At 44.1% G+C, this 278,390-nt stretch overlaps 5 protein-coding genes and 1 pseudogene across 19 annotated transcripts; 3 read left to right on the forward strand and 3 right to left on the reverse strand.

Moving 5' to 3' along the window:
• Positions 1-17,073: 17,073 nt before the first annotated feature.
• GLG1 (golgi glycoprotein 1) lies at positions 17,074-164,122 on the forward strand. The gene is made up of 26 exons (XM_015087194.3): positions 17,074-17,546; positions 103,868-103,900; positions 114,302-114,388; positions 117,743-117,958; positions 123,611-123,814; positions 124,530-124,601; positions 125,514-125,697; positions 128,924-129,138; positions 133,171-133,292; positions 134,733-134,834; positions 136,400-136,553; positions 137,792-137,929; positions 140,161-140,247; positions 141,546-141,608; positions 142,326-142,439; positions 143,460-143,548; positions 144,677-144,794; positions 146,000-146,092; positions 149,651-149,788; positions 151,867-151,990; positions 152,904-153,046; positions 153,237-153,338; positions 154,521-154,628; positions 156,215-156,335; positions 156,954-157,060; positions 159,024-164,122. Exons 1-26 carry the CDS (start codon positions 17,100-17,102, stop codon positions 159,189-159,191), a joined length of 3,549 nt encoding a protein of 1,182 aa, XP_014942680.2. The 5' UTR covers positions 17,074-17,099; the 3' UTR covers positions 159,192-164,122.
• LOC106988715 (60S ribosomal protein L36-like) lies at positions 51,983-52,415 on the reverse strand (annotated as a pseudogene).
• Positions 164,123-165,498: 1,376 nt separating the features above from the next.
• On the reverse strand, positions 165,499-175,463 carry LOC106988722 (immunoglobulin alpha-2 heavy chain-like). Of its 2 annotated transcripts, none has more exons than XM_015087200.3 (5): positions 175,251-175,463; positions 167,778-167,912; positions 166,931-167,224; positions 166,570-166,626; positions 165,499-165,890 (listed from the first exon to the last, which is right to left on the reverse strand). In XM_015087200.3, exons 1-5 carry the CDS (start codon positions 175,336-175,338, stop codon positions 165,586-165,588), a joined length of 879 nt encoding a protein of 292 aa, XP_014942686.1. In that variant the 5' UTR covers positions 175,339-175,463; the 3' UTR covers positions 165,499-165,585. The 2 variants fall into 2 exon arrangements, with proteins under 2 accessions (XP_014942686.1, XP_026932012.1); XM_027076211.2 differs by having other exon boundaries at positions 167,778-168,137.
• Positions 175,464-188,193: 12,730 nt separating this feature from the next.
• Positions 188,194-225,198, forward strand: LOC106989630 (pyruvate dehydrogenase phosphatase regulatory subunit, mitochondrial). Of its 5 annotated transcripts, XM_053211115.1 has the most exons (19): positions 188,981-189,314; positions 189,821-189,894; positions 194,383-194,676; positions 195,826-195,959; positions 201,344-201,425; positions 201,522-201,685; positions 202,349-202,470; positions 203,287-203,404; positions 204,137-204,286; positions 205,355-205,547; positions 207,218-207,342; positions 209,180-209,335; positions 209,531-209,664; positions 210,274-210,422; positions 210,915-211,027; positions 212,109-212,203; positions 213,759-213,848; positions 218,936-219,118; positions 220,701-225,198. In XM_053211115.1, the coding sequence occupies exons 3-19, from the start codon at positions 194,453-194,455 to the stop codon at positions 221,103-221,105; spliced, it is 2,637 nt and encodes an 878-aa protein (XP_053067090.1). In that variant the 5' UTR covers positions 188,981-189,314; positions 189,821-189,894; positions 194,383-194,452; the 3' UTR covers positions 221,106-225,198. The 5 variants fall into 5 exon arrangements, with proteins under 5 accessions (XP_053067088.1, XP_053067093.1, XP_053067090.1 ...); XM_053211113.1 differs by lacking the exons at positions 188,981-189,314; positions 189,821-189,894 and adding an exon at positions 188,194-188,333; XM_053211114.1 differs by lacking the exons at positions 188,981-189,314; positions 189,821-189,894 and adding an exon at positions 189,929-190,088.
• Positions 218,306-235,573, reverse strand: LOC106989631 (pyruvate dehydrogenase phosphatase regulatory subunit, mitochondrial-like). 8 transcript variants are annotated; one of them, XR_008293819.1, is made up of 7 exons: positions 235,361-235,572; positions 228,996-229,289; positions 227,713-227,846; positions 225,990-226,183; positions 223,750-223,830; positions 223,076-223,317; positions 218,306-218,470 (listed from the first exon to the last, which is right to left on the reverse strand). XR_008293819.1 is itself a non-coding variant. In XM_053211119.1 (5 exons), the coding sequence occupies exons 2-5, from the start codon at positions 229,217-229,219 to the stop codon at positions 223,813-223,815; spliced, it is 570 nt and encodes a 189-aa protein (XP_053067094.1). In that variant the 5' UTR covers positions 229,220-229,289; positions 235,361-235,573; the 3' UTR covers positions 220,318-223,812. The 8 variants fall into 8 exon arrangements, 2 of the variants coding, with proteins under 2 accessions (XP_053067094.1, XP_053067095.1); XR_008293823.1 differs by lacking the exons at positions 218,306-218,470; positions 235,361-235,572 and adding exons at positions 233,801-233,874; positions 234,793-235,354 and having other exon boundaries at positions 220,318-223,317; XR_008293821.1 differs by lacking the exons at positions 218,306-218,470; positions 235,361-235,572 and adding exons at positions 233,801-233,874; positions 234,381-234,731 and having other exon boundaries at positions 220,318-223,317.
• Positions 235,574-257,191: 21,618 nt separating this feature from the next.
• LOC106986780 (C-type lectin domain family 18 member A) lies at positions 257,192-270,526 on the forward strand. Of its 3 annotated transcripts, none has more exons than XM_015084990.3 (12): positions 257,192-257,550; positions 258,033-258,151; positions 260,246-260,485; positions 265,142-265,239; positions 265,630-265,751; positions 265,941-266,048; positions 266,629-266,721; positions 267,125-267,231; positions 267,846-267,975; positions 268,268-268,364; positions 269,550-269,641; positions 270,154-270,526. In XM_015084990.3, the coding sequence occupies exons 1-12, from the start codon at positions 257,412-257,414 to the stop codon at positions 270,189-270,191; spliced, it is 1,383 nt and encodes a 460-aa protein (XP_014940476.1). In that variant the 5' UTR covers positions 257,192-257,411; the 3' UTR covers positions 270,192-270,526. The 3 variants fall into 3 exon arrangements, with proteins under 3 accessions (XP_014940476.1, XP_014940477.1, XP_053066311.1); XM_015084991.3 differs by having other exon boundaries at positions 257,196-257,550; positions 258,060-258,151; XM_053210336.1 differs by having other exon boundaries at positions 257,438-257,550; positions 257,982-258,151.
• Positions 270,527-278,390: the final 7,864 nt, after the last annotated feature.

Below are 278,390 nucleotides of genomic sequence, written 5' to 3' on the forward strand. Positions count from 1 at the left end.
CAACGGATGACAGAGGTCCTGGGAGTAACCCCCGCATTCCTAAGAAACCAAACGCCATTATTTTCTCTTCCACGGTACTCTTGTCTCCCATCTCGGTGACTGGCTGTCAAATGAAATTCTGGAAACAGACATTTGTATGTCCTTGTATTTTAATGAGTCAACTTCTGCGTGTTGGTAACAATTGCTTCTGTTTATTTATCCCTTTATAGTTTACAAAGTCCCTTCCTAATGTATTGATTTTAAGCAGTGTTGCAGAATAAGTATAGTTCTTCCAATTCACAGGGCAAGCAACAATTAAAAATCCTATTAAAGGAAAATGACAGTAGGTGGCGTGTAATTAAATTTTTCATATCCTCATGTTTACATCCTGTCCTTTACATTACTGACAGCTAAGCAGGATTTGGGAAACCTGGGTGGAAGTTCACTTTCATTCTTGACGTCTCCGTCTCCGGGGCAGCCTAGGCTGATTCCCCCACAACTTATTCCTCCTACGTTTAAAATGAAAATAAAGCAGACAGTCGTGAATATTATCGTTGATACTTTACCCTCTTCTGGGTGCCGCGGCCGGGAGCACCACCGCCCAGTGGAAGAGGCTAGACACATAGCTAGAACCACCCAGGTCAGGGCTCATCACAGAGGTCAACTGAAGGGGGGAAAAACAGTGGTGGAGCTGTGTGTTTGCTCTAGAAAGCAGGGTGCAAGGCTGGCTAAATAAGGAGCCTGGTGTTGGGATGGGATGTGAGGAGGGCTGCCATGGCCATGAACCTCACTAGCCCCTAAAAGTAACACTAGCTTTATCCGTATATGGCTACAATAAGCAGAAGGGCTCACCTACAGGCTGGACGTGGGCCGAAACTAACAATATCTGGATTTGGTTTTAAAGGAAATGTTCTCCTCTGAGAGGAAAACAAAGGAAATTCAGGACTTAGCAGATGATTGGGTCAAAAGACCTGGAGGTTCTGTTCTGTAAGCTAAGCTCTGTGTGAGTTGCCAACGGTTGGGTGGACTGTGAGTTCATGAAAGTGGCGGGCTTGGCAGACCACTTGTTCTTGAAATAAAGGAGGGAATACTTCCCCAGAATAAAGACCCTGCCATCCGATTAAAATGCCACCGCTAGGTTAAAGCAGTGTTTCCAGAAGGGTCCTGGTCAATTCCTAGGCTTGAGCTATGGTGGGGCTGTGAGATGTTGGTGTGGCTCAATCGTTTCTCTTACACGTGGTGTAGAAAATTGGTTGTCACTCAAAAGGTCATATCTGGGGATATGAATCTGGGGCCTTTCGAAAAAGACAGTTGATTGTTAAATTAACCAGGACCACGTAGGAAGGAATGAGGGCCTAACTTAAAGGGTGTTGAGGACAGGAGAGGAGAAATTGCTGTGCAAGCTTAAGCCCTGTGAAGTGCTGACACCTGACTTGTACCCCAGTGGAAACTCTAGAATTGACCATGCCACCAGTTGGCCTCATGAGGATGGTATCCTGACTGTCAAGAGTGACACTGCTTCACTAGGCAAACAATATGCTCCTTCCCTCAGCTCACATGAGTCATTTGCTACCTGAGTCAAGGAAAGGAAACCTACATTATTAGTTGCTAATATTAATGTCTCTGATTAAGACCCTCTCTCCCCCTCAAAAAAGGCATGAAATTCCTTTAGAGTAAGGACCACAGTTTGTGCAACTTGGCAAATTGTTGTAAGGGAGGTAAGGACATCCATACCCTAAAATGCTGGGTTCCTCTCCGGATCTTAGATTCTCAGCCTAGATAATCACTGACATGTCTGGGACAGACAAGTTGAGGTCCCTTAGCTGCATAACTTGGGCATGCCTGGAAGCATGTTATTACATTTTTTTTTTAAGTTTATTTATTTTGAGAGAGACAGTGTGAGTAGGGGAGGGGCAGAGAGAGAGGGAGAGAAAGAATCCCAAGCAGCCTCCGCACTGTGAGCACAGATCCCAAGGTGGGGCTCAAACTCATGAAACATGAGATCATGACCTGAGCTGAAACCAAGAGTAGCACGCTTAATTGACTGAGCCACCCAAATGGCCCTGCTTTTACATGTTTCATCCCTTAAGTCCCAATGTTATGGTACACCTTTTACAGAATTTGCCCAGGTATGGTGGCCATGAAAATGAGCCACTCAGAACTCCCAACAGTGGGGAGCATAATTGACTGCTGTTCCAGCTTGTGAACTCTGAAAATCCATAACTGCATCCACAGTAGGGCCACACTTCCCTGGGGTTATTCCAGGCAATGACTGAGGATGGCAGGGATACTGAGGCCCATTTCTAGGAAAGGCTGAACAGTTCAGTCTCAATTCAGTCTGTTTCCACCCACACATCTTTCCATCCCTCTCCATTTCACACAGGGTCAGACCTGCATCATGTTTAACGGCTCTTTCACTCACCCAATTTTTCCTACAGATGTTATCCAAAATAATTTTTTTCGCATAGCTAATTCCTCCTCTTTTTTTTTTTTAACGTTTATTTATTTTTTAGAGACAGAGTACTAGGAAGGGAAGGGCAGAGAGAGAGGGAGCACAGAATCTGAAGCAGGCTCCAGGCTCTGAGCCGTCAGCACAGAGCCGGATGCAAGCCAGAACTCACGAGCCATGAGATCATAACCTGAGCCAAAATCAGATGCTCCACTGACAGAGCCACCCAGGCGCCGCCCCCCTCCTTTTTTTTTTTTTTTTTTTTTTTTTTTTTGCTAATTTTTGTATTATGGTATGGTAAAATGCACGGGACACATCTGGGTGGTTCAGTTGGTTAAGCATCCAGCTTCAGTTCAGGTCATGATCTCACGGCTCATGAGTTGGAGCCCCACATCAGGCTCTGTGCTGACAGCTCTCAGAGCCTGGAAACTGCTTTGGATTTTGTGTCTCCCTCTCTCTCTGCCCCTCCCCTGCTCGTGCTCTGTCACTCTTTCTCTCAAAAATAAATAAACATTTTAAATCTTTTATTTTTTTTTTAATTCTTTAAATCTTATTTAGAGAGAGACAGTGTGTGTGTAAGTGGGGAGGAACAGAAAGAGGGAGACACAGAATCTGAAGCAGGCTCCAGGCTTTGAGCCATCAGCACAGAGCCCAACGCAGGGCTCAAATCCACCAACCATGAGTTCATGACCTGAGCTGAAGTCAGATGCTTAACCGACTGAGCCACCCAGGCACCCCCCAGAAATTTCTTTTTTAAATGCACATAACACAATATACCATGTTACACATTTTTTTCTTTATTATTATTTTTTTAAGTAATCTCTGTGCCCAATGTGGAGCTTGAACTCACGACCCTGAGACCAAGAGTTGCATGCTCTACCAACTGAGCCGGTACAGTTCAGTGTATTAAGTTCATATTGTTGTGCATCCATGTCCATAATTTCTCATCTTGTAAAGCTGAAACTCTACACCCATTAAATAATAACGCCCCATTCTTCCCTCCTCCCACCCCCTGGCACCAACCATTCTACTTTCTCTATTTTAATAACTGCTCTAATTACCTCATATAAATGGAATCATACAGTATGTCTTTTTGTGACTGACTTATGTCACTTAGCATAACGTCCTCAAGGTTCACCCATGTGGCAAGATATGTTAAAAATTTCCTTCTTAGTGGCACCTGCGTTGCCCAGTTGGTTAAGCATCTGACTCTTGATTTCAGCTCAGGTCATAGTCATTAATTTGAGTCCCATGTCTGGCTCTGTACTGACAACGTGGAGCCTGCTTGGGATCCTCTAAACATTAAAAGAAAGAAGAGAAGAGAAGAGAAGAGAAAGAAAAGAGAAAAGAAAAGAGAAAAGAAAAGAAAAAGAAAAAGAAAGAAAGAAAGAAAGAAAGAAAGAAAGAAAGAAAGAAAGAAAAAAGAAAGAAAGAAAGAAAGAAAGAAAGAAAGAAAGAAAGAAAGAAAGAAAGAAAGAAAGAAAAAGGAAGGAGGGAGGGAGGAAGGAAGGAAGGAGGGAGGGAGGGAGGAAGGAAGGAAGGAAGGAAGGAAGGAATTTCCCTTCTAAGATGGAATGATATTCTATTGTATAAAATACCACATTTTGCTTATTTATTCTGTCAGTGGGATACTTGGGCTGCTTCCACATTTTAGCCATTACAAGTAATGTTGCTATGAACGTGGGTGTACAGATATCCCTTTGAGACCCTGCTTTCAGTTTTGTTCACCCAGAAGTGGAATTGCTGGGTTATGGTAATTGTTTTTAATTTTTTGAGAAACCACCATACTGTTTTTCCATAGCTGCTGTACTATTTTACATTTCCACCAACTGTGCACAAGGGTTTTAATTTCTCCACATCCTCTCCCACCTTTTTTTGTTATTTTCTGTTTGTTTGTTTTTTTTAATTTTTTGTTTAAGTACCCAACACGGGGCTCAAACCCAAGTCCTAAGATCAAGAGTCGCATGCTCTTCCCATTGATCCATCCAGGTGCCCTCATTTCTGGGATTTTTTTGATGGTAGCCATCCTATTGAGTGTGAGGTCATGTCTCATTGTAGTTTTGATTTGCATTTCCTTTATGATTAAGATTATTTTAGTTTTATAAAGAGCTTGAGTGGGGGAGACGGGTAGAGGAAGAGAAAGCTAAACAGGCTGCATGATCAATGCTGAACCTGACATAGGGCTTGATCCCATGACCCTGGGATCGTGACCTGAGCCGAAATCAAGAGTCGGATGCTCTCTTGATTTCAGCTCAGATCATGATCTCATAGTCTGTGAGTTCGAGCCCCACATTGGACTCTATGCTGACAGTGCAGAGCCTGCTTGAGATTCCCTCTCTCCCTTCTCTCTCTCTCTGCCCTTACCCCCCCCTTGCTCTCTCTCTCTGGGATAGAGAGGGATAGCTAATTCCCTTTTATTGTCTGCTTCCTGGCAAACATAAACTAATAGAAGCTGTTCTGGGAGTGTTCCAGAAAACAGGTAGTAAGATGGGGATGATGGGACCCCAGAATAATAAAGACCAGATGGTGGTACTTAACTGCAAGCATTGAGGAGACCACAATTACCATTAATGCCACCAAGACTGAAGAGGCAACCAAGGGGTCAGTCATCAGGGAGTTGTGGAGAGGGTTAATAAAAGATAGCATCCCTAGGGGCAAAACAGACGCAATCAACAAGGGTGATTTTTAACATCCATAACCAAAAAAGTCCATAGAAATGGAAGAGCGGGGCACTAATGGTGGCCATCTCCAGTAAGTCATGTTCCTGTGCCCAGTGTCTAGACCTGAGCCAATTTTCAGATCCAGAACAAATCAATGGATGAATAAGTAGCTGGGAGCCTACAAAGATCCTGCAACACCAGGGAAAATGTATACCACCACAGTGATTTCCTCAGTCCTTCCCCCAGAGAGATTCATGGCCATTTACTTGGGTGACTGGATACTGGTGAAAGGGAAATAACCAAATATTTTGAGGACCATTGGACACTCGATCTGAGTTGACCCTCAGAGACCAAAAGTATCACTAGCCCCCTGGCCTCTGGGGGCCAGTAATAAATGGGATCCTAGCTAACGTATGGCTCATAGTGGCGCCCCTTTGTCCAGCGATCATTTCCCAGTCCCAAATATATAACTGGAAATGATCTAGAATAATGCCACATTGCGTTTCTGGCCTGTGGGATAAGAATTATAACTGTAAAAAACAAATGTAAGCCTTGGAAACTGCTCTCCATCACTGGCCAAAACAGTAAATTAAAAGCATTGTTTTATTGGGGGATGAAGGATGGTGGAGATTAGTGCCACCATTAAAGACATGAAGGATACAAGTGTGACCCTGGAAGATGATGGAGAGTGAAAAATATTCCCAACAAATGGAATTGCAAGCTGTGCCCTTGGCTTTCCACTTTGTATGGAAGGGCAAGTGGTCTAAGGTGAGATTATGTACAGGTTCCTGGCAGGTTCCAGTGGACTGGTGGATGTAGATGAACTATATGGAAGAAGGTACAACATATGATTTTTTTGATATGCCAATGCGCACCAGAAAGCCTCCACCATGGAAGAAACACAAACAACCAAGTAGGCAAAATGACTAGGTCAATCGACATTAGCCCGTGTTCAGTCCTTGCAGACTTGACATGCTGGGCCCATGAACAGAGTGGCCATGGTGACAGAGATGGAGGCTACATATGGACCCAAAGTCCATATGGGAGAATGGGCTCCCACTTACCAAGGCTGCCTCTGAACGTCCACCCTGTCAGCGATAGAGACGGACACTGCATCTCTGATATGCACTATTCCTAGAGAAGATCAAGCAGCTTTGTGGTGTTACGTCTGCTACAAAGTGCTCCTTCCTTCCGAGAAGGCCCAAAATTCATCCTTGTAGGGCTATTCTGGATATGGATTTGCCTTTCTTGCTCTCAGAGCGTCAGTCAGCAAAATGCCTGATTGAGGCACAGATTACCACATGGCATAACATCTCACCCAGGGGACTCAATTTACAGTGAACTCACCACCCAGGGTTGCAGAAGGGGGCCCATGACCATGGTATCTGCTGTTCATATATACTACATTCTCCAGAAGCAGCCAGCTAATAGAATACTGGTAATGACCTTCTAAAAGCACAGCTGAAGCACTAGCTCAGAAACAACACTCAAAGCATGGGGTGCCATTCTTCAGGGTGCAGTATTAAATAAGAGACCTCCATATGCTGCTGAATCCCCAGTAGGAGGAATACATGGGTCCACGAACCAATGTGGGGAAATAGGAGTGACCCCACTTACCATCACTCTCGATGACCAGGGTGATTTTGTGCTTCCCATCCCAACAACTCTGGGCTCCACATGGTTGAAGTCCTGTGTCCCTACAGGGGGTGCACCTTGCCAGAGGACACAGCAAAGTTCCTCCTGAACTACAAGTTATGACTGCTACTTTGGGACCTTGTGCCCAGGGACCAGTAGATATAAAATGGTGGCAGAAACTAACCCTGATCAATAGGAGGAAGTAGGGCTGCTTGTACATAGGCGGGGGGGGGGGGGGGGGTTGCAGGAGGAAAGACCCAGGTGGTCTGCTTGGGTGCCTTCTGGTTCTCCGTTGCCCCTCTGTAAGTATAAACAGATATGTGCAACAATACCGCACCAGACTGAGAAGGGTACAATGACCAAGAATTCAGACACTACCACCACCAGCAACCCAGGAATGAAGTCTTGGGTCACACTACCAAGTAATCCACCGAGACGTCTAGCTGCTCGTTGAGGGTAATAGAAATTCAGAATGGAGAAAAGTGAATACATTGCAGCCCTGAGACAACTTGCAGCAGTAGATGGTAGTTTATCTCGCTGATCTCGCTCATCTGAGTTCTTACCTCAGAAAAAGAGATCTGTGGAAACCATGGAGTAGCTGTTCACCAAACTAATGGAGAGAAAGAACTCTGCGGGGTCCAAAGGGTGGAGTATGGTGGTCATGAAAACTTGCCTCTCAGATCTCCAACGGTGGGAGCTCAGTTGACCAACAGACTGATAGTGTTCTGAAATCCATCACCGCGTTCACGCTGAGGCCACATTCCCCAAGGGCTACTCCTAGCCAAGGACTGAGTGTGGCAGAGGTGCTAAAGTGGGCTCATTCCTGGGAAGGTTTCATCCTCCTGAATCTCTTCCATGGCTCATCCTGTCTGGAGACTTCTCCTTCGCCTTCTTCTCTACTTTCTCCTCCTCCTTCTTTTTAATTTTACTTATTTAAGCAATCTCGACACCTAGCATGGGGCTCGAACTCACAACCCCACGATCAACAGTCACAAACTCCTTTGACCGAGCCAGCCAGGCACCCTTGGAGATCGCTTCTCAGAGAACCCAGAATAACCCACCAGAAGGCAGATGGTGGAGTAGATAATGAAATGGCTGTCCTAAACCACAGTGCCATCCCCAAGGCAGGAAACAAGAGGTGCTCAGAAAATAAGTGCTATATAAATGAATATAAAAATGACATGTTGACAAGGGGTTAATCTTCCCAGGGAGGCTTCAAAAACGTTGCAACCTTTTGAGAGGAGTGTTGAGGAATAAGAAAAAAAGTTTCAGGATGAAAGTGTTAGAACTTCATGGGTCAGTGGTGACTTCTCTTTGATCCTGAAATCTTGGATATGGCAAAGGTCAGGCAGTTGCCTGAGGAGAGGGAGGCCACCAGAGCAGCCCTATACCAGAGTACTGGTTACTGAGGACCCGCGGGGATCAGTGCCAACTTAGTTGGAAAAGGCACACTCCTGGACACCATAATCAGACACGTCTGCAAATCGCTCCAGTGACTGAGCTGCACGGCCAAGTTTGGGGAAGTGACGCTGAACTGTGGAAGCCGCCCCAGCCCTCCAATCAGAAGACTGTAGGAAGGAGTGGGCGACTGATCTACCCAGTCACCTCTTTTCACCTTGTTTGCCCAAACAGCAGATGACGGAGCAACTGGAGGGTTTCAGGCACTCAGGACCCTTTCAGGCATCCAAGCAGTAGGAGAAGCAGCTTGGCCATTCTGTAAGTCCTCACCGATTGCCCTCTGGGTGCCCAACACCACACCGAGCACTATGGGGGTGGTTGTGACATGTTTAAGACTCTACCTTTACTAGCTCTTGCTTGGCGATCAATTCACACCCCTGCTGAAAACCTCCAAGGGCTTCCCGTTGCCCTTATATTCTTTTTCCCATTGCGCTTAAATGTAAGTGGATTTATTATTTTTTTTAATGTTTATTTAAAAAAAATTTGTTAATGTTTATTTATTATTGGGACACAGAGAAAGACAGATCATGAGCATGGGAGGGCAGAGAGAGGAGGAGATACAGAATCCAAAGTAAGCTCCAGGCTCTGAGCCGTTAGCACAGAGCCCGACTTGGGGCTCCAACTCACAAGTCTTGAGATAGTGACCTGAGCCGAAGTCGGACGCTTAATTGACTGAGCCACCCAGGTGCCCCAATGTTTATTTTTAAGAGAGAGAGACAGAGTGTGAGCCAGGGCGGGGCAGAGGGAGACAGAGACAGAATCCAAAGCAGGCTCCAGGCTCTGAGCTGTCAGCACAGAGTCCCACACAGGGCTCGAACCCATGACCCATGAGATCATGACCTGACCTGAAGTCAGACGCTCAACCGACTGAGCCACCCAGGCGCCCCAAAAAATCACATTTAAAAAAAAATTCCAGGGTTTATTCCATCCCTGATTATATATTATGGGAGTCATACATTCCACTGTTACATCTGTTATAAATCCCTCACTATTGTTGCTTAAAATCATATTCATTGTCCACATATTTATTCTGTCAGTGCTCTTTCTTCCCTCCTGCAGTCCTAGGCTTCCATCTGGGGTCATTTTCTTTCAGCCTAGACTAGCGCAGGTCTGCTAGAAACGAGTTATCTCACTATCTGAGCTTCAGTTTTCGGAAAGTATCTTCACTTAAACTTTTTTAAGTGGATCCAATTGTATTAAAATTTTTTTATTGAGATAAAATTCACACAATATAAAATTCACTACCTTAACCATTTTTAAGTAAGCCATTCAGTGTTTTTTAGTATATTCACAAAATCATGCAACTATCACCACTATCTGATTCTAGAATATTTCCATCACCCCCAAAGGAAAAACTCCATACTTTTTAATTCTCCCTCCCACCTCCCACCCCCCCCCCCGCCATCTCCTGGAAACTATTAATCTACTTTTTTGTCTTTATGGATTTGCCTATTCTGGGTATTTCATATAAATGCAGTCATACAATGGATGCCCTTTTGTGTCTGGCTCTTTTATTTAGCATTATATTTTCTTTTTTTTTTAATTTTTAATCTTTATTTATTTTTGAGAGAGAGACAGAGTGTGAGCAGGGGAGGAGCAGACAGAGAGGGAGACACAGAATCCGAAGGAGGCTCCAGGCGCTGAGCTGTCAGCACAGAGCCTGGCGCGGGGCTCAAACTCATGAACCATGAGATTGTGACCTGAGCCAAAGTCGGATGCTCAACCAACTGAGCCACCCAGGTGCCTCTAGCATTATATTTTCAAGGTTCATTCATGTTTTAGCATGGATCAGTACTTCATTCCTTTCTATGGCAGAATAATATTTCATTGTATGAATATACCACATTTTATTTATCCACGCATCGTTTCATGAACGTTTGGGTTGTTTCCTCTTTTTGGCTTTTATGCATAATCCTTCTATGAACATTTACGTTCTTGTGTCAACACATGTTTTCAATCCTCTTGGGTATATACTTAGGGATGGAATTGCTGGGTCATATGGCAACCCTGCCTGTAACTTTTTGAGAAACCGCCAAACAATTTCCCATAGTGGCTGCACCATTTTACATGCCTGCAAGCAATATATGATGATTCTAGTGTCTCCATATCCTGTTCAACACTTGTTATCTGGGTTTTTTTTTTTTTTTTTGGTCTTTTTCTTTTTTATTATAGTCATCCTAGTGGGTGTGAAGTGGAATCTGGTTGTGATTTTGATTTATATTTCCCTAACGACTAATCATGTTGAGCATCTTTTCATGTGCTTATTGCCTTCTGTATATCTTCTTTGGAGAAATGACTATTCAAATCTCTTGCCCACTTTACAACTGGATTATTTGTGTTTTTATTATTGAGTTATAAAGATTCTACGCATATTCTGGATACTACATATATACTTTGTAAATATTTTCTCCCGTTCTGTGGGCTGTCTTTTCACCTTGATAGTGTCCTTGATGCACAAAGGGTTTATGTTTTGAGGAAATCCAACTGTTGAGGAAATCCATCTGTTCTCTTTCGTTGCTTGTGCTTTGGATGTCATATTTAATTTACCTTCATTTATGAAGTACATGTTCTCTGGGTGTACAATTCCAGGTTAGCAATAATTTGTGGGGTTTTTTTTTCTTTCGGTATTTAAAGTATGTGATTCTACTGCTTTCTGGCTTCCATAGTTTCTAGTGAAAAGTCAGATATTAGTGTTAGTGCTGCTTTGAAGATAATATGTCTTCATCCGCTTTTAAGATTTTTTTCTTTCTTTTTGATTTTCAGCAGTTTCATGAGACGCAGAGACAAAGCGTGAGTGGGGGAGGGGCAGAGAGAAATAGGTTGACACAGAATCCGAAGCAGGCTCCAGGCTCCGAGCTGTCAGCACAGAGCCCTATGTGGGGCTCAAACCCACGAACCATGAGATCATGACCTGAGCCAAAGTCGGACGCTTAACCAACTGAGCCACCCAGGCGCCCCTAGATGTTAGAACTTTTGACTGTGTCCCATGTATCTCTTCCACTCTGTCCTTTTTAAAAATCTTTTTATTCTTTCTGTGCTTCCTTTTGGATATTTTCTATTGACCTGTTTCCCTCCAATAATTCTGTCTCTGCCATATAGACTGTTTGTGTCCCCTCCCCAACTATGAAATCCTAACTTCATAGTTTCTACTGAAAAGTCAGATATTAACGTTACTGCTCCTTTGAAAATGATGTGTCTTTGTTTTTAAGAGTTTTTTCTTTCTGGGCGCTAGGGTGGCTCAGTTGGTTGAGCACCTGGCTTTGGCTCAGGTCATGATCTTGCAGTTAGTGAGCCCAAGCCCTGTGTCCCATTGGGCCCGGTGCTAGCAGTGCGGAGCCTGTCTGGGTTTCTTGCTCTCTCTCTCTCTCTCTCTCTCCCTGCCCCTCCCCGGCTTGCGCTCTATCAGGTGTGAATGAATAAACTTAAAAAACTTAAAACTTAAAAGAAAATAAAAACATTAAACAGTGTTTTTCTTTCTCTTTGATTTTCATGAGGGTACACAGAGGTCTCATGAATGGGAACAGTGTCTTAGAAGAGACCCCAGAGAGCTCCCTAGCGCCTTTATGCCATGTGAGGTTTATAGCAAGAAGATGGGGCTGTCCGTGAACCAGGAAGTGGGCTCTCGCCAGGCACGAAATCTGCCAGCACCTGGATCCTAGACTCGCAGCCTCCAGAACTGTGAGAAATAAATTTCTATTGTTTTAAGCCACCCAGTCTATGGTACTGTGTTACAGCAGCCCAAACAGACTAAGGCACTGATGTTAAAATCATCTAAGGAATTTTAATTCAGTTCTAGAACGTCCATTTGATTATTTGTAGAGAATCCAATTTTCTGTTGAAATGCTCTCTTTGTCATCTATTTTACCTTCTCTTTCTCTTAAGATTTTTTAAAAAATAATCTCTGCACCCAAGGTGGGGCTCGAACTCACAACCCTGAGATCAAGGGTCACACATTCCACTGACTGAGCCTGCCAGGTGCCCCTATTTTATCTTTTATCTTCTCTATTAGTCACAACTATTTTAAAGTCCTTATCTGATTAAATCCAATATCTAAATCATAGGGAGTTTGCTTTTGTTGACTTTTTTGTTCTTTTTGGTTTTGGTTATTTAGTTCAGTTTTGTTTTGTTTTTAGCATGCCCATAATTTTTGATCCAGTGCTGGATCATGCAGATTAAAAATTGTAGAGGCAGGGCACCTGGGTAGCTCAGTCAGTTAAGCACCGACTTTGGCTCAGTTCATGATGTCACGGTTTTGGAGTTGGAGCCTCTCGCATTGCGCTCTCTGCTGTCAGCAAGAGCCCGCTTTGGATCCTCTGTCCCCCTTTCTCTGCCAACCCCCCCCCCCACGTGTGTGTGTTCTTTCTCTCAAATAAATAAACATTTAAAAACATCTTAAAATAAAAATAAAAATAAAAATAAAGAAAAGTTGTAGAGGCTTTCGATGATGTTATCTGTCTCCAGAAGGATTATGTTTTCTTCTTACAGAGTACTGGTGGGTCACTTAGACCCCACGGAGGCATGTTTTTATTAGGGTTGAACTATTGTAATTTTGCCTTTTCTTCTGGGCCAGTATCCTCACTCCTCCGGTGTTGTCCTTTCTCCTGGGGTGTGGCCTTTGTTCCCAGGGTGTAACCCTTCCAGTTTAAAGCCTGAGGTGTTTACCAAGGCCTCTGTGGGTCAGCCGGCTTTAAACTCTAACTTGTATTTTTCTTTAGCACACATGAGGCTCCTGAAAACGCTCTCAGTTTATTGCTTTCTCAGCTATTGTTTGCTTCTGAGTTTGCGGAGTCTCACTCTGTGATTGCACAGCTTAGGAGTCAGCCAGAGACTTGAGAGAAATGTATTCGCCGATTTTTGGCTCTTTCTCTGTGGTTTTCTTCTCTCCAGTATTTTGACCCTTAAGCCCCAGACACATTGGGTGCTTTGAACTTGTACCTGTGTATTTTCAGCCCTATGAGATTGCTGCTTTCTGTATGGGCTCACTTCTTTTGAGCCACAATTTGGATAGTACAACTCTGAAAAAAATCTGGGCTATGGAATTCCCTTTTCTCAAAGATTGTAGGCCTTCATTTCCTGATTGCATTTGTTATTTCTTTTAAAAACATTTTTTTTAATGTTTATTTTTGAGAGAGAGAGAGAGAGAGAGAGCTCGAGCATGGGAGGGGCAAAGAGAGGGAGACAGAATCTGAAGCAGGCTCCGGGGGCTCTGAGCTGTCAGCACAGAGCCCCATACAGGGCTGGAATCCACAAACCACAAGATCATGACCTGAGCCACAGTCGGACTCTCAACCGACTAGCCACCCAGGTGCCCCTGAATTACTTCTAATGTCTTCAAAGACATTTTAAACTTTTTTTTTAAGTTTATTTATTTTTTATTTTTTTTAATTTTCTTATTTTTTTAAGTTTATTTATTTATTTTGAGAGAGAGCACAAGCAGGGGAGGGGAAGAGAGAGAGGGAAAGACAGAATCCCAAGCAGGCTCCGCGCTATCAGTACAGAGCCTGATGTGGGGCTTGAACTCACGAACCATGAGATCATGACCTGAGCTGACATCAAGAGTCGGATGCTTAACTGACTGTGCCACCCAGGTGCCCCTTTAAGTTTACTTTTATTCATTCTGAGAGAGACAGACAGCAAGCAGGGGAGGGGGAGAGAGAGAGAGGGAGGCGGAATACCAAGCAGGCTCCACACTGTCAGGCAGACCCCATTGCCAGTCTCGAACTCACGGATCGTGAGATCACAGCCTGAGCTGAAATCAAGAGCCGGTCATTTAACCAAGTGAGCCACCCAGGTGCCGTTCAAAAATATTTTATGTATTTTGTCTAGCTTTTATGATTTTCTTTCAGTGGGAAAACAAACTCTTTGTTTGGAATCAGAATCCTCCCCAATTACATGGATATATAGGGTCTACAGGGCCCTCCATGATCTGCCTCTGACCAGTTCTCTGACTCCTTCCTCTATTCTCTTCTTTCCTCATTTCAAGTCAGCCATATAGGTCTTTATTTTGAAAGCTTATTCCCATGCCAGGGTCTTCAACTTGTTACTCTCTGCTTTTGAACATTTTTGCCGTGGTCTAAATGTTTGTGTCTGCCCTAAACTTATATGCGGAAATACTGATAGCCAATGTGATTATATTAGGAGATAGGCCTTTGGAGGTGCTTAGGTCGCGAGAGGAGAGCTCTCATGAATGGGATTAGTGTTCTTATCAAGAACCCCAGAGAACTCCCAAGCTCCTTCCACTGTATGAGAACATGGCGAGAAGTGAGCAGTCTGCAACCCAGAAGAGGCTTCCTCAGAACCTGGCCATGCTAGCCCTCTGATCTCGGACTTCCCACCTCCAGAACTGTGAGAAACAAATGTTTATTGTTTATAAGCCACCCGGTCTGTGATATTTTGTTATAGCAGCCTGAGTAGGCTAAGCCAACTTGAGATCCAGATGTTTTATGTGGTTGACATCTGTATGCCAATTGGCTCTTAGTTCAGTTATCACTCAGAAAGCCTTTCCCCACCTGCCTTTCTATAAAAACCCTCCCTGCCTCAGCCACCGCGCATACCTTTTATTTTCTTCAGAGCACTTAAACCATCTGAAATGATCTTGCTCTTTGTTTATTGTCTTACTGTTTATCTCAGCCAGTTTTTGAGCAATGCCTGGCATAAACAAAACAAAACAAAACAACCCAAACTCACCCTATGCATATTGAGTGCATCAAGGAAGTGAGGAACAAGAAACAAAAGATACAATAAAGGGTAAACTGAATTCAGAGTTTGTGATAGGGACAGTCTATTTTGTACTGAAAAGTCATTGAGGTCAGGAGACCCAGGTTAGGTCAACTCTCTTCCCACTGGCTCAGGAGTTTGTGCCTTATATAAAGTCTAGACTTGCCTAACACAGTCTGGGCTGGCCAGGTTCCCAGATTTCTCTGGGTTTCTCGCTTCTTGGTCATTGTGATTTCAAGATCAGCACATACACTCCTCCCTATCTTCAGAGGCAATCTGTGGCTGGGTATGGGGTGTCCTCAGTAAGGCTGAGAGACAGGCAACTGCTGGCTTCTTTTAACAGACTGTCAACTGCTAGCCTTAAACTATTTATCTTTTAAATTTTTAAAAACGTTTTATTTATTTAAGTAATCTTTACATGCAACGTGGGGCTCAAACTCCTGACTTTGCGATTAAGAGTCACATGCTCTTCTGACTGAATAAGCCAGGTGCCCCTAGCCTTAAATTAGTTTAAAATAATCTCCCACTTGTCTGAGTGCAATGTAGACCCATTACTGAAAATTAATGGCTCTTAGTGACTTTTTAAGAACTTCCGATGACTCTAGCCTGCTGACAACTTACCTATGCCATGTATCTGTTCATGAATATGTACATTTATGTGGCTTACCCTGGGCTGACTTAGTCAATGCTGAAGTTTGGCAGCAGCCTCAGGACCATTTTATGGCATCAGCAGGGGTGAGTGTTGCCAGAGAGGCCAACACACCCTCATTCCCAGAGATAGAGGCCTGCTGTCAGCCAAAGTGGGCAGTTTATACCCCCAGAACATTCTCAATCTCAGGGGATCCTTATGGGTTCCCTGAGTCCACCTGGCTTTTTAGACTAGTTATGTCTGATCTGATCTTCACTGCCCATTCCTCTGTGCTATTCCTCAGTTGAATTAGAATCCAACCCAGGCCTGATACAAGGCTCAAATGACACAATGGATGTGTAGACCTTTGAGAAGGTATCCTATCTCTTAAGGACATATCCTATCTCTTAAGGAGAGGGAGGGACACCAGTGTGAAGTGAATCAACCATTCCCTAAAGTGCCCAAGATGCTGCTTTCGGGTAAGCACAGTTCACCCTGAGCAACTTGAGGCCTCAAAGATCTTTTTTCTTCTCCTCCTTTATTATTACTTAAAAAAAATTTTTTTTAATGTTTATTTTTGAGGCAGAGAGAGAGAGAGAGAGTGCGGGCAGGGGAGGGGCAGAGAGAAAGAGATACAGAATTTGAAGCAGGCTCCAGGCTCCCTGTTGTCAGCACAGAGCCACACACGGGGCTCAAACCCATGAACCTTGAGATCATGACCTGAGCCAAAGTTGGATGCTTAACCAACTGAGCCACCCAGGCGGCCCTTCTCCTCCTTTAAACAGGAGGTTAAGTTCTAGTCTACAGTCGGGACTCAGGCGCAAAAGGCTTCCCAGCTTATTCATAGTATTGGCTATAACTTTTTGAATTCTATATTGTGGGCCAGGCACTTTCCTTATTATTATTTCTAAACTTCACAATTATACTTTACGTTAGAGCTCCTCCTCTTCTTCATGGGACGAGAATAATAAGGCTCAGAAGTTAAAGGGTTTCCTAGTCTTCAGAGCAGCAAAGATTATAACCGGGTCTTTCCTTAACTCGGAACCTGTGCTCCTAACCGGGGCTCCTACCCCTTATCCAATGCTGCCTTCTTCCCTGGGTAAGAAAGGTTCTGAGGCAGGTGGAAGGCAGCACGGAGAGATGCAAGAAGAGACTCTCAGGTTTCGGAATACACCTGATCGTGTAAAGTTCACGTCTACACACAAAGTTTTTTGTTTTTGTTTTCCCCCCCACCTACCCCCGTCACTGAACAGGCGACATACTCTACCGGCCATCTTGGTTGTGGCAATCCCAATTCCTTTTTATTCTCCTGTGACGACAACCGAGGGAATTATTCATAGCCGCCCTGCCCAGGCTTTTTAAGGAACTCCAGCAATTTCCCCGGCAAAGAGCCTCTAAGGCCCAGGGCGTGGGCCGTTTCAAGCGCAGCCTCCTCCGGGGTTCTGCTCTCAGTACCCCGGTCGGCGCCAGCAGAGGAGGGGCTCCGGTGGGCCCCACCGGGCCCCGCCCGCGCCCCGCCCCTCATTTAAATACGCGGCGCCGGCGGGTGCGTCGAGCTCGCCGCGGACCCAAGATGGCGGCGTGTGGACGTGTACGGAGGATGTTCCGCTTGTCGGCGGCGCTGCAGCTGCTGCTGCTCGCGGCGGCCGGGGCCCAGAAACTCCCGGGCCAGGGCGGCCACGGCCAGGGCCAGGGCCCGGGGGCCAACTTTCCGTCCTTTGTAGGGCAGACTGGAGGTGGCGGGCAGGCGGGTCAGCCGCTGCTCCAGATGCCTCAGTCATCTCAGCTCCAGCTCCAGCACCAGCAGCAGCCACCGCAGCAACCGCCTCAGCCGCCGCAGCCGCCTTTCCCGGCGGGTGGGCCTCCGGCCCGGCGGGGCGGAGCGGGGCCCGGCGGGGCTGGCGGGGGCTGGAAGCTAGCGGAGGAAGAGTCCTGCAGGGAGGACGTGACCCGTGTGTGTCCCAAGCACACCTGGAGCAACAACCTGGCGGTGCTCGAGTGCCTGCAGGACGTGAGGGAGGTAAGGAGGAGGCAGGACGGAGCCGGGAGGGCCAGGCCTGGTGCGGGCCTGAGGGTGTTGCCGGCCTTGGAAGCCGCTGACGCCGGTCCGCTGCTTCTCTCTCTTCCTCTGTGCTGCACTCGCTCCTTCCCTCCCCGTCCCTAGCTAGCTCCCCGGCGCATTCCGAGAAGAGGACCCCACCCCCACTCCTCATTCCCTCGCCGGGGTGGAGGTCTGGGAGTCAGACCCTGGCTCCTGGCCGCTATCTGCGAAGGCCCAGAGCGTGTTTATGTTTGCTTCGGTCTTTTGTGTGATGCTCTAAGCACAGTAGCTCCTCGCCGAAGACCGGCTTAGAATTTTGCTATTTGTTTCGACTTGGACAATTTGTAGCAGCCCTTTTAAACATGAAAAAAAAATGGTTGTCGTACTTAAGCCGTTAAGAAACGCTCTTCTGTTTATTGGCAGTAGGTAAGGTTTGTTTAGGTAGTTCGGGTTCTGTTCTGATGTGTATTGTAGTCCAGACATCGAATTTACTGTCTTTACCCTATTCTTTTCTAATTCGCAGATTCTTACTATGAATACATGCTGAAACCAATGTATGCCTTTTATTTTCTTAATTTCTTTTGGTCAATTTGTAGTGCATCTCAAGTTTAAGCTGTTACTCCAAGTAATTTAGAGTCCCAAAGCTTGAAAAGTTGGGACAGCAGTCGAAGCTGTAATACCTATACAGTATTTGTGATTGGGTTGTGGGATCTTGCCTTTCTGACGTCTGAATATGATTTTAACAGGACCTCTTAATGAGATCTAGATTTGATATTCTTTAACGTGATTCAGTTAAGTGACACAGAGAATGTCCTTTCTAGATTTAATGCTGCAGTATATTTGACAATTATCAAAGTGTCGGAGCAAATCTGGTAGGGGTTTGTTTTGTTTTAAGGTTTAGGTGTATAGAATTAGGCCCAAAGGTTGACAAATAGAATGAAACTGCTCTTGATAACAGTTTTATTTGGGGAATTGTATCAGAATTGTCTGGGGTGTTGATGATCATGGGAAGACCACTGGTTTGTAGAAAATTGCTAGCTTTGGCAGTACACCCCTACCCCCATCCCACTGTGGTACCTGCTTTATCTAGTATTCTATACAGAGTAGTTCACAAGAGGAAAAGACACACATAATCAGAAGACAAAAAGGAAGTTTCCAGAGCCAACAGAAATGTGGGGCCGCAGATGACTTCTCATCTACAGCTTGAAGACTAGAAGGATAATCCATTGTTATTCCTTATTTTTCAGCTACTTTTCTTGTAGATACAGCTAAGATTCTTAACTGTTAGGCTTTTTGGAGTTTTCTGTTTGGTCTCTGAGGGTATATAATAGATGTTGTTCCCTCAAAGTAGAACCCTAATATTGGTGACTGAACACTTTGTTAGTGGTTGTGGCAGAAACAGGATGTTATTAGGGAGAGTAGCAAAAAGTGGCCCATGCATGGAGTACATGTCTCTTTCTTTGTGTGCATTAGGGGCGTTTGGAAACCTCCACTTATGGGAGCTGGCTTTCTTTGTCATGCATGTAGAAGTGTGTAGCAGCATATGTAATCCATAAATAATTTAGATTTGGCCACTTTTTGGAGTCTGTTTAATTTTGTGGACACCGTCTTGCATTACTTAGTGTAAGGAACCTGGCTTGAAGATGTAATCCCTGCTCCACATTGACTGTGAGATTCTCAGCAAAGATATTTTTCAGTAACTATGTTTGTTTCCCACCCCCCCCCCCCCCCATGATATATAAACTCCTTGGGGGTAGTTAGGAGCTCCTATATTTCCTTTGTAACTTTCCAGAGTACCTAATTCATTGCTGAGATTTAGTAAATATTGCCGACTGATTGAGGATGAATAAACTAATGGAGTCAGTTTTAGCTCCAGAGAAGAAAGAAAAGGTGTCATGTAATTTGGAGGTGGGGTATTTTGGAGAGCAGGGCTTTCCAAATTTCCAATTTAATTAATTTTCCTATAATTTTATAAACTTAAAAGTTGAAAGAAGAGTACCATGAATGACTGTTATTTCTCAGGAGGTGAAACCCTTTTTTTTTTTCTTCTGTTTTAAGTAGGCTCCACATCCAAAGTGGGGCTTGAACTCACAATCCTGAGATCAAGAGTTGCATGCTCTACAAACTGAGCCAGCCAAGCATCTGGAGGTGGAACTATTTTGAAACTACTTTTTCTTCCTTTAAAGACGGCAGAAGGAAATTTTAACACACTTAGTTTGAGAATTAGTTAAATCTCATATGTTTGAAAGAGTATATCTGAATTAAAGAAATAAACTGCCTAGGCACATTTGAAGTAAAATTATGGAATATGTTTTGTCTTTGCTTTTTGGTAAGTGGGACTGTTTGATATGGAAGTTGACATAATGTGCTTCTTTATCCTTTTGGATACAAATTTGGAGAAGATTGTTCTCTGTGTACTTGCTATGAACATTATGAAAAGGCAAAGCGTGTGAGTATTTAAATGGTAGTATAGTAGAGTTGCCTAGGTGGCCCAGTCGGGTGAGCATCTGACTCTTGATTTTGGCACAGGTCATGATCCCAAGGTTGTGGGATTGAGTCCTGTGTCAGGCTCCGTGCCCTCTCTCTCTGCGTCTTCTCCACTCTTGCTCGCTCTCTCTCAAAATAAATAAATAAAACATAACAAAATAATAATAATAAATGTTAGTATAGTAAACTTTATTTTTGAGACAAAGAGAGACAGAGCGTGAATGGGGGAGTGTCAGAGAGAGAGGGAGACACAGAATCTGAAATAGGCTCCAGGCTCTGAGCTGTCAGCACAGAGCCCGACGTGGGGCTCGAACTCACGCACCGCGAGATCATGACCTGAGCCAAAGTCGGAAGCTCAACCGAGTGAGCCACTCAGGTGCCCCAGTAAACGTTTTTATTTTGAAACAAGATGGGAGTATATAGTGTTAAGTCTTAAGTTCAGATATTTTAAGGTTGTACTGTAGTGTAGTGTTCAAAGTTTTATAGTAATTCACTTACAAAAGTTATTTGCAGGTATTTATGGTTACCTTTAAATAATTTCAACTGATACTTTCAGTTTATTTAATGCATCATGTGCCAACAAATTAAAAATCTGTGTGTAAAGTATAGTAAATTTGCAAATGGGCTATAGTTCACAGCTTTTCCTCATTTTGTCCATTATTTTGAAGGTTATGTGTTATGTGAGGGATTTTTTTTAATCCTCTCAGATGAAGCATGCTTTTAAAAAAAAATTTTTTTTAATGTTTATTTTTGAGAAAGAGACAGTGTGAGCGAGGTAGGGGCAGAGAGAGAGAGGGAGACACAGAATTGCAGCAGGCTCCAGGCTCTGAGCTGTCAGCACAGAGCCTGATGTGGGGCTCAGGCTCACAGACTGCTAGATCATGACCTGAGCCGAAGTTGGATCAGCTGCCCCAGATGAGTCCTGCTTTTTAAAAGGTCAAAGATAGGGGCACCTGGGTGGTTCAGTCAGTTAAGTGTTCTAATCTTGACTTTGGCTCAGGTCATGGTCTCACAGTTTGTGATTTCAGACTCTGCACTGACAGTGTGGAGCCTCCTTGGGATTCTTTCTGTCTCTCTCTCTGCTCCTCCCCTGCATGCTCTCCATCTCTCTCTCTCAAAATAAAAATACATAAATAAACAAACAAACAAACTTTAAAAGGTCAAGTATACCCGATGGGTGCACTATTAAATAATAGATGTAAGAGGAGTAATGGTAGTATAGTAGTGCTAGTTATTTTTATATACATATACATATGTATATGTGTATACATTCATGTATATTTACATACTTGTATATACATATAGAACTTATGGTAGTTCTAGTCATTAAAAAAATATAACAAGGATGTATAAAGGGGAAAAAGGAAAAAATATACTCTAGGCTATTCTACCAGGTGGAGGAATAATAATACCAAAGAAAGAGAAGATACTGCTGTTTAGTTAGTATTTAATAAAGAGATAAAACATGCTTTGTATTGAGAGTAATTTTAAGATACTTTATTTTGGCTGAAATGACGAGTATTATCTTGTGTTTGGAAGTTTCTGATGGAGACATTAGTTTTTGGGGAAAAGTTTATTACTTATGTGTATAGTTTTTCTTAGCTTTTTATTTGTGTTGTTTTTTGTTGGGTTTTAAAACAAAAAACTTTGTGGGGCATCTGGGTGGCTCAGTTGGTTAGCATCTGACTCTTGATCTCAGCTCAGGTTTTGATCTTAGGATCGTGAATTCAGACCCTGCATTGGGCTCCATGCTGGGTATGGAGTGTACTTAAAATTAAGTAATTAAGTAAGTAAATGAATAAATAAATAAATAACTTTCTGCTATGGAAAATTTCAAGTATATACATAAATAGAGTAGTATGGTGATTCTCCATGGTATGCATCACCCACTTTAAACTATCTCTACTAATTTTGTTTGTATGGCACAGGAGTTGGGAGACTGGCATCCTTTAAAGCAAGTCCCAGATACATGTCATTTCACTTTCTAACTACTTCAATGTGTATCTTTGACAAGGACTTAAAAAAAAATGTAGATACTTATTTAAGATATTTTATGTATTGAACAGGAATTAACATTTAAACATTACAAACCATAAACCTGCTCTTAAACTCATAGATGAGAATTTTTGTTACTCTCTTCTTTAAAAACATTTTTTTTAAAGATTTCTATTTTTAAGTAATTTCTACACCCAGTATGGGGCTTGAACTTACAACCCTGACATTAAGAGTCACACACTCCACAAACTGAGCCAGCCAGGTGCCTCTATTCTCTTCTTAACCTTTCACTTAACTGTATCCTAAGATCATGTTCTGCACTGTCTATATCATCTAATTTAATGCTCTTGATAGTCCTGTGAGGTGAATATCTTGTTACCTTAGTTGAGAAACAGGTTCAGAGAGATGGAGTGATTTGTCTGATGTTATGTCCTAAGTGGTAAGACCTGGTATTCAGTAAGTTCTTTTTGACTTCAAAAGACCTTATGCTTTGCAATCTACCATGGATGGTTGCAGCTAAGGAAATTGAGACTGTTGAGAATGCCAGGGGTTCAGAAATGTACACAAAATAAGAAGAGTCACCTGGAATTAGAATCCTCTTTTCTTCACTACCAAGAACAGTTGGGTAGCAACAGCTCCTATGCATTGGAATATTGTAGGTTTCTCAGGCAGACAGACCAGCATTATTAGACAAAGCTAATTTAATTTATTAGTTTAAGTCCATCATGAGCAGAATTTCTGCTTAATGAAAAGATTTTCAAATCCCATCTCACCTTAAGCAGGATTTGTACTAGTATAATGGAAAAATTTAGATATATTTCTCTACTATTTGTATTGAATCCATGGAACAGCACAGTGAACTAGGACTAGAGCTGGCACTGCCGTTAGGAAACCATATGACTGTGAGCAAGTCTTCTTACCACTTTGAGTCCCAGTTTCCTCATGTATTAAATGACAGGTTTGGGTAATACAATTTGTAAGACCCCTGTTATTTATTTATTTATTTTTTTAACGTTTATTTATTTTTGAGACAGAGAGAGACACAGTATGAACGCGGGAGGGGCAGAGAGAGAGGGAGACACAGAATCGGAAGCAGGCTCCAGGCTCTGAGCCATCAGCCCAGAGCCCGACGCGGGGCTCGAACTCGCGGACCGCGAGATCGTGACCTGAGCTGAAGTCGGACGCTCAACCAACTGAGCCACCCAGGCGCCCCAAGACCCCTGTTATTTAACCTGTACAAGTTTCTTATATCCTCTGCATGCATATGTCGTATGGTTGCTAGGATTTATAGGCATACCATCTCCTGATTCCTTTTTCATTCATGGGAGGAAATAGTGATATGAATAATGCAAATGGCAGTTAATCCAAACATTGTTTGAGTTTAGGATATATTATGATTGTTCTGTTTGAGCCAATGTGGAATTTCCTCCAATGCTAACTCTCAGTGGTTGGAAGCAATCTAACCACAAAATCAAGGCATTTTTGATCTCTTGTTCTGCACCTATCATTGTGAAAGAACACTAGTACTTTAAGACACCGCCACTGCTTATAATTGGTTTGATAAATGAGATTATAATCAAGAAACAATTATATAGGAGAGTGTTAATCCCTTGATGTCATATAGACAGTAGATTCTTTAGGGCAATGAAAAGAGCAGAAAATTAGGATTTAAACTTGGGTGGAATCCAGCTCTGCTACTCTAAGCTTAAAAGTTTCCTGCCCCCTTGGTACTCCTGGGTGGCCCAGTTGGTTACACGGCTGACTTCTGCTCAGGTCATGATCTTGCAGTTCGTGAACTCCAGCCCTGTGTCAGGCCTCTGCTGTCAGCTTGGAGCCCATTTTGGATCCTCTGTCTCCCTCTCTCTGCCCCTCCCCCGCTCACACATGCTTGTGTTTGCAAGCCCACTGCTTCTCTCTCTGTCTCTCTAAAAAATTAAAATTAAAAAAAAAATTTCCCCTCGCTTAAATTGTGACTGTCTACTTTAACCATGTCATAAAGTGAAGATATACATGAATTTTTGAGTTTGATGTGACAGTTATATTTTTCTAATATACACTAAACAAAATATATGGCAGTTAAAGTATACACTACTAATACCATCCGAAATTATCTTGCTTACCTTTTATGTACCTTTTACGGTACATGCTTTGGAAAATGCCAAGACTGGAATATCTCTTAATAGCTCTGATACTTTGTGATTCTGTGATCTGTAAGAAAGCAATTATGTGCAAGTGAATTCTAAGCACAGGTGAAAAGGGAAAATGCTTTAAGAAATTTAGGGGGTTGTACTGTCTGAAATAGAGAGCTTGAGAATTTTTTCAGAGTCCAGATTGTAAAGGGTTTTACATATACCACTGGCTTGTTTTTCAAGTAAAGCCCAGAAATGGGATGTGTTTTCATCCCAACCTGAGATAAAAATATTCCTGCAGATAATTGAGAGTTACCTGTAAAATACCACTGTTATTGATGAGGAATACTTTTGTTAATCTCTACACCCCACATGGGGCTTGAATTCACAGTCCTGAGGTCCTGAGTCACATGCACCCCAAGAAATACTTTTTTAAGAAGTCTCTTGATAAAGAGTGCTTAATAGCATATATTTGCTTAATAATTCATTGTTTTTTTGGAAGAAAGTAAAATACTTGAACAGTCTGAAAGATAAAATGGTACATTTCCTTTTGTATATTTCACCTAATGTGTTCAAAAACAATTTAGCCAGCAACAATCCAAAAAATAAAACTTACCTGTTTATTTATTTAAATACTTATATTTGAGAGAGTGCAAGTGCAGGAGGGAGGGACAGAGAAAGGGGGACAGAAGATCTGAACGGGGCTCTTCGCTGGTGGCAGCGAGCCCATTGCGGGGCTCAAACTCCCAAACCGTTTGATCATGACCTGAGCTGAAGTTGGACACTCAACTGACTGAGCCACCCAGGTGCCCCAAAACTTACTTGTTTATATGAGATATTTATATATTTGAAAAAGAAGCAATTAAAATGGGTTATAGGATGTCATGCAAATTAGTTTTTCTTCCTTCAACAAACATTTATTGAATACCTACTATGTGTAAGACACTGTGCTTAGTGTTAGAGGGTATAAATACATGGTAATTGTTAGCATTTATTGAAGGCTTTTTGTGTGCCCTGTGCTAGCTAAGAGACCAGATGTTTTCTGGGCATTATGTCTCATTTAATCCTATCAGAGATGTATTATTATTATTATTAATTATTTTTTAATGAGGAGACTGCCTCAGGGCTAATAAATAGTGGAATTAAGATTTGAAAGCAAGTCTGTCCAACTGTAAAATAGCTCATTCTTCTTCCTTCTGTCCCTGTGGTGGTCCAGTGTGGTAGTCACCACTTATATGTAGCTGTTGAGAAACTGAAACATGAATTGTCTGAATGAATTGTCTGAATTGGGATGCCCTATAAGTGTGAAAGACACACTTGTTTTTAAAAACTTAGTACAAAAAAAAAACAAATTTAAGATATCTCATTAATTTTTTATATTGATTACATGTTTAAATGACAATTTACTTTGGATATATTGGGTTAAGTGCTTTATTAAAGTCAATTTTTTTTTATTTTTTAATATGAGTATATAACAAGGTTTAGATGTGGTTTATATTATATGTCTATTAGGGCTGATCTAGAAGAAGAAAAAGATAGTTTTACTAAAAATTATTAATATAAGTTATAAAATAGTATCATAGAAGAATGGTAAATTAAATGCTATGGGCATTTATGATATGAGTAGAAGAAATGGTTGGGAGAATCAGAAAAAAGCTCTTCATTCTTCTTAAATTGGTTATTCATATCATGAAATTCCTTTTTTTGTTTTTTTTAAGATTTTATTTTTAAGTAATCTCTACACCCAGAGTGGGGCTCAAACCTACCACCGTGAGATCAAAAGTCTCATGCGGTACTGACTGAGCCAGCCAGGTACCCCTATATCATGAAATTCTTAATTTAGCTACCTTAAAATGTCTCCTAATCTGGTTTATGGATGAATCTTGTCTTCCCTGTGTCTAAATTATGAATTGTAAGGGGCGCTCCTTTAGCTTGAGAAGAGCAATACTCATAAAACTGGAAGTCAGTAAGTGGTTCATCTTTGGTTGAGTTACATAAATTTGAAACCTACGAAGGAAGCTCAAGTGATGGTCCTCCGAACAGTGCCAGTACTAATCCTTGTATCTGCATCAAAATAGAGTGTGGAGGAACAAGAAGTGTGGACTGGAATCTAAAAACAATTAAGAGAACTAGGCATCTATTTTCATTCAGTTTTAATAATTTTATTGAAATTGGAAAGTTACGTTAGATTGAATTCATAGTATTTATAGTACCTTCTCCTAATGAAGGCTTGAATAACATGTATAACTCTTTGTAGGGGAAGTCATAGTGAAAATGGGTGCTGACTTGAATTCCTGGATCTGTACACTTATAAAATAGAACAGACTCTAAAACTGTTTTTGTGTTCCTTTAAAAAAAAATAACAAGTGTGATATATTTAGAATCAGAAGCAAGATAAACAGTGAGTTGAAATGGTATATAAGAAAAATTAACCAGGAGAATGTGCATACAAGCTATAAATCAGTTTAAGTGCAGAGTAACAACAACAACAACAAAGAATAAACGAAAAAGAAATGTTTAAAGAAAGATACAGAAGGTATTTTCATTTGTAACTTAAGTTTAACTGGAAAGAGCCTGCAGGTCACTTAACAGAATTCCCAAAGTTCCTGCACTGTCCAAAGCAGCTCTGTAATGTGATAACCACTCTGAAGTGGACAGAAATTTCAAGGAGGGAGAAGGGGATGTAAAGGAGGGCTTTAATTGTGAACAAAATCTGCCATCTGTTAAATTAGTGCCATCTACTGAGCACACCTATTAAGGGAAGATATAAAAATCAGAATTACAATCCTGGATTCAAATCCCAGCTCACTTATCGCTTACTGTGACCTTGAACAAATTAATTTTTCCAACTTTCAATTTTCTTATCTATAAAACTGAGATATGAAACCTACTCCCACAGGGTTATGGTGAGGATCAAACTTTTTAAAATATGTAGACCATGCATCAAATTGCATTTGCCCATAAATGGTCTTTGCCTTCCCTTTCTCTTTGTTGTTGCAGATGAAATTGTTCAAGATGAGGTTTTATGTTCACTGTTTTAAAAGAAATGTGAAATGAAATGTAATGTGTCACACCTTTTATGTAATTCTTCCTAGGCTCCTTCATGAAAACTTTAGTTGAACTTACTTGAAGAGAAAGATCAAGAACATTTAGTCTTTACTGAGTATTAAAAATGTGTGCACTTTGAGATTATGAAGTGCAAAGGAGTGAATTCTCTGGGTAGAGGAATTCAGTTCTACCAAATGTTCTTCAGTTCTCATGGCCTAAATGATGCCTAAATTTGGAATATACTGCCAATCAGACAAAGAGGAAAGTCCCGTTCTTAAATAGGAGAGGAAAAGAATTAGTTCTTGTATTCTGAAGACAGCATTACTTAACGCAGATCCTTCCTCTGTAGAATGGAATGACTAAGAACATAGCTTTTTATTAGCTGAGAAAAAGAACGCATTGATTCTCTTCTTTTTGCCCTTTGTAAAACCAGATAAATTTCAAAATCACTAAAAATTTCCTGAAAATTGGCAACTTTTCAGAGGGGGAGTAATATGTAAAGACTTTGATATTGCTAAGGTTGCAGCATTCTCTGGCTTGTGAAACAATCTATATTAAAGTATAAATACATAAATTAATCATACATTAAGGGCATTGCAAAATATTTGCAGTATGTAAGCCTTCTTCTTGAGGTTATTTGGTAGCAGAGTTCATTTTGAATAAGTGTTGAAACAGTTAAAATTCCAGTCTCCTATTACAGTTGATTTGTTTATTAGGAACTCACAGTTGTTTATCATTTTAAGAAGTTTCAAGAATTTATACTATTGTATATTGATTTCCAACTTGAAAGCATATCTAAAATGGGAGAAAGTAGAGCAGTGAAAGCAGAAGTCAGAAGATATTGGTGTGGTTCCCTTTCTCTTGTGGAGACAAATTTACATTCTTTAGTGGGATGATCTATGCCTCTTTCTCCAGCTCTGCCTCCTGCTAACTCATGCAACATCCTGCTGTTCTCCCACACAAATACATAGCCTAGTGGGGTAGGCTTCCAGAAAGCACTGCCTTATAGCTTGTGAGTTTACAGTTTTTATGTAAACAACATTTGTTGGTAAAGATTTTATATTCAGTGATTTGGGAATATTCTGCCCCAGCATATTGTTTAGTATGTTTCCCTTTGCTTGGTCCACTGCCCCTGTCCCCCTACCAGCACTTCTAATATTTGATCATATTTGACTTACAAAAAACAGCAGTTTCATATGGTTCATCATAGTAGTTCCGATTTTGAGTAAATAGTATATGTGTTTGCAGCAGCTTCATTGTTTACTCTTTTGTATCTTGAAATCTACAGCTAAGAGTGAGGAGATAGGATGAATTAGTCATTTTCGTGTAGGGCTTCACCTTTGGAGTCTTCCTGAAATTTTTCCCCCAAGCTTTTCATTTGGTTTACCTGCCCCCAGAAAAAAAGAAGAGAATCGGTGTAGATTCACTCATCACTTGTAAATATTTATTGAGCACTCACTGTATGGGTTAATTGATGAGTGGGATTATCTGGCATAAAAAAGATGACTTGAGAGTTTTGTTTCATATAAAATGATGTATTCCAAAAAATTCTTAGCTCTTTTTTTTTTTTAAAGAAGAATAAACTTTTTTTTTTTTTTTAAACGTTGGCACGAGATCATGACCTGAGCTGAAGTTGGATGCTTAACCGACTGAGCTACCCAGGTGCCCCAGCTTTTCTTAACTCTTGGCGTAGGGGAGGGGAGATGTGGGACCAAGTGTAATGTCAGAGAGGAACTCACCCTAATATGCTTGCTTTTTATAAACTAAGTATTGGCCTAACAATCTTCTCCCTAAATAATTACTATGAGTCATGTAAGTTGCTATTCAATATGTGATTTATGGAATGCTTTTTATATTATTTCCAACTCTTGACAAAATATACGGTAGATAGGACAGATTACCAGCCTTATTTTACAGATAAAAAAATGAATCAGATGGATTGTGATTTGTCCAAGTCATATAAGTTTTAAGAATAAGAGCTAGACTCCAACCCAGATCTTTTTAAATTTAAAGCCTCTGTCTTTCTGTGTTATCACATTGCTTTTCTTTTCTCTTTCCTTTTCTTTTCTTTTCTTTTTTGAGGGAGTGCATGAGTGAGGGATGAGCAGAGGGAAATGGAGAGAGAGAGAATCTTAAGCAGGCTCCACACACACCATGAGATCCTGACCTAAGCAGAAGTCAAGAGTTAGACACTTAACCCACTGAGCCACCCAGGCACCCCTCCACAGTGCTTTTCTGATAACTTTTACATTTACATACATATTTTCATTTTGTTTTTTATAACCCTTTTCCATTTTTAAATAAATCTGTCAATAAGTTTTGAACATATACTATGTGCCTGTTATTTCTTCAAATAGTTTTTCTGTCCTTCCTCTCCTGTGCTCTAATTTTTCATAGGTTAAATTGCTTGCTATTGTCTCAAGTCTTGAGGATCTGTTCTTCACCCTCCCCTCTCCTCTCTCCCTCTCCCCTGCACCAACAATTGTTTTTTCCCCTCTCTGTTTCATTTTGGATAATTACTATTGCTGTATCTTTGGGCTTTCTTCCGTGGTCTTCAGTCTGGTAAAGCCATCTAATGTATTTTTCATTTTTGATATTTTATTTTTCACCTGTAAAATAGATTGGGGTCTTTTATATAATATTATATAGTATCCCATTTCTCTCTTTTATTATGTTCATGTTTTCCTTTACAGTCATTTTTTCAATTTTACTTTTTTTTATTTTATTTTTTTTTAACGTTTATTACTGAGAGATAGAGAGACACAGAATGTGAGCAGGAGAGGGGCAGAGAGAGGAGGAGACACAGACTCCGAAGCAGGCTCCAGGCTCTGAGCTGTCAGTGCAGAGCCCGACGCGGGGCTTGAACTCACAAACTGCGAGATCATGGCCTGAGCTGAAGTTGGTCACCCAACCAACTGAGCCACCCAGGCACCCCTTTAATTTTACTTTTAAGTAATCTCTACACCCAACATGGGCTTGAACTCACAACCCCAATATCAAGAGTCACGTGCTCTACCAACTAAGCCACCCCTTCCTTTATAATCTTTTTATTTATTTATTTATTTTGAGAGGTGGGGGGGAGAGAGAGAGAGAGCACATGGGTGTGCATGCATGCGTGAGCAGGGAAGGGGCAGAGAGAATCCCAAGCAGGCTGCGCACTGTCAGCGCAGATCCTGACATGGATCACAAACTGTGGGATTTGACCTAAGCTGAAAGCAAGTGTTGGACGCTTAACTGACTAAGCCACCCAGGCACTCCTACAATCTTCAGTGTATTTATAATAGCTGTTTTAAGGTCCTCATTTGCTAATTACATCAGTTGTCATTTCTTGGTCTTTTTCTACTGATTAATTTTTCTTCCTGTGGGTCACATTCTTGCTTCTTTGCATGTGTGGTGGTTTTTTACTGAATATTGACCACTGTGCATCTTACATCTTTGAGTGCTGAATTTTGTTGAGTTACTTTAAAGAATGTTAGATTTTTGTCTGGCACAGAGGTTACATGCAGATCAGTTTGAGCCTTTTGAGGCTTGCTTTTAAGCTTTGTTAGGGTAAGTCTGGAGCAGCCTGTAGTCTGTGCCTAATTGAATTCTACTAGTAGGATGTGACTCTTACGGGACTCTACCCAGTGTCCCAAGTTATTTAAGGTCTCTCTTTTCTGGCTGCTGGGAATGAACTACTGCCTTCCTTGTGTGAATGTCAGGAATTAATTGGTCTATTCGCTTTTCAGTTTTTTTTTTGTTTGCCACCACACGTGCATAGATAGGATAGGACAAAACCCAGGGTGATCCCTCCGCAGATATCCTGTATTCTCTCTTTTCCAGTACTCTATCTTGCAAGTTCTAGTCCTCTTGAATCCATTGAACTTTTGATTTCTCTCCTCTTCTCAGTGAGAACACTAGATTCTGTCTGGGCTCCCCCTCCTGTGCTGCAGCCTAGAAACCACCTCCAGGCAGTAAGCTGGGGTAATCATCAGGTACACCTTGTTCGTTTCCCTTCTCTTAGGGATCACAGGCCTATGCTGCCTGTTGTCCAGCCACTGAAAATTATTTTATATTTTGTCTGCTTGGTAATTAGTATGGGGGCAATTCCAGTAATCCTTCATAAGCAGTAGTAGAAATCACTGTGACTTGAATTTTAATTTCTGACATATCAAATGGGAATGAATAGGGGTAATTTGTTAGAAAAGGAGATCGTGAATTATTTATAAAAATTGCAAAAAATGTATAGATCTTTTGACCCAATAGACCTTCTTCTGAAAATTTATATATAACAGTATGAACAATGTGTAGGAAGTATTTGATTGATGATTTCTTTTTTTTTTTTGTAATAGCAAATAATTGGAAACAATCCAAAACCTCTTAATAAGGGGGTGATTAAATAAGTTATTGTGTATCCATACAATGAGCTATTGTATTGCTGTAGAAAAGAAGGTGTTTATGCCAGGTATGGAAAGATCTCCAAGATCTGTTATTAAATGAAGAAAGTAAAGTTACCACTTGGTATAGTATATTACCTTTTTTGTAATCAAAGACAAAGTAAAAAGAAGAAAAATATTTATTGGTATTTGCTTGTATTTGCATTAGAATGCTCTGAAAGGATACAGAAGAAACTAGGCTATTGGAGGATAAAAATGTGTGAGAACTTTCCAATATGCCCTTTATATTTTTAATTAAAAGAAACTTGAGCCAGATATGTTACCTATTTGATGTTTTTAAAAATTAAGTTAAAGATCTTTATTGCCCTATGTTGACAAAACTACTTTAGCAGGAGAGTGCCATAGGTATAATTTTGTTAAGTGTCAAGGGGTCAGCTTCTCTCTAATTGGGTTGAGCCAAGCCTTTTACTAACTTAGAAGATAAAAGATTTCCTTTCGGTTAATGTATTATTTAGGGTAAAACTAACTGCCACAGTGAATTCCAAAATATCAGCGGCTTAACATAGGAGAAGTTGTGGGAGACTGTCAGCCATCTGGTGATCCAGAGACCCTGTCCCCCTCCAATCTTGTGTTTTTGTTTCCTAGGGCTTTTTTTTCCCAGTTAAATTTTTTTTTTAATTTTTATTTATTTATTTATTTACTTTTAGCGTGAGGAGAGAGAGAAAGAATCTTAGGCTCCACCCTCAGTGCTGAGCCTGACCCATGGGGGCTTGACCACCCAGGCACCTCCCCCTTTTTTTTTTTTTTTTTTTAATTTTTTTAATGTTTATTTATTTTTGAGACAGAGAGAGACAGAGCATGAACAGGGGAGGAGCAGAGAGAGAGGGAGACACAGAATCTGAAACAGGCTCCAGGCCCTGAGCTGTCAGCACAGAGCCCGACGTGGGGCTCGAACTCACGGACTGCGAGATCATGACCTGAGCCAAAGTTGGACGTTTAACCGACCAAGCCACCCAGGCACCCCATCCCCCTGTTTTTTTAACCAGCCTGCCTGCCTGCCTGCCTGCCTTCCTTCCTTCCTTCCTTCCTTCCTTCCTTCCTTCCTTCCTTCCTTCCTTCCATATAATCCACATAACATAAAATTCACCCTTTCAACCTCCTGTTCTAAAAATCCCTGGCCCTCAGGTGATCACCTCTCTCTTATTCACATTCCAATGGTGATACCTTTTCATGTGCAGGTACCTAGATATACCGGGGACGAGTAAGTACTCCCAGTGACAGTTTGGTGCTGTGAAAAGGAGAACAGAGCACGCAAGTCCTGCAGACAGCTAGCAAGCTTTGTCTTAGTTGTCTGGGCAAGTCAGGTCAGTTTCATGTGCCAGCCTTTGATTTGTCACATGAAGAAGTCATGTTCCTTCCCATTTTCTTTAGGAAGGTGAAAGTTGATAAACAATCAGGTTTTTCTTTTTTTCTGTTCTAAGGGTGTAGAAAGTTTTTTCTTGTGATCAGTTTTCTGTGTTATAGTCTCTTTCATATAAAGTATGGAAGCAGTTTCAATAGTACATAATTGATCTCAGTTCCAATTTTATAATATTTTTAAAATTTATTTTTAAAATTTGTATCCAAGTTAGCATACAGTACAATGATTTCGGGAGTAGATTCCTTAATGCCCTTTACCCATTTAGCCTATGCCCCCTCCCAGAACCCCTCCAGTAACCCTCTGTTCTCCATATTTAAGAGTCTCTTATGTTTTGTCCCCCTCCCTGTTTTTATATTATTTTTGCCCAGTTTCATAATATCTGCTGAAGATCAGGCAAATCTTGACCTGTTCCTGGTCATTAAGCCCCAAGCCCTAGGTTAATGAAACAGTCTTCCTTCCTTCCTTCCTTCCTTCCTTCCTTCCTTCCTTCCTTCCTTCCTTCCTTCCTTCTTTTTTTGGTGCCATGGTTTTTAATCCATCCTTCTTCCTTCCTTTTCCTGGCAGCTAGGGGATTCCCATTTTCTTCCGAGTTTACCTATGACTTTGAAAGGACTTCGTTTATACTGTTTATTGATGAAGGCTTTTCAAGTTATGTTCTTTGCTGAAGAACATACATGTTGCTAGAACCTGAAGTTGTTGACTTTTGAGGCAGCCCATTCTTTGGATAATTGACCTTGTTCAAAAGGGACAAAGAAATTATACAGGGCACCTGCTGTGTGCTTATGTACATTATCTTGTTTAATGAGCACTGTTTCTAAGAGGTACATTTCATTTTAGCCCCCATTTTATTATGTAAAATTTCAAGCATACAGAGAAGTTTAAAGAAATTGTACATTGAAAAAAAATCATACATTGAACACTCACATACTCAATCACTGAAATTCTATTAATATTTTACTACACTTGCTTTATCACATAAAGATGTTAGTTTTTTTTAAGATATTTGTTAGTTTTTTTTAACGTTTATTTATTTATTTTGAGAGAGAGTGCACATGTGCTCATGCGAGTGGGGGAGGGGCAGAGTGAGAGAGGGGAGAGAGAATCCCAAACAGGCTCTACACTGTCAGTGCAGAGCCTGATACTGGGCTTGAACTCACGAACTGTGAAGTCATGACCTGAGCCGAACACTTAACTGACTGCGCCACCCAGGCGCCCATGTTTTTTGTGTTTTTTAATACTTATTTATTTTGAGAGAGAGGGAGAGTGCTCACACGCGTGCACGAGTGAGGGAGGGGCAGAGAGAGAGGGAAAGAGAATGCTGAGCAAGTTACGAGCTGTCAGGACACAGCCAGCCTCCATCTCACGAACCATGAGATCATGACCTGAGCCAAAATCGAGTTGGACGCTTAACTGACTGAGCCATCCAGGTGCCCCAAAGATGTTAGTGTTAAACACTTACTGTAAGCTGGGTGAAAAATTGTATTCCATGTCAATTTTAATTCATAGTTTTTATTATACCTACTAAACAAAACATCATCCTACTGCCAGAACTTAAAACAAACAAACAAAAAAAACAACTCTTGCACCTTAGTAGAAAGCAACTGAATTTCCCTTCTTGAAGTTAGGAAAACCAGTGTCTTTTCTGAAGCCAGGTTGGCTTCATTCGGCCCTGGAAAGCCAGTATCCTTAGACTTTCCTTTTTCACTCAGTTTCTCAAGATGTTTTTTTCATAGTTGTCTGGTTCTGGATGTGTTCTTTCCATTATTTTAAGTATCAGTTTACGTAACTTAAAAGGAGTTCCAGATGCTTGAAGGTATACCAAACTTGGGAAATTGAGCTTTCTCCTGAGTGGCAGACCCTGCAGCAAAGCATGGCAATCTGAATTGATACATGTTGGAACTTTTGCTATTATACATGAGGGTTTAGCAATGCCACATAATGGTGATTTGTAGATTGCCTTGAGGTAATGAGATAGATTTATTCTTTAAATTAATTAGAACATATCAAGTAGGATGTAGCAAAAATGCAGAATAATTGTTATTCTGAGCCAGTATCCTCCATCACCCAGAATAATTGTTTGTTTAATAATTTAGTTATAATAATAATAGTTTCTATAGGATGTTGTTAATCTTTTGTGAAATGTCTGTGTTTAGTTTGCTTTTTAAAAAATTCCATTATTTCATTTCTCCATTGGGTGATTGAGAGATCAGTATTTTGTGATGATAAATTAATTCCGTTGACAAGCTGAAGTTTAGACATAGGTTTATTCTGTATTTCTTGGATTCAGAAGATGGCTGTCAGGTGAAAGTTTCTAAGTCAGTTTAGTATGATTGGATATATATGTTAAAATGCTTTGGTGTTAGTAATGACTCCTTTTTGCCAGAAGGCGTTTAAAATGTAGGGTTCTGGGTTATTTTTTCTTTAATATGTGGTTAGGTTACAAACTAGAATACTTGTGAAATGATGCTACTTGTTGAGGCAAACAAACTCATTTATATAAAATGTATTTATATAACATTTATATAATATTTCTCCCCAATGGTTAATTTCTTTCCTTGCAGCACTTTTGAATTCATCATATTTCTAGCAGAAAAAAAAGAAAGTAAATTCAACCATGGCAAATGTTTGCTATTAGCACAGAAACAGATTATTCAAGAAATAGTTGTGTGTATGGTATTTTATTTTTTATTTTTTAAAATTTACATCCAAATTAATTAGCCTATAGTGCAACAATGATTTCAGGAGTAGATTCCTTAGTGCCCCTTACTCATTTAGCCCATCCCCCCTCCCACAACTCCTCCCGTAACCCTCTGTTTGTTCTCCATATTTATGAGTCTCTTCTGTTTTGTCCCCCTCCTTGTTTTTATATTATTTTTGTTTCCCTTCCCTTACATTCATCTGTTTTGTCTCTTAAAGTCCTCCTATGAATGAAGTCATATGATTTTTGTCTTTCTCTGACTAATTTCGCTTAGCATAATACCCTCCAGTTCCATCCACATGGTTGCAAATGGCAGGATTTCATTCTTTTTGATTGCCGAGTAATACTCCATTGTATATACATATATATACCACATCTTCTTTATCCATTCATCCATCAGTGGACATTTGGGCTCTTTCCATACTTTGGCTATTATTGATAGTGCTGCTATAAACATGGGGGTGCATGTGTTTCTTCGAAACAGCGCACTTATATCCCGTGGATAAACACCTAGTAGTGCAATTGCTGGGTCGTAGGATAGTTCTATTTTTAGTTTTTTGAGGAGCCTCCATACTGTTTTCCAGAGTGGCTGCAGCAGCTTGCATTCCCAGTGCATATAGTTTTTGCAACAACATGTGGTCATTTTGCACATATTCAAACTAGTGATGCCCATTATTTAGTGTTTGTTTGTGGGTTTTTGGTTTGTTTTTGTTTTTTTAAAGTTTATTTTGAGAGACAGAGAGAGAGTGGGGTAGGGGCAGAGAGAGAGGGAGAGAGAGAATCCCAAGCAGTCTCTGCCTGGACAGTGGGGCTCGAACCCATGAACCATGAGATCATGACCTGAGCCAAAATCAAGAGTTGGGCGCTTAACTGACTGAGACACCCAGGTGGCCCAGTATTTGTGTTTTTAATTCTGCCCCACCCGCCCACAGCAAACTGATTAATTGGTGAGCAAACATTTAGTTATTCATTGTAATGAATTCTTAATATCCGATTTTGTCACACAACTTAGTTTAGAAAGTTAGTGGTTATTTTCAGGCTGTTAGGCCTATTCTGTTACTAATGGTTTATTTATTGATGAAGGAAAGTATTTCGATTAAGGATGAATATATATAATACTTTTTAAAATTTTGGAGTCAGAAATCCATAGATGGTAAATTACTTTGTGCAGGTCAATTTGGTGAGCTTGTTTCTTTAACTGTAAAAGTGAGCAGTTGTAAGGAGTAAAGATTGAGTGAGATGTACTAGACTTGAAAGCATTTTGTAAACTGGAAACCTTTCTGTGGTTTATAAAGATCTCTACTACTTATCAGGATGTTCTGTGGGAGTTGGCAGATTATTTCATGTCAATTTAGAGTTACTTGGAAGAATTATGGGTCTTTCAATTTTTGGAACAGCTTATGAACAAGTATTTAAAAATTATTTTTAGGGACGCCTTTGTGACTCAATTGATCATGTGTCTGACTCAGCTCAGTTCATAATCTCACAATTCCTGAGTTTGAGCTCCGCGTCGGGTTCTGTGCTGACAGCTCGGAGCCTGAAGCCTGCTTCAAATTCTGTGTTTCCTTCTCTTTCTGCCCCTCCCTGTTCACACTGTCTCTCTCTCAAAAATAAATATAAACATTAAAAATTAAAAATTTTTTAGATAATTTAAAGTAAGTATTCCCATTAATGTATGATTAATTTGATATTTGTATGTAAACTTGGATTTGATTTAATATTTTGGATTAGCGTTTATAGGCTGGTTTTTATGTTAATGATAAGTTTAGTGATAGAGGCCTCTTGGTGTTATGTGTCTACACCGTTTGGCTTAACTTGAGGGCTTAGACCTATGTCTGAATTTGCTTTACACTTTTAACAAAGGTAATTATATGCAGTACCATTTCAAAACAGTTTCTGTGTTTATGCCACTATATCATCCTTATACCCTTTCTCCTTTGTTTTCATTTTGGGCAAATTACCTAATGTCTCTGGATTTAATGTTACACTGGAGATAAAACACAGAACAGTTCGATTCCTTGTTTAGTTCCTTTTGAAAAACCAAATTGGAATTCTTTTTAAAAACTGGTGGCAAAATTCTCATTGTCTTTTTTTTAGTTTGGATATGGTGTGAGGACAGAATTATTTCATAAAGTTCAAGGAGTGTGACTGTTAAGGTTTTTTGGTTTGTTTTTAAATAGTGTTTAGGGACGCCCAGGTGGCTCAGTCGTTAAGCACTGGACTTCAGCTCAGGTCCATGATCTCACGGTTTGTGGGTTCCAGCCCTGCGTCGGGCTTTGCACTGACAGTTCACAGCCTGGAGCGTGCTTCAGATTCTGTGTCTCCCTCTCTCTCTCTGCTTCTCCACCACTCGCTCTCTTTCAAAAATGAGTAAATGTTAAAAAAAAGTTTTTTTTAAAATAGTGTTTAATCATGAACCGAGGTCCATTTCATTCTCTGTAAGCACTAATTTTTGCAAGACTATTTGATAGTCTTCCCTTCCTGCAGAATTCTTGGGTCACATTTACTAGTGGTTTTCTAGTTATGTGGTACCTGCCTGACTGTTTGCCTACCTGTTTATTCTTTTTCTAATCCAGAGGTATTCTAACTTTAATAATGCAGCTTTTTAGTTCAGGAAGTTGTTTGTATTAAAACATGAATCAAATTATGCAGGCATGGGATTAGATCTTTTAGGTGTAGTATAGAGGTTTTGAAAATGAATCTTTTCAAATTTTGTTAATATTTCTCTCTCTGTGGTTCTTAACTATATATAATGTGAAAAATCCATCTGGGAAAAACATTATACTTAACATTAGAAAACCCACTTTATTTATTTATTTATATTAAAAACTTTTTTTAATGTTTATTTTTGAGAGAGAGAGAACACGAGCAGGGGAGCAGCAGAGAGAGAGGGAGACACAGAATCCAAAGCAGGCTCCAGGCTATGAGCTGTCAGTAGAGCCTGACGTGGGGCTCAGACTCAAAGACTGCCAAATCATGATCTGAGCCGAAGTCGGATGCTCAACCGACCGAGCCACCCAGACACCCCTAGAAAATCCAGTTTAAATTATTGGTTTAAATAATGAGAAAGTAAGCCACTTGATTGTGTTACATACTATTGTATTTCATAAAGATTTTTGTATCATAGCATAGTGACATATTATGGTTGACTTTTTTCTTATTTTTAAGGATATGTTTTATTTATTTTGTATAGAAACAATTTTTTGGAAAGGAAATGTGAAGTTTCTGAATGAAGTATATTATACTGATAGATTTTTCTAATGTTGAACCAGGCTTCATCTGTTGTTTTTGATAGAATTTAATTTGCCATAATTTTACTTAGAATTTTTGAATCAGTGATCATTAGAATTTCAGGACAGATTTATAAAATGAAATTTTTTGAAACTATAATTGATAAGAATATTATAAATAATAATATTAATTGTACCTTGGAAGAAACACATCCTAAGAGATGGCTTGTAAATCTGTTGCCAACAAAACTTGGTTAATTAATATTAGGCATTTGTGATGCAATTAATAGTAACATTTCCAAGGTAATATTACTGGTGGTGGTCTGCAAGGAACTTAGAATAAAGGGGATTCAAAGAGAAGGAAGAATCAGTGTGTTTCAAAGCCATGGCTAGTGGGAAGAGCTGCCCTGAGTAGCTGACATTAGTATTCATGGCAAATTGAGGTTTTTAGTGAAATGTCTGCATTCATTTAGATTTGTTTTTGAGAGAAATAAGAAGTTCCTGAAAATTATGGGTTTGGATAATGGCATGGTAAAATGATTTTTGTGTTCAGTGTAGATTGACATAAGGAAAATATGAAGGAGCTCATTGAGTAAGCTGGTTTTGTAATTCAACTGTGAAGTAAAGACCTGGACAGTGGTGGTCTAGTAGCGATGGAGATGGGATTGATGGGAGACTCATTAGCTAGGAAACATTTAGAGTACTTCTGTACATTTATTTGAAAATTTGGGGTAAATATTGTTTATTTCACGTCCAAAACTTAATGATGGGTGCTGGGAATATGGTGATTTTCATACCCCTCACCTCCCACTCTTGAAAAGACATGCTCCCTGCTCTCATGGAATTTACCATCTAGTGGAAGAAGTAGCCATTAAAGAATCCACAAAATAAATGGAAAATTAGAGCTATGAGAAGTGCTGTGAAAGATAAGTATGTGGACATTTGATTAATCAGAGTCAGGAAATATTTTCCCGAGGAAATGATTGAGCTGAAGGAACACTAAGGCTTAAGCAGGTGACAAGAAGTCAAAGTTTAACTGTTAGGCTATCTCCAAAAATACATAATTCTTAGCTTGTATTGAATTTGAAATGACAGCCAGGTATTTCAAGCAATTTCCAGTAAGAGGATGTAAATTTGGAACTACATCTTGAACTGAATCTAAATTTTAGTCATTGAGCTTAAAAGGCTGTAGTTGGAGGTATGAAAGTGGTTGGAGCCTCTTAAAGAATGTGTAAATAGAAGAGTATGATTGCAAGGACTGAGCCTGGGGAATGCTCACAATTGAGGGTTGGAAAGAGGCTTGTGAGGGAATTACAGGCAACAAAAGGAGTGGTTGAGAGTTAAAAGAAGATTTAGAAGAGTTTAATTGTGGAAACCAAGGAGGGAAATTTTAGTTGTGGGAGCCAAGGAAGGAGAAATTTGAAAGGAGGTGGTAGTGGTAGTAATCAGTAGGGTAAATAGTGGAATAGTTAAGGTTGATAACTGAGAAAGAGCATTACTTTTGTCAAATTGAGATAGAACAGTTTCTATAGAATCCAAATTTGGACTCTTTGAGACTGTTTTAGTCTATTTCAGAAGTTTGTTAGAGGCAGGAGGGGAGACTATCTGGAAGGAGGATACCCTAGTTAAATAAAGATTTTTCACGATTAAGGAAATAAGTTTATTTTAGTTTAAGAGGAACTAATAGAAGGTGAAAGATTGGACGTGCTGGAGAGGAAGAGGATGAATATAAATGCTTATACAAGAAGAAAGGGGTGAGCAGATTCAAATCAGTTTGGTAACAGAAAACAAGATACATAATTTTTTTGAAGTACTAAAAGGCTATACCCCTGGACTTTACAAATCTTACCAGTTCCCAAGAGAGTTGATATCTCAGGTTTAACTTAAGATCCACAGAGTAAAGATTATTCTGCTTTTCTTCTTTTTTTCCTTCCTCAGAACTGTTTCATTCTGAAGTTAAATTTCAGCAAAAGTAAAAAGATGTTTAGCTCTATTGTCCAAAATAATTGTGTAGCTACTTTCTAAATTGTCATAGTGTTAATATTGCAGAGTAGTTTTGGGGTGAATCCAAACCCTGGAGGCTTTGCACCTCACAAATAATGTCTGGGTGATCTCTTAAGAAAGTAGACAAAAAATGGCTTAAATGCCATTCTGGAATAGATCCAGAACAGTTGGGAAAAGCACCACAAGCAGCTCCTGTAAAGAGAAGTTGTAGCTTTAGGAATGTAAAATGTCAGGATCACTAAGAGTAAACATTCTGGATCTAGCTAGAAGTTTTTCAGTACATTATATAATACCTAAACTTTCTCAGTGCGTCTCCTGATTTTGTGTCTGTGTAGAAGGACCTAGCTTTGGGGGGCTCTAGGGACTTAGTTGGTTAAGTGTCCAACTCTTGATTTTGGCTCAGGTCATGATCTGACAGATTGTGAGCCCTGTGTCAGGCTCTGTACTGACAGCATGGAGCTTGCTTGGGAGTCTCTCTTTCTTCTCTCCCTCTGCTCTTGCTCGCTCTCTCTCTCTCTCTCTCTCTCTCTCTCGCCCATGTGTGTGTGCATGTGTTCTTCTCTCTCTCTCAAAAAATAAATAAATGCATAAAAAAATAGTAACCATTGTAATGAATGTGAAGTGATATCTTATTGTGGTTTTGATTTATTCCCTAATGATTAGTTTTGTTGAGCATCTTCATGTGCGTATTGACTATTTGTATACCGTCTTTGATTTGTATACCTTTGTTGGAGAAATGTCTATTTAAGTCTTTGCCTATTATTAATTGGGTTGTTTTTGGTTGTTGAGTTGTAGGAGTTCTTTATATATTCTGTATATTAACCTCTTATCACATAAATAATTTGCAAACTTTTTTCATCCCGTGGGTTGTCTTTTTCACTCTGCTGATTGTGTACTTTGATGCACAGAAGTTTTTAATTCTGATGTATTCCAGTTTATTTTGTCTTTGTTGTCTGTGCTTTTGGTGTCATAGCCAAGAAATCATTGCCAGATTCAATGTTATAATAAATGTTTTCCCCTTTGCTTTTTTTTATAAGAGTTTTATAGTTTTAGCTCTTACATTTAGGTCTTGGATCCATTTTGAATTAAACTTTGTACTTGCTGCTGTAAGATAAGGGTCCAGCTTATTCTTTTGCATGACGATATTCAGTTTCTTTAATACCATTTGTTGAAAAGACTGTCCTTTCCCCATTGAATGGTCTTGGCATCTTTGTTGAAAATCATTTGATCATATATGCCCAAGTTTATCTCTGGGCTCTTTATTCTTTCCCATTGGTCTATGTGTCTTTATGCCAGCAGCACAGGTTTTGTTTGTCGTTGTTGTTGTTTGTTTTTTGGTTTTTTTGGAGGGGAGGGGCAGAGGGAGAGAGAGAATCTTAAGCAGGCTCCACACTTGGCACTGAGCCTGACATGGGGCTCGATCCCACGACGCTAGGATCATGACCTGAGCCAAAATCAAGTGTTGAGCGCTCAACTGACTGGATCACCCAGGCGCCCCAGCACCAAAGTTTTGATTACTATAGCTTTGTAATAAGTTTTGAAATCAGTAAGTGTGTTTTGGCTATTCAGGGTAGGGTCCGTTGGGATTCTATATGAATTTTAGAATGGATTTTTCAAAAAACATTATTGGGACTTTCATAGGCATTGCGTTCAGTTATAGATCTCTTTGGTAGTATTGACTGCATTAAGTCTTCCGGTCTGTGAACATGGCATGTCTTTCCATTTATTTGTGTCTTTAATTTCTATCCAGAATGTTTTGTAGTTTTCAGTGTGTAAGTCTTTCTCCTCTTTGGTTAAGGTTATTCCTCTGTATTTTTTTTTTCTTTTTGATGCTGTTGTAAATGAAATCATTTACTTAGTGTCATTTTCATATCATTCGTTCTCCTGGGTTTTTAACTCTCAAGCTTGTCCACACTGAGCCTGGAACAGTCATCAATTACAATTCCTGTGTTCCCCTGAGTACTGGTTCTAGCAGTGGTCTCCTCCTGGGCTTCAGCTTCCGGTAAGCTGTGATTCTCTGTACTTACCTGTCTCTCCAATTTTTTTCTAATGCTTATTTTGAGATAGAGAGACAGAGACAGCAAAGGAGGAATACAGAGAGAGAGAGAGAGCGAATCCAAAGCAGGCTCCTGGGCTCTCAGCGCAGAGCCCAGCACAAGGCTCAAACTCATGAACCTTGAGATCATGAACTGAGCCAAAGCCAGAGGCTTAACTGACTGAGCCACCCAGACACCCCTGTCTCTCCAAATTTTGGCCAGAGTTTATCCTGTGACTTCAGTTCTCTGATAGATGTAAGAAGAATTGTTAATTTTTAGTTAATCTTTTTTCTTGTTGTAAAGATGGGAGTGATGATTTCAAAGCTCTTTACATAGCGACCTAGAACCTGGAAGTCTCTTAGGCTCATTTTGTACTATTTACTAATCCTTAGCTCTACAATCAACCACTTCTCCAAGGATCTCTTTGCTTTTAGTGGAGAATGGTATTTAGAAGCCAAGGTCCAGGTGCTAAATGTGCTCAATGCTTCTGAAGTGTTACTGCTTCAATAGGCAGAGCCAGAAAATGTATAAAGTATATGTGTGTGTGGGGGGGGGGGTATTTACATACACACTTTCATATGTACATATGCGTACCCAAATGTGTATGTATACACACACACATCTGTTCATATCTATATGTATAGACACACATGTTAAAAAGTGATTTTTATTCATATCAATACCTCCAGCACCACAAGGTTCATTCTAGCTTTCTCCCTTTCCATGTTTATAATTCCCTTCTCTGACAGTGAAAAACTTGGTTCCTATTATCCTCAAATTATTTATTTAATTTCTGAATCCTGTAGTATGCTTAAAATAATTTTAGAATGCTAAGCTATGCCTTTGTGAGAAAACCTACTAGAGTTCAGTGTTTGTTTATAGCACTTTTTGTCATTAGACTGAGGATTTAGAGGAAAAAAATACTGTGTTAATGAGCCACTTAAGTTATTCTCCCTTCCCCTTCCTTCTCTCTCCTTTATGGTTATGCTGTTAATTTGAAATAGAGTTAGGTTCATTTTTTTTCCTTTGAATTGCATTTTTGCCTCCCCCCAGTCTTATTTTTAAAATTTTGGGTCAGTAAAAATAACATGGTTCTAGAATTACCTTCCTGCTGAACCTTTTACCCCATTCCCATCCTTCCATCCTTTCCTGCACATTCCCAGCATAGCCAGGCTCTCAGTTCTTAGTGTATACTTTCTGTTTCTTTATGTACAGGTGAGCAGATATACATATATTTTCTTAATTTCCTTTCTTACCCCAGATGCAGCATAGTTTACTCTTTTGCATTTTGCTTTTTTTCACTTAACATTATATTTTGGAAATCACTTTAAATCATTTCATAAATATCTTCCTTAATTTATTCAACCACTTTCCTATGCATGAGTATTAAAGTTATTTCTCTTATTTCACAGCTATGAACACTTCTGCAGTGAAATGCCCTGTACTTACGTACATTTCCTAGAAGTGCAGTTTTGTTGGCTTTTGCTACAGCACCAGCAGAATATAAGTTCAAAAGAAAATAAAAATTTTTGAAGTTTTGTACAAGTTATTGTTCACAAACAGTTGATTTTTCAAAAATCTATTAATAGATGACTTCCCAAGTACTGCTCCTGGGTGATGTAACCTGGCTGAAAAATTCCACCTAGCTGAATTGTTCTAAAAGTTAAACATGCAAAAAATCGAAACAAGAAGCATCTCCTTATCTCAGTAAGTTATATTCAAGTTCGTAAACTCACTTTTAAGTCAAAAAATATTATATACTATTTCATAATTATTTTTCTTAATTATTTGTTCGTAGTTGCAGTTTTGGGGAAGAGATTATGTCATCTACAGCTCTGCAAATAATATGAAGTACAGGCCTGTCACTTCTAGGGGAAAAAAGCTAGAAGTATATTAACAGTACTTAGACTTTTAAAAATTGGTGCTTGATTTAAAAACCAAAAATGTCACAGCCATCTATCGTTAGTATGGATTTGATTCTCAGGGACTTCCTATGGTGAACCGTTGTTTTTCTCTTACCCAACCCTTGGATCTCCTAGGCCTGGAAAAAGCTCACTGGGATTTGTTCTTATCCCTACTAAGAGCAACATTTTCAATTTAGTTCTTTGATTTAGCATCTTTAATAACCTTTAGGATTTAGATCTGTGTTTTTAAAAAATGTGCAGCATGAGATTCAGCTATTCTGGAAGTGTTGAGCTAATACCTTTAAATGAAGATCTCTTAAGTTTTTAAAATAGTTTATGCATTTAAATTTTCAAATCCTAGTGTGTTATCACTACTTAACATTTCTGGGGTAGCCTTGAACCGTCTGATTCATGATCCCAACCCATTTATATGGATTATTAAGAGCTGGCTCTTAAAACAGTTTTCAGGATCAGGACACATTAACCTATTTCCAACTAGTTAAAGATTACTGAAATGCCTTGTAAGACTGTGTCATCTTGGTGAAAACATTGTTTCAGAGGTCTTTTTTTTTTTTTTTTTAAGTTTATTTATTTGAGAGAGAGACAGCTCAAGAGGGGAAGGGCAGAGAGAGAGGGAGACAGAAAATCCCAAGCAGGCTCTGCACTGTCAGCATGGAGCCCGACATTGGGCTCGAACTCAAAAAACCATGTGATCATGACCTGATCCAAAACCAAGAGTTGGACGCTTAACCGACTGAGCCACCCAGGTGTCCCTGAAAGGTCTTTTCTTAAATCTTGTTTTAACTAGAGGACTCAGGATAATCTATGTAAATGGTATTTTGGGAGAAATTAAGAAAACCAAACCAAGCCAATATTTCTAGACTGGGTAACTTTTTGCATACTGAACCACAGCAGAGCAGAATAGTGGTACAAGTTCAGAAGATGCTCCCATAGTCTCACATAGACACTATATGTCCTGGCAGGCATATGGCTTTAGTCTTTTTCCCTCTCCCACTTTTTTTTAAGTGAATTCTTTTTATTTATTTTGAGAGAGAGAATGAGTATGAGTATGAGTAGGGAGGGGCAGAGAGAAAGTGGGGGGACAGAGGATCTGAAGTGGGCTCCATGCCCATAGCAGAGAGCTCCTTGGGAGGCTCAAACTCACAAACTATAATATCATGACCTAAGCCTGAGTTGGATGCTTAACTGACTGAGCCATCCAGGTGCCCCACCCATCCTTTTTTTATTCAAGTAATACATAGTTTTAATACATGATTGTACAAGTCAGAGTGCTACCAGGTTTATAATGGAAAACTGTAATCTCTATTTTAGCTCTCCCCACTTTGAACTCAATTTTAGCATTTTATTTTTGCATTTACCTAATTTTTAAGTAGAATATTTATGTTGTTCTCTTGTTACTTTTTAATATTAGATGTTATCTATTGATTTATTACAAATGATTTACATTTAGTCCTCATAAAGCACACTTGACAGTATTTACTTTGAAATTGAACTTAATAGAGCAAGAAATCCTACAAAGCAAAGGATAAAATAGACTGCTATACCACAGACAGTATTCAGACAAGTCTGTAGATGTAGAATATGGTATTAATTGGCTCAGTTCTGCAGAAAGCTTTTACCTACTTTAATGAGATCAATTTTGGTCCATTTCCTTTTTGTCTCTGTCTCATTTTTATTCATCAATCATGAGTCATCAACATACTCATATAAGTAAACAGTTTTCCAAAAGAGAGTCAAACTCATTGCCTTTAGGTCTGGTTGGTTAAAAAAAAAAAACAAAAGCAAAAATCAACCCAAAGTTGTGTTTTATTCATCCTTTTAGCTTTAACAGAGAACAGAAAACAAGTCTAAGTGATTGCTATAAGAACATTTTAGTGTGAAGTCAGAATACTTAGAGCAAAACATGTGATCCCCCTGCTTTGATGTTTCATACTTTTTGTCATTGTATGTGGGATTCTCATTACAGATTACAGTCGTTACAGATTACACTCCTTTAGCTATGTTTCTTTCTCGATCCATAGTCATGGCCCATTTTAACTTTGCAGAGTTCTTTGTCAGAAGACATTTCTAGAGTCTGCCTTTGGTGATTTCCTTTGTGATTCAAACAATTGATCGGAATAGATTTACTTAGAACGTGTGTGAATCTAGTTTTTAAATTGGGAAATGTTTCCTTCTACATAGGAACAGCTAAGCGTATATATCTGGTCACTTTGACAGAGATTTATCTGAATTGGCATTCAGTTTTTAAGTTTAATAACTACTGAAAACACCATTTATATAAAATTCCCTATGGATTTATTTTTCCCTTTATAAACAAGTATACCAGGCAGCACTAATAAAAAAGCTGTTGCCCTAGCTTTGGCATTTTACTGATCTTAGAGATTCATTTCTCTTTCTTGACGTTTATAGAACCTGTATAGGCTTTGCTATTAGCAAAGTGGATAGGATAATCCTCTGAAAGTTATTCTTTGTGTATTTTTGTTGAAGTCCAGGTTTGTGGAGGGTGGGGTCCAAAATATAAAGTATGATAGAAGTCATTAGAAAAAATGGTTTGACCTCAGTAAGATTTCAATGTCTATTTTCCTACATTAGAATTGATACATGATTTTCTCTAAGAAGTAAAAATAAAAATATTTCTTCAGCTACTCATTCAGGTTCCTATGCATAAACAGAACCTTGTCAAGGATTGGATTTTATTTAAAAAAACTTTTTAAGTTTATTTATTTATTTTGAGAGAGAGACAGAGAGAGAGAGAGAGAGAGAGAGAGAGTGAGTAGGGGAGGAGCAGAGAGAGAATGAGAGAGAATCCCAAGTAGGCTCTGCACTGTCAGCCCCAGTTGTGGGGCTTGATCCCATGAACTGTGAGATCATGACCTGAGCCCAAATCAAGAGTTGGACACTCAACCGACTGAGCCACCCAGACACCCCCAAAGATTAGATTTTAAATGTAAAGAATAAAAAATAAAGTTTTTTTCAGTAGGCCTCATTGTTTTGGTTTGGTTTGGTTTGGTTTAGCAGTTCTTGTTAAAGCATTTTTCCCAAACCTATTAAATTAAAATCCAGAATAGATCTGTTCGCTAATTTCTTTAGCAGTCTTGTTTTATGAAGCACCCATTTATGCCCATTTATATCTTAGACCAGACATTGGCAATCTACAGCCCATGGACTAAATCCAGTCCACAGCCTGTTTTTGTGAGTTTCTGGAGGTAAGAATGGTTTTTATAGTTTTAAAAGATTGTTAAAAGAAAACACCAAGATTGTAGAGATTGTATGTGGCTTGCAAAGCTGACAGTAATTATGACATGTCCCTTTGTAGGACAAATTTGTCTTAGAATATAATATATTATGTACATATATCTCTTTTTAATGGTTTACAGTCCATCTGAATTAGCATCATCTTCAGCTAGAACAATGTTTTGCTATAATCTCTTTAAGTAATCCTGCATTTTTGTAGGAATTTGCTGAGTTTGTCAGTTTTTATATTTGGTATGGACTTTTATTAATTAGGGCCAGTGTGACGCTGCAGACTTTGATTAAACTAGTTTGGGTTTTTGAGAGACAGAGAATGCATGGTGCACACGTGAACCAGCACACTTACGCATTCTCTCTTGGGTGGGTATATACGTTTTTGTGATACTGCTTTAGGGGTGGTAATGAATTTGAATATTGCTATTTCTCCATAGATGTAACATTTTCTCTTTGATACCTTTGCTGCATAGAGAGAGTGTTGTTTCCTTGAGGCTGTTGTTTTGATGTTAAATTGGGTTGTGTATGGTTGGTTTGGCTGAGAGTTTTAATACTGGTAGACAGCTTCTGGCAAAAATCCCCTGGTTGCCTGGTTATAATGTTTTGTCATATTTTATTGGTGGTAAAGCATACTTTTTATTTTTTACCTTAACATCTTTGAAATCAGGATGCATCTTAAATTGTATGACATAATTATAATTGGCAGAGGTTTTTTTTGCTAGTGGTACATGAAATAATGGGGCATCTTAAAATCATTTAGGTATGGCTTATATAATCTGCTTATTTATATTGTCTGTTAGGTGCATCATTTTCTTATTCCTGACATTAATTTCACTCCTTCTTACTTTGATATTGCAGCCAGAATTCATTACTTTGGAATCTTTCATCATTTAAGCGTTTTAAAGGTTTGCTTTGAGGGTTACTGTAATTCTTAAGTTCGTGTATTGATTTAGATCATAAGCACCATCAGCTGTATCTAGTCAACAGAGCAATTTTAGGAAAATGAGCAGTTAACGTAGAATATTTTGAGTAGCACAGTATCCAGATCTGTTATTGTTAGTTTAGTTAACAGATGGCCTGTAGCCTGGTCTTTTATATTAGTTACTATTTTGTTCAGTATATTGTAGAAGAACATTAACCAGAAAACCTGTTTAGCTTTAGGCTTAGCTGAAATTTTCTTTAATGCTTGCAACTGGGAATACCCTGTGAATTTATAGTCATAACCTCTTGATGAAAAATAATTAGAAATTACATAGTAATTGTTTTAAGACCTTTAATATCTCCCAAGGTGAGCCTCTTTGTATTACAGAAGACAGTACGTTTTTAAAAACTTATTTCAATGTAGAATCACATGTCATTAACTTCAAAAAAGGCAAGCCAAATAAAAGGAGAAAGAAGGTGGGGATTAATGCCAACTTTAAATATGCAAGGCCTAAGATAGTGATTCCAAACCCTAGTTGCACTTTGGGTGATTTTTAAACTATCAGTACCTAGATGTCTCAGGTAAATTAAATCAGAATGTCTGGGAATGATTGCTGACATTGATTTTTTTTTTTAATTTTTATTTTTTAGAAAGAAAGAGCATGAGCAGGGAAGACGGGCAGAGGGAGAGAGAGAGAGAAAGAGAAAGGGAGTTGGAGGGACAGAGGGAGGGAATCTTAAGCAGGCTCCATGCTCAAGTGTAGAGCCCAGAGCCCAATGCAGGGCCCAATCCCATGGCCCTGGCATCATAACCTGAGCTGAAGTCAAGAATCTGACCTTCACCTGACTGAGCCACTCAGGCGCCCAGAGTGTTGAATATTTAAAAAAAAATTTTTAATGTTTATTTATTTTTGAGAGAGAGAGGGAGAGACAGAGCACAAGTGGAGGAGGGGCAGAGAGAGAGGGAGACACAGAATCCAAAGCAGACCCCAGGCTCTGAGCTGTCAGCGCAGAGCCTGATGTGGGGCTCGAACCCATGAACCGTGAGATCATGACCTGAGCTGAAGTCTGACGCTTAACCCACTGAGCCACCCAGACGCCCCTGGAGCATTTAATATTTTAAATACTTTAAGGGGTTGTTATTGTATTGCAAAAGCAACTGGCATTGAATTTTTTTTCATTCTATTATTATTTTATTACAAAATCAATATTTTTATAGATTTACCCTCATATTTAGCACTTTCTTTGTTCCTCATGCCTTCTTGCATCTCTGATCTTCCATTTGGGACAACTTTCCCTCTGCCTACAGTACATTCTTTGGAATTTCCTTTAGTGAGGGTCTCCTAGTGGCCAGCTGTCAGGTTTTGTTTGTCTGGAAAGGTCTTTATTCTACCCTATTCTTAAAAGATATTTTTGTTGGGTCTAGGTGTCAATTATCTATTTCTGGATAACAGACCATCCCAAACTCAATGACTCAAAAACAACAACTGTTTCCCCATGTATCTGTTGGTCAGCAATTTGGGCAGGGCTCAATGGGATGGCTTGTCTCTGGTTTACAGGGTGTCCGCTCAGCTCATTCGTGTATCTGCAGTCATTTGTCAGGTCATCTGGGGGCTAGACAGTCATATGTCTGGCGATCGGCTAGGGTGAGAGGGGTAACTGGGCAACATACCTCTCATCATCCAGCTGGTCAGCCTAAACTCCTTCACGTGGTGACTAGCTTCAAAAATCAATATAGAAATGATAAGTTCCTATGCACAAGCACTTTACAAACCTTTGCTGTCATATTTGCTGACGTCTCATTGACCAGAACAAATTGGGTAGCCAAGCCAAGATTCCAAAGAGTGGAGGAATTAGCCTCCATCTCTCTTTTTTTTTTTTTAACTTTATTTATTTTGAGAGAGAGAGAGAGAGAGAGAGAGAGAGAGAGAGTGTGTGTGTGTGTGTGTGTGTGTGTGACAGAGAGAGAGAGAGAGAGAGAGAGAGAGAGAGAGACAGAGAGAGCTGGAGAGAGAGGAGAGTGTGTGTAAGTGAGAGAGAGAGGGAGAAAGAGAATCCCAAGCAGACTCCAGGCCGTCAGTACAGAGCCTGACACAAGGGTCAGTCTCATGACCCAAGAGACAATGACCTCAGTGGAAACAGAGTTCAGTGCTTGACCAACTGAGCCACCCACGCACCCCTAGACTCCATTCCTTGATGGGAGTAATGACAGTATCAGATTCAAAAGGGTGTTCATAAAGAAATGGGAGGGGACAAAAAGAAATGGGAGAAATTTGTGGCCTTAAAAACAAATCTTTCCGTAGAGAATTTTAGTTTGGAATATTTTTTCTTTTAGCACATTTCCTTCTGTCCACTGTCTTTTGGCTTTCACTGTTAGTATTGAACAGTCAGTTCCTGTGGCTTCTTTTCAGATATCTTCTGTTTCCCTCATTCACTATGATTTTTCTGTGTGGTAATTTCCTTTTATTTGTTGGGCTTAGGGTTTACTGAGTTTCTTTTGATTTAAATTTTTGAATTATTTTTATTTATTTTTTTGAGAGAGAGAGTGCACGTGTGAGCAGGGAGGGGCAGAGAGAGACGGGGAGAGAGAGAGAATCCCAAGCAAGTTCTGTGAGTCAGTGCAGAGCCTGATGTGGGGCTCAAACTCACAAACTATAGATCATGATCCAACCAAAATCAAGTTGGACGCTCAACCAGCTGAGCCACCCAGGCGTCCCTGAGTTTTTTTTTTTTTTTTTTTTTGGTTTAGTGTCTTTCATCCATTCTGGAAAATTCTCAGCCCTTAACTGCCCTACTCTGTCTCTCCTAGAACATCAACCAAGTTAGATTTCTTACTGTTTTTCCATGTTTACTTATTTATTTCTGTGAAGGTTTTAATATACACAGAGTGGGGAGAGGGCTCAGTCCTTGGCAGCTGCAGTCCTCTTGGCAGTCAAGACTTTGCTCAGGTCTTCATGTTTCCTATTGGCCTGGTTGTGTGTCCTCACTCTTCTCTTGATGATCCTGAGGGCCTGCTTATCCTTGGAGACTTATAACAGCTTCAAGGTGCTCTGCTTGTATGAGGCAAAGCCACATAACTTTCCAGTCATGTCCCAGAGGAATTTGGTATGTGTGGTCAGGCATCCACAGTGGTGCCTGTGCCTCAGCTTGCTCATGTTCTTGGTCATCTTGTGGCCTTTGTTGAGGTGCATGGCCATGGGGTATCACAGAGCCTTTTGTTCTGTTCTTCACTGGCTGCTGTGGTGGAAGATTTCACATTTATTAACTTCTTCATGCTATGTTCTGAATAATTTCTTTTGAGTTACCTTGCAGTTTACTAGTTTTCTTTTCCATTATGCCCAGCTGCTTAACTCTTTGTCCTTTTTTTTAAACTAAATTACTATAGTTCATCATTTTTTCCTTTTTTACATTAAGATATACTTTACATGTAGTAAAATTTGCTTTTGTGTGTATGTGTGCACACAATCTGTGAGTTTTAACACATGGATAGATTCATTCCTTTTGTCTCTATGCTTTTGCCAGTATCTCACTCTTGATTACATTTGCTTTATAATAAGTCTTGAAATCTGGTACAGTGTCTTTTTACTTTTCTTTTTCAAAATTGTTAGGCTCTTCCGGTTCTAGATCTGCTAGATCACTTTTTATATTTTATTCTGTAAAGATTATGTCAAATTTGTCTCATTTCTTTAACTTTTGCTGTACTATAAGGTTCCATTGGACCCAGTTTTAGTTTTTTAGTTTCTCTTTTGAAGAAGAGTACTTGTAAGAATTGATATCTCAAGACAGATACCATATGTTTTCACTCTTATGTGGATCCTGAGAAACTTAACAGAAACCCATGGGGGAGGGGAAGGAAAAAAAAAAAAAGGTTAGAGTGGGAGAGAGCCAAAGCATAAGAGACTCTTAAAAACTGAGAACAAACTGAGGGCTGATGGGGGGCGTGGGAGGGAGGGGAGAGTGGGTGATGGGTATTGAGGAGGGCACGTTTTGGGATGAGCACTGGGTGTTGTATGGAAACCAATTTGACAATAAATTTCATATATTGAAAAAAAAAATAAAAATAAATAAAAAAAAAGAATTGATATCTCATGGCCTTTATTCTTTCTTAGAAGTCTTTCAAGGAGAATTTAGTTTCTATCTTGCAGTTACCATATGGATGCATTACACCCTTTGGTAATTCTAAGATACTGTTTTCATAGTTTAGGCTTTTGTTGAACACAGTTGAAAATTAAGAATTTTTCATTTTCTGCCCATACTGGCAAAGAGAAGAACATTGACAGAAGAAAATACTTCACAATTATATGAATTAGGAGAGAAATGTAAAGAGACAAATAGCAGCACTATAGATTTATGCTTTTTATTTGTTTTGAGAGAGAGTGAGAATAGGGCCGAGAGAGTGGGAGAGAGAGAATCCCAAGCAAGTTCCATGCTATCAGTGCAGAGCCTCATGTGGGACTTGATCCCATGACTACAAGATCATGACCTGAGCTGATACCAAGAGTCAGACACTCAGTCGACTGAGCCACCCAGATGCCCCTACTTTTTGGTATGGTAGCCACCAGCTATGTGAGGCCATTGAGCACTAAAAAGTGGACTTGAGATGTGCTGCAAGTGTAAAATATATATGGGATTTCCAAGACCTGGAAAGAGAAAAAAATGTAAAATATCTCAATTTTTTATATTGATTACTTGTTGAAATAACATTTTGGATATATTGGGTTAAATAAAATATATTAAAATTAATTTCACCTGTTTCTTTTTACTTTTTCTTTTTTTATTTAATTAATTAATAGATTTTTGGGGGTTGTATAGATTTTATTTTTTTAATTTTATTTTTTAAATTTACTTCCAAATTAGCATATAGTGCAACAGTGATTTCAGGAATAGATTCCTTAATGCCCCTTATCCATTTTGGCCCATCCTCCCTCCCACAACCCCTCCAGTAACCCTCTGTTTGTTCTCCATATTTAAGTCTCTTATGTGTTGTCCCATTCCCATTTCTTATATTATTTTTGATTCCCTTCCCTTATGTTCATCTGTTTTGTATCTTAAAGTCCTCCTATGAGTGAAGTCCTATGATATTTGTCTTTCTCTGGCTGACTACTTGCACTTAACATAATACCCTCTAGTTCCATCCATGTGGTTGCAAACGGCAAGATTTCATTCTCTTTGATGGCCGAGTAATGCTCCATTGTACATACATATCACATCTTCTTTATCCGTTCATCCATCGATGGACATTTGGGCTCTTTCCTTACTTTGGCTATTGTTAGCCCTGCTGTGAACATTGGGGTGCGTGTGTTCCTTCGAAACGGCACACCTGTATCCCTTGGATAAATGCCTGGTAGTGCAATTGCTGGGTCCTAGGGTACTTCTATTTCTGATTTTTTGAGGAAGCTCCATACTGTTTTCCAGAGTGGCTGCACCAACTTGCATTCCCACCAGCAGCGCAAAAGAGATCCTCTCTCTCCGCATCCTCGCCAACGTCTGTGGTTGCCTGAGTTGTTCACGTTAGCCATTCTGACAGGGGTGAGGTGATATCTCGTGGTGGTTTTGATTTGTATTTCCCTGATGACGCGTGACGTTGAGCATTTTTTCACGTGTCCGTTGGCCATCTGGATGTCTTCTTTGGAGAAGTGTCTATTCATGTCTTTGGCCCATTTCTTCACTGGACTATTTGTTTTGTGGGTGTTGAGTTTGATAAGTTCTTTCTAGATTTTGGATCCTGACCCTTTATCTGATACGTCGTTTGCAAATATCTTCTCCCATTCCGAAGGTTGCCTTTTTGTTTTGCTGATCGTTTCCTTCGCTGTGCAGAAGCTTTTTATTTTGATGAGGTCCCAGTAGTTCATTTTTGCTTTCGTTTCCCTTGCCTCCAGAGACGTGTTGAGTAAGAAGTTGCTGCGGCCAAGGTCAAAGAGGTTTCCGCCTGCTTTCTCCTCGAGGAGTTTGATGGCTCCCTGTCTTACATTGAGGTCTTTCATCCATTTTAAGTTTGTTTTTTTTTGTGTGGTGTAAGAAAGTGGTCCAGGTTCATTGTTCTGCATGTCTCTGTCCAGTTTTCCCAGCCCCACTTGCTGAAGAGACTGTCTTTATTCCACTGAACATTCTTTCCTGCTTTGTCAAAGATTAGTTGGCCATATGTTTGTGGGTCCATTTCTGGGTTCTCTATTCTGTTCCATTGATCTGAGTGTCTGTTTTTGTGCCAGTACCATACTGTCTTGGTGATTGCTTTTTATTTTTATTTTTTAAATAGGCTTCACACCCAACGTGGGCCTCGAACTCAGTGTGATCAAGAGTCACACACTATGCTAACTGAGCCAGCCAGGCACACCTCTGTTTACTTTTTTAATATGGTTACTAAGAAATGTAAAATTACATATGTTGCTCATATTTCTGTTGGGCAGTACTGGTCTATAATATAGAAGCATCATTTTGGACGGAGTATTCAAATGACAATATCCTGGGTAAATTTTCTGAAACTAAAAATTCAGTGGGTGAACAAATTATTTCTAAGGATGAAAATGAGATACATCTCATGTAATTAGTTATTCATCAAGAAGGTCTTCATCATGCAGTATTTTATGACAAGTACCTAGAACATCTTTTGCTAGAAGAGTATGTGGCAGTGTTGGTACATCTATTATATTTTTGCACCAAAATTTACTAGACCAGTGGACAAATGCTTAAGTCAAGTGTGTATACAGAGATTAATAGAAGGATATAGGTGAAGTAGAAATGAAAACATTCTTTGGGTTTATTATTCTGATTGGCTTTTATTAATACCTAAATGAAATGTTTTGTGGTAATAGAGCAAAGAGGCAGTCCTGTTTCCCACAAAATTATGAGGTATCAAAATTTTAAAAACTTTTGCATTTTGATAATGAAAGTACAGGAAGCAGCAGAAGCAATGATGAGATGGAATCTATTAAGGATGTATTTGGAATCTGGGATCAATATTTACAAGATGGATATGCTTTAGATTTGTCACTGACAGCTGATAAAGAGCTGGTTATGTATACCTTCAAACCCAGGATAATACAGAATAACCGTTTGGGTGTACTGTGTTAAAAGGTATATCAAGATTTTTAATTAAGTTTTCTACTTTGACTTATTCTACTATAAATTATTCATGAAGTATTTAATATAAAAATGGTAAATGATGATTTTCCTAGTATTTTTCTTAGTATTCTGATGATTCTGGTGATTACCTACATGATTTTTCCTAGTATTCTGAAGGTTAAGTATACCATTTATGGGGGCAGGACCATCTTTGGCTCAGGTCATGATCTCATGGTAATGACTTCGAGCCCCACGTTGGGCTCTCTTCTGTCAGCACGGAGCCCACTTCAGCTCCTCTACCCCACTTTCTGCCACCCCCCCCCCCACTGGCCCTCTTTCTCTCAAAAATAAATAAACATTTTTTTAAAAGTATGGCAATTATGATTGTTCTCTTATCTAATTGTACCAATAACTGAAGTCTTTAAAGATCTGTTTCTTTGTCTTTCTGCTGATTCTCATTCATGGTGTCTTATTGCACAGTATGTTTAGTTATTTTTACTGTATGCCACTCACTGGTTTTTGGGGAAATTATTTGTAGGAATGATTTGGGGCCTAAGATAACGTGCTGTTTTTCAGAAAGGATTTTTATTTCTTCTGTTAGGCATTTCTGACTGCTACCAGTTCCATCACCCATCACCACACCAGGATCACCTTAAATCAGTTTCAGAGTTTTAAGGTTTTCTGAAATGGCCAGACAATGCAAATCTGAGGAAGAGCTAGTTTAATTGTAGTTTGCCCTTAAAAGTGTAGCCTTTTGAGATTCCAACTTAAAGCAAGAGCATCTCTTATTAGACTTTTTACCTTGGGCAGATCTTGGCTTCATTTCTGCCCACTTAGCCCTTCAAAAAGGAGGACCCATTTTGATAGGTATAGTGAGTATATTCAAGGCAAAAATGAGATTTGAGTTCTATGTTTCTAGGTATCCTTCTTTCTTTCAGCACTAGCTTGGCAATACCTATAATGTTGTTAGCTATTTGTTGCTTTTAAGAAGATTTTTAAATTTTTCAACAATTTGAGTTGATTTTGGTTGGGTTTTTTTCTAAGTAACCAATAACCGATAACCTCCATTATAAGAAATATATTATCACATCTGTTTGTTTTTTTTTTTAAGCTTCTCTAGTAGATCACATGTACAGTAGGTTTAGGATACTGTTGATTAAGCAAATAGAAGGTATACATAGAACTGTAAAAATTAAATAGGTAGGGAGTCAAATTTCAGGAGGGAGAACCCAAGAGTCATTAAAGTCATTGGGTAATGTTCAGTTTAAACACACACACACACACACACACACACACACACACACACACAAACACAAACACAAACTTGATTTTCTTCAGTTTAAGAAAAGAGCTATCTTTGGGTCTTTTGAGTTGGTCAGATATGTTTGTTGTTGTGCTTACCAATATAGAAAATTCAGGCTTGTTATGAAAAAAAAAATGATTACCAAAACACTTACTGAAGACTTCTGTAGTGCCTGGACAGAAGATCACCCACCCTATACTCAGAAGTTGTGACATGCCTAGTGGAAATGTAATGTTCAACTCTTATATCAACGTTATTTTGAAGAAAGCTTAATCTAGTAACTGATACTCATTTTAGGTTTCAGCAGTTGTTTTTTTTTACATTAAGCCGTTTTTCTAAGTTACCTTATATATGAGAACCAAATCAATTGTAATTTGACATTCTCCAGTCTAAATCTACAGGTGAGATGTAAAAGGATGTCATCTAATTATTTTGATTCCTAAAGATTTTCCCCTTCCAAGAAAACAAATCAGAAAGATTTGGGTAAGAAATACCCAATTTCTGTTACATTTACACACTGGTATAGCTAGGGAAATGACAAGTTTTTCTTAACATCTAACAAGTGGCTTTGCTGGCTACTCCTCTTTAAGAATGTGGTTTATTATGTTGCTCTGGACTACACAAGCTAGGAATTAAGGTATTTAAGTATTACAGGAAGATGAGATATTTTAGTCATTTATAGTAGACTGTTGCTATGATTCTTGGTTTTGGTGTTAGTGGTCTCAAATTAGTTATGTCTTGAGTAGCAAAACAGAGTTTTAGAGCAGTATGTCAGAGACATGGCAGAAGGTGAATCAAATTGGTGTGGTGATGAATGGAAGCTTAAGAGTTGGTACTTAGGTCTCCTCTCATACTGAATCTTGTGGTTAACAGAGGCAAAAGAAGTTAATTACTTAATGTAGTTGTGCCATAAGGGATGGCATTTTTGCCCCGTATGTGATTTGACAACTCTGCTTTGTAACGTGCTTTGGTTTATTATGCATCAAAGTCAACACTGATGTTTACATTTTACACAATGAATTATGTCTAGGATCATTGTCAGCTGAGATAGTCATTATAAAGTCAAACTGGGGTTATTCCAGGCATTGAATAATTCAAAATGCTATGAATTGAAAAATTGAGAGTGTTAGTATTTATTAGGCTGTAAACATTTAACCACATTAAAAAAAAATTTTTTTTTAATGTTTTTATTTATTTTTGAGACAGAGACAGAGCATGAGCAGGGGAGGGGCAGAGAGAGAGGGAGACACAGAATCCGAAGCAGGCTCCAGGCTCTGAGCTGTCAGCACAGAGCCCGACGTGGGGCTCGAACCCACAGACCGCGAGATCATGACCTGAGCTGAAGTCAGACGCTCAACTGACTGAGCCACCAAGGCACCCCTTAACCACATTTTTATATCAATGATCTAGCCCCACTGTTATGAAAATTTGAGCAAGTTCTGTTGCTATACTTGTCTTTTTGTTTAATACACTTTTTTTGTTGGTTTTTTCTCTCTTGACTCTTGCATCCTTATAGTAGTTGCAGCAGCAACAAAACTCTGAGTTTTGATTGGTTTCATTTCACAAACCTATCTTTGAGAAAACAAATATGATGACTTCTTTCCAGGGGTACTTACATGTCACCACCTTCTGGGTCTTCCAGAGAGGCAGGCATTTTATTTTTAATAGTTCTTCAAACCTCATTTGATTTGTTCTGCTGTGAGACTATCATTGAAATACTTTTTAGGATTTCAGCATACTATAGCTGTAGCCAGGGATCTGTTAATAGAATTTGTTTAATATTGAGATATAAATTTAGTAGTTTGCCAGGTGCCCATTAAAAAACAGATGAGGGGCTCCTGGGTGGCTCAGTCGGTTGGGCGGCCGACTTCGGCTCAGGTCACGATCTCGCGGTCCATGAGTTCGAGCCCCGCGTCGGGCTCTGGGCTGATGGCTCAGAGCCTGGAGCCTGCTTCCAATTCTGTGTCTCCCTCTCTCTCTGCCCCTCCCCCATTCATGCTCTGTCTCTCTCTGTCTCAAAAATAAATAAAACGTTAAAAAAAAATTAAAAAAAAAAAAACAGATGAGACTTCAAATAAGTAGGTGAAAATTTAATAACTCTTCTAGGCCTTATTGAGAAATATAATTTAGGAGGCTGAGAGATCCCATTGAGATTAGAAAGATAAATGATACAAAAGTACGTCACGTTACTTTTAGAAGATACTAGACAGAAATTGTTGTATTTAGGAACTAAACAGGCCCATTTGCCGGAGTATAGAGTAGTAAACTTTAATGTCTTAAAAGTATTATGTTTCTTTTTCCCATATCCTCTTAAATTTGACTAGTGACTTCATTGCACTCTGCATAGAGTATGCATCATACTATTTGATTTCTTGAAAGGAGACCTTTACTGTGTTGTCATTACAACTTTAAATAAACAGGGTTACATTAAAGATAGTAAAATTATTCTGTGCGGCACCTAAGTGGCTCAGTTGGCTGAGCATCCTACTCGTGAATTTGGCTCCGGTCATAATCCCAGGGTCTTGAGATTGAGCCCAGCCTCAGGCTCGGCGCTGAGCATGGAGCCTGCCTGAGATTCTCTCTCCTTCTGTTTCCCTCCCCTGCTTGTGCTTGCACACATGTGCTCTTTTCCTCTCTCAAATGAAAGAAGTTAAAAAAGAAATAAAAGATAGTAAAATTATTCTAATATTTTTTCTTCACCTTTGATTTATCTGAGTGACATTTAAGTAAGTACACGTTCCTCACTAAATCAGTTAAGGGTGTGACTCTTTTGTAGTGACAGGAAGCCCTCTCCAAACTAGGTTAAGCTAAAAAGAGAATTTGCTTCTTATAACTATAATAAGGAATAGCAGTGGCTTCGGAGTTAGCTAGATACTGGAGCTCAGCCTCTTAGCTGGACTCATTTTTCTCTTCCCTCCACTTCAGGGCTGGCTTCCTTCATGGCCTCTACCTGGTGGCAAGGTAGCCCGAGTAGCTCTGATCCCTACTGCATCTGTGCCAGCATTATTTGCAAATGTTTTATTGTTTGTTATTGTCTGAGTCCCCGAAACACTTAGGAATGTCATATGTATAGTCTGAGAGTGGAATCATTTGATTTACTTTCTTAGGAATGAGTCCCACCTGAAGCCACTGGAACACAGTAGGACTAAAAGTGGGAGAGACAAACAGGACCTCACTGTATGTAATAGGGTTTGAGTATTGGAAGCAGTGATTTTTGTCTTTGGGAGTTTTACTTCCGAAGTGACCCAAATCAAGATCAGTCCTATGTCCTAGGAAACTCTAATGTTTTTGATTCACTTCTTTCATTAGAATAAAGAGATACCTGCCACTTGGCTCATTTCACATTCTAAGGAGCTGGCGTTGCAAACATCACTGAACCGCTGTGAGCCAGGCTAGAGCTGAGGGAGATAGATGTTACAACACAGATGATTGTGTTCCTTCCACCAAACAACAACAAAACAAAACAAAACAAAACAAAACAAAGGAGGCAGAAAATTCTCTCTCTCTCTGAAAGGCAACTCTAAGAAGCCAGTACTCATGTTTCATACCATGAATTATATAGATCTCAGCTGTTAATCATTCCTCAGCAATAAACTTGAGAACTTTATAATAATGAAGTTTTGGTGTTTTGCTGATTTAAGCAGTTTTCAACCTTTATGCAATCATATCTCCCTATATTAAAAAAATAAGAATTTAAAATTCTTTCTAGTCAGAAATGTTATTAGCATTTTATAAAAGCAAGGAAAAGTAAATGACATTTGGGAAACTCACACTTTTATTTCCTCAACAAGAGTAAGATTTGTCCCCCCTCCCTGCCTTGTCTTTCTGTTTTTGTTTTTGTTTTGCCACTGTCCTACCATCCTTTATTTCGTGTGTTAAATAAATAGTTGGCAAAGCTATACCACGCTATCTCCTGCTTACGGGTCAAGAGACAGGATTGGATCCCTGTGGTATAGGATATGTCATTTTAGTCAGGATTTTTCTCCTGTAGAAAGGTCAGGACATCAGGTTTGGGGAGACTGTTGAGGAGTCTGGATTCTTAGACTCCCTACATTCTTTTTCCAGACAAAGACATTTTTCTTTCCTTAGCTTCTTATAGTTTTGCAACACCTTAAATATTTTCTTATCTAACATTTACATACCTCCTTGTACATTTACATTCATTCACACCTTGGCAATATATGTTAGGTGTAAAAGAATTAACATTTAAATATTTCTATTGTTGGGGCGCCTGGGTGGCTCAGTCAGTTAAGTGTCCGACTTCAGTCAGGTCACGATCTCGCAGTCCATGAGTTCGAGCCCCGCGTCAGGCTCTGGGGTGATGGCTCGGAGCCTGGAGCCGATTTCCGATTCTGTGTCTCCCTCCCTCTCTCTCTGCCCCTCCCCCATTCATGCTCTGTCTCTCTCTGTCCCAAAAATAAATAAACGTTGGGAAAAAAAAAATTAAAATAAATAAATAAATAAATATTTCTATTGTTTATTTAATTTTTTACAGGCTGTCTTTAATTCCTACCATGGAGATTACTGTGGTGAAGAAAAATATCGTTGTATTTTCTACTTCTCAGCATTTATTTATTATGCACTTTCTATATTCTAGATACAAATCTAGAGTCAAGAATACGGTTTCTACCTCTGCAAACATTTCTTTCTCATACAGTATGATTGTGTGATATGAAAGGCAGATTGGAGCCGAAAAACACATGGAGGGAAAAAAAAATGAGATGTGCTCAGAGCTTATTTAAGTCGTCTAGAAGATGAAGATGGCCTGGATTAAAGCAATGACAGAAGAAAAAGATATTGACGAAATCTGAACAGCAGTGAAAAGTGACTTGGGAGAGCTTGTTATAGGACTAAGATACAGAACACGCAGGAGTAAAAGGAATCCAAGTAAACCCAAAGTTCCATTGGGTATGTGGGGGTTGCTCACTGAGAAAATGCTGTTGCCATTCATGGTTGCAAGGAGAACTGACGTGGAGACAGAAATTAATTTTATTAAGTCAATAAATGGGAAAGAAGAGACAAGTTCCTATATAGAATAGCAACTAATTTATATGGATATTTCCCCCTTTAGAGGTAGAGCTTAGCTCACCGTTCCACCTTGAGTATGGGCTGAGCTTAGTTCGTTGCTTCCAAAGAGTAGGCTCTGGGAAGGTGGATGGGAGTCATTTTACAGTGGAGAAATCTGGCAGACACTCCCTTGACCAGATGATCAAAGTTAGCGTCATTAGGAATGTCATGTTTGTATCATGTATGCCTTTAATATGACGTGTTGAAAGTGGTACTTCCTCTCCAAAACCTGTAACCTGTGAGAAAAATACCACATAAACCTAAATTGAGGGATAGTCTACAAAATACCTGACCATGCTTCCTCCAAACTCTCAGAGCCATCAGAGACACAGAGGCTAGAGAGATATAATAACCAAATCCTGGATGAGGATAATGTTTGACTAAATGTTTGGGCACTCTTTGGCCTAGTCAAGTTGGTACATAATCTTATGTCACTGTCCAAAACTAACAGAGGATAGAGGGTTAAAGAGGATAAAGCATTAAGGAGGAGAGAGTTGTTTTTTTAAACAGCAAAAACAGCAGAAAAACCTCAAGATGGTTTAGAGAGGATTATTTTTAATGATAAAAGTCACATGAAGCAAGAAATAGGGAACTGTAGTTAGATTTTTCATTTAAAAAGTAAAAGGAAGGTGTACAATGACAGAATGGATAATAGAATTAGCTTAAAATTTCGTTTTATTTTAAGATAAGATTAACTTTTTGAAGATGGATTTAAATATTTTTATCTGCCCTTCTCTTAGGACATCCTTTTCTTCTAACTACTTTAGTTTCCCAGTACCTGTAGGGCCAAAGTTAAGTAACTAATACATAAAACTGTCCTCAATTCCTGGGGAGAGAAAGCAAGTTTAACAGCCCCTCCTCTCAAAAAAAAGCAAATTCTTCACATCCCCTAAAAATGTCGTGAGGTTCTCAAGTACTCAAATTTATGAACGTGTATTCATAGAAACATGGATGGAAGCCATATAGGTTAAAAACTTAACGTGTTATAAAGCAGTTGTTCAGTGAGTTAACAAACATTATAAAATTCTAAATTGCTCTTAATCTTTTAGGTACAGTCTTCAGTAATATAGTTCAAATATTTGTCTACATTCTTTCATTTATTATCCATCCTTCATAATTGAGTGCATGGAAAACTGGCTTAAGAACAGAAAGCAATCAGTTCAATTAGAGATGCTTCTTTTTGCTAATATTAACACTTGTGCCCTCCCCCCATCTTTCCCCACTAATTCCAACTAATGCTAATAATTTCACAAAGGTGCACCTTAAGTGGTGATACTGCCAAAGGTGAAATATTGGTGGGCAAGTGGTACCTCCACTTAGTAGCTCAAAAGTTTGTCAGCTGGAAAAGTTACCAAGTACACATAGTCATCATAGGGGATGACCATACACAAGACGATTCCTTCAAGTTTAGGAGAAGTAGCTGCTCCACCTAATCTGTAGAAACAAATACAGAAAGTCAAGTAAAATGGAGGGACAGAGAAATATGTTCCAAAAGAAAGAACAAGAACGAATCTCAGAAAAAGAACTAAATGAAATGGAGGTAAGCAATATGCCTGTTAAAGAATTTAAACTAATGATCATAAAGATACTAACTAAGCTGAAGACAAGAGCTGAAGAACTCAGTGATACCTTCACTAAAGAGATAGTAAATAAACAAGAACCAATTAGAGTTGAAGAACAGAGTAATAAAAAACACACTAGAAGGAATCAACAGAAGATTAGCGATGCAGAAGAATGTATCCATGATCTGGAACCCAGGGTAATGGAAAGCACACAAGCTGAACAGCAAAGAGGAAAGAGTTTGAAAAATGAAGATAGGTTAACAGATCTTTTGGACAACATCAAGCAAACAAACATTCATGTGATAGGGGTCCCAAAAGAGGAAGAAGAGAGAGAAAGGGGTAGAAAACTTATTTGAAGAAATGGTAGCTGAAAACATTCCTAACCTTGGGAAGGAATTAGACGTCTAAGTCCAAACAGCACAGAGTATTAACAAACAAGATGAACCCAAGAAGTGGGGCATCTGTGTGGGTCAGTCAGATAAGCATCTGACTCTTGGTTTTGGCGCAGGTTGTGATCTCACGGTTTTGTGAATTCGAGCTCCACGTTGGGCTCTGTGCTGGCAGTATGGAGCCTACTTGGGATTCTCTTTCTCTCTCTCCCTCTCTCTCTGCCCTTGCTGTCTCTGTCTCTCTCAAAATAAATAAAGTTAAAAAAAAAAAAAGAACCCAGGCCAATATCTATATCTCTAACGAACATAGAGAAATCCTCAGCAAAGTATTAGCCAGTGGCACATAAATACATTAAAAAGATCATTCCCCATGTTCAAGTGAGATTTATTCCAGGGCTGAAAGGATGGGTCAGTATTCACAAATTAATAAACATGATATACCACACCAAAAAATGCAGGATAAAAACCATATGATTATCTCAACAGATGCACATAAACATAAAGCATTTGACAAAATTCAACATTCATTCATGATGAAAACTCTCAACAGAGTGGGTTTAGAGGGAACATACTTAAACATAGTAAGGGCTATGTATGAAAAATCCACAGTTAACATCGTCCTCAATGGGGAAAAACTGAGAGCTTTGTCTGTAAGACAAGGCAGAAGAGAAGGATGTCCAGTTTCGCTACTTTTTTTCAATGCAATACTGGCAGTCCTAACCACCAGCAATCAGACAAAAAAGAAGTGACACTTTTCTATTCGTGAAGAGGAAGTTAAACTGTCAAGTATTTGCAGATGACATGATACTGTACATAGAAAATCCTAAAGACCTCACTAAAAAATCTACCAGAAGTAATGAATTCAGTAAGTTGCAAGATATAATAAATTAATACACAGAAATTGGTAGCATTTATATACACTAGCAATGAAAGTAGCAAAGAAATTAAGAAAACAACATCACTTAGAATTGCATCAAAGAGAATAAAATACAAACAAACAAACAAATAAATAAGGGGTGCCTGGGTGGCTCAGTTGGTTGAACATCCAACTTTTGATTTTGGCTCAGGTCATGATCCCATGATCATGGGATCGAGCCCTGCATCGGGCTTCGTGTTGAGTTTGGAGCCTAAGATTCATTCTCCATTTCTCTCTCTCCCTCCCTCTCCCTCCCTCTCCCTCCCTCTCCCTCCCTCTCCCTTCCTCTCCCTCCCCCTCTTCCTTTGCCCCTCTCCCCTGCTCTTGCTCTCTCTCTTTAAAAAAAAAGCTTTGGCACAGTGAAGGAAACCATCAATAAAACTAAAAGGCAACCTACTGAATAGGACAAGATATTCGCAAATCGTATATCCGATAAGGGATTGATATTCAAAAAATATAAAGAACTTACATAACACCAAAAAACAGATTAAAAAAAGAGTAGAAGACGTGAATAGATATTTTTCCAAAGAAGACATACAAATGGCCAACAGACACATGAAAAGATGCTCAATATTACTAATTGACAGGGGAATACAAATCAAAACCAGAACAAGATATCCCTTTACATCTGGTAGAGTGGCTAAATTAAAAAAGACAAGAAATAACAAGTGTTAGCAAGCATATGGAGAAAAGGAACCCTCATGCATTATTATTGTTGAGAATGCAAATTGGTGCAGCTACGATGGAAAGCAGTATGGATGTTCCTCCAAAAATTAAAAATAGAAATAACATATGACATAATAATTCCACTATTGGGTATTTACCTAAAGAAAATGAAACGCTAATTTGGAAAGATCTATACACTTTTTTTTTTTAAGTTTATTTATTTATTTTGAGAGCACGTGAGAGAGCAGGGGAAGGCCAGGGAAAGAGGGAGAGAGAATCTCAAGCAGGCTCTGTCCTTTTAGCACAGAGCCCAATGCAGGGTTTGATCTCACGAACTACAAGATCATGACCTGAGCAAAAATCAAGAGTCGGACACTTAACTAAGCCACCCAGGTGCCCCAGAAGTTATATGCACTCCTATGTTTATTGCATCATTATTTACAATAGCTAAGATATAGAAGCAACCTAAGTGTCCCCTGATAGACAAATGGATGTGGAAGATGTGATATTTATATACAATGGGATATTTCACAGCCATAAAAAATGATGAGATCATGCCATTTGAGACAACATGGATAGATCTAGAGTGTGTTATGCTATGTATTATGCTGAGAATGAATAAGGGAAATGCCATTTGATTTCACTCTTTTAGTATCTAAAAAACAAACAAATGAATAAACAAACACAAGCAGAATCACACCTATAAATACGGAGAACAAACTGATGGTTGCCAGAGGTGAGAGAGTGAAGGAATGGGCAAAATGGATGAAAGGGAGAGGGAGATAATAGGTTTCTAGTATGGAGTCATGGGGATAAAGAGAACAGCGTAAGGAGCATAGTCAGTGATACTATAGTAGTGATGTATTGCGACAGGTGGTAGCTACACTTGTGGTGAATATAGCATAATGTATAAACTTGTTGAATCATTAGGTTGTTCACCTGAAAATAATGTAACACTATGCCAACTGTACTCAAAAGTAAAAATTGCAATTTATATCCCTTGCATTAAAAAAAAAAGTTTGTGAGATGGTAAATACAAAATAGGAAGTCAACATTTAAAAGTCTCTTCGGTATCTAAGTAGATAATGTATGAAAATCAGACTGAAAGTTGAGGACCATCTGTAAATCAAAATGCAAGTATTTAAAATTTTTAACTACCAGGGTTCTGTTGTTTTACTGCTTTATTTAAATTAGTATGTATCTACTGTTTTAAAATGTTCTTTATTTAGTATATGTTCTTTCCAAATAACTAGTATATCTTCTAAAAAGAATTCATTTTACTTCCCCTTTAGTATAGGGGAAACTGATTAAAGGTCCAGGCTCAAGAGAGGACAGTTTCTATCAAGTCACCAAGCTGACTGCTTCTAGATAGCTGCACTAGACTTTCAGGATGCTTTCGGGATACAATCTTCTGACCAAGATCACCAGCCTTCTTTGCTTCCTGTTATCTGTTAAGTTTTAAAACTCGTCACTCAAGCGTTTGATCTGTTTTCCTACAGTGTTCAAACCTGGAATAGTGTCTTAATTAACTGTGCACAGAGTTTTGGCCTACCAGTATCTTCAAATTGTATTCACCATCCAGTCACACCCTCTTAGATCAGCATATACTCTGGTTGTTTTCTAGACCCAAACAGAACTTCCTGCCTATTTTAGTACCTAAAAACCTCTATGATTAAAATTTGCCTTAATTGGGAGTCTTACTGCTTTACTTCATTTAAATTATTGTATAGTAAAATGAATATCCAGTAAATATAGATCCCTAAAAATAAAATGAAACTCACAACCTGATAGTATGTAGTTACAGAATCGGAAAAGTTTTGTGGGGTGCCTGGGTGACTCAGTCCTTTAAGCTTCTGACTTTTGATCTCGGCTCACGTCATGATCTCAGGGTTTGTGAGTTCAAGCCCCGAGTTGGGCTTTGTGCTCACAGTGGAGAGCCTGCTTAGGATTCTGTCTCTCCTTCTCTCTGCCCCTTCCTTGCCCATGTTCATGCACACATGTGTGTGCTCTCTCTCTCTCTCCAAATAAATTAAAAAAAAAAAAAAAAAGTTTTGTAATCTTCCAGTAAAGATTTGTCAGAACAAAGGCCCTTCTAATTTTGCTGACTACGTGACTATGGAGCAGGAGTGGAATTGGTTAGTAAAAATTCATCCTACTGACTAAAGTATGAAGGGTAAATCTTCCTCATACCAAATTAATCAAGTTCTTCACTATTCCTGAACAGTGAAAATCTGAAGAGATTTTCTTTATGAGAATACGGTTAAGTTAATTAAAATCATACTATTAGAATTGTTCTTACAAATTGTTCTTAACTGTCTTACGTATAATGTAAACAGCCTGTATACAGTGAGACTATTAGTTTCAGCTCTACTTTACTCCTTGGCTCCAGACTTTTAAGTTATTTTGTATATAATCCGCATACTAAGATGGTCCAGACAAAAACTTGTTAAATTAAAGTTCTTGAGTTATCCTCAAACTAAAACAATTTTGCGGAGAAAAGTTTATGTCTCCTAGTAAAAGACTTTAAGCTTTCTAGTAGAAGAACTAATTAAGTCAAGTTTTATAAAATAATGAAGTAATCAATAGGTTTTTATTGTTGCTTGTTTCTAACATCTTGCTTTTCTCCTATAGGACTATTTTGCTTTCTTGTAGTAAAAACAAAATGGATTTTTAGTGGTTTAGGAATTTGGAATTAACTCTTACTGTAATATAAAGTAGATGAATTTCACTAGCTTATAATTGTCCCTGAATGAATTAGTGCTGAATTTTTTCCCCAGAAGTTGTTTTTTTCTTAAATTTTTTTTTTGATGTTTGTTTATTTTTGAGAGAGAGAGAGAGAGAGAGGGAGGGTAGAGAGAGAGGGAGACACAGAATCCAAAGCAGGCTTCAGGCTCTGAGCTGTCAACACAAAGCCCGAAGTGGGGCTTGAACTCACAAGCCATGAGATCATGACCTGAGCCAAAGTCTGATGCTTAGCTGACTGAGCAACCCAGGCGCCCCTCCCCAGAAATTGTTTAAATCCTGGACGAATTGTTTCTGAGCCATTGGTCCACCTATATTCAGGAATGGGGACACATTTTAGTAATTGTTTACTAATTGTTTATGTTTAGGAAAAACATAATTAATAAAGTTAATCTATTGTTACGTGAAACCATATGATATTCCACAGCAAAATACAAATACAGGTTTATATATTCCAAACCAAGTTTCTTAGTTAGCATTAATAGAGAAAGCCTGGGAATGATCCTAGTTCTTTCCATAGAAGGAGAAACTAGCAATGGGCTTTGTTTTCTGCCATCCTTTGCAGTATGTGAGAAGTTTGCCTCTGCTGCACGATATTACAGAAACATTAACACATATCAACAGTTGTTGATGTTATGCATGGTTATTTTCTAGAGAAACATAAAAACAGTTGTAAATCATATGGAGAATGGGATCACATTTGTTGATGATTTAAAGGAAACTTGTGCTAAGTTTATACTTTTGTGGGTTTTTAAAATTTTTATAATTTTTAATAATTATAATTAAATTTAATAAAATAGTTAAATTTTACAATTTTATTTAAATCCAAGTTAGTTAACAATATAGTGTTATAATGATTTTAGGAGTAGAATTTAGTGATTCATCACTTACATATCACACCCCGTGCTTATCCCAACAAGTGCCCTCCTTAATGCCCATCACCCATGTAGCCCATCCCACTACCCAACACCCCACCAGCAACCCTCACTTCTCTGTTTTTAAGGGTTTTTTTCTTGTTACTTTAACATGTATTGATTAAAAAAATAATAAAGGAGGGGAGAGGTTTTCAGTGTCATTTTAGGATAATTATTTCCTAGTATAAAAAGACATTCTCAATAACTTTGCTATTGACCAGTGAAGGAAGAAATGCAAAATCTTGCAAGTCAACTCAAAGGCAGGCTTTGCTGGAAAGGTCTGCTGACCAGAACCCTGAGTTTACGTTTTTAACGTGTGTTCTATACAGTGGATCCTTTCACAACTGAGTACTTGACCTGTTTTATGTTTTGTCAGTCTGGAACAAAGCCAGTAGAGAAAGACAAGATTGTGATTTGGGTGTTCTGGTGACCCCATCCAGTTTCAAAGAAGGAAAAGTTGCAATTTGTGAACGTATTTTTATTTTCTTAAAAAAATTTTTTTTCTTAATATGTATTTATTTTGAGAGACAGAGTGCCAGCTTGGGAGGGGCAGAGAGAGGGAGACACAGAATCTGAAGCAGGCTCCAGAGCCCCGATGTCAGCACAGAGCTGTCAGCACAGAGCCCTGATGTGGGCTCCAGCTCGGACCGGTAAGATCATGACCTGAGCTGAAATCGGGCGCTTAACCCACTGAGCCACCCAAGTGTCTTATGAATGTATTTTTAAAACCACAACAGTCATCATTTGGTCAGTATGTGACAATAATCCATCTAGTTGGTATTTCCTAAACACAGCTATAACTGATTAAAACTATCTCTATTGATGGGTGTTTTACACTTCACCACAAAATCTTATAAAACAGATGGAAGGAAATTACATTTTTTTATATTAGAATCTCATTTTTATTTGGGTATCTATCAGTAGTACCACTGTTGAGCAGAAAGCTAGTTAAAGTGACAGTGATGTCATTGGATTTGCAAGTTGAAGAAATGAATATTAATAAGATACATCATCAAAAGATAATTTTATTCATTCATTTTACAAAGTTTCCGTCTCTAACAGTTCTTTTTCTGTTCATTTTCATCATGGTTTCATGAAGTCCCGTCTAACTTTAAGTGACCAACTCGTATTTAGCAGCAGTCTATTGAGAAAAATGTAGGAGTCCCAACAATTTATTGAAGAAATCCTGTCTTAAATCATTTTGGAAAAAAAGTAGGATTTAAATACGTAATGCTGAGGAATTGAACAAAAAAATGTTTTTTCAAGACTGATTTTGTGCAAACAGTAATTCCCAAGCATCTCCTGTAGATGACCATTTTGTGTTGTACCACCTGGTTTCTAAAGACATGCTACTGAGGTTTATTGTGGTTACAGCCATGTTACCACAGTTAAGAATGTTGGATGCATATGCTTTGATTGAGGATTTTTAATAATCTCATAATCTAGATTGATAATTTGTATCTTTGTATATGTGAATCCTGATGATGGGATTTTAGGGTGATTGTGGGGAGTTTGAAGCTGATGGCCAAGAAAGAATTCTTGAAGATGTCTTTGGTACAAAAAGGTGATTTTATTAAAGCACAGGGACAGTACCTATGGGCAAAAAGAGCTTCACTGGGGTTGTGACAGGTAACTGATTATATATCCTCAGGTTGGGAGGGGTTCAGTAACAGTGTAAGTCCCTAAGGAATTTTGGAAGCTGGGTTTCCAGGACCTTGAGGTGCTAGCTGCTGTTAGGAAAATGCCATTTATTACTGTTAATAAAACCTCAGTCATGAGACCCTTCAGATGTATATCAGGAGGCGATGAGCTTGGAGTATGATTGCCAGCATATACCTTGGGGGAGTTGAGATAAAGGAAGTTTCCAAAGGAATTTTTATATGTTAAAGTAGATTTACAGGATCCTGTGGAATGGGGTGGGGAGAGGGTCAGGATAAGGTTAAGCCCATATTCCCTTTTGCCCCTAGCAAAGTGTCATCATCCAGGCAGCTGAGCTTCTTGAAGGATGTCACCCTGTTTCAAGGACTTGTCAATGGGCTGTAGCCAGTAAAGGAATTTAATTTTTCATTTGCCTTAGTTTCCCACATCATCATGGCAAACACTTAAACCTCTTTCCTTTGTTCTTGGATAGCCAGGAATGTCTGAGGATTATCACACATATTCTACCTTGGGAGAGGGGGCATGCTATTAGCCTGTACTTTGCCCTCAGCTTGCTCTATGCTCCCTCATCACTCCTGCTATCACATGGCTCCTTCTATAAAAGAACTGTTTGCCATTGTGGAATTTGGATATACAGTGAAAACTCAGCTTTTATCAGCCACAAGAAGACCAAAACAATGGCAAAGTGTAAGAACTGGAATTGAAACTTCTGTGGGGTCTATACCTATTTTAAAGAATATTCAATAAAGTTGTCATTTATTTAACTAATATTGTTAAGTTAGAATCTGAATAGTCAAATCTTGAAGAAAGATGAAGCAGGGTTTTGTGATTCAGCCATGAACTGAAATACAGGTTACCAGGGAGAATTTCTCTCTCCTAGAAGAGGAAGTAAAAGCTGGATTTAGGGAGTTATCTGGGAGAATGGGGAGTTCTCCCTGAATTGTAACCCACACTCTCCTGAGGATATGGCTGAGGTGTGGCTGCTGAAACACTGTAAAGATAACTCCTTTGAAACCACTTCTGTTGCTCTGGGTCCTTATTGTGCTTGAAATGACCCAAGCTAATTTTGATTTAAAAAAAATTTTTTTAATGTTTATTTTTGAGAGAGACAGAGACAGAATGCGAGTAGGTTGGGGCAGAGAAAGGGAGATGCAGAAGCAGGCTCCAGGCTCTGAGCTGTGAGCACAGAGCCTGATGCAGGGCCCAAACTCACGAACTGCAAGATCGTGACCTGAGCCAATGTCGGATGCTCAACCGACTGAGCCACCCAGGCGCCCTTAATTTTGATTTTAAAAAGGCAGTTGCAGTAGCAGACTGATCCAGTTCATACACACTACTTTGACACTGGTATATTTGTGGCATATTTACAAGGAAACAAGTTTCCCTCATTTTTAAAGAGTTGCGTGATATGATAAAAAGTATATTTGGTCTGACTGTCCCCAGTTCCAGGCTCAGAGCTCCTAAAACCCATGGAATTTCCTGAATGATAGGAATTCTTTTGTTATTCATAACAAGCCTCTTTCCATTACACCTGAGTTTAAATGAATGGGGTGAGGCCCCTAGATGGGGCTGGTCATTTGAAAGACCAAGTGATTAGAGGATTGGAATTTTTCAGTCCCACCTACCAACTCCTAAGAAGATGGTGTGGGCAATTGGCTAGAGGTTGAGCTTCATAAAAGCTCTCGAACTAGGAGACCTTCGGAGCTTCTGGGTTGATGAACATATCAAGGTGTTGGGAAGGTGCTTGGAAGCCCTGTGACTCCTCCTCCCACTTTGTCCTAAGCATCTCTTCCATTTGGTTATTTCTCAGTTGTATCCTTTATAATGAAGTGGTAAATGTAAGTAAAATGTTTTCCTGAGTTTTGTGAGTCAGTCTAGAGAATTATCAAAACTGAGGAGGGAGTGTTAGCACTCTCAAATTTGTAGCCAAGTTGGAAAGAGGTGTAAGTGTCTTTGGACTTGGGACCTCTGACTGGTGTCTGAAGTGTGGGCAGTCTTGTGGGACTGACCTTGGGGTAGTATAGAATTAAGTTTTTGACACCCAGTTAGTGTAGGAATCTGAGAGTTGTCACAAAAAGTAAGTTTTGCTTTGCTTTTATGTGTGCTTAGTAAATATTAAAATTTGCATTAAAAAACAGTACATTAAGAATAAGCCTGGTGAAAGAAAGTAAAGATCTAAATAAATAGAGATAATCTTCCTGGATTTGGAAGACTTGCAGATTCAATTGAATGCAATCCCAATCAAAATCCCAGCAGGCTTTTGCAGGGGAGGGGAGGGATGGGAAGGTAGGAAGTAGAAACTGACAAGCTGAGTCTAAAACTTATATGGAAATGCAAGTGAACTAGAAATAGCGTCGACAACTGAAAATAAAATTGGATACTTTGCATTATTTGTATTTCAAGACAGTTTATAAAGGCTTACTATAAAGTAATCAGAACAGTTTGGTATTATCAGAAAGATAAACTTATAAATCAGAGGCCTGTGAAATGGCCGTGTGTTTTGTAAAGAAAGTTATATTGGAACAAGGCAAACCTGTTTCCTTAAAGATGCTTTTGAATACAGTTTCCACGTTGAGTATAAGAGAGACTGTATATGGCCCCCAAGCCTAAAATACTGTCTATCCCTTGAAGATGAATGGTTCAGAATAGAAAGTCCATAAGTAGGTCTCTATATTTGTGGTGTTTATTCCAGTTGGATGGGGGCCCCCAAATGTGGGGGTGACCCAATCGGGTGGAAGCCGGAGGCACTGGCAGTGAAAGAATTCACTTGAGGTAGAGCAAAGGAGATAAAAGTTTATGGAATATACTTTAAGGGAGTGGGTGGGCAGGACGGCAAAGCAGAGATTTTCTGCAACACAGCAATGGTAGGAGGGTGTGTTTAAGGGGGAAAAGTGAAGGAGCTATGGGAACATGTAGAATTTTCCATTTTGATACCTGTGCCTTGTTGTAAGTAGCCCATTGGTTAGAGTTTATGGATATTGTGAGGTGGGTTGCCTGACAGGCCTGTTTGTATTGAGCCAGGGGGTTAACAGTGGGTCCTTTTCCCTTGGTCAGATTTCCATTGCTCAGGTCTTTTGCCTAAAAGCGGCCTCTTACACATATGTGTGGTCAAATAATTTTCGACAGAGGTGCCAATCAGAAGGAAAAGGTAGTTGTGCTAGCACAATTTGTTGAAGAGTCTGTTATATGAGAAAAAATTAATTTCAACCCTACCTCACACCTTCACAGAATTCAAATTGAAATGGATCATAGACCTAAACTAAAACCGAAACTATTAAGAATTCTAGAAGAAAATACAGAATATTCTTCATTTAAGACACAGAGGTACTAACCATAAAAAGAAAACGATGGGTAAATTTGATTTTATAAACATTAAAATTTCTGCTCTTTTAAAGTCACCATCAGGGTCACCTGAATGGCTCAATCGGTGGAACATGTGACTCTTGGTCTTGGGGTTGTAAGTTTGAGCCACACGTTGACTGTAGAGATTACAAAAAATAAAATCTAAATACATACATACCTACATACATAAATACATAAATATATAAATATAACCATCAAGAAAATGAAATGGTAAGCCACAGATTAGAAGATATTTGTATCTAGAATAAATCAAGAAGTCTTTAAATAATAATAACTCCATTTTAAAAATAGGAAAGGGGCTCCTGGGTGGCTCAATTGGTTAAGCATCCAACTTCAGCTCAGGTCATGATCTCACGGTTGGTGAGTTCAAGCCCCACATGGGGATCTCTGCTTTCAGCATGGAACCCACTTCGGGTCCTCTCTCTCTCTGCTCCTTCCCTGCTCGCTCTCTCTTTCAAAAATAAACAAAAACATTTTAAAAACCAAAGGGAAAAGATTTGAACAGTGCTTTCCAAAAAAATATTAAAATGGACTTTTATCACATGCATAAATTCTGTATATCATTAGTCATCAAGGACATTCATATTAAGCCATGAGATACCACTTAACATCTACTAGAAGAGCTAAAATTAAAAACACAGGCAAGTGTTGTCAAGGAGGTGGAGCAGCTAGAGCTCTCATACATTGCTGGTGGTGATGGGGTCTGAGTTGATATAACCACTTTTGAAAACTGTTGAAATTTTCCTCTTTCAACATACACTTAACATGTGACCCAGAAACTCTGCCCTTAGATATTTACCCAATAGAAATGAAAACATAGTAGGGCACCTGGGTTGCTTAGTTGGTTAAGCCTCCAACTCTAGATTTCAGCCCAGGTCCTGATCTCTTGGTTTGTGAGATGGAGCCTCAATCTTGGCTCTGCACTGACAGTGGGGAGCCTGCTTAGGATTCTCTCTCTTCCTCTCTCTGTTCCTTGAACATATGAGAGCACTCGCTCTCTGTCTCTCTGTGTCTCTCTCAGGTAATAAAAAAAAAAAAAAAGAGGGTGCTTGGGTCGCTCAGTCTGTTAAGCTTCGGACTTTGGCTCAGATCATGATCTCACGGTTTGTGAGTTCAAGCCCCACATCGGACTCTTTGCAGAGTCCGCTTCTGATCCTCGATATCTCTCTTTCTCTCTCTCTGCCACTCCCCAGCTCCAACTCTCTCTCCCTGTCAAAAATAAATATTAAGAAAAAAAAGAAATGAAAATATACTCACATATAAAGATCTTCATGTGAATGTTCAGAAAAGGTTTATTCATTAAGAGCCCAAACTGGGAACAACCCAATTGTGGGTGAATGGATAAGCAAATTATGGTGTACTTATGCAACAGAGTACCACTTAGCAGCAAAAAGGGAATAAATTACTGATATACACAATGGCAGGAATGACTCTCACAGGCATTTTGCGATTAAAAGTGGATAGACTTGGAAGTGTTTCCATTCATAGGAAATTTTGAATAGGCAGATGTTATCTACTGTGATAGAGCAGAGACCATTAGTTGCCTAAGGCCGGGGTGGGGACAGAAGAGATTGTAGAGGGGCAGGAGTGAACTTTGGGAGGTGTTTTGTATCTTCATTGTGGTGGTGATTATGCAGATACATTTGTCAAAAGTCATCAGCCTGTACACTTAAAATATGTGAATTTTATTAACGTAAAGTATGCCTCACAATTTATTTTTTAAAAGAATTTTATTGAAAAATGATGAATAAACAATTTCTTTTACAGAAGTAATTTCATCTTGTCTATCCCCTGATTGAACCTTTAACACTGGGGTGCCTGGGTGGCTCAGTCGCTTGAGCGTCTGACTTTGGTTTAAGCCATGATTTCATGGTTTGTGAGTTCGAGCCCCGTGTTGGGCTCTGTGCTGACAGCTCAGAGCCTGGAACCTGCTTGATTCTGTGTCTCTCTGTCTGACCCTCCCTACCACTAACACCGTCTCTGTCTGTCTCTGTCTCTCTCTCTCAAGAATAAATAAACATTAAAAACTTGTTTTGAAATCCTTTAACATTTTCTCATTGCATTTCTAATAAAATCTAAACTCTTACTTTTAAAGTTGATTTATTGTGAGAGAGAGCGCACATGCATCATCAGCAGGGGAGGGGCGGAGAGAGAGAATCCCAAACAGGCTCCTTGCTGTGCCCAATATGAGCTAAAAATCAAGAGTCAGACGCTTAACTGGCTGAGCCACCCAGGCAGCCCACTCACTCTCTTTTTGAATACATTTTCTGCCGCTTCACTTCTCTCTGTGCTCTGTCCACACTGCCTTCTTTAGCTGCTAAAACATGCCAGACTCTTTATTATATGATGTTCCTTCTGCCTAGGCTGCTCTTGGTGCCTCCCCACCTCTCCTACCTACTTTTTCACAGCTGCATCCTTTCCCTTCAGAGCTCAGCTGAAATGACATCTACAGAGAAGCCTTTCGTGCCCTCTTCACCTAAAATAAATTCCCACTGTTATTCTTTATTCACTGATTTGTTTCTTTCACAACAAAATTTGCTGTAATTTTCGTCTGCCCCTTTTTTCTTTACTAAAGTACTCTAAGAATTTAAGCTCCCTGAAGGAGTGTCCATGACTGTCTCAGGCGCACTCGTCTCTAGCGCATCTCTAGCCTCTCTACCAGAGGAAATGAAGGAGTGAATGAACGTTGTCCCCTCAGCCTGAAATCTCTCTTCCCTCTCATCTGTTGGAATTCCCCTCCTCTTTCAAGAATTCTTCCTCGTTCTGGTGCATAGTTCACCTGGTGCATTTGAAACCAGCCATATAACATTGTTTTAGCCTTTGGCATAACACTTAAAGGCAAGCCCCCTGTCTCCCAACACGCATACTTGCACACAAAACCAACTGCACTTTAGTTTTTTTCAATTTTATTTAAATCCAAGTTAGTTAACATCTAGCGTAATAATGATTCAGGAATAGAACCAACTGCACTTTAAAGTTGATATTTTCTTTTATTAAAAAAAGTTGGGGGGTGCCTGGCTGGCTCCGTAGGTTGAGCGTTCGGCTCTTGATCTCAGGATTGTGAGTTTGAGTCCCACTTTGGGTGTAGAGATTACTTAAAATCTTAAAAAAGAAACTGCACTCAAAGGCATTTCTTATTTCTTCCTGTCATCAGCTTCTGATTAATATATGACTTCTAGGCATTGATATTCTTAGGAAATTATAACAGCAAATGTAGCAGAAAAAACCAAAGTTGTTAAATTGCTTTTCAGCAACAATGATCTGTATTTGGCATATTTTATTTTTCTTCTGTCAAAAGCCCAAGCCTTCATTGGTTTTTAAACTAAAGCATCCATTGAGTCATCTGCAGCCTTGAAGTTACAACACAGATTTAGTAGATCTACGGGTAGGGGTCTTAAGAATTTGCAGATGCTGATATTGCTGCACTTTGAGAACCTCAGTAGCTTGTATGACTGTTTCTACATATTGGGAATGGCTGAACCACAGCTTTCTTTAGGTGAAAGTTATTTGCATTTACAGTTCGCTTTACTGTAGATAATTTGTGCAACGTATTGGGCGGGCAGGAAAATGGAGTTTTCACTTGTAATATTATTTGTTTTATTTTTTAATGTTTAGTTTTGAGAGCGAGAGAGACGTAGCAGTAGTGGGGGGAGGGACAGAGAGAGGGAGACACGGAATCTGAAGCAGGCCCCAGGCTCTTGACAAGCACGGAGCCCAATGCAGGGCTAGAATCCCAAGAGTGGTGAGATCATGACCTAAGCTGAAGTCAGACGCTTAACCCACTGAGCCACCCGGGCACCCCTCACTTGTAATTTTAGATTCAACCAAGTCCTTAATCTTCAGATTTTCTTGTCTTATGTAAAGCACTTCATAAAACCCATTTTATTTCAGGGCAAACTAAAAGCTATTTTTATTACTTATAATTAACCTAATTCAGGAAAAAGGAGCAGGCTTGGGGAAAAGGCTAGCATTGACACAAGTGTGGAAGCTCAAAAATTGCTTTTCTGAAATTAATATTACCAGCCTTAATATAGCATTTGAAGTTGTTGTTTTTAGAATCCTGGACCTACTTACTCCAATCTAGGACTGCACTTGTAAGGGTTAAGTACAAGCACTTGTAAGTAGTTTGTTGGATTCAACATGAATATTTCCAGGCTTGCTCTGACTTCAAACATTAGATCAGCTTATTTGAGTACTTGGAGTTATCTTACTCTGCTAAAACTTGAAGTGGCTAGAGAGAAATATAGAATCCATCCTATGGATGAACCATCTTTGACCTTCTCATATATACTGCCTTCGTTTGATGTTTTCACAATGTAGTATTTCAAAAGCTGTTTTATACATTGCACCTTTATATTTGTGGTATAACCATGGAGTTTTCACTTCAATCCTTAAAACATTATTTTCAGAGAAGAGCTGCCAAGTATTCCCAACTCTTGACTTTTGTGTGCATATTTGTCTTATTTCAAAGACTGAGAGCCGTTACCCTGTTGAGCCTTGATTACAAAAGTCCAATATTTGAAATCTTTAAAAAAAGATATTTTTTAGTTTAAAAATTCTTAATGTTTTAAATTTGGGATTTATCACGTTTCATGTCCGAAAATAGCACATTGAATTTTTGGCAGCTTCTGTCCTGCCCATGCCAATAAAAGTAGCACCATATGGTATGACTGCTGTTCCACTAGGAAACCCACACCCTGTGGAGACATTGCCTGGCATGAAGCAAAGCCGCTGCTCCCCATGTGCTTATCTTTTTAAGTCAGCATATTGGCCAAGATATATTAAGATACCAGGACATTATGGTGTATACTACCAGTTGAGTCTTGCAGCTCTTTTTCCCACCAGCTTTAACGTTTGGCCACATTATAAAAACACATACTCAAAATTTCATGGAATCTCTCACCCATCTTCAGAAAAAAAGCTTTTGAATGACTTGCAAGAAAGGGAAGTATATACTTTTTAGAGCACAATTAATACAATAGATTTAGTACCCTTGTGGTTCTAGTACTCCACCTCTGTCTTCTCTGAATAATAATCTCTTCTTCTCCTATCCACCTCCTTCCCTGATCAAATATCCAAAGGAAAGTTATTTGCAAGTATTGGTCCTAGGTGTGGGCAGAAGTGTTGGAAGATGGGCTGAAATTTGTAGTTCTATGTGATGGAAAGAGTTTAGAACATGACAGACAGAAGAGACCAATTGCTGTCCTCTCACTTCTGTGTATTTTGTCCTTCCTTCGAATAGGTATATTGTATTTTCCAAATAAGTGTCCTCTCCCTGTTCTTCGTTTTGTGCTAGAGCTGTCATTTAGTTCATTGTGACCTTCATCCAAATGTTTCTTTTTTTCTTTATGTTTATTTATTTTTGAGAGAGAGAGAGAGAGAGAGAGAGAGAGAGCGCGCGCGCTCATGAGCAGGGGAGGGACAGAGAGAGGGAGACACAGAATCCAAAGCAGGCTCCAGGCTCCCAGCTGTCAGCACAGAGCCTGACACGGGGTTCGAACTCATGAACCGTGAGATCATGACCTGAGCCAAAGTCAGACGCCCAACTGGCTGAGCCCCCCAGGTGCCCCCAAATGTTTCTTAATTTTATAAAATTACTGTTAAGGCTTTCCAGTATAAAATTAGTTGATTCTCCTGAAAATAAAGACATGCAGATAAGTTTTCTTTATCATATAGTTTACTAGTTTTCAATACCCTTGTTTATTTATTCTTAAAACAGTTGTAAGCGCCTACTGTGTGCTAGCTAAAAAAGTGAAATAGACAAAATTTCACCCTCCAAGAACATAGAAGCATTTCAATAATACAGTTTAATGCTTTACTAGAGAGATATACTATGCTTATATTCTCAGGCAGCTGATGAAATGACACCTTCTAATATTTTTTAATGTTTTTATTTATTTATTTTGAGACACAGAGAGAGCATGAGCAGAGAGAGAGGAGAGAAAATCCCTAGCAGGCTCTACGCTGTCATCATGGAGCCTGACGTGGGGCTCCATCTCTCGAAAGTTGAGATCATTATCTAAGCGGAAATCAAGAGTGAGACATTTAACTTACTGAGCCACCCAGGTGTCCCTACACTTTTTAAAGGCTCATAGTGGGGCGCCTGGGTGGCTCAGTCTGTTAAGCGGCCGACTTCGGCTCAGGTCATGATCTTGCGGTCCGTGAGTTCGAGCCCCGCGTCGGGCTCTGTGCTGACAGCTCAGAGCCTGGAGCCTGTTTCAGATTCTGTATCTCCCTCTCTCTGACCCTCCCCTGTTCATGCTCTGTCTCTCCCTGTCTCAAAAATAAATAAAACGTTAAAAAAAATTTTTTTTAAAAATAAAGGCTCAAAGAAAAATACTACATTTCAGCAGTACAGAGAAGTGCTTACAAATGTTATTGCTTGGTCTGTCAAAGAAGATGCTTAAAGCTGAGAGGGAATTAATAAGCCTGGTTCCAACTAAGTGACAAATAACTGAAAAATTAAATATCTCTTTAAATACTTGATGTTGTTTCTAAAATTTGAATATCTGGTAGTCATGTGTGATCTTTCAAACAAAATTTGGGGAAATTATATTTTTGATTTGCATATAGTAGAATACACACACGAACACACACACACACACGTATTTAAAATTTTATTTTAGAGAGAGCAAGAGTGCAGCAGGGGGAGAAGGGGCAGAGAGAGAGAGAGAGAGAGAGAGAGAGAGAGAGAGAGAGAGAGAGAATCTTGAGCAGGCTCCACTCTCAGCACAGAGCCTGAAACATAGCTCCATACCACGACCCCAGGATCATAATCTGAGCCAAATTCAAGAGTTGAATGCTCAACAGATTGAGCCATTTAGGCACCCCTAATCTGGAGTATTTTGTTGGTAATGTTGATGCCTTATATTTAAATATTTTAGAATAAGAACCTATAGGTACTTTACCTTTTCAGATGCTAATAGGAACATGGTTCAAATTGGTGTTTTTTTCAGGAAGAATGCTTTTGGTGTTTAGGAGGGACCATTCCTCATTGTGCAGGACTGTCCTGTGCATTGAAGGACATTTGCATACTAAGCCCCTTTTATAGTTTTTGTATTTTTATCAAAAGATAAATGCCTGCTTAGAACTGTTTGACCTAATAACATCAAGGCAGCTTTTATTAAGTGTAAGTGAATACAGTATATATTCCTGATTTACTTATTTTTTATTTTTTTTAATGTTTACTCACTTGTGAGAGAGAGAGAGACAAAGGCACGAGTGGGGGAGAAGGAGAGAGAGACACACAAACACACAGAATCTGAAGCAGGCTCCAGGCTCTGAGCTGTCAGCACTGAGCCTGATGTGGGGCTTGAACTCACGGACCATGAGATCATGACCTGAGCTTAAGTCGCATACTTAACCAACTGAGCCACCCAGGCTGCCCCTGATTTATTATTTTTAAAAAGAGTAAATTGTAGTTTAAACATTGCCCTCTAAATGCCAGTGTTACCCCAAGTCAGTGTGATAAACAAAATTTCTCTATATTTTCAAATATACCTGACTGGGAATTGGTTACTGTTAAAAAATAAAATACAACTGAGTAAATTTAAAGGTCAAATTAGCTTTACTCGGTGATGAATCGCATAGCACCACATGTAGCAAATAGAAAGGAGCTCTGAGCTGTACAAAATGGGAGACTTGTGTAGGCAGAACGGGACCAAAGTACCTCATATCTTTCTTTGGGGACCACAAGGGATCTTTCAGGCAGAAGACCTCACTAGTGCTGACTAGGAAATTCCAGTTTGAGTGGTTTAAGATTACATTCCTGAGAGAGACTGAAACTGTCAATTAGGTTAGGTATGAAGTCTTGAGTTAGCACAAGTGACTCCATTTTGAGCCTTTTAAAATTAAATACCATCTATTTATAACCTAATACCTTTGCTTTCTGTGTATGTGTACCAGATTTTACTTTCTGACCTTTGAGGACTGCCATGAACTTCAATAAATAAAACATTTCTCTCTCTTTAAAAAAAATTAGAATACATGCTTAGGTATCTGTGGGAGGGGTTTCCAGCTTGCTTGGTGTGGGAGCCTATAAATTTTCTTTATTATAAATCTCACCACACATTTTCTTACACTAGAAATAGTATCCATATCACGGTGTGGAAGATGCAGTACTCAACCTTGCCTTTTTTTCTAAACAGCTTTATTGAAGGATATTTAACATAGCCACTCATTTCAAGTTTACAATGATTTTTAGTAACTTTACTGAATAATGTAACCATCACCATGAATCAGTTTTAGAATATATTAAGAACTTCTACATCTCAACACCCGAAGGACAAATAATCCATTTTAAAAATGGGCAGAAGACATGAACAGACATTTCTCCAAGGAAGATGTACACATGGCCAACAGACACATGAGAAGATGCTCGACATCATCATCAGGGAAATGCAAATCAAAACTACAATGAGATATCCTCTCACACCTGTCAGAATGGCTAAAATAAATACACAAGAAACAACAGGTATTGGCAATGGATGTAGACAAAAAAGGAACCCTCTTGTACTGTTGGTGAGAATACAAACTGGTGCAGCCACTGTTGAAGATAGTATGGCAGTTTCTCAAAAAGTTAAAAATAGATCTGCCCTATGATCTAGTAATGGCACTACTGGATATTTACCCCAAAATTACAAAAACACTAATTCAAAGGGATACATGCACCCCTGTGTTTAATGCAGCATTATTTACAATAGCCAAATTATAGAAGCAGCCCAAGTGTCCATTGATTGATAAATGGATAAAGACGAGATGGTGTGTGTGTGTGTGTGTGTGTGTGTAAGACGGAATATTACTCAGCCATAAAAAAGAATGAGATCTTGACATTTGCAACAACATGGATGGAGCTAGAGAGTGTAATGTTAAGTGAAATAAGTCACAGTAAAACAAATAGCACATGACTTCACTCATGTGGAATTTAAGAAACCAACAAGCAAAGGGTAAAAAGAGAGAGAGGCAAACCAAGAAACAGACTCTTAACTATAGAGAACAAACTGATGGTTACCAGAGGGGAAGGGGATGGGAGGATGGGTCAAATAGGTGATTAAGGAATACACCTGTCCTCATGAGCACTGAGTGATGTATAGACTTGTTGAATCACTATATTGTACACCTGAAACTAATTTAACACTATATGTCAACTAACTGAAATTAAAATAAAAACTTTAAAAGACATTGCTCTGTGGCTTTTCTGTCAGATTCTTCTTTCTTAGTCACCTCCTTATAATCAGGTGGTTAAATGTCATGATTCTATTCTTACTTGGTTGAGGTAATTTCATTCCCACCTAAATGTTGTGATACCCATATCTCTGTCACAGGCCTAAACCTTTTTCCTAAGCTCCAGAAACATAACTGTATGCGGAGGAACTCCAGAAATATAATTCTTGATAACCTTTTTCTTCCCTGTCCTAGTGCTTTTCCATCAAGAAACCAAAATAGTGGACTTAATTTTTTAAGAGTAGTACTCTTTGATCTCTTTATTTAGTAATTTTTTTGTCCTGTCCAGCTTAAAGTCATTGCATAGTTTTGGTTTTACTTTGGGGCTGTATTTGCTTCAGATTCTGTCTCCCTCTCTTTCTGCCCCTCCCCTGCTCGTTCTCTATCCCTCTCTGTTTCTCAAAAATAAATAAACGTTAAAAAAAATTAATTTGGGGCTGTGTTAGAGAATTAGTGTTGAAATTAAAAGACCTGAGGGGTGCCCTGGTGGCTCAGTCGGTTAAGCCTCCGACTTCAGCTCAGGTCATGCTTTCATGGTGAATTCAAGCCCTGTGTCAGGCTCTGTGCTGACAGCTCAGAGCCTGGAGCCTGAAGCCTAGAGATCAGATAGGATTTCTGTCAACCAAATAACAAATGTATATGGAATGCCATTGTATGCCTGGTATTGTGGTGGCCCAAACTGTGATCACTGCCTTCCCGGAACTGCCCTCAGTTATCTTAAAAAGAAAAACACTGCCAGAGACTGGGGGGGGGGCGTTGTGATCAACCAAAAGTTTATTGCATTAGGATTTTAATACTTTCAGGAAGAATTTCAAGATAGATATAACTTGTAGCCAAATTATTGCAGCACAGTTATTTGTGCCACTGCCTGCTCTGTGATGTCATGGTTGCACCAAGTAAGAATTAGAGCATAGCTTTGAAATTCTTATTCAGTTCAGAATGAATAAGGTGCCCTGTGGCAGATATTTTTAGAATGGAGGAGCAGCTCCAGGGCTTGCTGTGAGTCAGGTTCTCATTCAGAAACTGATCCTGAATATCGACTTTAAAACTTGGAATCTTTCATCCTGAATTAGTTATTCTTCTGTTCTGAAAATTCAAGTTTAAGCTGTCCTTAGTATATCTCACAAGAATGCAACTTTTGGATCAGAGACCATTTAAATGATCCCTCTTATTGGAAGTGGATATTTTTCACAGGTACAAGCTGTTGTGAGTTGGTAATTATACTACCAAAATTGTCAGAGGGCTTCAGAAAGGTATGGCTCTATTTTTTGTAGGGAAAAGGTTTGAAAAATGTGTTTTTCTCTTTTCACTGTAGTTCAAAATCAAAGCATTCTGTGGCAGAGGATGAGATTAATAATTGGCTTTGCCCAGATCATAGCATAAATTAACTGGTAGAATAAGAATGTGAATTAACAAGTTCATAGTCTTACCCGGTCAGTTGCTTTCCTCGCTATGCAAAAAGAAAGCTTAAATATGAAAAAACCCTGCATTTTGTCATGAGTAGAAACTGTAGCCTTAAGCCATTACATAGATGGAAGATACTTTTGTCTGATCTCTTTTGGTTGCAATTAATGATGTAAGCTAGAGCTACTTAAATTCTAAGGCAAGGGTGATTGTCATCTTTGGAAGAAGAATGTTTATTTTTTTTGTTTTTTATTTCTGACGTTTTTAGAGAAGATAGATAATTATATTAATTAAGGTATTGGTGAAATAGGGAAAAGGTTGAAAAGAAAGTTTACATTTATAGGATTTTTGTGTGTGTGCTTGCTTTTAATTGAGGCACTACCCCCAAGAGGGCAGGAGAACAAAATAAAACCAGAACAACTTAGGAATTTTTAGTGGCCCCAAGGTGAACTAATAAGAGATTGTTTTAAACCAGAGAAGTCAATTTCCTATTCTTATGCACTGTTTCTTCATCTGGAAGCAGGGACAATTTTAGTAACCAGTTGAATAAATTATCTTGGTAAGTCGTGTATATTGAGGTCATTTATATAGTGGCAGACCTTTTGGAAAGGAGGTATTAATGCATTCACTTTTCTTTTGAAACTTCATTAACTTGCTCTTAGGCCAAAATTATTCCGTATTAGTTTATGTTTTAAAACATGTATTTGTTAATTTAAAAAAAATTTTTTTTAATTTTTCTTTATTGAGAGAGTGTGAGTGGGGGAGGGGCAGAGGGAGACACAGAATGTGAAGCAGGCTCCAGGCTCTGACCTGTAGCACAGAGCCTGACGTGGGGCTCAGACTCACAAACTGCGAGATCATGACCTGAGCTGAAATCAGATGCCACCCAGGCATGCCTGTTTGTTCTTTCTTTCTTTTAAGATTTTATTTTTAAGCAATCTCTACACACACGTGGGTAGATCAAGATGACCCAGCCCCAAGATCTAGAGTTGCACACTCCATTGACAGAGGTAGCCAGGCGCCTCTGTGTATTTGTTAATCTGAGATAAAGTTTTAAAATTAAAGTTATAGCCAAACGTTTTTGGTACATTACTTAATTAGTACTTAATGTGCTTCTTGAATTCCTTAGGTTAATGGCATAACTAGGTAACAACATTTATAACGTTGTAAGATTCTTTTTTTTTTTTTTTTAAATGTTTATTCATTTTTGAGAGACTGAGAGCACATGAGTGGGGAAAGGATAGAGGGAGGGAGGCACAGAATCTGAAGCAGGCTCCAGGCTCTGAGCTGTCAGCACAGAGCCCGACGCGGGGCTTGAACGCACAAACTGTGAGATCATGACCTGAGCCGAAGTCGGATGCTCAACCAACTGAGCCACCCAGGCGCCCCAAGTGTTGTAAGATTCTTAACCAGACAAATGACTCAGAGTAGACATATACTAGTGTACAACACCGTTTACATCTGAAGTGTATATTTTAAATGTCGCAATGTTTCATTTTGTGGATTTTATTTATAGTACGTATTACAGAGAAGGTAAGTCTCATTTAAATTTATTTATTTATTTATTTATTTATTTATTTATTTATTTATTTATGAACGAGAGGGAGAGCACATGCATGTGTGGGAGAGGGGCAGGGAGAGAGAGAGAGAGAGAGAGAGCGAGAGAGAGAGGGAGAGAGAGAGAGAATATGAATCCCAAGCAGGCTCCAGGTCCAGCTCAGAGCCCGACTGGTGCCTGGATCTCACAAACCGTGAGATCATGACCTGAGTGAGCTGAATCAAGAGTCACACACCTCACCAACTGAGCCATCCAGGCGCCCCAGTTCCTCTCATTTAAATCTTAAAACTTTTGGGGCACCTGGGTGGCTCTGTCGGCGAGGCATGTGACTCTTGATTAGGCTCAGGTCATGATCTCACGGTTTGTGAGATCCAGCCCCCAGTTGGGCTCTGAGTGGACCTAGAGCCTGCTTGGGATTCATATTCTCTCTCTCTCTCCCTCTCTCTCTGCCCCTATCATGCTCACTCTCTTTCTCTCTCAAAATCAATAAATAAACATTACAAAAAAATAAATGCTTGAAGGTTTTTTCCTTGCATACTAAGGTAAATAAAAATAAATAACATGGAGAATCTAGGTAGCAGGTTAAAAACATTCTTCTTGGCACCAGAATCAAGACTTTCAGTGAGAGCAGTCCAAGATTGACTTTCTGCTATCCATCCCACCCTGGTCTTTTTTTTTTTTTTTTTTTAACTAAAATGTGTTTTGGTTTGGGGGGGGGGGAATCTATCTATCTATCTATATGGATGTATATGTATATGTTCTGGGTTATTAGATATCACCTCTTGCTTCTGAGTAGGTATATTTTCCCTGATACAGAGAGCCTTTCCCCAGACAAATTCTGTATTGTGGATTATTTAGTAAGATTTCAGTTAGGAAAATGTTTGCGTGCTTTTTGTAGCTCACTTATGTTGTTTATAAGGTCTGTCCTTTTTCTCTGGTCCATGAGGCATTTCATTTGTATCACATGTTAGCATTTAAAATACTATTTTTGAAATACCAAACTTCACTCCAGTCATCGATTCTTATCTTCTCTATTTCTTGTGTAGACTAAAGATCTAAAGACCTTTAATCTAAGCCCCGTATTTTTTAAAGTTTGTTTATTTATTTTGAGGGAGACAGACAGACAGACCAAACAAGGGGGAGGGGCAGAGAGAATGGAAGAGAGAAGATCCCAAATAGGCTCTGCGCTCAGTGCGGAGTCTTATGAAGGTTTCAGTCCCATGAACTGTGAAATCATATGGGGCTCGATCCCACAAAATGAAATTATGACCTGAGCTGAAATCAAGAGTTGGACACTTAACTGACTGAGCCACCTAGGCGCCCCCAGAGCCCCATATTTTAGACATTAGATTTCCCATACTCTTCGGAAGAATAATAATTGTGATGATCAAAGTTTTAAAGATACTGTTGTAAGATCTGAGTGTATTTGAAAGAATTATGGTATAGTCCTAGATCTCGTTTGCACTGTTTTATATTTATTACCTGTTTATAGGTGGCTGTCAAGTGATTTGAAATAACACAGACAGATGCATGACATTTAAACTGAATTGTCAAAGTCATTGATCTTGCCTATTAAACTGACCACAAGTAGTATTTACTTGCACAGAAGGAGTCCACTTGAGTTTGGTGTGAGGAGAGAAGTGCATTGAATGCCAATGGTAGGCTAAAAACATTTCCCAAGTAAAATTTAGAAAAGTGATTTTACTTGAGTAATAGCCTTAGTTTGTTTGCACATTTAGACAGAACTGCATCTGAACAGTTGGATTTAAATACAAAGGCTGTTTGGAGCCTTAAAATATATGAGTGAACAAAACCAAAACTGTTTAAACCTCTCATGTTTACGTAGAAGCAACCTAAATGAAGTTCAAAATAGGTATCACATCTGGATTTGTATATGGGTATTAGATTGAGAGATAAGGGTGGAGGCAGGCAGAAATTCCACACACACATAATTGTGCTAAGCAACTTGATGAAGTCTCTTAAAGATTGTTCTTTCCATTGGCATAAGATTTTTCTACCATAATTTCCTAAGTTAATTTATTCCTTTACTCCAGTTTATCCTGATGTAATTTGGATAATTACATTAATAAATAGTTACATAAATAATGTAGCTATTATCACTTTTGTAATTGAACTGTATATGTGTGTGTGTGTGTGTGTGTGTGTGTGTGTGTGTGTGTAACTTACTGTCAAATTCGTTCCCATACAACACCCAGTGCTCATCCCAACAGGTGCCTTCCTCAATGCCCATCACCCACTTTCCCTTCTCCCCCACCCCTATCAACCCTCAGTTTGTTGTCAGTATTTAAGAGTCTCTTACGGTTTGCCTTCTTCCCTGTCTGTAACTTTTTTCCCCCCTTCCCCTCCCCCCTGGTCTTCTACTGAATTTCTCAGGATCCACATAGGAGTGAAAACATAGGATATCTGTCTTTCTCTGCCTGACTTATTTCACTTAGCATACCACTCTCCATTTCTGTCCACGTTGCTACAAATGGCCAGATTTCATTCTTATTGCCAAGTAGTATTCCATTGTGTGTGTGTGTGTGTGTGTGTGTATACATATATATATATATAGTATACACACACATATCACATCTTCTTTATCCATTTGTCAGTTGATGGACATTTAGGCTCTTTCCATAATTTGGCTATTGTTGAAAGTGCTGCTATAAACATTGGGGTACAAGTGCCCCTATGCATCAGCACTCCTGTATCCCTTGGGTGAATTCCTAGCAGTGCTATTGCTGGGTCATAGTGAGGACCCTTCACACTGTTTTCCAGAGCGGCTGCACCAGTTTGCATTCCCACCAACAGTGCAAGAGGGTTCCCGTTTCTCCACATCCTTGGCAGCATCTATAGTCTCCTGATTTGTTCATTTTGGCCACTATCTTTTATTCATTTTTTGAGAGAGTGTGGGTGGGGTAGGGGTAGAGAGGGAGGGAGACACGGAATCTGAAGCAGGCTCTAGGCTCTGAACTGACAACACAGCCTGACGCGGGACTTGAACTCACGGACCGTGAGATCATGACCTGAGCTGAAGTCAGACGCTTAACCAACTGAGCCACCCAGGCGCCCCTGTAATTGAACTGTTAAAACTGAAGTTGCCTTCCTCTAGCTAAGAATCTATAGATCTACAAACTTACTCCTGAAGTTGAGGCTTAAAAGAAAACCTCTTTTTACTTACTTTTTTCCTTATTTCTGAGATTGATTTATTGCTGTGTTTTGGAGTTAGGGCGGTACAAAATTAATAATCTTCTAGAAGTATACTATAATAATATTATAGATAATATTTATTGTATGCTTATTGTGAGTACTCATAGGTGCTTTATGTGCTTTGCCTAATTTATTCCTGCATATGTAATAAATACTCATCCCCATTTATAGATAAGGAAATTTAGGCTTACAAGAGTTAAATAATTAGTCCAGCTAGTACTTGGAAGAACCTAAATTTGATCCTAGTTCTCGCAAGTCTATGCTGCATAACCAGTGGTGTAGACTATATAGTAATGAGTGCTTAGAAATACCTGGAGCATCTTTAGTTTCCATTATTTGAGGTGAATGTTCTTTACCCAGAAAGTAATGCGTACTTGAACCATCGGCATACTTTATAAAGTATTTAAAAATAGTAAATCTAAAAGCATCTGGAACTGTTCTACCTTTGTCCTTTCACCTTCTCCCCGTGAACTACACCTTTTCTATACTTTGACTATTCCCTTTCTGTAACAATATTTTCCCTTCCTCAGAAAGGTAGTATTGGTTTATGGAATCATAGTAGATACGCAACTAGTTGGAGTCAGAATGTCTCACTTTTTATGTAGTTTTCCGCCAATTCCAATTGAAGTGTTGAGAGTTATGATCTATTTAGGTTATACAATGAGCACTGGCTCAGTTGGAGTACCATTAAAGGATCCTCCTGGTCTTTTGTTCTTTACATTTTGATTTCAAAATCCATTAATTTTATAACAGAAAAATATCACTTTAAAAGGCAAAGATATGGTTTGGAGATTGTGGATAATTCTTGTAAAATATTGCATCTTTATTGTTTACATTAATCTATCAATATTTCCCAAAGTAAGTGTTTAATTTACATCACTTCAGCATTTGATATAGTGGTGATTATTGATGTATACTTGGTAGTATCTTGTTCTGTCAACTGTAGATTGATGTTACCTAAGAAAAACGTGGGAAACTTGAGAAGATTTCATTAGATTATTCACGTTACTGATGTTTATAAACTTGAGAAGATTCAGTTTTTAAAATATATCAATTGAGGTTTTTCCAATTCAGCCCCAGAGTCCTTCTTTGAGCTAGATACTGAAGGATCAGTTGGTATGGACCCCAGTATACTTTTCTGAATTACGCCAATCTGTTAATAAAGCAAACCTGAATTTATTAGCACTTACTACAGATAGGAGGATACCACCTTGACAGGAAGAAGTCAAAATTGGGATATTTAAATGCCTTTGAGATCTGACATAAAGTGGTTTCAAAGGGTCTTTTAAAGAAGGGAACTGATTGTGATTGGACAAAATTTGCAATACAACAATTTAGAATTGGTGGACACTTCGAGTTAGAGGTCTTAAAGCAATTCTTCTTAATGTTTTTTTTAATTAATTTATTTATTTTGAGAGAGAGAGAAAGAGAATGACCTGAGGAGGGGCAGAGAGAGAGGAGACAGAGGATCCAAAGCGGGCTCCAAGCCGAAGACAGCAGAGAGCCCAATGTGGGACTCGCACTCATGAACTCTGAGATCATGAACTGAAGGCGGATGCTTAACCAACTGAGCCACCCAGGCACCCTTAAAGCAGTTCTTAATGCATAAATATGTTAGTTAGATAAGGAAGTCATTTGCTCAGATGAGAAGATTCTTGTCTCTGGTAAATTGATCTATTAGGAATTCCCTGAATCAAGTGGTGAAGTTATTGATTTGCAGTCTGTCTTTCTTGGGCAGAGATTCCCTGAAACAACAACTATGTCATGTTTAACATAGGTGGTCTACAGTCTTACGTTAACAGAAATGGTCTTGGTTATCTGTCCCCTCTTATCCTTCTTCAGCCCAGACTGAAAAATGGAACATTATCATCTGGGGATATGATCAATCTGGATGTAGACCACTGTTTTAAAGAATTGTGGTTGCATATCCAGTTTCAGGTAGTAGTCATTTCATCCACTACATATATCAACTTTTCCTGTTTGTATTGTAGGATGTTCATTTGTTTGTTGTATCATCTGATCCATCATTTAAGACTGGAGATGATGCGTTTGAACACTGCACCTCAAACAGGAGAGAGATTATGATCAGAGTTTGCAGTCCATTTCTAAGCCAGGAGCCTAGAGTGCCCAAATTAAAATAAGAGAACACATCTCATCCACAGTCCAAAGAGATTTTGTCCATAATCCAAAGAGCCTGTACATCTACATGTGGGGCTATCAGCCAGATTACTTAATTTCATAATTTCTTTGATTGTCTAGTTCCCATTTCAATCTGTGAACCATAGCATATAAGATTTCCCTAACTTTGTCAGTTATAAAGTGTGTTTGAAGAAGTTTGAGGGTAGAATGAAACAGTCCAGAATTCTTGTTGAGTAGTTCAGTCTTCAGATTTCAAATTGAGGCCCCTTCTTTATTTTACTGGTATTTTATGGTAAATACTCATAACATAAAATTTACCATTTTAAAGCATACAATTCACCACAGAGGCCCACATTTTCTCTTTCTTGAGGGAAGTTATCTGGTCTCATTTTTTTTGGAGAAAGAAGGGGACTGGTGGACCAGAATGGACCCTGACTCACCATCAGTTTACCAAGCTAAACCTGTCCAGTTTGCTGGCAGTAACCAATAGGCTTTTGTACCACAAATTAGGATCGGTCATTAGGGTCTACCCAATGATCAGTTCTTGACCAGAATATTCCTATAGGATTGCCAAAATTTTAGGTATAGTGTTGCCATTCAAAAGAAGTTAGATGCCAGGTAGGAGACTACAAAGTGGAGATATCTCAAGTAGATAAAGGGCTAGATTTGATAGGGAATCAGAAGAGTTACTTACAGAGTAAAAGGCCTATAAATATGAGACAGGTATTAAATACACACCATCTTTTTCATGTGACAGTTTGGTTATAGACTAGCTCCTGAAAATAATCATTAAGTGTTGTTTCAGTGGAGGCTGAAACCTCTTTCCTAGGTGTGACATGACAGGAGGTTTTAAATTTAGGGTTTTAGAATGGAGGTTTAAAGTAAAGGAAAAGGTGGAGTTTTCCCTTGAGTTTGGGTTTTTGTGTTGTGGTGCTGGCTTTGCTTTTTGATTTTTGAAGGAATATATTTTTTTTTTTACAGCCGTGTTTTCAAATCTCAAAACAATGCTCAAGTATGCTAGGTTTTCCCAGTTCAGTTTTCAGACAGATTGAGTTTTCTTATGTACTTAATAGCATTTATATGGAACCTTAAGGTTTTCATTCAGCCGTCAATTGATTCAGTGACATTGAGCAAACACCATCCCCATTTTGGACTTAAGTGGAGGGGTAGAGTGGTACAGGGGTGGTTGGGGAAGTGGTTTGGGACTACCTCAGTTGTGTTGAGTCTGTGGTGCCTTAGATAGTCATGAGGAGTAAGGAGGAGGTCCCAAAAGTTTGAAAATTTCTTGGATAAGTTATCTCTAAATTACGCTTTTAATTCTCTGACCTTCTGATGATTCTCTAAGCTTCAGGACATAATATCTTTTAAAGCTTTTGATCAGAATTATTTGCAGCAATGTCTGTAGGTTCTGATAGCTATATTTGTCGTTATCTTTAACTGTATTCAATTTTTTTTAAATTTCTCTGTTACATTTATCTTTCTCCATATCTACTGTTGTTCAGTGGTGATTACTTTTCCTCATATAGTTTCTTTTTTTTTTTATTTTTTATTTTTTTTTCCAACGTTTATTTATTTTTGGGACAGAGAGAGACCGAGCATGAACGGGGGAGGGGCAGAGAGAGAGGGAGACACAGAATCGGAAACAGGCTCCAGGCTCTGAGCCATCAGCCCAGAGCCCGACGCGGGGCTCGAACTCACAGACCGCGAGATCGTGACCTGGTTGAAGTCGGACGCTTAACTGACTGCGCCACCCAGGTGCCCCTCCTCATATAGTTTCTTGATGTGACTCCCTTTCCAGGAGACACTATTTGTATAAAACTATTTGCTGTTTCTCTGACACTTTTTGAGTCCATTTAAGCATCTATTGATGCCAAGGTACCAGGTACCCTTTTTCCCCCATTTCAGCTTAGCATTTCCCAGTATTCAGATGGCCTTTATCTCTCTCATCTAACCTAAGATTTGTCCCCCTGAGGCTCCTGCTTCAAAGCTTACACATGCTTCAGAATTATGCAGTTGCTCTGTTACTCAGATGGAAGGCTAGTCCCTGAGTCAAAGCTGTTCTCTTCAGAAGCACCAGTCGTAGCGGGACCTGGGTGGCTCAGTCGGTTAAGTGTCCGACTTTAGCTCAGGTCATGACCTCGCGGTTTGTGAGTTGGGGTGCCACATCGGATTCTCTGCTGTCAGCACAGAGCCTGCTTTGGATCCTCTGTCCTCCTTTCTCTGCCCCTTCCCCCTGGTTTCTCTCTTTCTCTGTCTCTCAAAATAAATAAATAAACTTAAAAAGAAGAAGAAGACGCACCAATCATTTGCGCTGGGTTATACAGAAAGGGTTCTGCACGTTCTGGCAGCTCTGTGCTCTTTGCCTCTCTTTAGGCCAGTTAAAGTAAGTAGTGCACTAACCCCTGGTCAGTATGGAAGAGATGTGGTATTTTTAGATACTTGAGTATGGTTCATGAGAAATTATATTTCATTTTGGGACTTTTTTTGCATCTTGTAATTTTATATGCCTTTTTTGTTTTTATCTTCTCACAATTACAGAAGTAACATAGTCGGATTGGAGGTACTGAGCTGCATTGACAGAATCAGTCCAGATTTACTGGCCGTAATCCCTAATAGTATTGTCACATGCCTGGAAAACTTCTCTCTCTTTTCATTTCCCACTTTGCATTTGGCTCAGTAGCTCCTGCTTTGACAAATTTGGCCCTGTACATTCAGCTGTTCCAAATCAACTGAGATGGCAAGTTAAATAAAACATATAAAGGATGCCATATAAAAATTGACCTTTTGTTCCTTATTCATACTATGTCCTTCAGAGAATTTTGTTTTCACTTCTCATTCTCAAACTCCCACATACAAGCGCTTGGGTGGCTCAGCTGGTTGAGCGTCCGATTCTTGATTTCAACTCGGGTCACCATCCCAGGGTTGTGGGATCAAGCCCCACATCGGGCTCCGCACTGAGCACAGAGCCTGCTTGAGATCCCCCTGTCAACTCAGGCCCTCTTCCCACCTCCCTGTGTGTGCATGCATGCTCTCTCTTTCTCTCTCTCTCTCCCCCCTAAATAAAATGGAAAAATAAATAAATAAATAAATAAATAAATAAATAAATAAATAAATAAATAAATTTCTCGCCTAAAAGTTGAGCATACCGACACAACTAAACCATAAAATGGTTAATGTGCTTTTCTTAGAACTACTAATCTAGGACTCTTAAGAGGACCAGATTGCTACTTGCCATGTTCTAGAAAGTGTGGATTTCCCATATTTCCCTGCCCCAACCATCCCCTTTGAAATACACACTGAAAGAGAAAGAAAATAGAAAAATATGGACTGCAAAGAGTGTATCGTCAGATTCCCTTGGGTGCCTTACCTATGATTAGTATTCCATATATTTTCACAAGTGTCTCTGTTTGTCTTTTTTGTTTATTTTTGAGAGAGAGAGAGAGAACAAGCAGGGGTGGGGCAAAGAGAGAGGGACAGAGGATCCTAAGCTGGCTCCATGCTGACAGTAGGAAGCTGGATGTGGGACTTGAATTCACAAACCATGAGATCATGACCTGAGCTGACGTCTGAAACTTAACCGACTGAGCCATGCAGGTGCCCCGCTCTGACTTCTTTCTGTTATCCTACCCATAGTGGGTAAGGGGGACTTTCTTCATTCTTTAAAGTATCAGGCCCTCTTCACACCCCAGACTCCACTTTTTGTATAATGGTTAGGTGTAGACTCATGTTTTATCTTCCCTACCACACTAATTGATTTACTTGAAAGCCAGCATCTATAATCTGTGTCTCATACCCTTTTTAAAAATAAATCTCCCACTGGACCTTTATAGTAAATTCATTCTGAAAAGTTGGTTGAATGTTAAAGAATCACACAAAAGCACAACTCTTTAGTGAATCAGAAAAGCATTGTTGGAGGGCACAAAGCCTATGCTGGTCACTGTCCTTTTGGAAAAACAATACTTAGCAGCAATCCCTGGGTACAAATAAGAAAAGTTAATTCTCATTGGCCAGAATAATGTACTGAAAAGAACTTGGTTATGAATCTGACAGAAGATTAAAATTCAGTTTATACTTGCTCACGGAAAGTTCACCAAGACTAGAAAACTGACTTTAATCATTACCAACTGTATTATATTGAGTTTGCTTTTTTTTTGGTGGGCAGGAGGCAGGTGGATTGGGTCATGTTAATAAATGAATTGTTCATATGATTGGCACTTTACTGGGTTCTTAATGAACAAACTCCCAGAAGAAGAATCTCCTTACTATTGTAGGAGAATGTTTCTAATCACAGGGAGACATCAGGTTGTTGCCCAGCCTTCAGATTTGTGCAAGGCTATAAAAGCACTGATACTGTTGACATTTTTTCTTTGTTTTCTCCCAGGTGATTAATAAACAGCGTCTATTATCACTTAATTTAGTATCAGGTGTGATCTGGTGGGTAGTTCAACTTCAATCTGTCTAACTGTAGAATGTTCCAAATTTTAGACACAGTCCAGCTCCCAAGCATTTCTATTTCAGAAACTGGGACAACTTCCAAGTAAGTTTTGTGAATCCTTCAATTTCTCCTGCCAGACTCATTAACTCAGCCTGTTCACCTTGGGGAAATCAGAGTTCAGACTTGAACTTTCTGTAAAAACCATCCTTTTAAGTGAATGTGATGGTTGATTTAATTGAGAATATTCAGACTCAGGCTTTTCAGTAGTTTGTTCTGAAACCTGTTGTGCTTTGGCCAGCAGAGAATGATTAAGATGAAGAACTGGGAAACTGTAGTCATAATATGCAAATTACCCACATTAAAAGACATGGAAATCAATAAATACTTCTATTTCTATTTTCCACATCTCACATCTTATAGCCTCCTACAGCTGCAAAGAATCTCAACCATCTTAGACCACTGTTTCTTAATTTTTTGGTGCCTTATGGTTCTTTGTGAGATTTATCATGACAGCTATGAATTCTCAGAAAAATATACTTCCGCACAAAAGTTTGTATTCAGTTTCAAGAGAGTCTCACCCCTAAAGTCAGTTCATGATCCTAGGTGAAGAAATCCCTGTTCTATCCTCAGGGGTCTGGAGAAGTTAAGTGACACACCAAAATCACACGGCTTCTATAGCTGAATATTTTCATGAATCCGTTGTCTTTTTTCTGTCATTGTATCCCTTTAGTTAAAACCCATTTTGAATTCACAGAGCTTAGAGGAAGGACAAGTAGTTTTAAGCCATAAAGTGAACTACATCATCTTTTGCTTACCCAACAAGGAGACTGGAGTACAGTAATACCGAAAACATTTAAATCATTGATTTAGAAAGGCCAAGTGAACTAAGCAAAGTTTTTTTTATAATTTGCTCTAGTTACCATAGGGCTACTCTGGATTCATAGTTGGTCTAATTACTCCAGTCTTTACTTACCTGTGCTTCCTGCATGTAAATTCATCATGTGGCTGTCAGATCATTCTAGAGTACTTGTTCTGTTTATTCATGCTGTCTGCCTTTCTTTTTCTTGCACCTCTTGAAGACCCTCCACCCCATCCCCCACCGGTCATTGTGCTCAACCTGACCTTACGGAGCCTTTTTTGGGAGGCATCACGCTGAAAGCATCACAGTGAGCATTAGTTGCCATTTATTAGCATTATTTAAATTCCTGTTGTGCTGTCTCCTAGAAGTGTACTTTGATCACATTACTCAGTTTTTCTGGATTTTGAGATCTTCATCTGTAAAATTGGACACAAAACCATTTATCTTGCAGTCCATCATGTCAGAAATGAATTTGACATCTAGCTCAGTTAAGTGACACTTTTACCTTTTCCTGCTATCCATGACATTCTTTATTGGAGTCAGGCCGATGTCTCCAAGCACTCAGTGCTTATCTCCTTTATGGTGTTATTGCCACATTGTTCATTCAGCATTATTTGAGCTCTTTCTCTGTTTCAGTCACTGCCGTGTTGGGTTGAGGGGATGTGTCACACTCTCCTTTTCTCTTTCCTCTGTTCCTAAATTTTTTTTATTGATACTAATACATGTAATTTCAGCAGTCTCTTCTACAAAGTTTGGTCATTAAATTAACAGCTATTTATGAGGCTTATCATAAATTTTTCTCCTCCCAGATGCATTGCCAAGAGGACAATTATTTATTTTCCATGAGGAAACACTTGATGGAAGACACTTATTTCTTCTTTTGTTTTTAATGTTTATTTATTTTTGTGAGAGAGAGTGCCCATGTGAGAGTGCATGTACAAGTTGGGGAGGGGCAAAGAGACAGAGACAGAGAATCCCAAGCAGGCTCCACACTGTCAAGGGCAGAGCCCGATGCAGGGCTCGAACTTGTAACAAAGAGATAGTGACCTGAACGGAAATTAAGAGTGTGATGCTTAACCCACTGAGCCACCGCAGCACCCCAGAGACACTTCTTTTGAAGTCCTGTCTCTAGAATGTCTGTCTCTAGAATGATGGAGAGCAGCTAATAATATAGCAAAGCTCAGCTTCTCATTTGATAGTTCCACAGGCTAGGAGCCTGCTCTTTGCCTCTGATTTAATGGGGAGAGAGTGAGGATAGGACTCCTAAACTGGTTACAAGGAAGGTTTCAGTTCTTAATCCTCTATTTTGATCATGTTCTTCTTTATCATTTGAAAAAATTACTACATATACCACAATATTTTATAGTTACTTAAAAAATATTAATTCTTTTTTTTTTAATTTTTAAAATTTTATTTTTGAGAGAGAGAGATAGAGCACGAACGGGGAAGGGGCAGAGAGAGAGGGAGACACAGAATCCAAAGCAGGCTCCAGGCTCTGAGCTGTCGGCACAGAGCCTGACATGGAACTCGAACCCACAAACCGCAAAATCATGACCTTAGCTGAAGTTGGATGCTTAACTGACTGAACCACCCAGGTGCCCATTAAGTATTCTAATATATGCATTATAAAACCTTAAAATGTAAATTAAAAGATGATTTTTTTTTAAGAAGAGGTTCTCTGGGCGCCTGATTGGCTAAGTTGATTGGGCACCTGACTCTTGATTTCAGCTCAGATCATGGTCTCGCGGGTTCATGGGTTTGAGCCCTGCGTGGGGCTCTGCACTGACAGCATGGAGCCTGCTTCGGTTCCTCAGTCTCTTTCTCTCTCTGCCCCTCTCCCACTTGCTCTCTCTCTCAAAAATAAATAAAACATTAAAAAAGTAAAGAGAGATTCTCTTATTTTCTTCTTGGGCTCTAGGGGATCATCTACCCTGCGTATTCCATGGAAATCATTCCTTTGTCTCATCTTTCAGGCCTAGCTCAAGTCCCAGTTCTTGCTTAATTGCATGACTTCACCATTTTATCTCTTCAACTGGATTGTAAACCACCTGAGGTTAGAGACAGTGGCTTATCTTTCTTCTGTATCCCACAACAATCCCTCACACAATTTTGGGTCCATCATAATTATCCAGTATTTACTTGTTGCTTCATTTCTTGGGATCATTTCAGAGTATTATTTCATTGATAACAAAGTAAACAAAAAAATCCTCGGCCTTATTCTACCTTAGTAATTCTGGGTTTTATTCTCTATGCGATTCATCTTCTTAGGTTAAAGGTAATCAAGCCTATCTGCATTTATAGTTTTGCAGAAGTAGATACATACTGTGTCTGATGAAGTGATTTGATTGGGACATCATGGGAGTGGTACAGTCTGAGAATCAAACCTGCATCCGCACCCACATCTGTTTTTGGTCCCTGATATTTTTGCCTTTTAGAGTCTTATCAAATGGTCATGCTAAACCATAGCATTTTCTTTTTATACTTCCTCTGGAGTTACTTTGTGCTGGCATTCATGTTCCCACTGTTTGGGTATACTACTTTATTTTTTATATTTTGCAGATAGGTCTCTGTTCACTTCCTCTGAACCATCTCTATGACCTTTGATTCTACAGACCCTTTTAAATTTCTGAAATTATTTGCAATTATACATAGAAAATCTTCATAGCTGTTTAGTTCTGTTAGTCTCAATGGCCTAACATCATAACCTGGTTCTTTTTTTTTTTTTTTTTTCATGTTTATTTTTGAAAGAGAGAGAGACAGAGCATGAGTGGAGGAGGGGCAGAGAGAGACAGACAGACAGACAGAATCTGAAGCAGGCTCCAGGCTTTAAGCTGTTAACATAGAGCCCCATGTGGGGCCTGAACTCAAGGACTGAGAGATCATGACCTAAGCCAGAGTCGGGTGCTCAACTGACTGAGCCACCCATGCGCCCAAATCATAGCCTGGTTCTTATAGCATTCCTATGTTGTCATCGTCTCTTTCTTGGAAGAGATACTAAATCTAAAAAGAAAAAAAAATAAGTTTATTGCCTATTGCAAATTAAGATGACAAAAGAGACGAAAACGAAACACTGGGCTCCCAATGTGCAGTTCATTTGTGTCTCCGTGGCTCACGTGTTTCTTTCATAAAAGGCTATAGTACTCTGTATTTACTAACATAATTCACTAAATTAGATTGTAGCTATTATCAATTGTGGCTTAATGGATTTCAGATTTTTATTATTCCATTTGCTTGATAGGGATATTATTCATTTTTTTCCTTCATAACAATCTCCCTCAATTTCAAGTTCTCATAATGACAGATACTTACTTTTCTTGCCCGTGGCTCTGCAAGTCATTTAGGATGGCTCTGCTCTGGGCTATAGGTAGGGTTTAAGTCTGCTGCACATGTCTCTTTTCCTTGTACTAGCAGCTGCCTGGACGTGTTCTTCTCTTGGGAAGTGGCAGGAGTGTGAGAGTGAAAAGCACATTTAAAACTTCTTCTATTGGGGCGCCTGGGTGGCTCAGTCGGTTAAGCGTCTGACTTTGGCTCAGGTCATGATCTCCTAGTTCCTGAGTTTGAGCCCCGCTTGCCAGCCGGCTCTGTGCTGACATCTCAGAGCCTGGAGCCTGCTTTGGAGTCTGTCTCCCTCACTCTGCCCCTCCCTTGCTCATGCTCTCTTTCTCTCTCTCACTCAAAAAATGAATAAACATTTTAAAAAGTAAATAAAATCTCTTCTATTGTGTCTATTTAAAATCCCATTGGCCAAAGCAAGTCAGTAGTAGCCTAGCCTTATATCATTGGAGCAGGGTGTATACTCATTGCGCAGCAGGAGGCTGTGCAGAGTTACAGAGCAAAGGTTGTGGATATCAGATGCTATTAAAGAGGAGTAAAAAACTAGGGGAAATAATCCAGGCTACCAATGTAGGGAAGCAAGCCATTAAAACTGTCAATTTGCTCGTATAGGTCCTGTGAACTGTAAACATAACACTTTTTCCATGAGCAACTTGCATATTATTTAAATAAATTATTTTGAAAATGCTCTAATGCTCTGGATTTCTTTCAAGAATTCTCCTTTTTTAGGGGCGCCTGGGTGGCTCAGTTGGTTGAGCGTCTGACTTCGGCTCAGGTCATGATCTCATGGTCCGTGGGTTTGAGCCCCGCGTTGGGCTCTGTGCTGACAGTTCAGAGCCTGGAGCCTGTTTCAGATTCTGTGTCTCCCTCTTTCTCTGACCCTCCCCTGTTCATGCTCTCTCTCTCTCTCTGTCTCAAAAATAAATAAACGTTAAAAAAAATTTTTTTTTTTTTTTTTTAAAAAGAATGCTCCTTTTTTAAAGTAAGCTGCGTGCTCAACATGGGGCATGAACTCACAACCCCTGAGATAAAGAGTCTTATGCTTTACTAACTGAGCCAGCTGGCTGGCCCCCCTCAAGAATGCCCCTTTAATCCAAAGTTATTGTGTAGTAGAAATGAATACTAGTTGAAATGATAGTGTTACTCATTGGCTTTGTGCTTTGTTTGAGAAAGAGCAAGAATTGCTGATTGATTGGAAAATATTTAAGGGATAGATTAAAACAGGATAAGGCAGAAAGCTGCCTAAACAAAATAAAGCTTTCTTGCTAATAATAAACTGTTAAGAGATGTAAGACAAGCACTTGGGATTGAAGTGGAGGGAGCAGAGTTAAGCTAGTTTCAGTCATAGTATAGAGGCTGATTTCTGAGACTAGAAAGCCCCCCAAAAAAGGCATCACCTGTTTTTATGTAGACAAGTGGGGGAACAGTCCAAAGATGGTATGTTGTAATTTTATGATTACCTAGGAATCTAATTAAAGTCACTTTTCCTTTTGTGTGTGTGTGTCTATTGATTTTGAGAGAGAGTGTATGTACGTGGAGATGAGGGTCAGAGAGAGAGGAGATAGAGACCCCCAAGCAGGCTCTGCGCTGACAGCACACCTCGGGGCTCAATCCCAGTGAGATCATGACCTAAGCCAAAATCAAGAGTCGTACGCTTAACCGACTGAGCTACCCAGGCACACCTAATTAAAGTCAGTTATAATATTTTAAGAATAAGTACAAAAACAAGTTTTTATATTAGTGTCAATGCCTATTAAATTCTACAGTGAATTAGTAGTTCCCTAGAAAACTTTTTCTTTCTGAAGTGATTGATGCTAGTTGTGGCTGCTTAACTTGTTAGTATTTACTGTTTATTGCCTTATCTCTATCCGTGAATAGAAAGAATCTTTTTATTTTGAAAATGGCATCTTTTAGGACCTGCTTTGGTGATATTTCATAGAAGGTGCACAGAATTCCCTTCCTTTGAACAGGTTGGAATGCTATGGAAACTCAAATGAAATGGTATTGTCTTACAATTGTATCTTTTTTAAAGGCATGAACAAGGAAACTAAGTATGTGTATTGCCGTTATGTAACATTAAGCATAACCTAGCTTACTTTTTAAATTATGGAATAGACAGTTCATTTTACTTCTGGTACATGTACCTGGCTTTGCAGAGCACATATAGTCATGGGACTATATATATAATTTCTATTTTTTTAAAAAACGTTCTATTTTAAATGATATACTTGCAAGATTATAGGCTCCTAAGAAGTTACATAGAAGTCCTATGTACCCATGACCTCACTTCACCTAGTGGTGGCATAAGACTAGTTTTTAAATCATTTGATGGACCTTCTTTGTCCTCTTCAAAAATTTTTTTCTTAATATGTATTTATTTTTGAGAGAGAGACAGAGACAGAGACAGACAGTGATCGGGGTAGGGGAGCAGAGAGAGGGAATCACAGAATCGGAAGCATGCTCCAGGCTCTGAGTTGTCAGCACAGAGCCTGATGCGGGGCTCAAACTCACAAACTGCAAAGTCATGACCTGATCCACAGTTGGATGCTTAACCGACTGAACCACCCAGGTGCCCCTGCCCTCTTTAATAAGTCTGTTTTGTTTTGTGTTGTTTTTTTAAGATATCTAACTTTAGAAAGGACACCTGTATTGTGCCTGATTTTCTTTAGCTTTCAGAATTATGAAGTGTTCTGTAAGGATCCTGATGTCCCTATAGCTTTGTTTCTATAGTACTTTATTCTCCCCTGTCCCTATTTTCAGATCAAACCATTGATTACAAAGGGGTTATGTCTCATCTCCTTTTCTGGTATATTTCTCCCCAGCTATCTAAAAGATATATAAGCCCCATTTTCCTTCTTAAATTGAAGAAGCATATTCAGTTAAATATTCACATTTCTTGTTTTGAGTTTATTTTGGTGGTGTTTGAAAACTTGAGTTTTTTTTTTTTTTTAACATTGTCTTTTTTTCCCCCCCTTTTAGCCTGAAAATGAGATTTCTTCAGACTGCAATCATGTAAGTATGGATTTTCCAGAGTTCACTGTATATACTTTATATGTGTGACAGGTTCAGGATGCTTTTCCTGTTATTCTGAGAAATATTATGTCTTCTTAGATTCCCTCCATCTTAACCACGATGATCGGCCTTATTTAAGGATCATGGTAAATCTGCAAATACCCTTCCATTCTAGAAACCAGCAGGTTTTGTCAAATAATATTTACGTACTTAAGTTTAAATTTTACTTCAGTTATAGCTACCATATGAAAATAATTGTTTCTCTGCTTATCAAGTTTACAACTTTAGAATTCTATATTTTAAAGTTGTTTTATTCCGTCATAATACAGTCACATACTATGTACCGTACACTGTGATAGAAACTACAGGCACCTACAAGTGAATACCTTGAAGACAGAGGCCTGTATTAGAGTTAGCGGAAAGAAAAGTGAATTTTGCTCCGGGGGGATTGATGTCAAGAAAGACTTAAAAGTGGAAATGAGACTTGAGTTGGGTCTTAAAAGAGGAGTGAGTAGTCCTATGTCTGACAGTGCTGGAAGAAATCACTGTCACAGTGTAGAAGGCAGTTTGGAGGGCAGATGTAAGAGCAGAGAAGCAGGCTAACTGCTTAGATTGACTGCTTATTCTAAAGAATGTGTAGATAGGTCAGAGATTCAAAGTAAAAATAAAACCACAGGAGTACTAGAAGAAAACATGAACACGAGGAACGTGTTTTAAAACATGACAGAACATTAAGAACTATATTTGTAAAAAAAGATTGGTAAATTTGATTGCATTAAACAAACTCAAAAGATTTTATTTTTCCTTCAAAAATGTTCGGTATATTATGAAAAAGTATTTGCAACACTGATAAAAAGGCCTATATTCTTTAATAGAAAGCGCTGTTAATAGACACAGGCCACAGATATTTATATACTATTCACAGGTAAAGAAAAAGATGTCCAGTAAATAATGAAAAAGTTGATTCTCTCTTATAGTTAAAAGTGTGAAAATTAAAAGACAAATGAGTGCATTGTTTTCACCCATCTGATTAGCAAATATAAAAAAATTAATAAATACACAGTATTGATGGGAATATGGGGATTTAAGCTCTCTAGCCCACTAATCAGCAAACTGCTACCCATTGGCCAAATCCAAACCACTGTTACACATAAAGTTTTATGGGAATGCTCCCACGCACATTCAGTTACATATACTGTCTTTGGTTGCCTTCCACGCCATAATGGAAAGGTTGAGTAGTTTCTGCAGAGACTTTAGGTCCCTTGAAGTATAAAAGAAAAAGTGGCTAAACACCTCTCTAGCCTATGGATAGGAATATAAATATGAAAAACTTCTTTATAAAGCAGTCAACTTAAAATGTGTATGTTCTTTGGCCCAGCATTTTTACTTCTAAGAATTTATGTATAGTTATACTTAAAAGAATGGATTCAGATGTGTCTATAAGATAATATTTGTTGTGGCATTATTTATAAAGCATAAGATTGGGAATAAAATATCTGCCATAGGGGAAATCCCAGAAAGCAGCTTATCTGTGCCCTAGAACCCCAAAAGGCTTTGGGGGTTAGGAAGGATTTGACACTACTGAATAGGGGCCAAATAGTATACAGAAAACAGGAGAATTGATGTCCTTATAAAAAGAGAAGATTAGGACATAGACACAGAGGGAAGACCATGTGAAGATACAAAAAGATGATGGCCATCTACAAGCCAAGGAGAGAAGTCTCAGAAGAAATCAGTACTGCCAACACCTTGATCTCAGACCTCCAGACTCCAGAGTTGTGAGAAAATAAATCACTGTTGTTTAAGACACCAAGTCTGTGGTATTTTGATGGCAGTACTAGCAAAGTAATACACTTTTGGGTCAGAATAGGATGCATTATAATTTTTCCCATTAAAGTTAATGGAACAAATTTTAAAAATTAAACAACTTTCCACCTAATAGGGAGTTCTGGAATGAGTTCGTGTTGTCAAGCAAGAGATAAGATTAGTTATGAACAGTTTTTAGGCCAATGCATTTGAAAATGTGTACCCAATGGACAAATTCCTAAAAAAACAAACTTAACCAAAACTAACACAGGAAGAAGTAGAAAATCTGAGTAACCTGTATTTACTTTAAAAAAATGAATCTGGAGGTAAAAATCTTCCCATAAAGAAAACTCCAGGACCAGATGGATTTATTGTTTTGTTTTTGTTTTGTGTTTTTAAATAAACATTTAAGGAAAAAATAATACCAGTCAGTAATTAGAGATTACAGTCACACCTGTCAGAATGGCTGTTATCAAAAAGACTACAAATACCAAGTGCTGGTGAGGATGTGGAGCAAAGGGAATCCCCATGCACTGTTGGGGGGAATGTAAATTGGTGCAGTCACTATGGAAAATAGCATAGAGTTCCTCAAAAAATTAAAAATAGAGCTACCATACGATCCAGCAATTTCACTTTTGGGTGTTTATTCCAAGAAAATGAAAACACTGACTTGAAAAGATATGTGTACCTTCATGTTCATTACGGCATTACAGTAGCCAAGACATGGAAACAACTTAAGTGTCCATTGATGGATGAATGAATAAAGAAAATGTGATATATATACAGTGGAATATTATTCAGCTATAAAAAAGTATGAAATCTTGCCATTTGTGACAACATGGTGGGACCTTTGAAAGGCATTATGCTAAAGTGAAATAATGCTAAACATTATGGGTTTTTTTGTCGTGGTTTTTTTTTTTTAACGTTATGTTAAAGTGAAACCCAGTGAGCTCTGCTGAGTGCCTGGCGAGGCCTCCTGTCCCTGCCTCTTCTTTCCTGCTGGAGGTAGGGATCAGGCCAGGCAGGCTAGTTGTGGGTGTTTGGGACAAGGGCTGTCTTTAAAATTTTTATATTGTTGGGGTGCCTGGGTGGCTCAGTCAGTTAAGCATCCAGCTTTGGCTAGGGTCATGATCTCATGGTTTGTGGGTTTGAGCCCCATGTTGGGCTTTGTGCTGACAGCTCAGAGCCTGGATCTTGCTTAGGGTTCTGTGTCTCCTTCTCTCTCTGCTCCTCCCCCGCTCGTGCGCTATCTCTGTCTCAAATATTAAATTTTTTTTTAAATTTTATATTGTTTTTATTATTTGTAATTTGAACCCAGGGACTTGCACAGTTGTCATCTTCACCCAGAGGAGGAAGACCCGGGCGCTGCCTTCCCTCTTGTTGGCGGGGAGTTGGGGGGACCTGGCACCTCAGCAGCCACCAAGACTGAGAGTCAATCCTGGCCTGGGCCAGAGCCGGGGAACTGGTACCCCCCAAACCCACCTGGACTCTGTGACCTCTGGGAGCCAAGCCGGCTCCTGTGTCAGCCCTCAGGGTCTCGCTTTCCAGACCCTGCCCCACAAGGCCTACTGGCCTCTGGACTGTTCCTGCAGGAGCCCCACCCTCCCCCAAGGGCTGTCTGCAAAGGCCTGTAGCCCCAGTAGTGCCCTGACCCCTTCTCCTCCACCCTTGGGCAGGAATAGAGTAAATGTTTGTATGGATTTTTTTTAAAAAAGAACAAAAACAAAAACACTGGATGCTCCCTCTTCTGTGCTGAATCTAAATAAATTTAAAAATTAAATAAACTAAGCTCATAGTTACAGAGAACAGATTGGTGGTTGTTAGGGGAGTGGGACAAAGGATGAGAGAAATGAGTGAACTGTTTTTTGGTGGTTCAGTTTGTTTTTTCTTTTTAATTTAAGTGACTTTTAAAATAGAAATTATGCCATAAGATACAACATAACTATTGGATGGATAAATTTGAGATAAGCCATTTAAAAAAAAAAAGGAAAAAGGAAGGGTACCTGCCTGGCTCAGTTGGAAGAGCATGCGACTCTTGATCTCCAAATTCATGAGTTCGAGCCCCACATTGAGTGTAGAGATTACTTAGATACATAAATCTTTAAAAAAGGAAAAAAAAGAAAAATGGGTAAGATAGTTGAACATCCATTTCCTAAAGATGATGGTTGAATGACCTATAAATACATGAAAAGGTACTCAACCTCATTAGTAATCAGGGAAATGGAAATTAAAACCTCAGTGATTCACCATTAGATAAATTGCCAGAATTGTAAAGACTGATGGTATCAGTACCAAGTGTTGATGTGACTATGGAATAAGGAAATTTTCATGCATTGATAGTGATAATGTAAATTAGTATAACTACTTTTGAAGCTGCTTAGCATTTACGTACTAAAGCTGAACATAAGCATAATACATGATACAACCATTTCACTTCCAGATATTTATTAACTCAACAGGAATGTTTGTGTGTCATTTCAAGAATGTTTATAGCAGCTTATTTTAATAGTCCTGTGAGTGAAAGGTTAATAAAACCCTTTCCCTTTCCTCATGAGACTTTGAATTCTACTCACTATGTAACTCAGATCTCTGGTGGTCTGGTAGTAGTAAAATGCTGACTAAGCTTCAAGGCAGTATAGGTCATGATGAAAATGATCCTAAATGGTACATTCTGTTTGGACCTGAAAGAACTGTAAGTGAATTGTAATTACTCGATAGGGGTGCCATAGTTGGGGCTTCCCTGATGCGGTGACTCATACCTGAGTGTGTCCCTTGCAGAGACCCTGAAAGCTTTGCCCAGAGGGTTGTTGTAAGAGATAGTGGTTCCCACGGAGCATGAGTCTTCTAAGCCAGGGCTCCTCCCTGTGCCCATTGTGAGTCTTTTCTTCTCACACCTGAGCTGTTATCTGGAGAGAACACACAGATGACTAAGCAGACTGCCACCAGGGTTTCCCTGGCGCAATTGATGACAGTGTGTGGTTCCTGTCTGGTTCCTGTCCTGTCACTTGTGTTCTCTGGTGACAGTGTGTGGTTCCTGTCTTTTATCTAGCCTACTCCTTTCCACAGAAATCCACGCTCCAACTGCTGACTTCACATTTTTACTCTGCCTCATAGTCCTTTCTAGAACCAAACTCTCTACTTTTCCAGTTAGAGATTGAGGATTAATTGGTAATGACTATGGAGAAAAATAGGCCCATGAAATAAATGACTGTTAACTCTGTGACAGACTATAAGTGGAAGGAATGAAATAATAATGTTCTATATAGCTCAGCATGTATACTTTTGTATAGCATCACTAATGTAAATGCTCACCATCTGACATTATGATTTAACTATATTGGGAGAATTGGGATCAGGAAGAAGCATATAAAAGTTCATTCCTTCTCTTTTACCATATAAAGTTTTATAGAATATTACAGAATATCTAAAACTAACAAATCAAGAAATAGCAGTTAATTAGGTAGTTTAAAATTGTAGAGGTAATTTCTGTAAAAAAAAAAATCAGCAAAAGGAATTTGAAATATTTGTCTCTGGGGAGTTGGTAGGACTTCAGAAAAGGACTTGTCTGGAAACTGCTTGTTTGTTTTGATTTTTTAACTACTTATTCAACTAAACAAGATTTAAAAGTTGCAAGATGAATGGAAGAGGAAGTGGATAAAATGAGCTATACTTTTCAAGGAGCTTGGCTGTGAAGGAAGCTTTTTGCTTCACCCTCCACACCCAAAACTTGTCATTATCCCAAATACCTCAGATACATCGCATCTTCTCCCAGCCAGCAGTACATGGCTTTTAACTGGTCTGCTAACCTCCCCTCATCTTGCCCTTCTCTGCACTGTGACCAGAGTTAAGCTTTTGAGTTCTCTGGTTAAAATTGTTGATTAGCTTCCCATTTCTTGTGAGGTAAAATACGCATTCTTTAATGTGAGCTCTAATACACAGTGTGATCTGACCCCTGCCTGCAACCTGCCAGCCCCAGCTTTCATCCCTCAACTGCAGCCATTCTGAGCTGTGGATGTCTCCAGAAGTTATTATTGCGCTCTCTAGCTTTGTACTCCTAGAACCCCAATCTCCCACCTGACAAAATTCCTTCTTATTCTTGGGGATCAAGCCCAGTATAACTTGGTCTTTGCTTCCCACACCTGCCCTTCCTCCACATTCACTGAGCTGTATTCTTCCTTTGTATTCCCATAATATCTTCTGCATGCATCTGGTATCAGATTTATCACACTGTATTTTTATTGCTTATTTTCTTCTCAGTCTGACTCTTTCAAATCTTTTGGCTCCTATGGTCGAGCTCCTTGAATGCCGAGACGGTGGCTTTTTTCCTTCACTCTTCTCAGTTTTGTCACCTAGCTGGATTCCAGATTATAGCAGTTACTCAATATGTGTCTGGGTGAGGGAGATGGGTATGTAGATGAATTAAAAGTGAACATCTTATGTTTAAGAAAGTTGAAGCTGAAATGCATTCTGCTGATAGCACTTATTGTCAGTTGCACTTATTTTTCTTAGTTGATTATAACCACTCAGGAGAGGACATTTATCAAGTATGGTATGTAATGAAGTGTGCAATGTGTGTTTTCTAGAGGAAAAGATACTGGTGGCTTCGTGTGCTGAATTCCCTTTCTTTTTTTTTATTTTTTATTTATTTTTTTAATTTTTTTTTAACGTTTTATTTATTTTTGAGACAGAGAGAGACAAAGCATGAATGGGGGAGGGGCAGAGAGAGAGGGAGACACAGAATCGGAAGCAGGCTCCAGGCTCTGAGCCATCAGCCCAGAGCCTGAACCGGGGCTCGAACTCACGGACCGCGAGATCTTGACCTGGGCTGAAGTCGGACGCTTAACCGACTGAGCCACCCAGGCGCCCCCGAATTCCCTTTCTACTTAGAGTAATAATCATTACTAGGTCATGTTAAAAATAAAAGAGCAGGGGGTGCCTGGGTGGTTCATTTGGTTAAATGACTCTTGATTTTGGCTCAGGTCCTTATCTCACGATTCGTGGGTTCATGCCCCAAGGCGGGCTCTGTGCTGACAGGTTGGAACCTGCTTGGGATTCTCTCCATCCCACCCCCCCATCTCTCTATCCCACCCCCCCATCTCTCTCTGCCCCTCCCCCCCCAATAAATCAACTTTTTTTCCTAAATGTTTGTTTCTTTTTGAAAGAGCACGAGTAAGGGAGGGGCAGAGAGAGGGGGGTGGGGACAGAGGATCCAAAAGTGGGTTTTGTGCTGACAGTAGCAAGTCCCTTGTGGGGATTGAACTCAATCTCATTGAACCATGAGATCATGATGTAAGCCAGAGTCATGCTCAACTGATAGAGCCACCCAGGTGCCCCAATAAATAAAATATAAAAGAGCAGGAAATAGATTAATGGTTGCCAAAGAATGGGAGCAGGAAGGATGAGGAGTGACAAAGTGAGTGTAGGGTCTCTGTTTGGGGTGATGGGCATGTCCTAGAATTAGAAAATGGTGATGTTGTACCACCCCTGAATACACTGAAAACCACTGAATTGTACACTGTAAAGTGGTGGCTTTTATAGTATGTGAATTCTATCTCAAAGTAAAAGAAAAAAAAATAAAGGATGAGGGGTGCCAAATTAAAAGTTAAAGACATTTCAGAAGATCTAAGTGATTATTTAAATGGCTTTGACAAAAAATCAGTTTCTAGCCCATCATAGCACATCTGAGTTTGCATAAAAGTAAGGAAGCAATCTGTGGTTTGTATTTTATAATTTTTCTGTCATTTCTTGCTGTTTACTCTAAATCCTTGAGCTATCAGACAGCTTTGCTTGCTTGCTTGCTTGTTCTTTCCTTCCTTCCTTCCTTCCTTCCTTCCTTCCTTCCTTCCTTCCTTCCTCTCTTTGTCTTTCTGTTTTCTTCTTTCTCTTTCTCTCTTTCTTTCTTTCTTTCCCTCTTTCTCATTCTTTCTTTCTTTCTTTCTGAAAGAAATGGCATTGAGTCAGCTACAAGTCACTCAATAAGGAGGGAAATTTTTAATCTATCTTTGGTTAGATATACATACAGAATATTAGAATGTTCTTAATTTTAAAAGAAGAATGTTGCTTTAATTTTAAAATATAAAATTTAATGACCAAGTAGTACGGACTGAATTAATAGATAATTGTAAAATGTGTTTGTCTAAATTCTGACCTTGTCTTTTGATTCACTGGATTCATCTTTGCTTGTGAGGAACCAGGAGGCCCAAGATTTCTTCAGTTAGAGCTAAGCTTCTGTTATACCCCTTCTCAGTTTGGCCTCATATGTCTTGTTGTTTGAACTTGTCACTCATAATGGTATAAGTTTGTTCTTTTGTATGTCTATTAAACAAATATTTGTTGATACCTATGTGTTCCATCATTCCCTCTTCAGGGCACTTGGCATACACTGTGCTGAACAAGGCAGAAGTTCGTCCTCTTAGAGATTTTGTTATAGATGGTGGCCAGATTCTACTCCTTTTTTTCCTAAAAACTCACTTATTGATGAGAGTCGAGAGATTAGAGCTTTTTGCTGGCTTTTTTTTTTTTTTTTTTTTTGCGAGAAGAGGAGCAGAAATCCCACTCGTTTTTCATGTTTTATTTATTCACAAAATTTTCTTTAGTACTCCTATACAGAATTAACTGCTTATTTCTGTATTGTTCCTAACACAGGTTATATAAGACTGTTCTCCTTCTAAAAAGCAGATCTGGTCATGTCATTCCCTTTCCCTTTAGTGACTCCCTGTTATTCTCAGGTTGGAGCTCAGACATAGCTTATTAGGGGTTTATGACCTGGCCTTGGGCTGCCTCTCCAGAGTCAGTCTTCCATTGGACTCGCGTTCCTCTGGCATGCCCTGCATCACTTTCAGTGAGCTTCTGTGCATCCTGTTTCGTTTACCTAATAAAATAGTCTTCTCCTTACCCCTTTACTATGGCTAACTGCTTGTCTTTCAGGTTTTATCTTAGATAGCACTTTCTATGGTAAACTTTACTGGACCAAATGCCCCAACGCAGTCTCGGGTACTCCTTCCCTGTACTGTTGTGGTACCTTGTGTTGCTGTTAATCAAATACTTGCAGTACTTTGCCATTGACCATAGCCACCACTGGACAGTCTTTGTCTTTCTCCTGTTTTAACTCCCAGCTCCTAAAACGGTACGTACTCAGAACATTTTTTTCTATTTCCTGTAATAGCCTATGAAGACCTTGAGTTTAGACTTGCGTGGTAGATCATAAGTGCTAACCAGATGTTTGAGTGAATCAGTGAGTGATTGATTGCATTGTTTAGTCTTGGAGTATAGGAGAAAGACTTGTGAACTGCTTCTCCCTCCCCCAATCTCTCCATTTTCAGCATCATACAAAGTCCCTGCTCTGTCTCTCCAGCTGAGCCTAGAATAAGGGCTCCTTTGGGCTACTTTTCAGAAAATGAATCATATATTGGAAAAATTTTAAGTAAAGCTGCAAAGCTAAGGTAATATTAAGCCCTCACCTGTGAATAGTAATGGCTTTAGATATTTTGCAGTTTAAAACATGTTAAAACAGTTGTGTAAAGTAGACCTTATGGTGTATATGTCAAGACAAGGGAGAATTTTAAAGGAATAAAGATAGGAAAGGAATTTTAAAGGAATAAAGGAAACTAGATTCTGGGCATCTCTCCTTCATAAAACTGATCTATGAAAGCACCGTGGATTGTGAAATCTGCAACTAAAGCTACCAAATCTGAGCTTCAGGGTTATACTTTTAATAGGCTTAATAAAATTTAGCTTGTACAACTTTATTAATGTTTTCTCTGAAAACCTTACCAGAGATTTTAATTGCAGTTTTTTCTTGACTTGAAAAAAATTGTTCTTAAGTGAAAAAATAAACAAGTATGTCTGAGTGGTAATATTTTATTTTGTCTGCAAATTTTTTTAAATGTTTATTTATTTTGAGTGAGAGGGTGAGCAGGGGAGGGGCAGAGAGAGAGGGAGACACAGAATCTGAAGCAAGCTCCAGGCTCTGACCTGTCAGCACAGAGCCCGACATGGGGCTTGAACTCTCAAGTCGAGCTATGAGCTCATGACCTGAGCTAAAGTCGGACCAACTGAGCCATCCAGGTGCCCTTGTCTGCACATTTTTTTAAAGAGAGAGAGCATGTGTGCATGTGCCTACGTGAACCGGGGAGGCCCGGAGAAGAGAGACAGAAAACCAAGCAGGCTCTAAGCCATCAGCACAGAGCCTGATGAGGGGCTCAGACTCACCAACTGTGAGATCATGACCTGAACCAAAAGTAAGAGCAGGACACTTAAGCAACTGAGCCACCCAGGTGCCCTCATTTTTTTTTTCCTTTTATCTGTAAACAAAATGACATTTTTATCTTTTCTTTTTCTTTTTTTTTTAAAGATTTAATTTTTTTAAGTCATCTCTACCCAACGTGGGCTCAAAGTCACAACCCCAAGACCAGGAGTTGCATGCTCTACTGACTGAGCCAGCCAGGCACCCCTCTTACTTTACTTTTCATTAACTGAATATGCTTTTATCTGACTCTGTGTAATGGACTTTTGTCACTTACGGTAACCATTGATGGAAAATTTCATACTATTTTAACTGCAGTGTTTTGTTTGTTTTTTTTCTCTTATACCTAGTTGTTGTGGAATTACAAGCTGAATCTAACTACAGACCCCAAATTTGAATCTGTGGCCAGAGAGGTTTGCAAATCTACCATATCAGAGGTAGGTTGTGACAGAATTTTGTGGGTATTTAATGGCTTAGAAGAGAAAATTACATCTGTTGACCAGACCAGTCATTAAGGGAGGAATAACTGCCTCAGTTACTTTACTTTTCTTGGAATTCACATCTACATGGTCTGAGAGAGGCCACTGCAGTGGGGAGTATAACTAGCCTCCTGCATTCACCTACAGTTACAGTAGGACGCTATTGATTCAGACACATTGGAAATCAGGCTCCGTTGGTCCCCAGATGGAGGACACAACTGCTTCTGTCATCAGTGCTGCGGTCACACTTTTTACAATCTGCTGATGTCTGAAGCATATCAAAATGGTCTCCCCAAGAGGCTTATCAACGTTTCTGAGTTACACGTTTGGATCAATTGGACCACAGAGGCATATGCTTCAAATAATAGGAGTTAGCATTAAAAAGGTTTGTGGAAGGATTGTGTATGTTGTTATAGTTAGATGTTGAGTATAAAAATAAAAATAATGAAAATAGTATAGCACTGTATGGGTGCTAATTGGGGAAACTTTTCAACTGTCTTGGTTCAACAAATGATATTAGTGAAAATTGTGGTATTGAAATTTTTATTTTATTTTTTGGAATCAGTGATAAGAATTTCAAAAAGCCAGAGATTTCTGCATACTGAAGTATAAGAATCACAAAGAACAGTTGCTGTTTTTCCACCTCAGAGTTAATAATTGTACATTTTGCAACATCTAGATCTGCCCTCAAACTACCCTACTGATGACTCAATTCAGGACCACTTTCTTAGCTCTAAGGGTTCTTAGCAGGACCACCCTCTTCCAACCAGATAAGCCCTCAGCTTTGTTCCTCAATTACATCATTACGGGACCCTGTTTAGAACCTGTTTGCTTCCTCACACCTTCTAATACTGGATCTGATATGTTTTATTCTTTTAAAGCAGTTACCCTTCTTCATAGTTACCTTGGGGCTTCAGAACAGAATAGCGTATCTTTGAAAACATTGGGCTTCGGCTTTAGTATTGCACACCTCATAGTCCCTTAGCTAGCTATATGGTTAGCTGTTTATAGCACTTTGATTGCCTTGTGGAAATTTTGCCCAGAGTCTCTGCATATTCATCAGGAAAATTTCACTCTTGGCTGGCTTATAAAAGATATATATACGTATAATTGGTTTTCTTATAATGGGTATGTAATGATGGTTCTCTTGTAACCTTTTGGGGTGTTGTGGTTTTGTCAAAGATTTCAAGTAAAAACCGGAATTTATCCCTCCCTAGGAGGGAGATTATACTGGAATCAGGAAAATTAAAATCAGGAAGAACCTAATTGCCCACAAAATGTTTTACTCTACATCTCTCTCCTATCTTCTTTCTTGCAATCCTATTTGCAAGGAGAAAAACAGCATCACAAGAATACCTGCAAATTGCAAACCAAACTTATTTACTCTCTGTAGTTGAAGCAAATACTGCTCGCTTCCTCCTTTCCTCCTGCTTCCCTCCTGCTTCACGTCAAAAACAGAGTGACAGCAGCATTTTTCTAATGGCACCTTATGAATCTGCTCCCCAGCCACTTCAGAGTTTACTCCCATTCATAAATATGTTGATGATTTATTGCGGTTCTTGCTGTTAATCTTAGAAATTTTCCTTCTGTCTTATTAAACTTCTAGCCAATGGAATGGCTGAAGGAAAGCATAATCTTCTGAATCAAACACCATGCCCTATTGTAACTGGTGGTGAACTAAAATACAAATAGGTACTCAGTCTCTGTGCTTCAGTAAAATCTCAAGTGATTGAAGCTAAATACACATTTATTTTCTTATTGGGGCTCCAATTCAAAATGTGCTCCTGGCTTTTCTTCAGATTTATAAACTTGATTGCCCAGTATAAGGGCTGTATTGAACTCTTGCACTTTATTAAGTTTTAAAACCCAGGTGTCTGCCACTAGTTTTGTGTTCTTACACAGGCTTTTCATTGGTTGGATTACAAATGCCTTCCTTTCACTTTTGAAACTTTTGTTTTACTCAAAACAAAACAAGCCTTTTCCTGGAAATACATTCATGACCCTCTTTTTTAGGCATCTCCAAAAAAAAAAAAAAAAAAAACACCTCAGGGTTAAGTTGAAAGAGTTGCATTCATCTTGATTGTTGAAGGTCTCTGCTGCCTCTTGAAGCCAGAGTGAGACTATTTACTTAAATTCTCAAGTTTGCTTCTTTAAAAGTAAACAGTCTTCTGTCTTGAACAGAGTGTCTGACTTGATCTGGATTTGATACAAGAATTAGACATGAAGAGACCTAGTGGGCTATAGGATGATGCGTGTGTGGTGTATTTGTTTTGCCCTCTATACATATTTACGATAAGTGTGATAGTAGAGAATGGTCTCTATTGGTTTCAAAAAACCAGTAAAACATTCTCTTCTCATTTATAGTAAAAATAAACATTTACATTTGGGCCCCTTACTCTTGTCAAAACTACCATTTTTGTTTGTTTTTAATTTCTTCAAATGCAGTAGGATTTTTGTAAACACCTTTCCCCATTTTATAATTCAAGCTTACAACCCTATAAGTAGATTTTACTCTTTTAGGACTGAATTTCAGCATTTTTTGGCTAGTTTGCTTCATTAGCACTTGTGGTTTGGGATGTACTTTGCAGGAACAGTAACCATGTGGAATTACTCTGTGCTTGATCCTCTAGAACATGTTGTCTAAACCACCCAAATTAGATTTGCAGTGGCCTTCCCCTTCTCAGACTTTTTGCCAGACTGCACTGAGCATCATTTTAAACATGTTTGTGTTCCAGACCACAGTGGCAAAGCTGGGACTCTACTAAAGTTCAAAAACACATGTCCAAATCCACAGTTAATTCAGAACACATTAATGTCATGTCAAGAAGTAATATAATGCCTTCCTGCCTCCCTCCTTTTGGCCATTAGGTTTCCCTGACAGTAATGGTTTGCTGTGTAGCTTGACTTGGGACATGGTACTAGACTTCACTTCTGCACCTGTTTTCCAGACCTGTTTCCCAGATTAATCTCACTGTCCACTGCCTTCTTTGCGTGGATAAAGGAACTTTTCAGTACAGCCATTCTGAAGCTGTAGATGTTAGAAGCTCTTTTTATTTATATCTCAATAAAGCTGAAATTGTAAAAATTTCTTGCAAAACACATTTAGCGGGTATTTCCTAGAGAGTACAACGATCTGAATATGCCTGCCACTATTATCTTTAAAATAAATGTATTTCTAAGTGTTTTCCTCTTTTTCTCCCAAATACAGAGATGGGAAATCAATAAGAAAAGATCACACATTCTCTCTTTTATAAAAGTTACATGATAGGAAAATAAAATACTTGTGTAAAACAGCCACTTTCTTTGGAGCAGATTAAAGAATGTGCTGATGAACCAGTTGGAAAAGGTTACTTGGTTTCCTGCTTGGTGGATCACCGAGGCAATATCACTGAATACCAGTGTCACCAATACATCACCAAGATGACGGCCATCATTTTCAGTGATTACCGTCTAATCTGTGGCTTCATGGATGACTGCAAAAATGACATCAACATTCTGAAATGTGGCAGTATTCGGCTTGGAGAAAAGGTATCTACTATACTGGCTTCACCAAAGGGGTCCTGCAAACTTGATGAATGTAAAGTGTTGTATAACTGGCATGGGAAAAATTTAGGGCTGGAGGTGGCCTTGAAGTAGAGGTCCAGACAGCCCTCAGATCTAAGACTCGTTAACCTGTGAATGCATTTCGTTTGTTTGTGTTTCAGTATGGGGAAGCAGAGGAATTAATATCAGCCAAGAGTAGTGTCATCTTCAAAATACTAAACCACTTGCCGGGTACCTGTATTGTTCCTTGCCAGAGCATTTTGTCGTCTGTGGGCAAAGTGGTTGGATTAGAAGAGACTTGAATTTTCTACCCTTTCTCTGCAAATACCTTATTGCTGCTATAAAAAAAAAAATTACTTAGTAAGCACACTGCTCCAAAAGAAGATATTTAAATATTAGAAAAGTTTAAAGTACATAAAGGTACCTTGGGCTTCTGACAGGAAAGGTACTCTATAAATGTGATCTGTTGTTATCTTTCTCTCAAAAGAACTAGTTTTAGTAAAGATAGGAAAGAAAATAACTACCTAGCTAATTTCTTCTTTCTTAATTATATCTATCTGGTCTTCCTTTTGTTCCTATGAATCTGTTGTCCAGGAGGTCATAATGGAGGTTTGGCCAGGTTTATTCTGAATTTGTTGGCTCAGCAAAATGAAGGAAACTCCTGAGAAGTAACAGCTGCCGAGGGAGAGGTGGTCTGAGGCATATGTCTGGCATCAGCTATTAATTGCCACTGCTCATTAATCTGCTCTTTAGGAAATATGATAGAAAATAAAACCCCTTTGTCGCTTTGCCCTCTATTTGTTCATTGTCCCGTGGTTTGCGGGCTTCTGTCACTGACCAAGGGGGCCTGGTGTTAGAATGCCAGAGCTGCACACACCAGTTCATTGGAAGCTTTTAGTGCTGGTTCTTACCTGGCTGTCACCAAATACCTTTTCCTTCCCACCAGCACAGGGCTCTGGCCCTTTCACAGGGCACCTCTGAGTCAGTCTTGAAAGTGCTGTGAATTTGGCATACAGCTTTTGGCAGCTAAAGAAAGGCCAGTTTTAATCAAGAAGGCAGATTTTTTTTCCTTCCCAGCAGACTCTAGAAATGGCACAAAAGCACTTAAGCTACCCTAATTATTCAGGAAGCGCCTCTGCCTTTATTTAGGGTGTGAGAGATTATTTCCAGTTCCATATCTCACTCTTTTTAAAATCTTCATATAAGTGTCCTAGACACATTTTTTTAGGAATCAGTGATGATACTTTACCATATTTGTGGTTAGTGGTCCACACCGTAGAGTAGACCATTACGATTCATCTCTCTTTGTAGTAGTTTTTCCTTTTGACACCAAGGTAGTTGCTGTTTAGCTTCCCTCCCCCTGACAATCTGAATTGTCAGAATAAAACCTGCTTTCAGCTGCATATATGAGTTATTAAGTTTCAGTGACTGAGACGATCGCAGAACACAGTAGTACTAGAGCCCAAAGACAGGACAGTGAGGACTATTTGCCCAGCTTTGTTAAAATAACAGAAACACTTCTATGGATCATCAGGCTGCGCATTTTTGTCATGGTTATCTTTTGCCATACCTACTGCTTAGGTGAATTTCTGTTTATATCAGATCCCTATCCTAGCATCAAAGACTTTCTTCTGTATTTCGAGGACAAGAAGATAGATTCACACCTGCACTCGAAAAAGCATGCTCCCTCCTATATAACCCACTCTGGTACTGCAGCCAAGTTTAAAAAGGAGGGAGGCAGGTCTTTAGCCTTTCTTGGCTTTTCTAAATGGTAGTTTCCTTTTCTGAAGCCAGTTATTTAGATATGCAGATTATCCTGAAAATTAATGAATCAGCTTCTGACCACAGAAGAAAATAGGCTCATTCGTTTCATATTTGCCAATGAAGCTTGCAAATTCCTCTGTGACTGGCTTTGAACTGACTTCCTCCAATGGTCAGAGGAAAGGGGTCATGGTTAATCTGTACCCTGCCTCTGTATGAATATAGAAGAGTCATGATTTTAAAACTATTATTTTTTTCAAAATGTTAGTATATATAAATTTGAGAACAAAGATTACGAATTTTTTTATAATGTTTATTTTTTGAGAGTGAGAGAGCATGAGCAGGGATGGAGAAGAGAGAGAGGGAGACAGAGTCTGAAGCAGGCTCCATGCTGTCAGCACAGAGCCCGATGTGGGGCTTGAACTCACAGACCACAAAGACCATGACCCGAGCCGAAATCAAGAGTCGGATGCCTAACTGACTGAGTCACCCAAACGCCCCAACAAAGACTATATATTAATAACATTTTTTTCTGAACAAACACAAAATGAAAGGGCAGATCATCTGAAGAAAAAGCACGGTGTATCATCCATTATAGGAACTTAATTAAGGAAATGTGCCACATTATTACTACTTTTAGACTTTTCATCCAGTAGTTAAATAATTTTATCATTCCCTGCTTTTAACCAACTACTTTGAATATGTTTGGACGGTCTTTTTCTCTCTTTGTCTAGTAAGGAAGATCAAAGAAGACACCAAAAATATTGAAATAGAGAATGGTTTATAGCAGAAATGAAAACTGAGTTCTTCCCTACCTTTTTGAGATTAATGTTATTTTTCTCTGTTCTTAAAAAAAAAAAAGGACAAGGTTTATGGGGAAGAAAAGATACTGCCTATCAAATTGCTAAAAACTGATCAGGACACTTAGCAGTAGTTTTAAGACCTTTGTCTCACCACAGAACTTTTAAAGTTTCATTTTAAGTCCATTAGCAAGATCATTTGTTACTCAGTGTTCAGCCTATATATTAGTAACGTAACCTTTTTTAACGTACGTAATTTTATTTTCCTGTCAATGATGTGCCACTGCGCAGTTTTCCTCCCTTGCTTTCATTCTTATTCTGGAATTAGCCGTACAGTCTTCTTTTCAAATATTTACATACGTTTCAGTTATAAAAGTAAAACGGGCTAGCCTGAAAAGCTCAGAGACTCTGGGGGAACCAATAAGAATACTTGAAATATCTTTACTTGAAAAAATTGTCTATCTAAAGTTAAGATGAATGAAAACCTCTAATGGAGATGATGTTATAGCCCAGTACCAATATGTGGTGCTACAGTTGCTATAATTATAATTAAATCTTAGATTCCTTAGGGGGTCTTAAACCCTGATGCTGCTGCCTTTATTTAAATCCAAGAAGAAGCAAATGGAACCATTAGGAAATATAACAGCCTTAAATAGATAATCTTACTGATGGCACATTTAAAACCATTACAAACCCTGAGTATACAGGGAAACACTTAAGACTCATTACACGGAAGTCATTTCTTTACCCTGTGACCCAAGACTAAAGACTAAATATAAATCAAGAGTTGACTCTCAGGGGGCGCCTGGGTGGCTGAGTCGGTTAAGCGTCCAACTCTTGATTTCAGCTCAGGTCATGATCTCATGGTTTCATGAGTTCAAGCCCCGTGTTGGGCTCTGTGTGCTGACCATCCAGAGCCTGCTTGAGATTCTCTTGTGTCCCTCTCTCTCTGCCCCTTCCCCGCGCACGCACACACGCACACACACACACACACTCACTCTCTCAAAAAAAAAAGAGAGAAAAGTTGACTATCAGATTATTATTTTCATGTTTATATGATTAAGACCTAGTTGCTAGCAGCCACCTAATTAAGTCAATGGGCTACTCAACTTTGGTAAAGGATCTTGTTTTGTTTTATAAAATAAAATCATGTTTATAATAATCTTTTATATACTGTGAATAGTAAGTGACTGAGGTTTCTGGCCAAGCCTTTGTTATCATAGGTTTGTTTCTCCTTTGGAAAGTGGAACATGTAGGCCTTGCTTAAATGGGCCCTAGTCAGACAAACCTGAGTATCACTCATGATTTAGGAAGAAAAAGTGAGCCTTATTCCAGATTTCTGGGGTTTGTGTCAACTTTTCTCTCTGTCCTTATCTTTTTGTCACTTGTCTCTTGGAGTTTTGTTTACCTATTCAGAAGTGCCCTTTAAAAAACCTTCTTGGTCCTCTTGGGTTTTTAAGCATGGGATAAAATCATACAGCTAGTGAGCAAGGTTCAGGTACAGATAGAGAATAGGAGGCATGAGAATCTGCTAGTAGAGTGTGCTTCCAAATCTTTTTTGGGTCAGTACACCTTTTGAAAATGTAATGAAAACTGTGAACCCTCCTCAGGAAAAATTTAAAACATCCACATACAGATTATAGGAATATCCTAGAACCCCAAGGTCTGGAAAAATAAATGATGGACTGTTAGCTAGGCACCTTCCCTTCTGCAACTCAAGACAAGTTGATAAACTCTAGGCCTGTATTTACTCCTCTGCACAAGAGGTACCACAGCTCTTATCCCCTCTCCACAGGTATAATGGGAGACAACTTGGACATTTTTCTGGAAATAATTTAGAAATGAATGTGCCATATAGAACAAATCGCATTACAACAAAGTAGAAAAAAAAACCACAATTTTTTTTTGTTGAATTGAAATTTCGCTTAAAGTAGATGCTTCCCTGCTTGTTTTAGGAATCGTTTTATTATGTGCAGATGATTTCATAGATATGGTATTTTACTCTAACAAGATTGTGTGTATAAATAAAAGATAGCATATACTTCCTACCGCTTGGTTTGCTGTATTTATGGTTATACCTGTCACGTTTTTGAGCCATATCTTCAGAGTATAGCAGATTAGGACTCCTGAATAAAAAATATTTAGGGGAAATTTCTCGTATTTTTAGTGAATGGATGCTTGTGGTTGCCATGGGGATGATGCAATGCACAATTAAAGATAATTGGATGGCTTTAGGAGAGCTCTCAAAAGCAGTTTGTATAAAGGGTGGTAATCTCATTAAATCTCATTAGGATAAATCCAAAACATCAAAGTGAGTATTACACAATAAATTGTACATATTGGGGTCTTTGTGGACAGTATAGAGTAGAAAAATGAGAAGGAGGGTCTCTGTAACATCTTTTCTCAGTGGATTTTGTGGTTTGCTTTTTTTTTTTTTTTCCAACTTGACTATTGGGGAAATACCTCACCTTTGAGGTAGACGAACAGAGATTTCTGCAGTGTTATTTCAACATTGACATGAACCACAATCAGAACGTGGAGCTAATGTAAATTCTTAAAATTTTTCTGACATTTTAAACTTAAAGAATTCAGGTTTCTGTTTCTTTCTTTTTTTTAATGTTTATTTTTGAGAGAGAGAGAGCGAGAGCTCATGTGCAAGCTGGGGAGGGACAAAGAAGGAGGAAGACACAGAACCCAAAGCAGGTTCCAAGGCTCTGAGCTGTCAACACTCACGAGCCCTGAGATCATGACCTGGGCTGAAGTCAGACACTTAACCAAGTGAGCCACCCGGGCACTCCCTCAGGTTTCTATTTCTAGTGCTAACTTAACTATACTTAAATCTCCCAGGATCTCTCTTTCCATTTGTAGCGTGCAAGTATTCCGTTGTAACAGAAGACTGTTGAGGACATTTTCTGTAACTTCCACAGGGTGGTTGGTTCCCACCTGATTTCTCAACAGAACGTGAATAAGCCAACTATATATTGAATTGAGAATTTTTTTTTTTTAAAGCAAATGATGTTTATTTGAAACTCATTGTGGTGAGAGTTTTACAATATTAGTATCCTTGCTGTTTTAGGATGCACATTCACAAGGTGAGGTGGTATCATGCTTGGAAAAGGGCCTGGTGAAGGAAGCCGAAGAGAGAGATCCCAAGATTCAAGTCTCTGAACTCTGCAAGAAAGCCATTCTGCGGGTGGCTGAGCTGTCCTCAGATGACTTTCATCTAGACCGGCATTTATATTTTGCTTGCCGAGATGATCGGGAGCGTTTTTGTGAAAATGTGAGTCAGCTCAGAAACTGTTCTTCTCTTTAAAATATTTTTTAATACTTTAGTCCAAAACATAATTAACCACACACTCTCCCGTGCACATAAGGCACTGAAAGGGAAGGTAGAGTTGGTCCCAGGATAACAGAGACTGATGGAATCCTGTTCATACCTATTTCGTGGCTAAAACTGCCATATTACATGTTATTTGTTTTGGGCTAAGATAAACAAAACAGCAGGTGGCTACCTTTTAAAATGAAATCCTTGATTGCTATCTGCAGACCTTATAGAAAAACTTGCTAACATATGAAATGGAAGAGTCTCCATTCTTACAACAAAGAACTGAGAGTAACTTGTGTACATTTCCACCCTCTGCTGTTTTGAATAAGCAGTTTTAGCCATCAGAGCCACTGATTATGAGTTTTATTGGCTCCAACATAATGTAAGAAGAGACTGACAAGACACTTCTCTTGGTTCCCTGATTAACATTATATCTGGGAACAAAGGACAGTAGCCAAGCATCATGGGAAATTTTTTTCATCTTTCCTGCAATCACCATTTTCTTCCAAAGGCCACTAAATGTTATAAATGGCTGAGCCATTTGTTCAGAAGTGCTCACCATTATAATAATTTAACAGGAGGTTCTGTATAACGTTGTGGATAGGGCCCAGCATAACTACTCAGCTGATTGTTATCATCCTCATCATCATATGTATGTTCCATCTTACAGACACAAGCTGGTGAAGGCAGAGTGTATAAATGCCTCTTTAACCATAAGTTTGAAGAATCCATGAGTGAGAAGGTCAGTATTATTTTGAAATACACCAGTATTTTATTCATTTCTTAAAAGTTTTCTCAAGTCCTCTCAAATAATATTCTTATAAACTCATTACCAGGATATAAATGATAAAGCTTACCCTTTTCAGAGGAGAGACACTTGGCTTTCAGTAGAGAACCAAAGCATATTTTGCTTAAGCCCAGAAAATGAAGCCTTGTGATATCTAGATACCGGGAAGCCAGTTGAGAATCAATTTTGGAAGTAAAGTTGGAGAATTTTGTATCACGGTCACATTGAAGCCAGCCTCACATACTCAGGAAGTTTAGGCTAACCAAACCAATGTGCTTTGCAGGTAATTAGCTATTTAATTTTTCGGCAGCTGTCTCATTAAGCATTCTCATTACCATTAGTCTGCTGTTCCTGGATAAATGCAAGAATCTTTTATGACTTTTAAAAGAATAATTATTCTTGGTTTTGCTCTCCTGCCATTTACTGTCATATGCAGCTGAAGAAATGTTTCATTTCAGTTGCTTATATAACTTACTATTGAGTAATTATATTTTAAAAGCATAGAATATAACTTACAGAGTGCTCTGTCAGTTGCCACTTTGATTCTTGTGAAATTTACTTCAGGGATATTGTTGAAGAGGAAAAGCATACTTTGTCAAGCTAATGTATTAGAATCTACCAAGTATGTTTTTAGGTACTGTTGCAGCAACAATCAGAAATTCACTGTAGATTTCCAAGGGTTTCTCCATCCATTTATCCCTGCCTCTTACCCCAGCACACTTGTGTTCACTTTTAGCCAAACTTAAAGGTAGGCATTTTGGTAACAACTGCAGTTGTTGACATACCCTTGACCACGAGCCTCTGCTTGCATGTGTGAGCAGCCGAACCACCTGAGTGGTCTTACTCTTTGCTACACTCTTTATTCAGTGTCGAGAAGCACTAACAACCCGCCAGAAGCTGATTGCCCAGGATTATAAAGTCAGTTATTCATTGGCCAAATCCTGTAAGAGTGACTTGAAGAAATACCGGTGTAATGTGGAGAACCTTCCACGGTCTCGGGAAGCAAGGCTCTCCTACCTTCTGATGTGTCTGGAGTCAGCTGTGCATAGAGGTGAGAATTAATTTCTTTTTCTCCTTTTCATTCCTTTTGGATTCACATTCTAGCGTCTCTTGTACACGTAAATGTTAATTTCCTCCTGTATTTGCCCTTCTGAGTTTACATGTGCCTTGTGACTCAGGAGCCTTTGTTTGCAAGCATAACTCCTGGAGCTGAAGGCTTAGTATCCCTAAGCCTTATTAAAGGCCTCTTTCTCTTAGCTCAATAATTGCCAATTTTGTTTTTCTTTACATGCCAGCTTTTTTTTTTTTTAAGGTATATGTCTCAAATCCAAATAGTTTAATTTTCATTTTAATTTTTTTTTTAATTTTTTTTAATGTTTATTTTTGAGACAGAGAGAGACAGAGCATGAACGGGGGAGGGTCAGAGAGAGAGAGAGACACAGAATCTGAAACAGGCTCCAGGCTCTGAGCTGTCAGCACAGAGCCCGACACGGGGCTCGAACTCATGGACCGCGAGATCATGACCTGAGCCGAAGTCGGACGCTTAACTGACTGAGCCACCCAGGCGCCCCTCAAATAGTTTAATTTTTAAAATGCATATTCAACATTTTTAGGAGAGTCATAGCATAGTAATTTAGCGTATGAGCTTTGGGTCAGAGAGGCATGGCTTTAAATTAATGGCTCTATCACCAAATTTAAATTAATGGCTAAGTGACTACTGTTAATATTTCTTAATCTCTCCCAAACTCATTTTTCTTTTTCTCTTTTAAGGTTTTTTTTTTTTTTTTTTTTTTTTTTTTTTTGAGGGAGCGCAAGTTGGGGAGGGGCAGAGCGAGAGGGACAGAGGATCAGCAGCAAGCCCGATGTGGGGCTCTAACTTACTGCAAGATCATGACCTGAGTCGAAGTCAGACGCTTAACTGACTGAGCCACCCGGGTTCCCCACAAACTCATTTTTCTTATCCAAAAAACATAAATAATATTTATGGTGGGTTCTTATGAAGATTGAATGAGGTTATTTGGAATAGCACTTAACATTCAATAAGTGATAGGTACTGTTATTGTTACAACATCGATGATACTAAGAAACTGAACAGTAGGGGTGCCTGGGTGGCTCAATCAGTTGAACTTCCAACTCTTGACTTCAGCTCAGGTCATGATCCCAAGGTCGTAGAACTGAGCCCCACATCAGGCTCTGCACTGAGCATGGAGCCTGCTTAAGATTCTGTCTCTCACTCTGCCCCTCTCCCCCACTCACACTCTCTCTAAAAAAATAAATAAATAAAATAATAATAATAATAAAGAAACTAAGCAGTAAAAGAAGAAGGGATTGACCCCTTAGAACCACACTCATGGTCTGTTGAGTCCAAAAGTCAACCCCTGAAAAGGAACCAAGAAGGTCGTATAGATGAGGGTTGTCTTTCTGAATATTGGCTGTAAGCTGTAAAAATTAAATTCCTAGCTCTTATTAAATAAATGATGCTGGGACAGTTGGTTAGTGATTGAAAAGATAAGGGGGAAAATCAATCATTAAATAAAACTCGGAACTTTTTGGTGATTTTTTTTTTTTTTTTTCCATATCTGGATAGTGAAAAACTCCTAAGCTTCAAAGCCATGGAATAGCAACCTGGGACAATGCATGGTCTTGGGTTGAATACCAAATAAAGGACATTTTGGAGACAAACGGAGATTGTTGATTATGGTGTGGATATTAGATGAGATTGTCCTAAAATGGAAAGGTAGAGATTATTGACTAGTACAAGAATATTGTGAAACAGTATGCATAATATATTCTAATTTTGGTATTTATAAAAGTTAATATTCTTAAACTGCAGATTAATAAGAAACACAGGAAGACTCAGTAAATACACTGCCAAAGGCTATGTGAAATAATTCAGAAAAATTACACCAATTGCATAATATTAAAAAGACTGACCATATTACGTGTTAGTGAGAATGTGGAGGAACTGGACTATCTAATGCTTCTGATGGAATTTAACATAGTACAACAGTTTTGGAAAATAGTTTGCCAAATTCTTAGAAGTTAAGCACACATCTACCATATGACCCAGCCATGTGCCCAAGAGGTATAAAGGCATATATCCATATAAACTCTTACAATTGAGTGCTCATAACAGCTTTATTTGTAATAGCCCAAAACTGGCAGTGACCCAAATGTCCAACAACATTTGAAGGAATAAGGAAATTGTAGTCTGTCCATGTCATGAAATAATATTACTTAAAAATAAAAAGGAATGTGCTGTTGATACATGGATGAATCTAAAAATAGTTTTGCTGAGTGAAAGAAGTCAGACAAAAAAAGAGTCTGTACTGTCTGACTCTGTTTATATCAACTTCTAAAAAGTAGAAACTAGTAAACTAGTCTGTAGTCACAGAAAGCAGATCAGTAGTTGATAGGGGAGGGGCTTAGGTGGAGAGGGAGGGAGAGATTCTCAAAGACCATAAGAAAAGCTTTTGGAGTTGGTGGATATGTTCAATATCTTCGTTGTGGTGATGGCTTCAACAACGTATACATATGTCAAACTTCTCCAATTGTACGCTCTAAAAATACAGTTTATCTTATCTTAATTACACCTCAGTAAAGCTGTTTTTTAAAAAACTTTCTTAAGATTTCCCAGTTGGCATTTTTTAGCTCAACGAAGGGGGCTGAAGAGGCTGTAGTGAATATTTGAAGTGTAGTCTTTTCCACAGGCTTTAACTGTGCATACCAGTAGGGGTTGTTCTTAGCTTTCATTGTTACTCTAAAAGTTACCTTATTAATAAGACTTCGATGGAGAGCCTGGGTGGTTCAGTCAGTTAAGTGTCCAACTTTGGCTCAGGTCATGATCTCACGGTTTGTGGGTTCGAGCCCCACGTCAGGTTCTGTGCTGACAGCTCAGAGCCCGGAGTGTGCTTTGGATTCTGTGTCTCCTTCTCTCTCTGCCCCACCCCCACTTGCACTCTGTCTCTATCTCCTTCAAAAATAAGTATTAAAAAATTTTTTTTAATAAAAAAAAATAAGACTGCCATCGGCACAGCATTTGCATTATTAGTTTAGTAGTATAAAATCTGTATAATGCAGAATACTGTCAAGATAAACCCTAGTCTCTGAAGTCTCAAACTCATTTTATGCTGATGCTTGCTATATCCTAAGCTTTTCAGTGTAGCTAATAGCATAACTGGTATTATATTCTAGAGGAAAACATGTACTTTTATGTGTGGTGATATCTGATTGTAATGCGCACCATCCATAATGTCGTGACTTAAATCCTAACTTAGGACGACAAGTGAGCAGTGAGTGCCAGGGGGAGATGTTAGATTACCGGCGCATGTTGATGGAAGACTTTTCTTTGAGCCCCGAGATCATCCTGAGCTGTCGGGGTGAGATCGAACACCACTGTTCTGGATTACATCGAAAAGGGCGAACTCTGCATTGTCTAATGAAAGTAGTTCGTGGGGAAAAAGGGAACCTTGGAATGAACTGCCAGCAAGCGGTAAGGAAAAATTTTCTTCTGCCATTTGGAATGTTCTATTTTATCAGCTGAGTCTCCTCCTGATGCTGTCCCAGCTTCCTTTATCTAGATCGTTTGTGGCATCACAGTTAACACTGGGCACTAGGAACCAGACACAGAATATTGTTCAGGCATACCTTAATAAGAACGTGGAATTTGCTGCAGAGCAAAAGTTTGAATTCATAAACAATAAATGGAGCTATATACTTAAAGAGATAGGTAAAATGCATTGTTTGCTGGAGTTTTTAAAGGAAAGTAACTTGCTAGATGAAATTTCTAAACTCAGAACCAAGGCAAACCAGGTTCTGGTAAATTAGAAAACATCCTGTACCAAAAGACGATTTGCCTTTCTTTATAGGCTTAATTAGATTGAGGCTGAAAAAGAGCTGAAAGGAATTGAAGTTTCTAAGAGTTTGTTGTTTTTTGTTTTTTGTTTTTTTTTTAATTTTTTTTTCAACGTTTATTTATTTTTGGGACAGAGAGAGACAGAGCATGAACGGGGGAGGGGCAGAGAGGGAGACACAGAATCGGAAACAGGTTCCAGGCTCTGAGCCATCAGCCCAGAGCCCGACGCGGGGCTCGAACTCACGGACCGCGAGATCGTGACCTGGCTGAAGTCGGACGCCTAACCGACTGCGCCACCCAGGCGCCCCTGTTTTTGTTTTTGTTTTTATTAATGTGCAGCATACTGTGAGTTCTTGGCCACAAGGATCAAGAGAGCGTGTTATTTTCAAAATGACACCATCTTTCTTGTTACACCAGGGGCAACTGTGCATGGAAGGGTCTTTCTTTCTCTGGCCCCAAACTGTACATGAATTCTATAAAGATATTTGGAAAAGATGAGTGTACTTCTTGGGAAGATAAAGTTATTCCTTTTTTTCCCCTTTTTTTAAAGATAAAGTTATTCTTGATCTAGGGTTCATGAGCAGTTGAATAACTACAGGTGAGGGGCATAATATAAAGTTAACAAAATACTATAGATGCAGTGCATCTGTTTCATTACCATTGTCCACATTTATTACTTTTTACTGAATAAGAGTCTTTGAACCATTCTCGGTACCAAATGGAACAGTGGTACCCTGTACAGTGTACCCCATACATCCCTTAGGACGCACAAAAGATACCATTTAGCTTTGTATCCTAAATTAGGGAGTTGAGTTTCTCAGTGAAACTTTAGAAAACCACAATTCAGTTGTTTTTTGTTGTTGACATTTTTATTAAAAAATGAGTATTATAGAAAACCAGAATTTGACAATCTGAAACACAAAATGTCCATAGAATTTTGATGTGGAGTAAAATTTCATCTTCGCTTCTCTTACTCACCCTGACCCAGAGTCGAAAGTAAATTATACATCCAGTGGTGGAAAAAATAGACAAATATATATATATTCTCCAGAATCCCGAACCCAGCCAGAAGGAAGGCTTCAGGAATCTACTGTGGTTTTAGTTGGAACATTGTGGTTCTTCAGGAACAATCCTTGCTGGTGATTGTCCTGGGAAACCTCTGTGACAATATGTGTGCTTGGACCTCAGACCAAGAGTGAATCAAGACATCCTATACTTGAAGCTCATCCTTAACGCAGCATGTAAAGGGGAGGGAGTTGGTCAGGAATAAACCTCTTTACTGAGGCTACACTTATACCAAAGTGTACAAAAAAAACACAAAATAAGTTGGTTTAACTTAATTTCACACCATCTACCTCCAGGGCTTTTTGAAATTTAGCTTGTTAAAAAGAACTAGTGGCTCATCTTGGAAGGTAAATACGGACCTCCCGTCTCACCCTTTTTGTCTAGAAGAAAATTTCTCACAAGCATTTCCCCAGTTTTTTCCTAAGCAGTCAGGGGCTGGAATAGATACATAATCACGTAGCGATTTATGTTCATAGTGTTTGTTTCCCACACTGCTGTCCCTGGCTCCAGAGTGGCAGTGATCCCTTGGGCTGTTAGCCCTCTAGAATCTGTAAGGCAGTCATTGTCTCCTTTTAGGAGCTGCAGTCTGGTGTGTGCATTTTGAATTCTCAAAGTTTGCCTGTCACTTATGGATATTTAACCTGTACAGTTCTTGCAGAGACTTCCAGATCCCCATGATACTTAAAACTTCCCTCGGAAAAAGATGTAAATATTTTGGTCTTTGTCAGCAAACGTTACTACTAAAATTGATGATAATCTTCCTATCAGCTAAGCAGAGCATTTTGTAGCTTCTCCAAATTGCCACCGACAATTGGTATAAATAACTTCCTTCCCAGAATATTGAAAATCTTTTGTTTTCTTTTCTTTTTTAATACTTTTTAAAACATTTTTTTTTAAGAGAGAGAGAGAGACAGAGTACAAACAGGGGAGGGGCAGAGAGAAAGGGGGACAGAGGATCCAAAGTGAGCTTTTCGCTGACAGCAGAGAGCCCAAGGCAGGGCTTGAACTCAAAAACCACTAGATCATGACTTGAACCAGTCAGATCCTCAACCACTGAGCCACCCAGACGCCCCAGAAATCTTTTCTATTTCTCTCATCTTGATTGTTGACTTTTTAGGATAGATAGAATTGGGATTTTCTTTCTTCATTTCCTTTTGATCCGTGTTCTCTCCCTCCATGTGTGATGGGGTCAGTGCTTTCGTATGAGCCCCTGTGGGATTGTAGGTCACATGTTTGAAGATCAGAGAAGACTCTCCTCCAAAGGCTAAATCTGTGACACAGAAAGGACTTTAACTTGGAAAATAGGGAACCCAAACCAGAAGGATTCTAGTTTTTAAATTTGTTGTCTGTTATTTAAGATTCCCACCCCAAAACACCATCTGCTATCCATCTGTACTAATAATGATCTTTTACATGTGTAAAATGCTTTGCAGTTTATACATCCTTCTCTTGTATATGACTCTTTCTTGTAATTCTTCCTCAGTTCAAGAAACTGCAGCTAGAGGTTAATCGTGACCATGTTCTCAAAGCTAATTTCTGGCAGAGCCAGAACTATTAATAGAACTCAGGTCCTCTGATCCCTAATTTGGAGTTTTTTCCTCTGCCCCAACTGCTTTCTCCTCAAAGACCGGAAAAAAGAATTAGAGGCCCATCTTCTCATGCTCTCACTTTATTCCATGACAGAGAATGGACCAGGCAAAAATAGATGTTAAAGAAAATACTCTCATTTTCAGCTGTATAATGACAAGTATTTTTTTTTTTTTTTAACATTTATTTATTTTTGACAGAGAGACAGAGCATGAGCAGGGGAGGGGCAGAGAGAGAGGGTGACACAGAATCTGAAACAGGCCCCGGGCTCTGAGCTGTCAGCACAGAGCCCATCCCAGGGCTCTAACTCACAGACTGCGAGATCATTACCTGAGCCAAAGTCGGATGCTCAACCGACTGAGCCACCCAGGCGCCCCAACAAGTATTTTTCTGGATATGTATAATGAGCAAGTTCTGCTTTACCTCTTCATTGTATAAAAGATAATTGAGGAAAAATGGAAATTATAAGTATTGCATTCTTGTTTTTTTAATTGATATTTCTTACAAGTTAAATGAAATCTCACATTTGTTTTTAATAGTGTGGAGCATGCTTGTTTTAATGCCAATGTATTGGCTGCATAATCCAAATTCTAGATTCTTACGACCAAATTAGGTGTCTGACTGGAAATGTCTTCTCTTTACCCTTGTCCACTCAATTCTGGCTTGGCCGTAAGGGTCAGATTTAGCAATCTGATTAACAAATAGGCAGATATGAGGGAAAAGGCAGGCTTTATATCGTAAAGAGCTTTTGTTTTGGAAATGTCCAGAGATGGTCCAGACAGGTAGACAAGCAATCCCCACAGTAGCTTAAACAGAAAAACTGAGGCTCAAGATAGAGAAGCCAGTTGGAATGTATTTGACAGGAGCTCTTATGCTTGGCCAGTGACAATTGTTAATTGTTAAACTTGTTAACAGTACATTGTGATATACCAGACCAAGTAAATATTTGAAAAGATGACATTGCTCTTCCCTCATATATAAGAGATGTTCCTCTTTCTTAACTTTCTTTTAATCCAGCTGCAAACACTGATTCAGGAGACGGACCCTGGCGCAGATTACCGCATTGATAGAGCTCTCAATGAAGCTTGTGAATCTGTTATACAGACGGCCTGCAAACACATAAGATCGGGAGACCCAATGTAGGTTATCTTATTTGTAGTATTTATTTACATTGTATTGTATTTGGCAGTGTAGCACCAGAAACATTCCTTCTAAACAGAAACACATACCAACTTTTGATAGAACTAGTACTGAAATGGAGCCCTTGGCTCTGCCTCATCCATGATGTAGAGACACCGAGACCCAGCATTGTGCTGATGTTCACTGACTGTGACCGAGCATGTATGGGCCTGTGCATTAAGTCGCTGAATAATCTGTTTAATGGTCAAATGAAAACGAGAGAGAAACACTCAGGATAAAGTGACACATTACTTTGTCTCTGTAGTTCATCCTATTTGTATATTGACTCATTGTATACATTGGCTACTTGATAATTATTAGAAATTAATTAATTCTAATTGAAGTAAAAACTGTTGTGGTTGGAGGATATAATCATGAACAAAATGAACTCTGAAGTTGCGTCCAAGATTTAGGAAAGCTATAAAATGCTATACTAAAGTATTTGAATGTCATGCAGTAGTTTTCTCCATGTGATGCACAAACTAGTTTTAAAACCAGGTTGCAAGTAAAGAACAGGTTTCCCATTCTGCACAAATCCTCATAGCCTGCAGCTGGCAGTAATCAACAATAAAATGAATGCAGTCTGTATTTGTCATCATTCTGTTATGCATACACTCCTGCTGTTCATGCTATAGCAGGGGATTAAAAAAGGGTATTCTTCTTTAAAGTTTTTTATGCAGTTGGAGGAGGTAGACAAACACAGTGAAGACTAATTAAGAATATTTACCAATATAAAAATAACTGCATTGAGCACGAGGGGTCAAGGGAGAGGGAGGGAAGGAGAGAACTGCTCTAGCTAAAAATCATTTGAAGAGACTATCAATTAAATGCAGCGTGTGGACCTTTTCTGGGTCCTGGTTTGAATGAACATATAAAAAGGCATAAGAAAATTGGGAAAAAAATTGAAAACTAACAGGATATTACATGGCATTAAGGATTTTAAAAATTAATTTCTTTTCATGGGTTATAGTATTATGTTCTCATAGAGAAACATGCTCAAGTATTTATGAATAAAATTATAAGGTATCTGGGATTTGCTTCAAAATACCAGCAAGGGGGTGTAGAATTAAAACAAACTTAGCCATACGTTGATAAAGTTATGGGAAGGGAAGGTGGCTAATGTGTGATTCTTTACTTTTGTGTGTGTTGGAGAATTTTCACAACTAACAGTTAAAAATAAAGCAGCTGCACACAGATCTTAAGTAAGCTGAGTCCTAAGTGCTAAGTGGTCCTGAAGTTAGAAGCCATAATCATTGTCAGACTGATTTGAGTTATTCTCAGAAAAGTAAATCCCTGATTGCCCTCAAAAATAGCTCAATGACTTTTTCTACAGACCAAGGAAATATTGATGTGAGAATTCCAAACCTGTTGCTACAGTTTCATCCCTGTTTTATTCCCAGGATCCTCTCGTGCCTGATGGAGCACTTGTACACGGAGAAAATGGTGGAAGATTGTGAACACCGTCTGTTAGAGCTGCAGTATTTCATCTCCCGAGATTGGAAGTGAGTATTTTGAAGCCAGAATCAAGTGTAAGCCTCAGCATGTTCTCCTGTGTAGTCAGTATCTTTTGTATTATTTGAAATAACCGGTAGGAATATGTTTTTAAGTTCTGGGATAGCTGACACACTCCAGTCCCTTGAGAAACCTTTCTTGCTTTCAGAATAGTATCTCAAAGCTGAGGCAGCCCCTGCAGGTCTGTCCCCGTGTGCCCCCATTCACTACTATTTTGGAAGTCCGAGTCAAATGTTTCTGATACCACAAACATCTATCCTGAAAGGACTTGGGCACCTGTGGGGCAGCAGAAGCATCTTCAGATACGTTTCTAAGAAGATACTAGTGCATTTTAATTTTTATGGATTTGTGCTGGATATGGGAATTTACTTTTATTCCTTTAACTATTCAAAGTTACTGAATTTTCTATCTTAAGAGGCTCTTATCAATAAGTGACAACTTGATTCTCTAATTCTCTTCTCATCCTGTTCGTCAAGAAAGGAGGGGTAGGGGACGAAATAGAAGAAGGATCTGTGTTGCAGTCAGAATCACTGTAACTTACCGGCTTCAATGCCCTCCTCTTTTTATGTCTCAGTTTCCCTTCCACTTCCAGAGCAGCCAAGACCCGACAGCTTGGGAAGCTGGCTTTTCCTGCCGCACCCAGGCTCAGCTCCTTCCTGACTCAGTTATCTCAACCCCTGGAGTTTGGTCATTAACTTTTTCTAGTCACCCACAAACTTTACTGGGAAGTGATTATTCAGAAGGTTCAATGTATTTTTATTTCTGTGTCCTCTGATTAGCTCTGGAAAGGACTACAGAAAAGTACATGGGAATTTCTCTGTACTTTCTCAGGCCGTCTAAGCCTGAGTTTAGACTCAGAGTCTAAACTCTGTTTACGTAGTTTACTGAGTTTACTGCCTTAATCAAAACTCTGTTTTTCCTCTTCTGTAACTCCTTTACCCATGATCAAAAAAATGCTTCACAGGCCTAAAAGCTACTCATTAAGTATTAGCTTTTCTCCTCCCATTCACTAGCTCTCCCCTAAAGTTGACATTATGATGTGGACAGAATTAAGCATCTATTGGTCTGATTTGGAGAAGCTGCAGGCTCATTGCCTTAATCCATTGTCTCCAGAGTCAGAGTTAAATGTCAAGTTTTTTAAGTTGATAAGCATATTCAGGTAAACTAAAAGTGGAACTGCCTTAGCTTGCATGGGAGGAAGAAGAGTAACAGTTTTACTGGAAAGGAAGTCGAGTGAGGGATTTTGTTTATCTTGCCATTTCCTGATCCTATTGAATCTAGTGTATCAGATAGGATTGAATTTCACACTTAGGAAAAAAGTATTGAGTGGAAAGTTGTGAATTGCCTGGTGATAAGCTACAGCCCTTATTTTCTCATTTCAGCCTGGGCGTGTTAGTGCTGAGTCTGCTGTTGTAATGTTGCGCATCTTACATAGCTGTCTTGGCCTCTTTGAGGTAGAACTTAAATCTTCTGTGCCAAGGTCAACAGACTTCTACAGATTGACCACTGTGTGTTCCTGAAGAACAAAATTCAGGAATATCTTTTAACTTTATAGGCTGGACCCTGTCTTATACCGCAAGTGCCAGGGAGATGCATCTCGTCTTTGCCACACCCATGGTTGGAATGAAACCAGTGAACTTATGCCTCCCGGAGCTGTGTTCTCCTGCTTATACAGACATGCCTACCGCACGGAGGAACAGGGCAGGAGGGTATGCATTCAATACTGACTTCATTTCTTCTTATCAACCATTTGTTTTTTTAGTTAGTTTGTTGTATTGTGCTGACTTCTGTCATTGTAGGAAACTTTGTTTATTAGTATATCTGGCAGGGAGGGGTTGCTGCACTACTAGAAACTTCCATTATTCAGTGACTAATCAGAGTTGCTTCACCAGCTTCTTTCTGTCTGATTTTACATTTTCAACAAAGTAAGTCAGGGGACATTTCCAGTTTTTTCTTTAAATTACCAAAAATTTTTTTTTTTTTTTTACATTGATTTATTTTTGAGAAACAGAGTGAGACAAAGCGTGAGCAGGGGAGGGGCAGAGAAAGAAGGAGACACAGAATCTGAAGCAGGTTCCAGGCTCTGAGCAAGTGGTCAGCACAGAGCCTGATGTGGGGCTCGAACTCACAAACTGTGAGATCATGACCTGAGCTGAAGGCGGACGTTCAACCGACTGAGCCACCCAGGCGCCCCTAAATTACCAAAATCTAAATGACAAATAGACAAATATTGCCACCCTAATTTTATTTAACTTTAAAGTTCCATTAGAAGCTCTTAACCAGGATACAGATGGTTTTTAGACTTATTGTGAGTTTAGGTAAATTTGAACTTAATGTTCCTGACCCAAGTGTGTGCCTTTTCCTGAACTGGAGCCCGCATTCTACTCTACATTCATAGAGTAATAGCAGATTAGTTCCGCTAAACAAAAAACTCTAACCTAACCTGAACAAATCCGGTTCACTTTTTATCAGAGTATTTTGAGAAAAGGATGTTGTCTCAATAGTGTATTAGAAAATATTGAATGTATAATCTCATTCCTAGAGATACAGGCTTTTAGAAGTCTCCTAGAAAATTTAATCCTTATTCTGGAAGAGATTTGAGGTATAAAGTTTATATAAATTACTATAACGTTCTCTGTTAGTTTCCTGACAACAGATATCCTTTATCTAGTGCTTTTTTGTTTTGGTTATGGTGCTTTTTTATTTTAATGTTTATTTTATTTTTGAGCGAGAGAGAGCGAGTGTGAGCAGGGGAGAAGCTGAGAGCGAGGGAGACAGAGGGTCCTAAGCAGGCTCTTCGCTGACAGCACCAAGCCCGATGTGGGGCTTAGACTCATGAACCATGAGATCATGAGGTCATGACCCAAGCTGAAGTCGGATGCTCAACCAACCAGGCACCCTTGCTTCTGGTACTTTTAAAGTATTTTGCTTGTTCTCTCTCATACAGCTTTCACGAGAGTGCCGAGCAGAAGTCCAAAGGATCCTACACCAGCGTGCCATGGATGTTAAGCTGGATCCTGGCCTTCAGGATAAATGCCTTATCGATCTGGGAAAATGGTGCAGTGAAAAAACAGAGACTGGACAGGTAGCTCACATAGCCACCTATTTATCTTATAGTAGTAATAATAATCATCATCATCACAATTAACATTTTATATAGAGTACAGACCATAAAATACAATCTTTATTTTTGTTACATTATTCAGTGTCCTCTTCATAAGAAATCCTAAGGAAATTTTTCTCTTTCGTCTCTGTGGAAGGAATAATACTACTTTTCCTAAGCCATTGGTTTGTTTTTATATTATGGTTACTGTATTTTGTAAGCGATTATTTTCCCCCTTCGTGTTGCCTCTTAAAAAGCCTGGAGCCAAAGGTATGACCTGTCTCTAGCAAGTATATGAGATTTTGTGGTAGGCTTTTGTGTACCAGGTTTGCTGCTAGCTCCATCCCCCCTTCTTTACCATATTTTCTTTTTCTTCCTATTTTTTAACTCATTCTAACTTTATTTTATATTGCCTTTTTTTTCTCTTCTCACTTTTATAAGGTACATTAAGTCCTTTCGAGAGAAGGCAGTGTATAAATATAAACAATTCTAAATACTGGCATACATGAATAGCATGCATGCCATCCAGTAGTCCTGTAAGATATGTAGGAATGGGAATTATCTTTTCCATTTGGTAATTGACAGAATTGAGACTCAAGAAGTGAAGGAAGTGTACTGACTTCCTTTCCTAATACTCAGGTGTAATCCTAACCAGACATGTGGTCCATTGTGTCATAACCTCTCCATACCGGAAAGCATAGAGAAGCAGCCCCCAGAATTACATGCATGCTGTGAATGGTTCCTAACGATTTTGTGCCTGCTTTAAAAAAATAGAAAAGCTACATTACTGCTTTCTAGCAAATTAAGTTAGAAGGTAGTGTGTCCTCTGTGGTGAGGAGTAAGTCCTTGTTTAAAGCTCCAGTAATACTAGAACAAAGTGTGAACTCAGGTTTCCAGGTTCCATTTTTACTACTCCAGAACATCCTCTGGGATTAAACTATTAAAAACTTACCCGTGCAGGAATTGGGTATGTTTAAGAAGCAACATGGCTCACTATTCAGATCTGCTCACCCTGGGAATGCCATTTTCAGCAGGCTACCTCCTGGGCCTGCTGCAGTTCTGTCAAATTTATTGTTAGAAAACGCTTGCAGTTCAGCTTTCTGCTGCCTCTGTCTAATGAAACAAAAGATATGGTCACATGGAATCCCAGAAAACAGTTTCTTTCCATACCCCCTTTGAAGTAACAGTGAGAAAGCTCTGCTGTGTGGCAGTCCATTGCTGTGAAGCTTGGCTCAGGAAAGGATTCTATGACTGGGAGTTTTCCCTTAGCCATTTATCTTACTCCCGAGGTTTTATGCATTTTCCTTTAGGGATTCCCCACCCCACCCCCACCCCACCCCCACTTTCTGGGCATTGTATAATTCCTACACCCCCCTGCTCATCACTTCCTATTCTAATTCCAAAACAGAGACTCTTGCAAAATAGTAAGTTAAACTTGATCCTTTAATAGAGCCCTTTGCTGAGAAATAGCTGTTGATATGCTTTGGGAAAATGAGCTTCTGTTCTACTTAAAACCTCTATGTTTCTAAAGGGAATAGTCATGGAATGATACTACGAGGTCTCTCCAGGTCAGTTTCCAAAGCCTAGACGAGATAGTGTTTAGATGTCCAAACCCTAATGTGCTCACTTGCTTTGCAGCTTTCCTCAGGATCTTTCTATGTGGGCCAAGGTTAGAATCCCACATTTGACTTGCAGGAGCTATAAGTTCTATGCTGTTTTGGATCCTGGGTCCCAGCCTACTTTGCTCATGAAAAGTCTTAAAATATTCCATGTCTTTCCCTGTAAATCTGTTGTTCGTTGATTATTATTGGTGCTCAGATTTAAAATGGGAGCAAAGGTGATCAAAACATAGGTTAAAATTGAATGGCAGGTTGTTGATAGAGTGGAATAAAGGCCTGATAAAATTTTTAGACTCTGAGGACGTCTCGACATTGATTCTTGTTGGACTTACTGATTGGGCCTTCTGTAGGATTTGCATGGCTATTGTAGCCCCTTGTGACCCTCTTAACTACCCTTTTACATCAAGTACTTATTTTTCAACAATCCCAGTTTGGGGACTCAAATAAAGCTTTAGTGTTCTGTTCAGTGAAATAGTTTTTAAAAGGAAAGATAAGGAGGACCACTGAAAAGGAAGTAGTAGACCCTGTTCTCTCTGCTTCCCTTGTTCATTTATATAATTGACACATGCCAAGGGATTGCTTTCTTACTTGCAGGAGCTAGAGTGCCTCCAGGACCACCTTGACGACCTGGCTGTAGAGTGCAGAGATATAGTCGGCAACCTCACTGAGTTAGAATCTGAGGTAAGCAGTGTGCAGCTTGTAGATGGCGGCAGCCCTGTCAGCAACCTGTCCTCTGTTCTCAGGCTTGCTGTTTTTCAGCCCCGAGAGTGTCACTTCTCTCCGCTGGCTTTACCAAGAAGTGTTTTGTTTTGTTTCCTAAACCCCTCTCCTCATTTCTCCAGAGAAATAGCCCATACGTTTAGCCCTTTGGTTTTCTTCATAAATTAGAATTATCACAGTGATTAGACCAATCTTTTCCCTGGCCTTTAAGAAAAGCTAGCAGCTGTGCTTCAGATCTCTCAATCACGTGCAAGACCAGTCCGAACATTCCCGTTCCTGTTCTCTTACCTTAGCTCTTTCGGTTAGGTCATCTGGTAATGTTTGTGTCATCATTAAGAAAATAAAAGGCTGGGATTTCCACTTAAATGTGGAAGATTGAATACACGTGTTTATCCGTGTTTCATCCTGTAACTCACTAAAATATTAAAAAAGAAATTAGAAAGTCTCATAAGCAAGAAATACTATTTAGAAATACAGCATTACTGGGGAAGGAGCAGATAAAAATGTTAAAATGGTCTTGTGGGAGCAGAAATCAGGGAAATGGGAAATTGCTATTTTTTTTATCATAAGCCTTTTAGAACTGTTTGAATTGTCAAAAGTATCAATACGTACAATTACATTGCTCAGCTAGTCTTTTTTTTTTTTTTTTTTTGCTTTCTATTTTTCAAAAGTTTATTGCTTTCTTTCATCTTCTGTCATCTCCCTTTTCCAATTTTCATTGTCCTTATGGGCTTTTGAGGACATTCTGGGGTGTGTCACTCTTTAAAGGAAGATATTATTTCAGCAGCTAGTGCTGCACAGAGGTTGCTGTCTGCTTAAAGGCATTTGTGTATGTTCCCCAGAGGCAGTGGTTTGTCGTCTGTTTTAGGAGCTTATAAACTAAAGACAGATGTCAGTTACCCGCATTTTCATTTTGAACTGCTTAGCCATTTGGAAAAACTCCAAAGGCTAAACACTAGGATTACTGTTAAATGTTTTATTTTCTGTACTGTTCTTAATTCTGCCTTATCTTTTGCTCAGGCCCAAGGGGTATCTGCCTCTAGAAAACCTTGCCTTTCAGAATATAATGAAGGAGCAATTCTCTCTGTGCTGTGGCTGTCTAACCTAAAGACCAGACTAGCTTCCAGGTGGACACCTTAGATTATGGCGATGGCAAATGCCCATCAGTTGCTACTGAGTCAGAAACACAAACTTGCCCCGCTTCCTAAACTACTGGCTCTTTCTAAAGCAGAATTATTAATATGTTTAATCTCCCACAGGATATTCAGATCGAAGCCTTACTGATGAGAGCCTGTGAGCCCATAATTCAGAACTTCTGCCACGTAAGTAATGTCTGGAGAAATGGATTCAAAACAAAACCAAATTCACTGGGACTTTGTGTGTTGCACTAACTTCCTTGTCTTCGGCATACATTACTCCTGAGTGATCATCAGATTGACGCATTAAAGTGAAAAATGTAAACAAAATCAAGAGACGGGTGCCACCATCCTCAGAAACCTTATTTGATTATCATTGGTAGATGACCTGGTATGTGGTTAGTGGCAGTTGTGGAGATGCCCTTTACAGGGGGCAGGGGGAGGCCCTCCTGAGCATAGCTGTGTTGCCGCCAATACATCAGCCTGGGGTTTGTTAGCATTAATAGTAGCTGCACCTCCCGACTCTCTTCTTGTAAATTAAATTAATTCTGTTATTTTGAACTAGCTAAATTACAGGGGTGAAACCATGCAGGAACCAGGAGGCAATGTTGGGTGTGATGCTGAAAGCCAGCTGCTGGCGTCATGTAGGGGAAGGAGTAAAAACCCTGCACAGTACATGTTCTTGTCGGGAGCTTCATGCAGGGCAGCTTGCTGTGCCAATACTGATAAACACTGATAAACATCCCTTGTAATTTCGCAGGCTTAATTTGGTATAATTTATGAGGCATCTTGTTGGTGAAGGCTCTAGAATCAGTCTCGTTTTCCATTTTTCTATGAACTAGGGTGCACGATTTGTTCACTAATTGTTAGAAATGAAATGTAAATGTGCACTGCCTTCCCCAGGATGTGGCAGATAACCAGATAGACTCTGGGGACCTGATGGAGTGTCTGATTCAGAACAAACACCAGAAGGATATGAATGAGAAGTGCGCCATTGGAGTTACCCACTTCCAGCTGGTGAGTAACACCAGGCAAATCCTGACTGTCTTGGCTGCTTGGATGGCTCTGAATTCTTTCTCTTCCAGAGCATCAGGGCACCTCTTCTGTGAGAAATGTTTTTTTTCCAAATATATGTCCTCTCTGGTTCTCAAAAAATACGGTCTTTTCCACTATGGCCAGGCACGATGGTAGGCTCTAGGAACGCAGTGCTAAATAAAGATGGAGTGTGTACCCTTAGGGAATAGAGATGAGTCACATTGTTTGCTTTTCATAAGATACGTTAACCTTTGCTTGCACAGAAAGTATGAGTGGGATCTGCTGTTTTGTCATTGTGCAGTGCAGCAGCCCAAATGTCTATCAGTGTACTGAACTCTTAAGCCTTTTTTTTTCTTCTAAATCGTACTACCCAGGTCTGGCATCCACATAAGGTTAAACTGTACTTTTCGCAGTTACACATGTCTAAAGAAAGTGTTTCTGGTAAAGCAAGCACTTCCTTCCCGGGAGGATGGAATCTGTCATCTGTATAAAATTGATCTCTTCCCAGGGCCTATGGGCTACGTGGCTGCCTTTACCAAATGATACTGAGGGCCTCTGGAGTGTGGGTGCTGGAGACAGTGGGCAACAAACCCTGCCCTTGTCTGTTCTGTGTTCTAGTAAGAGAAAGACAAAACACGTTTACAAATAAGTACAGAGTCTCAGGTGGGCTAGAGCTGCATAAGGGCTAGAGGATGAAGGAGAAAGGGGACTTGAGAAGGAGATGTTTGAGTAGAAATGCTGAGGAGGTGATGCGCGGACCAGGGAGGATCTGGGAGAAGGGCTTCGTGGCAGAGGGAGCAGCATGATTGGAATGGCAGGAACGCCAGGGTACCCTTAGCAGAGGGAATAATGGGGAGGTTGGCAGGTCACGAAGTCTGAGATGGAGAGCAAGTTTCACGGGGCATGGAAGGCAGGCTTCTGCAGTCTCTGTGCAATCAGCCAGCACTGCCGATCAGAACTTGCCACAGAGCTGCTGATTTTCTTTCTCATCATCTTTTTCAGGTGCAGATGAAGGATTTTCGGTTTTCTTACAAGTTTAAAATGGCCTGCAAGGAGGATGTGTTGAAACTTTGCCCCAACATAAAAAAGAAGTATGTGACGTTTAATTGATTAATTCTGCTTCCCTAAACTCTGGACAAATGTCCTGTGTACTGGTAGGGTTAGCCTTGGAGGCCTGCACACTCCCTTGGTAGTACGGCCATGCACTTGGGCTGTGTGGCCACATGATCTTTGTGGCTGCCTGCAGCCACAGGGGACGGTGGTGGTTCTGACACAGAGAGCCTGGAGGCTAAAGGGGCGATTTTAATGTTCCCAGGTTCAGGCTGTCTGACTGAAGAGGCAGATTTAGATTGTTACTTAGAGAAGCCAGTTATAGTATGAGTAAGAGGTTAACTGCCTCCCGACATCATTCCATTATGTTAACTCTTTGGGAGAGCAGCAGGGGCTTTTACTAAATTAGAGGTCTAGTTTGGAAACAAAAACTTTATTCATTTATGAATTCAGTCTCAGGGCGCCTGGGTGGCTCAGTCGGTTAGGTGTCCCACTTTGATTTTGGCTCAGGTTATGATCTCACAGTTAATGACATCAAGCCCCGCATCGGGCTCTGCATGGACAGCGCGGTGCCTACTTGGGATTCTCACTCTCTTTCTCTGCTCCTCCCCTGCTCACACTGGCTCTCTCTCAAAAATAAACATTAAAAAAAAAAAAAAAAAAAAGAATTAGGTCTCAGTGAAGACAGTGATGGGCTTTTACAGCATGGCTGCCTGAGTTCTTCCATCTTACTCTTTGCAAAGGCATGTTTCTAGAACACATCTCTCACCCTCATATAAATCAAGTTCCCATTTTGCTCAAGGTTCTGTACCTCTCAAGAATGAATTTCACAGCTCATCAAAGAAAGACACAGTCTAGAGTTAAGAGCAGCATTCCTCTCTGGTCTCATGTTTTTAGCAAAACAAGCATTGAACTGTCCTTATGTCCCCTCTGTGGCCTCCCTACCTGTCAGGATTGTAGTGCGCCTTCAGTCATTTGTGACATAGAGAGTCAGGTTACTGCTTTTAGCGCTTTTAACACAATGAGACTTCTAGAAAAAGCATTCAAAAACGTGGTAAAAGAGGGTCATGCATTCTGGAGTGTTGATGTGGCCCCTGCCCCAGCTCAGCCCCTGGCTCTCTGCCCTCATGTGGCTCCAGCCAGTCTCAGCCTTCTCCTTTCCTTGGCAGGGTGGATGTGGTGATCTGTCTGAGCACCACTGTGCGCAATGACACTCTACAGGAAGCCAAGGAACACAGGGTGTCCCTGAAGTGCCGCAAGCAGCTGCGGGTGGAGGAGCTAGAGATGGTAATGCCTCATAGCACAGCCTCTGGTCCCAGAAACACAGAGGCGGGTCTGGAAAGTTGGGTGAAGGGTGAGGGCAAATTGAAAGGTTTTAGCCATTATTATGATTGTTAAGATTTGGAGCCTTGTGCTCAGATCTTACCATGTGACAGCTTCTTGCTTCACTTTTCCTAACCGATAAAGTATTTTTACCACATGTAACTGGAAACTCACTATAGGACAAGCTGTAAGCGCATGATACAGTCCGTGCATCAGTAATGCCCTCAAGGATCAAGGGTCTCTCCCTGTTTGCTTTGCTGTTCGTGGCACCAGCTTCATGGTAAGGCTGCTTCCCCTCACCATGGCTACCTGCAGCGGCTCTGGCCTCCTGCTCCACGTCGTCTCCAGCAGGAAAGTAGAACAGGAGAGACCTCCTCCCTCCCCCACAGCCCGTAGCCAGATCCTTCCCTCAATTTGCTCGTGTCAGCTGGAGATCTGTGCCCACTCCCTGACCAACAACAGTCTCCAGGGGAATGCCATGCCCTGAAGAGCTTACAGATCACGAGGTACAACAGTTACTGGCAAGTCGAATGCAGTGTGCGCTCTAAGGGGAAACTTATGTTGCTTTTGAGGTTAAGCTAAACAGCTAAAAATGTTTAGTATATTCTGTATTGTGAATTCTACTTATTTCACTTCAGTCTAAATAAAAACTAAAAACTAGTAATGAACACCAAACACCAGTAATATTGCAAAAGTTACATTACCAGATTTTCACATAGGGTGGGAGTGATTCGGTGGTAATTATGTGTTAAGTGGAGCTCTCCTCGATATCCTAGTGTAATTGAGACTTTGGGTCCCTAGCGTTGGACCTCGCTCTTTCAATAAAACAATAATAAAAGTAGAACCCTACATTTATATAATGCTTTAATTTCCTGAAGTGGTTTCCACATCATATTATCTTACTTCATTTCACAGCAGTCCTGCGAAGGGGCCGGGTAGGTGGCAGCATTTTGTTTTGCAAAAAAAGTCCAAGGCCATCTAGCTAGTTAGTGCAGAATTGAAACTAAATGCCAGCTCTCCTTTTACTGCGGTGGCCCCACTGCTCCTATTTTGCTGTGTAAAGGCTGTGGTCACTAGACAAGATCTGGTCAGTACGTGAATATGTAGAACATTTGACATCTCCAGTTTCGAGTAACCTCACTTTTCCATGCTGGCCCCCTCCCATACAGACAGAGGACATCCGTCTGGAACCAGATCTGTATGAAGCTTGCAAGAGTGACATCAAGAACTACTGTTCCACTGTGCAGTATGGCAATGCTCAGGTAACTGTCTGTTTATATTTTTTAATTGTGAAACTGTGAAGGTAACATTTTGGGACACCTAAGTGGCTCAGTCGGTTAAGTGTCTGACTTTTTATTGCAGCTTAGGTCATGATCTCATGGTTCGTGAGTGTGAGCCCCACATTGTGCTCTCTGCTGGCTGTGAGGAGCCTGCTTGGGATTCTATCTCTCTCTCTCTCTCTCTCTCTCTCTCTCTTTCTCTCTTTCTCTCTGTCCCTCCCCAACTTGTGCACTTGTGCTCTTTCTCTCTCACTCTCTCAAAATACACTTGAAAAAATTTTTTATTGTTATGTTTATTTATTTAGAGAGAGATTGAGAGACAGAGTGCGAGGGGGGAGGGGCAGTGAGAGAGGGAGACACAGAATCTGAAGCAGGCTCCAGGCTCTGCACTGTCAACACAGAGCCTGATGTGGGGCTCGAACACATGAGTGTGAGATCATGACCTGAGTCAAAGTTGGACGTTCAACTGACTGAGCCACCCAGGCGCCCCTCAAAATACACTTTAAGTAAAAAAAAAAAAAAGAGGGGGGGCGCCTGAGTGGCTCACTCGGTTAAGTGTCTGACTCTTGGTTTTGGCTAAGGTCATGATCTCACGGTTCATGCGTTCAAGTCCCACATCAGGCTCCACACTGACAGCACAGAGCCTGCTTGGGATTCTCTCTCTCCCTGTCTGTACCCCCCCCCCACACACAATCTCTCCCTGCCCTTTCTTTCGTAATAAATAAATAAACTTAAAAAAAAAAAAAAAAGAAAGAAAGAAAATGTGAAGTTAACATTTTAGCCGTGAATTCTTTGCTGGTGGAATGAGCCTCGTCACATTCTGTCCAGCCTAGTCATCCCCTCCTAAGCTTTACCAGACTTTCCCAAAGGAAGTTCCTTACCTGCATTCCTTATGTTCTCCTATTCATTCTCTTCCCTCTTTCAGGTTAGCTTGTCCTTCTCCACCTTGTCTGCCTAAGAAGCTCTTCACAATCCTTCAAATGTCTCCTCCTCTCTGTAGCTTTTCTAACACCGTGTACCTCCAGAATTGATTATTCCCTTACTCTGTGCCTGTTGCACAAAAGTTCTTAACTGGAAGTCACATAGGAATCACCTGGGAAATCTTGTTTCTTTAACGCACAGAACTGGGCCCTGTCCTGAATTAGTATTAGTCAGGAATGAAGTACAAAGAAGTGATTTTTTTTTTTTCTTGTAATGTTCTTCTAGTGACTCAGCTACGTTTTCTAGTTCAGGGAATTTCCCTGAAAGCACCACACTGGTGCTTTAGCCTTTGAGATAGTGGCTTCATTATCGTCTTGTATCTGCTATTGCTGATGTCTATCTCACTCTCGTGTCTGTGCAGATCATCTACTCTGAATTTTCTCTTTATCTTTAATGATCCATAATTCCGCTGGCATGTAATCAGGGATGGGTTTTTTTTTTTTTTTTTTTTTTTTTTTTTTTTTTCTTTATCTTAGTTGGCTCTTTCAGTCTCAGAATTCATGTTTTTCTCAATTTGGAGAAATTCTCAATTATTGTTTTCTTCCAAATACTGCCTTGCTTTTACTTCCTTCTAGAACTCATATTAGACAGTTGGAACATCTGAATCTGTCCTCCATGTCTCTTCACTTTTTCTTTCATACTTGCCATTTCTTTGTTATTTGTACTGCATTGAGGTAATTCCTCAGGTCTATCTCCCAGCTTAAAGATGTATTCTTCAGCTGTGTCCATTCTGTTTTTAGAGAGACTCCCATTTGGGAGTTTTATATTTTGTTTCCAGAATCTGTTACTGGTTCCTCTCATAACCGTCTGTTCTTGATTCTGGTTTACCATTTCTTTCTGTATTGTTCTGAGGACATTAAATATATTTTTTTAATTGTTCTCTTTTTCCTCTCAGTTATTTGGTGATTCTTGGTTGTCCCTTGAGGATTTCATAGAAGTCTGATTACTTTATGCTACAGCTCTAGTTCCTGCAGATTCCCATCTGCTTCCCTTCTTTATCATTTATTTCATTTTTTAAAAAAATTTTTTAATGTTTATTTATTTTTGAGAGAGAGAGAGAGAGAGAGAGAGACACAGTGTGAGCAGGGGATGGGGAGAGAGAGAGGGAGACCCAGAATTCGAAGCAGGCTCCAGGCTCTGAGCTATCAGAGCAGAGCCTGACGTGGGGCTCAAACTCATTAACCATGAGATTGTGACCTGAGCTGAAGTCGAGGCTTAACGAACTGAGCCACCCAGGCGCCCCTCATTTTTTTTTTTAATAATATCTAAAAGGTTGGTGTAAGGAAGGGGAGATTTATACTCAATTCACTATCTTAAAATCCATCATATGGCACTTTATACTTTTATGTTAACCCACTCATCTTTTTTTTTTTTTAAGGTTTTTTTTTTTTAACGTGTATTTATTTTTGAGACAGAGAGAGACAGAGCATGAACGGGGGAGGGGCAGAGAGAGGGAGACACAGAATTCAAAACAGGCTCCAGGCTCTGAGCTGTCAGCACAGAGCCCGGCGTGGGGCTCGAACTCACGGAGCGCGAGATCGTGACCTGAGCTGAAGTCGGACGCTTAACCGACTGAGCCACCCAGACTCCCCTCATCTTTTTTTTTTAAGTTTGTTTTTGAGAGAGCGAGAGACAGAGTGCAAGCGACGGGAGGGTCAGAGAGAGAGGGAGATACAGAGTCCAAAGCAGGCTCCAGTCTCTGAGCTGTCAGCACAGAGCCCAACACAGGGCTTGAACTCACACACTGTGAGACCATGACCAGAGCCGAAGCCAGATGTCCAATGAATTGAACCACCCAGGCACCCCTCGTCTTTTTTTTTTTCTTAGATATTTGTTTATTTTTTGAGAGAAACAGAGGGGAGGGTGGAGGGGAAGAAAGAGAGGAAGAGAATCCCAAGCAGGCTTTGCAGTGTCAGCACACAGCCTGACACAGAGCTTGATCCCACGAACCATGAGGTCATGACCTGAGCTGAAATCCAGAGTCAGATGCTTAACCGACTGAGCCACCCATTGTTTTATTTATTTATTATTTTTTGAGTTGTTTATTGTAGTTGTTTATAAAAGTTTGCCCTGTGAGACTGTGTATTTATCAGGGGTAGCGACTGGGCCTCATTCATACCTGGCATCTAATGCTCTATTCTCATGGGGTAAATGGTGAGTGGAACTGAACCTCCTAGCTTGTGCCTACTGACTAGTCAGGGATATTGCTCCCTAGAAAAGCAGAGTGCCTAATGTGTGCTCCAAAAGGAGTCTTGACAAAGAAGAGCTAGAGGACAGAAAAAAACAAGAATCTTGAGGGGGATTCCTTCCCTTTAGCCTCCAGTGCAGCCTGCTCAACTCATCCATTATTTTTATACAGTCTGGTTCACTGTTAGACCTAAAGCTGTAAATCTGCAAACATAATTCTCCTTGGTGAGGAAATTCTGACTCCTCTTACCTTGGAATTAGGAATGGAATGAAAGAGAGGGGATGCACTAAGAACTGAATGCTGTAGTGAGAACATATAGATTATCAATCCCTGATACATCCCTTAACTTGACCATAATTCTTATGCCCTAGATTATTGAATGCCTGAAAGAAAACAAGAAGCAGCTAAGTACTCGTTGCCACCAGAAAGTTTTTAAGCTACAGGAGACAGAGATGATGGACCCGGAACTAGACTATACACTTATGAGAGTCTGCAAGCAGATGATAAAGGTAAGGGATCCCAAACCAGGGGCTAAGTACAGGGTAAATAAAAATAACAACATAAGCTTCTTTAAACTTGGGAGCAAATTTTATAATCTTTCCACTCATCCTGTTTTATACAGAGGAGACAGTGGTTCTCGTGGTGTGGTCCCTAGCTCAACTGCATCATCACCCCCTGGAAACTTACAAATGCTTAGGCCCCACCCTCTGCCTACTGAATCAGAAACTCTGGGAGCAGAGCTAATAGCTTTAACAAGCCTTCCAGTTGATTCTGATGCACGCTCAAGTTTGACAACCATCGAGCTAAGCTAACTGACCTCACTTTGACCTAAGGCACAAGTAAATAGATAACCAGTAAATATATGATTGATTTTGAGGGCAGTTAGTGGTAGGTTTGTTGAGAAAGTCACCACCAAATGTCTTGATCATCCACCACAGTCAAAAGGCTTTTCTATTTTATATGTTCTTTTGTTTCATATACTTCTCCAGTGAACGTTCTCTGTAACAGGCCAACTTGAGAACCTAAATGCCAGTTCCTTGTTGTATCCACATGTATAAAAAGATTTAAATTTAAGGTTCTAATACACTTAAGATAAAATAAAAGCAAATGCTTTATTAAAATAAAATGTTACTTAAAAAATAAAATACTACTTTTAAAATAAAATGCTGGTCCACTCTGGAAAACAGTATGGAGGTTCCTCAAAAAACTAAAAATAGAACTACCCTACGACCCAGCAATTGCAAAACTAGGTATTTATCCAAGGGATACAGGTGTGCTGTTTCGAAGGGACACATGCACCCCCGTGTTTATAGTAGCACTGTCGACAATAGCCAAAGTATGGAAAGAGCCCAAATGTCCATCCATGGATGAATGGATAAAGAAGATGTGGTATATATACACACAATGGAGTATTACTCGGCAATCAAAAAGAATGACATCTTGCCATTTGCAACTACGTGGATGGAACTGGAGGGTATTATGCTAAGTGAAATTAGTCAGAGAAAGACAAATACCATATGATTTCACTCATATGAGGACTTTAACAGACAAAACAGATGAACATAAGGGAAGGGAAACAAAAATAATATATAAACAAGGAGGGGGACAAAACAGAAGAGACTCATAAATATGGAGAACAAATTGAGGGTTGCTGGATGGGTTGTGGGAAGGGGGATGGGCTAAATGGGTAAGGGGCACTAAGGAATCCACCCCTGAATCATTGTTCCACTATATGCGAACTAAATTGGATGTAAATTTTTAAAAATTAAATTAAAAAATAATAAATAAATAAATAAATAAATAAATAAATAAAATAAAACGCTGCTTTTCACTCTTTCAGATACCAAATAGAATTGTGAAAGTTAGAAATGTCTTTAGTTGACCCTGGTAGATTTGAGTCTTGTGTAAAAGCTGAAATGCCAGGCTCTGATCTGAGGGAATTTTGTAAGATTTTGATGACTTTTGTAAAAATCAGTCATCAACTTATATTAAGATATCCGTAGGCTGTAATTAGCAGATATACTGTTGATTAGCAGATAGAGGTAGAATTTATTGTTAGTCCAAAATGGATCTCTGACTTCAAGGACACTAACGAGTGTACAGGGACTAGCCCCACACCGTTTGGTAGCATTATAGCACCCATAGTTAAAAGATGAACTAGACAGGTCCTTAACCCACATTCCTATTCACATTGTTCAGTGGGTAATTTTTAAATTTCCCATTGGGATTGGGCGGATATGGCTTGAGGGCTACCTGGCCACCTGGTACAATGTTATGTTTTTACTTAAACAGTGTTTAAGATCATGAGATGCCATGTAATGTAACATAGCCATGCAGGTACAGAATCAATCCTGTGCAAAATAGGAAACAGTGAGGGTAGTAGGGAGAAATGTGAGAGATATAGTAGAGACTCGATAAAAGGAGAAGTGGAGTCTGGGTGTTTATTCAGGCTTAGCTGTTTCTCTTGTACCAAGTGATATCTTCAAGCTGATTTTGTCATTAGCTCACCAGTAGGTGGAAGGGTGATGCAGATGATGGTCATTGCCATATTTGGATAACTACGTTTGTAAATCTTTGCTTCTTGCAGAGGTTCTGTCCAGAGGCAGATTCCAAAACCATGTTGCAGTGCTTGAAGCAAAATAAAAACAGTGAATTGATGGATCCCAAATGCAAACAGATGATAACCAAGCGCCAGATCACTCAGAACACAGGTAACATCATGGCTTGGCTTTCCTGGTTCCATTGAATGTGGCTTAAATGGAGCTGAGTCGACATATATCTACCTAATTAAACTACAGATATTTTGTTGCCTGTGGATTTCAAGGGAAGAGTCTGGATCTAGTAAGGAAAATAACATATTCTTCCTTCAAAGAGTATTTGGCAGAATGAAAGTCATAGGAAAGAGGAGACAGAGGAAGTCAAGGCTGGAGTTCTTTGAAAAGTCTAGAGATTTAACAAAACTTCATGCATGTGGCAGGAGAATATATGGGTAATGTTTTTTAGAACAGAGAAATTTCAGCTCTGAGTTGCAAGACCTTATAACATAGTGGGCAAGATGAGTCCAGTATTCTCAGTGTTTTCCAAAACATCTGTTATGGGGAAGGTTGGTGATGGCTGAGTGATTTTTTTGAGAACTACTAAAGAATACTGGTACCAGCAGACCCCACAGACGTGCTGCAAGGTAGAATTCCTGGGGTCTCTGTGTCCACATCTACCTTTCATTTAATTATATTGCTGATTAATAGCAGTGTAGTCAGGACTCTTGGATGGCTCAGTAGGTTGAACATCCACCTCTTGATTTCAGCTCAGGTCGTGATCCCAGGGTCTTAGTATTGAGCCCCGTGTTGTGCTCCACGCTGAGCCCACGTGGAGCCTGCTTAAAATATGCCCCCCCTCTTCCTCTCCCCCCCCAAAATAAAAAATAAAAACATGCACCCAGAAAAAAGTTTTTTTAATTTAAAAAATAAAAACAGTGTAATGAATGCTCGGTAAATGTTTAGCAAATAAACAAATCAGTAGTTTATTTGTGGTCATTGATGTAATGTGTACCCTTTTGAAAGGTAGATCTTGAATATTTTTGAATCCAGGAATATTTTATCACATACTGACAACTTTCCACTCTAGATTACCGCTTAAACCCTGTGCTAAGGAAAGCCTGTAAAGCTGACATTCCTAAATTCTGCCATGGTATCCTGACTAAGGCCAAGGATGATTCGGAACTGGAAGGCCAAGTCATCTCGTGCCTCAAGCTCAGATATGCTGACCAGGTAAACAGTCCTGGGCTCTCTGCAGAGGTGTGTTTATAGAGGCCCCTCTACTCCCGGCAGGTTTTTCTTTGGAAGCCCCTAGCTTACTCCTACTTTCCCAAGACCTTTTTCGTACCTTCCCAAACCAGGGACCAAATAAAAAGCTCAAGCTGTCTAATAGGCTGATGAACTCTCCTTTTGTCATATGTAGCGGCTCTCTTCGGACTGTGAAGACCAGATCCGGATTATTATCCAGGAGTCTGCTCTGGATTACCGACTAGATCCTCAGCTCCAGCTACACTGCTCAGATGAGGTAGGATTTGGGTCTGAAGCTGGTTGTGAACAGAGCTGGTCAGAGAAGTGTTTATTGAAGAAAAGTTCTGTACCATCTTTCCCTTTAGCCCTGAATCCAGGGCCCATCTTCTGGACTTTTCATTGTTTGAATTTCTGGTTCCCTGTGACACTGAATTAGACTTGACATTCATCCTATCACTATAGAGTGTTGGTTCTGTATTTCTCTGTTGTATTAGAGTGTTCTTTTACTATATCTGTCTCCGTATAGTTCTTCCTTCTCCTTATTCTGATGCTCAACTTAGAATTCCCCAAGACTTGCCAGAAAGAGAAAGTGCTCCTGGGGTGCCTGGGTGGCTTAGTTGGTTAAGTGTCCGACTTCAGCTCAGCTCATGATCTCACAGTTCATGGGTTTGAGCCCCACATTGGGCTCTGTACTGACAGTTTACAGCCTGGAGCCTGCTTCAGATTCTGTGTCTCCCTCTGTCTCTGCTCCTCCCCCACTTACGCGCGTGTGCTCTCTCTCTCTCTCTCTGTCTCAAAAATAAATAAATGTTAAAAAAGTGGGGGGGGAGAAAGTGCTCCTATAATAGCACTAAAGAAATGCTTGTTTTTGGACTTTGACTTCCTAGCTAGAAAAGCCCATGTGGAGAACTGTGTTCGACATATGTCAGTTTTAGGGGTTCATAGCTGAAGATTTTTTAAAGATGCTCACTCACAGCTCCCAAGGAAGACTTAAGTTTTTAATCTTTGGTGTGGACTGTGTTTTAGAACCTCTGTGTGTGTGTGTGTGTGTGTGTGTGTGTGTGTGTGTGTGTGTGTGTTGCCAAGTTGTGAGTTGAGGTTGACTCTGAACCTTTATAAATGTCAGCCATTTGCTTTTAGTATTTCACTTGGCTATGTAACCTTCCTCCTGTGGAATCAAGGAGTAGCCTTCTTTGTGACCAGTCCTGGGACACTCTGACTCAAATGTCAGGGTTGACAGCATAAACGTCAGTATACTGACTGGTTTTTGACTCTGTGTGCCAGTCTTTGTGACAGTGAATGGAGCCCAGCATCTCATCCAGGACAGGGGGCGGGGCATGAAGTCCACTAGGAGACTGAGGAGACATCCAGACCATATGGGAGGGTCACCAAACCTGCAGGTTTCAGAGACAGGGTTTCTGGTGACAGCAGAGATGTGTTTTGTGTGTCTCTGGAACAGATCTCCAATCTGTGTGCTGAGGAAGCAGCTGCCCAAGAGCAGACAGGTCAAGTAGAAGAGTGCCTCAAAGTTAACCTGCTCAAAATCAAAACGGACGCATGTAAAAAGGTAATACCGCCAATGGCCTTGTTTCCCTGCCTGCTTTTCACAAAACTTTTTCTTCCCTTCTGATGCTGTAGTCTGCATATCTTAGCAAGAACATCTAAACCTTCCTTCCCGGGATTATACGTTTCTTCCCTCTTACGAAACTCTCACTAGATTCTTGACAGTTAATCACCTATAACTGAAATATTCTTCCACGTGTACTGATTATTTATGAACATGTCTGATCCCCATGACCAGGCTGTGGTTTAAGGCCCTGTGAGTGCAGAACTGAAAGCAAAATGTCAAGTCCAATAGTATCAGTAAAGATACTGCATTCATAAAAATCATTTCAGAAATAGCTTATAAAAACGAAGTTATCAAAACATGACTATTAAGCATACATTATCTTGGGAAATTGCAAATGAAATAATATATTTGATCTTTTTAAAAAAGCTTTGTCTTTTTTTGAAAAGTGTTTGAGTGATGTCATTTTTGAGTCACTGAATATTGTACACAGATATTTTCATCTGCTGAAATGTTTCTGATTCCACACGGCCTGAGGAATAATGGGAGATGGCTAAAAGCTAAATCCAGATGTTTTCCTTGGACTAGTTTGTCATCAGATGATCCCATTTAACTTTGAAGAGTAATATTTGAGTTTTGTTTTTTGTTTTCTTGTTTTTATTATTGTTGCTTTACAGGGCCTGTAGTCTCTCTTGAGAGCAAACTAATTTTTATTTAAGAAAGCACTTTTGGCCTTTTGTTACCTCCTGTTCTTTCAAGTCTAAATGGAAAGTCTGCAGAGCTGATGTCACTTCCATCATGGTTATGTTCCTCTTGTTTAGGACATCTTTAGACTCACTAAGAGTTTTCTTGCAGTAAAAATTATGCTCTGTGAATCTTTTTTATCTTTTGAGGATAACGGAGGTAACATGAAACATTATACAAACATTTTTCTTTGTTTGCCTGGGAGTTTTAAAACTCTGGTTTTTATTTTTTTTTTTTTTTATATATTTTTTTAGTGTTTATGTATTTTTGAGAGAGAGATAGAGACAGATCGCGAGCAGGGAAGGGGCAGAGAGAAAGACACACACACACAGAATCTGAAGCAGGCTCCAGGCTCTGAGCTGTCAGTACAGAGCCCAAGGCAGGGCTTAAACTCACAAGCTGTGAGATCATGACCTGAGCCAAAGTTGGACACTTAATCAACCGAGCCACCCAGGTGCCGCAAAACTCTGGTTTTTGGATTTCACATTTTCATTTTTCTTAAGAAAATAGCCGTATTATACCAACCGATAGAAATACTAACATTTAGTATGCAACATATACAGCCCACCAGACTGCCAGAAACCCACATCTGATCTTGTAGCCCCCGCTTCGTTTAGCACATAGCTTTGATCATACTAGGCCTCCAAGTGTATGGAATCAATTGCTAAAAATCTGCATTCTTTGTGTCATCACCACATTGTCCCTGTCTCAGAGTAAGTTCTGTTGTTAACCCATACCCTTCCCTCCTTGACTTTACTCTTCATACGTACAGTATTTGCAGATAACAAATCTGATGTATTTCCTCTATAAAAGCTTGCTCTACGATGATTCTTCCTTCTTAGGAAGTGTTAAACATGCTGAAGGAAAGCAAAGCAGACATCTTTGTGGACCCAGTTCTTCATACAGCGTGTGCCCTGGACATTAAGCACCACTGTGCAGCCATTACCCCCGGCCGAGGGCGTCGTAAGTCACTGTTCACTCTGGCCCTCTCTGACCTACCTTGGGAGGAGCACAGACTCCTTCTGAGACAGCACTTGCGGGTACTCTGTTCTTTAGCTGCAGCACAACCACAGACAACATCCTCTGGGGGCCTGGTTGATGCCGGGACTAGTCTTTTGTGGCAGAATGAATTTAGGAATGAATAATCCTGCAGGTTTGAACTGACCTAGCCATAACCAGAGGTAAGGTTCTGATGAAAAGGGAAGGTTGAGTTATTTATCAGGGAAGCAAAACTTAACTCATGATCATGGCCTCTTCCCCCTTGGCCAAACTAGAGCAGCTTCATCAGCTCACCCAGTGGCCACATTGGGTGGATCCTGGGCAGGTAGAAGAAAGTTGTTTCTGAGCCAGACATGCCCAATAAAATAAGAAGGTTTTAAGGGTCTGTGGGCAGCTGGTTCCTTGGAAACTCAACATCATTTTTCTCCATGTTAAATCTTTGGTCAAATTTCCTAGAATGGATTTAACTTTGTGTAGCCTATACATCTGAATTCTCTGGTGATAAGGTGCCCTCCTCCCCAACCTCATAGAAATTTCTGTTCTGTACAGTTTTAGACTCTTCTCATCCCTTTTCTTTCACAGAAATGTCCTGTCTCATGGAGGCCCTGGAGGATAAGCGGGTGAGGTTACAACCTGAGTGCAAAAAACGTCTCAATGACCGGATTGAAATGTGGAGTTATGCAGCAAAGGTAATGCCCAAGAGAATCTCCTGAAGTGGCCATCTCTGTCCGTTCCCCAGATATTCCACTTGTCTTTTTATCCTTGTTGCGAGACCAGCAGTAAGTGTATTTGAAAAGTCTGTCACTGCCCTTGGAAGCCTCCCTAGCTGTCTCTGAGCCTGCAGCCACCATCTCCTTTTGCCAGTGTCTGCAGGCTTTGCCGGGGCCACTGCTTTGTCCTCACTTGCCCATAGTCCGCCGTGGAAAAGTGAGTCACCCAAAGGATGGGATAAAAGCCAGCTGTGCAAAGAGAACCAGAAATCATGCCCAGGAGAAAGCAACCAGGCTGGCCACTGTTGTCTTAAAGCTCGTTTTTCTGATTTTAGTCAGTGTTTGGCAGGAGCATATGTATGTGGGACTAGCCCCGGCCTTCTCCCTCAGCTAGGCTGAAACAGGAACGCTGATAGGGTAGAGAGACATCAGGACAGGTGAATGTGTGTGATACCCAGGCAGACTTGGGCTAGGGGAGATTTTTCCTACAAAAATGCAGCCTCAGCGAGAAGAGTAACAGTTCTTCTCATGTGCACATTGCTTTGTGGTGCGTAATACTTCACTGGACATACTACCTCACTGAACCTTGAAACGCAGCAGGGTAAGTGGAGTGATTATTTCCCCACTTTACAATGGAGGAAACTGTGACCTGCCCAAGGTGCCTCAGCGAGAAAGTCAGGTTTCTAGATCCACATTCTATCACCCCACATCGGGATGGACATTGCCAGTTGCCTTAGGTTAAGAAAGCGATCATGAGGACCCCCCTGCTTCCTGTCACCCACATGAAAGGTCAAGGGTACCAAGCAAACAGGAAAGACCATGACAAGTCTTCACACCTAGAAGTAAGGGAAATGAAGAGAAGGGATCGCAGCTGTCCAAGTAGCACATACGCCCCTCACCCCTTCTCCCGAAGGAACGAAGTTGTCTTGGAAGCCCTCCGTTAAGTGAGGCAGCGGAGAGGGGCCAAGTCAGTCTCTTCCTTCTCTCTGCTTCTGCTGGGGAGCTGCTAAACGTTGCTGCAAAGAGATTCCACTGCTTGTTTTGTGTCGACAGATGTCAGTGCTCAGATCACGTTAATCTCCCTCTGCTCTACGTATGCGGGATGAGCATAGAAACAGATGTAGCCAGACATCTCTGGGCACACCCTCTCAGGCACCCAGGCTAAGTTGAGACCCAAAAGAGCAGGTCCGTGTGCACCCGGGGAGCCTTTTGGCCCTGATTCTGCCATAGCAGGCTGCATAGAGAGAGGTCCGTTCAGAAAAGCAGTGAGGCTAACTGAGAATGAAGACTGGCTAGGCTGCAGAGCCTGTGATTACAGGAGCAATGCAGTGTACTCGGTCAGCCTGAGTCATACTTGCACAGTTTCTGATGGGACCGCACTCCTTATTTAATGGTGAGTGACAGGAAGTCAAGATACAGAACCAGCATCCAACACAATCTCAACTGTTTGTTTTCTGTGGTTTTTAATAATAAATCAGAATACCTAAGACCCTGTGTGACCTGGTACAAGTAATCACGTCCCACCCCTTGGCCTGTGGGTCTTCATCTGTAAAATGGGAGGAATACAATCTACTCTCAAGGATTGGTACGAGGACTAAATGATTGAAAACCTGTTGAGTGCTCTGCGAGGGCTTATGTGGCCAGGTCTTGAGTGTGAGGGCTGCTGTCAGGTTGGCAGGGGCGGGGATGGCGTGAGATGGACAATATGAGACCCCACCTCTTTGTAGTTGTCTGTATTTTCTCGCCTTATGTAGTAGATATATACCATAGTGTGATCAGGAAAAGGAGTTGTGGCTCTGTGTTTGATTGTCTTGTCCCTTTCCCTTTCTCCCAAAAGGAAATGACATAAATTAAACTAGGAATTGAGAGGGGCAAGTTATAGCTAGCCCTGCCTCCAACCCAGTTCTGTGTCCAAGGCCTGTGCTGCTGTGTGTCCTTCCAGGTGGCCCCGGCTGATGGCTTCTCTGACCTCGCCATGCAAGTGATGACATCTCCATCAAAGAACTACATTCTGTCTGTGATCAGCGGGAGCATCTGTATATTGTTCCTGATTGGCCTGATGTGTGGACGTATCACCAAGCGAGTAACACGAGAGCTCAAGGACAGGTAGAGCCACCGTGACCACCAAAGGAACTACCTGTCCAGTGCCCAGTTTGTACAGCCCTCCTGTATAGTGTACCCACTCACCTCGTTCTTCTAGGAGGTGGCATCAACACCCATGTTAGAGCAGCAGCAGGTGTCCTCTGCGTTGTCCCATCTCAGACTTCGCCCGTGTCCATGGTGTCCTCCTCCTCCTCGACCATTTGTGCAACAGCAGCAGCTGGCCGCTTTGGTTATTGCCTTTGTTGGCAAATTTGGGTTTACCTGCCCGTAGACAAGTCTCTCTCGTACCAATGGAACTACCAGTACTTCCAGAACCAACTTACCTGACCTGCAACTCAAATGATTTTTAAAAAACAAAACAAAACAAAAACCACCAAAAAAAAAAAAAAAAAAAGAAAGAAAAGAAAAAAAATTTTTAAAGAAAGAAAAAAATGTATATAATAACACATCTCCTCCAGGCTTGACTTGGGCAATGGGGTTATTTCTTCTCTGTGACTGTAAAATGAAGCAGGACTTACGGGGAAAACACAGCACCCAATATGCTATATAACTGGGATGTCTTGCTCATTTCTCAAAAGCACCTTTGGACCATGTGGGGGCCACGGACTTCACCGACGAGTGGGAAATCAGTGACCAGTCTGCTTTGGGTCTTGTTTTCTTCTGCTAAAACAGTGATGCCTTCCAGATCTCACCTTAATAGAGCCACTGCTGGTCAGGACCCCAGGCCATGAGTATTTCTATGACCCCCTCACTTCAGTGAGGTAAAGCAAGCATGAGCTTCCTTAAGCCAGAGGCAGATGGGTTGGGGAGGAGATCAAAAGTGGGAAGCTGGTCAGAGGCTGGACCCTGAGTCCCAAGGAGCAGGATCCCAGGAATCTTCCTCCTCCAGGCTAGCACAGGACTCAGTTACATTCGGATTGACCCTGCTGGGGATGGTGGTTAGTCTGGAAGGCCTGCGGGGAGGCAGGGACTGCAGCAGAGAGGGAGCTCGGGGCAGGAAGGAGGAGCAGGGATTGATTCACTTTGCTCAGTTTTTAGGCAACAGTGCAAGTCAAAGACGATGGCTTATAAAGATTTAGTGTGGTCTCAAGATGTGACTGGCAGTCCAACCTGATCCTTGTGCAGGCTCAAGGCCACCTTCCCAGACAAGCTCCCTTAGGCCTCTTTGTAGAGAGGACTTGGAAAGTTATTACGTTAAAAGATGGAGCCTTTTATCTGTTTTTTTCTTTCTGTCCATTTGCTGCGTACACCCACTGTAGTAGGCATTGGCTGAGTGTTGTACTTTGATGAATCATCAGATGTTGTACTTCCAGAATCTAGCTTTATGGAAGCAATCTTCCTGGCCGTCCTGCTTCGTCCCTCCAGTGTGGGATGGCAGGTTTGGAGTGTAAAAGGGGAGGAGTGCAGGCATCACAGTGCAACTTGGCACACCTTGGTTTGAGTTTGGGGCATGGAGTTACAGTGGGTGCACAAGAGGGCGGCATGTACAGTAGGAGATATATTTATATAATATATATTTTATTAACCTGTTAGACGTCCACAGAGTATTATAAATCACGTGCCTAAAACTGTCCACATAGACCATGGCGCCCCTCCTTGCCCTACCCCCCCCTTGCCACTGTCCACATGTGCTGCGGGACGTATGCAACATTTGTCTCCCCTGAAATGTGTTCGATACAAAGTGGGTCAGTTTGTGGATCAGTTGATGCAGATTACTCCTTGTCTCATCTGAATGATGTATATTTGAATACTGTGGTTTTCTTTGCTCATTGCTCCCCTTCCGGGAGGCAGTGCGATCCAGAAGCCAGCTGTATCCCCCTGCCTAGGGTACTGCGAGTTACCAAGGGGAACTGCTCAGCTGCTTGGTCCCTTCAGTCCTGCTCTTAGGGTCTTCCTGATTCTCAACACCTGTCCTGGGGTTCTTCCAAAACTTGAAACTCTTGGAGTCCGAGCAGCATACCCCTACCACCACCATTGTTGGACTGAATTGAGCTGGTCTGGATAGTCCACCTCCAGGAGTTCCCACCTGGGCCTGGGGGCTTGGAATTGAGAACCGGGGATGTCCTCTTAACGCAGGCCCCCACTGACCTGTCTGGCATGGTTCACAGGATAGAATAAAACATTCACCATTTGGTGAGTGTGCAGGTACCATTCTCCATCTCTGCGTTCTCCCTCCTAGTGTTTGTAAAACAAACCAATAGTTTAAGGTATCTGGACATTTTGGCTTTGTCTGAAGCATATCTGGAAGCTTGAAAAGGATTTTGATTCTTGAAACATTTATCATCTTTAGAAATGATACAATAAATAAAAGGGATAATTCTGCCAGTATTTTTGTTGCTTTTGCTAGAAAGCATTTCACCATCCTGCTTGGAATAGTTTCATATGACTGGTTCTTGAGAGTCCCAGGTAGTGTCCTGAGCAGTTTTCTACCTGCAGGGGGCCCAGCACCTTCTGAACCTGCAGCTCAACTGTATCCATTCTGCCCCCCATTTGGTATAATAACACAGGTTCTGGGGCACCTCTGGTCACTGGCCTCAGAGGTCAATCATGAGTAAATCACCTAGTCGACTCAAGAAGAAATCGCCCTAGTGGAGAAGCTGATGATGGACCTTGGCCTTTATCTCCTCTGATGTCTAGCCTGTGGACAATAACAAGCAGCTGGTGGGGGGTTTTCCACAGTCAAGGCCTCAGGCGTTTGCCGAAAATCCAGGTAACTCATCTGGCCTTATTAGCTCTCTCCAGGGTCTGGGGAAGTCATATGAAGTGTGCTCCAGAACACTCCAGAGGCCCCGAGAGGTTACTCTTCTGGCCTGGAGGCCCTCCGGTACAGGAGATTGGAAATGCAGGGCGACTGTCAAGAACAAGACTCTTCCCTCTAACTGAGTTTCTCTCCCAGAAGGGTAGCCCTGGAAGTGAGACCCTTACCCTGGTGCGGCCCTGACCATCCTCTGCTATTGCTGCTCTCCCAAGAGACGTGTTCTAGCAAGATGTGCTGAGGTAGGAGCATAGCCGAGGCTTGCGTTCACTCCAGCAGGAAAGTCTTCCTCCTCTACATTCCCTGGAGGCCCTCTGGCTGCCACTGCCAGTTCTGTGGGTCCAGTCAACGCACTCCAAACCAGTGCATCCTGAGTACTGGTACTCAGCAGGCATTGGCTCGAATTCACTGCAGGCCTCCGGCTGTCTGATATCCTGTGCTTCCTTTTCTGGGGAACAGTGAGCAGCTCTGCCTGGGCGAGAGAGGGAGGGAGATTCTGCTTTCCTAGAAGAGGTGACAGAATTGTCAGAGTTCACTTCTTCCTATTTCCTGAAGTTGTGTCATAAAAGAATCCAGTGGTAAAGAGGTCTATAGTATCCATTTACTCATCAGACAAAATGGAACGAGACTTCTGTGCCGACTTCCCTGTCTTCCCAAGAAAAGATTCACTCTCTTGTGTGAGTATGACTTCTGGAAATGTCTCCCATCCTCCCCACCCCCAGGCTTACGGTACAGCTTCTGTCCCACAGATCCCCATTCTAGGGAGTCATCCAGGGAGAGAGAGATGGCTTCATGGGCCTCCTTTCTTACTTAGCTGGTCTCAAGTTCTTCTGAGAAAAAGCTTTCATATCCCGTTTCTTCCCCTCCCCCACCAAAAACTACATGTTCTCCACATCCAGCTTCTTTTAAGCAAGCAGATACAGAGAAGGAAGCTGGAAGGGACCCATGGCAGCCAGCCAATCCAGCCTGACCCATTTAACCTAAATTTTGGCCACAGAACCACAAGCATAGGGCTTTTTGAATTGTGTGCATTTTGGTATATATATTTGTATTTCAGGTTCTTATGGATTTGGGAAACCTGAACGATCCTTTTTTTCTCCCCCGCTTTGGACAGCACCTACGTAGCTTTATCGAATGCAGCATTCTGGTACCCTGAATTTCTCCTCGGCCTTCAGGGACACTTCTCTCCTTCACCTCTTCTCCACTGCTCCCTGATTCCCAAGGGCCGTGAGGCCACAGCTCCTGTTCTGGCCTGCCCCTCGTCCCTTCCTCCCTCACTCTATCTCTCTCTCTTGTCTTTGGTTGGCCATCTCTCTAATACACTCCTCTTGGTCCTCCTCTCCATTAGGACCAGGGTCACATGTTAGGGCATTCGAGTCTGAAGCCGAATCCCCCTTCTTGCCCTGACCTCAGACAACAGATAAGTCATAGCAAACCCAGACTGACTCTTCTGAGTGACAAGCTTCTCCCAGCCGTCTAGTGAGATCACTATGGAGACCCCAGGACTGCTTGTTATCTGGAGCACAAGGTGGAACTATCTGTTTAGTCTGGTGGTAGCAGGATCCTGATGGTGGTTTCCTCTCCTTCCTCCTCCCCAAGATCTGTCACAACACACCGGTAGGGATGTTGTTGGGATACATGGAGTAGAGAAACCTTCCTGGGCAAGGAGAAAATTCAGATAGTGCCTCTATATTCTGTTTTTGCCTTCCCCCAGCATGGAACCCATGGAACCCATGGAACCTGGACCCCAGAGCCCAGCAGGCCTATGCCAGGAGCTAGGGAGGTTGGAGAGGCCCCAGGCAGACTGCAGTCAGTGCATGGGGTCGGGTGGCCAGCAGGACAGCCGGCAGCAGGAGCCTTCCTAGCAGCTTCTCCCGGCACAGTGTTCCCAGGTCAGTCCAAGCAGGAAAACAGACTGAACAGCAGATGCTGTGTGACATCTTAGGCCTTGAACTTTTTTTTTTTTTAAGAAAGAGAAAATACAGAAAAGTAAAATTAACACAAGCCTCTTTTGTAAATGATTTTTCTTTCTATGTATAAAATCCCAGCAGTTCCTTGTTTTTACATGTTCATGCTGTGTAATTTTGAGATGTTACTGAGATCCTGAACATAATGTGCATTTTTTTCTGTACAGATGAAATGGGAGAATTTAATAAAGAGTTTGCAGGTTTTTACTTGTTAAATCTTCTCTGGTGACTGGGAGGACGCCCCCAACCAACTGCTCTGTGAGGAGCATCTCCCGAGCTGTGCACCCTGACCCTACTCGCTGCGCTTGGTGGTGTCATTTCTGTCTCCTCAGCTAAATAGGTCAAGCAGGGTAGGACCACAGGAACTTTAGAGGCCGGATCCAAGGTTTTCTGACTGTCAGGTTGATGTGTTGGGAATTACTCACTTTAAACCACATCATAAGGCTCCTTCCTGGGGAGAGCATAGCTGGGACCCATCGTTGCACATAAGGCACGTGGATGCACTGGTCTCTAGTGGTCACCTTCCCTCTGGGCCCAGAACTAGGCCACATTTCTTGTCCATGCCCTGTCAGGTCCCTGTTCATCAGCCCTCACCTCCCCGTTCCAACAGCCCAGTCCCAGGGCCAGTGACCCCTGTGACACCCTTCCTGAGGCTTCTGTCTCCTTCGCTATGGCAAAGTGAATTTGCATGTGGGTGTTACAAAATCCTCACTTAAGGAGTTTGCATGGACACAAGGATTTCTCGAAGTAGAAACATCTGTACCAGGATCTGAGTGCTAGGATGCCCGGTGAGAAAGGACCAGAGGACCCTGGGCCCAGGGTTTCTTCTCAGAACTCAGATCCACTTTTTGCAGCTGTCACATGGGAGATGGTGGGCCTGCGTGTAGCGTGGAGGCCAGGAGAAGGCGAAGCGTAGAAGAACAAAAGAGGAAGAGAGAACAACTGGAAACACTCTATAGGGAACTCTGGGCAGCCATCGCCCTGGATGGGAGGAGTCTGGGGCCAGATGCTCCTGAGAGTCTTAGAGAGGCTGCCTGCTGTGGTGCAAGTGTGGGAAATGAAGTCACTGGTATTCCCACAAGGGAGAAGTGGGTTCCCTAGCTCGCAGCATCGGCCCCTTGACGGGATGCCACAGCAGTAGTGGGGACCGTGCTGCCTTAGTCTCTGAAGGAATCACCCTACGCTCAAATTCTGTGTGATCTTTCTGATTAAAAACCCTTGGCCAACTTAAATCCTCAGAGGCATTTGGCATTTGTTCTCAAAAGGGGCTGAGGAATGAAAGGATTTTAGCCAAAAAGGGGGAGAACTTTAGATACCCAGCCCTCTGCTAGATGAAGAAGTGAGAGAGGGTGGGTGTGACCCGGCTTTCTCAGCTAGTGAGCAGCAAAACTTGATGGTCTGCCCCTGCCACATGCGTTTCCCTCTGACCGGCCAGAGTGGCCTTGGGACCTGTATGACTTTCAGGCTCCAGCCTGCAGTGGCTGACCTGTCCTCAGAGCCAGACCATACCCTGGACGTCCCTCCCCTGGAAGCTATTGGCCTTGGTCCCAGGATCCCACCTCCCTTGCCCAGAACAACCCACAGCACAGCAGTAACTTCTCAAATTCCCTGTATTTATGGAGAAATTTGGACAGCCTGAGAGAGAAAGGGGGACCCGATGGGTAACGAAAGGCAGCAGACTAGGAGGAAGCTGGCTGGAGCAAGGAGGGAGGGTCCGGGGCATGGGCAGCCCCTCGGAGGACATGGAAGCCCCTGGGGCTCGGCCACTTGTGCTCCAGGGCTGCGGCAGGAGTGCACCTCCTGCCCACCTGCGCCCTGGAACCGGGGGCCGCTCCTTGACCCCCTCTGGGGAGTGGCTCCGTAGGGTGGGCCCAACAACAGCGATTCCTCCAGAGAGCAGCCAGGATGAGGCCGTAGATGAGAGATGCGCCCAGCAGTCCCAGGTAGCAGTAGGTGGTGGCAATGAGGATCTGCTCCAGCTCCACTGTGAGGGAGACAGGCACAGGGTGAAAGTGGGCCCACAATGAACAATGCATCTTCATGGGCTTCTCCCTGCCCCTGCCTCCTCCTAAGGAGGCCTCTCTGGCTCACTTTATCCTCTGTGAAGTTGTGTTACTCCCCATTTATAGGATAAAAAGTTAGACTTAAGATCTGTAAGTGCAGAGATGGTCTGGACTGGATGGGGTAAGTAGGTAGGTGGATCTGAGGCCAAGAGAGTAAAGGACTCCTCCTCCACCCCCCCACTCCCCCCCCCCACCCTAGGGGCCACAGAATGTTGAGGGCTGAACCAGGACTAGACCCAGGTGCTTTGGACTGGGTCTACACCTTTTCCAGCCAGAATCTCAGGGCTCAGCTCTGACTGCATCAACACAGGAGCTTCCCAGATCCCCCTGCGGGAGGGCCCCTCTCCTGGCTGAGCTCCTGAATATTTCCTGTGTTCCTGTCCTAGGACCTTTAGTGCAGTGTTCCTTGCATTTTAAACCTTGGTTCAGTGTCTGACCTACTCCTCTAGACTCACTAATATTCAGACTGTGTTCCAGTCACCTCTCTGCCCTGGCAAATACTTAGTACTCCATAAAATGATTGCTGAATGAGTCGATGACCGTGAAAAGTCAAGGCTTCACCACCCAGGGGGTCCCACGTCAGTGTTGGGGGGTCCGTACCTAGAAGAATGTGTCCACTCTTGTTCGCATTCTCCACTTCCAGCGTTCTCCTGTGCCCTGGAACAGAGCAGATGCCCTTCGTATAGCTTCCCTCTGCCCTGTCCCCCAAAGGAAATAAGCAGGCATTCACCACTAGGGAGCACAGAAGCCAGGAGTGACAGAGTAGGTATTAGGACTTTGGGGGTAGCTGGTCCCACAACATTGCACGGGCTCCAGAAGCTAGGGCAGAGCCAAGGGTTCTTTGCCACACACAGCAGTGCTTATCTTGACTTTCTGGCTTGCCAGGGAGTAATTGATGTCTGGGTTCCAGGTGGTTGCATCAGGAAGACTGGAGCACAACCCCTGGGTCCTCTCTACTCACCTCGGCCCCAGGGCAGGGGCAGCACGACTTCTAAGACTCCACTCTGGTGCAAGCCTCGGCAAGTCACAGACATTCCTGCCACCTCCTGAGGCAGCTGCAGCCAGCTGACCATGGGATCCCCAGCGCCCCCAGTGGAGTCCTCTTCCTCCTGGTATTGGCCTTCCAGGACCCAGGACACCCTCAGAGGGTCAGGGTTATGTCCTAGGGCCACACAAAGTACATGGAAGGGAGGGCCGTAGGCTGGGATGAACAGGCTCAGCTCAGGTGGCTGCAGAGCCAGGGGTTGCCTCTTAGCTGTGGGGAATGAGAGGAAGAAGGATGTTACCCAATACCACCAGCCTCTTCCAAACTCAGTCCTATTGATCCCCCTCCTTCTGGGGCCTCTAGAGACTCTTCTACCCTTCCTCTATGGCCTTCCCTCACCTTCGTCAGAATCTACTTTGCCCCACAACTGGCCTTCTGGCCTGTTGAGCAGAATATGAGCTGCTGAGCTTATCTCTGCCACATGTACCTTCTGTCCTCCGGGCCTCCAGTATCCTTACTACAGAGTAAGGGAAGGGAAGGGATTTAATGTTCTTGATGAGGCTTCCCCTCCCAGGCCTAAAAATCCGGTCTAAGGTGTTTCTGTCCATCCTCAAATGCTTCCAGCCAATTCCACCATCCAGAAGCTTGAGCATTTTCCCTGCTGGCAGTCTACTCTCCTGGGCCCTCCTTCTCTTTCCCTCATCCTACTGACAACAGCTTCCTCCAAGGGGGCTCCACCATCTACACCTTTCTGCCCACTGCCACCAGCTCCATTGCAATCGTATGCACTAGGGGCACCAGATCCCCACGCTCTTAGACTCACCCTGATAGAGCAGTCGGGTACCTTCTCCAAAGACATACTGGCCTGAAAACCATATGGCACAGTAGTAGGTGCCCTCATCAGCAGGGCTGGCATTACCCACGGTCAGGAGCGCAGCATTCTGGGCTGGGTCCATCTCTGCCAGAAAGCGAGGATTCACACCAAAACCATAGGTGGGGGGAGCCCCTTCTCGCTGACTCAGCAGGAAGGTGGGGCCACTCCCCTTCAACTGCTGGTACCAAGATAAGACATGAGCCCTGGCAGGGCTTCCCTGCACCACACACCAGATCTGTGGATTGCCTCGTCCACTCACCACAGAAGACCGAGGCTGGAACAGAGAGGGCTGGAGGACTTCTGGGGCACCTGAAGAGGCAGAGAGGATAGTGACCCACTCAAAACAACTCAGTAGTCCTTTATTAGACACTGTCAGCTCAGCCGAAGCATCCGGTCTCACCAGAAGGCCATTTGACAATACCTGTCAAAACTGTACATCATCACGCTCTGTGATCTGACAATTTTATTTCCATAAATTTACCTTAGGAAAATAACTGGACTCAGGTATATTGGTAGACCTACAAACAGGACTGTTATAATAATGAGAAAATAAATGTAATTAGAGGAGAGGATAAAGTTTTAAATGAGACACCCGGTCTATGTAGTACTACTATGCAGGCCCCATAAAAGGAAAATGAAGAACTCTCACTTCTGGGTAGGATGGAGTTGTTGGCAGCCAAATAATGTTCCCACTGAAAACAACTAGAAAAGCCAGAGGAACAGACGATATTTCAGGTTTAAGAGAGTTACAGAAACAACAGTGGCCGGAAGGGTTAAGGATGTGCAGAGGGAAGAACCACGGAGGTGCAAAGTGACAACTTTCAGCCATCTGCAATTGCCAATTCTGGCAAGAGGCTAAGGCTCCAGGTTTTCCCCAGGGGGAAGGCTGCAGGTGAGACAAGAGAAATTAGCAGAGCCGTTTATAATCTCACAGGCTGCAGTGACAAAACCGAAAGCCCGAGGAACCTCAAATATATGTTCAGTTATCACCATTACCTGAAGTCTGAAATTTTACAAGATGGGAACCTTAAAAGCTAAGCCCAACCTCTGTGAAGCAGAGTGGAATTTTGCAGAGTCACAGTGCTGAGAAGATAAATGATCAGAGTTTGACGTCTCTCACAAGGAAACCCTCTGCTGTATACATCAGGATTTCAGTTCAAGGTCCCAAATGGGTCAGCCCTAGGAACAAGGCAAATGAGTAGTAGATGGAACTCTATTAAAACTGCATTCCGTACACTTCTAACTAATTGTAGAAGGAATTCTGGAATTAGGAAGCCACCATTTGACAACCACCATAGGAATCATCACTCAGACAAGAAGCATCAATAGATGATAAAACATTTTGGGTTTGGGTAGGTTTATTTATTTGTTTATTTATTTATTTTTTGAGAGAGAGAAAGAGCACGAGTGGGGGAGGGGCAGATCTAGGGAGAGAGAGAATCCCAAGCAGGCTCCACACCATCAGGGCAGAGTTTGACGCGGGGCTCGATCCCATGAACAGTGAGATCATAACCTGAGCCCAAATCAAGAGCTGGACGCTGAACTGAATGAGCCACCCAGGCACCCAGCCACATGAGCAAAATCAATATCAACAGGAATGGGGCAAATAGACATCATGTCTCCTGATATAGGGCACTGAGAACCCAATCTTTCGGTGGTATTCCCGTCATAAATGCATGCCTGAATCTAATCATGAGGAAACATCAGGTTTGAAGCATCAAACCCAAGTTGACGTATATTCTACAGAATAACTGGCCTGTACTCCATCATGAAAGGTGAAAACTAAGGAACTGTTCCAGATTAAAGGAGAATAAAGAGACATGATAACTAAATGCAGTGTGTGATCATGGATCGGATCTTGGACCATATATATATATATGGCCCATATATATATATAGACCATCTATATATATTTATTTTACTCTAAAGAATATTGGAGAGAAAACTGGTGAATTTTGAGTAAGATTTGTAGATTGAATCATATTAATGTTGGCTTCTTCATTTTGATCATTGTACTGTGTTACACGAAGACTGATGGATGACTTCTCATCAGAGATGATGGAAGCCAGAAGACAATGAAAAGACATTTAAAGTTCTTGCGTGAAAACAAACAAACAAACCTGTCAACATAGAATTTTTTCTTACCTAATGAAACCGTCTTGAAAATAAAGATGTTCCCAGATAAAAGCTGAGATAATATGTCACCTACAGGAATCCTAAAAGGAAATCTCCAGGCAAAAGAAAAACGACCCTAGATGGAAACAGGGAAATGCATGAAGGAATGAAGAGTAATAGAAAGGGTAAATATGTAGTTAAATATAAATAAATATTGTCTGTACAAAGCAATAGAAATGTCGACTTGAAATGTCTTATAAGAACAACACAGAAGTTGGGAGGAGGCAAGTGAAGTTAAAATACTCTAACATTATAGCCTCATTAGAGAAGTGGTCAAAGTAGTATTATATTAGACCATGAAGTCAGAAATGCATATTTTAATCTGTAGGAGTAGCCACTAAAAGAATAATAAAAGAATGTATAATTAACAAGTTTTTAGAGGAGGGAATATTTTTTAAAAGAATCCAGGAGCACCTGGGTGGCTCAATTAATTGAACATCTGACTCTTGATTTCATCTCAGGTCATGATCTCACAGTTAGTGAGTCTGAGCCCTGCGTCGGACTCTGCACTCACAGTGTGGAGCCTACTTGGGATACTCTGTCTCCCTCTTTCTCCCAAAAATAAATTGAGAAAAAAAAAAAAAAAAGAATGCAAAAGAAGACAACAAATAAGAGAAAAGGGAACGAGAAACAAGGACTATAGTAGGTATAAACCCAAATATATTAGTAAATACGCTAAATATAAGGGGACTAAATTCTACAATTGAAAGACTAGGATAGACAGAATGGATCAAAATCTAACAACTATAACCTGCTAACAAAGATCACACCCTAAATATTAGGACTTGAAAACACTGAAAGTAAAAGTATTATTATCACTGATACACCTATGCTAACATCAGATCAAATAGGCTTCAAGGCAAAAAATAGTACAAAGAGATGAAGATGTACACTTAACGATGTAAAAGGGGCATCCCACCAGAAAGACATAAACCCAGCCATTTCAATAACCATATTAAATGTAAGTGGTCTAAACACCTCAACTGAAAGTCTGATTGGACAGGAATCCTGTGGATATTCCATCCACAACAAACTCACATAAGGACAAAAATGATTTAAAAGAAAAAGGATGGAAATGTCATACTATGCTACTATGATTTTTTTTTTAACAGAAAGGGTAGTATCAAAATCAGATAAAGTTGATTTCAGGGCAAAGAATACTACTAATAGTAAAAAGTTTTATTTCATAATGTTAAAGAGTTCAATTCATTAAGAGAATATAACAATCTTAAACACTTACACACATAATGGAATTTCAAAATAAAAGAAGCAAAAGTAATAGAACTGCACAGAAAGACAGACAAATCCACAATAATGGCCAGAGATTTCAACACCCATCTTTTAATATTTATTTGATAGAACAAGCGGGTAGAAAATCTCTGAGGATACAGACGCCTTGAATAATACCATCGACCAATTTACAAAACGGTACTTATAGAGCCCTCCACCCAACAACCCCCAATTACACTTATTTTTCAAATGCCCACGGAACCTTTATCAACTTAGATCATATTCTGAACATAAAACAAGTCTTCATACATTTAAAAGGATTCAAGTCACACACACAATGTTCTTTGACCACAGTGGAATTCAATTAGAGACCAATGACAAAGATGTTTGGAAAATTCCCAAATGTTTGGAAAATAACTTAGTTCTAAATAACCCATGGGTCAAAGAGTAAATCTGGAAGTATAGCAGTATTTAGAAGTAAATGAAAATAAGAAGGTGATGGGTCAAAAAATGTGTGAGTGCTGCTGACACGGGGGATCTATCCAGATGATAAAAGTGCTCTAAGACTCAATGCTGGTTATAGTTGCATTGGTACACTACATTGGTAAATGTACCAATAAACTTGGTACATTTGCTGAAAACAACTAAATTGTACAGTGCATCTAAATTGAGTGGATTGCGTGACACGTATACTTCACAGAAGTTGTTTCTAAAAACACCTAAGGACTGTTAAAGAAGAAATAAAATCGCATTTGCAGACAACCTAGTGGTAAACATAATAAAATTTTAAATGTACAATCTGTTAGAAATAAATGGGTTTATCAAGGTCACTGGATATAAGGTAAGTATAGAAAAATAAATTATAGTTCTATATTAACTATAAATAGACAATAAAATTAACAAAATACTACTTATGATAGCATCAAAACCAACAGATACCTAAAAATGAATCTTTTTTTTTTTAAGTTCATTTGGAGAGAGAGAGCACGCACACAAGCTGCAGACGGGGAGGGAGAGAGAGAGGGAGAGAGAGACCATGGCAAGCAGGCGCCGTGCTGTCAGCGTGGAGCCCCATGTGGCGCTGAAACTCTAGAACGGTGAGATGATGGCCTGAGCCGAAATCAAGAGTCAGACGTTTAACCGACGGAGCCACCCAGGTGCCCTCCCTAGAAATAAATCTCCTAAAACTATGCAAGTCCTCTACAGTGAAATCCACACAACATTATTGAAAGAAATGTTTACAATGTAAGTAAGTGGAGACAGATACCACGCGCATGCATTAGAACATTCACTGTGATGGAGTTGTCAGTTTTTCCTAAAGTGATACACAGCGTCAAACTTAGCTCGTCTTCTGAGCCATAAAACAAGTCTTAGTACATTTAAAAGTTCCCATCAAACCCCAGCAGGTCTTTTTGTGGAAAATGATAAGCTGATTCTAAAATTTTTATGCAAATGTAAAGTTCCTAGAATATCTAGGGCAATCTTGAAGAACAGCAGAGCTGGAGGAGTTACACCCCCAAGAACCAAAACTTTCAAGGGGCTGATGTAATGAAAACAGTGTGGTATTGGTGCAAGAATACACAAGGGATCAGTGGAACATGAGCCAGATTCCAAAACGTGTCTACAGTTTTATGACAAAGCGATGCTATAAGGCTATTGAGAAAAGACGTCCTTTTGTGCTCGGTCAACTGGATATGCACATATGCACAAGCAGTGAGTTTGTTTGTTTGTTTTGCACAAGCAGTGAACTTTAACCTCCAACTCTTACTGGATTACAACCAAAAATTTCAGCTGGATTACACATCTAAATCTGGAATGTAAAACAGGAAAGCTTGGAAGAAAACATAGGATAATATCTTTATTTACTTATTTATGTTGAGAGAGAGAGAGAGAGAGAAAGAACGAGAAGAGGAAGGGCGGAGAGAGAGGGGGACAAAGGATCCTAAGTGGGCTCCGTGCTAACAGCAGAGAGCCTGATGCGGAACTGGAACTCACAAACTGTGAGAACGTGACCTGAGCCGAAGTCAGAAGCTTAATGAACTGAGCCACCGAGGCACCCCGAGAATATCTTTATCAGCATAAACCTCGGAAAGAAATCTTAGTAGGCAAAGATTTCTTAAATACGACACCAAAAAAAGTCCATTATAATGGAAAAGCTATTATGTAAACAACATTAAAATTGGGAGTGGCTGTTTATCAGAAGACACCGTTAACAACAGCGAAAAGATCCATGGACTGGAAGATACAACACAAATAACCAACAGAGGAGTTCTATTTAGATTTTTAGATTATATAAAGATCTCCCATAAATCATAAACAAAAAGTCAAATGAACCAACAGAAACATGAACAGAAGATTTGAACGGGCCCTTCACAGAACAGGATATCCTAAAGGTCAACAAACATGAAAACGCGCTCAATGCCACTATTCATCAGGGAAACAGAAATTAAGACTATGGGGAGATTAAAAAAAAAAAAAGACTAGAAGGACATCAGGCGCACGAGTACCTCAATGGCTGAAATGAAAAAGACAGATAATTCTCAAGTCTCAGCAAAGATGTGGAGGAACGGGAATTCTCTTACACACGTACGTATCTGTTTTTGCTAATATCCCAAAACCTGAAGGAATTTTTAACCGTTAACAGCAGTAGCGTGTGGGTTCGGGACCATGGGAGGTCTTAGGGCTTTTAATAAATCTACTGCTGTGTAATTTTACTTTGCAGGCTTTACTATCACCGTCAGAAATGAAAAGTTTCACCTTTTGAAAAGAACAAGTCTCTCCCATCACACTCGAACACCAAGACCCAGGACGTAGTGGTATTTCCTCGCCCTCATCTCTCTTGACCTTTCTGTGGCACTTACCTTGACCACTCCTGGGTGAAAGCCGGGTCTGCCTTCAAACCCCAGGGGCTGACCCCACTCTGCTCCCCTCCCACCCGTCCATCAGCCCTTCTGGTGCCTCAGTCTCAGTCCCTGGGATCTCTCCGTCACCCTCTCTCCTGGCTCCTGGACAAGCTCACTGGGGGTAGCTCTTCCCTGAGGGTTCCTCAGTTTCTCTCCGGCCTCATTTCCACCAAATTAGAGTGAGGAAGATCCACCCCCCACCCCTGCATTCCCCATCCTCCAGCTTCCCCAGCCTGCAGACAAGTCCCAGTCTCCAGGCCCTGCAGATCCTGTCACACAGCTGTCCTCCCCTCCACCAAAGCCTCTTGAGCCTGGGTCACCTCCTGCCACCCGGATGGCCCCCAGCCTCCCGCTGCTCCTGCTGGCCCCAATGTCATGCCCCAGCCCATGTCACACACCCCCCCCCAACTCCACCGCTTTCACCAGACCCCCATCTACTAGCTAGCTGTGTGACTATGGACACCTTATCTAAGCCTCAGTCTCACTCTAAAATGAGGGTTGTAGAATCTACCTCACAGAATTCTCATAGGATTCAATGAGATAAAGTCTAGCATACAGTGCCTCCTTAATCAATGTCACCAGTTTCTACTCTTTCTGTTCAGCTCCAGGGGACCGCAAGGCACGGGTGATCTGACCCCTTCCCCAAGTACCGAGACCGCCCCTCCCACCCCTCAACTGCCCCGCCCAAGCCCCTCCGTCCAGGTCCAGCCCCTGCACCTCCCCCGCCCCCCTTCTCGGCACCCTGCAGTCACTCAGGCCTAGGTTCCTCATGGGAGGTGGGAGTGAGGGGTCCACCCGGCTGTGCACCAGCCGCTCTCCCGCCTTCCGCTTCCAATAGTCCCCGCTACGCTCCTAAACCAGAATCTGTCCACAGTCACAAACCTCCATCCCCATTAAACGCGAGAGGGGCGCCTGGGTGGCTCAATCTTTGAGCGGCTGACTTCGGCTCAGATCATGATCTCCCGGTGGTGGGACAGCTCAGAGCCTGGAACCTGCTCCCCGTCTCCGCCCCTCTCTCGCTCTCTCTCAAAAACTAAAGAAACATTAAAACAATATTTTAAACGGAGCGAGAGGCCTAATTAGGATCTGGGACAGGGAGAGGGGAGAAGCTCACCTGAGACAGAGCACAGCAGCCAGACACACAGGGCCCAGCCACGCCAGGACGCCGGGACTCTACTCGGGAGCTTTGGTGGCGACGCCATCTCTCTCCGTGTCAGCCCGAGGCTGGACGGAGCATGCAGTGCTTCTCCAACTGGGCCCTTCCTGTGGCCCCAGAATGAGGGGCCTGACGTCGGCTTCCTCCCTAGGTGCGGAGGGGGCGGGGGGGGGGGGGGTGGGTACAGACACAGGCGCGGTGCAATTGTGGGCCAACCCCAATATCCGGGTCTCTCGGAAAGCCCCTGGAGGGGTGGGGGTGGGGCCTCTGAGTGCTGGGGCGAAGCTCAGAGGACCACTTGGTTTGCAAGCAGTTCAGCAGAGGATTTGGTTTACTGGGCCCTGAAACCAGTCCCGGAGAGGTCCCGGCCTCGGGTCTGGCTGGGTCCGCAGGCCTGAACTGTGATGTCAGAGGCACACCCCTTTCTTTCTCTCTGCTCTGTAGCCATCTATCTTTTCGTTTGGTTTGCGGGCAGGCTCTCCACACGTGGTGGAAAGATGTCCCCCAGGGCCCAAGGCTCAGGTTGGCCAGCGTAGCCACCTCGGGGGAAAAGGAAGAGTCTCCTTCCTGTTACTTGAAGCAGAGGTCCAAGGCTGATGTTGGTCGACCTAGCCTGGACCACGCACCTGCCAAAACCCATCACTGTGATCAGTGGGCTGGCTGGGCCTGGGTCACCTGTGCCCTCTGGAAGCTGAGGCATGGGGGCAATTTCAGAGGGTCTTTGGGGACTTGGAGTCACAGCATGGTGGTTCCCAGAGGAAAGCTGGATGCAGTCACCAGAGGGTCCAGAGCAGGCACCTACCTGTCCAAAGGGGCTAATGTAACAGAAGAAGGGGGGGCCTCTCCGGCCCAAGAGGGGCCCCTCTGCTGCCTCCTTCCAGCTTCTCAGTTCGGCAGCCATGTCCCCACACCCTCTCACAAAGCCCCCCACCTGTTTCTCCACGTTGCTCTGCTTCCTGACTGTCCCAAGAAGCGGCCCGCAGTTTCTCCTGCGGCTCGGGAAGAAAAGCCTTGATGGCCTGCTCACCAGAGCCCTGAGACATCCTTCGGTCCCAGAGAGACCCAGACCTCGTGGTTCTGTAATAGCAACCAAGATAATCATAACAATAAATAATTGGCCACCTCCTCATCTTCCCTCAGGGTGGGTTATCCGGTGGACTCAGCGCCAGTGCCACGAGGCACTTAGCACACACGGTACCCGGCATGTTGGAAGCACCTGGTGAATGAGGTAGGTCATGTTTTCCAACATGGCCACCACAGTGCATCTCCCCCCACACACCCTTTCTTTTTCCACCCAAGTTGGTATTCATTTTCTAAGCTGAGATACAACTGACGCACAGTAAGCTGTACATATTCAAAGTGTGCAGCTTGGTAAATTTTGACATGCGTATGCCCCTGAAACCATCACGGCTATCAAGATGTTGAACACATCCACCAGCCCTAAAAGTTTCCTGATGCCCCTCTGTCGTCCCTCCCTCTACCCCACCTCTAACATCTGCAGGCAACCGCTGGCGTGCTTCCCGGCACCACAGGTTTGTGTTTTCTAAACGTTTTATGTAAATTGAATAATACTGTGCATGCACTTTTTTGTCTGGTTTCTTTCACTCAGCGTCATAACTTTGAGAGCTGCCCATGTTATTCCATGTACCCATAGTTAATTAATTTTTATTGCTGAATTGTATTTCACTGTATGCCATAATTTACTTATCTGTTCACCTGCTGATGAACATTTGGGGTGTTTCTCATTGTTGGCTCCTTCAAATAAACCTGCTGTGAACATTCACGTGTAAGCCCTTGTATACACTCTCCTTTCCTTTCGCAGGGATTACCTTGGAGTTACATGGCTGGGTCACAGGGTAAGTGGATGTTTAACTTCCTAACAGACCGCCCAGCCCTTTTCCAAAATGTTTGTACGAGAGCATCCTTGACACCCCTGGGCATGGTCACTCTTTTTGGTCTTAGACATTCTGGTAGGGGTGTAGTGATAGCTCATTGTGGTTTTAATTTGCCTCATCTAATGACTGATAATGTTGCTGGGTTGCCGTGCTGGGAGGAAGCTAAGCAGCGGCAGGCAGAGCCCACGTGTAGGTGTGCAGCTGACGACCAGCCACAAGCAATAGACATGTCGGTGACCCTCAGATGGTTCCAGCCCCCGGCCTTCAGGCCCCCCACTCCCCCCGCCGATGCCACACGGGGTGGAAATAAGCTGACGCCACCAAGCCCTGCCCAAACGACAGATTCATGAACAAAGTAGATGACTGGTGTTTTAGAAATGACTTTTTTAAGCTTATTTATTTATTTATTTTGAGAGACACAGAGACAGCACGAGTGGGGGAGGGGCAGAGAGAGGGGCAGAGAGAGAGGGCAGGCTCCGCGCTGTCAGCACAGAACTGGACGCGGGGCTCCAACTCACGAGCCGCGAGATCATGACCTGAGCCGAAGTCAGACGCTTAACCGACTGAGCCACCCAGGCTCCCCCAGAGTAGAGAATTGAGGAGCTTAAGCCCTCCTGTTGTGCTGCCTGGATTGGAATCCTTCCTCCACTACTTCTCCTCTAAGTCAACCAAATTCTTTAACCTCTCCGAGCCTGAGTTTTAGCTTCTTCAAATTGGGAACAGTAGAACCTGCCTCAGAGGGTGGTTATGAATCTAAAATGACCCGTGTCTGGCACAAAAACAGACTTTCAGATCAATGGAACAGAATAGAGAACCCAGAAATGGACCCCCAAACGTATGGCCAGCTAATCTTTGACAAAGCGGGAAAGAATATTCAGTGGAATAAAGACAGTCTCTTCAGCAAGTGGCGCTGGGAAAACTGGACAGCGACATGCAGAACAATGAACCTGGACCACTTTCTTACACCACACACACAAAATAAACTCAAAATGGATGAAAGACCTCAATGGAAGACAGGGAGCCATCAAACTCCTCGAGGAGAAAGCAGGCGGAAACCTCTTTGACCTTGGCCGCAGCAACTTCTTACTCAACACGTCTCTGGAGGCAAGGGAAACGAAAGCAAAAATGAACTACTGGGACCTCATCAAAATAAAAAGCTTCTGCACAGCGAAGGAAACGATCAGCAAAACAAAAAGGCAACCTTCGGAATGGGAGAAGATATTTGCAAACGACGTATCAGATAAAGGGTCAGGATCCAAAATCTAGAAAGAACTTATCAAACTCAACACCCACAAAACAAATAGTCCAGTGAAGAAATGGGCCAAAGACATGAATAGACACTTCTCCAAAGAAGACATCCAGATGGCCAACGGACACGTGAAAAAATGCTCAACGTCACGCGTCATCAGGGAAATACAAATCAAAACCACCACGAGATATCACCTCACCCCTGTCAGAATGGCTAACGTGAACAACTCAGGCAACCACAGATGTTGGCGAGGATGCGGAGAGAGAGGATCTCTTTTGCGCTGCTGGTGGGAACGCAAGCTGGTGCAGCCACTCTGGAAAACAGTATGGAGCTTCCTCAAAAAATCAGAAATAGAAGTACCCTAGGACCCAGCAATTGCACTACCAGGCATTTATCCAAGGGATGCAGGTGTGCCGTTTCGAAGGAACACACGCACCCCAATGTTCACAGCAGCGCTAACAACAATAGCCAAAGTAAGGAGAGAGCCCAAATGTCCATCGATGGATGAACGGATAAAGAGATGTGGTACGTATGTACAATGGAGCATTACTCGGCCATCAAAGAGAATGAAATCTTGCCGTTTGCAACCACATGGATGGAACTAGAGGGTATTATGCTAAGTGCAAGTAGTCAGCCAGAGAAAGACAAAGATCATAGGACTTCACTCATAGGAGGACTTTAAGATACAAAACAGATGAACGTAAGGGAAGGGAAGCAAAAATAACATAAAAACAGGGAGGGGGACAAAACAGAAGAGACTCTTAAATATGGAGAACAAACTGAGGGTGGCTGGAGGGGTTGTGGGAGGGGGGATGGGCTAAATGGGGAAGGGGCACTAAGGAATCTACTCCCGAAATCATTGTTGCACTATAGGCTAACTAACTTGAATGTAATTTAAAAAAATAAAAAATAAATAAATTTTAAAAAATCTAAAAATAAATAAATTAATAAATAAAATGATCCATGGCAAGAACTTAGCCGACTTAGCCTGGCACCTGCTGCTGTTATTTTTACCAGCGTTGTCCGATGGCTGTATGGATATAAAAACGCCCTCCCTCATCCTCTCCCAGGGAGCTTGTCTGCCCAGCTCCTGGTGGAAAGGCCTCAGGTGTGTGGGTCGGATGAGTTAATATTGATTGGTCTAGGCAATTTCCAAACATGGGATCGCTTGGGGTTTTAAAATCTGGACTCTCTCTGGGGCGCCTGGGTGGCTCAGTTGGTTGAGTGTCCGACTTCAGCTCCTGTCATGATCTCACAGTTCTTGGGTTCAAGCCCCGCGTTGGGCTCTGTGCCGACAGCTCAGAGCCCGGAGCCTGCTTTAGATTCTGTGTCTCCCTCTCTCTCTGCCCCTCCCCTGCTTGCGCTCTGTCTCTCTCTCTCTCTCTTTCAAAAATAAACATTAAAAAAAATGATTTAAAGTCTGGATTCTCTCCTTTTAGGGCATGTATTGCCAGGCAAATGTTCTATCCCTCTGAGCCTGCTTCTTGCCCCCCAAAACAGGGTTAAGGCTGTCCACCGAACAGGGTGAATACGTGGGGATGTTATAAGGCACCGTTCTGACACAAAGTGAGTCCCTGATAAATAGCAGCTATTAACACTAGTAACACTTATCCTGTGATACAGCAGGTAACAAATTAATTACTTTGGAAGGAAAACAAGGGTGGGGAATAACCTTTTTTTTTAAGTTTGTGTTATTTATTTTGAGAGAGGGAGAGAAAAAACGCATACATAAGTGGGAGAGGGGCAGAGAGAGGGGGCGGGGGGGAGGAGAGAATCCCAAGCAGGCTCTGCACTGACAGTCCAGAGCCCAATGCAGGGCTCGAAGTCATGAACCGTGAAATCATGACCCTAGCCAAAGTCACATGTTTCACTGACTGAGCCACCCAGGCACCCAGGAATCACTTTTTAATGCAGAATTTGGGGAGCTTTAAAATTTTTGTATTATCTATATTGTTTTAAAATTGTAATCCACATTTTAATAAATTTTAAGAAGATTAATACATTCAAATTATCAATAGAAATTTAAATATGCTATATTGTGTGCCACATACACATTTTTATCCCCATTTACAGGTGACTTGAGGCTCTCATTCGTTTCTACCAGACGTTCCATTTGTGACCAACGGCCGCTGGTCAGAGCTCGGTTTCCCGACCGTGGTCACGCCACAGTCTCCCTCCTGCTGGCCTTACAGAAATTCAACCCAAGTATCCCACAAACGACTAAATTCTAGAAAGTTACACAGCTGTGGAGGAGGGGAGGGGCTGTGCTCTTGGGGAGCCTAGATGGGAAGGGGCAAGGCCACGCCCCGGGTCCGCAGTGGTACAGGCTCCGCAGGCTCCCGATTTTCCACCAGTGCCCTTCTCCCTGAAGAGTCCACACCTCGCAGGGAACTGGAGAATAAATAAACAAGAACAACGACATAACATACTGCCTCCATCGCTTACGAAGGTCCCTGCTTGAGGGGAGAAGACGGAGTGAGGGGGAGAGTGCTAGATTCATGTCAAAAACCAAGGGAACCAGCGGTTATCCCATAACAGAGTCCTCCAGCTCACGGGAGAAACCAACAGACAGACCTCCGTGGGATTCGGGGAGGATAAAGAGCCAGCTCAAGACTCTGCCGTGCCAGGGGGCGCCCGGGTGGCTCAGTCGGTTAAGTATCTGACTTCGGCTTCGGGCCTGATCTCGTGGTTTGTGGGTTCAAGCCCCGCGTTGGGCTCTGTGCAGACAGCTCAGAGCCTGGGGCCTGCTTTGGATTCTGTGCGTGCGTGCGTGCGTGCGTGCGTGCGTGTGTGTGTGTCTGCCCTTCCCCTGCTCAGGCTCTGTCTCTTTCTTTCAAAAATAAACAAACATTAAAAACACAAAAAAAGACTGCGGTGCCTAAGTAAGTAGGTGGAGTGAGGGAAGGGAGAACACTGCAGCAGTAGTTTTGATTCATTCTGCAACGGCTAGGTCTAGTTGCTTAGCCGTGCGTGGTAAGAGACTGGAAAACAATTGAAGAAAGATTCCCATTATGACGTAGGAGTTTCTCAGCGTGGGGCATCGATCGGGTTGTCTGGTGAGAGCTGGTGTCCTCAAAGCAAAGAGAAAACAGATTTTGCTCAATTGCATGCCACCGACATAACGGTCCGAGCGTCTCAAAGTGCTCACGTGAGCAGCAGTGAAACAGATACGATTACCTTGAAAGGGAAAAAGAAGGTTCTGAGAGCCGACCACTGTCAGGTGGGAAACAGGAAGCCAGTAGCCCCGTGCTAAGCGATTCATCAGCAGATAACGTTGAGTGGCTTAACGTAAACACCCTGATGGAAGGCTGCCATTAGAGCTTCAACCCAAACCCCTCGAGGAAGAGGAGGAAGAAAAGCAGGAGTTTTCAGTTTTTAAACAGACAAATTTAAAAATGAGTATTTCTTTAAGAAATAGAGCACACATACACTACGCCCCCCCAAATGTATAAGAAATGGTACAGGTAGGTTTTTCATTGTAAGTAAATTTTACTCCCTACCCCCTAAGAAAACAAAACCAAAAACCAAAAACTTGAAATCCACATGGAACTCTAGTTAATGCTACAAAAGCTGAACTGTTTTGGAGGAGGAGGGGTCAGCTTCCATGATGAAAGAGAATGCTCCTACCAAACTGACCTTCCAAACGGTAACAGTTACACATTTACAAAATACAAATGCACAAAATACAGAATACAATGCCCCAGACGAACAAAGGCAGGCAGTTTTTAGAGGTGGGTCAAAACGGAGCAGCAGCCTGAGCCACCGAGCAGCTAAAACTCCAACAGTAAAACCCACCAAGCTCTGGACACCACGAAAGGCGCCTCAGAAGAACCCAGGCTGCAAGAGAGCAAAGGGGAGCCTGAGAAAGGAGGCTGTCAGAGAAGGAAGATGCTCAATTACAGTGAAAACTCACTCAAGTCTCAGGCTGGCCCTAGAAATGTGCTTTGTGGGCAAATCATTTCAGATATGCCAACCCCTAGTCCCGGGAGCCCAACTTTTCCAATCTCTATTCTCTCCATCTCTCTCTCTCAATATATATATGGGGAGGGAGGTATATGGATATATACCCACATACCATATATATATATATATATATATATATATATATATATGAGGGGAGATTTAAAATTTTTGTATTATCTCTATATAATATATATAGATTTATATATCTATATGTGTAGATATATATATATCTCCTATAGGCTCTCTCTCTCTCTCTTTCTATATGGTCTCTATTGGTGCCTAATCCAGAGGCGGCTCAGGAAAGCTAACATCCCAGAGTCATCCACCAAGGAAGAGGCAGTGCAGGCATTCAGACCCAGGCCAGGTCAGCTCCAAAGTTATGCTCTTGACCAAATAGGACAGCGACCCTCTGACCTCGGACTCTGGGGGACTGAGTCAGATGATGCCCCAGATCCAAGTGTCTGAGGGCCCCTAACTCTACAGAGGCCCCTCGAGGTGAGGACAGCAGGAAGGAAAGCGCACCTCGCTCTTTACGAAGCTGCACCAAAGAGCCTCTCCTCAGTCCCTCCCGTGCCACGGGGGCCGGGGCCGCATGGATTATCACCTCTCAGGGGGAGATTTGACGAGTCTGATTTGGGTTTCTAGTTAATCCTGACTACCTGCACTCCAGATGCGGGGCCGGGAGACCCGGGAAACCTCAATTCACGTGTCTCAGCGCCACCTACCGGTGAGTTGATACACCCAAGGCAGAAAAGAGTCCCGTCCGCTCTCCGAGGCCAAGAGGCCGCCACGAAACTGCCATTTCACAGATTGGCAAACGGAGCTCGCGCTCACCGCTTTCCCTCAAGTAATCATCTGGTGGATGCAGGGCGCAGCACAAGATGGTTACGGGGAAGCCAGTCCTCTTGGGAGGGACTGACACGCGAGGAGGGGAGAGGACCACGTAAAGACAGAGGCGGAGAGAGTCCAGCGGGCCACACCAAAGGGAGACCAGGTGTTGTGGGGAAGGGGAGGCTTCACCGAGAGATGGTGGTGATGTGGGCTGAGGTTCTGAAATTCTGGACGGTCTGCCAGGCTGACTGGAGGGGCTTGGGGGGGGGGGTGGGGGGCATTTGATTCTAAATGCAGAACTCTTCCCCGAGCACAGCGGGACAGGTGCCAGGAAGGGCATCTCAGCGAGCGAGAGATGGGTCTGGCGGGTGTGAGTGGAGAGCAGGGTGAGAGGAAAGATGAGCCGCACACACACACACACACACACACACACACACACACGGGGCAAACAGGCCAGGAATCGGGCCCCAGCGTCGCACAGTGTGTGGGCCCAGAGCGAGTTCCACCATGAGGACCGTGCTCTGCCATACGCTAAGGAGTCCGGACGCAACCTCCGCAACGACTGGAGTCATGAGGACGTGCTAAGCCAGGGAGTACAACGATCCCACGTGTTTTGGAAAGACAGCCCTGCAGAGCGAGGACAGGGTGGGAGCAGGAGCGGGCCGTCTCTTAGGGGATCGTCATCAAAGCGAGGGATGCTACTCTCTGAACGCCGGCAGCAGCGGCAGGAACGAGAGGCCGGAAGAGACCAGAGGTCCGGGGACACCACTCGGTCGTGCTGGGTGACGAACCGGAGGTACGGGGAGAAGCCAGCGGGGCGACCAGATGACCTCGCGGTTTCTGACCCGGTTGACCATTCGTGGACTGGAAACAAAAGGAGATTTGGATGATGAGGTCGTTCCCGACGTGTCAGCTTATGGGGTTCTCACACGTAGCGGCTCAGAAGCTGGTTAGATGAGCGGAACAAAAGACCGCTGACTCCCGAGTTCGCGGCGAGTGAAGAGTCCCTCAAGGAGACGGAGGCCCTGACTGCGTCGTTCCTGCGTGGCCACGCGGCCAGACGCCCTCTATTCGAGCCGCGAGATGGCTGCTACACCCCAGCCCGGGACCCGGTGCGTCACAGAGCACTTGGCCTCACGCTTACGGGCCCGCAGGGGGCTGCGGTTTGGCGGGCGGCCGTTGCGGGCTGGGGGTCGGCGGGCTGGGCGTCAGGCCGGGTTCAGATCTGTTTCCCGAGTCTCCCCTCCGGTGTGATCCCATGATCCTCCAAGACACGGTGGCCGCTCAGGGCACCATCGCTGATGAAAAGCCGCACCCGGGAGGGCTACGGACGCACGTAATTTGCCTTAGGGCCTCGCTCCGGGCCTGCACACCGCGGTCTCTGCCGACCTTTTATAAAAGTCCTCAGGACGGCTGACACATATACTCCAACCCTTTCACGCGCTGCAAGGTCACCTGGCGGACGGCACGAGGGCCTGAAAAGATCCGGGGAGCACAGCTAAGTGGGGCTCCTTACTGTTACATTGCGTGCTCTTTTCTCGCTCTCTGTCCCCAGCCTCAGACGTCCTCGTGGCCACCTGCCCTATGCCGCGGCGCAGATGGCTTCTGGATTCAGAATGAACACCTCGGCTCCGTCTCTAGATCTTCCCACAAGCGGCGTGATCTTGGAAAAGTCACGTTACCTCTGAGCCCACATCGTCTGCTAAAACCTCACCTCCTAAGATTGTCACAAGATCAAATGGGAGGAGGTCTGAGAAGAGCCCTGTCCTGCTCAAAGTATCTTCCTTGGGAACCAGCGAAAGTCCTTCTGAAGCCACAAAGCTTTCGCAGCTACCATTTGTCCTCCGGACCGCTCAACTCTTGGCACCCAGCGGTTTCTAGACACGAGAGAGCTTCCTGGAAGCCTCTCGAGAAGTACGGGTCAGACTTCCAGCCTGGTTGATTCCAGTTCACTCAGAGGGTGTTGCTTTACGTGTCCCGAGACGATTCCGAGGCACCACCGCTGGTGCCTACCGCATGCTTAGCACTTTCTTGGCTGGTTCAGTCTGTCGCGTGTTAGAGACTTACATGTGAGTCCTCAGACCTTCGGAAGAGTAAGGGAGGCTATCTGTCTCTAGCCATGCCGCCACTGCGCGGAGGGTGATGGAATGCCTGTGTGTGCTGTGCCTTGCTTTCCAAATCCTGTTTTATGCTCTGCTAACACGGGCGGATAAGGTTTTGTGTACCGTGTTTATCCTCTGTTATGGCAAATACTTAACACCCTGTCGCCAAACATGAAGCACGTTTCACAGTGGACTCAGCCAGAGTAATTAACGTGTCTGTTTATTCATTTGCAGACCCAGTCGCATGAAAAGAACACGTTAATTAAACTCCGGCTTGATGGAAATACAGGGTAGGATGTTAATACCGCGCCCGCGGAGGCAGAAATGCTGGTCACTCTGGGCGCCTCGAGTCCCCGGGGCTCCTGTGAAAGAGCCCGTGCCCTAAAATGCCTCACGTGTCCTCAGCACCACCTGCTGTCACTACACACACACAGAGAGGGGCTGAGCAAACTGCACATTTACAAAATGTAAATAAGGAGTTACAGCGCTGTACGATAATTACAATGGCATTTTCCTGTATCCCAAGAGCACACCGGAGAGTGAAGCGTTAACTGTGCTGCTAGAAACCCCTTGATTGAAACAAGCTGCAGAAACTTTCTACCCAGCAGGCCAGGCCTTTGATCTGGGGAAGAGAGGCTATGGGGGGTGGAGGGGAACCCTCAGACCGAGTGACTGACTTGCTCTTTGTCCTTCCTGTCTACACCTACCGTGGGACATTCTGGCGTAAGGCACGAGAACCGAGAACCGAGAACCAAGAACTGAGAACCGGGCTTGGAGCAGAGAGGTGCTCCGAGCTCCACTTCCTGGTGTGCAAAGGAAATCCTGGCATGGATCTTTTGAAACAGATGCTGAAACTATCCTCCCCACCCCTGGTAATTTCAGTCCTTGCGAGACAGAAAACCAAGAAGGCAGAATGTTTGCAACGGTGAATCCAAATACCACGAGTGAAAAGTCCTGTGAAGACGTGTCATTGTGCATGGGATGGTCTGCTCTGTGAAGTATCGTACAAGAAGTCACTCTGACGTTTTGTGGAGTAGGAGAAGCCCAGAAGAGAAAACAGTCAGTCCTCCTGAAGAATAGGGCATTTGGTGGGTATGAGAGCCTAGAAAGTACAAGAATCAACGTCGACAATAAAGGAGCCGTGGGACTTAGCCTTTTAACGTGGAGATGTAAAATAGTGACGGTTGAGGGGCACCTGGGTGGCTCAGGCGGTTGAGCCTCTGACCCTTGATTTGGGCTCAGGTCATGATCTCAGGTTGGTGGGTCCCAGTCCTGCGTCCGGCTCTGTACTGGTGGTGCAGAGTCTGCTTGGGATCCTCTCTCTCTCTCCTTCTCTCTCTGCCCCTCTCCCCTGCTTGTTCTCTCTCCCTCTCTCAAAATAAATAAACATCAAAAAAATAGTGATGGTTGAGGTAAGCAGGGAGAAACGCGTACAGCGTGTTCACTACTTAACGGCACGTAAACGGAATGGAATTTACAACACCATCACTTCATTTCACCCACCGTTTCGTACAGACAACTAGGTTTCTCCCCAGTTCACAAGCCTGAAAATGGCATAGGTGAAACTACTCATCAGGAGAACTTGTGAAGTTTTTCTCTGCAAACTGCCACATCTGGGACGTCCTCAAGAATACAACCTCAGATGGGTTGGTCTATTTCCTCTCCCTTTTGGGTAGTCAGGTGGCACCAAGCTCTAAGCCATTAGCTAAAGTACTGAAGAATTTCTCTGCACAGAAGCGCAGAATGTCTTCAACTTTTATGCGTCAGACCAGCAAGAGGCGGAGTTTCCATCCTCAGGCAGCCAGAACCCGGTGCAATGTAGCGTGTGAGTTAACTGGCGAGTCAGTGGGTAGACAGTTGTGCAGGTTGTGGGCCGGCCTGGTGCCACCGGGGTCCCTGAGCTTTCCTGCCACCCCCTAAAATGGCAGCAGCCCTCCGGTTCTTGTGCACTGCGGAATCCCATCATCAGAGGCCATAAGGAAACAAGACTGGCTCGTGTGGCAAGACGGGCTTCAATCCCAAGACCGGGAAGTGGAGAGTGTGGCCCACCGTGCAGTGGCGGCCGTGCCCTCAGAACGCTCCCCATTCAAAGAAATACTGACTGGACCATGCGCCAAGCGCTGCTGCGAGTGCTGCCGTGCCTAAGACTGAGGTTCTGTCGACAGGGTCCGGGGCCTGCAACTGGTGGCAAAGGCAGTCAGCGAACACATACTTTAGATAGTGATGAGTTCCACGAGGGAAAGAAAACAGGGCCAAGCGATAGGAAGGGAGGACTGGACGGGAGGCTTCTCAGAAGATGGACTGAATGACTCTGCTTCCTCGGGCCCAGGCAAGCCAGGAAGGTGCAGAGTGAGATCCCGCCCAGAGCTCAGGGTCGCTAAACCCGCCTCCGAGGTCGGGCCGGGCCGGGCCAGGCCCGCAGACCGGATTTCAGACGCTCTGCTAGAGCCTGGCCCAGGAAGAGCCGAGCGCCTTCCAGAGACAAGGGACTGTCGGTCCACGCCGCCCTTTTGCGCCAGGGACTAGAGTGGCTTTGAGCCGCGGACCCGCTCGGGGACAGAAGCGGCAGGGCGCCTGGAGGGCAGAGCGAAGCCCCGCGCTCCCGACACGCCGGCAAGGCCGGCGACCCACCGCAGACATCCCCGCTCCACTTGCACACTTCAGAAAGCAGCCTGGACCACTGGGGCGGGGGCCGAGCTCCCGGGGCGGGGCCTCACGAGACCCAAACAAGCCCCACGTGGCAGGGGCGGGGCCGCCGCGGGGACGTCACGGCGCGCGCGTGCGCGTGTGCCGGCACGCGCGGGCGTACCCTTGCCGGGGCCGTAAAGCGCGGAAGGTCGCGGTCTCTCCCGCTTCCCCGGAACTTTTTACTCCCTCCGCCCCGCCCCCTTCCCATTCCCAGTGCCCCGTTTCTGGCGGCGGGACCCCCGGCAACTGTGGTGGCTGCTGTCCCGCTGCCGCCGGGGTGCTGCTGACGGCGGAGCCCGCGGCGGCCCGTGAGGTAAGGAGACGGCGGCGGGGCGGCTCTGGCCTCCCCTCCGCGCGGGTCTCAGCCGCCCCCCTTTTCGCTTTGGTCTTCCTCGGGAGTGGTGGCGGCCGCCCCTCGTTTCCTGTCGCTCCTGCCGGGTCGCTGGGGACTCCGGCGGCCCGGGGCGGGAGTGGGTCTGCCTCGTCTTTCTCAGTCGGTCTGCGGCTGTGCGGCGTCCGGCCGAAGGGGTCCGGGGTCCGGGCCTTGGGGCCCCGTGCACGGCTGCCCCCGGGCCTGCGCTCCTCAGCCCGATGTCCAGAGCGGCCGGGGTGCCCTCGCTTCGGGCTCCCCGCCTTGGGCTTGCACAGCGCCTGGCGCGGGTTTGGCTGGTCTCGCCCGCCCTTCTCCCTCTGCAGGTGCAATCGTTTTCCCGCCTGGAGACGTGCGGTCCGCCTCTGCTTCGCTAACTTGTACGCCTGCTGCAGAGTGCGGCAAGCCGAGTTACCGGGAAAAGTGTAGGCCAGGGTGGTGAACTGTCTTCGTGATGTTTGGTCACTCGGGACCCCTGTGAAGGACGTTCACATTAGATTCGGGAATCTCTGTAAGCGCGACCTCCGGGCACGCGGGGGGGGGGGGGGCGGGAGGGGGGAAAGGGGAGGAGGGGTGCCGGTGCCGGGCCACGGGGCACACTTTTCCAGTGCTAGGGATATGTATTAATTTCTTAAACTTGCCTGATCACCTGGTGGCACGTTTTGACAGATACACCCTCGGGACCAGCAGGATCAGACTCTCCAGAGAAAGAGCCTGGGATGGTGTTGGGGTTTTTGTCTGTCTGTTTGAAAGAAATGTCCCAGGTGGCCCTTCTGCTGAGGCAAGAGTGGGACGTGCGTCGGTCGAGCTCCACTCACTAGGCTTCCTTGTGACCAGCGGCCCATTTGTACACACGCTGGGACCATACAGGGGAACAACCCAGAGGGACTTGGAGCTGTCCCTTGCTCTTCTTGTCGTAAGCAGGTGTGAGCATAACCAGTCCCAATATTGAGGTTGCCTTAGCGATTCTTCTTAGAGGGAGAGAATATTATAGGGCCATCTTAGGTTTTTGTTTTCTGTTTTTAAATAGAACTTATTTTAAACCCGGCTACACCTTTTATTTCTTTGTCTTTGACATCTTCAGATTCTTCTCTACCGGCCTGGGTGGCTCAGTTGGCTGAGTGTCTTGGATTTGGCTCAAATCACAATCCCGGGGTCATGGGATGAGCCCCAGATCGGGCTTCATGCTCAGCGTGGAGCCTGCTTAAGATACTCTCCCTCCCTCTGTGGCCCCTCCCCGGCTCCTGCTGGCTCCCTTTCTCTCTCTGAAAAACAAAAAAAACCCGAAAACAATTTTAAAAAATTACTCTCTGTGATTTAGATATGCCCTGAAATCTTGGAGCCTAGCCTCAAGATCTCAGAGTCCTCACTGAATTTTTGCCATCTCGTTTATTGTATATTCTCATTCCTCCGTTGATTATATTTCCTAGGTGCCTACCCTGAATGCCGGCAGGCAGAATCACGTTGAAGTGGTAACTGGTCTCAGCTCCCAGAGAGCTCCATTGTAAGAGGAGACTAAAAACTAGCACTTACTGAGTGCTTCTCGGGTGCCAGTTACCATGCTTTTCCTGTATTGTCTGTATTCCTGTAGTCTTTGTGGCAACCCGGCGAGGCAGGTGTTCGTAGCTCACCTTGTGGATGAGGAGCCTGGAGCACGGAGATGGAATGACTTGCTCAAAGCCACAGAGCTGATGAGAGGTGGGGGAGATGTTCAGACCCATACCTGTCTGCCCCCAAAGCCTGCATTTTCAGCGGGGTCGTTGTGCCGTTTCCCTGATTGGCAAACAGGCTGTGACGGTGTGGGAGGCTCTGCGCTGGGGAAGTGCAGGGTGTTGTGGGAGAACACAGAAGAGTCACCTGAGGCGGTATTGGGGGGGGGGGGTCTGATAAGCTGTGAAACAGGGTGAGAGCTGAGGGGATTATCCACGTTTGGGGGGCAGGGGGGCAGGAACTATGCCATGGGGTTCGAAGGAACAGTGTGCCCAGATCCTGGGGGTTTCAGAGAGACTCAATGCCTGTCCCGTTGGAGGAATTATACGTATGTCCGTCTGGCTGCAGAGGAGAGAAAGAGACCGGAGGTCAGGAATGAGCCTGATGATGAAGGATCTTGCACACTTCCTGTTCAGGAGAATGCTGTTTTCCTCAGGGCATCAGAAAGCCATTGCAGAGTTTTGAGGAGGGGTGTGAACCAGAGTTTCATTTGAGAAGCCTCCCTCCACGCCCCTCCTCGGAAGGATTGAGGGGGGGTGGGGAGAATGGTGTGCGGAAGCCCTGTCGGGAAGCTTCTGCCTTCATCTGAGCGGGGATGGATGGCGGTCTGTACTCAGGTAATGGCAGTGAGGAGGGGGAGAAGTCGATGGTCTGAGGGAAATGTCGCCTGTGGAATTGTTAGTCCATGACGGTTGGCCGCATAGAGGAGGTGAGAGAGAGGGAGGAACCCAGGGTGACCCCTGGGATTCTTGTGTATGGTGTCACTGCGGGACACAGAAGTGGAGCAGATTTGGAGATTGAGGCAGGTGGGTTTCCCTTCTGGATGTGCTGGGTGTGACCCACGGGAACCCAAGTGGACATGGCCATTGTTCAGCTCGAGGTGCAGATGGAAAGCTCGGCGCTGTTGTGGGCTTAGGCGTCAGTCTTGGTACGCGTGAAATGACCCTGGAGGGTGGCGAACTGAGAGGAGAAGCTGGTCCCAGACACCCTGAGGGACAGCAACACAGAAGGATGGGCAGGGGAGAGAAGGTGGTGTAGATGTGACCGGGGTAGTCGGTGTCAAAATAAAACAGGGACAGAGTGCGTGAGTAGCGGGAGCGATCGGCGGTGTTCAGTGCTGTGGAGAGGGTGAGTGAGATGGGCCCGGTGTCCCTGGAAGGTGGCAACAGTGGCATTCTTGGTGAGAGCAGTATTCCGGCATGCGGGACGGGAGCTTAACTGCTTGGGTTCGGGACGGTGGAAAGGGGGGAAAGTGACAGATACCATAGGAAGCCCTTCTTGTCAAGTGAAAAAGACAGGTTGTGACGTCATAGTAAATTTTGGTGTAACCTGCCGGCAGACTGTGCAATCACTGAGGTGTAACAAAAAGGACTTTAAGACAGGTGGTGGCACACAGGTGGGTGTCAGGGGAGCACGTGCTGCAAGATAAATAAGTCTGGGGAAATTTCATCAGCCCTGGAATTGAGTATTTTGCATGATGGGAGATCTTAATTTCCTTCTACGTTTGTGTTGTTTACAAAGACCACAATTTTTATAATTCAGAATTTGTACAATTAAAAATCACCATTGGAAGACTGGTATGGAGCCTTTCTTGTATTTCTTAAGTCAGTTGGGAGGGACTTGAGCGTATTAAAATGCTGAGGATTGGAGGAAACACTGAAGGTACGTGGAAGGGGACAGTTGATGGAGCGGAGTCAAGGGAAGGAAGGAGAGAGAGGGATCCAGGGCACGTGGGGAGGGATCAACTTTTGACCCTACGAGGTTGAAGGAAGAGGTGGTCGTAGATGCAGGTGGAGTTTCAGGAGTTGAGGAGACAGGTTTTGTGTTTGGAAGGAAGGAAGGAGGTGGGGTCCCAGGTTGGGAGAGGAGCAGTGTTGTGGGTTCAGAACCTGAATGTAGACAGACATCTGCCTGTGGCTGAACACGCAGTGGCCCGGGGCTAGCTACGGGGTGCCTGCTAGTGTGAGCCATGAGGGAACAGGGTCTTTTCAAGCATGACCAAGTGGTAATGGTTCGGAAGGGAGAAGGGTGCCCGCCTCCCCCCCTCCTGATGGCAAGGTCAGTGGGACGGGCTGGCCACGTGGCAGTGGCGTTTCCCTCAGTAGAGCTGTGTCTCTGTTGAAGCAGAGGTGGAGAGAAGCTAGGTGAAGGGCTGGGTGTTCCAGTTTGGAAAGGATGTTCTGGAGGACACGGTGGAGAGGTTTGGAGGGGAGGACAGCAGAGAGAGAGAGAGAGAGAGAGAGAGAGAGAAAGAGAGAGAGAGAGAAATCGGTCATATGGAGATGAGATTGTGGGAAGTCTGGCTGTGGAGAAGCTTCTGTCTTGAGACGGTTTGGCGGGGACCAAGGAGGTGAGGCCTGGAGATCACCACAAGGTGGCCAAAGTAATCAGCCCTGGTTGGATGGGATTTCCTTGGGACACAGTGGAGGCCTGCTCGGTCTCAGTTCTGAGATCCTGTCTGATGGATGGGCACCCACACCTTGGCCTTGGACGACCTGGGCCGTCGGGGGCCCTCCGTGGGTCCCGGGCTGGTAGCGGCGTGCTGGTGGGCGCACGGGCTGCCAGGGCTCTCCTCTGAAGTGTCGCCGTCTCCCCACACTCGGAGACCGTGCCTTCGCCCACAGGGCTGTCTGCAGTTTCTTAAAAATTGAACAGTCCTCTTATGCCCTTAGAGTAATTCTCCCTGGTGGCCTGAACCTGTCCGCTCCCTAATCTACCTCATGGTGTTAGTCATCTCAGAGGGACATGCGCTTGGTCGCAGCCTGTGACTCCCGTGGTTCGTCATAAGCCCGCCACGACCGGTCCTCCCCTGCTTTCAGGAAGGGGCCGTGGGACCTGGCGTCTCCAGTCTGTGGCCTGTGCAGACGCGGGGCACGCCGTCCCTCACTGCGGCTTTGGGTTCGTTCTCTCTCTCTCTCTCTCTCTCTCTCTGTCTCCCTCCCTCCCTCCCTCCCTTCCTCCCTTCCTTTCCAGGACCTCATTCTTTGTCACCGCCTCTCCTTCCTCCCCCACCTCTTTCCCTCTTCCTGGCCCTTCTCGCCAGCCCTGAAACAGTCTCCGTGGCTCCCACCTTTATAGACAAATAGCCTTGCTCCACCCCCATTCTCTCCTCCTGTCTGGGGTTTCTGCTCCCTTCCGGGCAGCACGTGAAGAAGCTGTGCACACTCCCTCATCTCCTTGCTCTTGAGCTTGCTCTAGGCCGTACTTCGTCCCTGGCACTCCCCTGGGAATGTCCTCTTTGAGGACACCAAGGACCTCTGTGTCGTCAAGTCCCAGCAGGCACCTGGCCGTCTTGCTCCATCCCTGGCCACCCTCTGTAGTGAACCATCTCCTCTCTCGGCTTCTGTGACACCTCTGCCCGGTTCCCTTTCCGCCACTCAGCCGTTTGGACGCTCTGTGAGTCTGCCCCGGCGCGCAGTCCCCCGTCCAGTACTTTCTTTCTCTTGCCAAGCTGTGCCTGCTGGGGAGCCTCAGAGTTGTTCCTCAGACTGCCGGGTCTCCGGATACCCCGTGTCTTCCCCAGGCTTCAGGCCTGGTTATCTAGCTGCTTGGCACTTCCACGTGGATGCCTGCTAGGTGTCTCGCCCTTGACACCTCGGTATGCGTGCACGCGCCCTCACCGCCTCCCTCTCCCTCTCCTTCCCGCCTCCCTCCGCATCCCTAGTCCTTCACACCTTAGGAAGTGGCACCCGTCGCTTAACCTGGAAACTTTGCCATCGTCCGTCTTTCTCCCGCTCCCCATCTTAACATCCGGTTTGTTGGCAAGTTAAGTACTGTCATTTCACCATCCACAACAATCCAGTCATGGCTCTGACTCCACCGCCACCATCCTTGTGTGAGCCACCGTGCCCTCCCTCTTGGACTCCTGCGGTAGCTTCCTAGCCCTGCCTTTCCTCCAGTCCAGTCCCCACTGTGGAGCCAGGCTGATCTTAGGAAAAGCGTATCAGATCATTTCATTCCCTGCTTTAGTATTTTCCTTTGCACTTGGAGTAAAATCCCAGCTGCTCGTGAGGCATCCAAGCGCTTGTGTCATTGCTTTCTGCCTGCCTCTCCGGCCTCGTCTCTGGTCGACTGTGCCTTGCCGTCGAGCTGTGGGCACGCTGGCCTCCCTTCTGTGCTCGGACTCCTTCAGGTGTGCCTCCCCTCAGGGCCTTTGCATGTGCTTGTGCCTCTGTCTGGATGAGGCATGATGATTGTCATTCTCTGTTGCCTCCATTTCTTTTGTCACTAATCCGGCGCACTGAGTACAGTGGAATGAAATCTGTTTGCTTTCTCTGTCTAGTTTGAATTGGGGAGAATCTCCTCTTTGGCCGAGTGGGAGCACATCTCCGAGCTGCTGACTGACAGACGTGATGTTTTCCCGGTTGCTGTCGGTGGCCCGGAGACAAAGGACCGGCCGAGGATGGCAGAACTGGTCGTCGGGGAGAAGCGGTGCGCCAGCTGCCGAGGCGCATTCTGTCGCCCTGCCTGCCCAGGCACAGGTGGTCATCTGTGGCGGTGGAATCATGGGCACGTCCGTGGCCTATCACCTCTCCAAGATGGGCTGGAAGGATATTGTCCTTTTGGAGCAGGGCAGGTAAGGACCAGACGGGACCCGGCTTGGGGCCATGTTGCACCAACTGCGTGGGCTTCCCTCACCCCCTCTGCTCCCGGTAACCTGTCCCGGCAGTGGCTAACCTGTCGCTAAGTAGCATGAGAACGGTCACGGAAAGGCGAAATCTCCTGTCCACGGTTTCACGATGTGCAATACCCGTGTTTTTGGGCTCTGAGAGAGGTGGCAGATGCCGCGAAGCCGAGTATCCAAAGAGGGTGCGTTTTATTTCAGGGTCCAGGCACATCTTACCATCTTGTTCTCTGGGTAGGGGCGGTCAAATGGCAACATAGACCCCGTGGCTCTGGAGCTCCCTCTATGGGCGGAAATGAAATTGGCTGCATCCTGTCTTCTTTCTGTTCCTTTTTTTCCCCCCACTGAATTAACTTATTTTAGAGCCGTGCTAGATTTACAGAACAAATGCAAAGGTTGTACCGAGTTCCCGTGTGCCTCACGCCTGTGTGCACCTGGGACTGACATCTTAGGTTGGGGTTACCGTTAAATATGGTGAATCAGTATGGAAACCTTATTACTGACTAAGGTTCGTACTTGGTACAAGTTGTCTCACTTTCCCTTACAGTCCTTTTTTGTTCTATTGCCTACCAGAAATTGAATGACATTTAACAAGTCTGTTGTAATTCTCTCCGAATAGGCAATGCATTTACACGATTCAGAGTTAAAAACTGTAAAAGAGTGTGCAGGGAAAGTCTGCTTCTCATCCCTGACTTCTAGCTGAAGTTTCCCTCGCTGGAGGCAAATTAAGTTCCTAGTGTGTCGTTCCAGACACCCCCCGTGTATATGAGCAAACGTGTTGGTCAGTGTGTACGTGGGTCTTCACTTGCTATTTTTTTCTCTTTTTTTGTACAAGTTAGTAGCATATTAAGTAGTGCTCCTCCCATGCTGTTTTCATTAGGATTCCCATATTGTTGCAGAAGAGCATTCTCGTGCCTTTTTTATGGCTGCGCGGCGTCCCGTCGTGTAGGTGAACGCCAACATTTGAAATCCCTCTCCTGTCGGGATATTTAGGTTTCCATCTTTTGATATTACGGTCGGTGCCAGTAATGAGGGTCTTTGAACTAGTTGCATTCACAGATATGCGAGTCTACCTAAGAGCATTTTGGATCCATCCCGCAGGCTGGCCGCTGGCTCTACGAGGTTCTGTGCCGGCATCCTGAGCACCGCCAGGCACTTGACCATCGAGCAGAAGATGGCAGACTATTCCAACAAACTCTACCAGCAGTTAGAGCAAGAAACAGGGATCCAAACAGGTAAGCAGGTACTCTGCCATTTACTGGTCTGCCTGTGGCCCGGACTCTTTCACTCAGTACCATATGCGGTCCGACACCAAGCCTGCCTGGGGATTTTAGTTGAGGCTTGAGTTTCAGTCCGAGCTCTGCACTCGTCCTGGTCTTACCTCGGGCAAGTGTGTGAGCGTGTTGAGCTGTCTCCCGTTTCCTTATCTATCGAGGGGATTCGGTCATTATCTCGGATCCTATCCAGATGCCAGAATTCCTATGATGTGAAAGTTTTCCTGTGCCATTTCCTATTTCACTCTCTGAAGTATATATTAGGTGGCCACATCTGGCTCCTGAAGGAGGAAGAGAAGGAAGTGCTTAAGTTTTGGTGCTTGACAGTGAAATCATAGTCTGAGCCACTGAATTTCACCAGTTGCGCTTAAGGATATTTGTGACTGTAAAGCTTAAGCGTATGTTACCCCTTGTGTGCGTCACCAAGGGAGAAGAACCCGGGGAATCGTGAGCCGAATACGACCGGAGCAAGTAGGACGGGGAGACCAAGCTATGGGGCGGTTCCATATGATAACAAGTGGGAAGCAGGTCTGTCAGCTTGTCGCGAGGTGATGGACTAGCCAGAAGCCCAGGGTTGAGCCTGTGTCGTAGCTGGTGAAACCGTTTGGTGGCCGCGGGAATTGTCCTAAGCGAGTAGCTGGGCCTAGTCGCTCGTGTAGCTCAGGGCTGCTCTTCAGAACACCTGCGTGATTCAAATCACAGGGAAGTCAAGACCCCTCCTGACAAGGACGGTAGCTCGATCTGTGTGCCAGCTGAGGTGGCTCTGCCATGTGGTCACGGGGTACGCACGGCCTGTGGCTCACTTTGCCGGCCAACTGGAAATTATGTGGCGTATGACACAGTTTTCACTGGGGAAGGTGAGATTATAATCATTAGAGATTCTGACGACAGACTACGGTTTTAGAGCTTTCCCTTTCATATAATTCGCACTCTGGTGAAGTGTGACCTTGTTTGTCAATTCTGGGTTAAGATGAGCGTCCTGTAACAGGATTGGGTAGATGTGGCAGTGGAGAAGGGGAGATGCCAGGAGAGGAGCTACAGGCAGGCAGGAAGAGGCTGTACGTGCTTGGGCACGTGAGCAGGGTTCCCCGGCCGGCCCTGCGCTGGCCCAGTGCTGAGAGCGGGCGCCTCAGCCGCCTCACCCTGGTCCCTGCCCGGTAGATGAGCCCGACTCCCATGGTGTCCTCGCTCTCGGCCAGGCTTGCTTTTGAGAGGCGAGGACTCGCGAGTGAAGATGGTCAATGTGCTTGGTGCCTGCCGCTGCACCGTCTCTGGCTTCTGTTAGGGAAGATGCGGGATACGTGCAGGACAGGCGGGAAGAGTCCCTCTGGGTTGGATTTAACTTGATGGCAACCGGTACTTGAATCGGGTATCTACCGGGGATTGAGTCAGCAGAGGGTCCGTGTAATGGGCCCAGCGCCAGAACTGCTGACTTCCGGTCCACCGGTTCAGTTCCTCGTGCTCTGCCGGGCCTTGTGGTGCTCAGCTGGTTGGGTGCCAGAGGAATCAGGTCCTAGGCCTCTTTTCTATAAGGTAAAACAATATCAGTTGAGTTTTGGGTCACCATGAAACCCTTATTAGGTCCTGTATCCCCTTGATGCTTGTGGGACAGCACGGAAGTCAGGCAAGGGAGAGTCCGGGGATCAGTCAATCCATCACCCCCAGTGCAGTTTAGCGGTGGTGCAGTGAAAGGTGACCTGGGGTACCCCAATGGAAAATTCTGTTACCCGGCAGAACGCGCAGGTGTGTGCTACTTGGTCGCTGCCAGTCAGTGGGCTGGTTTTAAGACATTAAATGAAGACAAGTGACCTGTGTACAACCTGGACTTCACGATTAGGATACTACATGCTAATCTTCTGAAAATAGTTCATTTACCTGAGGGGTATGTTCCCTACTTAAATATTCTGACACATCAGTACTTCATGCAGTGCCTGTTCCAGACCACGTAGCCCACGTGGATCTTTTTCTCCAAATTTTGCCTTACCTTTGTCGGTGCTGTGTATTTAACAGTTTATCATATGCTCTTTGTCCCATCTTTTTATTGGGGATTATTTCTCCACTCTGTGTTACTTTGTTGTTCGTCAAATACAGAAATATTTTTAAATATATTTTTAAACATTTATTAATTTTTGAGAGACAGAGTACAAGCGGGGGGGTGGGGGCAGAGAGAGAGGGAGACACAGAATCCAAAGCGGCTCCGGGCTCTGAGCTGTCAGCACAGAGCCCGACGCGGGTTTTGAACTCACGAACCGTGAGATCATGACCTGAGCCAAAGTCAGAGCTTAACTGATTGAGCCACCCCGGCGCCCCCAGAAACATTCTTAATAATAGTTAAATGAGGGGCGCCTGGGTGGCTCAGTCAGTTAAGCGTCTGACTTCTGCTCTGGTCACGATCTTGCGGTCCGTGAGTTCGAGCCCCGCGTCGGGCTCTGTGCTGACTGCTCAGAGCCTGGAGCCTGTTTCAGATTCTGTGTCTCTTTCTCTCTCTGACCCTCCCCCGTTCATGCTCTGTCTCTCTCTGTCTCAAAAATAAAAAAATTTTTAAAAAAAGTTAAAAAAAATTATAGTTAAATGAATGTGTTTTATTGAGTGCTCTTCAAGTCAGCTCATATAAATAATTCGTCATCTTTGTTTATACCTGCAGAGGAATGTGCCATAGTATGTATTGGTTTGTTTATCCATTTTCCCATTACCTGACGTTTATAGTTTCATCTTCTTTTTTTACTCTTTTTTTTAATGTTTATTTTTGAGATAGAAATAGAGCATGAGTGGGGAAGGAGCAGAAAGGAGGGGGGACACAGAATCCAAAGCAGACTCCAGGCTCTGAGCTATCAGCACAGAGCCCAATACAGGGCTCGAACCCACGAACCGCAAGATCATGACCTGAGCCGAAGTGAGACACTTACTGACTGAGACACCCAGGCACCCCATAGTTTCCTCTTTTTTTTTTTTTTTTGTTTTGTTCTAAATAATGATGCAGTAAAGATCCTTGTCAGTATATCTTTGTTTTCTCTTGTTATTTCTAATGGATAGATTTCTAAAAGGTGGATAATTTGAGCAAAGAGTGTGTGTATTTTAAACTCTGCTAGGTATTGCCAGATCATCCTCTGAAAGGGCCACCCTCTCACCATAAGTGTTTGAGAGCAGTTATATCTTTTTAGTCTTTCAACGCTGGGTATTATTTTTTATATTATTTTTTTCTCAAGTAATCTCTGTGCCTAACATGGGGCTCCAACTCATGACCCTGAGATCAAGAGTTGCCGGCTCTACCCGCTGAGCCAGCTAGGCGCCCAATATTGGGTATTATTCTTTTTGCTAATCTGAGAGATGGAAGAAGTTATCAGATCCTAATTTGCATCTCTTTCTTTTAAACATTATTTTGTGGGTTTATTGGCTATTTATATTTCTTTTCTAACTCGTCTTTTAATATTAGATGTGTACTTTGTTCTTATTGAATGTAAGAGTTCTATTTTATGGCTTCACACCTGTGACAGGAAATTTTGTGTCAGAAAGCTCTAGACCAAACTTTAAAAGTCCTCTGTGGGAAAACAACAGACCATTAATCTTGTTAACAGGTGATATGTTGTTATCACAGGTGGTTCTGTTGGGAAGAGCACAATTTGACATCATGTGTGAAATGCGATGTGTTGTGTAGCTTTGTATACAGTGACACTCTCCTCCCATGTGGGATCTTTGGTAGTAAGTAGGAAGTGACTGCTGAACCCTTTGCAGTGAGATTCAGAGTGTGATGAGCCAGTGAATTACTGGCCAGGATCACTGCACTGGTCTGGTGTAGCTACAGTTTTTATTTTTTATTAAAAAAAATTTTTTTTAATGTTTATTTTTGAAAGACAAAGTATGAGCAGGGCGGGTAGGAGAGGGGGACAAAAGGATCCGAAGCAGGCTCTGCTCATGACCTGAGCCAAAGTCGGATGCTTAACTGATGGAGCCACTGAGGCTCCCCTAGCTATAGTTTTTAAAAGCCATTCTCTGAAATTTCAGTTCTCGAAACTTAGACATTCTTGTCATGTCAGGGAAGGACATACTTATCTGATGGTTTCAAAAGAGATGAGGAAAATATTTAAATGATCCTCTTGTAGTGCCTTTTTAAAAGATAGCTGAGGCGTGCCTGGGTGGCTCAGTCAGTTAAGCATCCAACTTGGGCTCAGGTAATGATCTCACAGTTTGTGAAATCTCACAGTGGGTTTGAGCCCTACATTGGGCTCTGTGCTGACAGCTCAGAGCCTACAACCTACTTGGATTCTGTGTCTCTGTCTCTTTCTGCCCCTCCCCTGCTCATGCTGTCTGTCTCTTTCTGTCAACAATAAATAAACATTTAAAAAATTAAAAAAAAAACCAAAATGGTAGCTGATTCAGTTTTTCATCGTTAGAACTGAGAGTCATTGCACATTAGGGGGGTCGTCACTGACCAAAGCATGATCACGGGTGTGTCATATATGTTGACTGCAAAGAGCAGGAATCAACACTGGCCAGCGTGGGCAAAAGGAGTTTGTTGGAAGGCCCTCAGAGCCAGTGAGTTGGCAGGAGGCTGCCGGCTGGAGCAGGTAACGTGGAGGCCAGGCCATGGGGAGCCCACAACAGGTAGCCCCTCAACTGAAACAGGGCCGGTCTGGCCAGGACGCTGCTGCTTCCGAGATGACTGGCCTCCAGCCATTCACCCACTTGCTCCAGACCCGGTATCCCAGGGGGTCTGATTGGCTGAACTTTGGCCATGTGCCCATTGGCTATTCTGGGGAAGGAAAGGGTGGATGTAGCTCCTGGGTGCCCATGTTGTGAGTGGCCTGCATTTGGGGCCATACTCCCACCTAAACCACGAGGAGAAAGCCTAAAAAGACCAAAGAAAGAGGTGGGTTCTGGGGGTACATTCCCCTCCCAAAGGCTTTGTAGCAACAGTTATCTCTCATTTTGACTTTAAGAGTGATTATTTAAAGGGGCACCTGCGTGGCTCAGTCAGTTAAGCATCCAGCATTGGCTTAGGTCATGATCTCACGGTTTATGAGTTCGAGCACCACCTCTGGCTCTGTGCTGACAGCTCAGAGCCTGGAGTCTGCTTCAGATTCTGTCTCCCTCTTTCTTTGTCCCTCCCCCACTCATGCTCTGTCTCTCTCTCTCTCAAAAATAAACAAACATTTAAAAAAATAGAGTGATTATTTAAGATGTACACTAAAATCCTACTCACTCCTCCCCAAACCCCAGCTGAGTATGTTTGGATGGGGCTATGCCAGGGCCGCTCACGGGTCTTCTAACCTGTTACCTAGTGGGCTCGCCCACCTGATCCCTATAGCTGGCCTGGTCTGCTCAGTCTGGGCTGGTTTTCCTTCCAGGTTACATAAGGACAGGCTCCATCTTTCTGGCCCAAACTCAGGACCGGCTCATCTCCCTGAAGCGTATCAACTCCAGGCTGAAGTATGTATGAGACTAGAAGCCTGTCCTGACACTCCTGTCAGACTGACCTCTGCCAGAGGGCCATGCATGTCATTGTCCCCTTGTGTTCTGTGGCAGTGTCATAGGCATCCCTTCTGAGATCATCTCCCCCAAGAAAGTGGCCGAACTTCACCCTCTCCTAAACGTGCACGACCTGGTGGGGGCCATGCATGTTCCCGAGGATGCGGTGGTGTCCTCTGCTGATGTGGCTCTTGCCCTGGCAAGTGCTGCCTCCCAAAATGGTAAGCATGTTTCTGGGTGAGGAGGAAAGAGGTCATGTAAGGAGGTGTCTCCCAATCGGCAGTGACCCCAACTCAGCTTCCATATTTGAACACTGGCTCTTAGAATGTTTGTTTGAATATCCTCTCTTAAGTTAATAAGTGTTTTTCCTCACGGCCACATTTTTCTTATTAAAGTTCTAAGGAACTGCCTTTTAGTAATGACCATAAGTTCAAACTTAGGGGAATTTCCCCCCCGCCACAGAACGTGAGAAGCTCCAAGGGCAGAAGACCTGGTGGGGACTGAGTCCAAAAGCTGGTCATGTCCTGGGTTTGGAATGAATGAGGGGAAGACTAAGTAGTGTCCATGGTGTTCTGCACTTTGGATGAACTGATTCATGGTGTGGGTGGATTTGGATTTAAGACGCCCTATTTAACCTTCTTCTCCCTTCCCCCTTTCATGGTTCCTAGAATTGAATTGTGTACTAAAGTGACCTGCTGTTTTCAGTCACGGAAGAGGCCCATGGACACTGCCCCAGGATGTGGTTCCTGGAAGTTTTTGTGTTTTTAAATTAAAGCATTTTCATCATTTCTCACGGGTTTAGAATCTGCTGCAGAATCTGCTGCTGCCTTAATTCTGGGCCATCCGAAGATGGATGCACTGCCTCTTTCTTTACCTTGGAACAGGTGTGCAGATCTATGACCGTACAAGCGTGCTTCATGTAATGGTCAAAAAAGGCCAAGTAACCGGCGTGGAGACCGATAAAGGACAGATTGAGTGCCAGTATTTTGTCAACTGTGCTGGTCAGGTAGGTTAGCAACAACACTGGGTCACTGATCTAACGTAACAACAGTCACTGCCGGGATTTGGGGCGTGAAGACGTAAGGTTAATACTGTGACGGACTAAGCAGGTGTCAGGGACCACCTATTGTTTGGACTAGAAACCTCAGAATTCTCGTGCGCTCCATCAGAAGCCTGTAGCTAGTCCTCAAGGAAAAGCACCATCGTGACCTTTTCCTTCCTCTACCCTGGGTTAATGCGTGCTCTCCTGGCCAGGAAGGCCACAAAAACGGTTGGGCATTGACACATCCTCGTTGTTGGGTCTTCCTGTGGTATTTCATTTTATTCTACAACCTAGCACATAAGTATTAGGCTATCTTTTGTGTCAGGAGCCTGGATTCAGTTCAGAGCACTAAGCTGCTTCTACTTTTAAGGCATATTGGTGCCTTGCCTTCCACTCGACAATCTTCGAGTGGTGACCTACGGGTACTTTTTGCCTCATGAAGATCACATATGATGGTATTCGGGGTTTGTAGTCGAGGTCAGGCATTTTGTTCGAAGGGCCTCACTTGCCCCCCATGAGCTCCTAAGTCTGTCGTTCTTTGGTATAAGAATAATGGTTATGGTTAAAAAAAAAGAAGAATGGTTATGGTTTAACAAGCCTGGTGTTGCTCCCCCCATGAACTGAGCTAAATAAAGCCGGCTGCAGTGTGGCTTCCCGCCCCAGACGTTGGGACAAGAGCACACATAGGCCACTTGAATTAAACTCTTTTCAAGCGGCTGAACTTGCTCATTTGTCTTTCTGTTCCTCTTCCCACCCACAAATCAATCCGTCCGTTTGTAGTGGGCATACGAGCTGGGTCTGTCCAACGAGGAGCCGGTTAGTATCCCGTTACATGCCTGCGAACACTTCTACCTTCTGACTCGCCCCTTGGAGACCCCTCTGCAGAGCAACACACCAAGTGAGGACTTACGCTTTGTCTTTAATCTCATTTCCTTGCCAGTGTTCTGTCCTCTGAAAAGGAAGACTTTGTGCTAAGGACAGACTCTGCTTGAGAGAGCCTTGTCTTTTCTGAAGCATGTTACAGGGAGGCGGACCCAATCCTAACTTGCCCATAAGAACTCCTTACGAAAGGATGGATAAAACGGGCATTCCGCTGAAGCCGTGTTTTGGTTTGTTAGTTTTGTAAGCTAATTGCATTCCCAAACAGAGGTCCAAATTGAGAATATTTGGAATATAACCTGGAGTTTTTGACTTGAATGGCATATGTTGTAGAGAGCTTATAGGTAAGCTACAGAGTCAGGTTGCTCAGGGACCCCAAGCACCACAGGAGAGGGCTTGACGTCACGTGGCAGGTCTCAACCCCTAGAATGAGCTCGCCGTACCCCCTTTCTGCTAGGCTTTCATGGTCACTACAGCAGTTCCATAGTCTGGTTGTGAGGACTAGACAGAGCTTCTAGGGAACTAAGCAGGTCAGGGATAGAGAAATAGTCTCCACTGTAATCTGAGAGGGAGGATCCTCCCCCATCACCTTGAAAGCTCTGTGTTCATTGGATCCTCTTCACTAACAGAGCCAGTAGGCGTTTTTGTTCTGCTTTTTTTCTGTCCCTTTAGAAAGCTGGCTTGCCTCTAAACCTTGCTTTTCCCTTCTACCCACCCCACCCCCGACTCCCTTGTCATTTCTCTTCCTCAGCTGTTGTGGATGCTGATGGAAGAATTTATATCCGGAACTGGCAGGGTGGCATCTTGTCTGGGGGCTTTGAGAAGAACCCGAAGCCAATATTTACTGAGGGCAAGAACCAGCTGGAAATTCAAAATCTGCAGGAAGACTGGGATCACTTTGGTGTGTGAGCTACAGGATAACTATAATGCCCTGTGTTTGTGTAAGATGCTATCTTTTTGAAAGCATTTTCAAGAAGAGATTCTTCTTTGATCTTTGTAACAGCCCCATGAGGTGCTTTCAGAAGGCAGTCCACAGGGTCTGCCTGGTCTAAGGCTGCGGTCACTGGGTACTGGATTCGGGGGATGAAAATCTTGGTTAGGGGATCCCAGGCTTATTACTTAACTAAAATCATTGCTGAAATTCTAGGCTAGGAGGAAACCTTTTGTGTAGGACTGCATGTAAGACTGAAGACGTTTTTAGAAAGAATTGTTTTGTTAATACAGTCTTTTACTTGGTTTTTGTTTTTATTGAAGAACTGACCTACAGTACTGTATTAGTTTCACGTGTGCCTCACAGTGATTCGATATTTATGTTCTACTCAGTTTTGTAATAATTTTATTTACTGGATAGTTAATAAAGGCCCATGTTTCCAAATTCAAAAGATAAGAAACTGTCTATAATGAAGAGTTTGCCTCCCAACCCTTGATGGACCTTTTAAAAATAAACTTTTTATTTTGAGGGATTTTAAACTGTCAGAAGTGGAGAGAATAGTATACAGAACCTTCCGTGTACCCACCAGCCAGCTTTAGTCTGGTTTCATTTCTTACCACTGTCCCATATGATGGACTTATTTTCAAACAGGCCAAGGTCCTATCTTCTGCAGCTTTTCCAACTGTGGAAATCCTTGCCTTTACCCTATGTCTCCTCGAGTGTCACTGAAGAGCTTTCCACAAACAGCAATCCCTTGGAGATCTTATCTGTAGTCACATGTATTGTGTGCCCTTCCATAGCTCCTGGCCTTTGCAAAGAAGTGTCCTTTTTCTTAGTCTTTATGCCACGCGCTTTGTAGGTGTGTCCATTAATTACACCAGGGTTTCTACTTTCTGATCTAGGGCCCATTTGGCTCTTCTGAGAAAACCCCTTTCAAGTGATTTTCTGAAAGGAGAGGAAGTAGGAAAGTATAAGGAGTTGAAGTCTTTGAATTCCCTAAAGCTGAAGACTCTATTTGGGTTTGTTTTTATGGCTCAGAGCCCCTGCTGAGTTCCCTCCTGCGTCGGATGCCAGAACTGGAGACTCTGGAGATCATGAAGTTGGTCAACTGCCCCGAGACCTTCACCCCAGACATGAGGTGCATCATGGGCGAGTCTCCGGCAGTGCAGGGCTACTACGTCCTGGTGGGAATGAACTCTGCTGGCCTGTCGTTTGCAGGAGGGGCTGGAAGGTAAGTCTCTCTTGATTAGACTCTGCTTGCTGGGCTCTGCTGTGCTTCCCAGAGTTATTTGTTACTAATATGGTGTGTAGTGTGTGTATATAATCCGGTGTGTTGATAGTAAGGAGGAGATACACCTCATTTGGGAGTTGTCCCCTTCAAAGTAATCACTGTGGGATATTCTAGCAGTGTCACTGTGCACAGGGTTTCAGTAACTCTTTTTGGAATTAGTCACGGAGCCTGTGGGATGTACTTTTCAGCTGTTTTGATCCTTTGAGTGTGCATTTGAGTTTGTAAACAGTAAGTATGGTGAGTGACACAGACGATCATGTTGAGTAGTACAAGTTTTCTTTAAAAACTATATATTGATTATGGGGCACCTCTGTGGCTCGGTTGCTTGAGCTGCCGACTCTTGACTTTGGCTCAGGTCATGATCTCAAGGTTCGTGAGTTCAGTCCCCACATTGGGCTCTGCACTGACAGTGTGGAGCCTGCTTGGGATTCTTTCTCCCTTCCTCTCTGTTCTCTCTCAAAATAAACAAACAAACATGTATGTGTATATGTAATAAAAAAAATAACATACTGATTAAACAAGCCAGTCAGAAAGGATGAATACTGTGTGCAGTACCGTTCATGAAGACAGACAGTATCACAGTAGTTGCCAAGGCTGTGGACGGGAATGGAGAGGGACTGCTTCTCAGGTAGATGGAGTTTCAGTTTGGGAAGATGAAGAGTTCTGGGGGTGGATGGTTGTGATGGTTACACAGCAGTGTCAGTGTACTTAATGCCACTGAACCTCACAATTAGAAATGACTGAGATGGTTGATTTTATGTTCTTTGTATTTTGCCACAATTAAAAGTTACTTTTTTTTATCAATGAGGCAACCTTTTTTTTTTGTTTACCGAGAGACTGGTGGGAGAGGGGCAGAGAGACAGGGAGAGAGAGAATCCCAAGCAGGTTCAGCGCTATTAGTGTGGAGCCCGACACGTGGCTCAAACCACAAACCATGAGATCATGACCTGAACTGACTGAAGAGTCAGAAGCTTAACCAACCGAGCCACCCAGGCACCCTGAGGCTACTTTGTTTTTTAATTAAAAAAATTTTTTTTAATGTTTTTTTTTGAGAGAGAGAGAGACAGAGTGTGAGTGGGCAAGGGAGAGAGGGAGACATAGAATCCGAAGCAGGCTCTAGGCTGCAAGCTGTCAGCACAGAGCCTGATGCGGGGCTTGAACTCACGAACTGTGTGGTCATGACCTGAGTCGAAGTCGGAAGCTTAACCAACTGAGGCCACTTTTCTTGAGTGACTTATAGAATGGTTCTGAAAACAGTCATGGAAGAGGAGTTACCAAAAGCAGAGATATGATCAGATAGATGTATAACCTCCTGAAGGTTTTCCAGAAAAAGCCCATTGGATGTATAAATAGAGTATGTTTTTCATAGATGTCACTTATGTCTTAAAACACTTTCTAGGGAACCTTATCATTAGAACTAAGATTGTCATAGCAGATTTGAGAGCAGTAGATGGATCCGTGTTTGTTTCTTCAGAAAAATTAAGGAAATTGCCCAGAATTTCTCAACCAGTCTGTGACAAGACAGGATGTTTGATTCTGTTGGTTCTTGTTTCCTAGTACAGTTAGGAGAGTATCCCATCTGAGGCCCAGCAACTTCCCCATCTAAACAGGTACCTCGCCGAATGGATGGTGCATGGTTATCCATCAGAAAGCATCTGGGAATTGGACTTGAAACGTTTTGGAGCCCTCCAGAGCAGCCGTACCTTTCTGCGCCACCGGGTCATGGAAGTCATGCGTGAGTAGAGCTTGATCCCATTTGCATCTAGTCGAAGGTGTCTTCTTGGGGGCTGTTGGATCATTCAGAGGAGCAGATCTTTCCCTCAGTTATTTAAGAATTGCTTCAAGTTGGCCTCTCGAGTTTGACTGGTAGGGGGCCCATGTTGGGGCATTAGGCCCCATGTGATATTTACATAACCATCTCTTTAGTATGTTGTCCTTTATTTACCTCTGGGAACAGGAAAGAAGAAAAGGACTTACAGGTGGTAATTGCCATCAGACTTCCTGCAGCAGCTTCTTGTATATTCCTAGCATCGTCTGCTTTCCACTTTGCTTGGAAGGCGCCCATGTCAGGTGAATGTTCTCTCTCCTCACTTGATCTTTGAGATTACAGTTTGCTTTCCAAGGCAGAGGATTTGGCTTGTTCTCAAAGCTTCAAGCTTCTCTGAGTGATTTTTGTCATAACTGTCACATGCTAGCAAGATAGGAAACTACTTCTCATATAAATACAAAACATACATTTCTGTTCTCCTCATTCCTACTTCTCTCCAGCTTCATTCTAACTTGTTACTCTACCTTACCTTTATTTTCTAGAGACAGGTTTTGTATCAAGAATTGAACCAAACCAGATTGTAATTTCATCTTCCTGTACTGAGGAACTATTCTGAGACTTTGCCAAAATATATAGCTAGATACTTGGGGCATGTTTATGTTCACAGTTGAGTTTCTACATATGCTGTGACTGCCATCCTTTAACAATGAATTGTTGGTTTAATAGCAGGCGGTCCCATTCACGGTGAGGCCTTTGAACGACCTTTAGCACCTGTGTATTCACTTTTAGCCTGTCGTAGAGAACTCTTACTGGTGGGAGACAACCCGGCAGCAGTATGGGTGGCCGCTAAGGTTATTTTTGGCAAATATTTTGGTTAAAATGTTGACTCACCAGAAGTCTCAATTTCCCTAGCCATTTGTTACTTTAGAACCTGTGCAAATCATAAGGGAGCTCGAGTTTCCCTGTGATGACCTGACACGCTGGGTAGCCTTCTCTGATTCTCATGTAATAGAAATGGGAGGCATGACAGGAAACGAGAAAAGGGTAAATAGAACCTAAAGTACCAGAGAAGACTGAAAAATTGTTGCAAGATAAGGCAACCAGTGTGGGTTCCTTCTCTTTAATTTCTCAGCCTCCTCCCCATTCTGATGTACCTCTTGTTTGGAATAGTTTGAGGTCAGCTCTTCTCTTTGGAAGGGACTAGAGATCACACTCTTTCTGGCTATTTTTACTTATTGCTGTTGCAGATTGGACATTAGGAGAAATGAATTGTGACCCTAGCTTTGTTATGTGAATAATGTGACTGGGACAGTACTGTGCAGCCACCAAATCAAGGTATGCTATGTTCCCTTTCACCTCAGAAACGGGTTAAATGTTAGAGAGGAAATGTGTCTAACAGTCCTGAGATCCCAGCAACACAGGCACTGTAAAGAAGCAAGTGCCATGTTTTCACACTCTGCTCCTCAGATACAGTCTTCGTCTCTGCTGTGGGACTTAGCAAGGTTTACAAGCATGACCTTTCTCCCATTGTTTCTGCCTACTAACTTGAAACAGTCATTGAGAACAGAGACTTGGAGTTGTTAACCTGACTCACGGCCCTGTAACTCTGTGGAAAGATCAGGGCAGCTCTTGCAACATCATTCTTTCTTCCGGAGCCTGCCTGTTATACTGGGAACTGTTTGCACATTAGGTCCCGTTAGCCTGGAAAGCATGCTCTTTTGAACAGGAGCGACTCCCGAATCTAGAGATGCTGTGTTCTCGGCTCGGTGGTTTGGGTTTGCAGAGACTGTTATTTCTGTTCTAGCTCTGCTGTATGATCTGAAGGTTCCTCGTTGGGACTTCCAGACCGGGAGGCAGTTACGCACATCTCCTCTCTATGACCGGCTGGACGCACAAGGAGCCAGGTGGATGGAAAAACATGGATTTGAGAGGCCGAAGTACTTCGTGCCACCAGACAAGGGTAAGAAGGCCCGTTCTCATGTTTATTCTTTTGTTGCCTTGAGAACTAATAAAACCCATTTTTAAATGTATTACAGTTAGAATGTGTTCCCGGAGGAATAAAGAAAAACCTGTCATACTATACTAATCCACACGGGGAGAGTCCTCAATATAAATGTCCTTTTCTCTTTTTCTTTTGTTGTTTGCCGGTCTGTAGACCTCCTGGCATTGGAGCAGAGCAAGACTTTCTATAAGCCAGACTGGTTTGACATTGTGGAGTCTGAAGTCAAGTGCTGTAAGGAAGCTGTGTGTGTCATTGACATGTCCTCTTTCACAAAGTTCGAAATAACAGTAAGTGCTTGAGAAACCCAAATAATAGATTAGAAACTTCTGAATATTTGTTGAATGTCTCCTTTTTTATCTGCCACTTCAAAACCAATTTCGTAAGACCTCTGGTATGTTTTAGTGTTTTACTAAACTGTAATACATTTTTCTGAAGTTTTAGCTCTTTGTTTCTGGGTTTTAATCTGCTTATAGAGGCCCACTTACCATTAGAATCACGAGCCAGTTGGGGCGCCTGGGTGGCTCAGTCACTTAAGCGTCCGACCTTGGCTCAGGTCATGATCTCGCGGTCTGTGAGTTTGAGCCCCGCATCGGGCTCTGTGCTGACAGCTCAGAGCCTGGAACCTGCCTCGGATTCTGTGTCTCCCTCTCTTTCTGCCCCTCCCCCACTCATGCTGTCTTCTCTGTGTCTCAAAAATAAGTAAACAGTAAAAAGAAAACAAACAAAAACAACGAGCTTTCTTTGGAGCTTCTCGCAGCGGAGTAAATCCGCAGATACTGTTGCAGTTGGGAACTGGCTAATTGAATTGCCTCAGGGGGTCACACTGCTCAGCAGACTGTGTTACCAACCAGCTGTTCTTGTGCTCACTCTCTCTGCTTTCTTCCCTCACCCTCCAGTCCACCGGAGACCAGGCATTGGAAATTCTTCAGTACCTCTTCTCCAATGACCTCGATGTACCCGTGGGCCACATTGTGCACACCGGCATGCTCAATGAGGGTGGAGGGTATGAAAACGACTGTAGCATAGCGCGGCTCAGCAAGCGCAGGTAAGGCTGGCTGCCGCCCTGCCTCCCACCCCCCAACCCCTGCGGTGCGCTGCCTCCTGGAGGTGTCCTCGCAGAGCAGAGCGTCCGGCTCACGGTCCGGGAAACCATGACCGTACTGAGGACGAAAAGACATTTCGGTAACTCCTGGCCAGTTCCTTAGCAATGCAGTGCAAATAGAAGCCACGGGGGAAAATGGGGAAGAAACATACCCGATTATATACAAATTGATGTGGAAATAACAGTCCCCCTACTGGGAAAAAGTGTTCTGGTGTGTCAGTAGGTCTGTATATCTTGGCACTAACAGGAAGCCGGGATCTTCGGTGCTTATGTAGTATATCCTAGAATTATGTGCCCCTGGTCTCCTCTGAAGGCGAAGAGGTCATTTGCCAGTATTCTGCTCATTCATTGGCTGCTTTGAAACGAGTTAACTTGACTGCTTCCTGATGCTTTTTCTGCTGCCTGGCTTACATTACTTTCTGGTCTCCCTTTCAGTTTCTTCATGATTTCCCCAACTGACCAGCAGGTCCACTGTTGGGCCTGGCTTAAGAAACACATGCCAGAAGACAGCAACCTGCTTCTGGAGGATGTCACCTGGAAATACACCGGTAAGCCGGCCCTGCAGGCTCAGCTGCACAAGAGGCCAGCCTGTCCAGATACGTCTTCTCCATCTGCCTTCTTTATAGCTGACATTCAGAAATGGGGGTCAGAGTGAGAAGCGTGCTGGAGGCGCCCTGGTCATAGAACACTGATCCCTGATATGTCCCTGCATTTTTGCAAGTGAGGGGTGAGTTGTGCTTCAGTCCGTTTGTCTTGTTTCCCACTGTGCCCCCTCCAGCCAGGATGGAGGAGTGCATATATTGGTTGAATGAGTGAAAATTACTTCGAAAATACATTTTTATATCTACTACCTAAATATTGTTTTCTTCAAAATTTCTCAACTTTTTTTTAAGTGAGTGAATAATTTTTGAGGAGGACTTAATTTCCTGATGATCTACCTCTTCCTCAGCAGTCTTGTCAGGGAGCAGCCCCTTCCCTCACCTCCTCATTCCAGCTTTAATGCTTGCCTATCCCCCACTTCACTGCCCCTCACCTCCAACATGTCCTCGTGGCCCGTTCATCACAGCAGCAGATCTGTTTGACTGTTTGCTACCAGATTGGCAAACTACACAATCTTACTGAACCAAAGTTGTTTCCTAGCCCAAGAGGGTGTTTGGGGTATAATTTCCACAGGCTGCTGTGCCATGACGGAACCTGGGTTGGTTGGGCCGCTCTCACCATATAGCAACAGTGGGAGGAAGGAGGCAATGGGAACCGTGTGGGAGGTTTGTGGCCGGCCCTGGAAGTGGGCTCCCATCGCCCTGGCCAGGACGCGGTCTCACGTTCCCGGTCTAACCACAAAGGCGGCTATGGGATGTTGTTTCCCCGTGTCCCCGGGAAGAGGAAACACGCTGGCCAGGCTGTCTCTGGCCAGCAGTCAGCAGTGCATGCATTTACCAGGCCTGTCAGGAGAGGTGTCTGCCTGACTTGGGGCACTCTGTGTCCATCCTGGGATTGCCTAAGCAGAGAGGCGCTTTCGTGGGCTTATCACCCAGGCCTGGCCGTGAGAGAGCAAGTCCCAAACAGACTTTTCCCTTTGGCTCAGCGGTGACTGGACTGGCCAGACATCTCTTGTTCTTTTCTGTTTAGCCCTCAATCTGATTGGCCCTCGAGCTGTGGATGTGCTGTCCGAGTTGTCCTATGCCCCTATGACTCCAGACCACTTCCCAAGTCTGTTCTGCAAGGTGGGTGCTAATTAAGTTCTAGTTTTTAAATGGACAGGGAATGTTTCTTTTATAGGGATAGCAATTACACAGTTTTACTACAGCATTAATTTCCACAGAGAGAGGGTGTTGGGGCTTTTATGGAGCAAATAAAATGTCTCAATAAATTCGTCCCTTTATTTTTCACCTTTCTAGGTCTCCTTATTTAATAAGCATTAGGATATCTTTGAAGTGGATTTAACTTTTCTGAATATCAGTCCTTTCTATTTACTGCTTTTTGTAGCAGTGGATTAAATGTGTAAATTAAAGGATTAGGACACTAACGCCACAAATGCCAATTAAGGTCAGGTTCCTTCTCTCCATGCAGTGCTTCTCCTTTTCCATTCACAGAGTCACTTCTGTGTGTGTAGTATCTCCAGGTAAGAGATGTTCAGGTGAAGCCCTAAACAACTTACATAAGTTCCTTATATTTGGCAGCAGTAGCATCTTGGAACCGAGTAAAAGAAGTAGTAACAATACTGATAAGAGAGGTGCGAACAGACTAGTGTTTTGACAACCTGTAGCAAAACAGCTGTGGGGCAGCTACTGACTGATGGAGGCTCTTTGAAGTTCAAACCTAAGCTGAGATCCACGTACTCATTGTACAGTGTCCCTTTTTCTCCATGGCAGAGTGAAAGCAACAGAACAGTCTCACCGTTAGCCATCAGCAACCCTTCCCTGCATGGCCTTGGGTTCTGGAATGAATGATGCACCTATGTGAGCCTACAGGGTAGCAAGTTATGTTGGGTTTCCTGTGGGAACAGTTTGCTCCAGTGCCTTCTGGGACTTAACCACTTGCCATTATAGGAACAGGGATTGTGTCAGAGGCCTGTTAGGTAACTGAGCTGCTGTAAACACATTTTGAATTAGCAGCCTAATCTCTGACCCCAGGGTAGCAGGTGCACCATGTTCTGTGGTCATCACGCATCCTCTTTTGTAGGGCAGGTGCCCTGGACTTGCCTGCCAGATGCCCCAGAGAAGACACAGGTCTGGTCTTTGTTGCTCTTGACACTCTTGACTGAAATCTTTTTAAGGTTCTTTCTTTATTTTTAGAGACAGTGCACAAGTGGGGTGGGGCAGAAAGAGAGGGAGAGAGAATTCCAATCAAGCTCTGCACTGGGGCTCAATCCCACGAACCCTGAAATCATGACTTGAGCCATAATTAAGAGACGCTTAGCCGACTGAGCCACTCGGGCACCCCTAAAACAAACCTTTAGGAGGACTTTGCGAAAAGAAATGTTTCACGATTGTAAAGACTTCGCCTCCACTTCCCACCAGCAGCTTGGCTAGTGCTCCTGAAATGGTGATGTTTCATGAGAAGAGTGTAAAGACCGTGCTCCGTTTCTGGTGACCCCAGTACTCGGAAACAGACCACTCTGGGGATGAATTTCTCTCAGGCGCATGGCTCTGCCATAGGGTCAAAGGGTGCGGAGCTGATAAGAGGTTTACCTCAGGTGTTCGTTCCTTTAACACACATGTTGAGCGCTCACTTCCTCTGGAGACTCTCTGTGCTGACCTCCTCCCTTTGCTTCCACAGGAGATGAGTGTGGGCTACGCAAATGGGATCAGGGTGATGAGCATGACTCACACAGGAGAGCCGGGATTCATGCTCTACATCCCCATAGAGGTGAGCCCCGTGGAGGAAGGTGGCCGGCTGTCGCACGCCTGCCGGGCACTGGCAGGGTTAGAGAGCCAGATCTGACTGGGTCTCGGGAACGGAGGCAGGCTGCATTAGGGGCACTTTAACATTTTGGACTAAGTTACTTACTGTTTCGAATAGGAAATACGTTTACGTGGTTTAAAACCTATGGAAAGTATTTAGTGCCACCCGACCAGTTCCCATCAACCACTACCAGTGATACAACTATTAGTATTTGAAGGTCATGTCAGAGATTTTTGTGCATATGCGAGCAAGTTCAAAGACATTCTTAGTCCCGTTTTAGAAACATAGATGGAAGCATACTGCTGTCCTTTATCTCTTCACCAATTGATGGTATAGATCTGCCCTGTCAGTCCCTAAAGAGGAAGCACTTCCGGTTTCTTTTTTTAACAGCAGGATAGTGTTCTATCAGATCGTTGAATCATTAGGCTGGTACTAAGAGGCGTTTCGGTTGTAGGCCTTTGCTGTTATAAACAGTTCCGTGTACAAGAGCATCTCTTTCCTTGTACGTGTATGCGTGTACCAGTACAGGGTTTTCACACTTTGGGCTGACAGAGAATTGTCAGTGCAGTTGTAATTTTCTTTATATGTGGGATGAAGCAACTTTTTGTAAAAGGCGAAAGATTTATGCGATCTGAAGAGAAACCAGAGTATGAAGCAACTTTTTGGAGTGCATTTCCAAGGAAAAGCTCTTCTATAGGACCTGCACACTCCTGCCTGCCCGTCCGCCACCCTGTTCTGATGTGATCCTACCTTCTCTACCTGTCCCGCTACTTGCTTGTCCCTGAATGTGCTGCTGCTCCTTCCCCAGGGCCTTTGCATTTCCTCTCCCTCTCCTGGCTCGTCCTCCCACCGCCCCCCCCCCCCCCCCCCAGACTCTCGCAGCTGCGCCTGCTTCAGGTCTTATTTGAGTGGTATCTGCTGGATGAGGCCCCATCCCCCGGTTCCCCCGCTCCTCCTTCCCACTTTCTTTTTCTCTGTAGTGCCTACCACTGTCTGATAAAATCTGTTTTATTTTGTTCGGCAAGTTATCCTTGTTTAAGTGTCAGTTCTCCGAAGGCAGGAACATTTGCCTGTCTTAACTTTTATTTCCCCAGCACCTAGAGAAGTATTTGGCACATAGTAAATGTTTAAGAAATGTTGCATAACTGAATGTTCCGGTCATACCTTTGTACATTTTTGTATTGAATGATTGGTCTGTTTACCAGTTTCTGAGCATTGTCTGAGTCAGATAGTCCTTGCTGTTGAGTTATAAGTTTTTTTCCCAGTTTGTCATTTGTCTTTTCATTTATTGTCATGTAGAAGGGTTTTTTAAAAAATTAGGAAAATGTTTCATATGTTGCAGAAGATTTTTTGATTTTTATTGTAATTGAGTTGATCGGTCTTTTGTGCCTTCTAGAGTTTGATATATAAAAGGGACTTCTCCACTCCAGGCTTATAAAATTTTCCCAGTTTTCTTCCATTACTTTTACAGTTAGTGGTGTTGCTGAGTATGGGTTTGTGGTTTTGTTTTTAATTTTTTTAAAGCTTTTGAGAGAGAGAGACAAGAGTGCGAGCGGGGAAGGAACAGAGAGGGAGACAGAATCCAAAGCAGGCTCAGGCTCTGAGATGTCAGCACAGAACCCAATGAGGGGCTCAAACTCATAAGCTGTGAGATCATGACCTGAGCCGAAGTTGGACGCTTAGTGGGTTCATTAAGCCACACAGGCGCCCCTGTGTTTTTTTTTAAATATTTAAATGCGCCATCCTTTTGCAGTGTCTGTTGCTGTACTTGATGAGCTATGGATCACACATGTTTCCACATGGATGACCAATTGCTTTCACATTGTACCCTTACCAGATACTAAATTCTTGTATGTATTCAGGTTTATTTCTGGACCTTTATTCTGTTCCCTTGGTTTATCTGTTCATGATCCAGGATTATGCTATTTTAATTATGGAGTCTTTATTATATATTTTAATACCTGCTAGTGCTTATTGTCCCTTATAGCTTGCAAACTCTGGAAAAAAATAATTCCTGTTTCCTTATTTCCCTTTGGCAACTTTATAATTATCTAGTATAATTATACTGCTGCTGGTATTTTTTGGATTATGTTACATTTATATATTAGGGAGAATTGACGAAATATGTTAAATCTTACAAAGAATGCCTTTTAGTTTTACTCAAGTTTTTTGGTGACCTGAAGAGGTATTTTGAAGTTTTCCTTTTATAGATGTTACACATTTTTTAAGTTCACTTGAATAATATTTTGTTGTCGCTAGTTGTGAGTGGGAAGGGTGTCTTTGTTCCATTGTCTTTTAAGTGATTATGATTTTTGAAAGCTATTTTTTCTAGTCTATATTTCTTTATTAATTTATCTTACTATAGTTGTTTTTTAGTTGAGTACCTGGAATTTTCAGGGTTCAGTTTTATCATAGAGACAGTAATGGTTTTTCTTCTTTCTTAAGTTTTAATTCCTACAATTTCTTTCTCTTGTCCAGTTGTGACAAGGAGTAGGGATTGTAGGCATCTTTCTTGTTCCTGATATTAGTTGTATTACTTTTAAGGGGTTAGGCTTTCTTATAGTTACTAACTGAAGCACAAATTTACTAGCCCATGAAATTCCATATGCTTGTCGAGACAACTGTAACAACACTAAGATGAAGGGATTATTCGCAATTTGAGAAGAGTTGCTACAAATGTAGCTGATCTGCTGTCCCTGTACAGGTAGGGGCTGGTTCTGAAATGTCACCTGGGTGCCCTTGTCATGAATTCACTAAACTCGATCAAGAGTGGCTCCAGCAGGTTTGTTACTTGAGGCCTTGGTTTCTACTTCTCATTTTCCTGGGCTGCTCTTGTTTTTATGATTTTCATTGAGTCCACAAGGTGGTTTGTGCCCTGCCTGGGTTCTTTACAAGCTGGCTCCTGTCCTCAAGAAGGGTATACAGCTGCCCCTGGCATAACATGGGGGTCAGGGGCACCGACCACCCACTCAGTCAAAGCTCCACATAGAACTTCTGACTCCTCAAAAACCTTAACTGCTAATAGCCTACCATCGACTGCAAACCTTACTGTTAATACACGTTTTGTGTGCTACACGTGTTGTATATTCTTCTAATACAGGGAGCTAGAGAAAACAAAATGTTATTAAAATCATATGGAAAATACATTTACAGTCATGTACTGTACTTACTGAAAACTCCACATCGAAGTGAGACACACATAGTTCAAACCCATGTTAACTGTACTTGTCTCTTTGAGGGGAAACAAAAACATCCCCAAAACATGGGGACAGATGGCAGGTTCTTGTTTGGCTCACACTAAATCCCCAACAGCTAGAAAAGGAATATATGATGGGGACCTGCTTTTCTCATCTAATCCAAGACTAGTTACCTGCTTCAAATCTTTATTCCCTGGCCTTCCTCTTAACGATTCAATTGGAGACACTGAAGCAGTGAGTGCAACAGAGATGCTGGCTTTTGATTATTCTCGTTTCCTGTCCATCCCCATGGGCCTCCTGCCTCCACCGTTGCTCATTCAGGTGTGTCACTTGCACGGGGGCCACACAGTGTATGGATTCAATAGCACAGGTTCTGTTTTTCCACAACTCTTTTCATGTTGTCCTGACCACCGTGGCCATTCAGTAGATGCCTCTTTGGCTGCAGGAGAGCAACACGCAGGGCAGCAGACCCAGCCAGGGTACAGAACTGCAACACCAGTGAAACCAGTTTCTTTTCCGTCCTTCCAGTTTTATTGAGATATAACTGACATAGATCACTGTACAGGTTTAAGGTGCACAGAGTGATGGATTGACATGCCCTGTGACATGACTGCCGTGGTAAGTTTCATTTTGCACCATTTATGTCCCATAGATTCGTGTGTCCTAGATCCTTGTGGGGCACAGGGTGGCTCAGTGGGTTAAGCATCTGAGTCTTGTTTTCGGCTCACCTTACCATCTCAATTTGTGAGTTCGAGCCCACAGCATGGAGCCTGCTTGGAATTCTGTCTGCCCCACCCCGGCTAGGTCTCTCAAAAATAAACATTGTTAAAAAGCTTTTTTCCTTGGGATGAAGACACTTAGGATTTACTCTTGTAACAACTTGTGTTACTTGTCACACAGCAGTGTCTGCTGCGGACATCAGGTTGGGTATTCCATACCTACTTCTCATTTGTCTGGTAACTGAAAGTTTGTACCTTCTGCCTCCCTTCCGCCAGTCCCCGCTTTCCTCTCCCCACCTCTGCCAACAACAACTCCAGCCTCTTTTTCTGCAGATTTGGGTCATGTTGTTTGCGATTGTACACGTAAATGCGATCATGAGACGTTTCTCTAATTAATTTCTCTTGTCATTTTGTCTTTTTAGTATTAAAGCTAATAATGTAGTCTGTTACTAGGCTTTAGACGTCACAGAATACGTTTAAACATCACACAGTATGAGTATCTGCCTTCAGTTGAGGAAACTTTATTTAGGGTGTCTGATACTTACAGTTTCCAGAACCAAGAATAACATGAGAGGCTGGCCGTTGTGGGACATGGGTAGGGTGCGCCGCCTTCCTGGCTCAGTCACTTGAGGGCGGGGGGGGGGGGGGGGGGGTCTCTGAGATGTGCCATCTGTGGAAAAAACAGACATTGCCCATGGGGTCCTGTGTGACACACATTTCCCAGCACGGGCAATGCACGAGTGAGGATGGGGTGGGGAGTTGGGGCGAGAGCAGAGCCGCGGTGGCTGAGCAAACTGAGAGGCACTTGTGGGCCTGGCCATTGACGGGGTGGTGAGAGTGTGTGTAGGATTCTCATTTGAGGACTGCTGTGTGCTTGGCTCCCTGTCCCAGGCTCCACAGAGAAGGGAAAGCTATGGTTCTTGCTTCCATGGAGTGTAAGTCAGGTTAGGGTGACCCTGGCTCATTACTCCTGGGCAGTGATGCTTCAGTTGCTCGAGGATGAGACGACCTAAGAATTTCATACACCCTCCTCGCTTGTTGAGGTTCATGGTGTCCCCCATTGGGTGCTGCCAGACACACTCCGTGTTGAATTCTGAAGGTGTGCGGGCTGCTGACCTCTCGTTTCTCCCTCTAGTATGCCCTCCACGTGTACAACGAAGTGATGAGTGTTGGGCAGAAATACGGAATCCGGAATGCTGGCTATTATGCTCTTCGTAGTCTTCGAATCGAGAAGTTCTTTGCTTTCTGGGGTCAGGATTTAAACACCCTCACCACACCCCTGGAATGTGGACGAGAATCTCGGGTGAAACTGGACAAGGTACGGTATCGGCACGTTCTGCCCTAGCAAGGAAGGGCTGAAGCGGAGGCCCGTGAAGGGCCTCGGGTGGACGAAGACAGTGAGGAGTCCTCAGGATGAAAAGTGTGTCCGGCCTGATAGGAAAACATGGTATGTGGAGAACAATGGTTTTGAGCACCTGGCTTGCTCTTTGAACCGGACCACCCTGAGGCTGGAGTTGCTCCACCAAGTGCGGCAGCCGTGTGCCCCACTCGGCTCCCTTTTAGATTGGCACTTTCAGGGAAGTTTTTCCAAGAACGTACCACAGACATTTGTAAAAATCAGTCTTCAACAGACTTTTTTTCCCCCAGAGTAAATAGGAACATCATTTTTTACAAAGTCCTAGGTCAAGAAGATGTTAGTGACAAGTCTCTTTCCCACCTCTGAAGCCCAGCAAACTGCACTACCGGCTGCAGCAGCTTGTCTCTGCTTCGAGAACTCTGAGTATGCAAACACACAAGCGAACGCTTTCCCCACTTGAACCTGGATGGCTGGGCACCACACGCCTGCTGTATTATTGCACCTTTTTGTTTTGTTTTGGATGTTTATTTTTGAGAGAGAGAGAGAGAGAGGGAAAGCATGAGCGGAGGAAGGGTAGAGAGAGAGGGAGACACAGGATTTGAAGCAGGCTCCAGGCTCTGAGCTATCAGCACAGAGACCAACGTGGCACTCGAACTCACGAGCCAGGAGATCATGACCTGAGCTAAAGTCAGACTCTTAACCAACTGAGCCACCCAGGTGCCCCACACCTTGTTTTTTTAGGTTAAACCTAACAAAATACCTTAGCAGTACAAAATACCCCTATCAGTACGGGAGATTTCTAGTCGTATTTGTGAGCGATTACAGATCACTTTTTCTCTCAGGTATAAAAGTAATGAATACTAAATTTTGGAAAATAGGGAAAAATATGAAGAAAATTAAAAATCATCTTTTTATAAGTTTTTTTTTTAATGCTTATTATTAAGAGAAAGAGTGTGACCAGGGGAGGGACAGAGAGGGAGACAGAATCTGAAACAGGCTGCAGGCTCTGAGATGAAGGTAGCAAGCCTGACACAGGGCTCGAACTTAACAAGCCAGGAGATCATGACCTGGGCCGAAGCTGGACACTTAACCGAGATACCCAGGTGCCCCCCAAATCACCTATTTTATCTGTACATAATCACTTAGAGGTTTTTTTTTTACCCTGGTCATGTTTCTTGCACATTCAAATACATACATGTGTGGGCTTTCTCTTGAGATTACCTAAAAACATGGTTTTTTGAAAACAATTATAGCAAGTATTTTTGAATTTTTCTTCCTAAGTATTTTTTTTCTGTGTGGTCTTGTGGTTGAAATCTATGTTTACAAAAGAGAAAAATGTACACCTGTGTTACAGAAATTTCTGAGTAGGTCTTCTATATTGTGAATGCAGTTTTTCACAAGGTGGAAAACCTACATTTTCCCCAAATCTGGGGAGTGGGGGTGTTGCCCCCATGGCAGGTACATCAGGGGACCCTACCCACCGCCCCTTCTGTGCCCAGCATCAGCACGTCAGCCTGCTCTCAGCATTGCCGTTCTCTCCTAGGGGATGGATTTCATTGGCCGGGATGCCCTGCTGCAGCAGAAACAGAACGGGGTGTACAAACGCCTCACTATGTTCATTCTGGACGATCACGACACCGACCTGGACCTCTGGCCCTGGTGGGGAGAACCCATTTACCGCAACGGGCAGTACGCAGGCAAGACCACCAGCAGCGCCTACAGCTACACCCTGGAGCGCCACGTTTGCCTGGGCTTTGTGCACAATTTTTCCGAAGATACTGGGGAAGAACAGGTTGTGACGGCAGATTTCATCAACCGGGGAGAGTATGAGATTGACATCGCGGGACACCGGTTCCAGGCCAAGGCCAAGCTCTACCCTGTCACCTCCCTCTTTACCCACAAGCGCCGAAAGGATGATGTGGAGCTAAGTGACTTGCATGGAAAGTAATGCCGGGCTCCCCTCCAGTCCCAACCCTCTGCTTCCCACCTTTTACCTCCCTGATAGGATTTTAAGCTTCACCTGCTTTAAACCTTTTGCTTTGCAACCTCTCTTCTCCTTCCACCTTCCCTCCTCCCTTTTGCAGTGCAGTTAACCATCTAATACTCCCTCTGGGCTGTTCTTCCAGCCCCCCACTCCACCCCTCTCAGATCCTCATGGTGACACAAAGCATGTGTGACAGGCAGGACAGGTAAAGACTGCACTCGTGGAAGTGGGGAGCCAGGGGTCTGATTTCTCTGGCTGTGTCTAGAAGCAGGGGAAGCTGGTGGTATGCAGGCCGCAGGGCAAGAGTCCAGCTCTGTGAGGCTGACTTTTCTCGGAATAACCTGCTCATCTTGGCGGGTTGCTGTGGATCCGAGGCAGCCCCTTGCGAGAGCCCGTGCGGGGGGTTGGCACCGATCCCTCTACAAGAGGATGACCATCTACCTCATTCACGAGCGGCACCACGTGCATGTTCTTTGGTCTGTAGCAAACAGCCGGCCTGGGACATCCCAGCCTCCCTACTGACCCAGTTACTAGACTTGCGGATCAGGGCCACCCTCCTAACATTTCCTTCACGTCTTGCTGATCTCTAGAAGAGGGTCTGGGGGCCTGAGTAAACAAGCCAGTGTTTGAAAGGGAAAGACCATGTTGCCTTTTGTATTGATCTTCTTGGAAAATGTACCGCACAGAGGTGGTTTTCTGCTGTCTGAACAGTGCTGCTGCTTTCAGCTGCTCAAAGCTCACTCTTCCCATCTTGACCGTCCTCTTCTCCAGGTGCATCTTTGTCCCCTCTCCTTACCTGCCCCTTCTGCAGCAGGCCCACTCGGCAAACACTGCTGTCCCTTTGGAACAGGGAGGGTGTGTGGTCCTGGGGAGGAACTAAACCATGCTGGCCGTGCAGAGTTCAAGAGCTACTGGACTCCCAAGTTTTGCTTCCTCGGGCACAGAACAGACAGATCTGCACAGAGATGACCCTCAGGAGTCTGGGGAGGGTCCTGTGAGAGTCTGCTCTTCCATCCAGCCATCTCTCTGTAGCTCTGGAAGAGAAAATGACCGGGCCCTCCACTCTCTTACACGGTGTCTGTCTGCTAAAGGTGAGGCTGGGCTGTCCGAAACTTGTCCACCCTTTGCACTTAAAGTCCAATGGGGGCAGTTTATATGCAAAGTGCTGTCACAGATTTGAATGAACTGTTGTCTTGATATCTTGGAAGCGTTAGCTCTGACGAGTCTGTCAGTCCATTATAGAAGGGCCTTTTGTTCTCCGTGAGCAGCTTAGAACTCTCACGTGTGTCTGCCTGCTCTGGCGTTTCTTTGGGATCTCGGTTTACCCCCTTCATCTGATAGAGTCTCTATAGAAACTTCTTGTCCTCTGCCTGGCCAGACAGTTCCTACTTGACTACTGATTGTAGTGTCCACTTTTTAAAAGACGTCTTCGTTGATTTATTAAGGGAGTATGTGGTTACAACCGTTAGGGCCTCACTATGTGATGGGCTGAGAGATGCTGCTGCAAGGAGGGGGGCAGTTGGGGGAGAGGTGTCACCTTGTAGGACAGGGCGCAGCAGCTATGACACATGGGGGAGAGCAGGAATCAGGCACCTGCTCAACGCAGGTGTTAGCAACAGGGGCCCAACTGACCAAGAAAGCTGGAAACAGGCACTGTAGAGCTAAAGGTATCCCCTGCCCTGTACCACTCTCGTCTTTGAAGAATTTAAAGGAAGTTCTAGATTTATGTGTAAATTGCATCTTGTCCATAAATAGGGGCACACTTTTAAGACTCGGGCAAGATGTATTTATTGAGTGCCCTGACACACACACTCAGCTTTTGGCACTTTAAAATTCACCCTGGAAATCTTTCTTGGTTAACAATGTGAATCTGGCACTTGTCTCTCTTTGGTCCTAACCCTGAAGTGGGTGACTCGTTCCTGACTTCAGCATACCTGACAGAACATCCTGCAGTCTGTCGTTCCCATCATGGGTTTGACTTGTGTGTCTGCTCCTCTGTCCCTAGAGATTCAAAGGATCTGGATGCTTTGTGAATGCGTGGCGGGACTTGGGTTTCAGATGGCTGGTACTTTTTTCTCTGTGAAATGATCCTTCGTCACTTCTTACGGTCTCTTGAGGGAGGGGCTCTGTGTTCTTCTGTCTTGTCCACATATTCAACTGGACAATCTTGTTTTATCTGGAAACAGAAAGCGTGCCAGCCTCAGACGAACACAGAGCAAAAAGGGACAAGATCTACCTGCTTGGATAGCCTACCTGATGTCCTGTGCCCGGCTGGGGGGCCCTGTACCCCCAAATACAAGAGATGCTGTTCAGAACAGGGGCCCAGAGACCGTTAAGCTCAGTGAGTAACCTCAGTTATCCCGTTTCTGCAGGAGGAGAGTCCAGCTACTTGGACTCTCACCAGGAGACATGCTGTCCCTGGATTCTACCTTCTTAAACACACCAACAGTTTTACCTCTTTCCGTTCTAAAAGTGGAAAGTAACTCCACCTTTCTCCCTTACCCTGCCTCTGAATGCATTTGAAACGTTAACCCCGCCTCCCCACCATGGAAGTGCAGGAATGACAGTTTTCTAAAAGCGGTTTTGCTTCACTGAAGGGAGAACCCACCACCTTGATTTCTGGCTCTTCTTATCCTCTGCCTGATGAACGCATGTGCTGGCATCTGAGTCTTCACCATCCTCTGACAACCTAAGGGAGATAAAAGGGAATCTTCCATAAGCTGTAGTCCTGGTTCTGACCCCAGAAGGCTGTGTCCTGGTACAACTGCACTGGCTTTGCTTTCAAGGGTTAGCGACCAGGTTCAGTGTTTTGTATCTTTGCAGCTGCATGGTCAGTATCACCAGCAAGGGTCCCCTTTAGCATCTGAGGTAGGGGTTTGGTCACTAGTGCTTAGTACTGAAGAACTTTCCATGGTTTTCATTTCCTTTCTGCACACCACCCTTAACCCACATCCCTCCCAAACTTGCCAGGAGCAGCTTTTCATCAGCATGAAAAAGGGAAAATTTGCACGAGTCAAGAATTGTCAGAGGGGATGATAGGGTAGGTGACAGAGTCTGGGAGCAAGCTCTGGGTCTCCTGGCTGTGCCTCTCCCCGCGACCCCCACCCTGGCCTCCATGTTAAGGTGCTGAGTTGTAAGGCTCCTCCATCATCCGTACAGGACCTGGGTTCACACTCCCTCATCACTACAGATGCACTATTTTTCAAGAGAACTATTTTTGTATGTCTTTGCCTTCTCTTTGTCCATTAAACACCAGAGTTTAGTCATTGTATAATATGATTCTTGACTTCTGAGCAGAGAATCTGCATCCCTTGGAGAATTACACATTTCTTCATGGGCTTTCTTCCTCATATTTAGATGTACCTATTTTTATCCTTCGCCAACCTTCTGCCTTCTTGGTTTTCTGTCTCTAAAGGACAGAAATTACAAGGGGTGGGGAAGGTATTTTTAGTATCTGTTTCAAAAGATCTATGCCAGGATTTCCTTTGCACACCCGGAACTGGAGCTTGGAGCACCTTTCTCCAAGCCTGGTTCTCGTGCCTTACACCAGAATGTCCCATGGTAGGTGTAGACAGGAAGGATGAAAAGAAACTTCGCTCAGTCTGAGGGTTTCCCCAGCCACCCCCCCCATAGCTTCCCTTCCCCATATCAAACAGGGATAGAAAGTTTCCACAGCTTGTTTTAATCAAGGGGTTTCTAGCAGCACAGTTAACACTTCACTCTCCGGTCTACTCTTAGGATACAGGAAAATGCCATTGTAATTATTGTACAGTGCTGTAACTCCTCCTTTGCATCTGTAAATATGCAGTTTGCTCAGCCCCTTAGTGTGCAGTGACAGGTGCTGCTGAGGACATGTGAGGCACTTTAGGGCATGGGATCTTTCTCAGGAGCCCTGGTGACTTTAGGTACCCAGGGTGACTGAGCACTTCTGCCTCTATGAATGCGGTATTAACCTCATGCCCTGTATTTCTTTCAAGCCAGATTCCAATTAAGATGTTCTCTTCATGTTATTAAGTTTGTAAATGAATAAAGAGACATTTTAATAACTCTGGTCATAGCAACTTGTGAAATGTTCTTCATCTCTAGCAACTTGATGTATTTGCCATGACAAGGGGTAAGCACTCCCCATAAAACCATTTATACCAAAGCGTAAAAAAAAAAAAATGTGGAAACCAAGGTAAGACATAAGCATTATGTTACCCTTTGTGTAGGGCTGGCAGGTGTAGAGAAAGTCCCCAATTATCTGAAGTTATGGTCTCAGTCACTGGATCTGACCGCCCATCCTGCCTTACGGTTGATTGCACAGTAAGGAACCTGGCACTTGACATATCCCCCATCCATGTGAAAGCCCACGCTGGCATGGAAAAATGGGCTCTCTATATATTCTTGCACACACAGTAGGAAGAGAAGAAGATGGAGAGGAGCACCCAGTGATCTTTCCCTATAATCTAAAAAGGTAGTCACTGGTCTTTGTTTACTGACCTATTGTTGAGCAGCTACAATCTGTGAATTGAGATAGGCAAACATGTCTATAATAATCGCATGAATCTGTCTTCCAAAACCACTTGCGAAATTTCCAGATCATCGAATGATCAACATTAAATACAAAAGTACATCCCACAGGCTCTGTGCTAATTCTGAAATAAGGGTTCCTGAAACCCTGTGCACAGTGACATTGCTAGAATATCCCACAATGATTCCTTGAAGGGGACAACCCTCAAATGATGTGTATCTCCCCCTTACTATCAATACACCGGATTATACACACATTCCACACCATATTAGTAACGAGCAACTCTAGGAAGCAGAGCAGAGCCCAGCAAGCAGAATCTAAGCAAAAAGACTTACCTTCAAGCCCCTCCTCCAAACGACAGGCCAGCAGAGTTCACTCCCACTAGGACACAGTAGCCCCTGCACTGCAAGAGACTCGCCCATGATGCACCTCATGTCTGGGGTGAAGGTCTCGGGGCAGTTGACCAACTTCACGATCTCCAGAGTCTCCAGTTCTGGCATCCGACGCAGGAGGGAACTCAGCAGGGGCTCTGAGCCATAAAAACAAGGCCCAGCAGAGCACGAGGAACTGAACCGGTGGACCGGAAGTCAGCAGTTCTGGCGCTGGGCCCATTACACGGACCCTCTGCTGACTCAATCCCCGGTAGATACCCGATTCAAGTACCGGTTGCCATCAAGTTAAATCCAACCCAGAGGGACTCTTCCCGCCTGTCCTGCACGTATCCCGCATCTTCCCTAACAGAAGCCAGAGACGGTGCAGCGGCAGGCACCAAGCACATTGACCATCTTCACTCGCGAGTCCTCGCCTCTCAAAAGCAAGCCTGGCCGAGAGCGAGGACACCATGGGAGTCGGGCTCATCTACCGGGCAGGGACCAGGGTGAGGCGGCTGAGGCGCCCGCTCTCAGCACTGGGCCAGCGCAGGGCCGGCCGGGGAACCCTGCTCACGTGCCCAAGCACGTACAGCCTCTTCCTGCCTGCCTGTAGCTCCTCTCCTGGCATCTCCCCTTCTCCACTGCCACATCTACCCAATCCTGTTACAGGACGCTCATCTTAACCCAGAATTGACAAACAAGGTCACACTTCACCAGAGTGCGAATTATATGAAAGGGAAAGCTCTAAAACCGTAGTCTGTCGTCAGAATCTCTAATGATTATAATCTCACCTTCCCCAGTGAAAACTGTGTCATACGCCACATAATTTCCAGTTGGCCGGCAAAGTGAGCCACAGGCCGTGCGTACCCCGTGACCACATGGCAGAGCCACCTCAGCTGGCACACAGATCGAGCTACCGTCCTTGTCAGGAGGGGTCTTGACTTCCCTGTGATTTGAATCACGCAGGTGTTCTGAAGAGCAGCCCTGAGCTACACGAGCGACTAGGCCCAGCTACTCGCTTAGGACAATTCCCGCGGCCACCAAACGGTTTCACCAGCTACGACACAGGCTCAACCCTGGGCTTCTGGCTAGTCCATCACCTCGCGACAAGCTGACAGACCTGCTTCCCACTTGTTATCATATGGAACCGCCCCATAGCTTGGTCTCCCCGTCCTACTTGCTCCGGTCGTATTCGGCTCACGATTCCCCGGGTTCTTCTCCCTTGGTGACGCACACAAGGGGTAACATACGCTTAAGCTTTACAGTCACAAATATCCTTAAGCGCAACTGGTGAAATTCAGTGGCTCAGACTATGATTTCACTGTCAAGCACCAAAACTTAAGCACTTCCTTCTCTTCCTCCTTCAGGAGCCAGATGTGGCCACCTAATATATACTTCAGAGAGTGAAATAGGAAATGGCACAGGAAAACTTTCACATCATAGGAATTCTGGCATCTGGATAGGATCCGAGATAATGACCGAATCCCCTCGATAGATAAGGAAACGGGAGACAGCTCAACACGCTCACACACTTGCCCGAGGTAAGACCAGGACGAGTGCAGAGCTCGGACTGAAACTCAAGCCTCAACTAAAATCCCCAGGCAGGCTTGGTGTCGGACCGCATATGGTACTGAGTGAAAGAGTCCGGGCCACAGGCAGACCAGTAAATGGCAGAGTACCTGCTTACCTGTTTGGATCCCTGTTTCTTGCTCTAACTGCTGGTAGAGTTTGTTGGAATAGTCTGCCATCTTCTGCTCGATGGTCAAGTGCCTGGCGGTGCTCAGGATGCCGGCACAGAACCTCGTAGAGCCAGCGGCCAGCCTGCGGGATGGATCCAAAATGCTCTTAGGTAGACTCGCATATCTGTGAATGCAACTAGTTCAAAGACCCTCATTACTGGCACCGACCGTAATATCAAAAGATGGAAACCTAAATATCCCGACAGGAGAGGGATTTCAAATGTTGGCGTTCACCTACACGACGGGACGCCGCGCAGCCATAAAAAAGGCACGAGAATGCTCTTCTGCAACAATATGGGAATCCTAATGAAAACAGCATGGGAGGAGCACTACTTAATATGCTACTAACTTGTACAAAAAAAGAGAAAAAAATAGCAAGTGAAGACCCACGTACACACTGACCAACACGTTTGCTCATATACACGGGGGGTGTCTGGAACGACACACTAGGAACTTAATTTGCCTCCAGCGAGGGAAACTTCAGCTAGAAGTCAGGGATGAGAAGCAGACTTTCCCTGCACACTCTTTTACAGTTTTTAACTCTGAATCGTGTAAATGCATTGCCTATTCGGAGAGAATTACAACAGACTTGTTAAATGTCATTCAATTTCTGGTAGGCAATAGAACAAAAAAGGACTGTAAGGGAAAGTGAGACAACTTGTACCAAGTACGAACCTTAGTCAGTAATAAGGTTTCCATACTGATTCACCATATTTAACGGTAACCCCAACCTAAGATGTCAGTCCCAGGTGCACACAGGCGTGAGGCACACGGGAACTCGGTACAACCTTTGCATTTGTTCTGTAAATCTAGCACGGCTCTAAAATAAGTTAATTCAGTGGGGGGAAAAAAAGGAACAGAAAGAAGACAGGATGCAGCCAATTTCATTTCCGCCCATAGAGGGAGCTCCAGAGCCACGGGGTCTATGTTGCCATTTGACCGCCCCTACCCAGAGAACAAGATGGTAAGATGTGCCTGGACCCTGAAATAAAACGCACCCTCTTTGGATACTCGGCTTCGCGGCATCTGCCACCTCTCTCAGAGCCCAAAAACACGGGTATTGCACATCGTGAAACCGTGGACAGGAGATTTCGCCTTTCCGTGACCGTTCTCATGCTACTTAGCGACAGGTTAGCCACTGCCGGGACAGGTTACCGGGAGCAGAGGGGGTGAGGGAAGCCCACGCAGTTGGTGCAACATGGCCCCAAGCCGGGTCCCGTCTGGTCCTTACCTGCCCTGCTCCAAAAGGACAATATCCTTCCAGCCCATCTTGGAGAGGTGATAGGCCACGGACGTGCCCATGATTCCACCGCCACAGATGACCACCTGTGCCTGGGCAGGCAGGGCGACAGAATGCGCCTCGGCAGCTGGCGCACCGCTTCTCCCCGACGACCAGTTCTGCCATCCTCGGCCGGTCCTTTGTCTCCGGGCCACCGACAGCAACCGGGAAAACATCACGTCTGTCAGTCAGCAGCTCGGAGATGTGCTCCCACTCGGCCAAAGAGGAGATTCTCCCCAATTCAAACTAGACAGAGAAAGCAAACAGATTTCATTCCACTGTACTCAGTGCGCCGGATTAGTGACAAAAGAAATGGAGGCAACAGAGAATGACAATCATCATGCCTCATCCAGACAGAGGCACAAGCACATGCAAAGGCCCTGAGGGGAGGCACACCTGAAGGAGTCCGAGCACAGAAGGGAGGCCAGCGTGCCCACAGCTCGACGGCAAGGCACAGTCGACCAGAGACGAGGCCGGAGAGGCAGGCAGAAAGCAATGACACAAGCGCTTGGATGCCTCACGAGCAGCTGGGATTTTACTCCAAGTGCAAAGGAAAATACTAAAGCAGGGAATGAAATGATCTGATACGCTTTTCCTAAGATCAGCCTGGCTCCACAGTGGGGACTGGACTGGAGGAAAGGCAGGGCTAGGAAGCTACCGCAGGAGTCCAAGAGGGAGGGCACGGTGGCTCACACAAGGATGGTGGCGGTGGAGTCAGAGCCATGACTGGATTGTTGTGGATGGTGAAATGACAGTACTTAACTTGCCAACAAACCGGATGTTAAGATGGGGAGCGGGAGAAAGACGGACGATGGCAAAGTTTCCAGGTTAAGCGACGGGTGCCACTTCCTAAGGTGTGAAGGACTAGGGATGCGGAGGGAGGCGGGAAGGAGAGGGAGAGGGAGGCGGTGAGGGCGCGTGCACGCATACCGAGGTGTCAAGGGCGAGACACCTAGCAGGCATCCACGTGGAAGTGCCAAGCAGCTAGATAACCAGGCCTGAAGCCTGGGGAAGACACGGGGTATCCGGAGACCCGGCAGTCTGAGGAACAACTCTGAGGCTCCCCAGCAGGCACAGCTTGGCAAGAGAAAGAAAGTACTGGATGGGGGACTGCGCGCCGGGGCAGACTCACAGAGCGTCCAAACGGCTGAGTGGCGGAAAGGGAACCGGGCAGAGGTGTCACAGAAGCCGAGAGAGGAGATGGTTCACTACAGAGGGTGGCCAGGGATGGAGCAAGACGGCCAGGTGCCTGCTGGGACTTGACGACACAGAGGTCCTTGGTGTCCTCAAAGAGGACATTCCCAGGGGAGTGCCAGGGACGAAGTACGGCCTAGAGCAAGCTCAAGAGCAAGGAGATGAGGGAGTGTGCACAGCTTCTTCACGTGCTGCCCGGAAGGGAGCAGAAACCCCAGACAGGAGGAGAGAATGGGGGTGGAGCAAGGCTATTTGTCTATAAAGGTGGGAGCCACGGAGACTGTTTCAGGGCTGGCGAGAAGGGCCAGGAAGAGGGAAAGAGGTGGGGGAGGAAGGAGAGGCGGTGACAAAGAATGAGGTCCTGGAAAGGAAGGGAGGAAGGGAGGAAGGGAGGGAGGGAGGGAGGGAGACAGAGAGAGAGAGAGAGAGAGAGAGAACGAACCCAAAGCCGCAGTGAGGGACGGCGTGCCCCGCGTCTGCACAGGCCACAGACTGGAGACGCCAGGTCCCACGGCCCCTTCCTGAAAGCAGGGGAGGACCGGTCGTGGCGGGCTTATGACGAACCACGGGAGTCACAGGCTGCGACCAAGCGCATGTCCCTCTGAGATGACTAACACCATGAGGTAGATTAGGGAGCGGACAGGTTCAGGCCACCAGGGAGAATTACTCTAAGGGCATAAGAGGACTGTTCAATTTTTAAGAAACTGCAGACAGCCCTGTGGGCGAAGGCACGGTCTCCGAGTGTGGGGAGACGGCGACACTTCAGAGGAGAGCCCTGGCAGCCCGTGCGCCCACCAGCACGCCGCTACCAGCCCGGGACCCACGGAGGGCCCCCGACGGCCCAGGTCGTCCAAGGCCAAGGTGTGGGTGCCCATCCATCAGACAGGATCTCAGAACTGAGACCGAGCAGGCCTCCACTGTGTCCCAAGGAAATCCCATCCAACCAGGGCTGATTACTTTGGCCACCTTGTGGTGATCTCCAGGCCTCACCTCCTTGGTCCCCGCCAAACCGTCTCAAGACAGAAGCTTCTCCACAGCCAGACTTCCCACAATCTCATCTCCATATGACCGATTTCTCTCTCTCTCTCTTTCTCCCTCTCTCTCTCTCTCTCTCTCTCTCTCTCTCTCTCTCTCTCTCTGCTGTCCTCCCCTCCAAACCTCTCCACCGTGTCCTCCAGAACATCCTTTCCAAACTGGAACACCCAGCCCTTCACCTAGCTTCTCTCCACCTCTGCTTCAACAGAGACACAGCTCTACTGAGGGAAACGCCACTGCCACGTGGCCAGCCCGTCCCACTGACCTTGCCATCAGGAGGGGGGGAGGCGGGCACCCTTCTCCCTTCCGAACCATTACCACTTGGTCATGCTTGAAAAGACCCTGTTCCCTCATGGCTCACACTAGCAGGCACCCCGTAGCTAGCCCCGGGCCACTGCGTGTTCAGCCACAGGCAGATGTCTGTCTACATTCAGGTTCTGAACCCACAACACTGCTCCTCTCCCAACCTGGGACCCCACCTCCTTCCTTCCTTCCAAACACAAAACCTGTCTCCTCAACTCCTGAAACTCCACCTGCATCTACGACCACCTCTTCCTTCAACCTCGTAGGGTCAAAAGTTGATCCCTCCCCACGTGCCCTGGATCCCTCTCTCTCCTTCCTTCCCTTGACTCCGCTCCATCAACTGTCCCCTTCCACGTACCTTCAGTGTTTCCTCCAATCCTCAGCATTTTAATACGCTCAAGTCCCTCCCAACTGACTTAAGAAATACAAGAAAGGCTCCATACCAGTCTTCCAATGGTGATTTTTAATTGTACAAATTCTGAATTATAAAAATTGTGGTCTTTGTAAACAACACAAACGTAGAAGGAAATTAAGATCTCCCATCATGCAAAATACTCAATTCCAGGGCTGATGAAATTTCCCCAGACTTATTTATCTTGCAGCACGTGCTCCCCTGACACCCACCTGTGTGCCACCACCTGTCTTAAAGTCCTTTTTGTTACACCTCAGTGATTGCACAGTCTGCCGGCAGGTTACACCAAAATTTACTATGACGTCACAACCTGTCTTTTTCACTTGACAAGAAGGGCTTCCTATGGTATCTGTCACTTTCCCCCCTTTCCACCGTCCCGAACCCAAGCAGTTAAGCTCCCGTCCCGCATGCCGGAATACTGCTCTCACCAAGAATGCCACTGTTGCCACCTTCCAGGGACACCGGGCCCATCTCACTCACCCTCTCCACAGCACTGAACACCGCCGATCGCTCCCGCTACTCACGCACTCTGTCCCTGTTTTATTTTGACACCGACTACCCCGGTCACATCTACACCACCTTCTCTCCCCTGCCCATCCTTCTGTGTTGCTGTCCCTCAGGGTGTCTGGGACCAGCTTCTCCTCTCAGTTCGCCACCCTCCAGGGTCATTTCACGCGTACCAAGACTGACGCCTAAGCCCACAACAGCGCCGAGCTTTCCATCTGCACCTCGAGCTGAACAATGGCCATGTCCACTTGGGTTCCCGTGGGTCACACCCAGCACATCCAGAAGGGAAACCCACCTGCCTCAATCTCCAAATCTGCTCCACTTCTGTGTCCCGCAGTGACACCATACACAAGAATCCCAGGGGTCACCCTGGGTTCCTCCCTCTCTCTCACCTCCTCTATGCGGCCAACCGTCATGGACTAACAATTCCACAGGCGACATTTCCCTCAGACCATCGACTTCTCCCCCTCCTCACTGCCATTACCTGAGTACAGACCGCCATCCATCCCCGCTCAGATGAAGGCAGAAGCTTCCCGACAGGGCTTCCGCACACCATTCTCCCCACCCCCCCTCAATCCTTCCGAGGAGGGGCGTGGAGGGAGGCTTCTCAAATGAAACTCTGGTTCACACCCCTCCTCAAAACTCTGCAATGGCTTTCTGATGCCCTGAGGAAAACAGCATTCTCCTGAACAGGAAGTGTGCAAGATCCTTCATCATCAGGCTCATTCCTGACCTCCGGTCTCTTTCTCTCCTCTGCAGCCAGACGGACATACGTATAATTCCTCCAACGGGACAGGCATTGAGTCTCTCTGAAACCCCCAGGATCTGGGCACACTGTTCCTTCGAACCCCATGGCATAGTTCCTGCCCCCCTGCCCCCAAACGTGGATAATCCCCTCAGCTCTCACCCTGTTTCACAGCTTATCAGACCCCCCCCCCCCAATACCGCCTCAGGTGACTCTTCTGTGTTCTCCCACAACACCCTGCACTTCCCCAGCGCAGAGCCTCCCACACCGTCACAGCCTGTTTGCCAATCAGGGAAACGGCACAACGACCCCGCTGAAAATGCAGGCTTTGGGGGCAGACAGGTATGGGTCTGAACATCTCCCCCACCTCTCATCAGCTCTGTGGCTTTGAGCAAGTCATTCCATCTCCGTGCTCCAGGCTCCTCATCCACAAGGTGAGCTACGAACACCTGCCTCGCCGGGTTGCCACAAAGACTACAGGAATACAGACAATACAGGAAAAGCATGGTAACTGGCACCCGAGAAGCACTCAGTAAGTGCTAGTTTTTAGTCTCCTCTTACAATGGAGCTCTCTGGGAGCTGAGACCAGTTACCACTTCAACGTGATTCTGCCTGCCGGCATTCAGGGTAGGCACCTAGGAAATATAATCAACGGAGGAATGAGAATATACAATAAACGAGATGGCAAAAATTCAGTGAGGACTCTGAGATCTTGAGGCTAGGCTCCAAGATTTCAGGGCATATCTAAATCACAGAGAGTAATTTTTTAAAATTGTTTTCGGGTTTTTTTTGTTTTTCAGAGAGAGAAAGGGAGCCAGCAGGAGCCGGGGAGGGGCCACAGAGGGAGGGAGAGTATCTTAAGCAGGCTCCACGCTGAGCATGAAGCCCGATCTGGGGCTCATCCCATGACCCCGGGATTGTGATTTGAGCCAAATCCAAGACACTCAGCCAACTGAGCCACCCAGGCCGGTAGAGAAGAATCTGAAGATGTCAAAGACAAAGAAATAAAAGGTGTAGCCGGGTTTAAAATAAGTTCTATTTAAAAACAGAAAACAAAAACCTAAGATGGCCCTATAATATTCTCTCCCTCTAAGAAGAATCGCTAAGGCAACCTCAATATTGGGACTGGTTATGCTCACACCTGCTTACGACAAGAAGAGCAAGGGACAGCTCCAAGTCCCTCTGGGTTGTTCCCCTGTATGGTCCCAGCGTGTGTACAAATGGGCCGCTGGTCACAAGGAAGCCTAGTGAGTGGAGCTCGACCGACGCACGTCCCACTCTTGCCTCAGCAGAAGGGCCACCTGGGACATTTCTTTCAAACAGACAGACAAAAACCCCAACACCATCCCAGGCTCTTTCTCTGGAGAGTCTGATCCTGCTGGTCCCGAGGGTGTATCTGTCAAAACGTGCCACCAGGTGATCAGGCAAGTTTAAGAAATTAATACATATCCCTAGCACTGGAAAAGTGTGCCCCGTGGCCCGGCACCGGCACCCCTCCTCCCCTTTCCCCCCTCCCGCCCCCCCCCCCCCGCGTGCCCGGAGGTCGCGCTTACAGAGATTCCCGAATCTAATGTGAACGTCCTTCACAGGGGTCCCGAGTGACCAAACATCACGAAGACAGTTCACCACCCTGGCCTACACTTTTCCCGGTAACTCGGCTTGCCGCACTCTGCAGCAGGCGTACAAGTTAGCGAAGCAGAGGCGGACCGCACGTCTCCAGGCGGGAAAACGATTGCACCTGCAGAGGGAGAAGGGCGGGCGAGACCAGCCAAACCCGCGCCAGGCGCTGTGCAAGCCCAAGGCGGGGAGCCCGAAGCGAGGGCACCCCGGCCGCTCTGGACATCGGGCTGAGGAGCGCAGGCCCGGGGGCAGCCGTGCACGGGGCCCCAAGGCCCGGACCCCGGACCCCTTCGGCCGGACGCCGCACAGCCGCAGACCGACTGAGAAAGACGAGGCAGACCCACTCCCGCCCCGGGCCGCCGGAGTCCCCAGCGACCCGGCAGGAGCGACAGGAAACGAGGGGCGGCCGCCACCACTCCCGAGGAAGACCAAAGCGAAAAGGGGGGCGGCTGAGACCCGCGCGGAGGGGAGGCCAGAGCCGCCCCGCCGCCGTCTCCTTACCTCACGGGCCGCCGCGGGCTCCGCCGTCAGCAGCACCCCGGCGGCAGCGGGACAGCAGCCACCACAGTTGCCGGGGGTCCCGCCGCCAGAAACGGGGCACTGGGAATGGGAAGGGGGCGGGGCGGAGGGAGTAAAAAGTTCCGGGGAAGCGGGAGAGACCGCGACCTTCCGCGCTTTACGGCCCCGGCAAGGGTACGCCCGCGCGTGCCGGCACACGCGCACGCGCGCGCCGTGACGTCCCCGCGGCGGCCCCGCCCCTGCCACGTGGGGCTTGTTTGGGTCTCGTGAGGCCCCGCCCCGGGAGCTCGGCCCCCGCCCCAGTGGTCCAGGCTGCTTTCTGAAGTGTGCAAGTGGAGCGGGGATGTCTGCGGTGGGTCGCCGGCCTTGCCGGCGTGTCGGGAGCGCGGGGCTTCGCTCTGCCCTCCAGGCGCCCTGCCGCTTCTGTCCCCGAGCGGGTCCGCGGCTCAAAGCCACTCTAGTCCCTGGCGCAAAAGGGCGGCGTGGACCGACAGTCCCTTGTCTCTGGAAGGCGCTCGGCTCTTCCTGGGCCAGGCTCTAGCAGAGCGTCTGAAATCCGGTCTGCGGGCCTGGCCCGGCCCGGCCCGACCTCGGAGGCGGGTTTAGCGACCCTGAGCTCTGGGCGGGATCTCACTCTGCACCTTCCTGGCTTGCCTGGGCCCGAGGAAGCAGAGTCATTCAGTCCATCTTCTGAGAAGCCTCCCGTCCAGTCCTCCCTTCCTATCGCTTGGCCCTGTTTTCTTTCCCTCGTGGAACTCATCACTATCTAAAGTATGTGTTCGCTGACTGCCTTTGCCACCAGTTGCAGGCCCCGGACCCTGTCGACAGAACCTCAGTCTTAGGCACGGCAGCACTCGCAGCAGCGCTTGGCGCATGGTCCAGTCAGTATTTCTTTGAATGGGGAGCGTTCTGAGGGCACGGCCGCCACTGCACGGTGGGCCACACTCTCCACTTCCCGGTCTTGGGATTGAAGCCCGTCTTGCCACACGAGCCAGTCTTGTTTCCTTATGGCCTCTGATGATGGGATTCCGCAGTGCACAAGAACCGGAGGGCTGCTGCCATTTTAGGGGGTGGCAGGAAAGCTCAGGGACCCCGGTGGCACCAGGCCGGCCCACAACCTGCACAACTGTCTACCCACTGACTCGCCAGTTAACTCACACGCTACATTGCACCGGGTTCTGGCTGCCTGAGGATGGAAACTCCGCCTCTTGCTGGTCTGACGCATAAAAGTTGAAGACATTCTGCGCTTCTGTGCAGAGAAATTCTTCAGTACTTTAGCTAATGGCTTAGAGCTTGGTGCCACCTGACTACCCAAAAGGGAGAGGAAATAGACCAACCCATCTGAGGTTGTATTCTTGAGGACGTCCCAGATGTGGCAGTTTGCAGAGAAAAACTTCACAAGTTCTCCTGATGAGTAGTTTCACCTATGCCATTTTCAGGCTTGTGAACTGGGGAGAAACCTAGTTGTCTGTACGAAACGGTGGGTGAAATGAAGTGATGGTGTTGTAAATTCCATTCCGTTTACGTGCCGTTAAGTAGTGAACACGCTGTACGCGTTTCTCCCTGCTTACCTCAACCATCACTATTTTTTTGATGTTTATTTATTTTGAGAGAGGGAGAGAGAACAAGCAGGGGAGAGGGGCAGAGAGAGAAGGAGAGAGAGAGAGGATCCCAAGCAGACTCTGCACCACCAGTACAGAGCCGGACGCAGGACTGGGACCCACCAACCTGAGATCATGACCTGAGCCCAAATCAAGAGTCAGAGGCTCAACCGCCTGAGCCACCCAGGTGCCCCTCAACCGTCACTATTTTACATCTCCACGTTAAAAGGCTAAGTCCCACGGCTCCTTTATTGTCGACGTTGATTCTTGTACTTTCTAGGCTCTCATACCCACCAAATGCCCTATTCTTCAGGAGGACTGACTGTTTTCTCTTCTGGGCTTCTCCTACTCCACAAAACGTCAGAGTGACTTCTTGTACGATACTTCACAGAGCAGACCATCCCATGCACAATGACACGTCTTCACAGGACTTTTCACTCGTGGTATTTGGATTCACCGTTGCAAACATTCTGCCTTCTTGGTTTTCTGTCTCGCAAGGACTGAAATTACCAGGGGTGGGGAGGATAGTTTCAGCATCTGTTTCAAAAGATCCATGCCAGGATTTCCTTTGCACACCAGGAAGTGGAGCTCGGAGCACCTCTCTGCTCCAAGCCCGGTTCTCAGTTCTTGGTTCTCGGTTCTCGGTTCTCGTGCCTTACGCCAGAATGTCCCACGGTAGGTGTAGACAGGAAGGACAAAGAGCAAGTCAGTCACTCGGTCTGAGGGTTCCCCTCCACCCCCCATAGCCTCTCTTCCCCAGATCAAAGGCCTGGCCTGCTGGGTAGAAAGTTTCTGCAGCTTGTTTCAATCAAGGGGTTTCTAGCAGCACAGTTAACGCTTCACTCTCCGGTGTGCTCTTGGGATACAGGAAAATGCCATTGTAATTATCGTACAGCGCTGTAACTCCTTATTTACATTTTGTAAATGTGCAGTTTGCTCAGCCCCTCTCTGTGTGTGTGTAGTGACAGCAGGTGGTGCTGAGGACACGTGAGGCATTTTAGGGCACGGGCTCTTTCACAGGAGCCCCGGGGACTCGAGGCGCCCAGAGTGACCAGCATTTCTGCCTCCGCGGGCGCGGTATTAACATCCTACCCTGTATTTCCATCAAGCCGGAGTTTAATTAACGTGTTCTTTTCATGCGACTGGGTCTGCAAATGAATAAACAGACACGTTAATTACTCTGGCTGAGTCCACTGTGAAACGTGCTTCATGTTTGGCGACAGGGTGTTAAGTATTTGCCATAACAGAGGATAAACACGGTACACAAAACCTTATCCGCCCGTGTTAGCAGAGCATAAAACAGGATTTGGAAAGCAAGGCACAGCACACACAGGCATTCCATCACCCTCCGCGCAGTGGCGGCATGGCTAGAGACAGATAGCCTCCCTTACTCTTCCGAAGGTCTGAGGACTCACATGTAAGTCTCTAACACGCGACAGACTGAACCAGCCAAGAAAGTGCTAAGCATGCGGTAGGCACCAGCGGTGGTGCCTCGGAATCGTCTCGGGACACGTAAAGCAACACCCTCTGAGTGAACTGGAATCAACCAGGCTGGAAGTCTGACCCGTACTTCTCGAGAGGCTTCCAGGAAGCTCTCTCGTGTCTAGAAACCGCTGGGTGCCAAGAGTTGAGCGGTCCGGAGGACAAATGGTAGCTGCGAAAGCTTTGTGGCTTCAGAAGGACTTTCGCTGGTTCCCAAGGAAGATACTTTGAGCAGGACAGGGCTCTTCTCAGACCTCCTCCCATTTGATCTTGTGACAATCTTAGGAGGTGAGGTTTTAGCAGACGATGTGGGCTCAGAGGTAACGTGACTTTTCCAAGATCACGCCGCTTGTGGGAAGATCTAGAGACGGAGCCGAGGTGTTCATTCTGAATCCAGAAGCCATCTGCGCCGCGGCATAGGGCAGGTGGCCACGAGGACGTCTGAGGCTGGGGACAGAGAGCGAGAAAAGAGCACGCAATGTAACAGTAAGGAGCCCCACTTAGCTGTGCTCCCCGGATCTTTTCAGGCCCTCGTGCCGTCCGCCAGGTGACCTTGCAGCGCGTGAAAGGGTTGGAGTATATGTGTCAGCCGTCCTGAGGACTTTTATAAAAGGTCGGCAGAGACCGCGGTGTGCAGGCCCGGAGCGAGGCCCTAAGGCAAATTACGTGCGTCCGTAGCCCTCCCGGGTGCGGCTTTTCATCAGCGATGGTGCCCTGAGCGGCCACCGTGTCTTGGAGGATCATGGGATCACACCGGAGGGGAGACTCGGGAAACAGATCTGAACCCGGCCTGACGCCCAGCCCGCCGACCCCCAGCCCGCAACGGCCGCCCGCCAAACCGCAGCCCCCTGCGGGCCCGTAAGCGTGAGGCCAAGTGCTCTGTGACGCACCGGGTCCCGGGCTGGGGTGTAGCAGCCATCTCGCGGCTCGAATAGAGGGCGTCTGGCCGCGTGGCCACGCAGGAACGACGCAGTCAGGGCCTCCGTCTCCTTGAGGGACTCTTCACTCGCCGCGAACTCGGGAGTCAGCGGTCTTTTGTTCCGCTCATCTAACCAGCTTCTGAGCCGCTACGTGTGAGAACCCCATAAGCTGACACGTCGGGAACGACCTCATCATCCAAATCTCCTTTTGTTTCCAGTCCACGAATGGTCAACCGGGTCAGAAACCGCGAGGTCATCTGGTCGCCCCGCTGGCTTCTCCCCGTACCTCCGGTTCGTCACCCAGCACGACCGAGTGGTGTCCCCGGACCTCTGGTCTCTTCCGGCCTCTCGTTCCTGCCGCTGCTGCCGGCGTTCAGAGAGTAGCATCCCTCGCTTTGATGACGATCCCCTAAGAGACGGCCCGCTCCTGCTCCCACCCTGTCCTCGCTCTGCAGGGCTGTCTTTCCAAAACACGTGGGATCGTTGTACTCCCTGGCTTAGCACGTCCTCATGACTCCAGTCGTTGCGGAGGTTGCGTCCGGACTCCTTAGCGTATGGCAGAGCACGGTCCTCATGGTGGAACTCGCTCTGGGCCCACACACTGTGCGACGCTGGGGCCCGATTCCTGGCCTGTTTGCCCCGTGTGTGTGTGTGTGTGTGTGTGTGTGTGTGTGTGTGCGGCTCATCTTTCCTCTCACCCTGCTCTCCACTCACACCCGCCAGACCCATCTCTCGCTCGCTGAGATGCCCTTCCTGGCACCTGTCCCGCTGTGCTCGGGGAAGAGTTCTGCATTTAGAATCAAATGCCCCCCACCCCCCCCCCCCAAGCCCCTCCAGTCAGCCTGGCAGACCGTCCAGAATTTCAGAACCTCAGCCCACATCACCACCATCTCTCGGTGAAGCCTCCCCTTCCCCACAACACCTGGTCTCCCTTTGGTGTGGCCCGCTGGACTCTCTCCGCCTCTGTCTTTACGTGGTCCTCTCCCCTCCTCGCGTGTCAGTCCCTCCCAAGAGGACTGGCTTCCCCGTAACCATCTTGTGCTGCGCCCTGCATCCACCAGATGATTACTTGAGGGAAAGCGGTGAGCGCGAGCTCCGTTTGCCAATCTGTGAAATGGCAGTTTCGTGGCGGCCTCTTGGCCTCGGAGAGCGGACGGGACTCTTTTCTGCCTTGGGTGTATCAACTCACCGGTAGGTGGCGCTGAGACACGTGAATTGAGGTTTCCCGGGTCTCCCGGCCCCGCATCTGGAGTGCAGGTAGTCAGGATTAACTAGAAACCCAAATCAGACTCGTCAAATCTCCCCCTGAGAGGTGATAATCCATGCGGCCCCGGCCCCCGTGGCACGGGAGGGACTGAGGAGAGGCTCTTTGGTGCAGCTTCGTAAAGAGCGAGGTGCGCTTTCCTTCCTGCTGTCCTCACCTCGAGGGGCCTCTGTAGAGTTAGGGGCCCTCAGACACTTGGATCTGGGGCATCATCTGACTCAGTCCCCCAGAGTCCGAGGTCAGAGGGTCGCTGTCCTATTTGGTCAAGAGCATAACTTTGGAGCTGACCTGGCCTGGGTCTGAATGCCTGCACTGCCTCTTCCTTGGTGGATGACTCTGGGATGTTAGCTTTCCTGAGCCGCCTCTGGATTAGGCACCAATAGAGACCATATAGAAAGAGAGAGAGAGAGAGCCTATAGGAGATATATATATATCTACACATATAGATATATAAATCTATATATATTATATAGAGATAATACAAAAATTTTAAATCTCCCCTCATATATATATATATATATATATATATATATATATATATATGGTATGTGGGTATATATCCATATACCTCCCTCCCCATATATATATTGAGAGAGAGAGATGGAGAGAATAGAGATTGGAAAAGTTGGGCTCCCGGGACTAGGGGTTGGCATATCTGAAATGATTTGCCCACAAAGCACATTTCTAGGGCCAGCCTGAGACTTGAGTGAGTTTTCACTGTAATTGAGCATCTTCCTTCTCTGACAGCCTCCTTTCTCAGGCTCCCCTTTGCTCTCTTGCAGCCTGGGTTCTTCTGAGGCGCCTTTCGTGGTGTCCAGAGCTTGGTGGGTTTTACTGTTGGAGTTTTAGCTGCTCGGTGGCTCAGGCTGCTGCTCCGTTTTGACCCACCTCTAAAAACTGCCTGCCTTTGTTCGTCTGGGGCATTGTATTCTGTATTTTGTGCATTTGTATTTTGTAAATGTGTAACTGTTACCGTTTGGAAGGTCAGTTTGGTAGGAGCATTCTCTTTCATCATGGAAGCTGACCCCTCCTCCTCCAAAACAGTTCAGCTTTTGTAGCATTAACTAGAGTTCCATGTGGATTTCAAGTTTTTGGTTTTTGGTTTTGTTTTCTTAGGGGGTAGGGAGTAAAATTTACTTACAATGAAAAACCTACCTGTACCATTTCTTATACATTTGGGGGGGCGTAGTGTATGTGTGCTCTATTTCTTAAAGAAATACTCATTTTTAAATTTGTCTGTTTAAAAACTGAAAACTCCTGCTTTTCTTCCTCCTCTTCCTCGAGGGGTTTGGGTTGAAGCTCTAATGGCAGCCTTCCATCAGGGTGTTTACGTTAAGCCACTCAACGTTATCTGCTGATGAATCGCTTAGCACGGGGCTACTGGCTTCCTGTTTCCCACCTGACAGTGGTCGGCTCTCAGAACCTTCTTTTTCCCTTTCAAGGTAATCGTATCTGTTTCACTGCTGCTCACGTGAGCACTTTGAGACGCTCGGACCGTTATGTCGGTGGCATGCAATTGAGCAAAATCTGTTTTCTCTTTGCTTTGAGGACACCAGCTCTCACCAGACAACCCGATCGATGCCCCACGCTGAGAAACTCCTACGTCATAATGGGAATCTTTCTTCAATTGTTTTCCAGTCTCTTACCACGCACGGCTAAGCAACTAGACCTAGCCGTTGCAGAATGAATCAAAACTACTGCTGCAGTGTTCTCCCTTCCCTCACTCCACCTACTTACTTAGGCACCGCAGTCTTTTTTTGTGTTTTTAATGTTTGTTTATTTTTGAAAGAAAGAGACAGAGCCTGAGCAGGGGAAGGGCAGACACACACACACACACACGCACGCACGCACGCACGCACGCACAGAATCCAAAGCAGGCCCAGGCTCTGAGCTGTCTGCACAGAGCCCAACGCGGGGCTTGAACCCACAAACCACGAGATCAGGCCCGAAGCCGAAGTCAGATACTTAACCGACTGAGCCACCCGGGCGCCCCCTGGCACGGCAGAGTCTTGAGCTGGCTCTTTATCCTCCCCGAATCCCACGGAGGTCTGTCTGTTGGTTTCTCCCGTGAGCTGGAGGACTCTGTTATGGGATAACCGCTGGTTCCCTTGGTTTTTGACATGAATCTAGCACTCTCCCCCTCACTCCGTCTTCTCCCCTCAAGCAGGGACCTTCGTAAGCGATGGAGGCAGTATGTTATGTCGTTGTTCTTGTTTATTTATTCTCCAGTTCCCTGCGAGGTGTGGACTCTTCAGGGAGAAGGGCACTGGTGGAAAATCGGGAGCCTGCGGAGCCTGTACCACTGCGGACCCGGGGCGTGGCCTTGCCCCTTCCCATCTAGGCTCCCCAAGAGCACAGCCCCTCCCCTCCTCCACAGCTGTGTAACTTTCTAGAATTTAGTCGTTTGTGGGATACTTGGGTTGAATTTCTGTAAGGCCAGCAGGAGGGAGACTGTGGCGTGACCACGGTCGGGAAACCGAGCTCTGACCAGCGGCCGTTGGTCACAAATGGAACGTCTGGTAGAAACGAATGAGAGCCTCAAGTCACCTGTAAATGGGGATAAAAATGTGTATGTGGCACACAATATAGCATATTTAAATTTCTATTGATAATTTGAATGTATTAATCTTCTTAAAATTTATTAAAATGTGGATTACAATTTTAAAACAATATAGATAATACAAAAATTTTAAAGCTCCCCAAATTCTGCATTAAAAAGTGATTCCTGGGTGCCTGGGTGGCTCAGTCAGTGAAACATGTGACTTTGGCTAGGGTCATGATTTCACGGTTCATGACTTCGAGCCCTGCATTGGGCTCTGGACTGTCAGTGCAGAGCCTGCTTGGGATTCTCTCCTCCCCCCCGCCCCCTCTCTCTGCCCCTCTCCCACTTATGTATGCGTTTTTTCTCTCCCTCTCTCAAAATAAATAACACAAACTTAAAAAAAAAGGTTATTCCCCACCCTTGTTTTCCTTCCAAAGTAATTAATTTGTTACCTGCTGTATCACAGGATAAGTGTTACTAGTGTTAATAGCTGCTATTTATCAGGGACTCACTTTGTGTCAGAACGGTGCCTTATAACATCCCCACGTATTCACCCTGTTCGGTGGACAGCCTTAACCCTGTTTTGGGGGGCAAGAAGCAGGCTCAGAGGGATAGAACATTTGCCTGGCAATACATGCCCTAAAAGGAGAGAATCCAGACTTTAAATCATTTTTTTTAATGTTTATTTTTGAAAGAGAGAGAGAGAGAGACAGAGCGCAAGCAGGGGAGGGGCAGAGAGAGAGGGAGACACAGAATCTAAAGCAGGCTCCGGGCTCTGAGCTGTCGGCACAGAGCCCAACGCGGGGCTTGAACCCAAGAACTGTGAGATCATGACAGGAGCTGAAGTCGGACACTCAACCAACTGAGCCACCCAGGCGCCCCAGAGAGAGTCCAGATTTTAAAACCCCAAGCGATCCCATGTTTGGAAATTGCCTAGACCAATCAATATTAACTCATCCGACCCACACACCTGAGGCCTTTCCACCAGGAGCTGGGCAGACAAGCTCCCTGGGAGAGGATGAGGGAGGGCGTTTTTATATCCATACAGCCATCGGACAACGCTGGTAAAAATAACAGCAGCAGGTGCCAGGCTAAGTCGGCTAAGTTCTTGCCATGGATCATTTTATTTATTAATTTATTTATTTTTAGATTTTTTAAAATTTATTTATTTTTTATTTTTTTAAATTACATTCAAGTTAGTTAGCCTATAGTGCAACAATGATTTCGGGAGTAGATTCCTTAGTGCCCCTTCCCCATTTAGCCCATCCCCCCTCCCACAACCCCTCCAGCCACCCTCAGTTTGTTCTCCATATTTAAGAGTCTCTTCTGTTTTGTCCCCCTCCCTGTTTTTATGTTATTTTTGCTTCCCTTCCCTTACGTTCATCTGTTTTGTATCTTAAAGTCCTCCTATGAGTGAAGTCCTATGATCTTTGTCTTTCTCTGGCTGACTACTTGCACTTAGCATAATACCCTCTAGTTCCATCCATGTGGTTGCAAACGGCAAGATTTCATTCTCTTTGATGGCCGAGTAATGCTCCATTGTACATACGTACCACATCTCTTTATCCGTTCATCCATCGATGGACATTTGGGCTCTCTCCTTACTTTGGCTATTGTTGTTAGCGCTGCTGTGAACATTGGGGTGCGTGTGTTCCTTCGAAACGGCACACCTGCATCCCTTGGATAAATGCCTGGTAGTGCAATTGCTGGGTCCTAGGGTACTTCTATTTCTGATTTTTTGAGGAAGCTCCATACTGTTTTCCAGAGTGGCTGCACCAGCTTGCGTTCCCACCAGCAGCGCAAAAGAGATCCTCTCTCTCCGCATCCTCGCCAACATCTGTGGTTGCCTGAGTTGTTCACGTTAGCCATTCTGACAGGGGTGAGGTGATATCTCGTGGTGGTTTTGATTTGTATTTCCCTGATGACGCGTGACGTTGAGCATTTTTTCACGTGTCCGTTGGCCATCTGGATGTCTTCTTTGGAGAAGTGTCTATTCATGTCTTTGGCCCATTTCTTCACTGGACTATTTGTTTTGTGGGTGTTGAGTTTGATAAGTTCTTTCTAGATTTTGGATCCTGACCCTTTATCTGATACGTCGTTTGCAAATATCTTCTCCCATTCCGAAGGTTGCCTTTTTGTTTTGCTGATCGTTTCCTTCGCTGTGCAGAAGCTTTTTATTTTGATGAGGTCCCAGTAGTTCATTTTTGCTTTCGTTTCCCTTGCCTCCAGAGACGTGTTGAGTAAGAAGTTGCTGCGGCCAAGGTCAAAGAGGTTTCCGCCTGCTTTCTCCTCGAGGAGTTTGATGGCTCCCTGTCTTCCATTGAGGTCTTTCATCCATTTTGAGTTTATTTTGTGTGTGTGGTGTAAGAAAGTGGTCCAGGTTCATTGTTCTGCATGTCGCTGTCCAGTTTTCCCAGCGCCACTTGCTGAAGAGACTGTCTTTATTCCACTGAATATTCTTTCCCGCTTTGTCAAAGATTAGCTGGCCATACGTTTGGGGGTCCATTTCTGGGTTCTCTATTCTGTTCCATTGATCTGAAAGTCTGTTTTTGTGCCAGACACGGGTCATTTTAGATTCATAACCACCCTCTGAGGCAGGTTCTACTGTTCCCAATTTGAAGAAGCTAAAACTCAGGCTCGGAGAGGTTAAAGAATTTGGTTGACTTAGAGGAGAAGTAGTGGAGGAAGGATTCCAATCCAGGCAGCACAACAGGAGGGCTTAAGCTCCTCAATTCTCTACTCTGGGGGAGCCTGGGTGGCTCAGCCGGTTAAGCGTCTGACTTCGGCTCAGGTCATGATCTCGCGGCTCGTGAGTTGGAGCCCCGCGTCCAGTTCTGTGCTGACAGCGCGGAGCCTGCCCTCTCTCTCTGCCCCTCTCTCTGCCCCTCCCCCACTCGTGCTGTCTCTGTGTCTCTCAAAATAAATAAATAAATAAGCTTAAAAAAGTCATTTCTAAAACACCAGTCATCTACTTTGTTCATGAATCTGTCGTTTGGGCAGGGCTTGGTGGCGTCAGCTTATTTCCACCCCGTGTGGCATCGGCGGGGGGAGTGGGGGGCCTGAAGGCCGGGGGCTGGAACCAATGAGGGTCACCTTTTAAGGTTCCCATCTTATAAAATTTCAGACTTCAGGTAATGGTGATAACTGAACATATATTTGAGGTTCCTCGGGCTTTCAGTTTTGTCACTGCAGCCTGTGAGATTATAAACGGCTCTGCTAATTTCTCTTGTCTCACCTGCAGCCTTCCCCCTGGGGAAAACCTGGAGCCTCTTGCCAGAATTGGCAATTGCAGATGGCTGAAAGTTGTCACTTTGCACCTCCGTGGCTCTTCCCTCTGCACATCCTTAACCCTTCTGGCCACTGTTGTTTCTGTAACTCTCTTAAACCTGAAATATCGTCTGTTCCTCTGGCTTTTCTAGTTGTTTTCAGTGGGAACATTATTTGGCTGCCAACAACTCCATCCTACCCAGAAGTGAGAGTTCTTCATTTTCCTTTTATGGGGCCTGCATAGTAGTACTACATAGACCGGGTGTCTCATTTAAAACTTTATCCTCTCCTCTAAGTACATTTATTTTCTCATTATTATAACAGTCCTGTTCGTAGGTCTACCAATATACCTGAGTCCAGTTATTTTCCTAAGGTAAATTTATGGAAATAAAATTGCCAAATCACAGAGTGTGATGACGTACAGTTTTGACAGGTATTGTCAAATGGCCTTCTGGTGAAACCGGACACTTCGGCTGAGCTGACAGTGTCTAATAAAGGACTACTGAGTTGTTTTGAGTGGGTCACTATCCTCTCTGCCTCTTCAGGTGCCTCAGAAGTCCTCCAGCCCTCTCTGTCCCAGCCTCGGTCTTCTGTGGTGAGTGGACGAGACAATCCACAGATCTGGTGTGTGGTGCAGGGAAGCCCTGCCTCTGTATTAGGCAGCAGTAAAGCCTAGAAAAAGAGAAAGAGCCTATAGGATGTGTGTATGGAGGGTGAGGTTTATTTTAAGGATTTGGCTCACCGGACTGTAGGGGCTGGTAAGTCCAAAATCTGTAGGGCAGTGGACATGGTGGAGACCTAAGAATGTTTGATGTTGGGTTCTTGAGTTCAAAGGTAGTCTAGGGGCTGAATTCCTTTTTCCTCTGGAGACCTTGGTGCTTTTTTTAATGCCCTGAAGTGAATGGATGTGGCCCACCCACGTTATAGCAAGTGATCTGCTTTAGTCAAACAGTCGACTGTCAATCATATCTAGAAAATACCTGTACAACAATATCCAGAGGAGTACTTGACCAAACTTCTGGACACCATGGCCTAGCCAAGTTGATGCATAAAATTAATCGTCCTAGGGGTGCCTGGGTGGCTCAGTCAGTTCAGCATCTGACTCTTGATCTCGGCTCAGGTCACGCTCCCAGGGTCATGCTCCCACGGTGTGGGATCAAGCCTCGCATCCAGTTTTGACAGTGCAGAACCTGCTTGGGATTCCCTCCCTCTCCCTCTCTCTCTCTGTCTCTCTCTCTCTGCCCTTCCTCGGCTTGTGTGCATACAACTCTCTCAAAATAAATAAACTTAAAAAAAAAGTAATCATCCTAGATTCTATCTACTTGCTTGTAAAATTAGCAATGATACTTTTTTTTTGCAAGACTCAAACAATGTGTATAAAATACTTGGCTCCTTGCACAACAATCAGTGCCTGAGAGCTGCCTTTGTTACCACTCTTTTTTTAAGCATTGGCCTTTTAATTTTATTATTATTTTTTTCATGTTCTTTTATTTTTGAGACAGAGCGCAAGGAGGCGAGGGGCAGAGAGAAGGAGGCACAGAATCTGAAGAAGGCTCCAGGCTCTCAGCTGTCCGCATAGAGCCTGATGCGGGGCCCAAACCCACGAACTGTGAGATCATGACTTGAGCTGAAGTCAGACGCTTAACCGACTGAGCCACCCAGACGCTCCTTTCTGGCAGCTTTTCCAATGGAAGTTCAGCAGAATTGTGGGAGGGAGAAATTCCAGTGGCAACAAGCATGGAGGGTTTGGACGCCAAAAAGCAAGTTCCCATTCTCCTTTCCAAATCTACTTAGTCCAGAGCTCTGGGCCTGATGAAACACTTGCTTGTTCCAGACTCCACCTTTTCTTCTCAAAATGCTTTGTAAATGTGTGTTCCCTCTACTCTTTTCAGTAAGGGTTAGGCACAGACTCTCTCCATATGACCTAGTGCCACACCTGATCTCAAATGTAAAACTCTCTTTGCCTAGCTAGGCTTTGCCTTCCTCCCCCAGGCAGGATTCCAGAACTCACACTGCAGCTGCTCAGCCAGCCAGGAGCCAAGAGGAACAGGAGATGGGCACACAGCCTCCAGGCTCCTGCAAACTCCAGCCCCCAACTGAGGCAGGGGCAGGATCTGGAGACTCTGGAGGGTGGGGGCCCCTCCAGCACCCAGGCGCCCTCCCCAGACAGAAGCAACCCTGACCTAAGTGAGCCAGTCTTGGGCAATTTCAGGCTTCTCCCTGATCATCTGCCCCAAACAGGCAAAGGCTTCCGGTCTTATTATATTTCCAAGAGCTTAAGTATGAGCTTTTTGTGACTAATGTTTAGGTTTATTGATGTATTTTTGAGAGAGAGCATGCAGGGGAAAAGCAGAGAAAGAGAGAGAGAGGAAAAAGAGTGAGAGAGAACCCCAAGCAGGCTCCACACTGTCATTGCAGAGCCTGGTACGGGCTCAAACTCACCAACCTCGAGGTCATGCCCTGAGCTGAAATCAAGAGTTGGATGCTTAACCGCCTGAGCCACCTGGGCACCCCTGTGGCTAATTTTTTTAATTTAATTTTTATTTTTATCAAAGTAACACAGACACCAGTTTTAAGTTGAGCAATACTACAAGGCCGATAATGATAAACAGCAGGTCCCTGAACAACCCCACCCCTGCAATTCTCAATCAACTCTTACAGCTCTTTCTTCTGGTCATTAACTCAACCTCTTCAGTCGCCCTTATACTCGTATTTCTCAGACTTGAAGCCCAGATACTCTCTACCGACTTAGACGGCCACGTAGCTCTCACCCCACCCCCATACTTGTCCCTTCCTCTTGCCACCCATTTTTAAACTTTGTCTTTCTTCTCCTTTTTGGATTACATCGATATTATTTATACTGTTTGACTTCATAAAATTTATTCTCAGCTGAGCCATGTCCTGTGTTATGGATACATTTCTTTTTCCGTTTTATTATCAAAGATTTCAAAGGTACTGCAAAGCTGAAGGATTTTTGCAGTGAATGCCCAAATACCTAATGCTAGATCCTACCATTCTACTAAACATCCTTTGTCATGTGTTTGTTCATCTAGTTATCAATCAGTCTTGGTTTGGGCACATTTCAAACTAAACTACAGACATAGGGACACGTCGCCCTAAAAAATTTTCGTGTGGTATCTCTGTCTGGTTTTGGTATCTGTGCGATGCTGGACTCATAAAATGAGTTGATGTTTCCTACTGTTTGTTTGTTCTCTTAAACAGCTTTAGAGGGATATATTTTACCTGCCAGGAATTGCATCCATCATATAGGTACAGTTGAATGATTTTCAGTCAGTTTATACATTTGGGCATCTGTCCCCACAATCCAGGTTCAGAACCTTTATGTCACCCCAAAAAGTTCTCTCATGAAATTAAAAAAAAATTTTTGATGTTTATTTGTGAGAGAGAAAGAGAGAGTGTGAGCAGGGGAGGGGCAGACACAGAATCCGAAGCAGGCTCCAGGCTCTGAGCTGTCAGCACAGAGCCCGACGCGGGGCTTGGGCTCATGGGCTGTGAGATCATGACCTGAGCTGAAGTCAGACGCCTAACCGACTGAGCCACCCTGGCGCCCCTCTCTCATGAGTTATAGTCAGTCAAGCCCTATTCCCATCCCCAGGCAACCTTTTTTTTTAAAGATTTTTAATTTTTGGGGGGCGCCTGGGTGGCGCCTGGGTGGCGCAGTCGGTTAAGCGTCCGACTTCAGCCAGGTCACGATCTCGCGGTCCGTGAGTTCGAGCCCCGCGTCAGGCTCTGGGCTGATGGCTCGGAGCCCGGAGCCTGTTTCCGATTCTGTGTCTCCCTCTCTCTCTGCCCCTCCTCCGTTCATGCTCTGTCTCTCTCTGTCCCAAAAATAAATAAACGTTGAAAAAAAATTAAAAAAAAAAGATTTTTAATTTTTTTAAGTACACCCAACAAGAGGCTGGAACTCACAACCCCAAGATCAAAGTCACGTGCTCTACACAAGCCAGCCAGCCAGGCACCCCCTCCCCTAGACAACTACTGATCTGCTTTCTGCCTCTAGAGAGTTGCCTTTGTGGACATTTCCTATAAACGAAATCGCCCAACGTATCACTTGTGTGACTCCACTCCCCTAGCTGAAGGTATTTGAAGTTCATCCAAGTTGTCGTATGACTCAAAAGCATGTTCCATTACCATCAATTATATCTCAGTAAAGCAAGGTGGGGAAAACGTTTGGTCCTTTTTAATGCCGAATGGTGTTCCATTTTATGGATAAACACAGTTTATCAGTTCAACATTTCAAAGGACATTGGGTTGTTTCCAGCTTTTGGCTGTTATGAATGTTACTGCTACCATCACTTGTGGACAAGTCTTTGTATGGACGTGTGTGTCTGTCTCTCCTGGACAGATAACTGGAAGTAAAATTTCTGGGGTTCGTGGTAAGTATATATTTGACTTTCTAAGAAACTGCCACACTCTTTTCCAAAGTGTACAGTTTTACCCGGCCACCAGCAATGTATGCGGGTTCCAATTTCACCACATCTCACTCAAACTTGGACCTGTCTTTTGGACTATCCCTTCTCCTGGGTGCGTGATGGTATCTCATTGTAGTTTTAATTTTCATTTCCTTAGTGACTAATGATGTTTAGCATCTTTTCGTGTGCTTTTTCTCCATTCATATGTCTTTTTGTGTGAGACATCTATTAAAATCTTTTGCCCTCCCCCTTTTTTAGAGAGCGCGCGCGAGAGAGCACGAAAGGGACAGAAGGTGAGAGAGAATCTTAAGTGTGAGTGGGGGAAGGGCAAAGAAAGAGCAGAGACAGAGAATCCCAAGCAGGCTCCACACCGTCAGCATGGAGCCCGACATGGGGCTCAGTCCCACAACCCTGGGATCATGGCCTGAGCCAAAATCAAGAATCTGATGCTCAACCCACTGAGTCACCCAGGTGCCGCACCTGTTTTTAAAAATGGTTGTTTGTCTTCTCATTATTGAATTGTAAGAGTTCTTTGCGTACTGCATATGAGTCCTTTACCAAATATATGATTTAAAAATATTTTCTATTGGGGGCGCCTGGGTGGCTCGGTTGGTTGGGCGTCCGACTTCAGCTCAGGTCATGATCTCACGGTCCGTGAGTTCGAGCTCCGCGTCGGGCTCTGTGCTGATGGCTCGGAGCCTGGAGGCTGTTTCGGATTCTGTGTCTCCCTCTCTCTCTGCCCCTCCCTGTTCATGCTCTGTCTCTTTCTGTCTCAAAAATAAATAAAAACGTTAAAAAAAATTAAAAAAAATATATTTTCTATTGGGGAGTCGGGGTGGCTCAGTCAGTTAAGCATCTGACTTTGGCTCAGGTCATGATCTCACAGTTGATGAGTTCAAGCCCCCGCGCCGGGCTCTGTGCTGACAGCTCAGAGCCTGGAGCCTGCTTTGGATTCTGTGTCTCCCTCTCTCTCTCCCCTTCTCATGCTCTGTCTCTATCTCTCAAAAATAAATAAACATTAAAAAAATTTTTTTCCCTCAATGTGAGGCCTGTCTTCTCATCTTCACAATGGTGTCTTTTGAGAGTCAAAAGTTTTTAATTTTTATGAAATTACTGATTTTTTGGTTTTATGAATTGTCTTTTTGGTGTCATATCTAAGAAATCATTGCCTGACTCAGGGTCACAAAGATATTCTCCCATGTTTTTTTCCCCCTAGATCTTTTACAGTTCTTGCTTTTATATGGAGGTCTATGATTCATTTGAAATTCATTTTGTGGGTACTCTGAAATAACTGTAAATTTGTGTTTTTGAATATGGATATCCAATGATCCCAGCACCACGTGTTGACAAGATTATCCTTTCCCCCATTGAATTGTTCTGGCACGTTGGTCAAAAATCAGTTGACCATAAAACTTAATGTTTCTTTCTGAGCTGTCTATTCTGTTCCCTTGGTCTGTAGGTCTATCCTTTCTCTAGAGCGCATATTTGTGATTGCTATAGTTTCACTGCACATTTTGAAATCAGGTACAATTTCTCTATCTTTGTTTTTTTTTTCGAAAACAATTTGGTTATTCTAATTCCTTCACCTTTTCCATGTACATTTTAGGATCTATTTCTCACCTCCTTTTATTTCTCTTTAAACATTTTTTTTAACGTTTATTTGAGAGAGAGACAGACAGAAACAGAACTCAAGCAGGGGAAGGGCAGAGAGAGAGGGAGACACAGAATCCAAAGCAGGCTCCAGGCTCTGAGCTGTCAGCACAGAGCCCAACACAGGGCTTGAACCCATGTACTGTGAGATCATGACCTGAGCTGAAGTTGGCCGCTTAATCGACTGAGCCACCCAGGTGCCCCCTATTTTGGATTGTTTATTGCTAATTTGTAGAAATACAATTGATTTTGTCTATTTATTTTATATCCTAAAACCTTTGTGGTAGGGTTTTATTTTTATTTTTATTTTTTAATGTTTGAGAGAGAGAGAACATGAGTTGGAGGGAGGGGCAGAGGAAGAGAGAGAGAATCCCAAACAGGTTCCACGCTCAGCACAGAACCCGACATGGGGCTCAATCTCACAACCCCGGGATCATGATCCAAGCTGAAACCAAGAGTTGGGTACTCAACCCCGGGCACCCTGGTAGTTTTTTTAAACATTCCTCAGGATTTTCTACATATAGGAGCCTATCATTTGCAAATAAAGATAGTTGTACTTACTCTTTTCCCTTCTGGATGCCTTTAGTGTTCTCACCTTCTTGCACTAATCACACATCCAATAACATAATGTGGAATAGGAGTGGTGAGACTACACATTCTCGCCTTGTTTCTGATCTTAGAAAGACAGCGTTTAGTCTTCCACCATCAAGTATGGTGTTTGCTGTAGGATTTTCACAGGGTCTGTGTTTGCCGGGGCTGTCATAACAAAGTACCAGACTGCGTGGCTTAAATAACAGAAATGTATTTTACTCACAGTTGTGGAGGCTAGAAAGCCAAGATCAAGGTGTGACAGGACTGGCTTCTTCTGCAAGACGTCTCCTAGGTTTATAGACGGCCACCTTCTATGTCTTCACATGATCTCCTCTCAGCGTTTATGTGTATCCTAACTCCTCTTCCTATAAGAGCATCAGTCATATTAGGTCAGGGCCCACCCCCATGACCTCCTTTAACCTTAATTACCTCTTTAAAGACTCTGTCTCCGGGGCACCTGGGTGGCTCAGTCGGTTGAGCATCAGACTCTTGATTTCCACTCAGGTCATGATCTCACGGTTCGTGAGATCGAGCCCCGCAACAGGCTCTGCACTGACAGTGTGGAACCTGCTTGGGATCGTCTCTCTCTGTCCCTCCCCTGCTTGTGCTTTCTCTCTCTGTGTCAAAATAAATAAACATTAAAAAAAAAAAGTCTCTGTCTTCAAATGTATTCCAATTCTGAGGTACCAGGTTTCGTACTTCGACATATACATTTGGGGAGGAGGACACATTCCAGCCCATAACAGGGCCCTTTATCGGGATGAGGATTTTTTTTTTCTATTTCCAGCTTGTTGAGAACGTTCACAAGGAATTGGTTTGGGATTTTATCAGATACTTTTTCTGTGTCTTTGGGGTGATTGTGTGGGTTTTGCCCTTTGTTCTATTACATTACCTGACTTTCTTTTTTTAAATGTTTATTTATTTTTGAGAGAGAGACAGAGCGTGAGCAGGGAAAGGGCAGAGAGAGAGACAAATACAGAATCGAAACAGGCTCCAGGCTCTGAGCTGTCAGCACAGAGCCTGACACGGGGCTCGAACTCATGAATGGTGAGATCATGACCTGAGCCGAAGTCAGACTCTTAACTGACTGAGCCACCCAGGCACCCCATATTAACTGACTTTTGTTAATGCTCAACCAACCTTGCATTCCTGGAGTAAATCCTACCTGGTCATGGTGTTGAATCCTTTTTCTATGTTACTAGGTAAGTAATATTTTGTAGAGGACTTTTGGGTCAGTATTCATGCCATATTCATGATACTGATCAATAGTTTTATTTTCTTGTGACATCTTTGTCTTGCTCTGATATCAGTGTGGTGCCAACCTTACAGAATGAGTTGGGAAATGCTCCTCCATTTGTGCTTTCTGAAACGTTTATGTGTGATTGGTATTACTCCTTCCTTAAATATTTGATGGGATTCAGCAGTGAAGTTTGCACCTAAACTTCTCTTTGTGAGAAGATTTTTGCTTACTCATTCGATGCCTTCCATTGTGATTGGCCTATTCACATTTCTTATTCTTCGTGAGTCAACTTTAGTAATTTGTCTTTCTAGGAATTTTTCCATTGTACTTACATTGTCTATTTTATTGACATAAAGTTGTTCTTAATCTTCCCTTACAAGTTTTTTTATTTCTGCTGTATCAGTTGTCATGATGTCTCCCTCCTGAATTGGGTTATTTTGTCTTTTCTTTCTTTCTTTTGTTTCTTTTTTTCTTTCTTTTGGTTACTAAAAGAAAATTTAAATTGTACAGTCATGTTGATAGCGACTTGTATTAATAATCAATTTCCTTTTGATTTACTTTATTTTTTTAGAGGGAGGGGAAGGGGCAGAGGGAGAGGAAGAGTGAGGTAGAGAATCTTAAGCAGGCTCTACACCCACCACAGAGACTGACACAGGGCTTGATCTCACCCCATGAAATCATGACCTGAGCCGAAATCTAGAGTGGGACGCTTAACCGACTGAGGCACCCAGATGCCCCAACAGCAACTTTATTCATAATAAACAGAAGCTTAAAACACCCCAAGTGCCCATCAATAAGAGAATGAAAATCCAATGAAATACTACCAGCCAAACAAACAAGAAAGCAACCTACTGATACAGACCACAACACGGGTGAATCTCATAGACCTGGAGAGCAGAGGAACCTAGGCCTTGAAGGGTGCGTATCCTAGGACTTGGTTTATATGGAATTCAGAACAATAAAACTAATCTGTGGTGGTAGAAATCAGACTAGAAGATGCTTACTGGGACAATCTGCCAGGCAAGAAAGGAGGTGCCCACCCCAAATATTCAGCAGGCTCCTGTAAAAAGTCTGGACCCAGAACTAAATGTCACGTAAACCAAGGCACAAGGCCTGCTTAACACCATTGGACACGACACCCAGGAGTGGAAGTGACAATCCCAGGGTCACACAGGGTATCTCAGAACCCAGGCATTCAGAAGTCTGGTGTTTTATCACCTTAGCTCCTCCTCTTCTAGCTCCTGAAGCTAGGCTCGCCCTGGCCTCCATTTGCAGTGGGCCAGGGCCCCTCAAAAGTCACTCCCCCCCGGGCCTCAAAATATATTTTCTGACCTGTCCCAAGTGCCGGGCATCGTGCTACACAGAAGAACTGCCACATTTATCTCTTAAGCCCAGGAGCAAGAATTGGGTTTTGTTACCCGGCATAGAGCAGGGCTATGGGAATTTTGGGGAACTCAAAAGGCCACGGTGTAAATTAAACCAGATTTGCACCGGTGTCCAGGAATGTGAAGACAGAAACCCCGGATTATCTGGGACCCTCCACGTGTTTGCCAGGTGACCTGGGGCAAGTCCCTCAGACACACGGAGCCCGGCTTCCTCATCTACAAGACGGGTGACTGCTGCGTGGTGCTGTTGCGACAATTAAGGGAACTCACGTGTATGAACGTGCTTTGTAAGCTCTACAGAAAGAGGTCACTACACTATTGTTAAACATTGCTAGGATCCAGACACAATGACTCTGAGGTTGTCTGGCCATCTGTTTAGGGAGGAGACAGTCAAGGCCCGGGTAGTCTGTGGGGGGGGGGGGGCGGGATACACAACCCCAGGCCAGCTTACGGGCCCTTGTGCCTGGCCCTGCCCCCACCCCCCATGAAGACAATACACGTTCCATCAGTGCTTCTCCCCAGAAACCCAAGCCCACTTGGGTCTCAGCAGAGTTCGCCAAAAGTGGACACCTGGCTCTGAGAGGGTGCTGGCCTAGAGGTCAGAGGTCACACAGACTCCAGAAGGAGGAAGTAGTTGGCTTCCAAGGCTATCCTCTGCGGTGGCGGAATAAACTTTGCTCTCCCCTGAGAGGGATATGGGCATTTGGGTAGGGCCTGCAGGATAGCCTCGTCTTTTCTAAGAAATGTGGGCCACGGTGCGGATCTGTTTCAATTTATTCTGGTGGGACTGTGTAGGCCTCGGCTAGGCCCCAAAGCATCACGGTGATTTGCTGCCCTCCTGCTACACTGCCTGTTTGTCTGGAGCCTGACTTGTTCCCAGCAGGACTCCAGTCAGCCAAGGGCATCACGTGGTCTCCTCTGCTTGCCTGGCCCTCTCCTGGCCTGCAGTCGTGCGGGGGGTGGGGGAGCCATAGTGCTGGGGCCCAGCCCCCGACACTGACCAGACACACACCGCCCCGAATCCTAAGGCACTTTTTTCAGCCTACAGGTGCAACCCTAGCCCCTATTCCCCTACAAACCCAACACCTCAGTGCCCCCGCCCACCAGTGGCACCTGCCTGGTGTGTGGTTACCATCCGCCTATGTTTAATTCATGGCTGGGGGTTGGGACGAGCTTCCCAAGAAAGGGAAGAATTCCCCTGGGGTCTTGCCCAGTTCCCGCCTGCCTGCCCTGGGCCTGGGAGTAGAAGCTACCAATGTGCCCAAAGGACACTGTCCCGGCCAGGGCACAGCCATCATTTGCTAATCCACAGCCCTGGAATGTCTGTGGGCCAATCGGTGGGGGTTCCCAGGGCTCCCCAAGGGCTTCAATAATCCTGCAATGATTAGCAGGGGCCACAGGGTCAGTGCACACTGCTGGGTTGGTTGTTATGGGCAGGGCTGCTGGCCAGGCCAGTGGCTGGAGGGGGGTGGAGCCCTGGGATTGGAGCTGGCTTTCTCTCATGCCAGGGCCGAGGGGAGGCTTTTAGGATACACCGATTACTCACCAGCCTCCCCCTTTTGTCTGCCAGTACAGCCTGACCCCTTGAGATTGTGAACACTCTATCTAGCCTGGGAAGCGGGCTGGACGGCTGAGCCAGGCCACATCCAGAGTGGCCCATGCTGTGGCCAGAGCCCTCCACCAGGCTGGGGGGCCGCTGGCCTGGCCTCCTGCCCATACTTCTGGCTCTCCTTGGCATGGCCCGGACAGAGGTGGAGGTGCTGCTGCCGCAGGAGGAACAGGCTCCAGCGCCTGGAGGTAAGGGGCCCCCGGGTGAGGAAAGAGGTGGAGCCGCTGTGAGCTCTGCAGAGGGGTGCTCCGGGGCTGCTGGAAGCCAGTTCCCAGGCCTGAGCCCTGGGCAGGCTAGCTGTGGTTTAAAGAGTCCCCTTGGGTAGTCCAAGGGCCCAAGATGGTTGGGGGGTGGGGGCTGGGGAGCAGGAAGAATGAAGGGGAGTGGGCCCAGGCTGGGGGGTCCAGGAGGAAGACCAGCCAAGGGGCCCCAGGGCTGACTCCTCCACACACCCAGCCCCTGGCCCTCACCCCCTCCTGTTACCCTCACCCCCGGCCCTCAGCCCAAGGGTGCCTGGGCACCTGCCTCTCTCACAGCCCCACACCTGTCTCCCATCCCTCTGCGCGAGCCCTCCCGTATGCCCACCATCCTCCCCAGCCCCTCCTGCTCGTTTCCTAAGGGCAGGGCTGCACTCTAATCTTGCCACGGTGACCCCCACCCCATCACCCAGGGGGCCTGACCTTGTCTCCCACCCCAGCTCTGAGCAGTAAGGAGACGTTCCTGCTCCTGTCCCTCCACAACCGCCTGCGCAGCCGGGTGCACCCTCCTGCAGCCAACATGCAGAGAATGGTGAGGACCCCCAAGAGGGTGGCTGGAGGGGCAAACGTGAAGAGGGCTTAGGAGGCCAGACTGGTGCCAGGCGCCCATCCACCTGAGCAGCGCAGGGGGGTAGCCAGTCACCTGGCCCACTGAGGGGACCATGCCTGGTTGCGGGGGCTCCGCAGCTGCCTGCTTCCCAGAAGGGCAGTTCTTTGGCCTTTCCTCACATCCCATCCCGTTGCCTGGGAGACCAGAAGACAAGGAAGGAGTGCTCCACAAAGAAGTCCCAGCAGGATCAGAGGGGCAGAGGACTGGGAGGGAGCAGCACCCCGCTTGAGGGAGGGGGCTTGAATGTGACCAGGGCCCAGTGCTTCTTCATGGTTTGTCTGGATGACTAAGTGGGGCCCCTCTGAGCTCCCTTATCATTCACTGGGGGCTGGGCAGCATGGGAGGATTTCCCACCACACCAACTGGGACCACCGGGCGGGCGGGGACCATCCGGGGCCCAGGAACGCAAGCCCGGCCCATGTTAGCAGGCCCGGGAGGGAGAGCAGGATCCTGTGGGGGTGGGCAGGGTTCCCCATGGCTGCCTCCCATAAACTCCTCCAGGCTGGCTCAGTGGTGGTGACCTTGAGAGCTCCCGGGTCAGTTTCCCAGGAGGTGGGGGTGGGGCGAGCCTGCGGGAAGGGGTCGTTTCTCCCCCCTTCCCTGCTCCGCAGCAGCTCTGCCCCTCCTCAGGCGCAGGTCCTGGCCCCCACTGCCCACTCTCCTTGCTCCCAGCTCAAGCGCCTGGCGTGGGGGCGTCCCGATCACCTGGTCAGCAGTTTCTATAGTTTTCATGCCCCTTTGACCAAAGTCTTAGAAAAAGAGCATTTCATAAAAGATGAGAATGGAGCCCCACCACTCAGCCTCCCTCACCTCTGCAGCCCTCTAGGGCTTTCCCCCAGTGGAGGCTGAGGCTCTGGGGAAGTTGCAATCCCCATGACAATCTTACCCCGCAGGTACCTTACTGTCCTCATGTTGAGTCTCGTGGAGATTAGCGGACTGCTAATGGGGTGGCTTGGTTGGGCCAGGGCATGGTGATGGGGTGACCCATGTCTTCTTCATGGCTGAACCCCTCGTTTAAAATTTTTTAAGTTTATTTTGAGAACGAGAAAGCCAGAGTGTGAGCAGGGGAGGGGCAGAGAGAGAGAGAGAAAGAGAATCCCAAGCAGGTTCTGTACTGTCAGCACAGAGCAAAGCGGGGCTCGAACTCGTGAACCATGAGTTCATGACCAGAGCCAAAATCAAGAGTCGGATGCTTAACCGACTGAGCCACCCAGGTGCCCCAATGAGCCCCTTGTTTAAGAGGACAGAGGACTACTGGGTGGCAGTGGGGGTATGAGGGGAAGTCTGTTGGTTTGTGGGTGGGGAGAAAAGATTGGGGCCGCTCCAGAGGACAGTGCTGGCTGGGGCCAGAGCCCTGAGGCCGGGAGCCTCTCTTGTCTTGCTTCCCTGTTGGCACCCCAACGCACTCCAAGGCCAGGGTTAGAGAACGGGACAAAGCAGCATGGCTGCTGAGGCCTTTTGCATCAAAGAAAAGTCAAGTGGGAGCAACTGAACCTTTCTGCCAATGGCCAAGACCAGTTGTACCTAATGGCAAACACAAAACCAGTTTGCAAGGCTTGGGCACTGCCCAGGGCTCGCATTACCAGACAGGAAAAAATACCAGAGAAGCCCATCCCATCACCCGGCTAACACTCCCTCAGGAACACCCATCACCCCCCTTCCTGGGGTGGTGCCCAAGGCAGGGCCTAAGGGCACCCACACAGGAGTCAGAAGGATGGGAGCTCTCAGGCCTGGGTAGAGCCAGGCTCTGGGTGAGGCGTCCAAACATCGCCGGTACTTTTACAAACATATTTTGGAGAGCTCCTTGCTCTCCAAGGTCCAGACTGACCTCCCCTGGCTCCGGGCGGGGGGCGGGGGGGGGGGGGAAGTGGGTGAAAGAAGCTTGGAGGGGTCAGGTGGCCAAGCAGGAATCCCCGTCCAGTGCTCTCTGCATGACCCTACACCCTGTGGGGAGGTTGAATCACTAAGGCCTGGCCCAAAGGTCCCTGCTGACGTCTCTGTTTGTGCCGCCCCCAGGACTGGAGCGAGAGCCTGGCCCGATGGGCTCAGGCCAAGGCGGCTCTCTGTGGTGCCCCAGCCCCGAAGTCTGCATCGGCACCTCAAGCCACGCAGCAAGTGGGCTGGAACGTGCAGCTGCTGCCCGTGGGTTCAGCATCTTTCGTCCACGTGGTGGGCCTGTGGTTCGCAGAGGGGCAGCGGTACAGCTACACAGCAGCCGAGTGTGCCCCCAATGCCACCTGCACCCACTACACTCAGGTGAGGCTGTGCCCCTGGCTCCAAGGCCCCTGGGCCACTGGGGGCAGCTCAGAAGGGCTACCGTTCGTCCTGAAATTGGTGGTCACTTTCCCCCCGAGTTGTATAATTTTACTTTTTTCAGCTTTAAATACGAAATATTTCAAACATCAAATAATGGACTCCCTTTTACCCATTACCCAGATTTAGAAAATGTTTAACTATAGTTGTTTCTCATCTCTGAAGAAAAAACAAACAACAGAACTGAAGCCCTACTCCTGCTCTTTCCTCTGTCCTTCCCCAGAGGTGGGTGACCTTCCTGAGATCCAGGTGGATCAGTTCCAAGCACATTTCCTTTGTTTTATTTTATGTGCCTGGCATTGTTTAGGCGCTAGGGTGCAGCACTGAAAAACACAGGCAAAGCCAAAGCATTTTTAATACTTTTACTGCATGTCTAAGTGTTTTCATACCTTTACAGCTTTTGCAAGTGGGTTGTGTGTTATTAAGTCCTGTATGAGTGCCCTCTGTGTGTGTCTTGTTTACCACCCCAGACCATGTTTCTAAGATTTACTTCCATTGACCCAGATACACATGGGTGATTCACTATGAATAAACTGCAATTTACAGGCATCTAGGTTATTTCTACTTTTTTACTATTAAAAGTCATTCCGGGGGCACCTGGGTGGCTCAGTTGGTTGAGCGCCTGACTCTTGATTCTGGCTCAGGTCATGATCTCAGTTCGTGAGTTCAAGCCCTATGTCAAGTGCACTGTCAGCACGGAGCCTGCTTGGGATTCTCTCTCTCTGCCCATCCCCTGCTTGTGTTCTCTCTCTCTTACAACAAATAAACACAAACTTTAAAAAAATTTAAAAAAATAAAAGTACTTCCACAATGCACAAATCCTACTTCAGCTCCTTTCGTGCATATGTGTCCAGAGTTTCTCTAGGATGCATTTAGAAGGTGAATGGCCAGGTCGCAGCATAGCATGCAACTACGACCTTATGAGTTATTGCCGCCGACTGTACTCCCATCTACAAGTCAGTTCTCGCTTCCCCAGTATTGCCAGGCTCCTTGATTTTGACCAACTCGAGGCTGTGAAATGCTTCCTCACTTGATTTTTAATTTGAAATTGAGCATATTACCTGCTTTGTTAATTACCTGTTCAAATGTGTTGCCCATTTTTATAACACGGTGCATCTTTTTCTTACTAATTTTCAAGCATCCTTTCTACATTCTTTATGCTTTCTGTTGGTCATATGGATATACATTTTTTCCTAGCATAGGGCTTATATTTTTCTTTGTGTATCTTATATTTTATATGAAAGACCTTTTAGATTTTAGTATTAATCCATTTTCTCAGTTTAATGTATAGTTCATCTGTTTGTAGTATCATGTTTAAGAAATCCTTTTCCACTCTGACATCAGAAATATCTTTTCTTCCAAAGCTTTCCTTTTTCATATTGATGTCATTATGCCTCCTGGGATTTTTCATGCAGGTGTGGTATAGGATCTCATTTTATTGTCTTTCCAAATAAGCATCCTCTACTGAGTATTGAATCCTTCCCTGCTGATTCATAATGCCACCTCAGTCATATACCAAGCTCACATCTGCCCGTAAGTCTTTTGCTGAGTTATTGGTCCTATTCTGTTGTTTTGTTGTTGTTGTTTATCCCCACACAAATCATATTTTAATTATGGCTTTATAGAAAAGTTTTGAAAGGAAAATTCTCCATCTACACACTATATGCTATAACAGTTATGGAAATGCTAAAATACTGATGTATTAGTAAACAGTAGCTGCCCCAAGTTCCCAGAATGCACCTGGCCTAGCCTCTTCCCTGAGACCCCTAGAATCTGTCCCATGATCTAGAGGCAAAGAATGAATGCCTGGCACAGTATTGGGTCCCAGGATCCTCCTTCAGCCCAGTGTCTGTTCTGATTGGCAAGTACCCATGCCTACTGGTTGTTCAATATTTTGAATATTTGCCAACTTGGCATGTCATGTAATGTGAAATAATGTAATGCAGTGTGTGTGTGTTGTTGTTGTTACTGTTGTTGTTTTTTTAATATGTATGTATGTATTTTTGAGAGAGAAAGAGTGAGCAAAGGAAGGGCAGAAAGAGAGGGAGACAGAGAATCCCAAGCAGGCTCCACACTGTGAGCACAGAGCCTGATGGGGGCTCAAATCCATGAACCATGAGATCATGACCTGAGCCAAAATCAGCAGTTAGATCCTTAACTGACTGAGCCCCCCAGGCGCCCCTGTTGTTTTTAATTCATTGCTAGATCTGCTTTGCTAATTATTATTTGATATTGAAATTGACCTCTGATTTCCTTTTCTCATACTGCCCTTACTTGGGTTAGAGCAATGCTACCCTGACCTCATAAAATGAATTGCAAATTTTGCCTCATTTTCTCTTTCCTGGAATAGTTCCTATAATATTTGCTGTAACTCTCCTGTAAAACTATTTGGACCTTGTTCTGTTTTGGGGCTGTTTTGTGTGTATATGCGTTGTATGTGTGGATTTTTAACTGCTGATTCAACTTTTAGAAACGGTCAGAGACCATTTCAGATTTTCTCCTTCTTCTTGAGATAGTTTTGCCAAGTTCTGTTTTCTAGAAAATTGTCCATTTTATGTTTTCCAATTTATTGGTCAGAATTGTTCAGTATTTAACAGAGATTTAAAACTAGAATTAAACAGGGATTTTAAAAAGATTTGCTGTGTCTGTAGCTAGGTCCTTTCAAACTTTTCAGCTTTATCTGTGACTTCTCTCTCATTCTTTACCAGTCTTGCCAGAGCTGTGTCTATTTGAACAAATGATCTTTTTTTGATTTTTAGCCTCTTTTTTTTTTAATTTCTGCTCTTATTTTTATTATTTGCTTTTTAAGAGTTAAAAAAAATTTTTTAGTAATCTCTACACCCAACATGGGGCTCAAACTCACAACCCCAAGATCAAGAGTGCTTTGCTCTTCTGACTGAGCCAGCCAGGTGCCCCTATTATTTACTTTCTCCTACTTTATTCAGTTTATTATTCTTTTTTTAAAAATATTTTTTAATGTTTATTTTTTTCTGAGAGCAAGCAAGAGGGGAGAGGCAGAGGGACATAGAGAATCCTAAGCAGGCTCCACACTGTCAGCACAGAGCCCAACGCCAGGCTCACACTCAAAAGCCATGAGATCATGACCTGAGCCGAAGTTGGATGCTTGACTGACTGAGCCACCCAGGCGGCCCTATTGTTTTTTATATTCTTGATTAATTTTTAAGTCTTTCCATTTCTGCTAAATTCATTTAAAGCTATAAATTTCCCGCTAAACTTCATTAGCTGTATCCCGTGAATTTTGCTGTTCAGTGATTTTTCATTTCTACATGTTTCCTATTTTCCATCATGATATCTTTGATTTCGAAGTGTATGCTTAAATTTTCTATGTTTTCTCCTTTCCCTTACTTCTAAGCTATTTACTCGATATTTTATTGCACTGTATTTATAGAATGCAGCCCATAGGCTATTGTTCCTTTGGTCTTTGTTGAATCTTGCTTTGTGGTTTAGGGAGGTGGGTCAATGTTTGCAAAAGCTCCGTGCATCCCTAAAGAGAATGTACGTTCTCTAATTATTGGGTACACACATATGACTACATGTCTGTGTCTCCCTAGTTCACAGTTGTCATTTTAAGTACTGCAGGAGTTGAACTATTCCTGCACTGTTTCCAAGTTATCGCTGATTTCAAGATTTTAAATCTAAGTTTGGAGTACTATCCGAGACCTACACCTACCAGCTTTTGCCGTATGATACACTACCCACAAGTTTAGCATCCTGTGATTCTGCAGGTTGACAATCTGAGCTGGGCCCAGCGGGGAAGTTCTTCCAGCCTTGGTGGGGCCCACGTGCAAGGGCAATCACTTGGCTGATTTTCTGGGAGCTGGCTGTCTAGAGTGGCCTCAGCTGGCTCACCTCTGCCTGTGGGGTCTCCTGAGGCCTAGGTTCAAAACTGGCTCAAAATCACTTCTTCTGCATTCCGTTGGCCCACGCAAGCCACAGGGCCAGCCAGAGACAAGCTGGAAAAGAGGGTCCTCCTCATGATGCAAAAGAGCACATTTAAGCCTGAGCTGTAGGAAGGAGTGAAGGGTTGTAGCCATCTGTGCAATCGGTCACAAGACCTTTGATGTCCAAGACTTTTTTTTTTTTTTTGAGAGAAAGAGAGACAGAGTGCAAGTGGAGGAGGGACAGAGAGAGGGGGAGAGAGAGAATCCCAAGTAGGCTTTGTGCTGCTGTCAGCCCACATCCCAGGCGGGACCCCATCTCGCATACCCATGAGATCGTGACCTGAGCCAAGATCGAGTGGGACCCCTAACAACTGAGTCACCCAGGAGCCCTGTCCAAGACTTTCTTCTGCCACTTCCACCCACCCATGATTCTCTCCTTTCTTCAGGTATCTGCTGACTGAAACCCCTCCACTCCCCCCACCCAGACAGCCTTCCTAGGCTATTCCCACCTGTCCTCATAGCCCTGCCCAGCCCAGCTGCCACTGCTGAGGCCCCTGGAGGTGATGGAGTTGTCTTTCTGTCTGGTTTGGGGCAGAGGCTGTGTCTCCCCTCCCCAGACAGGCATCGTCAGTGCCGTTGGCCCCCAGAAGACTGGGGGGGCCTGTGATGATGGTCTGAGCCACTATGTCTCCTGCAGCTCGTGTGGGCCACCTCGAGCCAACTGGGCTGCGGGCGGCAGCCCTGCTCTGGGGCCCAGGCGGAGATTGAAGCCTTCGTCTGCGCCTATTCTCCCGGGTAAGCGCCCCCCGCTGCGTTGTGGGGTGGAGGGTACGTCCTCCCAGGGTAAAACGCTCACCCACCCACTCACAAGGCCTTTGCCCCTTGGTCTGCACTCTCACAGAAAGAAGGAAAGGGAGAGGGTGTGGAAGTGGGCAGCACTCACGAGCCCGGCCAGGCAGAATGTGGCTTCCCAGATGCCCGTCCTTGGAGGCACTGTTCCGCTGTGCCCGGTTGAAGTATGGAGCATTAGCGTTAGTTTGGAGGCCATTTTTTTCCTTTCCTAAGACACCTCCCTGTCACCTCCCTGTTCCCTGACTCCCTGGCTGGGCCAGAAGGAGCTGAAGGGGCCGAGGCCCTTTCCCCAGGCCAGGCCCTTGCAGCCCTCTCTGGTGCTTACTCTCACAGAGGCAACTGGGAGCTAAACGGGAAGACAATCGCCCCCTATAAGAAGGGCTCCTGGTGCTCTCTCTGCACGGCCAGCGTCTCAGGCTGCTTCAAAGCCTGGGACCACGCAGGGGGGCTCTGTGGTAAGTGCTCCGCCCCGCCCGCCTCCTGCTGGGACAGTGGTACAAGAGAGCTTGATGTGGTGATCCTCGTGGAGGGTGGCAGCATCCTGTAGGACTGTCCTCGAAGCCGTGGCCCTTAGCACCCGGGAGGCACCTGGCTGGGCTGCCTGAAGGAGGTTCCCTCTCAGAGCTCCAACCTCGCCTGACCAGAGGTCCCCAGGAACCCATGTCGCATGAGCTGCCGGAACCACGGACGTCTCAACATCAGCACCTGCCACTGCCATTGTCCCCCTGGCTACACAGGCAGATACTGCCAAGGTGAGGGGCACGTGGAGCTCCAGATCACCCAGGGAGTGAAGTCTGGGCCCAGGACACATGCAGGCAGCCTCAGGGGGTGGGGGGACACACGGTGTTGCGTGGGTGTCCAGGGGCCGTGTTGCACTCACTCAAAGTGTTTGGAGAGAGTCTTGAGGGAGTTGGTGGGTGCTGACCAGGTACTTGCTGACCCGGACACTGCATATAGTCATTCAACAAACAGCCTGAGCACCACCGGCCAGACCCTGAGGCTTGTAGGGGATTCAGAGTAGATTCCGATCTGGCCCTTAGGCCATGGATGGTAGCAGGAGGACATTATCAGGATCTAGAAATAGACTCTCCTCCCAGTGTCCCCCTCCCAGCTCGGTGACTATGGGCAGGTCCCCCTCCCAAACCCCAATTTGCTTCTCTCTACAATGGAGATCAAACCAAGAGTAGCAGCAGTCGAAGCCGGGACGGGTTCCGTCCCTGAGGGGTGTGCTGGCCGCAGGTGGCCATTCCCCACACTCCGAGGCCTAGGAGAGGCAGCGTGGGGTCCCGGGGCTGCAGGCTGAGCTCTGTTCCTCCCCGCTTGCCCTGGCAGTGCGGTGCAGCGTGGAGTGCGTTCATGGCCGGTTTCGGGACGAGGAGTGTTCCTGCGTCTGTGACGTCGGCTATGGGGGAGCCCAGTGTGCCAGTAAGTCCTGCCCCCAAGGTCCCCCGATGAGCCAGGCCACACCCCAGGGACCCCCTCAGCAGCAGAGCGTTGGAGCCAGCTCGGACCGGCTCCCAGGAGTCTACTGTGCACATCTCTTCCCAACTCCCTGCTCGGTGACATCACATTGGTACCTTGAAATTGTCCCTGGTGGGGGTATTTGCACTGCACAGATTGGCAAATTCTATATATCTTTTTTTTGTCTTTGAAAGCAAGCCGACTGTTACACATTCACCAGCACAACACTGACTCCCACCCACTCTCCGGCTTGGAGAGGGTGGCCAGAGGAAGGGGAAGGGGCTTCTTGAGCTTGGCGCCCCGGCAGGGAGCGAGGCGTAATGAGTCTGAGGTCCCCACGCACACAGTCAGACCCCCCTGTCCCCAGCCAAGGTGCGCTTCCCCTTCCACACTTGTGACCTGAGGATCGACGGAGACTGCTTCATGGTGTCCTCAGAGGCAGACACCTACTACGGAGCCAAGATGAAATGCCAGGTGATGGTTGACCCCTGCCTTCCCAGGGACCCCCAGGGTCTCAAGTAAGGGTCTCAGTGGAGGGAGCTGGGACTGAGAAGTGGCTCCTTTGACTTCTTCTGACCTGAGTCTGGTCATTAGTGTAAAGCGGGGTTACTCAGAGGCCCATGGGAGCCAGGAGGTCACCTAATGAGCTGAGGGACCCAGGGGTGAGCCCTTGTCCAACCCCCACCTCAGGAGCCGTCCTGATTCAGTCCTAGCTACTGGCTGTCACGTAGGTGTAGGAGTTCACAGAGGTCAGAACTTGGGATTTTTCAAGAGCACCAGCAATTAAGATTTTCATGGGCATCGCTAGATTTATTAACGTCGGCAACCAATTCAAACGTATTAAAGACACTGAACAGATGAAACAAAACCTTCCCGATGTCAGGGCCCTGCCAGTCTGGGCCCCTGTGCACAGAGAGAGGAGATGCAGGCAGGGGAGAGGAAGGGGGACCCCTAGGAGGAGGGACCCCACAGGAGGCTGTGGGGCGGGGGAGAGGATGCCCCTGGCAACTTCGGGGTGTCGGGATGGGTAGGAAGGGCCGGCCTGAGCTCTGGGGCCCTGCCAGTGTGACGTGGAGTGGGGGTTACAGGGAAAGGGCGGGGTGCTAGCCCAGATTGAGAGCCAGAAAGTTCAGGACATCCTCGCCTTCTACCTGGGCCACCTGGAGACCACCAATGAGGTGACCGACAGCGACTTTGAGACCAGAAACTTCTGGATTGGTGAGTGCCTGGCTGGTTGGGGGTGCAGGAATCTGGGCTGCAAAACCTCCCCCAACAGACAGTAAGGGTGTGATGAGGGCCAAGGACCCGGAACGGGGCTGGCGACCTCCTTCCCTGTGGGGAGCACGGACAAGAGGGAGGGGGAGAGCCCCTGGGGGCCGAAAGAGCTGGGAAGGTGATTAAGGACAGGCATTAGGCAGCAGGCTCCAAGCTCGGGGGCGCTCCTCTCAGGGAGCCTGGGCTCTGAGTGGGGCCCAGGGCTGGTGGGCCAACCTCAGCTGCTGGGGCCCAGGGCTCACCTACAAGACCACTAAGGACTCCTTCCGCTGGACCACCGGGGAGCACCAGTCATTCACCAGTTTCGCCTTTGGGCAGCCTGACAACCAGGGGTGAGTCTGGAGTGCCCTCCCTCCTCCGGGCTCCCTCTCTCACGAGGGACCGCTTGCTGAGCCCTCAGATGCCACTGAATAACCTCCACCCGGCCTGCTGCCTGGGTGAGCCCTGTGAGGGCCTGGGCCTTACCCGGGGCCCAGGAAGTCTGGGTACAGCTGATGTGAGCCACAGCCCAGCATCTCGGGGCTTACATAAAGGAGAGGGACCTCTAGAAGGCTCCATCCATCCATCCATCCCCACTGTTCCCTCAGCTGTCCTCCCAGCCCTCCATTATCTCCACCTGTCCCCCACCAACACGCTCCTCTGCCTACATCAATACCCTGATTCTGGGGTCTTTAGCAATCCACCCACCTGCATCCAGTCCTGCACACGCCCATCCCCCAGCCAGCCTGTACGGAGGGCCTTCTGGTTAGGCGGCCCTGCCCCGGTCATCAGAGCCCAGGAATGCCCAGGGCAAGCGGGGGCAGGGTAGAGGAAGTCAGGCTGTGTGGACTAGGGGCTCCAAAAATCTGGCCCACGTCCTTTGACCTCATTGATGGCAGCCGGGCCCATGCCCCTGCTCTGTCACCTAGAGGACACTGCTCTGGTTGGGCTCTCAGGCACACCCTCTCCCTGCTGAGAGGAAGGACATGGGCCTGACTGTTCCAGGTCCTACCTTCACCCCCACCGGCTGGCATGGCTGAGTGCTGGCACTGGGCAGGGGGAGTTGCTGCCCAGGTAGGGGGTTTGCCGAGACCTCCCAGCTTCCCTGAGAAGAGCTACAGAGGCCTGAGTGGCAGACATGGGAGCCTGGGGGTGGGTCTGGCTCCCAGAAGCCCCTTATGTGGGCTGGAGGCACCTAGGCTTCTTAGACGCAGGTGGCCTGCTGGAGTGGAAGATTTTTTTTTTAACGTTTATTTATTTATTCTGAGAGAGGAGAGAGCGAGCGCATGCTCATGAGCAGGACAGGGGAGGGGCAGAGAGAGAGGGAGAGAGAGAGAATCCCAAGCAGGCTCTGCACGGTCAGTGAGGAGCCCGACACGGGGTTCGATCCCACGATCCATGAGACCATGACCTGAGCTGAAACCAAGAATCGGACACTTAACTGAGCCACCCAGGCGCCCCTGGAGGAAGATTTAATCCTGCCCCAGGCTCCTAATTTTGTCCGTCCACCCTGAGCACCTGACATCTTGGCCTGGCAGGTTTGGCAACTGCGTGGAGCTGCAGGCATCAGCCGCCTTCAACTGGAATGACCAACGTTGTAAAACCCGGAACCGTTACATCTGCCAGTTTGGTAAGGGCCCTCTCACACCTCCCCTTTCCGGGTCCCTGTCCTCTGAGGTCCCTGTTGGCCCGCTGCAGGCACTAGGATAGCCAGGTCACAGGCCCAGAGAGAGTCTGAGCGTGCAGGACCGCCGGGGATGTCCCACTCGGGGCGTTGTCGTACCTGCGGGCCCCTGAGGCCCAGAGAGGAAGAAGGGCCCGGTTTAGCTCGTCTGCGCAGCAGCAGGACTGGAATACAGCCTGGCCAAGGATCTCTCCAAGGTCCCTTTCCTCCTGTCACTAAAGCTGCTGCTTGGGGACCTGTTGGTTTCACTGGTGTTCCTGATTCCCTAGGGCCCAGTGAACGACAGTGGGGAACAGGGGTGAAACCTGGCCCAGAACCGGCCCCCAGCAACACCTGCTGGAAAGGTCTGGAGCTCCACCTGGGCACGATAGCCATTTCAGGGCCAGCTACAGGAAGGTCCCCATCCGAGGACTGCCTGGGCTGCCACTGACCCTCGCTCGGTTCGGCTTCCTTTCCAGCGGAGGAGCACATTTCCCGGTGGGCCGTGGGACCCTGAGACTCAGCCAGGCCTCTCCCTTGCCAGCCTCCTGAGGCACAGCCCTGTGTGCCCATCTGCACACCTGCCTGGAACAAGGGCCAGGCCAGGGCTGCAAGCCCAACATCCACAGAGGTCTCGGACCCTGTGGAAAGTGAGGCAGGGGGCACAAGTCAGACCCAGAGAGGGCTGGGGCCCCTCAGCCTGCTTTCATTGGAAAGATGGGTGTCAGGCAACCCGGGCCGGCAGTCAGAAGAGACCACTCTCCTCCGTGTGTGCCGGACCCTGTGGGGCAGATGGGGATTCCTCACTGCCCAGGGTGCACCCCACAAAGGATTAAACTAAGTTATGAATCACTTGTGCCTGCTTGTTTTGAAGGGGAATCTAGCCGAGTCAGGATGATCCTGGGAATACCAGAGGGTGCCTGAGGCTTTCCTGCTGGTTGCCCACCCCCGACCCCAGTCCCTTCCCTGCTCACCCATATGACCCATACCACCCTCTGGAAGTTTTCTGGTGTTAGCCCCTGAATGATGCACAGATTTGGAAGCCTTGTTTGCATCCCTGACTTCCTGTTCCAGCTCCCCCTCACCGCTGCCTCTGTCGGCTTTGCGCTTCTGCCCACACCCTCTCCCTGTATTCACCGTGCCCGCCCCTACATGTTCCCGTTTTCTTTGTGATTATCGGAACTGGGGTGGGTTATGGCCCCGTTGCCCTCCTCTCCCTTCAGTGGTGAGAGCGGCCGTGGGGGCAGGTGAAGACTGGCAGGTGCCATCATTAGCGTCCAGAATGCACCCCTACCCAGTTGCACGCTGTTATGTGTGAACATTGAGTTGCTTTGCTGGTTGGAAGTGGGAATGTGGCCCGGGGTCATGAACGGAGAGAAGTGTAGCAGCCACAGTTTCTATTGTGGTTGTAAGCAATAGAAACATAGAAACAGTTGTGACTTAATCACGGCAGAAAAGGAACTTATCAAAAAGACAATAATTGGGGTGCCTGGGTGGCTCAGCCGGTTGAGCGTCCAACTTCGGCTCAGCTCATGATCTCACGGCTTGTGGGTTCGAGCCCCATGTGGGTCCCTGTGCTGCCAGCTCAGAGCCTGGAGGCTGCTTCGGATTCTGTCTCCCTCTCTGCCCCTCCCCTGCTCACGCTCTCTCTCTCTCTCTCTCTCAAAAATAAATAAACATGAAAAAAAGTTGTTTTTTTTTTTTTAAAGACAATGATTTACAAACAGGCAAAGGACATGAATAGACAGTTCCCCAGAGGAGCTATACAAGTGACCAACAAACACAACATCACTAGTCATTAGGAAATTCACAGCAAAACCACACTGAGATACCACTTCACACCCATTACGATAGTTGTTATCAAAGAAACAGATGATAACTGGGGTGCCTGGGTGGCTCAGTCGGTTAAGCGTCCGACTTCGGCTTAGGTCATGATCTCACAGTTCGTGAGTTTGAGCCCCACATCTGGCTCTGTGCTGACAGCTTAGAGCCCGGAGCCTGCTTCAAATTCTAGGTCTCCCTCTCTCTCTGCTCCTCCCCCGCTCATGCTTTCTCTCTCTCTCCTTCAAAAATAAATAAAAACATTAAAAAAAGAAACAGATGATAACAAATGTTGATGAGGTCTTGGACCAACTGAAACCCTCATACACTGCTGGCGGGAACATAAAACTCTGGAAACAGTTTGGGGAGTCCTCAAAAAGGTAAGCACAGCTACTACATGCCCCAGCAACCCCACTGCTAGGTATGTACCCGAGAGAACTGAACACAAGTACTCCAACAAGTCCTTATGCACCAACAAGTCCTTATATGCACAAAGTTCCCAGCAGCATTATTCGCAACAACCCAAACGCCCATCAACGGATGAGTGGATAAACAAATCTTGGTGTGTACGTGCCAAAGAATATTATTCAGCCATTAAAAGGAACGAAGTACTGGGGCGCCTGGGTGGCTCAGCCAGTGAAGTGTCTGACTCTTGATTTCGGCTCGGGGCATGATCCCACAGGATTCTTTCTCCCCTCTGCCCCTCCCCGTGCTTGCGTGACACGTTCTCTGTCTCTCTCTCTCTCTCAAAGAACAAAAAGGAATCAAGTACAGATACGTGCTGAAGTGGATGAACCTTGAAAACATTTTCAGTGAAATAAAGTAGCCACAAAAGCTCACATATCATGGTTCCATTCATACGAAATATTCAGAATAGGTAAATCCACAGAAATAAAACGCATGTTGGTGGTGGCCAGGGGTGGCAGGAGAATGGGGAGTAACTGCTCAATGGGTCTGGGTTTTGTTTTGAAAACTTAGAGGTGGTGGTCTCACAAATGCCACCAAACTGGTTACTTTCCTGCTATGTGAATTTCACCTCAATTAACAACAAAAATCCTGATCACAGGATCCCAGGGAGAGTCAGAGAGCCAGCCCGGGGGCTTACGCAGCCAGAAATAGTGCCCCAGATTCGGGTGAAAGTCAGGCCAGGTAGACACCCAGGCCAGTGCTGGCAGGAACTGCGGAGGGTAAACTCCGGCAGCGACGCTGGAGCCACCTGTGTGGCAACCCCACCTCTGCACTGACAACTAATGCTGGCAATCCCGTGCCCTCCTGAGCCCAGACACCAAATTCCCATTCTGCTGCGGCCTCGCCGGTCAGCATTCCCTGCACGAAGGCTTGTGCCCCGGCCGTGTATTTCTCAGCGCTGTGGCAAAGGGGCCATCCAAGAGTTTGCGAGTGGAGGTGGCAGTGGGCAGGTCCTACCTGAAAAGTCCATTCCAAGCTTCTCGTCTGGAGGCGGGGCAGCACAACGCGGAGCTTCTCCAAGTCAGGCTGCAGACCAGCGGCATTGGCGTCAGCCGGGAACGTGGTAGAAAAGCAAATTCTCGGGGCTCCCAGGTGGCTCAGTCGGTGAAGCGCCTGGCTCTTGGTTTTGGCTCGGGTCATGATCTCACGAGTTTGTGCGCTTGAGCCCCGTGTCCGGCCCTGCGCTGGTGGAGCCTGCTTGGGATTCTCTCTCTTTCCCTCTCTGCCCCTCCCCCACTCGTGCTCGTATGCTCTCCCTCTCTTTCTCTTATAAATAAATAAATTTTAAAAAGAAGAGAAAATTCTCAGCCACCTCCACCACCTCCAGCCAACTGAATGGGGAAGGTGAGGCCAGGGCTTGGGTTTTAACAAGATCTCTGGCTACTTCAGACGCAGGCTCTGGTGCCAGAACCACGGGGGGGAGGTGGAGAGTTTGAGCCTAAAGTCAGGCCACCTGGATTTCAGGGCGGGCTCTGTCACTTACTGCGTTACTTTGCGCGAGACCCGTCACCCCAGTCTGCCTGGAAGGGTCTGGGTGTCAGCACTGCAAGCCCCACGTGCTTGGAAACCCCTCATTCCCAGGCGATCCGGGACACTTGGTCACCCCAAAACATCTCTCTGCCTTCTGTTCTTCTGTAAAGTGAGGATAATAAACTGACTTGGTACATTAAGGTGTTGGCGACAGAGCCTGAGGTCAGCAAACAGGGATGAATGTCAGCTCAGCTGAGCTCGTGCCCCAAATTTTTTCGATTCCTTCATCAACAGTACACCATCGAACCTCGCTTGTTAACTAAGTAAATCTGTGAAACAAGTTGCTTGAAACTGTGCCTGGTCGTTAGTCAACTCAGAAAGTCAGGGGCTCATTTTTCTTCTTCACCCTCAGCTAATGTCATTTGGCCACGATTAAGGCCGGGTTTCAGGCAACCACCAGGGCAAACAATTAGAACCGTCCCAGCTACTCAGACGAGCCCCACTTAGTATCAGTACGTTCAACCCTGTCTCATGTTGTTTGCTCCCTCCCCCAGCCCTCCACCCTCAGAATCCGTTCCCTGATCACTGTGCCAGGTTTCTGCCGATATAAATTAGCAAAATCTCTGGGTTCTTTTGGTGATTCCATATCCTCCTTCTAGATTTGAAGTCATCGGCCCCCTGGGACCTGCAGGGGTCTGACTTGGTGTCTCAGTCTGGAGAAAGTGAGGGGTGGTGGGGTAGGGCACGCAAGGGGACTCGTTCATGGCAAGGTCATAAGGGGGTGTGTTATTTCGGGAAGTGCCAGCTGCTGGCCACGGTTGCACGTGTGCACTGGTCACGTAGCACGTAGCACACTAACTGCAAGGGAGGCCAGGAAACTCCACCCAGATGTGTACCCAGGGAGGGGTATGGGCTTGGCAAATAGCCAGCAAGTGTGTGCCTCTAGCGTGTTCAGTAGGACCAAGAGGTAGCTTCTGCTGGCAAGGGAGGTTCCCTGGGAGTGGGAGGTACCTAAGCCTTCCACCTTCCCCAAGAGCCCCGTTCTGATGGCCTTGCCCTCCATTCTCCATTCTCTCCCAGCTAGAGACCTAGCAAGGAAGGGTATGAGGCCACCTGATGGCGTTCTATAGCCACTGATCAAGCTGGAACATTGGTTTATTTTACTCTCTCATCCTTGTAACTGCAAGATATAAAAATTCCTGCTTTTGGGGGCGCCTGGGTGGCTCAGCCAGTTAGGCCTCTAACTTTGGCTCAGGTCATGATCTCGCAGTTCGTGGGTTCGAGCCCTGCGTTGGGCTCTCTGCTGTCAGCACAGAACCAGCTTCATATCCTCTGTGGCCGTCTCTCTCTGTCCCTCCCCTGGTCTCACAAGCATGATCTCTCTCTCTCTCTCTCTCTCTCTCAAAAATAAATATACATTAAAAAAAAATGCCCTGGTTTTCTAACCATGACTTGAGCAGAGATTTTGGATTCTGAGATTGTCCTTTCCTTTAAGCTGTGTGGTGCCATTAGCACAGCCCTCTGGCCAACAGCCCTTGACCTCAGGGTAATCTTTATACCCTTCTATGTCAGGAGCTGCCAGATCCCCAAAGCCCTGCCTTTGAGGGCCACTTTGTTCTGGGGGACCGCAGGATTAACTATCTCACCATGGCATCCCATGCACTCCTGGTATCCTGTCCCTTAATACTAGCTGGATTTTCACTGTCCTCTGGCCACATTCCAGCTTTAAAGCACCCCCGTTTCCCCCTGGGCTTTTAGCCCCTTCCACACCTAATCCTATTTTGTGTCAATCAAGGTTCTTGTTTTAAGCAACAGAAACCGATTCTGGCGACTCGAAGCAGAAAAGGAATTTGCTGAAGCTACTGCTTAGTTCCCAGGAGCTCTTGGAGAGGTCAGAGCATCAGGTCAGGAAAACACCTCGCTGCCTGTGCCGGGCGCAGACGCCACAGCCAGTGCCTCCAACGCGGGGCGGAGGTGCACCGCCCTTGAAAGCTGGATGTAGCTGCGGCCACTGCCACCATCAATTGCTGAGAGGGACTTCTTCACGCTGGCAGCTCTCCTTCAAAGTCAGGCATGTGGGTCTGAGGAGAGGAGCCACGTTACGTGCCCAGGCCCCAAGGGCAACGAAGGCCGGGAGAGGGAGGCAGAAAGGGGCATTTTCAGCCTCTTTCATGGGAGGCAGTTTATGTCTCAAAGCTAGGGGATACCTGTAACACAGGAAGGGGGCTCAGATGTGAAGGGGTAGAAGGAATGACTCACGTCCACTGTGAGAAGCCGCCTGGCACGTCTGGGACTCAGGCCTGCAGCATTGCTGTCTGCCCGTGCTCTGTTCTTGCCCCGCTTTGGATTCTGCACAGGGTGGAGCCGGTAATGGAGCAGTCTGGCGCCAGGACTGTGCAGCCTGAAGGCGCTGACAGACCCAGCCTCCGCTTCCAGCCGATCCCACTGGGTATTTTCTTTCTTTCTTTTTTTTTTTAAGTTTATTTATTTCGAGAGCAGGGGAAGCAGGGGAGGGGCAGAGAGAGAGAGAGGGAGAGACAGCATCCCAGGCAAGCGCCTCACTGTCCGATGTGGGGCTCGAACTCACAAACCCATGAGATCATGGCCTGAAACCAAATCAAGAGTCAGACACTTGAGCGACAGAGCCACGCAGGCGCCCCCCCCCCCCGCCCCCCGCCACTGGATGGCTTCAAGTAAGCCCTCTAACTTGTTGGAACACTGTAGCGGTTGCAAGGCTGGGGACTGAGATCCCACCGCTCCTCTCAGCTCACTGTCCACCTGAGCCCGGTTACGGTAGCCCTGAGACGGGGCACTCAGAGCATCTACCCTACGAGGCTGCGGTGAGGGTTGGGTGAGGTGCTGGGTGTGAAGATGCAGCCCCATCTGGCAGATGGTTAATTTCAATCACTTCTGGCCGTTGGTTGCAACATTCTAGCATTGGGGATGACACGGCGACCCTTTCCTTCCTGGGAGCCCTATGAAAATAAGTGAACTACTTTGCACCCATTTGATGAGGTCAGAGTGGGCACATCAGGGAGTCGGCTCAGGGAACCCTGGAGACCAGTTGTCCAGGATGTCCACCCCCTTCTGCTTCTCTCCCTTTTCCTCACTCTAGTCCTTCCATCCACTTGGTCTGTTTCTGTCTTCTGCTTCCTTCCCATCTGACTGCTGACCTCCCCTGCCCTTGTGTCATCTGCGGTCACTCATTATGACTTCTGTTCATGAACTATCTCTCCCGAGTTCCATGAATCAGGCTCTCACAGCCCCCGGGGGAATGTAAGAGGGTATGTCCCCCAGGAAACCTGTCCCGGGGTCTTTATGAGAGATGAATGTGGAACAAAGACCTCCACCCTGTTTCCTGGTGTTTGGTCCCTGTGATGGTTAAGTTTGTGTCTCACTTAGGGCCATGGGGTGCACAGAGATTTGGCCAAATATTATTTTGGGTGAGTCTCTAAGAGTGTTTTTGTTTTGTTTTTTATTTTTTTATTTTTTAGTGTTTGTTTATTTTTGAGAGAGACAGAGACAAAGTGTGAGCGGCAGAGGGGCGGAGAGAAAGGGAGACAGAATCCAGAACAGGCTCCAGGCTCTGAGCAAGCTGTCAGCCCAGAGTCTGACACAGGGCTTGACCTCACAAACCGCAAGATCATGACCTGAGCCAGAGTGTGACGCTTAACCAACTGAGCCACCCAGGTACCCCATTAAGAGTGTTTTGGGACGAGATCAACATTTGAAGGGGTTGATGCAGTAAAGCAGATGTGGGTGGTGGGCCTCATCCAATCAGTTGAAGGCTTGAATAGAATGAAAAGATTTACTTCCCAAGAGCAAGAGGGAACTCTTCCTACCTGACTGCCATTGAGCTGGGACATCAGTTTTCTTTCTTCCTGCCTTCAGACTTGAACTGAAACTGTATCTTCTAGGTCTCAGACTTGTTGGTCTTTGGACTGGAACTATGCCATTATCTCTCATGGGTCTGCAGTTTGCCGACTGCCAATCTTGAGATTTGTCAGCCAATTCCTTACGATAAATCTCTTTCTTTCTGTGTATACATCCTATCGGTTCTGTTTCTCTGGGGAATCTTGACGATACAGCCCTTGAATGGGGGTGGGGCCATCCATAACCAGGCTTACCTGCTCTGGGCTGCAGGTGATAGGTACTCAGGAAGATGCCCATTACAGATGTGGACATGGTTTGCCATAGGTGGTGAACTTCCCAGACACTCCACTAGCCCCCTTGTGATAACTGACTCATCACTGGCAATCTGGTAGCCATTGAATGGTTTTTCCCCCAAAGCTGGGTCCTATGATCGGGGCCCCAGGAGAATGATGCAGGTTTCTGCATTCTCTCATTTCTGTGCAATCACATCCTACTCAGTATTCTCATTTTTAGGGGATAGTGATGATGTTTAGCCCAAAGAGAATGATGAATTTATATTAATGCTGTGCCTTCTATCTTGGGCACATCAGAATTTCTAAGTGCCTCTGCCCTGTGTGGTGGACATGCGTGTGATTTTCTGTCCCCGGTGGACATTGCAAATGTGAAAGTGACCAGGGGTATTAAGATACGTCACTGGGTACCTGGTTGGCTCAGTCGGTTAAGCATCCGACTTCACCTCAGGTCATGATCTCACGGTTCATGAGTTCGAGCTGACAGCTCGGGACCTGGATTCTGCTTTGGATTCTGCGTCTTCGGCTCTCTCTGCCCCTCCCTCGCTCATGTTCTGTCTCTCTCTCTCAAAAATAAATAAAAAAAAAATAGATATACCAAAGGAATAGACACAGAAAGCCAGACGAGACAAAGTACAGGCGTTCACCTTGGTACATGGACATTTGGGTAATGTGTCCTTGAGTGGATGAATCAGAACCATGAATGGAAGAGGAAAGCTAAGGTGGGGGTGATAAATTCCAACTTCCTCCTAATTAAACACATAGTCTGGATCGTCAGTGCCTCAGAGACACTA

Source organism: Acinonyx jubatus, chromosome E2, assembly GCF_027475565.1.
Source record: "Acinonyx jubatus isolate Ajub_Pintada_27869175 chromosome E2, VMU_Ajub_asm_v1.0, whole genome shotgun sequence".
NCBI classification, from domain to species: Eukaryota; Metazoa; Chordata; class Mammalia; order Carnivora; family Felidae; genus Acinonyx; species Acinonyx jubatus.

Bases quoted from the DNA above. Each gene is read 5' to 3' on its own strand.
- LOC106989631 (XM_053211119.1), bottom strand. From the start codon at position 229,219: ATGTTTTCCCGGTTGCTGTCGGTGGCCCGGAGACAAAGGACCGGCCGA. The intron at 227,847-228,995 runs GTAAGGACCAGA...TCCATCCCGCAG, and splicing joins GTCCTTTTGGAGCAGGGCAG to GCTGGCCGCTGGCTCTACGA. The intron at 226,184-227,712 runs GTAAGCAGGTAC...TTTATGGCTCAG, and splicing joins AGAAACAGGGATCCAAACAG to AGCCCCTGCTGAGTTCCCTC.
- LOC106988722 (XM_027076211.2), bottom strand. From the start codon at position 175,338: ATGGCGTCGCCACCAAAGCTCCCGAGTAGAGTCCCGGCGTCCTGGCGT. The intron at 168,138-175,250 runs GTGAGCTTCTCC...CTGCCTCTTCAG, and splicing joins GCTGCTGTGCTCTGTCTCAG to GTGCCCCAGAAGTCCTCCAG. The intron at 165,891-166,569 runs GTACGGACCCCC...TCTCCCTCACAG, and splicing joins GAGTGGACACATTCTTCTAG to TGGAGCTGGAGCAGATCCTC.
- LOC106989630 (XM_053211113.1), top strand. From the start codon at position 194,453: ATGTTTTCCCGGTTGCTGTCGGTGGCCCGGAGACAAAGGACCGGCCGA. The intron at 195,960-201,343 runs GTAAGCAGGTAC...TTTTCCTTCCAG, and splicing joins AGAAACAGGGATCCAAACAG to GTTACATAAGGACAGGCTCC. The intron at 201,686-202,348 runs GTAAGCATGTTT...ACCTTGGAACAG, and splicing joins AAGTGCTGCCTCCCAAAATG to GTGTGCAGATCTATGACCGT.
- GLG1 (XM_015087194.3), top strand. From the start codon at position 17,100: ATGGCGGCGTGTGGACGTGTACGGAGGATGTTCCGCTTGTCGGCGGCG. The intron at 17,547-103,867 runs GTAAGGAGGAGG...CCCCCCTTTTAG, and splicing joins GCCTGCAGGACGTGAGGGAG to CCTGAAAATGAGATTTCTTC. The intron at 114,389-117,742 runs GTAGGTTGTGAC...TCTTTGGAGCAG, and splicing joins GCAAATCTACCATATCAGAG to ATTAAAGAATGTGCTGATGA.
- LOC106986780 (XM_015084990.3), top strand. From the start codon at position 257,412: ATGCTGTGGCCAGAGCCCTCCACCAGGCTGGGGGGCCGCTGGCCTGGC. The intron at 266,722-267,124 runs GTAAGTCCTGCC...CCCTGTCCCCAG, and splicing joins TGGGGGAGCCCAGTGTGCCA to CCAAGGTGCGCTTCCCCTTC. The intron at 267,976-268,267 runs GTGAGTGCCTGG...GCTGGGGCCCAG, and splicing joins GACCAGAAACTTCTGGATTG to GGCTCACCTACAAGACCACT.